The sequence below is a fragment of the Apus apus genome, chromosome 16, assembly GCF_020740795.1.
Source record: "Apus apus isolate bApuApu2 chromosome 16, bApuApu2.pri.cur, whole genome shotgun sequence".
Taxonomy (NCBI): Eukaryota; Metazoa; Chordata; class Aves; order Apodiformes; family Apodidae; genus Apus; species Apus apus.
In genome coordinates this window covers 12489616-12733408 of record NC_067297.1, presented here as the reverse complement: position 1 = coordinate 12733408, position 243793 = coordinate 12489616, and the positions used below count along the sequence as shown (strand labels likewise).

Below are 243793 nucleotides of genomic sequence, written 5' to 3'. Positions count from 1 at the left end.
AGGGCACTGGCTGTTAGGATCCAGCCCTGCCCAGTGCCAGCACCCAGCCAGGGAGCCTGCAGGGATGCATCCATCACGGGTCAAGCCCAGTTGCAGAGCTGACACCTCCAAGGTGAGCTGGGGCTGGCAGGACAAACCCGACTGACAGCATATCTGGCTTAAATCCCTGCCTGCAGGCAGAGCCAAGAAGCCACGTTAAGGAATATGTGCTGCAGTGGGCAGGCTGGCTCACCCCCCAGCTCTGCAGCCCCCCAGCTCCCCTGGTGCCACCAGGCTGCTGCTGCTGGGGCCCAGGAGCAGACAAACAGACGGACAGACAGCCCTGCTGTGCTCCTCTCCAGGCCAGGACAACGGGGCTGCTCCCTCTCCTCTTTTGGCTGAGCTGAGCAGTCACATGAGTGGCCTTAAATCCTGCCCTGTGCCTTTTCCAACACATTATGTCTGCAATTGCATCTGCAGACTGGAGCTCCCTGGAAGTTTCACCACAAGCTGGAGCGCCTGGTGCCAGGGAGCAGCCAGAGCTCATCCCACTGCTCACTGCCCTCTCCCTCCAAAAGCTGAGCACCTAGCTCCAGCATTATTGTTACATTCAGCACCTGCAACAAACGACAGAAAGGACTTGGCACATGACTCAGAGAGGGATGAGGAAATGATCAGAAACTTCAAATCCTGAAAACACTGTTTTACTAAATATACATGTCCAGCCTGTTTCAGTGCGTGAGATTGTCTGTGCGCTGGGAGGTGAGTTTCAGTCACATCACTGAGTACCATCATCAAGCAAGTGGAACAGAAGAGCATTAATTAATCAAGCAGTTGATGGCACAGCATCTAAAGGCTGGGAGGAGTGAGAGGAGGATTTCAAGCATCACTTTGTGCTGCCACTGCGAGCCAGGGGAGCTGGGGACAACCCGCAGCCCAAAAGGCATTTCCAGAGCAGAACCAGTAAAACCACAGGGATGTGTGGTCACCCAGCAGGGGCATGTAGGACAATTTCCACACTGATCACAGCACAAGAAAAAAACACCACACAGAAACAAGCTCATTGTCATGGGGACCCAGTGTGTTCTCCTCACCTCTGCCACTTGCACCCTTGGGATTTCCAATCCCTCCTTGCACCCCTGTTTTAAGCCCCAGGAAATTCAGCAGGGAGCCACAGTTTCACCAAGTGACTCACACCTCTTTGTACTTTTATTTCCTCATGGTTCCCCAGTTTCTCATGCAAATGTTATGCTGGGCTGAGGTGCTGAGGCTCCCAGGAGTGTTTCTGGCATCACCTGCTGCTGCTCCTGCTGGAAGGAGTGAGGCTGGATGAGACCTGGCAGGTCACCTCACTTGCTGGGGCTGGGAAGAGACTGCAACATGTACCCTTCACAATAAGTAAATGCATTGTATAAACAAGTGCAATCGATAAAAACCAATTCAATAAATTAATTAAAATGTGGCTGAGGTCAAGCAGTGTGACACAGCAGCAACGAGCTGCTGGCTTATACCATCTCCTCTCAGGCAGCAGCAGGGACTGAGGGGCTACGGTGCCGGGGACACCCACGAGGCAGTGTGGTTGACAAGGGAGGGGGACACCCGGGGCTTCTGCCCATGCTCACACTGTTGTTAAAATAGAGAGAGAACTGGTGTCAGCTGGAGTAGGAAGAGCAGGGAAGACAAAGCAAAAGCTGGGAGAAGAAGCATGTCCTCCAGTGTGACCATCCCCATGGGTCCCCTCCGGAGGCCTCAGCTGGGACATGTGCACAGCTCACAGGTCTCACAGCTGTGAGAGGGAGAAAAGTTCAGCTGAAAACTACAGCTCACCTTTTTATAGGAGAATATGGGATCTGTTACATTCCAGCTGAAACCCTTCCAAAAAGCCAGGTGGGACATTTTCTATTTATATCTAAATAAAATCATTTATTATATATATATATATAAAGGGTTCTGGCAACTATCCCATGCTGAGAAAGACATTTAATTGAAGCCCCACAAAAGGCAGCTGGTCACACCAGCACCTGCACTTCTACTGCTTCCAGAAAGCTTGACAAACAGATGCAAAATCCAGGATGAATGTCAGCTGCCAGGTCCCTAAGGCTCTCCAGTGACCTACATGCTACTGAGAAAAAAGAATACCCAACACTTGTTGGAGGTTGCACTGGGAGAAGCGGGAAGGGTGGGATGGCTCAGCAGAGGGGAGGTCACTGAGCCAGGAGCTGCGAAAAGCACCCCCATGCAGACACTGCCTGGAGCAAACCCTTTCTCCTGGAGCTTGTGGTGTCGGAGTTACCCAGGAGCAGCTCTTGGCTGGTCCCTTCCTCAGCCTGTGTTAGAAAAGTTAAGTTCACAGCAAGCTTAACACGGAGGGAACTCTGCACAGAAGTGAAGTGGTGCTGGAAAAGGAGAGAAGGTTCAGCTCAAGTAGGTCATTGAGGCTTTTGCCTTCAATGGAGGCTGCAGGGAAGCAGGCTGTGTAGGTGCATGGAGTTTCTCTGACCCCTGGCAGGATTTCTCCATCTCTGGAGATGTTCCTGGCCTGCTTTGACTCCGGATGCTTGTGTTTTAGGCAGAACTACCTGGGAAGAGCTGGTTGTGTTGGGAAGAGTGTCCCATGAGAGGGTGGAAAGGGGAAGCTGTGATGGTTCAAGTTATCATCACATAAACCTTTGGGTGTGCACAAACTTTCACCAACTGTTCTCCTTCAAAAGTACTGCCTCTTGGCCTCAAAATCAGATTTTCCCCCTCATGCACAACAGGAGGAGACGTGTCCCCACCGCAGGTTTGGGCAAGTTGCATGAGCTGAATCAATGAGAGCGCAGCAGGGCTGGAGACTTTGTCCTCCATGTTACACCTGGTCCTGAGGGATGTGGCATGGATGGACACCTTGTCCTCCACTTCACACTTGTTCTTTGGGGGTTTCAACAGCAGAGGATGCCCCAGGGCAGAGCAGCAGCTCACAACAGCCTGCCCGAGCTGTGCAGACAAACCAGAAAGTAATCCAGGGATCAAAGGTGACTCCAGCCAGGGATTCCTCCAAATTTTGGTGCAACATTATGTAAGAGCAGCCCAGCTCCTGAAAACCTGCCAGGCTCACGAGCAGCAAGGAGGAGGTGGGAAGAAAAACAAATAAATAAGCACACGTGGCAGCTCCCTCCACAGTGCCCACGTTCTCAAACACTGCACAGAAGCAGAAGCTCCAGGTGTCTGGGAGGCATCAGTGGGATTGGGCTGGATTTTCAGGAGTGCAAGGGAAAATAAAACCTGGACCAGCAAAGCCACTGCCCTCTGAACACCTGTAGCCTGTCCCAGACTGGGAAGGCTTTGGAAGACCAGCCTTCAGGAAGCCTGCAGGCACCTACAGGTGGGATTTCCCCCATATTTCATCTGCATTTCAAAATCCCAAGTGGAATCAGGGATCCCCAGAGTGCCTGGAAGTTCTCTTGGTGTTCTCCCACCAGAATCCCCAGAAGCACAGCAGCCATTTGACCAACTGCAAATCAACAGACCTTCATCTTATCATTTCCAGTTTCCCACCCTCCCGGCAGCCCTCCTGGGCCTCCTTTTTCTTTGGTTTCCATTAGAGAAGCAGCTCAGCCATGAAGCAGAGCTATGCTGGAGTAAAGTCAGAGAGAGCTAAGAAACCAGCCACGTCCCAGCCCAGCTACTTGCAGGTCCCAGGATGCTATTCATGCATGAGGAGCATCAACAAAGTGCTTCCTTCAAGCCTTGCGAAGCTGAAGCTACACAAAATGTCCTGCTTAACCTTTCTGAGAAGCAATTGCCTCTCCCCATCTTGCAAGGCCTTCACCACGCCCTGTGACAATATACATCCCTCTGCAACCACATCCAGGCAGGCTGAGGTGAGCACAGCAAAGAGAAAAGGCAGATAGTGCTTTGTCCCACCACAAATCCACTGAAAAAGGGCTGAAAAGGCCTTTGCTGGATGCACAGCACTGGCTGCCCCAGAGGTTTTTTGGTGAACAGTTCAGCTGAGCCCCATGAAGACCCACAAGAGCCTTCAGGCAGGTTATGAAACTAAGGCTTTGGCAAAGCATAGAGATTCCTGAACCAAGAGGGGAAGACAAGGGCTCCACTCCTTGCCAAAGCGGTGTCAAGTGACCTGCTGGGGCTGCTCTCCACTCAGAGTAGGACAAAGCCTCCTTCAGCCCCGTTCCTCCTCTTTCTCTAAGCAGTGGAGCAGATCCCCACCATGCTTGCCCAGGGATGCTCAGTGGGGACAGGACACATCAATCAACTTGTTCTCTTGTGCCTGGTCGAGCCTTAAAACTCAGATTCCTGTAAGAAACTCACTGAGAAGCTGGAATGTGCTGTGTGTTCTTAACCCAAAGAGATACAGCAGGAAAAATCCTATTGTGGTCACTACTCTGTTGGGGGAAAAAAAAGTGACTTAGGACATTTTAATAGGAGAGGAATTTTATTGGTAGCATTTTTGCCAGTTTGAATCTTCCAAAACTCACTGACAGAACATTTTTCCATCGAAAATACCTTTCATCAGAGACCTATGAAGTACATCAGCTTTTACAAGAAAAAAAAAAAGAAAATAAGTAGGAGGGGGAGGAATGGCAAATCACATTTCTCCCGTGTCAAAATAGCTTGTCTCAAGATTTTTCAAGCAGAATCAAAATGTGATTGTAACAAACTTGAGCTGGACTTGTCACCACTGTTGACAGCTTCCGTTGGTGGGAGATTTCCGAGGGAAACCAGCTGCTGAGGCTGAGAAACACTGGGCTCAGTGGGAATCAAGGCCTGGCTCTGGTGTGCAGGGTACTTCAGCGAGGAGAGAGAGGTCTCCAGCCATCATCCTGCTGCTGGGTGTCTGGGAATGGGGCTTCCAGAGGCTTCTGCACATGGTTGGAGTCCTTGGGGAGCCCCACGGCAAAGCCAGAGGCTCTGGAGCAGCAGCCAGCCCCGAGCTCCTCGCCAGGGCCCGCGTGGTGCAGCCCTGCAGTCTGCAAGGTTTTTTTTGCTGGAGGGAGATCACAGCACGGGATGTTTTGTAAATAAAAGATGACACTAAGAAAACACCTGCCTGTGCGTCACCAACTCCCTCCTGAACAGGACACAGATCCTGACATCTCCAGATCAGCCTCGTGGCGCGTTCCAGCTGCTCCTCTTCCATCTGACAAACTGGCACCGTCTGCCCCCCCAAAAAAACACCCCTACAGCAGAAGAAATCTGAGGGTCAGCAAAATATTCTAGACACCAGCAGCAAGAAGCAGGCGTAAAAGCTTTATCTTGATTGTAACACAAGGAAACCTGGATGCAAACAGTAGGAGCTGTGAAAACATTTCAATCCTGGCTGCCTTCCGTGATAGGAAAGGGAACGTTTGACCCACAAGTCACCCCCTCTTGTTTGTGCAGTGTTTGAACAGTCCCTGTAGGTCTTTGTTTGAAGTGTACACAAACACAGTGAGTTTCATGGACTTAGCAAATATGTAATCCAAGGCAACGGGATGTGTGGGTGCCTCAGGTTTCTTAGGATCCACCTGGATCCAGGGATAAATTAGGGAGGGTTTCATTATTATCTGCATTTATTCACATACATGTGTGTGTATACAGGGTATATACAGATTATACACTCAGTATCTGTATGTGCCTGCCTAAATTATGTATAGATATGTACAGAACAATAATGAAACACTCCTTGTTTTGCTCCTGTATTCACATATATATATAAAATATATATATACTATATATAATATATATATATATAATATATATACTATATATAATATATATTGATTCTCTTTTAAATAGTAAGATTATGAGCAACCATACGAGAAACAGAACTGACAAGTGCAGGAGAGAGCAAGGAGAAATCAGTAGGGAAAGATATTATACACAGAGGCTGCTGAATGTTACTGACAGTGATTTATTTGCTGAATTTCAGGGGGGTAGGAGGAAAAGCCACGATGGTCTCAGAGCTGCACATGAGGTAAAAGGTACATCAGGATGTATTTGGCAAACCAGAATACAAACTGTAGACAAACAGAAGGAGGGATATGTGAATCATGAGCTTCAAAATTAGGGAATGCTTCAAGTCTGTGTGCAGATTTTAAGGACAAAGGGATCCCCCTGATTGTTCCCTCTGAATATAAATCATTGTTGTGAGCAACACCGGAGACCAAAAATAGTTTCAGTGCATTTATAACCCCTTTACTGGGTCCCTTTTCTAATCAGAGAAGCTTGTGTGGGGCAAGGCTCGTGATTTCCAGGAGAGAAAGGTTAGCTTGTTAAAAGGAGAATTCTGCAGTGGCATTTTAATCTCTCTGGCTCATCACAGTTTACTGCTGCCAAGTGAGGGTCCTTATTTTCTCTCTAAATGCGAAAGACCCAGTGCAAGAAATGCAGCCCCCTCCAAACAGGACTCCAGGCACCGGTGGCTGCTGTGGAGAGCGGAGCTGTTGGGTATCAAGGCGATGATGGGGCCTCAACAGACTCCTCTTCATCTGCCACTTCTTTCCCTTCCCTCTGGCTACGCCTCTTTTAAGGAGAACTGATGGTGCTTTGGAGCTTGCCTGACGGGGTTCAAGTGAGAGACATTCTTTGCCCTGACCAGATCCCTCCTTCCAGGAGTGCGGTGTTCCCAGTGAATTCCCAAGTACATCTCCTGGGTTACATCCTGGAAGGTGCTGAGCTCTTCACCCTTCACCCCATTTCCCAGAGCATTAATAGGAGTGAAAGGGACTCAGCACCCACACCCAAGGTGCTCAGATCCTTGCAGGACTCATCCCTGGAGAGGGGGTAACAGCTGAGATAAGATAAAGAGATTTCCAGCAAGGAACACAAGGCCATGAAGGCTCCTCTGGAAACACAGGACCCATTTCCCTTTTTAACTAATTTAGCTAAATCCAAGAGAACTTGCCCCACAGTTTTAGAAAGGATTTGAAAGAGAAAGCAAGCATTTGGTGCCAAAGACCTGGGGGTCGTTCCCTGGGAAGGTGGTGCTCAAAAAGAGATGTAATACTGTAAAAGCTGTCACGTTGAAGTAAATCTGAAGTAACTCTATTGTCTTCAACAGGGTTACTTTGGGCTTACACCAGCGTGACTAAGATTAGCGTATCAGCTTGGGCGTGCTCAGCACGATAAGCACTGGCTGAGGGAAGTGGACTGTTGGAGCTGGGTTTTACAATGAGCAAGGACCTGCCTTTGGGGAAGAGTCTGTCTGCGTCCTCTTATCTCCTTCCTCCTGCCAGATCTCAGGTGTGCTGAGACCCCAAGTCCTTTTCTTTGCTGTCCTCCCCAGCTCTGCTCTGGCCCCACCACAGCAAGAAGCTGTCGTGAACATCGTGCTCCTGTGGCAGGAGGAATCCGGCACGCCTGGCGGGAGCAGTTCAGACGAAGAAGAGAGGGGTGGGGGAACGAGGTTGAGCAGCCATCCCTGCCAGCTAGAGTAGAACTAAATAAAGCAATTAAACAAAATTCAATCAGAAGTGCAAACTGAGCAGGGGGAAAGGCCCGCACAGCCCATCTCCCTTGAAAAGGCAATGGAGATCCTCATTCAATGCTTGCAGCCAAGCTGCAGCTGCATCAAGAGTAAAGTAAGAGCAGAAGCGTGAAACAAAATAGTGAGATGCCCTTGAACGAGTCGGCGGGTTTCTCCGTCCATAAGGATTTCAAAGCGCTGTACGTTTGTTACTGACAGTACTTGCAGGGGGACAGAAAGGTATCTGAAGTTCCTGGAGAGCTGCAGGGCTTGCTCAGGCCACGGGCAGTCCCGTGAGGGAGCGGAGACGGGAGCTCAGGGCCCAGCAGGCCCAGCTGCAGCCGGCGCTGGGCACCGAGCGGGGCACCCGGGGCTCCGGGACGGGCCCCCGCCGCCTTCCCCGCCTCCCTGTGCCCGCCGCACGGCCCCGCGCGCCCCACCGGCCTTCCCCCGCAGGCCGCAGCGGCCCGAGAGGGAGAAGGCAGCCGCAGGCGCCATTTCAGGGCTGTTCGCGCTGGCTCCGGCCGGGAGACGGGGAGGCGGCCATTACGCTGAGGGGGCAGTGCACCCTCATGCCTGTCACCTCCCACCCACCCCCGCCGCTGCCTCCCGCCATCAGCAGGCGCCAAACGCCCGGCTGGCCCAGACCACGGCCGGGCTTCCACGGACCCGGGTCGGGCGCCCTGCCAGCCCCGACACGCCGCACTATTTCCCCTCCCGTGAGCGGATGGATTCGGCGAACGGGACACGGCGGCGGCGCCCGCCCCGCGCTTCCCGCCTGGCCTATAAAAAGTTCCCGGTGAGGCGCCTCAGGCTCGTAGTATCACTGCGCCTGCCCGAGCGCGCTGAGGGGACGGCGGCCATTTTGTTTAGTGCTGGGTCTCTGCTGAGACCGGCGGCCGAGGGGGGGTGGGGGGGGAAGAGGGAGAGAGAGAGCGGGAAGGAGGAGAGGAGGAAGGGGAGCGAGAGCGGACGTGGAGAGCAGTCGGGCCGGGCAAGTAGCGAGCGGAGGGAGGGGAGCCGCGGGGAGCGGTCCGCCCGGCCGCTGAGAGGCGATGGCGGATATAGACAAGCTCAACATCGACAGCATCATCCAACGGCTGCTGGAGGGTGAGGGTCGGGGACGGCGCGGGGCGGGCGGCCGCGGGCTGGGTGGCGGCCTGGGGGGTGCCCGGCACCGCGCCCGTGCGGCGCCGCCGCGGGCTCTGCGCGGTGGGTCGGGGGGACCGAAACGGAGGGGCGCTGGGGCGCTTTGTCATCCCGGGGCTCGCTCGCCCCCGCCGCCCCGGGCGCCTCTGCTCTGCAGCCCCAGCTGTGCCCCCAGCCCTTGTGTTTCTGAGCTGCTCCTGCCCTCTCGTCCCCTCCGCGCTCCCGCTGCGGTGTTGGGACCGGCCGGCCGCCCCCTTTCTCCTCCCTGGCAGCTCTGAGGAGATGCTTCATTTAGCCTTATTTTCGTATGAAAGTGTTTTTTAAAAACCTGGGGTTTTTTCTCTCGCCTTTCACACACGCACGCGAGGTCTGTTCTTGGCTGTATAGTCGGGGGGCTCTAGAAATAAGACTTGGTGCATTTAAAGAGTCCGTTGAGGCAGCTTTTCAGAAAACCAGCAAGAGACCAGCTTGGGTTTCAGGTTATGGTGGTTTTAGCTTTGATGAACTGCTTGCATTAATGTTCCCACTGGACTTTGACTCTTAATTCGTAACATATGGTGGCTTTTTTAGGTGTGAATAGAGGGTTGGTTTTCGGTGTTTCAGGCAGTCTGTGGAGGGCCTTATTGTCTTGCCATGTTAGTGCTTTGGGTTGAAAAGAGTTTCATGGGAGTTTCTAAATCAAAGGAAAACCTAGAAGTTGCAGGGGGTATCTTCAGCATCATCGGTTGCAGGGGTCAGCACCAGGCTAGAATTGTCGACTGATCTTCCCTGGGGCAATAGGCTGAGAAGCAGCCAGTCGCAAATTTTCTTCCAGTCGTCAAGGAAGTTCATAATTATTCAGAGAAAGAAGCTGGCCTGATCAGTCTCATTTTCAGGGCAAACATCTCGTCTGGACTTAAGCTTGAAGAGCTTGGTCAGGCATTTAACTTTTTTCCATTTGGCACAAAGTCATCTGAGGTGTTGCCGAGACAAATGGTGAAGAAATGTTTCAGCTTTATTACGCTCTTTACCCCTTAGAAGATTTTTCTTGTGTAGGGGTTGGATAGCAAAAGGTCAGGCAGAGGAACAATAGTGCTACTCTAGACATTATCTGGAGTTAAAAATGCTGTGTGTTATGGGATGACTAAACTGGAATAAGTAAAAGTAAATAGGGCTTCTCATGTGATGTGGTTTGAGTTTTGCCTGTTACCAGTTTAAACTGCCCTGGTTGAAATTAAAGGCTTCCCTTGGTAAATTTAGACCAGGATTTTCCTCTAACTTCAGTAGTAGGATTTGTAGATGTCAGGTCCTGTACGTTGTGTGTTCGGTGACATATTAAAACATGCCCAGTTTCACTGCAGGTATTAGTTACAATTCTGACTTCATTTCCCGTAATGTGACTAGTGTAATTTTCTCAAAGTGTGTGTTCTTAATATTGAAAAGGTGGAATAAGATAATCCTAGAAAGACATCATAATGGTTTGGAGTTACTTGCCTTGTTTGATGTTTCAAAAAGTAGTAAATCCTACATGAATGTGACATTCCTACCTAGACTGTACCAGTCTTAGACGTTTGGAGGTGAGAGATTGTAAAGCAGGCTTCGGAAGGATTGCTGACAAGATTTTTTTAAGAGATGGTTCATGCAGCTAAAGATGTTACCTGAGGTTGCGTCAGCTGTCAGAAGTGAAATGATTTTTTTTTCCCTTACTGACACTTAATCTGGAATTTTGGATTCCCTGAGGCAATGATTGTCTTTCAATATTTAAAACAATTACCAGCCTTAGTAGCCTGTGCTCGTGCTTCTTTTTGTTGCTTATTAAATGCCTATTAGAAAGATCTTTTCCAGACAGAGCAGTGCTTGACCCTTGTGGCTGCCTGTCACTTTTATACTTTGTTTCCTGAAAGGGCAAAATTATACTGCATTTTAGCAAACGCTGCATTTTTGGGAATGCTAAATGGTGTGAATCACTGGGCAAACACTGTTGTCTTTGGTTGTTTAAAATGTTCTTGACTCATCCTTTCCCTGAAATTGTTAAAGTCCAGCTAGGTAGGTGACAGGGCTGAACTTGTAAAGTGGAGATCTACATGGCATTAAATTGGAGGGGGAAAAAATATCTCAGGTGTGTGTGAGGATTCTACTTCTATTTAGATTTGGAGCAAAGAACAAATTCTTGTCCAGTGCGATGCTGGTAGAACAACTGCCTGATGTTGGTTCTACCTCGTCTGGGGTGCCTTGACCAGGAGTCCATTCCCAGGTGATAACCTTTTCAGCAGAGGTTGTGCAGAGATTAAAATCATGCTCTAGGATGAAAACACTGCAAAATCTGTTTGAATAATCAGCTTACTCACAAGCTGAGTTGCCTAAATCTTTTTGCAAGTTTTTTAGAGAAGTTTGGCGTTTCATTGCAGTTGTCTTTAAGCTGTTCACTGACATGTTTTTATAGCAGTTAAGTTCAGGTGATTTTGCTGGTGAAACACACAGGCTGTGATCACAGGGCATTATCCCTCCCTTTTTAAAGGCAACAAACCCAAGGATTAAGGAGATACTCGACAAAATCTTTCAAAGCAGGGAGAAAAATACAGTTAAAGACGTATTTCTGTTTTATAAAATGCCTTAGCAATTCACTTTTGGAAAAGACACAGAGAGCTATGCCAGTAGTGAATCTAGGCTGATGCTTGAGATAAAGTGGTTAAAGGGTGGAAAAATAAATAATTTTTGCTTTTGTTCTTAATACAAGGTATTGATAATGTGTTGGTGAGGGGGGTTTACTTGCTCTGATTAAATGACATGATTCTTCCTTTCTCCCCAAATAGTTGATATTCTCCTTCCCACAGGCTAAGCTGAAATTACTATTTGTTCCTTAAAAGGCCTGGAAGTATATATTTAGCTTTCTCATTCTGAGGTAAATATTTGAAGTGTCTTTCTTGCTCCAGATACTTACGGTAGAGCCATTATCTTCTTTACTAGTGAGGGCTGTGTTGTGCTAGGAACAATTTCAGGAGTACAGGTTGTCTCATTTTTGTCACTATGCTAACACAAATTTTCGTAAGAATAAGGCTTCTGAAGTGTGGTAAATTACAGAATCCATCACTGAATATTGAAATGTTTCCTAAGTGTCCTTAATAGTGGATAAAGGTGCAAATACTTACAAAGCTAACTCACTTTACTGAGGAATAAATAGGGACAAACAGGAGAGGAAATTATTCTCTTTCCATGAGGTGTAGGAAGCTCCCAGGAAGCTGAAAAATGAGTGGCATCTGGAAGGGGTTGCAGGAAATGAGAGAATTCCTGCTGAGCTCCAAGCAAAGAATGAGTGACAAATCCCAATATTTCCCTGAGCATGAGCATGGTTTCCTTTCCCTGTCATGTCAGATGGTATTTCGCCTTGAGGCCCTTATCAGTTGCCTTCATCTAGTGTGTTGGCAGCTCTTCACAGATAAGCAGGGTCAGGTTTGAAAATGGAGCTTATCATAACATACCTAGGAAACAAGACTGAAAATGTACTGGTCTTGGCAACCAAAAATTCACAGGGTAAATAACACAGCTTCAGCCTACATAAGTGGACAACAGCCCAAGCTGAAATATGTTACTGAAAATCTTTCCTACGTTGCAGCCTCCGCAAAGGTTCTTAAGGCACAAGTAAGTAGTGAGTGAAGGCTACTCTGGACAGCACCATGTGAGGCTAGGATGGAGGTAGCTGTTCTGAAAGCTGAAATCCTGGTTGGCACACTGAAAGCAGCAAAAAGACTAAATCCTCAAACTTTCCTATTTAGGCACCCACAGATTTCTATTCCCAGTAAAGCCTGTTGTATAGCTGTCAAATAGATATTCTCTCTCATTTGCTTTAAATGGAGAAAGAGGATCATCCAGCTATTAAAAACAGTTGAGCCAAAGAGTATGGATAAACTTGCGCTGACAACAGAGAGGACTGTGCCTGACAAATGCAGTTCTCTGATTTTTCCTTTTTTCTTCTAAATACAACTTTGATGGGGTCTGAGGGTAGCTTGCTTTTGGCCTCATACAGTGAGCAGAGTGTCTGATTCTCACAGATGTTAATCTGAAGTGTGGTCAGATTTCACTTCTGGTTGAGTTGGGATTCTGTGATAAGGTTTCTGATAGACAAGAACACTTGTTAACCTCAAACCATATAATTTCCCATAGTTTGTGTAGCATTAGCTTAATGCTGGTTGTTTCCTGCTGTGTTGCAGCAGTTTCAAATACTGGGCAATAGAAGCTCTGCATTTGGAAGAGGAGGGTTAGATTCCTGTCCCTGCTGTGGACTCAAGTCAGTTAAATTCTCTGTGTGTTGCCCAGTCAGTGAAGTGGAGGAATTTCTTACCTGAGTATTTGTGATCAGTGTTAGTACCTGTTGCTTGGAAGCTCTCTCCAGTGTGGAAGTGTGTTAAAAAATAAAAAGTAGCCTAGCATGGGCACTTAGTAGTTTCTTTTCAATTCTGAGTTTGAAAGTGATGTGATCAAGAGTTGGTAAGTGCCTGCAGTGAAGTAGAATTTTTTTTTACATCAGCCACTTTCAGGTTATTTATTCTCTTTATGTCTGTGGTGCAAAACTGGATGTGAACCTGTCATCAGGAACTGCTAAATCGAGATTAAAAACAACCTGCAGTATTTTTGGAAGTGTCTCTAAGATTGCAGAGATCTTAATGTAAAATGTGGTAAAACTGAGAGACTTACTTAAAAAGCCAAAAAGTGAGCTGACCTGCTGATAGACTGTTTTCTTGGAAACATCTTATGCATAAGCACTTGAATCTCTAGCAGTTCAGTTGACAGTGATTCAACTGCTTTGCTTAATGTAATACCGAAGGAAAAGGAGATGTTTGGATCACTGAAATTTCTGAGGTTTTTAATATTCTCCTATTTTTTAATACTTTCCCAAGTATCCATCCATTTCATATTGACCTAGAATAAGGTAATATCGCTCAGTTGTATAACAGCATTTGCCTTTGCTAAAGGATTGTGTGGCACCAAACTGGTTGGGAAAAGATAGTGAAGGGATGTTGTGTAGCAGGCTGCTGCACTCGACCTGCTTCTGGTCGTCTGACTGTTGTATGAGATCCCGCAGTTCCGGAGCCGTTTGTCCTTCACCAAGAAAGGTGTGGAAGTGACCCTGGAAGCCAAGGGGTGTTTTCACTCTTGCCAGCTGCAGCTGTGCTTAGTACTGTCTCGTTCTGCTTGCATCGAAATGACAGGGGTGCCGTTAAGTTCTTGCTCCCTTTTGCCGCCTTTCCCCCTCTGCTGGGTGGCTGTCGCACTGCACGCACCCCTGCTTACCGTGCGCCTTCATTTTAGAGTTGGTGTCTGCTGGTGCTTCCCAGCAGTTTGCCTTCTTGTCTGGAAAGCAACGTTAATTATAATAGTTGGACCCTCTGTCTGTATCTCTGCAGACATCATCCAGGCTCCAGGGAGGCATCTTTTCCATCGTCTTTTGCATCTGGTGGGGAGCTTTTTTTTCCAGAACTTCTCATACTTGTACAGTGGAGAAAATTGTACTTATTAGAAGAATGAACATTGACATTCAAGATAATGAAAAATTATTCTTAAGAACAGGAGCATCTCAGCCAAAAAAAATGGGTGGGAATACATGATTCTGACAGTGGTGCAGCACTATGTTGAGACAAGATGTAAATAAAATATTATTTTAAATGCACTTACTTTTTCCTTAACCAATTAATCTTTGGCTTGTTCTGCTGTCAGTTTCAGGCTGTCATTCCTGAGAGGTTGTCTCATGCATCCAAAGAACAAACGTGCATGCACTGTACTATCGAGCTGCTCTTTTGACTTATGACCAAGCTGCCAATTAGCATCATACTGTTTTATCTCCACAAGCTGCTTCATTTTGGTCCACAGCAGAGAAAAGAAGCTGTAAACACAGCACGCTTTTCATAGTATATTATTTTTTGCATTTCTTACTGGGACTAAGAAGCTTGAAGACTCAATTAGAAACCTTTTAAGAAGTCATTCAGACTGAACATCCTTTGTTCCCTTGCCGGCTCTTTCATTGTGGATGAGAAAATCCTTGCACTAAAAATACGGGTTTCTCAAACCAACATGCCCTTCTGCATATTTGATTCTTTTAAAGCAAAAAAATACTTTTCCCAGCTTTTCAGGATGCATAGGTCAATGACAGAAGAAATTGAACACACTTGTTTTTCCTATGCTGATTCCATGTTGGATGAAAGTGGTCAAAATGTCACCATCAGGCAGCGTGCATAGGAACTGAAGCAAACTGCCCTGTTCTTTTGTCCTTCTGGGGTCTGTGCAAGTGAGTTTGTGAACTGCAACAAAGCATCGTTTTGTCAAGGTTTTCTACAAGCAGATGTCTAAAACTTCATTAAGATTGTGCTGGTTCAATGAAAATGTCTTGGAGAAATGTAGAAAGCTTGTCTCTGAAACAGTTTTCAGATTTTCTTTTAACCTTCAGCAAAAACAAATGCATATGCTTTATTCATGAGCTGTAGTGACTCAATGGATTGCACACTGTATAATATTTTATAGTTTTTAATTTATGGATGTGGGGTACAGGGTTTGGTTTTAGCAATTTATAACAAGACCAAATCATGGAAAGTTAGATTTTTTTGGCTTCTCTGAAAACTAAATACAAGTAAAGTAAATTTAAGAGTAAATGTAAAATTTAAGAGTAGGAAAAATTGGAACATAAATAGTTCAGCCAGCTGATTATTCTGCAAGTTTCTGTTTGTTATTGCTCCTGGATATTTGGCATTTTGAATAATTTGTTCATGGATCAGGAGGGTTTGAAAAATTACTGCACGGACGAAAAAATTAATGTGGATGGAAAACCTCGTGTGATAAACTGCTGTGACAAAGATTTAACTTTAATTTATATGCTTCATTACTTCAGATATGTTAATGGCAGACAAGAAGTGTAGTGGTAATTCTAGTGTTGCCATGTAATGTCAGTGTTGAGTGATAATACACAGGCAGTGAATAATGCAGGAGCATGTATTGCTTGAAAGAGAACATTATCAAAGCCATGACTTTTAACCCACAATTAACTTAATGTCACTGCCCGTATATGCTGTAATTTGAACTAAAGTTTCCTTTTGAAGCTTGAGGAAATGTTCTGTGTTTCAGGGTATTGTCAGTGATTCTGTCGGGCAGCCTGTGCCACCATGACCAAGGTCTGTGGGAGTCAGTGTGGAGGTTAGAATTAGTTTGGCAGTAACACTGTAAGTGCTGGTAGAGATTGTGTCCCGTGACACTCAATTTTATGGATGGATATTATACAAACATTGTTTTATATGTGGTGTAGATAAGATGCACACTGACTGAACAATGTTTTCTATTCTTGATTAGTGGCTCACACAAAAGTAGGAAGCTTCTGTGCTAATCAGGAATTGCAGTCCCTTTAGAATACAACTTGTTTTGTTCTGAGTCTTTCCTAAAACATGTCCCCTGCCCCCCACCTTTCCTGCTGCAGTTCTTACTTGATTTCATGTAGTGCAAGGCCCACAGTAACAGTACAGAGATTTGGGTCAACTGTGGCTTCCAGATTTCTCACGCTGAGGTTAAGCAGTGTCAAGGGAGTTAGGCTGAAATCGTATCTAAAAGGTTATATAGGAATTCAGGAAGATAATATTGCACAGGTTCTTGTATTTGGAAGTATTTGGGGCTTGTTGCTTGCTTTTGTTGCAATTAAAGACCAAGCCTTTTTGGATGAGAACACAGATCCTTCAGTGTCAGTGCCTTAGGAGCTGTAGGCAGAAAGTCACCTGACAAGCCTACAGTGTTGGTGATTAAATGAAGACTTCCTTTTCTGCAGTTCAGAGAGCTTTCCAGAGAAAAGTGTAGAACTGCTTCACTTAAAAAAAAAAAAAAAAAAAAAAAAAAAAAATTGTATATATAGTCACATTGTCTAAGATGGGTTTTGTAACTAAATAGAACTGAACTGATGCTATTTAAAATGTGACATTTAACGGGGGAAGTGTTGAGCCATGAGTTCTGTTAAATGAAGGCAAGGTACAGCTGAAACAGAACACACTATCCTTCTTCTGGTAGCACACAGTGCACTTTCGCCTCAGCAGACTGAGATTACCCTGTTACCTTCTCATTCTGTATTACAGTGACATTTAGTCAGGCTCTTAAAATACCACTAGGGATATTATTGATTTGATAACTGACTTCTGACTCCTTCCTACAGTGCGAGGATCAAAACCAGGCAAAAATGTCCAACTTCAAGAGAATGAAATTAGAGGACTGTGCTTGAAATCCAGAGAAATCTTTCTGAGTCAGCCTATTCTACTAGAACTTGAAGCTCCACTGAAAATCTGTGGTGAGTGCTTTGATTTTAATGCTTGGAGAGTGGAGTGTCAGGTAAATGCAGACCTTAAGCAGAGAACAGATGCCAGATGCTGCTTTCACTTGTTAGCAGTGGAGCTGGTCACTGATGGTAGCAAAAGGAAAAATAAAGCCTTGCTGAGTGCTTAGGGCAGAGGAGTGGGGAGGAGGTAACAAGCATGGGAATTGGAGTGGGGACCCAAACAATCCAAACCCAAGAAGTAACTGGTCCAGTTACACCGGAAGGAATTCACTAAGTTTTGGAAAGGAGTTTTTGTATTGGTGAAACAGCGTTTGGCCCAGTCATGCCTTAACAAGGGGAAAAAAAGGAGAATTACAGTAGTTTATTGTAGCTGCTGTTCAGAGTTGAACAGTGGCTCTGCAAGGTTTCAAAGTCCTGCTGGAAACTTACTAAATTTCTGTATTGATTCTTGGAATTACTTCCTAGTTTGGTTTCACTATTCTTGCACACAGCTGTGTTCATCTTGCACACGTGTACATGTCTATTTATGCTGAAAGAATGAAGAATGTCCAAATAAAGGCCTCAAGAAATGCACTTTAAAAAGCTTCCAGCAAACAGAATTTTATCCTACTCTAACACAGAGGATTTACTTGAAGTAGCTTGTTCAATATTTATAACGTTGATAGTCTAAAACCATCATTTAGTGTTCTGCTTGTCAGAAGCAAAGCCATGGTTTAAAACCAAAGGCAGAAATACCAATTTCATTTTCAATACAACTTCACTGCTAGAATTCAAATTAGCATTTCAAGAGAATACCAGAGATGGTACAGAGGAAAACAAATTCCCCAACTGGTCAGTTTTCCATCAATGTTGCTATTGCTCTGTGGAAGTACCAAGAATGAGGTAAAGGTTCCTGATGTCACAGCCACTAGTCAAGTAGAGGAATTAGCTGGAGGTCATGTTTTCATCTGGACATATGCTTGGTGTCTGGAAATCTTGATTTTGTTTTGTATGTGTATGAACATTTTAAATGGTGCAGTTACACATTGCATGACATACATGTCTAACTGCAGAATGTGGTAATTCAGTATCTCAAGACAAACTGTATTTTTTAAAGTATGTTGGAGGCAGTATGCAACTGCAAGCTTTTTTCTTGTACGAAGCATCATTCATTTGATCTTTCCCACTTGTGTGTAATTTCTGAATCCTCCTTACAGGTGACATCCATGGACAGTACTATGACTTGCTTCGACTCTTTGAATATGGAGGTTTTCCCCCAGAAAGCAACTACCTGTTCCTTGGTGATTATGTTGACAGAGGAAAACAATCTTTAGAAACAATTTGTCTTCTGTTGGCCTACAAAATTAAATACCCAGAGAATTTTTTCCTCCTCAGAGGGAACCATGAATGTGCCAGCATCAACAGAATTTATGGCTTTTATGATGAATGTAAGTAATGCAGATGTGTGTGGCTTGGCTTGGCTTGGCAGAGCAGGGCAGCTGGTGCTGCAGTGTTAGAGGATTTTTTGCACACTTCAGGGAGGGGGGGCTTGGCTTATTTTAGGAAGGGAAATGTGTCCTGGTGCTCACAGTACAAAAGCAGGATGCAAGGGGGTAATTTTATTTATTGGCTGCTGTGTTAACTAACAGCTCTCACTGCTGCATGTTGCTGAAGTTCTTCAGATCATCTGATGAGAGATGAGAGTATTTTGCTTGATGTGCTTTCCCAAAGTTCATGTCAGTTTCTTTCATCTGAGGGAGGATCATGATGATGTATACTTGTGTTATAACTTCAGTTGAAAAATGGGCTGCTTTTCACTGTGGCTATGTTACAGTGCTTACAATCTACTTCATATTAAGACTTAGAACTTTGGAATGATTAAAAACAAGACAGACTTTGCCCTCCTCTGCATGCAGTCCTGCTGTTGCTTGGGCCAAACCCAGTGTTTAAAGCTTGTGTGAAGCTTTCAGTGTGACGTGTGCTTGGATTGAGCACCAGATAGTAGCTCTTTAGTAGGTGGCGTTAGCTGCAGAAGCTGTTACTTTGAACCAGTGCATCAGCCTTTCAATGAAGAAGTGTGCTGGTGTTTACTGGGCATCATAAGTGCTCCTTCTTACCAAACAGTGTTGCTGTGCAGTGAGTGACCAGCTCTGTCACTGCTGAGTGCCCTAAGGGCTGTTTTGACAGAGGTACACTTAGACCTTACCCTGACATAACAAGTCATTTGGCTGTGAGATAGAGGGGTATGTTCATGTTTCAAAGGATGCAACAATAAATCCAGATAATGGAGAAGAGGTAAAACTGGGAATTAAACTGTGCACTGAAGCATCCTCACGATTTCTGTTGTGGGACATGTTTGGCTTGTAACTCACAAGATGTACTCTCCACATTTTGTCCTCCTTCAGTGAGGAAGCAAAGATGTGTGGTATTCCAGAGCTGATTCTTCAAAGATTGTTCACAGGCTTAGTCATATATCAAATGTTCAGGGTTCACTGTGGCCCTTTCACCTTTGGAGGAAATTCTACACCATGAGGGTGGTGAGACACTGGCCCAGGTTGCCCAGGGCAGTTGTGAAAGCCCCATCCTTGGAAGTGTTCAAGAGCAGGTTGGATGGGGCCCTTAGCAACCTGTTCTAGTGAGAGGTGTTCCTTCCTGTGTAAGGGGGTTGGAACTAGATGCTCTTTAAGATCCCTTCCAACCCAAACCATTCTGTGATTCATATCTGCTGGGAGAGTCCCTTTGAAAGTAAAACTGCAGCAGTTTCATTTTTCAGTCTAGTTTCTTTACCAGAGAGACTTTATGTGGTAAAGCAGAGGTGTAAAGAGGTTTAAAGAAAATCTGCTCTCCAAGAATTGCTGTCTTCCTCTGAAGAAAGCAGCAAATGGCAAGATTTTCTGAAATGGATCAAATGCTTCAAGGGATGATTTTCCAGAGCAAAGTTTGGGCTGGTGAGTCTGACTGCCAACAGTGGGATGTTGTTCTGTTGAACAGACTTGTGCTGTCCTCAGAGCACTCTGCCAGGGTGAGAGAGACCCTTGTGCTTTCTCTAAAGCAACAAAGCCTTAGTAAGCTTAAGGCAGCCATGTTAGGTTGGTTGTAGATGTGTTAGAAAAGCATATTGACTGTTTTGTTCTTTTTCTCCAAAATGTCTTCTAGGTAAGAGAAGATACAATATTAAGCTGTGGAAAACCTTCACAGACTGTTTTAACTGTTTACCAATTGCAGCTATTGTGGATGAGAAAATATTCTGCTGTCATGGTGGTAAGTAATATTTCCTTAGCTGATATTTGGGAAACTGGAATCCTCTAGGATCAGACATGGCAATTCCATGTTTATGTTGCTGAAGCTTCAAAACGGTAGAGACTTTTCCCTGCCTTGGTTCCTGTGTGAGGTAGATTTGAGCTTGAATAGTGTAATTTTTGTGAATAATTGAGCTGGTAGTTTTGAAAGCTTTTCCTTTTATACCAGAAGGCACATTTAATAGCCTCTCCTTTTGAGTAAAGAATCCTTGGAGGTTTTTTTTAGACTTGCATGACTAGGAGTTGTATGTACATTCTGACAATATACATGTTTCATGGAATCAGAATGGTTTGGGTTGGAAGGTTCCTTTAGAGATGGTTTGGTGGAATCCCCCCTGTCAGGGACAGGGACATCTTTCCCTAGATCAGGCTGGTCACAGCCCCGACCAGTGTGACAGGTTTAGAGTTTTCTAGAAGTGGGTTCTGTTATTATGTGTGTTACCTTCTTCATGCAGCTTCTCAAAGTAATTACATATTGCACCTTAAATATTTTAGCACTTGCAAGTAATTACAGTCCCCAGGGAGACATATCAGTGGAAAATGGTATCAGGTCTGTTTGATGCTGTATTCAATTTTATTTAGTGGGACTCATTGTTAAAATAAACATAGCTTGTGATTTGTAGCATTAATGTCTCTCTTACTTAACAGCTCTTCTAACAGACACTTGCAAATATTACAGTGAGATCACTATAATCCTGTAAAATGTGCAAATGGTTTTGCTTATCTTGCCTCCAGTAAATCTTTGAGAAGGTGACTTGTCCTCTGTTACAAAAGCTTTAAAACAAGCGCTCAATTTTAAATAAGGTCAGTTAATATTGTCATTGAACTACATACAATTGCAGTGGTGAATCAGTATGAATACAAGTTACTTTTGTCTTTAATTAATACCTCAGTCTTGCCAAGTTGGACTAAAGTGGGAACTGCCTGTGTCTTAACTTTGAACAGGTTTGTCACCAGACCTTCAGTCCATGGAACAGATCAGACGAATTATGCGCCCCACTGATGTACCAGATCAAGGTTTGCTCTGTGATCTCCTCTGGTCTGACCCTGACAAGGACGTCCTAGGGTGGGGTGAAAACGACAGAGGAGTGTCCTTCACATTTGGTGCTGAAGTGGTTGCTAAGTTTCTCCATAAGCATGATTTGGATCTCATATGTAGAGCTCATCAGGTATTGTAATTTTGTTCATTAAATGATGGAATAATTGAAGTTCAAAGGGACCTGAAATGGTCATCTAGACCCACCCTACACACACAAAGTTGACACAGGAGTTGCTGAGGACCTTGTCCAGCTGAGTTATAAATACCTGCAAGGATCAAGGTTCCACTATCTGTGAACAATTTGTCCCAATGTTTAACATTTATTAACATGAACATTTTTTTCTTAATACATATAAACTGTGACTCTGATTTCTGAGCAGGTTTGTCTTGAACCTACACAGTCCTGGTTTTCTCACTGCTAATGTGTCTGTTACTGAACTGTATCCTGCAGTGTTCTTCCTGTTTGAGCGTCAAAGTTTGGAACTTGTGCTCCTTAGATGTAGCCAGTTTTTCAGCTCCTGGCTCTGTTCAAGCTGCTTTGCACCTTGGCAGGAAGAAGTTGTCCAGTCTAATATTTCTGCTTTTCTTTCTGAAGGTTGTTGAAGATGGATATGAGTTTTTTGCAAAAAGGCAATTGGTGACTCTCTTTTCTGCCCCAAATTACTGTGGAGAATTTGATAATGCAGGTGCCATGATGAGTGTGGATGAAACTCTAATGTGCTCTTTTCAGGTATGGTACCAGAATAATTCACCTCCTGGTTACTGCAGTCACACTTTACATTTGTTCTGTTTTGAATTGCTGCTTTGCAGTTGCAAGCCATAACGCTTGTTTCAGATAGATCTTTTAAGAGATACCACGTGTAGACAAGGATGTGCTTGCCCTCATGTCTTCAAAAATGTGCTAAGTGCTTGCCAGTATGAGTGGATGAACTGTTTTACCCTGGAATTAAATGATCCAAGCAAAACTATCATCTCTGAACCTGCTTCCATTGCCCTGGGCTCTGGGATCAGCTGCTCTGAGCCCTCTCATACCTGAGTGGGAAACACAATTTGTGGCAGATTTGACTGGACCAGATGGTCTCTGTAACGCCCTTACTAGTGAATGAATTGTTAGTTGTAAGGAAGCTAAAACGTTTTGCTAAATAACTGAACTATCGTTTCAGATTTTGAAACCTGCAGAGAAAAAGAAGCCAAATTCCAGCAGACCCGTAACGCCTCCCAGGGGTATGATCACAAAACAAGCAAAGAAATAGTCACTTTGGCACTGCCTTGTTGGGACTTGTATCATAGTATATAACCTCCATTTTTAAAACTGTCATGTGTACTGTTCAGCTTGCTCAAAATAGGTAATGTGTTTGTGGTTTTCCTTTTTAATTTGATGAATGGCATTTGCTGGTTGTAACAGCAAATTAAAGACTTTTCTCCCTCCCAGGAAAAGAGTTTTAAACTTCCCTTCCATTGGTGTTACGCTGTACACTCCACAGCATCTTCTCCTATCATCATGGGTAGTTCTACAACTGACTTCCTGAACCTGTAAATGCTTGTTTTTTTCCTTTAGGATCTAAAGAGGGCACTAGTGTGCTGTGAGAGTAGAGATTTGTTACTGTCAGAAATTACATGCTGTTTATACAAACCACTGTGAACTTTTTTATGTTAAAATTTGTTTTAAAGGGATTGCTTTTAATGTCTTGTCATGTACACATTAGTTTTATTGCTGTCAACATTAGAAGTAACCTTCAACCTTGCCAGTGTCACTGGTATGATGTATATTTAATTCAGACACACATCCCCTCTCCGTATATTTCAAATGACAATTAAAGCCATTATTTTAAGTGTTTGTGTCTCTTTCCTGAAGCCAAAGTTTGCTTAGAAAACTGTTTGTACATGACCCACCACCCTGAGCTGGCAGGGCTCTCTGTTCTCGCCTTCCTCCCAGAGATAAAGGAAGTCCTGACATGAAATAGCAGGTAGAAATGCTGTGCTGTTTATTCTGTTCCTGGTAAAAGTAAACACTTTTTTTGTACAGTTTCAGTAAGTTCCACCAAGTGGACTGATTTCCTGTGGCAGCCAGTGTCAGAAAGCTGGAAGTTCCGGAAGTGGATCTAGATCTGCCTGAATGGTTTTGTGCATTTTAGCCTAAAGAATTTGTTCTACAAAGAGGCCTAGAAATAGCTCCATAAGCCAACCAGAGGCACTGATCTTGATCACCGGTTTATATAAATCTCACAGAACTTTGTTTTTTAAAAACTTGATCTTTTTTGAACAGATACCAGTGTACAATACCATGTAGTGAAAATCACTTATTAAATGAAGAAATTGTTAAATTTTCTCAGTGTCAGTTTGTCACAGCCTATACACATTCCTGCTGTCAGAGGACCTGACTTAGATAAATAAATTGTTCTGGCAACCCACAGAATCTTGGTTTGGATTTGTCTAAGGCACAAGGTAGTTGGATTCAGATCTGGCTCTGGAACTTGAATGCACAAACTCCCCTTAAGTACCAGTCCCCTGCTTCCAGAGGGGTGGGCTCAGGCCTAGAGCTCCTGGGGTGCCTGGTGAGTGGCTGTGGCTCAGCAGAGCTGCTGCAGGCTGGGCACATCACCTCGGGTTGGGAACTGAAGACACAGGTGTCTCACCTGTTTTTTTCACATCCCCATGGCCAGGTTTGCTGTGGCCTGAGGCCTCCCAGGCTCCTCAGCAGCAGCAGGTCCAGGGCTACACATGTGAGAGGACTTGCTTGTCTCACCTGCTTACTGTTCTGTTCTGAGTGGGGTTTGTCTTGAACATATGTTGCTTTGTTGGGACTGTAGGTTTAGGATCATTGCTGAGGACAAGACACATTTCCTCTAGTTCTTAGAGCTGTAAATTGTTGAAGAGGGAAGAGTCAGCAAACTTCACACTGCTCTCTGTCCCATCAGATGAGGTGGCATGTTCAGTCTAGTCTAAAACTGCTCCAGTGATGGACTTCCTCTGCTTGGAGAAGTCTGGTTATGAAGAAGAAGTTTGTCTCTGAAATGCCCAGTACAGACAAACCACCAGCTCTGCTCTGGGACCTGCTTAGCAGATGAGCTTCCCTTCACAGATGGAGTGAGCTGAGTTTTTGACAAGAACGTGTCTTCTGGGCAGTCCCCAGCAATTGATTTTGGTTTATTGTGTATTGCTCTGCCAAATCAAAGAGCCTTTTTTCTACTCTGAAGGCTTTTTTTTCCCCCTCCCTCTAAAGCTAATTAATCAAACCACCTCTTGAGCTCATTAGATTAGGTGTCAGAGGTTGCCAGTTAAAGGCTTTCTCACAAACTTCCTTTCACCCTTTAAATCACAGTTGTGGTTTTCTTAATAGCACTATAATTTTTCTACCTCCTTGTAAAACAGTCACCTACATGTTTTACTGATCTCATCAATACTAGAGCACACACGGAACCAGTTTTTATTTGACTTGTAGCTGCAGGAATGCATTAACCCCCCTCTGCAGCCCTGAGCTCCCCAACCGCTCTGTGTATCACTGTCTCAACTTTTTCCTCTGTGACTTGTTTTTTTTCCTCAAGTGCACTTTTAGTGACACATGACTCCTATTCTGGGCTGTGTTCTGCCTGGCTGCATTCCCCTGGGGTGCTTCATCTACCTCAGGCTGCTCAGGTGGAGGAAGTCCTGCTGTGGTGGAGGTGGAAGGGTTCCTCCTCCACCACAGGCAGGAAGGAAAGAAGAGCTGCTGATCTTGCCAGGGGTTGTGGTCATAAGTTCAGGGGCACATTTCATGCCCATTTGCTGGTGGGTTTTTTGATCAGCAGAGGGAGAAAAGGAGCAGCAGCTGCCAATTATCTGTTGCTTTTCCATAATGATACTTGTGTGAGCATCTAGTTCATGCACACAATGGGCAGAACAGCCTGTAAACCTCCTGAGGCCCTTCCTGCCTCCCCACCACCCTTCCTGAAGCTCTGTAGAAGTTGGGCAGATTGGAGCTGTGGGGGCTGCCAGGCCTTGTTGAACGCCTCCACAAGAGGTAGCAGGAAAGTTATCATAAACCTGAGTTCTCATCAGTCTTAAGACTCTGGTTCCCCACAATCTACTGTAAATGCTTTACTTGGTGGCAACATCTGAGGCACCATCTATCAATGTGGAGTTACTCCAGGTAGTGGTGTGTTTCTCCTCAGTTTATCTGACAAAGAAGGAGTCCTCTTTGCCATCTAGCTGTCTAAGGGCTCTGCCGGCACAAGTCAGCTTCGATTGGTCCTGGGTTGCCTTAGGATGTGTCAGCACTGTTGCGGCTTTCAGCCCTGGGTGAAGCTGCAATGCTTGAAACCAGTAAGACATGAATGTTGGTGGCAGGGTCAGACCTGCTTTGGGGAATCTGTGGGCTTCAACCTTCACAGCTCAGGAACATGGTCCTGACCCCTGTCATTGCAGGGCAGAGAGCTCAGACTGCAATTAATAGCTGAGGCTTGTGATGCTGCTTGCTGTAAAAATAAGTGTAAAACTGGGAGTTTGACCTGCCAGCAGGTTGGGAGCAGGACTAAGGTGAGACCCTGGGGCAAGACAGCTGAGCTTCCCCTGCTCCAGTCCTGCAACTCTGGTTTCACAATTAAATTGCAACCTGGGCCTCACCAAGAGGTCTCATCTCATGGAGGAGCAGAACCTGCCTGCTTTGTCCTTAAAACCTGCACTCCTCACAAAAAGGGGCCCAGGTCTGCAGAGCACTCAGATGTGCCATCTCAGATCTGAGCAGGTGCCTTCAGCCACCAGCTGATGGTGTTTAGTGGTGTCAGCTGAGACCAAAATCCCTACATTAGCTGGAACCTCCCACAGTGAAACCTCTCCCTGGTGCTGTTCCAGGGTCATGCCTTTGCTGTCCCACCCCTGGGTGCCCATCTCTGCAGGTAGGTGCTTTGGGGTGGTGGTCAAGGGTATTGGTGCTCTAGGAGGGTGTTGCTGGTTCCCTGCTCTGGGATGAGGCACTAGAAAATTTTCCTGTTCTGGGAGGAGTTCTAGGCACTCTCCAGGAGGCAACCTTTTCCAAGAAACAAATTATTTGGGGTTTTAAAAGTGCAAAAATGGAGGGATATTTCTTCATTGAGGGAGAAGTAGAAACATTTCAGGTTTGTCCCAGCAGAGGTGGGACCCTGATCCTTTTTGCAGCTGACTTTGCTCAGGGCACTTCCAAAACCAGCTTGTGCATGTGTGAAAAACAGAAGGGAACCCCAGATCAGAGGAGGCTTTTAGATGAAACACCAGCCTGTAAATGGAGGCAGCTGAATTCAGGCCTGGTTTCTAGCTCCTATACTTCTGTAAACCTCCTGATCCCTGGACCTCCACCTACTTGTTAGGACTAATCTGTGTCCCCACTCAGCAGCCAAGCTCTGAGCTCAGCAGGGGCTCAGGATTTGATTCCACGGCTCTCCTGCAGGGCCGCTTAAAATAAGTTTAAAAACAACCAAGGTAAAAAAACAAGAAAGTTGAAACTCCACCCGCCGTGTCCTGTTCCGGCAGCTCCTGCTCAGGGACGAACTGCGGGGAGGGTGGAAAGCTGCGAAAACGGAGAATGTCGGAGCGGGGATCCCGGGAATAGGGATGGGGACCCCGGCTCGGGGGCTCTGGGAGCCGCTCGGAGCCTTTCTGGGCGCGGTGGGGCTGGGGAGCCGGGGCCGAGCCGCGGCAGCGGGGCCGCCCCCGGGCGGGGAGGCGGGGCCGGGCCGGGGGACCCCGCAGCGCCGGGGGAGGCTGCGGGCGGCGGGAGCAGCCGGGACCGGCACGGGGACGGTACAGGGGCCCGGGGGGAGCGGGGCTGGGGGCGGTGGGGCTCGGCCTGGGACGGGGGGTTCGCAGCGGGACCCGTCCCGTCCCGGGGCTGCCACGTCCTTCCTCTCGGGGGTCCCGCCCGGGGCGGGGGCTCCGTCCGGCTCTGGGAGCGGGGAGCCCTTATGGTGGCTCCGGGCCGGCGGTGCGGACACGGGGGGTTTGGGGACCTCCCGCTACAGCCCCGACCCTGGTCGCTCCCTCCGCCGGCTGCAGCCCCCGCGGCCCGAGCGAGCCCAGAGCCCAGGCTGCAAGGGCCGGGGCTCCATGGCCGGGGCATCTCTCCGGGGGGCACCAGCGGCTGGGAACGGAGCTGCCGCCACTGTGATAGCAGCGTGAGGCCACCTCCATCCCCTCCAGCGGGTGACGAGGTGGTCCGGAGCCCGTGTGCCCGCAAAGCAATGAGCAGACCCCGCCGCTGCCCCCGGAGACCTCCGGGTGCCGGGATGGAGGGAGAGCAGCCCCCGCGGGCCTGGGCTTTGGCCAAGGAGGGATGGAGCGGGAGCCCCGCCGGGCTGGGGGGGTGGTTGCCTGCTGGGAGGCAGCGGGAGCGGCTTCGGAGCGCTCTGTGGGCCGGGCAGTCGGGCCAGGTTGTCCGAAGAGGTACCCACAGGACAGGCTGAAGCTGGGGTGCCCCAGGGTGAGGTCGAATCTGGGGAGCAGGGGAGGGCGGGATTGCCCGCTAGCCTGGCTGAACTGCAGGGATCACCTGCTTATTTTGTCTGTAGAGGCTGAAATAAGGGGGGGCCCTGATGTTGAGGAAGGAAAATTATGGCTGTTCTTCAGCTTGGTGGTGTGGCCGGAGGGTGAGGAGGCTGCAGCCACAGCCACCCAAAGGGATGAAGACAGCTCTGGGAGCACAGCAGAGGCTTTGTCTCAGACCTAACACAGCAGCCTGGGAGAGCACATGGAGGAGTTGAAATCACCTGCTTCCAGCTTCTAACCGGCAACCTCCATCCCTCGGTGTCTAACAGAAACACAGTGGCTCTTTCCAACAGGGTATCAGCAGCTGCCTCCTCTGGCATCACGAGATGCAAGATAAGGGCTGGCGGGTTTTTTTTTCTCCTGTAATCGATGCTTTATCTTGAAATGTTTGGAAATACCTCACAAGGAAGTTTCTCGTTGTAGAGCAGCACCACGGGGTGCAAACAGCACCAGGGAGGGAGGCGGGGGCTCTGCAGCACGCGTGGGAGGTGATGCAAAACAAGCAGCAGCACCGTGAAGCAATTTCCCGTCAGCGGATCCGGTCCACGCCACCCGTGTCTGAACCAAGTGTCATGCTCTTGTCATGTTTGTTGGGGTGAAACGAGGGGGATTTGGCATCCTTGGTCAGCCCTGAGCGGGGAGGTGACACTCTGCTCTTGTCCCTCAGACGTTGGCAGGGTGATGCTGGCTTGATCCAGAGCCATGTCCAGGTACCTGAAGCACTTCACCGTGGTGGGTGACGACCCTGTGCAGTGGAGCAACAACTATCAGAAATGGGAAGAGGAGGAGGATGCTGGGGAGAATGGAGAGAAGCAGCCAGATTCAGAGATCAAGCTGGAGCCCACCAGGAGCCGTGTCTCCTTCCAGGACATGATGAAAAAGCTCTTCAGCTCCCACAGGTTTCAGGTGAACAAACCCAGGCCAAAGGGAGAAGAGGGTGAGATTTGGCCAAAAGCACCTGTGACAGCAGAGCTCACAGGGGGGGCTGGGAGCTGCACTGAGCTGATGGACACTTGTGCTGCTGCCTCCGAGCTGGGCTGCCCTGTCCTGTGGGAAACGGGGTGGTGAGCGCAGATGTTTCCTGAGCGGTGACAAGCGTCGCTGCGCGCCCAGAGGCACGTGCCCTCCCCTGCCTTCAGCTCCCCAAGAGCCCCTTGCATCAAGCAGTGGGAAGTGGCTGGGTTTGGTGGGGAGCCAAAGGTTTTTTTACCAGTGAGACTTTGCAGAAATAACCCAGCAAGCAGGGGCTGTGGGAGTGCTGGGTGGGGGCAACAGAGAGCTTGGGTTAGGGTTAGAGAGCTTGGTGCAACCTGAGCAGCTGAGTGGGGCCGTTGGGGCATGTCCAGCTGAAGGCTGTGTCTGCTCCTCTTGCTGATCTGTCTGTGCTGGACAGGGTTCACGTTGGTTCTTCCTCTCCAACAGATCCTGATTGTCTGCTTGGTCATCCTGGATGCCTTGTTGGTCCTTGGGGAATTGCTTATGGACTTGAAAATCATCCTCCCAGACAAATATAATATAACCCCAAAGGTAAACTGCAAAGAAATGTCAGTGTGAGCCATGATTTCTCTCTCATTGGTGCTCAAAGCCCACTAGATAGGATGACTGGGCAGGCAGGATCTGTACCTTCAGCCTTGCAGAGTCAGCAGTTGCAGGCACAAGGATGAAGGTCTCACAGAGCTGAATTACTCTTGCTACTCTTCTCCTGGTTGTCTTCATCTGGTCTGGCTTGCCCAAAGCCACTGACTGCCCAGCTGTGCTTGCTCTGGTTGTCCCTTAGGGCAGAAGAAACGTCCCCAGCCCTTCTTGTAAAGCCAAACCAGATGTGCCCTCAAGCAGTGGAGGTTTTCCAGCCTGTCTCACTCCCATACCCACAGGAGGGTTTCCTGGCCCTAAACTTGCACTGTCTTTTTCCCCAGGTTTTCCACTACCTCTCCCTTTCCATTTTAACCATCTTCCTGGTTGAGGTGGGGTTTAAAATCTTCGTCTACCGCTGGGAGTTCTTCCACCACAAGTTTGAAGTGCTGGATGGGATCGTTGTCATCGTGTCCTTCATCCTTGATATCATCCTTATCTTCCGAGAGCACGAGTTTGAAGCTATTGGGCTCCTGATCCTGCTGCGGCTGTGGCGGGTGGCCAGGATCATCAATGGTAGGTGATCCAGGAATCCAGGATGCAGGAATCCAGCCCTGGTACGTGGTCTGGATTTGTCCACCTTACCTGAGTTATCTGGGCTCGTATCCTTGTTTCCATCTCCAAGCCACCAGTGAGATCCCTTGGTCTTGCTCTCCCAGCAAACCCACATTTTGCCCACATGGTTTTCACTGCTGGAGTGTGGCCTTAATTAGGCTGTAATTTCTTTGGAGCAGCAATAATCTGTGACCCCTTGGTGATGGGGGCCCAGCTCTAGCACAGCAACAATGGCATGTTCCCCTGAAAACAACCCATAATCTATTCTTGCATCCCTTTCTCCTGGAGGGGGTGGCTCATGGCTTCAGTTTGCCCCCCATGATCCTTCTGGCCACACTCTGACAGGGGGTCAGGATAAATCCCAGCCTTCCTGAATCTGCTTCTATAGCAGGGGAGGTTTTACTGCTCTGATGTTCTGCTGTGACTTCATCAACCCCTCCAGGGTTGCTGCAGGTAACATCCTGATCTCACTCTGGATCTTTCTCGCTTGGGTTCAAGGGGTTTACCATCAAATGAGGAACATAAGATGTCCCCAGATTAGACTTTGCTGACTCTGCTGTTGTAATTGTAAATTGCTGCAACTAGATGTAAATTCAGACACTTCCGAAACAACTGCAGCTGGAAACATTTTTATTCCTTCTCTGGGAAAAGGTTTTGGGATTCAAGACGTGCAGCAATGAGATGATCCCCAATTCCTGCATGAGACCTCAGCCCCAGTGCTGTGCCCACAGGTGCAGTTGGGTGGGTGCCCCGGGCAGCTGCCAGGATCCTTAGGGAGGGATGGCTGGGGCTGAGCCCATCACCTGCAGCCCCCCCCACTGCCCTTTGGATGGGGAGAATGTGCCTGATCCCAGCTGGGAAGAGGGAGGATGTGAAAGTAGCTCACAGCTCTTTTGTTTTGGAGTGAAAGTCAGAGAAACCAGCTCGGCGTGGGACTGCGTGAGCCACGGGGACCTCAGTGTCTCTTAGCACACCATTTTACAGCAGAAAAACTGTTTTACAAGTACATCTTCCCCTTGGCTGCTCCTGGTTTTCCCCTTGCTCCTTGCCATGCCAGCCTGCTTGGAGCAAGAGAGGGGACAAAGCAAACCTGCCCCCGGAAGGCTCTGGGTGTTGTGTGTGTTGAGGCGGAGGCGCCGGGCTCGGTGCCCCGCTCGCTGTACCTGGATAGGGACCCGCTCCCAGGCAGGTGGGGCTGCTTGGTGACCTCCATGCCAACAGGCAGCATTGCTGCTTAGTCTGCAGAGCAAGGAAGCCCAGACCTGCTGCCTGGGGTGCTACCAGGATGGCCCACCTCGCTGCCTGCCTTGGGCACGCTGGTCTGCCAGCAGCTGGGGGAGAGCTCTGCTGGGTGGGAAGAACATGATGTTCTTGATGCTCTTAATGAGCTTTTTCTTTTCTCCCCTTCTTGGAAAAGGGTGGGAAGAAAATGTCTTTACTGCGGGGGCTGAGTTCACATGGAATAACGTAACAGTTTTTCAGTAGAGAAGTGACACCTCTGCTGTCATGAGAAACTGTGTGTCCTCCCTGCAGCCAGGCAAGGAGAAGCCAAAGCCTTGAGGCCCCAGTGATGTGTCATGTCCCCTTCTACTGGCCAGAGCCATCTGCCCCAGGGCAGGGGACACGGGATGTGAGCCTTGTGCCCAGGCTGTGCTGTGCACTGCTGTTAGAGCAAGGCTCTCCAGGCATGAAACCAGGTAAAACTGCAGCCCCTCAGGACCACAAAGCTGCCAGTTGCCCCCCTGCTCCCTCCCCGCCCCCCCCCCGTCTCTGCTGAGGGAGGAAATTCAAATTCAGGATTTGAGTGACATTCTGAGTGATTAATCCAGCTCCAAGGCCAGACTGCCTCTTCCTAGCAGAGCACTGGTATCTGAATCCCTGGGGTGGATCATTTAGAACCCTCCTTGTTAAGAAAAGCACTTGAGAAGGGTGGTTTGAAGACAAGAGAAGTGGAGCTGGAGAGGAACATGTTCAACTCCTTGAGTACAGACCCTGTGTACTGTGTTAACTTCCTGCTTGTGGCTGGTTTACACTGCACAACAAATCCACTGTGGATTGTTTCTCAGGAATCATTTTATCAGTGAAGACCCGCTCTGAACAACAAGTGTCCAAGCTGAAGCAAGCAAACCTGCAGCTGGCAACAAAGGTTGAACAACTGCAACACAGCTGTGTAGAGAAGGTAAGAAAACACTTTTCACTGAAACAAGGTTTACCTACTGGACAAGCTGGCCTGGGATCCATTTTGCAAGGTTGTTGTCAGCTTGGTTTCCTCACCAGAAAGCTGTGGGGTCAGCTGGGCTGAAGAACCACAGCCCTGCCTGCCCTGCCCGTGCTTCCCTTAGCTGCCTGCTGCCCAGGCATGACTGCCCCTGTCCTACTTACTGGAGCCAGCTTGTCCTGCTTTACTGCAGCATGAGACAGATTTCAGCAGCTGGGAAGATCTGTGGGAACCTGGGAAACTGTTTTAAGGTAAGAGCTGTATTCATGATTAGACTTTTGTCTTCAACAGGAGCAAGAAATTGAGAGGCTTAACAAGATACTAAAGCAGCACGGACTCGTCAGCGAGCAAAAATAGGAGGCCAGTTTTCTGAAGTGGGGGAGTCTGCCCAGGAGAGTGCAGTGTTGAAACCTACCAGCTTGACCTGAAAGGTTTTCCTGTCTCTCTGCTTTCTCTTGTATAGTGTTGTCTATAAACATTTTCTATTTGGCCACTCTTTGATTAGATCTTGGGATTGCAAACAGTTTCACTGGGGAGTGAATCACAGGTGCTCCCTGTAAGCAGTGATTTCATAAGACCTCCTTGTACAGTTGAAACTGCAAAGTAATTTAATAAAGACACATCTTTACATGCTACACAGCCACAAATGTACCATTTATTTTAAGTAACTGAGGTTTCCTGTGATCATGTTCTTTTGTTTGCAGCATCTTGTAGAAACTTGCAGTGCAAATGATAAGAATCCAGGGAATTTTCTTTTCCTAGGAGCCAACTCTTCATGCCTAGTCCATCTCTTCTTTGCCAACCATTCTTTTCCCATTGTTGGTAGTTTCCTCATTTCTGTTGCCCCTCGGGCCACTTTGTTATTTATATAACATTAGTTTCAAAAATACCAACACACCACTCCTTTAGTTGACAATCAAATCAGCACCAACGTGGAGGGAGACACGTGCCATCTGACATCAGGTGAGGCCTTTGTTCTCAACAGCAGGTCTGAGCTCTGACTCTGCCTTCTCTCTTCTTCCATTTTATGGGTTTTTTCTCAGCTCACTGGGCTCAAAAATCACCACATTAAAAGAATCAGAATATGTAAGAACAAGATGTAGGTGAGTGGACTGTTTGGAACAGTCAGACTCCAAAAGAGCCATTAGAAAGCACATTTAAAAGGACCAAGCTGGTGTTTGAACACAATGTGAACTTCTTCAGGTACTAGAAGGTCCCTGTGGTGAGACTGGTTTATAGTTGAAGAGTTAAGATTCAGTGAGTGGCAATTCTGAAAGGTGTTGGCTGTAGCTGGTGTCTCCAACTGCTTTGAGCCAGAGTCAGCTGGAAGGGTCATTGAGCTGCTCTGAAATCATAACTTCACTGCTTGGATTTTAAAAGCAAGGTAATTAATTAGTGGTCTGGGAAAAATAGAAACATGTGGCTTATTCATCTATGAAAATAGAGAAAGCAGAGGCCTTATCTAATAGCACATGGTTACTTGAATTAACAATTTGGCTTCCCACTTCATGTGGGGCTTTTTCAGCTCTAAAGCTTCTGAGAACCCTCCCAAGGGCTCCCACCCTCCCTCTTGGCTAATTTTAACCCAGTGTCTAAGACTGAGAAGAAACTGGGCCCATCCCAGTGACAGCCTGGACCCTGCTTCTTTAGGAAACAGACTAAAAATCAGAAATATGGTCTTTTTTTTTTTATGCATACTTACCTTAGACAAAAGGAAAGAAAAAATCAAAGGGTAACTTGACATTAAATGTGGGCCAGGCTTTGTAGCCTGGCTCTGCAGGTAAGGAAATATCAGTGAAAACAACAGAACTTGTTACAGGGATAATCCTCTCTCTTCCTGAGGGAAGCTGCAATGAAATGAAATGGTCATTAGCTTCAGTCTTTGTACAACTGCTTTGTTTGGACTGGGTTAGATTTGTAGCTGTTATTTGTTGTTTGGTTGGGTTTTTTTTTCATATAGAGTCCCACATTTCTGTTCATGAAAGCTGTGTAGGTTTTTATTGCAGCGTGTTTTGGCAAGCAGCCTGCAGTTGTGTTTGAGTTGGAGCAGAAGCTGTTGGGTGCAATACACTCTAGTATGAAGTGCTACCCTTAGATAAAGAGATTAACTGGGTCACTTGCACAGCTGATACCTAAGCAAAACAAGTAATTCCTTTCACCTTAAACCCTGTAATTTAATTACATACCTGCTTCAATGGGGTGGTAGTGATTGTTGCTGTAACGTTCACTATCCTGGCTTGGGGATTGACCAGGGATCCATATTTAGTCCACTTCACTTCTATTTCAAGGGATACTGGTATTTGGCATGAGCTCTGAAAAGTGTTACAAACTCCCTCAATGTCTGACTGGTACAGAAGCAAACACATTAATTATTCATCTGATTATCCTGGCAGAGTGTCCCCAGGAAGCTCATTGCAGGGGGTTTCCAGAGCAACTCTGCCCTGTCTGTGCAGGCACCTGCAGCCCTGGCACAGCACTGTCCCTGCAGTGTCTCTAGAGGTGACAAACCAGCTCTGTCACCACTGCAGGCAGGACTGTCCTAACTGAGCAGGGCAGGACTTGGACTCTTTGTGATAGTGCTGAGCTGGCTCTTTTTAGCAGGACAACTGATTTCAGCTGGGATTGTAGGAAATCCTTCAGTTTGCCAGGGCAGAATTTTGAATTAACCATCTTAAATGTTTGTAGGCCTTCCTTCTTGAACTGTCAGGTTTCTGTTTGCAGAAATAATTCACTGTTTGGTTGCAAAAGCATGAGAAGCTGTCACGGGGGGTTGGTGTAATTTGGCACGTGCCAAAGCCACCAAGAGCAGGGGTTGTGCTGCCTCATGAGGAAAAGGGCTAGAACAGAAGATATTAAGAATAAATTTACTTTATGGGTCACTGAAGTCACTGTTTCTGTGCTTTAGAGGATCCTTGCTATCTAGCCTGGCCTAAGAGCCCCAAGGAGAAACACTGATTCTGCTGCTTCAGCCTTTTAACCTGACCTCTTGTGCTTCATCCCATCTGAAGAGCAAGACTCCCAGCTGTGGCTACAGCTCATTCTGTGCCTCACACCTTGTCCTGATCCAGAACTGAGGTGCCTGGATATCAGCTTGATTAAAAGTAAACCCTGTCCTCTACAGCAAGAGTGTGAAACTCAGCATTTGTGAATGTTCCAGCAGGATTTTCCCTCAGCTTGTTTTTGCCTTTTTTTTTTTTTCCCCTCCCCCCCACAGGTCTGAGAAACCTAAGCTGCTTCTGCAGCACAGGTGCAGATCAGGACAGAGGACAGTCAGAGTGAAGGGAGTGGTAGCAGTGGTGTAACTTTCACCTGTTCTGAAGTGAAGAGGTGAGTTATTGGCACCCAGTCCAGCACATCCTGGGCTTGAGAATTTCCAAACGAGGCCACATATTCAGGAAAGCTTTGCCCCTTCAGTACATCCAGGAGGGTCTGAGTCAAGGGCTGGCATTTCATAGCTGCAGTAATTCTTCCAGAAAAAAGAGAAAAGAAAAAAGATAAAGCAAAACCCCTTGGTTTGGCACAGGAATAATTTCTTGCCCTCGTGCACCGTTCAAGCCTTCTGGCTACAACTGCTCATGTACACAATCTCTTAAAGAGAAAGACCATTCTTAATTAAATGTTTTTTAATATTTAAATACTCCATTCCCAATACTCCTTCAGCTGTATAAATATGCTGGGACCTGATAAGATTCTAATGGAAAGGGATTTCAGAGGGTTAAGAGCACTAAATTAAACACCTCCCGCCCCCATGTCCTCTTACCGTAACTTGCAGCCTGATATCATGTTATAACCAAATAATATTGGGGTTCTGGCCCCCTGTGCTGCCAGACAGTCCTGGTTGGATGTACTCTGCAGAATGGTGAGTTGATTGTATTTGTTGGTGTTCTGAATGATGCCAGATGTAAGACACAGTTAAAGGGAAATTCAGTACTTGGTGTGTATCATGAAGAAAAAGAATCCTTAATCGTATCCTTGAAATGTATCTGAAAATGCTCTAATAGCTCAAGATTCCTCTGACCCTGTGAAGCAGCAGTGGAGCAAACAGAGGAGGTCTAAATCTACCTCACTGAGGAGTCCCAGGAGATGGCAGTCAGGACTGAGTCATTTGCTCCTTTTTAAACAGCCCAAAAAGCAGTTTTGCTTTTGTTAAAGGATAGATACATTTTGTAGGTGTCCATCCTAGAAAGTGTTTGTGAAGATGGAGCAGAACAAGTGCTGCAAACAACATTTCACCAGGGAAAGGATATCCTTGGGGCCTGAAGCCTGCTCTTATGGGCAGTCCAACAACATAGCCAGGATTACCACTGAGAGGGACTGGTGTTGTATCCACCTGCAATGCAGACATACGGTATCAGTTCTTACCCTGTACTGGAATGGCTGGAAAACAAATATTTCACTTATTTTAGGATGATGATGATTATTAGGATTATTTAGGAACAGTGGTAGCAGGAAGGCTGCTCTGTAAAATTACAATAGTAATCTAACCCTGGGGCAGGCTTTCCTTTCACTGGAGGCAGTTCTACATGACATGACTCTTCTAAATGTGAAAAAAGCAGACTCTGGAGACCTTCATTGCCCAGTTCTGAAATGTTGCCTCATTTGTCTAGCCAGGGCAAGTTACACTTTACCTTGCTTCCCAACAACTGTTCTGATTCAAGTTTAATAAGTTTTGTAATTAAATGTCTTTCAACAAGTCATCCATAACATCTCCAGCAGTCACCTGGGTAAAGCTGATCTCAAAGCTCTGCTGGATTGAAAGTGCTTCTTTGTTAATTGCTCCCAAGACAAAAGCAGCAGCTGCTTCTATTATTTCTCCAGTGTCTGTGTATGTAATGTGATAACTCACCTGGAAATGAAACATTTTAGATATTAAGTACAAATACATAAGAGTACCAAACTAGAAAAAAAGGAATTTAAAACTAGGTAAGTACTGGTTTCTTGCTTCCTGGCTTGGGAAACACAACCACATGTATCTACCAAATCCTCAGCTGAGATAAGAGCCCAGAAAGTAAGAGGAACTGAAATAGGTGGCTGGGCATTCTACAATGTCTGGGCATTAAAAAGACAAAGACCTGCCTTGATATCTGAGGTAGGAGAGGCTTCTACAAGCCCTGGTACTTGGGACTGACCAGACACTGTCCCTTCTGATCTAAATTCTCCTACAAATTAAGACACATGGGTTGGAAATACTGCCTATTTGTTCTAGTTTGTCACTCATTTCCTGGCTGCAGAGGGAGAGAGTTTCAAGAAGAGGAAAAAAAAAAAAAAAGCTGTGGTCTGATCTGACAGACAAAAAGGTGACACCAAGTAGCCACATCAGCAGATTTACATATGAAGGATGTTACCAAACCAAGCCACCAATTAGCAGTGGTCAGAAACGGATCTAGGGTTAGAGCCTCTTAAAAACCAACTCCTTGATAAACCTCCTGTGAGCAGAAGCCCAATGTTCATCCATTTCAGATGAAAAGATGAGCTGAGCTGCACTGTGCTTTCCTGTACCTGAAGTCACCTCCTTCCAACCATAGTGTAGATTCTAAACTCAGTAACAATAGAAAAGGATTTCATCCTGTCTCCATGTTATGCTGCATATAATTATTATTTTGTTGCAAAACACTCTCTCTCATCCCAAAGCCAGTGTTCCTCCTGACATGTCTGCTCTGGAGATGGCACCTTGCAAGGCCTTTCTCACATCTTTGTAACTGGTGAACCAGAAATTATTTGATGCACACGTGGTTTCCAGCTAGTGTGAGGAGGAAAAGAACTGTTGTACTTACCCTAAAAACTACATTTATGCACAGTTCATCCAAAATCCTAGGGAGCCTGAGGACATCACTCCCATTAAGTAAAGTCTGTGTTCCATTCAGGGACTGGACAATCACAGACTGGACAGTAACATTCACCTGAAAAACAAATTCTTGTCATTTCTGAATCTTGGGTATCATTATTATTTTTTTTTTTCTGTATTATCATATTTGTGACCCTCCTGGGTTATTTTCTACAGAGACAGGAGTCAATAATCCCCTGAGCATCTGCTATGTCAGATGGATTGCTGAAGTTCAACCAAAGGTTCCAATTTTTTAAGTAACTAGAGAGAATTACTCAAAAAGAGAGAATTTTAGATGAGGGCAATGCATCCAGCTGAAATGTTTTCAGATAGTATTTTATCTTGGAGTTGCTAAATATCATTACTGATAGCCAATTAGAATATTTTAAAATGTATAGGTATCTGATTAAGTCAGTAAGAAACTCTCACTGACTGTAACCAATAATTTTGCCCCCAGCTGTTCCAACTAAGTTAGAAGGATACTCACCATCTGACTTGATTTGGGCACCTAGAGGGGAATAAAAGAACAAATTCAAATCATAGCAAAGGTGTGACCCATTACAAGTAGCAGTTAAGCAATTAAGGCTTAATGGCTTTGCCTATTTAACTCATTATCTTTACATTAACTTTTACGTGGTGGAAGTCATTGGATGGGCACTGCAGTTCCCACTGTGAAAGTAACTGGTGTTTGTGGCTGGGGGGCAAAATCTCCCACTCCAAGCCTCTTCTTCGCCTGCCAGTAACTGGAAAATCTCTTGGTGACTTCCATCAGTTTTCCATCAGGCTTTTCCCGGTAACTATCCAGGGTGTTCAGCAAGGAGCAGGTGACTCGTGTTTCCCCTGCACACCCTGTTTGCAACCACTGACAAGTTGACTTGGAGCAGGAGGGCAGCTCAGCTTGGTGGGGCTGTTACTGTGCATCGTTTGACCTATTGAGGGCGTCTGAGAACATTGTTGGTGCCGCAGAGCTGGGCAAAACCTCTTGTCACCACTGGCAGCTGAGGGAGGCTTAATACAACTGCCAGGCTGCTCCCACCAGAAGAACCGAAGAGGTTTTGTTGTCCCACTCCGAGGGTGATGGGTCCATAGTTTCAAAGTCTCTAAACAGAAGCAGTTACACAGCAAGTGGATGTGCACAACTGCCCCACTAGAACATCTCCACCAACTTTTCATGGCAAGGCAGAAATGTCAGCCTGGGGCCACCAGTCAGGCCTGCAACATATTCACAGAGAGCTCCATTTTGTCAAAAGATTTATTTTTGTGACTTCCCAACGAGTGTTCGATTCATATCTTTGGGAAGGGACAAAAACTTGGGCTCTGACCGTGAAACAAGTTCTGCAGAATGATGTCAGGATCCAGAGAGCAGTCTGCTCATCTAACCTCACAGCAGAGGCCACCTCCCTATGAGCTGGAGACCTGAAGGTGGTGCAGGTAAAGTCACATATTTGTATCAACACCTGAGGCACAGCTCAGCCATCAGAACCAGCTGTGTGAACAAAAGTGCTTGTGAAGCTTCAGTTCACCCTTCAGGGAAGGCTGATTTTTCTAACTGGGGCAGGGGAATGATCACAGCTCCTCAGATTCTGTTTGTGACCACGGTGTGAAGCATTGCAGATGTAGAGTACCCTGGCAGGGGGTGCCAGGCACCCCCAGTGCCCCAGGCTGGAGAGCAGAGATGAACTGCACCGATTCCCAAGACTTTCACAGCACTCAAGCTGGACTCACCATGATGGGTTTTCCTGCCGGACCTGCTGTCCCAGTTTGCTCCCAGCAAGCCTTCCTGATGTGTTCTGTCATTTCTTCTGCCGGCAGCTCCACCTGCTGGCACTGGAAGGGCTCCCTCCTCTGCCCTGTCCTCACCCTGTCCCCAGTACCAAGCCACTTTTCTCTTGTCACATCCCATCTTCAACTCCCTTCAGGAAGGAGAGCTTCCCACAGACCCTCCCTAGCACCTGCTCCACCTTCTCCAGATCTTGCCTCGGATCCTGCCTGAACGTCCAATGTACTTTGGACAGAAATCTGACCTCTCCCCAGCTGAGGAATCTGCAAGCAGCAGGTGGGTGACACGTTCCTTGCCGCTCTGGTGGGGAAGGGAATTAATCTTTTCATCCAGAAACATCCAGCTGCTTGAGCCTGTCCTGAGGTGTGCTTTCTCTTTCTGGTTTTGCCGCCACCAGGAGTTCCAGGTTTGGGTGCACATGAGAACACTCAAAGCCCTCCATGGTAGAGTTTTCTTCACCTCTTCCACAGGAGGATGTTCCAGAGGTGACACCTGTGAGCAACCCTTTGCTGATTTCAATTAGGTCCTCAGCCATCAGGAGAATGGTCCCAGCTGGGAGAATGTTACCTATTTAGTGGGCTTTTCTTTCCTGCTGATAGCTTTGGGCTCTGTGAGGAGACTGGAAAGGGTCTTTAAGCAGTGACTCACCATGGAGTACTAATTAAATTAATTTAAATAATCACATAAATTAAAAACTTGTTGATGGTGGAGAGGATGCTGTTTCTTGGTGGCCTTCAGCTTCTGGCAGGAGCTCTCAGGGTAAGACATGATGCATTTCAGTTTCAATTTTAAATGTATGGGTTTTTTTGTCTTCTATCTGTTTGGGGTGTTTATTCACACAATAGAGATCATTCTCCAGTTCAAAAAAGGAATGAAAAAGTAAGCTTAGCTTTGCAAACTAACGCCAGAGAGGATTTGGTAGTAGAGTGGTTACAAACCAACCCACTCTCAGTGGGGTAAAAGGTCATGTTCTTTGAGGTGTGTGCAATACCTCACTGTTGAAAACTGAGGCTTGTAAGAAGGTGTCTGTGCAGAGGATTCCACCTTACAGGTTCTTTTTTAAAGTACAAAGGTTTGCCAGCTCTTTAAAGCTCAGATTTCTTAGAATTGTGCACTCTGGGAACAGACTTTTGGAAAAGCTTGAACGTGCACAAAAGCAGGAACTGCTGCCCCTGCAGGAAGCACTAGCTCAGGGCCACAAGCTGCTGTCTTCGAGACTGTTATTTTGTTGGCTAAGCAGAGAACAGTCAGTGCTGCTGTGACCAAAGACTGAAACAAAAACGCTTCCAGAGGCTTTCTGTACAAAAGCCTGTTGCATGGGGAGTTGTTTTTTTCCCCCCCTCCCAACTCTCAATTTAAAAAATCCAAATCAAACACTGTACCCTTTAGTCAATAGAAGCGACTTAATTCTGGAGATGCAAAAAGATCAGTAATAGATAATATGCTACATGTTTCAAATCATACTTACTGCTAAAATGCTGGAGTTGATGTAGAAGCCCATACTCACTGCTTGGATGCTGCCACACGTCTCCACACTTACTGACCTTGTGCATTTTGTAGCCTGGTTTACTAAAAATGCTGGAAAAGAGTCACAAAGCACTGCTGAAGGAAATTAAAAGGGTAATTATGAAAAGCACAAACACAAAACAATGCAAGAACCTCAAGCAAAAGTGAAGGGTAACATCATTCCCATTGCAGAGCAGGTTTGATGTGAGATATAAAGAATGAGCTTCCTCAGATCCTCCAAAGATGCCAGCAGACAAAATATTGCTTCTTAACAAGAGAGGCTCAATAAAAACCAGACGATTTATTACTTCATCTTTTGAGATCTCTTAAGATTATGTTTTTTTTCTTTCCCAAGAGACATTTTGCTGTGGTTATTACCATGATTGTTATGATAACATAGTAACAACAGTGGGTCTGGAAAATGCTGGGTTTTGGTTGTGGCTGTGGCTTTAGTTGGGCTTTTTTTTCCCCTCCCCCTCTGCAGATTTTCAGGAAACTGTGCGAAAGGTTAAAATGTAGAGCTCAAGCCTGACTTGCGTTGCATCCAGGCTGTGAAAAGAAGCTCTTTGTACCAAAGGAACATCTCACAGAGGTTGCCCAGTTACGTCTTGCTCTGTGTAATACCCTCTTCCCTCATGGTGTCACCCTTGTGCTATTTTATTAAATCAATTATGCCAAATAGGATATTTTATTGTTGGATAAATGACTCATTAACAAGACTCTCAAATGTTTACATATCTAACTTTTACTATAGATGCAACACAACTTCCAATCTATGTCTAAAAAAAAAACCCAGAGAAACAGAAGCTGTTAGAAAAATACTTGTTCTGCATCTTTATCTGAATTTACATTCAAGTCTGTGCCAATTTATTGATTGACTAAGCTCAGGACAGGCAAAACACTCTAAAGCAAATAAACTGGAATTCAAATGCAATTTCCAACCTGCAGGATTCACATCTGAGCACCAAGAGGTGACAACAGGACTGGGCAGTCTTAGAAATGCATCCACTGTCTGCACAGGAACACCAAACTGCCAAAGAAAACAAGACTATTCAAGCACACAGGTGTGTTTCAGTCCATGGAAAGTTTTGGAGCATTTTTAGTAACAATAAACCTGAAGAAAAGTAGTACTTGATTTCCACTACATACTCAGTGTATGCTACTTTGTGCAGCAGTTCTTATTTTTTGAAAGATCTTTAAAAATCCAGTTCACTTTTTAAGTAAGCTAACACAAACCACGTCTCATTTTTACATTTCTGTATGTAAAGACCAAATTCAAGTTTGCCTTTTCCACAAGAACTGCACTTTTTTTTTTTAATTTGAAAAGCAGCTGCAAACAATGCTCCCTTCTTTTATGAAATAATCTAATACCAATTGCATCAGATAATGATTTACCTCATATCTGTAAGTTTCATTTGCATCAGCAGGATGTTGAGCATCTGGGTCCATGTTCCAGGTGTCGGGCTCAGCACTGAAAGCAGCACTTCCAAACTGCTCAAGCAACTGATCAAAATTTTCAGCAGTAGGCATTTCAGGGGAACTGAAGGAGAGTGCTTGGTCATCTGTCCAAACATTTTAAGAACAACACAACTTTTAGGAGAATAGAGAGAGTATTTAGTAACAATTTTTCCTCCTGGAGTTGTTAAAAACTCGGTGAGAGAAAAATACCAACACAGCTTTTCTTTAAGAAAAGCTTTTCTTGTTTTTTTTCCTAAGAGAAAACCTGGGCAGTGCTTTAATTGGTCATTTCACCCAGATCCATGAAAGCCCAAACTTAAAATTTCAGAGGTAAACCCCTTGCTTTCAAAATCATGGTTCTAACACATGTTCCAAAACAAAGACAGAGCATGGAAACTCTAGACACTAATTGACAAGTACTGAGATGACTATTGCACAGTCAGAATTAAACTGAGAACACAACATTGATCATTTCCTACTTCACTACAAGTCACTTCAAAGCTGGACATAAAGTTATTAAAAAAAAAAAGGCAATAAACAGGATTTTTTTCCACACAGAAGACTAAGAGTTAGAGATGTTTTAATTCCAGAGTTTCACAAGTGAGAGGATTGCAGCATCAGGACTGAGAACACAGAACAATCAGTTTTCTGACAGGTTTAGTTTCTTTTAATTTTTGTTTTTGGTACCTAAAGAGTTTATTAAAAAAAAAACCTAAAATTGGTAAAAACCCTCCTTACAGTTTGTAGCATGAATGCAGAAAATACTGGGATTGACTTGGTCAGTTAGTTCAAATATCCTCTCTGGTGGATTTGCTTCAACATCAAGTGAATATACAGCAGCTTTCTGACTACACAGGTGGCTGTCACCCCTGCAAACAAAAATAATAAACTCAGTGATCCACTATAAGTCAGTACTGACCACATTTTCAAGTTCTTTTCATGTACTGAGACAGCATTGAAAAAGAATGAAAGAGGTTACTCTTTTTAGCACAGTTTGTACAGCAATTGTGCCTCCTTGGGAAGCCTGTGTTGTTTTATACTGGGTGCTTAGTAATTAATAATAGAGAATTCTCCAATGTATTTTTATCTAGCAGAGGAAGCAGTGTGAGCAGCAAGATGAAGAAAGCTAAGAGACAGATGAGGGGGAAGGGAAGAGCCTGACTAATAATGTTAGAGCTAAAATAAGAAGTTGGATGGGATCCAGGTGGTGTGAGACACCAGAAACAGGGTGCACCACAGGCCAGGTGCAGCTCAGGAGCACTTGTATTTACACAGCACAAGTGGGAAGAGTGACCTTCATGGTAGCTGATGGCATGTGGGCCAGAAAAGAGCTCAGATTCCTGAATATTGGGGTAATATTCACTTTGGGGGGGGGGTACCACGAAAAAAATCCTGATTGAGATGCACTTCAAAGAAATGTCAGAGGGAGAAATAGGGAGGTGGAATAACCCCTCGGGGGTTGACATCATTAAATCACTCTTTTTCTGCTCTGTCAGAGACTACACAGCCTCTTCCTTGGGATCAGCCTTTCAGTAACTAACACAATTATGCAAATAATTATGTAAATAATGATATTCATACTAATTGCAGCCATTGGAAATCCCATGGATTTTCATGCAAAATGAATGTTTTGCACAAGAATTTGGAGAAAGAAACACAACTTCATTTTATGCATTTCTAGTTGACAAAGAATAATGACCTGAGACAATTAAGCTGTGACTCAGGAAGGCTGATTAGACCTTTCTGATGTATGTAAGTAGGGTGTAAGTGGGTAGCAGTAGTCATTGTGTGCAAGAACAGTAAGAAACCACAGTCTGGGATGATTGCTAATTCCATTTTCAAAGCACCAAGAATAAAGCCCACTGTTCAGATTGGCACAATTTCTACAGAAGGTGGGTTGAGGAGCTGTACATAGTGTTCTGAGAAGTCACACAGAGATGATTTATTTTTTTTTACATGACAATTTTGAAGTGAGCTTTCTTAATTCCTTAGTGGGAAGGTGAAATGGGGTGAAGGTGTTTTCTGATAAACTGTAAATAGTAAAGGAACAGCTACTGGCACGACTCTGTTGATATAAGGTTACAAGTTGCTGTTTGTAAAGGGACAGCCTGGCAGGGAGGCAGCAGGTTGGGACACTGACTTGTAGAAGTGGGGCCAGAATGATGCTAAAGCTACTTCATTAAGGCCTGAATTGATCAAGTTTCTAGCTGATATAAACCCCAATGAATGAGGTTACTGATAAATTGCTTATGACCTAAGGAGGTGCCAGGTGGTCCCATGGTATCAGCTTGCTTAACTCCCAGACAATGCATCACACTGATGCAAGGCTAAAAATGCAAGGGCAGGTTGGATGGGGCTCTCAGCAACCTGATTAGTGGTTCCTGTCACTGCAGGGGGCTGGATCTGGATGATGTCTGAAGTCCCTTCCAACCCAAACTATGATTTCCCCAACAGAAGTCATCACCACCTAAGCACCCAAAGACAGTAGCACAAGGAAAGAGGAGAAAAACAAGGAGTGTGAGTTTTAAAAAAGGGGAATAAGAGAATGGGAACTTTGCTGTTCTAGCTGGTTGGGATCAAAAGTTTACAGGCCTAGTGCAGGAAGGGCTGGTGAAATGGCAGGGAGGAGCTGGGATGGTGGGGGGAGATGGGTTAGGAATTGGTAAGGAGAGGACACAGGCAGCAAATAAAGCAGGATTTTCTCTGTCATGCAGCTCTGGATCCACTTACGTGACAACAGGGACTGAACATGTAGTGAAGAGGCTGAACTCGGCTGTGCTGCAGTCGGGGTCACAGCAGCAGTTCACATCACACTGTGCCACCAACAGGTCACACACACACAGCTTGGCCACTGCAGGAGAGAGGTACATTAGAATGACAATCAGAACTTCCCACACTGCAGCATGTTCCCTGACACTCTCATTTTTCACCCTGTCTTATTTCTGACAATGGTCAAAAGTCTGTACCCAAATTCACATGCTCTTTTTTTTTTCCCTGTTTAAAGCCCTTTTAAAAACCCATCTTTTCTGCTACTTAGCAAATCTATTGGGAACACAATAACAAAACCAAGGGCATAAAATCTGATGGTGTGTTCCCTGTGAAATAAAAAATACACTTGAGTTCAGAGGAGTTTTGAAGGTACAAAAATACACTCAGCCTACTGGGGGGGAGGGGGGGGAAAGAGAAAAAAGAGATACAAAGGTGTGCTTGTCTGCTTGTTTCAGCTTATTGGGGGAGAAAAACCCAACCCAAAACATTGATAGAGCAGTGAGATGTTTACAAGTATTGAACGTGTCCCAACTCCCAGTAATATATTTTCCTGATGTGGCAACGTAACCATAGTTGACTCCTTTGAAACTCTTTTTTCTGTCTTGGGATCCTGTGAGAAATATTGGAATAGTACAGGAAGGAATTGCCAGCAACACTGCAAACTGTCTCCTTAACCTTTATTTGGTAACTTCTGAAAACATTCTTAGGTTTTCAAGTTTATAAGTACAAAGAGCAGGTGTTACTGCACTGAACTGTTCAGGAGAGTTGCTGTTCTGGAATAAATCTAAGCTTAAGAAGAGCAGAGAATGCAGAAAGTTAAGACCAGCACTCTGTAGGGAGGACATTCTGAGAATGACTGTTCATTTAACTGGTGTTTCTCTTATTTCAACTTGACTGTTGCCCATTTCTCCACAGCTTCCTGGGTGCTCTCTGACCATCTGAACAGTATCCAGGTATTTCCTGGAATCTGTGAAGTTCTGACTGTTCTGCTGGCTGCGTTTAGCACTGGAATCCTTGGCTCACCTCGTAAACCAGGGCAGTCCAAACACGGGTGGTTAGATTGCAAGGTTGTGTCTCTGAGCTCTGGGGTTTAATTCTGTTTTCCCTGGGGAGTTAAGCTGCGGGACGTGTTTTATTTGGCAAGTACTTTAGGGAAGCTGGAGGAACGGCGACAACGCTGGGAAATGAAAAGCATCCCTGCCAACCAGCGGGCGGCGGGAAACACCTCCCGATCCCGCAGCGAGAGAGGTGTGCCCCGTGTTGGCAGAGCCCGGCGGTGTGTCCGTGCCCCGGGGGACGAGCTGGGAGCCGCCCCGGGGCGGGCGGGACCCCCGGGGCGGGCGGGAGCGCGCGGGGCTCCCCGTGCCCGGCTCCACGTGCGGGGCTCCCCGTGCCCGGCGCCCGAGCGCTCCCGGGGCCCGCCCGGTGAATCCCCCGGGCGAGGCCGGTCCCAGCGCCGGGCGGCTGCCCCGCGAGACGGAACCGGGCTGTGAGGGCGCCGCGATCGCGGGAGACCCGGAAGAAAAGATGCCGTGAGCGGAGCTTCCCTCAGCCCGGCACCCGCCGTCCTGCCCCGCACGCCCCGCCGCACCGGGCACCCACCGTCCGTGAGCGGGGCCGGCCCGCGGCGGGGCCGCGCAGCGCGGGGGTCCGGGGGGGCCGCGGGTCCCGCAGCGCTGTCCGCGGGCTCCGCGTTCGGCCCCGCTGCCCAGAGCGGCGGCGGCAGCAGCAGGAAGAGCAGGGCCCCGAGCGCCGGCGGCCCCGCCATGGCGGCCGCTGCCGGGCCCCGCAACGGCGCGTTCCGGGGCGGGGCGGGACGGGGCGGGCAGCAGGGGAAGGGGCGGGCAGCAGGGGAAGGGGCGGGCGGGTCGCGGGGCCCGCAGCCCCAGGGCCGAGCAGCAGCGGTGCGTGAGGCTGCCAAGGAGGGAACCGTCCCGCTGGAAGGGGCCTTGCAGTCCAGCCGTAACCTAAATCCACCTGCCATAAGCTCATCTGCCTGTTCAGCGCTGAAGTCACGGTGCTGAGCGCGGTATTTCTTTTAAACACTTCAGGGATGTGACTGCTCCACCTCCCTGGGCAGCCTGTTCCAGCGTCCAGCCTGTTTGTCGGTAAATAAATCCTTCCTAATATCTAGTCTAAACCTCCCCTTCAGCTTCAGGCCGTTTCCTCTCATCCTGCCGTTACTCTCTGGAGAGAAGAGGCCTGTTCCAGCTTAGGCTGAGAAGTGAAATAATTCCCAAGTGTGCACACCAGCCTGGCTGCTTCTTGGCACTCACCTGTTGCACAAGAGCCAGTTATTGACGAAGGTGGTGATGAGTTGTGCAAGGCAGCCCCCGGGCTGCCTCACGCCGTGGAAGGCTACCAAGGTCCTTTGATGGTACCAAAGGGCTGGTAACTCAGGATGGGTTTGAAATAGCTCTGTGTTGTGTGGCAAAATCCTGGAGCCATCCTCCCCTTGGAAAGACCACATTCTTCTACAGACACGGTGACGTGAAGGTGAGAATCCAGTGTGCTGCGTGGTGCCTCAGACCTCGTGTGTCTCAGACAGAGTAGTCTGGCCTGGGTCTCCCTTCTGCATTCCTTCTGTTAAAACCACTATAGCATACAAGTTCTGTATTTGCCTCCTTCCTTAGAGAAGAAGAACTGTTCAGTCTCTTTGTTTCTTTGATGTTTCTGAGATTAGTTTGATACAGCTGGGAACACTGCTGCATTTCCTTTCAATAACGTCTTCTAAATGATGATAAAATGTGTTGGGGGTTTTCTTCAGGCTTGAAGAACAACAGTAACCTCAACAACGCTGCCATTTTGAAAAGTGGCTGTAAAATTGGGATCACACGACCCCTCCTTTTTGCTTCTCACTAAGGCTGTGCCAGGTCTGGCTGCAGCCATACAGGAGAATATGTGCCTGAGTAGGTTCAGGACAAGTGTTGGTGCCCTAGTCTGAAAACTCCAGTGTCTGTGGCCCTGCAGGTAGGCACAGGGTGCAGTAATCACCCCAGGACTTGTTGGCAGCCACTGGAGCTGGAAGTCCTGCAGCTTCAGGGAGGAGGCCTCAGGCAAGGAGCAGTCCTCTAAGTAGAGGAGACTTGTTTTCCTACCTGACAGTTAATAAGGATGAAGATGTTTCTCCTACCTGAAAGTCCTGCAGACTTGGAATTTGTGGGCTTGGATGGAGAGTGGTGCTGTTGATTGTTTATAATCGGTTGTATTCTGTATCCCTTGTTCAACTGCAGTGTCATCAGATGAGATAATTAATATTGAACACCCCTACTCGTTAACTTACACATTTCCGATGCATTTAAAATCAGTAAAAAGGGCTGTTGACAATGCTCAAGGGAAGATATAATTTAATACATTCTTTTTGCATCCAGGATTACTTTGCAAAGCTGATGGTGCACAGGGGACCAGACTCCTAGATGGAAACCAAGCCTTGCTGAAATCTGTTGTGAGCTGTTTCCAAGCACAGATTGCACCCTGAATGCATGTGGGCAGGAGCTGGATGAATAAGGAGGTATTATTTCTTCCTGCATCTACAATTGAAATAGAACAGAACTGTGCAGCTGTTCAGTAGCAAAATATTAATGTAATTAATCTGTTTTTCTCGTGACCTTTTCTTTCTTTTCAGAAGTAAGTTAGGCTTTGCTCAGACCAACATTTTACCTCACCTCTTCCCCAATACTTGCTATAAAAGAATAGAACAAATGTAGATGTTCTGTCACTTCAGTTTCTTCTTTATTAATGTTTAAATTGCTAACTTGGAATTTCTTAACCGTAGGATGTGATAGTTCAGTAAAGTCATGAAGCCTCTCCAGAAATATGCACACACAGACAGGCTGCAGAAAGTAAAGTTCCTGCAGAAAGAAACGTAAAGAAAATTGGGAAAAAAAGCCCAACCTTTGTCATCTGGAGAGGAGAAAAGCCAAGTATAAGAAAAAACACCGGAAAAATCCCACCATCAGAAAACACACCTGTATTAGGCTTCTGAAACAGGTTCCAAAGAACAAACTCCACAGTGTGTAGGACAAGATCAGGACATTAATAAATAATGCATGTTCTCCATCACAGAGTTTTTAATTTATCCTTCCAACATGAGTTGATTAATAATTAAAAAGGGTGCAGTGAGCCTCATGTGGGAAGTCCAATAAAATTAAAATTCAAGCAGTTTAAGAGGCAGTAGGTTGCTCCCTATTAAAAAACATGTTTAGGGATTGACTATATTGCTGTTTTAATAATATTTTAAGCAGCAAGATTTTGATTTTCATTTAGGCTTTATAGTGTGGCATTTGCAATCCAGCATTGCAGGATTAACTTCCCTCAAGAACAGTAACACCAGGGGAAGTGACTGATTACAAACACAAATAAAATTAATACATATGTCTTAATGAAATGTCAAGACTAAGCAAAAAGCACTCACTTATATTTCAGTTTCTCTCATCCAGCCTTACTATGTAACTTTTACCTTTTAAAAATTACTTTAGATTTAAATAATTTAATTAGTTTCACACATCTGAAATTATTGCTGCTCCTCAAAACAAAAGACACCAGGGTTTTCAGAACAGTGCTCCAATTTCTGTCCTAAACTTAGCTACAAAGGTGCAATTCTAAGTGAGTAACTGGTAAAGTCAACATCCTGCTCTGCAGCAAGACAAGAACAGAAATACTGCACACAGGCACATATAATTTTGATTAAACAGTTTAATTCTATTTTGGACATTTAAACTAACTCTGAGTAGAATAAGTGTAATAACCACAGTCTTCTAAATGATGGTGGATGAGGTGTTAAAGCTGCTTCTTGGCTGAAGAGGTGATGTTCTTTCTGAACACACCATATCCAAGGCTTTGAACTGACTCAGGTTTTGATGCTAAGAAGTTTTTCGTAACAAAAAAATGGTCAAAAGAACTACTCCAGTCAGCTAGCTTCTCTAGGAGGTGGTATAATTCCTGTTACTGTAAACTTTTAAAATTAGGAGAAGATCCTAAAGGGAAAGAGGTTTGGATGTGTGTTGCTTGATCTAAATATATGTTTTCAGCTTGATGCCACTCCAGTTGTACCGTTGACCAAACATCACAGCCCCTGTTAAACTACAACAGTTTGTATTTTATGGAGAAGCTGATACACAAATCAGGTCTCCAGGATTTCACAGACCAAAGGGGTTTGGGAGGTCCTGGCCCCCCATTCTGAGATGTTGATCCTCTGACTCTTCTCTTGACTATTTCATGTGGAGCAGTCTGCTGTCATTGTCCTTCTCCCATTAGTTTTCTCTTTGATTCTAACTGTGCTGCCTGAGCTTCTTGGTCTTTTCAAGGCAAACACTGGGTTTACTCTATGACAGATGACTTTAAAAATCCAAGTGGACAGGCATTTTTAATTAGAGTCAAAACAAAGTCAAATAAACTGCATTCTGGTCTCGCACAACATTAGCCCTTAAATAAATAGTGAGAGGCCTGGGCTGCCTCTGTACAGCAGATGGCATTACAGGTGATATCTATCATGCTCCAATCCCAAGGCCAAGATAGTTGGGAGGGAGGACTGACGTCAGCTACAAGTGAATCAGTCTTAGCACAAGCTGAAAATCTGCTGGTGCCTTCGAGAGTTGATCCCGTTGTGCAGCACTTCTGCGTAGCGCTCCCTGTTGCATCTGTTAGGCTGCCTGAGCAAGCCTAGCAAGAAGGGTTCATTTTGTTTTGCAGCTTAAATGAGCTGATGTAAACGGATCGTGGACTTTGAGGTGGGAAGATTCCACCCAGCTGCAGTAACCAGGGGGATGCCCTTTGCCCCAGTTTTTGTGCCAAATTTGCGCATTCGAGAATTTTAAACAAGTGTTGCTTGGCAGGATATCGACCCTCAGGGTACAAAAGTAATAGTGAGTGAGACAGCAGGGCATGTACTGGGAGGGGTCTACAGGGAGATCTATCAGGACGGACACTGAGCAGTGGGGAAAGCCAATTCTGTCTGATTTCATTTAAAATGGTCGTTCTTTCTCTCACAGAAGCTGAGGGATCCTCTGAATGAAAAGCTGTAGCAATTTTTCATCTGCGTCATCGTGCAGGAGTGGAGGATTCCAGCAAAGGTTACTAGTTATGTAAATTATGTTGTTTTCCTTGGCTGTCAGGACAAACCTGGATGGGTGACCAGGAATGGAGGGAGTGTGAACTGCTCATGGCTTGGGACCCCTTATCAAAGTACATCAGGCTCTGCCAAGTGTTTGACAGACTTGTGCTCACAGAGAGTTTCTCAATCTGCGAGCCATGGCTGATTGGCAAAGCTCTATGGAGCAGCATCCCATCTAGCTCTGGGAAACACGCTGTGATGAGGCCTGGAGAACTCAGGTCCAGTGGGAAGCGTGAGGGGGGATCCCAGGTTGAGAAGCACTGCACACACAGTCGGCACAGGACAGAACACCTGCCTGAGCAGAGCTGCCTCAGGGCTCCCTGGCACCACAGACAGTATTGAAAACTCCTGTGTTGAAGAAGAAGGTGTTAGGCCAGGCTGGACTTAACCTAGAAGGGACCTGGACAAGAAGGAGGAAGAATGAGAGTGAGGGGAGGGAAAAAATGCCTCAGGCAGGGGGGGGTTACTCTGGAAATATTTGCTTCCCTTTCGTGCTAGAGGGATGGGACAGGGTGAGGCAGCAGCATTTGGTTTGCTGCTCTGGAAAGCCATCCTGCAAGTGCTGTTTGTCATCTCACACACCCTGACAGGCCTTGGCAGCAGCACACCCTTATCTCCTGCATGCTGGTGAATTTGGCTGTGTGGCAGTTTCCCAATTCACCAGGGCTGGGCCTGGGCTGCTCTCTGTGTTCCCTGCAGCCTCCTTCTCTGCATTCCAAAGGGCAAAATAATTTTTAATGTTTTTTTTTAATAACTTTGGATATAATTCCAGCTTTAGGCAGAAAATTTTCATCCATTGCTTAAGCCTTTGGCAGTTTGAAGGGGAGGAATATTGTCCCTGTGAAGATACCCAGCAGGTGAAATGCCTGCCACCTCTTCACGCAATTACAATGACGTGCCTCAGTGATGTTCCCCATGGGCTGGGTTGGTGGAGGATGCCACACAGCTTTTCCTTTCCCTGCACTCAGCTTGGGGTTCAGGCTTCACACCTGCCCCTGCATTACTTACACCCATCTATTGTTTTGTTATTTACATATCTCAGGTTCTGTAACTCAGCAGCAGCCTCCTTACGTGCACGTTATGCGGAGGCATTACATGAATTTGTGCAGGTTGTGCAGAGCTACCTGCTGGGAGCTTCCAAAGGGATGAGCCATTTTACACACCCACGGGTGGAACAGATGAGGAAGCTGCAAAAGATAAGTTTTTTTGCTCTTGTTTTTTTTTAATGGTGGGTCTTTATTTTCAAGCGTTGATGCCTTGAAGTTGTTGATGTGTTTGAAGTTGTCCAGGGACACACACACCTGCAAGCTGGCTTGTTTGCATCTAGTGCTCCCCTGGAATTGGTTTTAGTGGGTGTTGTGTGGTGATTGCATCGTGTGGCCTTCTCGGGAGGGTTTTGTTTAGCATCCCAGTGTCCCTCACCCAAAATGGATCAACGCTCCAGACCTTGATGGGTTTCCACAGAAACCAAACATCACTGGCTGCAGCGAGCTGGCTCTGTCCCGACCTGCACCCGCTGGGGAAAACAGGAGGAGCTGGCCTTTAAAAATAAATTTTTGTCCGGTGTGACTCAGATAACCGTCCTTAATAGCCAGAAAGTACAAACGGCCGCCGAGTCCCTTCAAGTTATGCGGAGCACGCCAGACATGCGGGATAGGGGCGTGGAGGGCAAGTATCTGGGTTAGGCGCAGCGCCGGTGTTGAAAACCTAATGGGAATAATTACAGGTAAAAGGGGAGCGAGCCGGGGAACCCTGTCCGTGTCCGTGTCCGTGTCCCTGCCCCTGTCCCTGTCCCTGTCCCTGTCCCTGTCCCTGTCCCTGTCCCTGTCCGTGTCCCGGCCCCGCGGGGTCCGGCCCCGCTGGCGGGAGCGGCGGGGGAGGCCGCGCCGGCCGCGCCGCGGGGGCTGCCGGGAGCCGCCGGCTGTTATTGTCCCGCAACATGCAAATGAGGCGCGGCGGGCAGCCAATGGGGGCGGCCGCCGGCTGTTGCGCCTGCGCGCTGCGGGAGGGGCGGGGCCGACCCCGCCGCCCGCCCGCTGGCTCGCGGAGGGCCGGGGCCTCGGCACGCGCGGGGAAGATGGCGGCCGGCGGGGCGCGGGGGCGGCGCGGCGGGCAGCGCCGGCTCTGAGCGGGGACACCCCGCGGGAGGCGGCCCGCAGGCTTTGGAGAGCAGCGCCCGCCGGTCGGGGAGAAGGCAGAACCCCCCTTTGGGGGGGGGGGGTGTGGAACGGGGCGGGGAAAGAGTTGGCGGCGCGGAAGGTGGAGGCGCTGCCGGCAGCCCGGCCGTGAGGGGCCGGAGCGCGAGGGCGGGAGCCGGCCCGGAGGGGTGAGGCGGCCCGCGGGGCGAGGGGCCAGGCCGAAGAGGGGCAGCGGCGCGGGCTGAGGCAGGCCGGCCGGCGGAGGAGGGAAGGCTGGCTCCCTGCGGCGGGCGCTCGCAGGTCAGGAGGCGGCTGCGCCGGTGGCTGCCCGCGTTCCTGGCTCTCGGCTGCTGGGCGCCCCACGCCATGTTCTCGGTGCTCTCCTATGGCAGGCTGGTGGCCCGGGCAGTCCTGGGCGGCCTCTCGCAGACGGACTCCCGTGACTACAGCTTGGTGACAGCCAGCTGTGGCTTTGGCAAAGATTTCCGCAAGGGCATCCTCAAGAAAGGCATGTGCTACGGGGACGACGCCTGCTTCGTGGCCCGGCACCGGACGGCAGACGTGCTGGGTGAGTGTCGGCGGGGCCCGCCTGGGCTGCCGAGGGGGCTCCGGTGGGTGTCCCGACCTCCCCCTCCCTCAGGCGCACATGGCGAAGCGGCTCAGTCCTCGGCTGCTGCAGACAAAGGAGCCGGTTACGCCTGTAAATGTCTGGCTGAGTTCTCTTTATGTAGTTTCGAAAGGAAGCCCTCGTGCTCTTCGCTGCAGCTCCGTACCCTCCTGGCTCAGCCTGGCGTCGGGATGGGGTGTTGTGGGTGGCGGGGCCCGGACCTGGCGGTTCACCTGTAAGGCCTAGTGGCTCCAAAATCCAGAGAAACGTCTTGGGGTGCTTTTCACTTTAGCAACCTAGGCAAGCCCCATGTGTATGTATTGCATTTCTGCATACGGGGTCACTGGAACGGACACTTCCTGATTTTAGTGCCTGCTGTGTCCTTGTCAAGTGAAAGGCAAAGTGACATTGAGACTGGTTTCAAATGTCAAACTTCAGTATTTGCTCTGTCCCGATTAGACTCGCAGGTTTGGATTCGTGTGCAGAATGAAGCTAAAGGGTTCAAATTTTAGAAGTAGTGAATAATTGTATATAATCAATAGAATCTGCAGTTTATGAGCAGCATTGCTTTGACAGTGCTTGACCTTTCTCCTGTGTAGTCAAGGTTGAGTTTGCCTAAATGACACTCTGCAGAGGTTAGTTTCTGAGCAACTAACAGAAGTACATTACATACACTGATTTTTTTATTATTATTTTATTTTTTTAAAAAGAAAAAAGCTTCCTCCCTTTGCCCACTTTTTTTCTCAAATTTGAAACTGGTGGGATTGCTCTGCACTGTCTCATGGCGTGAGGGTGCTTGGTGATAATTCACAATTTGGGGCTGTCATTGTAACTTGATTGCCATTTAATATAGCTGAGACATTTTTTCAGGAAGCTCTGAGTTGGTGCTAGGTAACAGCAGTTCTGATTATTCTCAAGGGAGCTGCTGCTGTAAGGGTGATGCTGCAGCTTTTGGGAGATGTAGAAAACCAGTCAGTGCATTTTAGATACCCTGCATCTTCCTTGTTGTTTCTGTTCCAGATAAACTTTTTTGTGTTAGAATCATCTGCTGGACAACCTTACTTTAGCATGTGACTGAGGTTGGCTGCCTTTAAAGTTCATCCTAGGCCAGCACTGATAAATAACTGAGCAATTGGTCTTTGCCTGTAGGAGGAATGCAGAATCTGCTTTACTCAGGTGGTCTCTTTGGATGGGGAAGCAGGTGGATTTAAACCTATTTGATGATGATCAGGGTTTTTTGGCCATATTTGGTAGTTACCAGATGGGGACCAGCAGCTTGTCTCGTCTTCCTGCTGGAATCAACAGAGAAATGCATTTCTGAGTTGGTCTTTGCATTAATTTTCATGGCAACTTGAAAACAAACAGAATTGTAACTTCAAATGGCAAAGAAGGCTTCAGACCAGGTTGTCTTAAGTACCAAGAAGAAAATAATTTAGATAGAAAAGCTGTTTGGTTTTTTTTTTCCCTTGTAAAGCTATTTTCATGTTAGTTCTTCAGAGCTTTTCTAATACATGTACCAAACAGCCAAGATCACTATACATTCTGCAAACAGTAATGCTCAGGAGTAGTTTTGATTCAATCTAATGTGATTTTTTTTTTCTTAATCTGTAGTTCTTTAGTTTACAGACGTAGTAGTTTGCTCCTTGTTTCTGCTACGACAGCCATCTCTTTGCTCTCCCTTGCTCCACCAGCTCTTCTACACTGCTGCAGAGTTTCAGCACCAGTGTTTTCTGCCCTCAACTCCTCTTGCTGTCATCACAAATCTGAGGTTCCGTGCCTGTTTTTTAAAGACTCAAATAAGTTTTTTTCTAACTCTATGCCTGCCTAACTCTGCATCTCAATAAAACTGGCTGAGCTGAACTGTTGCTTTTCCAGCTTTTTTCATCAGTATTAGTTTACTGAAGAGGTCCTGTGGTTTTAGCCAAAGTGAACAGTAGACACAGTAAGAGTGCTTTTAGAGAGCAGTAAATCTCAAGTGTATCACTTAAAGAGTTACTCTGCCCTAGTAGTCATCAGTGACAAAGCCATGCCAGATGATTAATTTTAAATGCTTCTGTGCCAGTCTTTTCTAGAAGCAATCTATGGGAAGCATGTGGGATGGAGATGGGTGTGGTGGAGTAGTGAAAGAGCTACTCTCAGCCATTTGGCATCAGTGCTTGGGGATCCATTTTTTTAGGTCAAACAAAAGTTGACTAGGAGGTGTGTTAGAAAAATGCTAAACACTTCTTTTGTTATATGTATATATACCCTGCATAGCCTCAAGGCTGAAAATACAAGTGTCTTCTGTTCCGGGCTTTATCCTTTCATAGTAATATCAACAGGAAGCTTATAAAATTCACAGAATCTTAGGGGTTGGAAGGGACCTCAAAGGATCATCTAGTCCAACCCCCCTGCTAGAGCAGGATCACCCAGAGCACATCACACAGGAATGTGTCCAGGTGGGTTTTGAATGTCTCCAGTGAGGAGACTCCACAACCTCTCTGGGCAGCCTGTCCCAGGGCTCTGTCACTCTCACAGGAAAGAAGTTTTTTTCTGATGTTTACGTGGAACCTCCTGTGCTCCAGTTTGCACCCATTGCCCCTTGTCCTATCACTGGACATCACTGAACAAAGCCTGGCTCCATCCTCCTGACACTCCCCCTTAACATATTTGTAAACTCTGATGAGGTCACCCCACAGTCTCCTCCAAGCTAAAGAGACCCAGCTCCCTCAGCCTTTCCTCATCAGGGAGATGTTCCACTCCCTCTGTGCTGGACTCTTTCAAGCAGTTCCCTGTCCTTGAGGGGCCCAGAACTGTCAATTCCTGTTATTTCCAACCGTCCTGTAGTTGTTAAAGGCTTGGTGGGCCCTGTTACTGGCACAGCTGAATGCTTGGGGTTTTTATCACTTCTTTTTGCTTCTGTCTGGGATGTACCTGTTAAGTTTTCATTTTTTCTTCTCATCCTGAGCCCAGGGAGAAGTGTTTCAAAACCAGTGTTTCCTTTGGGATCACTCTGAGAAAAGAAAATTGCTTTACTACTAATAGTGATCTCTAGAGCTTTATCATTCAGGCCTGTGTTTCCTTGTTGCTGCTGCTTGTGCCATATTGTACCTTTCTGTATGCTCACCACTGTTAGTGTCTTGGGTGTCCAGATCCTCAGAATATTCAAGTATGTTCTTGAGACTTGGTAGACTTTTTGTGCTACTTCACATCTGAAGGCATGCCTTTCTGACTTATGAGGACAGAAATACTGCTTTTCAAAGCTGAAAAACAAAACTCTTCAGAAATTGACACCTCTGTTTTTTCTTAGTGCATAGCCAGCAGACCACCGCTTTTAAAACTGAACTTCAACACTTATATAAACACTTATTTAACAAAACTAACCATTGAAGCTTCCTTATAACTTTTGAGATGTCTCATGTTTGTGGTCGTTTTTTCTATAGTTGTGTTCTGCTTTTTTGTTGCTTATTCCTGCCTTACGAGACTCCTGGTGTCTTTGCTAGTTTTTTATGGATTTTCCAAGCTGTTGTGTGACTCATTATTGAAACACTGCAGCAAGCAGTGTGCATCCCGTGACAGCATCACTGATACACTGCCCATGCGGGGTACAAGTTTGGGTGTAACCAGGGTCACTTGACTAGTTTTCCAAACTGCTTCTGTCCTCCAGCAGTTGTAGGAAAAAACTGTCTAGCAGCAGGGTGCTGTTTCTCTACTGCGAAGTTAAAATCTGGCAATTGTTTTATCTGCTGCAAATACTGATTATTTTTTTTAAGATTTTAATTTTTGGGGGGTGTTGTAGGGCAGCTACTTTAAACTGAAAGGAATTGCACTTTATTTGAAAATGATATTTGTCAACAGCCTGCATGACAAGTATGCCAAGCTCTAGAGTGGTGACGCCCCTGGAGTGTTGTTAGTCTCACTGTCATCAGGAAAACTACAAAATGGATTTGTAGATGAAATGTCAAGGTTGTTCTGGCAGCTATTGAGGAGGATGGGATTCTTTGATGCTTGAAGGTTGTATAAGACTATCTTAAGTGATTTATTTGTGTCATCCCTATTAAAGAGGTTGCTGCCTCATCCCAAGTTACCACACTAAAGGGGGCAAGTTGCCTCCTTGCCTTTCACCCACTCTCTTGGGAGAACTTGGGACATCTTAGAGGGAGTAATCAGTGATTTTAAAAAAAAAAATATGTACGTGTCTTAGTTTGTACTAGACCAAACTCAAATTTCCTTTTAGCTTGGGAGCATAAGTACTGTCATTTGTGGAGAAACTGCAGATCATTGAGAAACTTTCCCATTAACAATCATATTCACTGGCCTTCTTGTCAATACAGTTAACCCAAACATCAGCAGAGCTGTTCCGTTGAATATAAGCTCTTAGAAATGTGGTAGCTCTTCTGAGAAGGAAACTAAAATCTCTGTCACAGTTTCTGGAAGGGCATTGTGCACAAGGTACTCTGATCAGAATTTGCAATTGAACATGAACACTTGGATTAATTGAGTGGGCAGTTTCCCATTGATATGCAGATCTGAGCTCCAATAAAAGGCAGGTTCTGTCAGAAGTCACAGAAGGACACAAGCAAAGCTGAACAGGGTGCAGTAGGTGAGGTGTTAATCATACCTGTGTTGCAGGAAATGTTGCAAAAGTCTCCTGCTGCTTCCTTTGGCTCCTCTGCACAGTTAATATTGTGAGCCTGAGGTAGCCCAGGCTAGAGGTAATCTCAGTACAGCTTGGCTGATGTCTGCCTGCAGCACCTCTCCCTTTTCAGCAGTTAAGTGCCAACCACCAACAGTTCAGCCACAAAAATAAGCTCTAGGGTTGCTCAACACCCTGACAGATTAAGTAGTTAAAGCTACATAGGGAAGTTTTTACAGATCTTTCAGAAATGAATGATAGTTCAGTGTTCTCCTGTAGCTCCCAAACCCCACTGGCTTAAATAAAATTGGTAAAAGATCTACCTGGTAAAAACCTGTTTCGGGAGCAATAGTGTATTGTAGTAGGGGAAAAGAGAGAAGGAACTGCTGCTTTTTCCTGGAAGTAGATTCACAATTTAATGTTTTCAGTTCCTTGTTTCTCCTTCAGTTTGCTCTTCAACATAATCTTTCACTTTGCCTCTTGCTTCTTGTTCCTCATTATCATTTAGCCAGTTATTCTTCCAGTACTTTTCTATTTCATGCAAGGGTAGTTTAAGGTCTGCTGTAACTTTTAAAATGCACAGCATGAATAAGCAACCTTTCTTTTTATAACTAATTATCAGTCATACACAATCTGCCTTTAGGGATTTGTATTTAACAAGGTTATTTCTTTGTCAAAACCTGGTGGGGGAAGTGGACACCATTGTGATCCCATACATGCTGCTAGGAGAGTTCTGGCTGGCTTTGAGAATGCATCTTGCTTTGGATGAAGAACCTATCTAGGTGTGTGATGTACCTCATTGCTGATAAAACAAGAAATGTTATCAGTTTATCTCAGTTTTGATATGTTGACAGATATTGGGTGCTGTACTTCAAACATCTGTAGTGTGTCAGATTGCCCTTTGTTGCCATTTCAGCCTTTCTTCCACATTTGAGGCAAAATAAATTCAGTCACAAATATATCCCTTTGTTCTTTTATCAGAGATTCATTGCTGACTCAGGTCAGGATCTTGAGAAATGTAAAGCTCAGTAGGATGCCTGGAGTGTCTTGCAGAGTTAATTGTGGTTGCATGCAGAAGCAGTGTCCATCTTCCAAGAGATTTTTGGGACAGAATGGTACATTTGAACACTGGGCACAGGCAAGTTAGTTTGCCAGCTCACCAGAACTTCCACTCATAATGCTGTGTATATTAAGCAGGGTTTGATTAGTATCATGGTCTTGTTCTGAACTTGTTCAAACCTGTTTCATTTGTATTTGCTCTGAACTAGACATCTGGACCTGACTTACTAACGTGTGTGGTGAAGGAGTCTCAGCACCAACTGTTCCCTGGGCTTCTGCACTTAACCTTCTGTGTTGGCAGTCAAAACAACTCCACTTTTGCATTTCAACTGCTTTTAGTGTATTGGAATAAACTTTAACAAGTTTCAGTGCCAGTATCTTCACTTGCTCAGTTTCAGTGCTGCAGTCTCAGTCTTGAAACTTCAATACAACTGTCTCTCTCTTGGAGAGATCTTGATACACTGAGTCTTTATGAAATTAGAGCCAGTTTTTGGACTGACACATGCAGCGAGTGTTTAATCTGGCAGTAGTATTTGTGTATTTTCCAGCAGAAGGCAATGTAGTGGAGTGTTAACTCTCAACAAATCTGAAGAGTCTCCATAATATAGTTACATACTTGAGAAGTATTTATTATTTTGAAGTAATTTATTGTGAAATTTTCAGCTGCTTTATTTACAGTGATTGTTCATCTGGCCACAGGCATTTCACTGTGTCACATGGGCATTTGTGTAATTCCTGAATAGACTTGAACAGGAAACATCCAAAGAAATACTCTTTCTCTAACATTTTCTAATTTACTGAATAGCTTAGAAAAAGTCAAGGATTGTGGACAGTTCAACAATTCAGTACAAGTTCAAGTAAAAAAATACAATACAAATTCAGCAAGTCTTCTCAGCAGTTTGTCTTAAATGTGCTGTAAGTAAGGTGGTTATTTTCAGTTAAATGCTAGATACTGGAAGACAATATTCAATGTTTTATGGTGAAATGTAAGAAAATTAAAACCTGAGTAACCTTTTCACTTGTGAAAACAATAGTGATTTTGAATATTTACAGGGTTGGGTTTTTTTTGTCTGAAATGAAAACAAAGATAATATAAATGAACAGAGCTTGGCATTGCTCCTTGCGGTGATGCTGCCAGTAGCAACACCTTTGAATTTTCCTCTGGTGTCAGAGGGGAAAACATGCTCTTATATGGAAATGAGCCCATTTTTACGAGTTAAGTTTTTAGGTCTTGCTACTTCTGGAGCTTGAGATGTCTCACAAACAGTTTTGCTCCTTGTTTTGCTCTATGTCTAATATCACAAGGTTTTATTGAACTTTAGTCTCATTTACATTTCACCTATTTCAGTAGCAGCTTCCTCAGTCTGGTTTCAACCCACATACTCCTTCCCCATAAAGCTGTTGAGTTTATGTTGAGAATATAGAACGTAAAGGTACTGGGTTTATTTTAAAAACCATGCTGTGAAGGTAGGACAGGATGGCTAAAGATCTTCAGGAAGGTGAAAACCTTCTGAGAAGGTTTCTGGCAAAGTCAGGCTGGGAGGCGCTGTGTGGTGTCAGGTTTCTGTGCCTGTGCTCTGCCATTGATCGCGGTGGCAGGGGTGGAGGACTCCTGGCTCTGTGCCGGGGCAGGAGGAAGCATTTGACTGCTCTGGTAGCGCTCATGGGTTGTGCTTTCATTGCCAACAAGGTCATTTAGCTTAATTTAAATAAATTGACCTATCGTCTTCTAGAGATACAGTCCTAAAAAAAAAAAAAAAAAAAGAGGGGGGGAAAAAACCACAAACCTTTGCAAAAAAACCCCGGACAACCTGTGTTGTCCATTTTGGCCAAGGACAAGAAGTAGGTGCTGGTTGGGGGTACATGAGTAGCGAGTTGGTGAGGTGTCCTGGAGTGTTACAGTGGAAGTGTGGTCGTGGATCTGCTCATGGGTGGTGAGAGGGTCCTGTCAGCTTCTGTGCCAGCGATGGAGGAGCAAGCACAACTGTCCTGTTGATCTCCTAAGTGTGGTACAAAGTCAGAGGACCTACTTGTGGGGCTGTGTAGAGGATGATTGTTCTGAAAGGCACTGTCAGAATGTACTTAAAGCTGTTCATAGCTTGCAAAAAGCAGACAGGAAGGGAGACGGACAAAGGCATTTCATGGCTGAAGATAGAGGGTGAAGGGTGATGCCATGATTACAAATTCAAATTTCCAGCTTGGAGTAAGAAGTGAGCAAAGAAAATCAGGTGGCATACTCCTATTTTTTGTTTTAAAAACCAAAACAGGTTTTGATAATGAACCTTACCAGCTGCTTGCTGTGATGGTGTTCCTGTGCTCTGTGCTAATGCTGTGCTGCTTCTCTTTAAATGTTTCCCAAGAACACTAGTGCAGAAATGGTTACTGATTGCTTGAGGGAACTCAGTAACTTCTGATGAGCTTGTTTTGTAACCACCGGGGGAGGCTAAAGCTTTGGGCAGTCCTTGTCAAATATCACCTTTTTATTGCATTGGCCCTGTTGGTGCAGCAGGACTGCGTTCAGCTGGCAGAAGTACATCTGGGTTGTGTTCATCTTAAAGGGTAAAAAGCTGCTCCTTTGGTAACTTCATCTGAAGCAAATATCATCTGAAACAAAGCTTGGTTTCTATTTCAAGTTGTAGATCTAGCACTTTTTCTTAATTTTCTCATTCTAGACTTGACTGCATGGCAATAGAAAGCAAAGAGTTAATCCAGTGTTAACCTGAAGCTGTGGGACCTGTGAGGAGAGGATTAGTTTGTTCTTGGGAAAACCAGAAAAGGCATTTCCGAGAACGCCAGGGTTGCTGTTGCGTGAGCTGCTTCCCAGGGGCTGGGCCGAAGAGGTGAACACAGGCATCTGCCTTCCTATAGCATTCTTCTAAGACAGCAAACGGACAAAGCAGGTGTCTGAAAGGTTGTGCACTATTTTTGGGAGAAATCTGATTAATGTTGATAGGCTGTTCAGAATCTGGCTATAACCTCCTGTCAGATTATAGTTTGTGCCAAGGTCGGCTCTAAACCTCCCGTCTCGGTTTCAGATGGTGTCTGATGTGAAGGGCATTTGCAGATGAGGCAACTTAGTTTTACCTTCTCTGTCACATTTTCATGCATTTGCTAATAGTGGCCTTTTTTTTTTTTTTTTTTTTTTTTTAAGGATACTATTGTTCAGCAGCATAATCTGAGCTCTGAAATGCACTCTTGGTGCTTTTGTCATGAAGATTATTTTAGCTTTGTTGTGTTATAGAAACCTGTGCTAGAAATGGTTAGTCTCTTACATGCTGAGGATCAAAAAGATCTTTGATAAAACTTCCAGGTAGAAATATTTTTCTCTCTTAAGTAATACATTCAGACAGCATCTTATTTTTATTGTTAAAGCCAGTTGAGGAAGTTAAAAATAATCTGCTCCTTTTCCCCCCTATTTTCTGTGTGCATCTTTGCTGTTCACCTCTTTGGTTGCTTGGAAGCTTCCCAGGCTTTGGCAGAATAGGTCTAATTTTCTGATTCTGTTTGTCTTGAATAACTGATGTGAATTAACTGGATCATAGTCAGTTTTTACGCTCTTGCTTGGATGAAGCTGTAAGTGACCGAACTACCCTGGCAGGGGTAGGTTCCAGCATTGTGTTGATTACAGGGTTTTTTGAACACAGTTTAAAATGGAACTTTAGTTTCTACAGAAATTGGTGTTGCCAGATAGAAAGCATTATCCTTCCAGTAACTTTGGGCCACTGAGTAGTGAGGAAGAGTTTCTTTACAATTTCTATCCTATTAAAGACCTTACCAACCTCCACATTTAAAACTAATATAAACTCTTCTATTTGAATGGGCTGATAAAAGGTTAATGTGATTGAATCCCCGTGCTTCCCCTCAGATTCCCCATTAGTTGCTCTTTATTGAGGTCACCTTTCTCACAGGGCTCTTAGTGTTGGACTTTTGCCTTCTCTTCAGCAATTCAGATAATATTTAGATATTTGTTTAGGAGCTGGTGTCAGAAGTTATCTTAAAAATGCTCAGAAATTTTTTTCTTCATAAAAAATGTTTTTCAAGCAGGTGCTGTGTCCTACTTTTTAGTTACTGAACATTGTAAGTGATGTCAAAATGACAAACTTTGTTTTGGAAACAGTTTGTGTTGTTGTAACTCTTGTTTTCTGTTTTCTTCCAGGGGTAGCAGATGGTGTAGGTGGCTGGAGAGACTATGGGGTTGATCCTTCTCAGTTCTCAGGGACTCTCATGCGAACGTGTGAACGTTTAGTGAAAGAAGGACGGTTTGTTCCAAGTAACCCTGTTGGGATTCTCACCGCAGGTTATTGTGAGCTGCTGCAGAACAAAGTACCTTTGCTTGGTAAGAGAGCAAAAATGTATAAATGGGCTCTGAGTTGTGTGTTATCTTGACATATACTTGGTCAAGGTTGCTTAAATGTGTCATCAGCTGCTACAACAAATTTGCATCTTCTTTTCATTAACAAAAATACATAGAAATGTGTTGGTAGCATCCTGGTTTTCTGTTGTGTGTTTAAAAACTCTCTTGATTCATTCAGCAGTGCAGGGAGTGTGTGTGTGTATATTACAAATAAAAGGCAAACTTGCCTTGTATGTGGAGAGTGGAGTTATTCAGCAGTGCTTGCAGAGAGTTTGCAAAATGAATTCAGCAGTAGAACATGCCTTGGCTTGTGCACTCGTTCTTTCTGTTACACATGTATAAATAACTGTGCTCTGTTGAGGACTCTTAATGGTTGGTTGTGGCTTTTTGCTTAAGCTATGCAAGTAAAAATATTTTCTGACGATAACTGGATTCAGTTCTGCTCAGTCCTTGCCTTACTGCTCCTGTGGCCTTTTATGTCCAATGAACTCTAAACCCCATTGGCTGACTCAAGTAGTTTATATCATGCAGTCACTGGTACCATGCATTATCATTCTTTGGGATGCAACCATTACAGATTTTTTTGAACACAAACTAAAGTAGATGCTTAGCATATTCTGTGTCAAACTTGATTTGAGACAGAGCATCGAGCTGCCTTGGGATTGGTGAGCAGATAGGCAACATTTGGCCTCAGCTGAGGACCTTGAAAACAGAATACTTTTCTAAAGGGCATGTGACCTTTTTTGCACCAAGAAAGTGTTACCCTGCATGATCTGCATGCTTCTCACCTGACCTTAAGCTTCTATGCCAGGAGAGCACTGTGTAGGCTATATTTAACTTGCCTGCTGAGCTTTGGAACAGATGTTCTGGCATTATATGCCTAAAGAATAGGTTCAAACCTCAGAAGTGACCTTAAGTATCACTAAAATAGCAGTGGCCGGTAATTACATTAGGATTTGGGGAGTTTAATGGTGCTTATTTGTGCAAAGCAGATGTAGTTGTTAGTGATCTGCAGAGGGGGCTGCTGGGGAGAGCCCAGCAGGGCTGAGCTGAGGGAGGCAGCCCTGCTTGGCTTGACCTTTCCAGCTCTGAAAAGCAGCATATGCTGAGTCACAAGATCTGCATTCCACACATGGCCTCCTAGTTACACTCTGCTAATAGGGTTAGAATTTGAAACTAATGATCCTTAGTGTTTCTCCTTTAACTGAGAACTGTATTTTTAGAAGTAGAAATAAAACCCTGCACTTGTCACAGCAATGAGCATTTAGAGTTTATTTCAAATGAAGTGAAGGGAAAGGACTCCGTTAAGGAGTCCTTTAGTCCATTAGGCAATAACTTTTCCCTGCTTTTGTGCTTTAAGTCATGATACTTGGTTCATCAGAATTGAATCTAGCAGAACTTTAAAACTAAAATGGGAGGAAACTGTGCCATTTATTTAAATACTACTCTTGTATTGCAGAAAAATCTTGGATGCTGTCACATATATACAATCTGAATTTTTCCTAAGATAATGTTTTGACTTACGATCCAATAAGAGTGGACAAGTTCCTGTATATTCACTAGTGGACAAGTTAAGTGCAAGTGTATTGCAGGGAACTCCTTGTCTTAGGAAGAAAAACATCTGGAATAGGTGATGCCCGGAGCCAGCTGGACTTGTGCACTAGCAAGCCTGATTGTGCACTTAGCTCACTGTAAACTTGTCTGTCCAACTTGTAATTGTGCTTGGAAGTTAGAAGATGAAGGCTGTTCACCAGCTGGTGGTAAAGGGACTTATAGGTTAGAGACCAAATCATGAAGTGCTTTAGCTGCACTTCACCCTCTTCAGGAATGAAGGTTCTCTTAGTGGATGTGCTATCCTGTTTGTAGAAATGAAGTGACTGCTATGAAGGACTTAGTCTGTGGAGGGGCATCTTTGCAATACAGTTATTTTTGTGGCTTGCAACCAAGCACAGTGGGTGGTTACTTCCCAGTGAATGAATCAAGAATTCCTCAGTGCCCTCAGGCATGGTTGGGATAGTTCTGAGCACGGCTGACAAGTTGATATGCTTCCCTTCCATCTGTCCTGAATCTGGAAGAGTATTTGTCTCTGATACATATTTTCTTTAAAATTGTGGAGTTTGTATCCTGAAGTCATGACAGGATTATTATGTTTTTAAACATGGAGATAGCTCCGCAGAGCCATGCTAGGAAGAAAAGCATTTTAATGTTCTGACAGGAGCAGTGGACCAATACCAAAGAACTGCTTGCAATTTAAGTATTTGCTTGGCATGGTTTGTTTATAGCTGAGTGAAGCTGTGTGGGGAGCACCTGGCATTGTGTGGATGCTGCTGGAATTCTGTTAGCTCGGTGATTTCGGAATTTCAGTATTTTATGTAAGTTCTGTAAATCCAGTCCTATAGCAGAATGTGCTGACATATGTTGGGATGGAAAACTGTAAATAAAGTGGAACAAAACAGCTATGTGTCAGCATAATGTGTTTACCAAAAATCAAAGCAGGAAAAGTAAGTTCTGTACAAAAAGAATTTGTGTTGTTAAGATTCCTAGAGTTTTGCTATTTTTAGTGTATATTAATTTTGGTATTACTGAGTGTTGCTGTTTTTCCTGATTTGTAAGCTTTGCTAAATATGTGAATAATTGGACTGTGGATGAAATCAGCCTAAGAATAAGCCATTTCTGTAAGGCTAACTCCAGTTACCATGTTGTGTTTGCTCCCAGGAAGCAGTACAGCTTGTATCGTAGTTCTGGACAGAACGAGTCATCGTTTACATACAGCCAACTTGGGAGATTCTGGATTTTTGGTAGTCAGAGGAGGAGAAGTAGTCCATCGATCTGATGAGCAGCAGCATTACTTCAACACTCCCTTCCAACTGTCGATAGCTCCACCAGAAGCAGAAGGAGTTGTCTTAAGTGACAGGTAAGATGGGAGAGCATCTTAAATTTTTAATCCATGCATGTTTGAAACTCTCCAGAGTTGGCATCTGTGCTGCTCCAGTGCTGTTTGTATAGTGCAGAGCAAGGTGGGAGATTAAAGTATAGATCCAACCAAAGGTTCTTACCAGTGGTGTTCATTCCCAGTCCCTGTCTGGACTCCCCTGGGACTGGTTTGGAGCACTCTAATTTAGATATCTTGGCAGTGAGGAAGCAAGTACTTGAAGAATAGAGAAGAGGGACATGTGACTGTAACTTGTGTTTCCAAATAGCTGTGTGTCCCACAGCATTTTGTATTTGATCAAAACGAGCAAAAAAAAAACCAACCTGTTTGGCAGAACACCAAGCTGGGAAATGAGAGTATTAGGAAAGGACAATCTGTTCACAGAAAGGAGTAATTTCAAAGGCACACTTGTACTTGCGTGTTCCCCTAAGAACCTTGGGCTGATCCATCCTCTGACTTTGTGAAATCTTGCCAGCAAAATTAAAAATTGAAAAGTTTAGAAGTCAGTTTTCCAAGATGTGTTGAAATACAGCTCTGAAATAAATGGTTATGCACTCACTGAAGTGAGAACCCTCTTCTGAATACATGACGATGGTAAAGGGGTCTTCAAAGAGTGATAATAGTACCCAGGGGAATGCAATATGCACCTTAAGGTTTAAATATCAAAGCTGATACAGTAAGAGTTACAACTTGTCATGCCAAAATAGCTCATTTTGAAAATGTTGGATAAGTTGTTGAAACTCTTGGCCATTCTTGCATGTGGTTTTATTACTTCATCATAAGACTGCAGAGAGGTAGAACCCTGAAATCAGAACCTCAAATAATCTAACCTCTTAATTAGACTAAAATTAAATGATTGTTTCCAATTCCAGAACTCTAAAAACCTTTATTTTTCTGAGCTTCTGTGTCATCCAAGGGAAGAACAAAAAAATAAATAGCAGAAGGATAATTGATAATGTCCAGGGGAAGTCAGGAAAGCAGTCATCTGAGTCATCATGTAATAAGGAAAGCACAAGATAAATAAGCTCCCACACTGCAGTTCTGAATCATGATTATAGCTTTCTGGGTAGTTTCTGCCCTGTTCCTGACGTTAATTAGTACTCATGCATGTTGTCTAAGTGCTTCTCCAGTGTCTCTCTTTTTATATTTGTAGTCCCAGTGAAATGTTAAGTTTGGCTACATATGGGAACAGGCAGGCAATCTAAACTCCATTGACCTTCCTGAAGGTACAAATCAAAGCAGCTCTTCTGCTTTTCAGCACAGCCACATGGCATGGGTTGCAGTTTCTCCCTTTTAAAGCCCCCTGAAGATTCTCTACAGCTGAAGGGTTTGCCATTATGCTGCTTCTGAGAATCAGATTTTGCAGCAAGAGTCATGACCAAACCAGCTATTTTCTCCTCCTGATATTCTGTAATACATTATAGACATAAGTAGAACAACTGGCTCTGGTCTCCTGGTACCAATTTCCAGACATGTTTTGTATTCCATGGCATTAGAAAGTGGTTCAGAATCCTGAAGTGTTTTGGTCATTCCTGTTTTGAATTGTCCTGTCAAGTACAGCCCTCGTGCATATTTATGATGAGTGAGAGGGAAGCCCTGAGCTGCCTCTGCTTAATGGTTTCCATGGAGATACACTTGTGAGGCAGATTAGCTTGCAGGATTGTGCATCTGGGAATGTTAAATGCAAATCCTTTGTGGAAGAGCTGGACCGTTACCTGTTTGCAGTCCCAGTTCTGTTGGAGCTTTCATGACAAGCAATCCTGGTGCAGAAGCTCCATGTTTAAGTGGTTATTTCTTCCTTTTGCAGCAAAGCTTGCGAGTTACAAAAGCTGATGATGTCTAGTTTGACATTGCTTGGTGCCTTAGTGGAAGCTGGAGTCCTTTTCTTTTAACATTCCTGTCATCTTCACAGCCCTGATGCTGCTGATAGCACTTCTTTTGATGTCCAACTTGGAGACATTATTTTGACTGCAACAGATGGACTGTTTGACAACATGCCTGACTACATGATCCTGCAGGAGCTAAAAAAGCTGAAGGTAAGGCTGTGCATTCTGAACCTTTCACAGCTTCTGCACCCATGAGCCCTCACAGTTATTACTTTACTTTTGATGCACCTAACTTCTGTATTTCATACAAAACACCCCCACAACGTGCTGTGGTTTAGAGACTTCTCAGTCAATACCGTGTGTGAACAGCAGACATTGACCCCAAAGCCTTGTTTCTGGAAGCTGCAGCCAGAAGCAGCAGCTTAGGCATAAATTTCCTGAGGAGCAGCTGGTACCGTGTCACCAAGTAGTGATGGGAGGGAGGGGAGGTGTTCAGCAGCAGGCACTGCCCTTGGCCAGCTGCTCACACGTTGTATTTTGTCTGTACTTACAGGTTGTAGATTATAGACATGAAAATAGAGCATTCTCTTTTGGGTTGAGCTGTGTACTTCAAAAATAATCTGAAGCTTTTCTGAAGGCTTATAAAACAGTAATTGGAAAGCAGCATGGGTTGTCTGAATTATGGGTTGTAGGTGCTTAAAAATCGTTAAGGTTCTGTAAAAAAAATTTCCTGGGCAGCTTTTCCAGGTTAGTGACCACAAATGTTCTAAATAATAAAAAATGTATTAAAATATTTTAATTGGATGAGAACATGTAGCCTAAGGCTGTTTGCTTACAGAAAGGGAAGTATACTTAGGAGATATCAATATGTATAACCTCCCTGAGGAAACTGTTTTGACGTTATGAAATGCAAATAAGGTTAACATGTAGCATTATAGTGTGGTTCAAAAACAATTTTGCCTACTCTTACCCTGCAGCTATGGAGCTGAGGTGGTGTCAGACAGAGAAAGGGGCTTTAAAAGACAAACGTCTGAGAGGCCTCTGCCTGCACACCAGGCAGCCTCGTGTTTCCCCTCCCTCCAGTCCCCACTGTCACTCTCCTCGGTGCAATATTTGTGTCTGGAATTGAGAAGCGTGTGGCTGTGCTGGGCAATGGAGAGTGTCCCACTAGTGCAGCATGAGGTGTCTCAGAGGCTTTAGTCTGGTTGGTGAAGGTGATGGCAGCACCGAAGGTGTGTCAGTGGGCGGGTCGCTTACCTGTGTGGTGGTTACTTAAGCTACAGGAGCTCTACCTCTCTCTGCTCTACTCCCTCATTCCTTTCACTGTACTGTCATGGGCCTGGGTGGACACTGGGGAGGGAATTCCCTTGTGGAAGAAAGCTGAGCTCCACCTTTTGGCCTGTTTGGGAAAGGCACCGACAATTTCCTGGGAGGCTGAGCCAAGAGTTAATCGTGGAACTTGCCTGCTAATTCCCCAAACCGCGGGGGAGACTCTTGACAAGGCATTTTACAATAGTTGCAGAGCATGGTGGTTGTCGTGTCATGTTGGCCTGAGTAAGAAAAGTCCTAGAGTGAAGCAGCAGAGTTAGTTACTGGAACAGAAGAACAAGGCACTTACCATGCAGTCTGTAGAAAGCTTGTGTGCTCAGTAGGTTTTTTTCTCATCTAACCTGTGAATTTCCCCCTCTCCCCAGTGGTGCTCTTGTCAGTTTGTGTAAGAGGGCCAGAGGAGCAAGACTTCCCACTCAGGGCAAAGCGTAATGACCTCAGCAGAGCCCACCTTGTGAGGGCAGGATGGTTCTTTCTGTGGGAACACTGGTACAGCGGTACTGTACAGCTGTAATACCCTGTTTCCCTCAGGTGGGACTGTTTACCCCATTTTGGGTGCTAGTCTTCTGAGCTTCTAAATTCTGTAAATCCTCCAAAACCACATCTTGCAGCTGCTGGTAGGGAGTAGAGCTCTGGACTTCAGCTGGGAAGCTTTGCATCTCTAACCCAAATTTATAGAGCCTGAAGGATGGTGAGGGCTCCGTTTGGAAGAGAAGGTGAGAACTAGTGCCCTGTGAGAGAGAGGTCTGGCAGGCAGGGATCCAGAAAACCGACACACACCAACAAAACAACTCCCAGGAGGCTTCCTTGTGAGAATCAACTTTTTTCCTCCTCAATGTAGAACTCCAACTACGAGAGCATACAGCAGACTGCACGAAGCATTGCTGAGCAAGCTCATGAGCTGGCATATGATCCCACTTACATGTCGCCGTTTGCACAGTTTGCATGTGACAATGGATTGAATGTGAGAGGTAAGATGTGTTTTTTTTTTTCCTCCTACTCCTGCTATCTTTGAGAAACTGAAGTTCTGTTGTTCCAAAATCTGATGGGAAAACAGAGCACTCAGAAATGTAGCTGGCTGGTTTGGCAGGGACCCCAGCTCCTGAGGCAGGTCATCCGGGGCCCTGGCTGACCAGCAGCCTCCTGTGGGGAAGCAGCTGGAATGCAGGGAACTCAGAGCACTGATTTTATTTTCTTTTAATTTTTTTTCTTAACCTACTGTGTACACTCCTGCCCCAGGAATCCTGGCTGACGCAAGTTCTCCAGGATCTTAGGGAAACTGTACTTGACTTGTTCCTTGGAGTTGAGTGTGTGGATGATAAGAGTGTGTGTGTGTGTTGTTTTTTTGGGTTTTTGTTTTGGTTTGTATGGTTTTTCTTAAGGTTTTCTGTTATTGCTGCTTTTTAGTTGGGGTTCAGCCCACCCTTTGGTGGTGGGTGTGGGTTTTCTGGTTCAAATTTCTGACTCTTGTACCATGAGCACCTCCCTGCCCTGATCTCTCTTGGTTCTATTTCCTTCACTCCAAAAAGGTACTGACACCTGGTGGAGTTCAGAGTCCTAGCAAACACCTTTTTCTCTGTTAAATAAATCAATTCCCCATGATCTCTGTATCAGGAGGGTGGGATTTCTTACACGACTCTTTAAGTGTCTTTCCTAAGGCTGGAGACAATAGTTGTTCAGTTTGGGCTCCGTGTTGCTACAAGCTCCATCACTCAGTGGTGGAACTGCAGGTCTGGCTTCCCGAGTCAAAAAATGCCTCTTCCCTGAGCTGTTTTTCTAGGATTGGGTTGTATTGCTCTTGGTGTTGAGGTTTGGGAAGTGACTACTAAAAATATTAAGTAGCTTTTGGAAGGATAGACAGTAATGCAGTGCTGGAGAGGATGCTGGGGAGGTGTTTGATGGACAGCAGAAATTCCTGTGAAGATCCCAGTGGTTTTATTGCAGCTCGCTTGTAACAAAGCAGTGTCAGGCTTTTTGTACTTGTATTAAATAGTGTGCAAGAAACCAGGCTTTCTGCTCAGCTGGCTGACAAGTTCTGCCCTCCTCGTGGTGATCTCTCTGTAGCTGAGGAGGAGAGTGCTTTTTTGCTTTGTTAAATGTCTGTTGATCTCAGCCGCGTTTGGACAGGAGGCAAGGGAAGCAGAATTCCTGCACCTGCACACAAACCAGTTTTTGAATATTTATTTTTTTAGAGCTTCCCATGGGGGAATGTCAGGGATTGTAAGATGACCCATTGTGGTTTATTAAATAGTTTTATTTTCTGGTGTGACAGGGGGAAAACCAGACGACATCACCGTCCTTCTGTCCATCGTAGCCGAGTACACAGACTGATGTGCCCCCGTGTCGGCTCCTGACGTTTCTGTTCGCCCTGAGCTCCCAGCGTCACCCAGACGGTTTCCTGCTGGCAGGATTGCTTCCTTCCTTCCCAGCTGATCCCAGTGGCTCTCGAGCTCGTTGCCAGTCTTCAGACACAACCGGGGTCCTTGCTAAGAACCACTCTCCTCATACACTGGTCTTTGTCTGCCAGCAAGAAATAGAGAAGCTCAAGGCTTGAAGCATGTCTTTCAGAGCTTGCTCGTTGTCTTTTAAAGGGGGAGGATCAATCCTGCGTCGTTGCTGCATTGAGATGTGACTTTCAAAGGAGTAGAATTGGTTTCTCACCTTTCAAACTAGATCCAATAGCTAGAACCTCTGCTTGAGGCCATGTTACTCTATTTGCTAGGAGCGTTCACTGTTCATTAAAGGGTGTGTTACCGAACAGCGTTTCATGAGCATAGTCTTGTTCCAGTGGTAGCTGAGGTTTTGTGTTTCCAAGCTCCAGTTTTCAGGAGGTTTATAACTGCTGTAAACATTCTGCTCTTGCCATACCTGGTGTCAGCCTAGGAGCCTTTTCTAGTATGAAACTTCAAAAAAACCCATACTTAGTTCAAGTTAATATGGATGCAGATGTGTTTTGTGATTTCAGGTGCTTAACTGTGATCTTAAAAAGTTCCGCAGATCATTCGTCCATAACGGGCCTGGTATCTGGAGGTTTGGGCTGTGGATAACTACTTTTTTTTTTTCCTTTTTTTTTTTTTCCTTTTTTTTTTTTTTTTTTTTTGTAAAAACAAATTTTAACTCAGCCTCAAAAACCCAAGCTGGCCAAAGCTGAGGTCCTGTCAGCATTTTAACCCATCCTGCCAGCGTGGGGTGATGTGGCACAAATGTTGCAGGGGGAGGTTGCACAAAGAACAGACCAACCTCCACTCTGAGAGTCTTCACCTCGGTAGATGCTCCTGCTGTGAACACCACCCAGTTTGTGTTACTACTTGCCGTGCTTGTGTAGAACAGAATATGCTGCACCAGTATTAGTCCAGTTGATCCTTATCTTTCTGACTCTCCAACAAGCACCTCTTTACTTATGCTGTGGCAGCAGCACTAAGTACCTAAACAAACTATTAATGAATAATCAGCAACACTTTACATTTCAGTAACTAAAGTTTAGGGTTTTTGGAATGAACCTTAATGATGTTTACAGTTATCTAACAGCCACTTTGCAATATTACATTTCCTTTTGAATTACAGTAGCTCACATTTGTTTCCCCCTCTTCTAGCAAGCTTTCCTTTTTCTTTCCTGAGGTTCATAGAAAAAGCTGATAGTGTAAAGATATATATATTTTTGGTCAGTTTTTCATTAACTTTTTTGCTGGTAGAAAAGTATGTAGAAATAAATTAAAGCCATGTTTTTATATATATATATATACATATATATGTGTGTATATATATGTGTGTATATATATATATATGTATAAAAAAAGTCGGGTAATGTTGTTGTTTAGGTGAGTGCAGTTAAACTTGGTCAGTAAGTAATCTTACCTGCTCTCAAAAGGAGATTTTTACTACCTGGTTTATTGTATTAAAACTGTTTAAGTTTGAGGTTACCTCAACTTGTTTAAAGAATTTCTGTGGACTTGTACTGTATATTTGCGTAACTATGTCAAGCTTTTATTTAAGATCATTTAACATGTACCATGTACATGTCATTTTACTATATTTCAATGCATCATGCTTGTAACAGGCATTTCATTTATAATAAGTGATTAATTTGGAAGCTCTTCGGTAATTTATCTGCTATTCCTGAATTGGCATCATGTTAGCTCTTTTAAATCACCTTGTAATTACTTGTCAAAATGCCTTAACTACCCTAACTTGACCAAAATACTATTTTGGTGAGGGTACGGGGAGGATTATGTGAATGAAGACAAATTAATGAGTTTTGCCATCCACGGAGCAGTGAGTGGTGGAGAACTTTGCACAAAGTGTCGGTCCGTGTTGTTTTTTCCGATGGAACAAGCGGTGTCACCTCGCTGCCTGGGTGGAAGGAATGTATTCCCGCTGCAGCACAGGGCTTTTGTGTCTCGCATTCGGGAGGCGTTTCCCTCTCACATCGGGGGGGTCTTTTTACCTGCTTTCCAGTATTTCCTCGCGCGCTTCTTGATTAGAGCAGATTTGATCAATTCTTCTTCCCCTTGAGCTTTTCCTCACACTTACGGCGCTGCCCCTGCCGGCTCTCCCCCTCGGCTCTCAGCTCGCTCCTCCCCACCCCTCATTATTCCCGACCCGTTGGTGCCGGGGGCGGTTCGGGAAGAGGCGGAGCCGCTTTCCCAGCCTGCTCCGGAGCATCACACCGTGATTCTTTTATTTTCTCTTTTTAACAAAGAACAAATTGGGATTTATTATTTTTAGTATTTTTTTTGTTTGTTTCATTTGCAAATCATGAGTTTAATCCCTCGCCGGACACACCAAAGACCAGTAAAGCTTATTTAGCTTTTCCATCTGTTGATAAAGCAATACTGTATGATAAAAAATTGATATTTTTATCACATGCTTGATTGTTTTGGGGTTTGTTTGTTTGTTGTGTTGTTTTTTTTTTTTAAGATGTGCACTCTATAAACATATCAAACCTGATTTCTTCCTATGAACTTAAGCTGTCTGCGCACAACAGATTTTTTTGGGAAAGGAAATGACAGGGCCCATCCAATCCAAATAATGTTAAACGATGCATGAAGCAGTAACACTTCCTAGGAATTAGATTATTGTGACTGTTCACGAGAGGAAGGTCCAAGAAAGGTGTTCTGTGAAATGGAAGAATGGGTGAGCTGCCCCTGGGTGTTCCCAGGAGCAGCAGTGGGAAGGAAGTTTTCCAAACCAGTAACCCCAGGAGGTGACAGGGCTGGCAGGAGCTGGGGTTTCTGTTCCAGTGTTCCAGGGCTAAGAGGTGGTGAAGTGGAAAAACTGTGGTTCCTTGCTACTTTTATGGCTATCTTTGGGAGACCTGCAACATACAGTTTCCCTCTAAATCTATTTTCTTCATTTTGATGAAGAAGGTGTGGCTGAAAACAAAACAAAAATAACAGATTTTGGGACCAGGCAGTTAATGATTGAGTAAAGGAGAAGGGAAAGGCAAAGGGCTGGCAAGGATGTGAGGATCTTGTGGTGGAATCTCCATCTCTTGGTAACAGGCATCCTTTCTCCAGGGAAAAACAGATGATGTGTGTAGAAATGGACTGTATGAAGTAGCTTCTTACAAAGATAGCTGAAATAATGAAGCAAATCTTGAGTCTGTATCTAATGAGGATGCTTTTTTGTTGTTGTTAAAATGAGACTATCATCTATGCTTACCTAAGAGGCAATTATGTGCATTTCATGTCTGAGGTATAACTTATGCAGGAATAGTTCTGTAAATACATTTAAATGAATTGTAAAGATATTTAATAAATATAGTATTTATACTAAAATGTGTTTTTTAAAGTAAAGTTGACTGCAGCAGCTCTGTTTGTTAAGGCAGTGATGTCCCTGGTGGCACAGGGAGGTGCAGCCACCAGGGCTGGGGGTGCTGGGTTCCCCCTTGGACCTTGGGCAGGGTTCTCAAACCATCTGTGAGCCAAGAGGGGAGGGGAGAGCAGAACACAAGTCTGACACAGACACTGCTGGAACTCATCACTTTTATTTTTTTAAATGCATTTCTCTTCCAACTCTGGCTGTTCAGTGAAAGGCCAGCTCTGTACCAGCTCCTCTCCAGCTCCCACATGTGGCTGTGCCAGAGGGGATGGTTTCTTTTTCCAGCACTTGTAACTGTACAACAGGAGTTTAATTTGCCTGAAGGGGTGACACAGTTTGAGTGAGAAGGTGCTGGGGAGCTCAACACCCACAGCAGTGGGCAAGGCACAAATTCAGCCTAGTCAATAAATTTGTCTTGTGTCACAACAGTAGCCAATGGTTGTGGAATGACCCTTGCTGGGGTGAACAGGAACAGCAAATCAACACTTAACCTGTGCTGGCAGAGCAGGACCCGACACAGCACTTGGTGCTGAGTTGAGTTCTGCCCTTTTCTTACATATCTTGCAAGAAAAGGGCACCATTTGGGTGGGATTCCTGCTTCCCAGGCATTAGTGAAGTGCAGGTCACCACACAAGCTCAGGACACAGAGTCTCCATTGAGTTCTGACTTCAAGAACTGCAATTAAATCTTCTAAAACCAGAAACAGCTCAGCCATTGCCACTCCAGCCAGAGATTTCAAGGCAATTTTACTTGGATTCAAACGCTTCATGTCACTAGAAAACCTGAGAGCTCTGCAAGTTGCCAAAATCCTCCTCAGTGTCACTAGCTGTTGCTAAACTATGGAAGGTGTGACTCATGGCATCCTTCTCCTCACAAGAAACTGCTCCAAAAAATAAGGAATGAAACTGGAAAAGGCAACAGTTACAGAAGTAAGAAACTGCAATGTAGAGTTGTGGGCTTCATTCTTTCTGAAGCTTTTGCCACTTTAAAACCCTTACCAGCCTGCAGTGTGCCCTGCTGGAGCTCACCTGCCACCCCTGAGGTTCCCAGCCCCACAGCTGAAGGTGGCTGTGGTGGTTTGTCAGCTGTGCTGCTGTGGAAGCTGCTGCCATTGAAATTCCACATGCAACCCCCAGGCTAGAGGGAGCCTTGGGCTCTGCACCAGCAGAGGGATTCCACTGGAAGTACAACCAGGAGCCTCCTTACCTTCTGATAGTGAGATGGTTCCTCTCCATCCAGCAGGACATGGTCTTCAGCCATGGCTGTTCCTTCCATGCCTGTCACATCTCTCTTTGTATCTCTGGGAATGTTTTTAATCTCTTGTTTTACCAAAGAACTTGCAGGTTTCACTGACCCTGTGTCTGAGGCATTTCTGTTCCACTGGGGCTTTTTGGAAGCAACTGCTGCTGTGCTGCTGTCTCTGTTCATGGAGGTTGTTTCAGATTTACCCGTATGTGCCTTGAAGCTGGATGGAGAGAGCAGGTCAGGTCAGCAAGTGACTTTATGTGGTGTTCTTAGAATGTCTTTCTTTTCTGCTGATGACAAGCACTATGGCTTTAGATTCTCAACAAGGACCTTCCCTCCCTTCCTACTGCAACAGAACCCTGTGGAGATACAGGGCAGCAGAAGCCAGTAGGGAATGCTCCCTGCTGCACCAGGTTTATTGCTGTGGATGCTCCAGAACCTGCCTAGTTCATAGTTTCCTATGAACAAAGACTCCAGGATCCACACAAAGCTTTACCAACACCCTGCAGCAACAAGCAGGTCACTCCCTTTCCATCTTAAATCTGACTTGGCTGGAAAATGTTAAGCTTCCATCTTTTTTATCCTTTTAGAGCAGCCTGCCTCCCTCCCCCTTGAAGCCCAGTGTTACCTTTCCTGTGGCTGGGAGAAGCTGGGAGGCTGCTGGGAAACTGTGGCCTTTTCAACCTCAGACAAGGTAGCCAGGATAAAGCTGGCTTCCAGCACCATGTCCTCCACGCTGAAGGCGACAGGTCTGAACACAAACATTCAGAGACCAAACCAGAGTGCAGGGTCACACACATTGTAGGAGGAAACACCTCATGCAGTTCTACAGACACATTACAAAATGCCTCTGATAACCTGAAACTCTGTGGGCTGCTGAGGAACAGGAGATGGCTTCACGTTACAGATTTAAATCCACCAAGGAACAAATGCTACACAATATTATATTAGTAAAATCATAGTTTTAAATAGGTAACTTAAAATTTAATCAGAACTTGTATTGTTTCTTCAGGCTACTAAATCAAATCATTGTGTGCATTAGACTGAGAGCCTGAAGTGTCCAGGTGGCCTGTAGGTGCTCATCAGTCAGCAGGGCTGGCTCAGGAATGCTGGTGCCTATTTAGATGCTTTATGTGGAACTACTTAACCCTATCCTGCAGCTCAGAAATACAGCTTTTGGGATGGAGTGAACATCTGTTTTACTGTCTCAGTTAAATGTCCATTGAGTAACCTGCAGCCAAACCAGCTGTAGATTTGTAGCTGCAGTAGTTCCAGTCACGCATGTTCCAAAACGTACCTTCCAGACACATCAAAATGGATTGAGACAGGAAGACTGGTAACTTCTGAAAATGCCAGCAGTCCCTGAAGATAAGAGGTGGGTGATTAGTCACTGTTTAAAAACCAGAAGATTAACATTAGAACGTAAGCTTCTCCCAGCTGTTGTTTCCTAGCAAAAGGAGGGTACCAGTCTCCTGCTTCTAGAATGCATTTCTTGCCCTCCCTGCCTGGAGCTTTGCCAGAAAAGCTTCTGCACGTGGCACTTCTGTGGCCACCAAGCTTTTTCCTGTGCAGTTAGTGTGTTTACCCAGCACTGAAACTGTGTTTGTGTTGTTCTCAAAATGTTTCACTTGTCTTTCAAGTGTGTGGCCTGTGCAGTGTCCTGAAGATCCTGCTTTTTAAAGCTAATCCCTAATCAGCTGGTGAAATAACTGCTGCCAGTCAGGAGGCCTGGTGGAACATGTCCCAGGGCCACCCTCTGTTGTCCCGGTCAAGTCAGGCAAAATAACAGGAAATGTTTTATTTTACTTTACCCTCAATTCTTTAAGGCAAAATGTCACTTCAGAATCTACTCCAACTTGAAAGTAGTCAAATTCATCTGGGTTTAATTGTATTTCAGTAAGCATTGTCTTTGAAAAATCTGCAATAACAAGAAAGGGACTCAAAGGAGAGAAGTTGAACTTCACAAAACAATGGCTGTAACCATGAGGTTTTTATATCAGCATTATTTCAACAAATAATTCTATTTTATAGTGACCCACACTAACATGTTTATCTACACCTACTTCATAATTAAGTAAAATCCTCAATTTATAGTATATTATGTAGAATTAACTGGCTTTTAACAGAACCTATTTTATGTTTCCCTCTGATCTACCCTGATACCTGCTGCTGTTCTTGCAAACCTGCTTTGTCAACAGGGATCCCTCACAAACAGCATTACCAGCTGCTTGGTGCTGCACAGACGGGAAGACCAAAATGCCTCGTGGCTTCCACAGATTAATCATCCCTGCTGACAATCACCAGGGGACAATGAAGGTGGGCTCAGGCTCTTTGTTTTAAATTATAATCTTTTCCTGATACGCAAGTGGCAAGAGGAAAAAGGCTCTTCAGTTTCAGGTATTCAATTGTTCCTTGTTCCCATTAATCAGTCCGTAGTTGTTGGGAGGTGTGTGACAAGAAAGCAAGAGGGAATTTCCAGGATGTGTTACATACTCTGAGGCACTCACAGAAATGAAGCAGTACACACCTATCCAGCTCTCTTCCAGCACCAGGCTGCTACAAAAGCATTACAGACTGTTCCCAGTCTTCTGTTGCTCTGCTCAAAAGGGCTGGTTTGTTTTTTTTTTCCCCTAAAACTGTAGAAACAGACACTCTGGCAGAGCCCGCTGCAAGGCAGGGCCTACCATGTGCAAATGAAAACAGGTCGAGGCAGAAGGTGCAGCTTCTTGCTTGGAAAATGGAACCTGAGTGTGGAAGAAGCCAAGCCCACCAGCAGCTGCTCTGCTGTGCAAAGGCCAGGCTGTGTGCCAGTGCCCACAGAACACTGGCTGCAGGCTCTGTGTGGCATCACGTGCTACACAATAAGAACAGTGCTCATCATTCCTACTGTTTTCCTAGACTGTTTCTTTTTTTGGTACCTCATTACAGTTTTATCCACTCTTTTCTGACAATAACCTGTGTATGTTTCTAAACCAGCAAAATGTGTCACTCAAAATGTACTCGTCTTTTTCTTTTCAGCAATTTCTTCTCTGTTTCTTTCCAGTTTCCACCACTTGATCCTTCCCCCCTCTCCACTGCTTAAGCCTCTTCTCAGCACAACCCCCACCCTTTGCCCCAGGCAGTCATCTTCTTCTGCCTCATTATCCTCAGCTTTGGCCAAAACCATGTATGAAAACATCCCTTTATTCTGTGATAGACAAGAACCTACACTTCAAAACCACATTTAAATCGGCAACATTTGCTGGAGTCACACCCCAAGAATCGAGATTGTTCTCCACCCCAGATGCAGGTCAGGCAATGGCAGCACAGCAGCAGTAGCCCACTGAGCACACTGCATTGCCCTTACACTGGAATACAGTTCATAATGCTATCAATTCCATAATGATGGTATTCAGATTTAAACAGTTCTTTTTCAAACATAAAATGATCCCCTTTTTCCTGCCTGTTGCCTTTTTTCTGCAGCACAGTCACTACCTCTGTTCAAGCCTAGAGCAAGTGGCACAGTCTGTTTCAATTGGCTGCTCAGTCTCATACCTGCCACTGATACCAGAGAAATGTTATTAAAAACATACTTCCTTAAAATGTATTAAATCCAGAGGGTGGCAGTATGACTTCAAATCTCTCTGTAGATGTTCCCTCTTATAAAAATCTCACCCAGCCATAAAATGTATTCTCTGTTTGTTGCAACAGTTATTATTCCTGCAGTTCACTTGTTTTAAAGTCCCAGTATTGTTTCACGTCTGCAATTTCCTTACCAGTGTCTTCCTCGATGTAACTCTTGAAACAAACTTTCATTGGAGTAACTGACAAAGTTATTTCTTCTTGACTGGTGGGGAAGTGAACCATGATGTCAGCCAGCAGCCTGCAAGATTTCATTCACCATTACAAGAGCTCCTGCACACAAGGAACATATCTAGTAGCAATGCTGGCAGGGAAAGCAGGGTCTAGCTGCCCTCTGCCTCTGCTGGCAGGACAAGCCCAGCCTTGGATTCTTCCAGGGGTTCCATCCAAAGCAGATCTTGGCCTTACTGCATTCAAAAAAACATGTACTATTACCACTGGATTAATTGCCTATAAAATTATAGCACTGCTTTATTTGTCACAGGTGAATGTTGCTGAAAGGTGTGAGTTTGAATCAGACATGACACACTTCTCAGGGCTGGACTGGGCAGGGTTAGTGGGAGCGAGACAAGTTTCTGAAGTAGTAATGTGAGAAACCAAGCACTAGGAAACAGGATTTAGGAATTCAACATTTTGGACTGTGCCCTGATCTGATCTTTATTATGTTAATGACTATGACAGCAGTACTGCCTCCTGTGTTTTGGTCGGAGCTTTTCTGGTTGCTGTTTTTGGGCGTTTTGTTTTGTGGTGTGTTTCCCCCTCCAACCCCCCCTTCAGAAAAACCTTTTGTATTCATTACCTGGAGTGGACTTTAAGGATGTTTGGACACATGTGCTTTGCAAAAACAGCCTGCAAGGGGTCACACTCCTGAAAGGTCAGATTATATGTTTTTACAACACCTAAGGATAAAAGAAATGAACAAAAATCAATGCTGGTTTGTGGTTGTCAATGATTTTTTTTCAGTATTGTTTGTTCTTTTAGGAAATCTCACCAGAGAAAGGAACCAAGTGACTCCCTCTACCTACATGCAATTAACTCACCCACAACTAGTAAACTGGATTAACACACCAGTGCAGGATTCCTTCATCCTATCAGTCACACCCTCCAGCTTCCGGGTTTTGAAGAATCCACAAGAAATAAAGCTGACAACATTTAGCACGTGTAACTACTGAAGGGAAGAACATTTGTCTGATAAAGGCTGTTACAGCTCCAATTTAACCAGGTGATGTAGGTGATAATTCCAAATCATCATGTGAAAAGGCTGAAAGTGTTTGGCATCATGTTCCATCAATAATATTCAGTTAGTAACTGTACTAAACATTATATTGCCCTGCTGTTTTTAACCTGCTTCTTTGTGTGTGTAACCTACCATGTCTGCAGAGGAGCTGAAAAGTTACGTGATGATCATTAATATTGGTATAAATGCTGCATTTCTCTACGTTCCTTTCCAGCACATTTGCACATCTGAACACAGGAAGAACTGACTGTAAAACAAAAGAAGTGCAGAGGTTACTCACCAAGCAACTCTGCAATGTTCTTTCCCAAGTTTTGCACAGGTTGTCTCAAGCTCCTGCTTTGATGGCTTCCCCAACAGCTCTGTAAGCAGACACTGAGGCAGCAGACATGAATCCTCACCCAAGAGGCCAACAGCTCTGACTGCAAAACATCTGGTCAAAGCTCTCCTGCCTCATGCTGGTTTTGAAGGCTCCAGGAGGAGCACTCCCAAGGCTCCATGGGGCTTTCCTTCAGGCCAAGATCCAGCTGGTTCAGGCTTTGGGAACTGCAGGGCACAGCTCACCATGAAATACCAACACCCTCTTGTGCAGAACTCCTCAGAAGCACTTTGGTTTAGAACCATCTACGTGCCTCTGTGAGCCTCCCCCTGTAATTCCATTTGGAAACTGGGCTAATTGGCTGCTTACAAAGCCGTGCATAATAATCCACTAAAATATACCTTAATTATCAATTTACATGGGAGGGATAACTGTTTTTCCTTCTGACATGGCTGAGAGACAGCTGTCCAGCAGTAGTGTTGGAAAAACATAGATGAGAAGAAGATACATGCATATGCTGACCTTGAAGAATTCACTGATCTTAAGGCAAGCTGAAAATACAAGCAAAATAATTTATCAACTCAAAACTGTTTCATATCAAACCTGTAACCATTCCTAAGCCATGCATCCTTTGCATGGCTGCATCTCAAAATAAAGACAGGTGCATCATGCATTTAGTCTTGGTTAAACTTTTCACCTTCATTGTCACTGGTCAGAAGCCACTGATACAGGCACAGGAATCAAATTTAGGGACATTTAAGTGGCCCTGAAGTGAGAGTTACCTCAACACTTAAAGCTCAGCTTGTGTTTCAGGCATTTGAAGGACTGGAGTTTATCCTAAACCAAACTTTTTGTACACCCATCCACAGGATATGTACAAATGAGCAAAGGCATTCCCAGCACCTCAGAAATTCTTCAGGCTTAAGAAGAAATTATCTCCATTTCTGATTTTCCAGCCTCTCAGTAAATTAAGGTGAGTTGATCACTTTTAACTAAGCAACCTCTAGGGAAAACCCTAATTCTGCTGGAAATGGTGTTTGATTAACAGGAGGCATGTTAGTGGATGCTTTCTTCCTGTTGAGTCACACCAGTACAAAAACACCCTCTCTAGAGGCAGCTTCTGCTGGGGTACAAAACATAAGCCTTTTGACCCATGACAACAGAAATAAACCCCCTGATATTAATCCAGATGTCCTGGACAAACTTCAGCTTGGGTAACAGAAAACAGAAGAACACGAGGGGCATGAATTTTGTAATTACAATTAGAGAAAATATGGCATCTGTCCCTCCTGGAAGTGGAGGAAGCTGAGAGAAAACCTATCTCAGACTGAGGGTACCTGTGGAAAACAACACAATATTCAACACTGTAAATATGAGGCTTCCAGTAAAGATTTAAAAATGACAGTAAATCAAATTCACTTACACCTTTTTCTACGGGGTCAAACCAAAACTCATCACTAATCCGTGCTAGGGCATGTATTGCTCTTCCAAACACTGGCAGGAAAAGAAAACAGTGCAATATGCATTTTGAGTTAAACAACAAGTTATACTACATTTTCTCCAGAACAATTTAAGAGGAAAAATAGCAAATTTCCTCCACGTTTCAAAGGAAACTGAGGCCATGGTGGAAAACATTACTCTCCTTTCTGGCAGCACAAGCCCTGATGTTTTCAGAAGCTGCCTCCAATGAGACACACCTCAGATGTCACCTGTCCCTTTGCAGCAGTTGGTATGACCTGATCTCACCACAGATTGAATCGAATTGGACAAAACACCTCTGAAGTCAGAAATTAGCTTTCATAGATGGCAACAAGTTTGAGCCAGCAGTAAGCAGCTGGGCATCTGTAAAGACAGAGCCCTAAGAAACACAGAAGCAAGCAGTGGGATTCAAAATGAGCCTCTGCCCACCCTGGCACTGGCAGAGCAGCATTTTGCTGATTTATTTGGGCCTCTGGAAGGAGGACAGCATGCCCAGGGGGGCACCGCGGTGGCTCCTGCACTTGGAAGTACCACACACACATCCAGCCCTCTGCCCTCTGATCCGGGCCACATTCAGGGGCTTCACGTCGCCCCACAAAACTGCCTTTGTTCTTCTAGGGACGAGGAAGAGGCAGCTCCTCAGCTGTGCTGCGACAGCGGCAGGCCCGGCCGCAGCCCCCCGTGCTGCACCCCCCGAAAGCCCCGGGGAAGGGCAGGGCCGGGGACCCCGCTCACGCATCCCCGCGGCTGCCGGGCCCGTGCGGAGCTCTCCCGGTTATCTCCCGGCTCGCAGCCCGGCGCGGGGCCGGCACGGCTACCTCTGAGGTGAGCCCCCCCCAGGACGCCCTTCATGGCGGCCCCGCTCCCTCACGGCGCGGCGGGAAACGCCCCCCCCGGGACCCGGATGGAGCCGCCGCGCGGGGCTGCGCAGGAACGCGTGCCGGGGTGTTTTGGCCTCCGGGGGGCGCCGTAGCGGGCGGGCGGCGCCGGCCTGGCTTCCGGGAGGAGCCGCAGCGGGGCAGCGGGACGGCGGCGCCGAGCAGGATGGTGAGCGGCGGGGGGACCGGGCCCGCCCGGCCCCGGGGCCTCGCCCCGCCTCGCCCCGCCGCGCTGGGGGAGCCCGGGCTGGCTCCTTGCGGCCCGGGCCAGCGGAGCGGCGGGCGCGGGGCCCGGCGGTGCGGCGAGGAGCGGGCCCCGCGCCGGGCGCTCCGGGGAGGTTTTCTGTCCTGCCCGCCAGAAACGCGCCTGACGCCGAGCTGAGGTAGAGGGAGGGGCGGGAGGGCAGCGCCGAGAGGAGCTGCAGCCCCCGGAGGGCCCGCCGGGCGGTGAGGAGGCCGCGGGAGGGGCGGGCAGCGGGGGCTGCCCTGGGAGCCGGGGTTTGGTTTGGTTTGGTTTGGTTTGTTGTTAACGCTTCCCCCATAACATCAACAATTCATTAATTATGATTTGCCTTATTCATTTGGCTATATTTTCTTTTCTGTTGCTTTCTTTTGTTTAACATTGATCATGTTTCGCCCTGTTTTTCATCCCCCCCCCCTGTCTGCAATCAACTTCTTCATTCCAATAAGGCTGGGCACAGAGTAAGTTTACTCCTCTTGGCTGTTGCTAACACCGGTGGTAAGGGCTTGGTCACGTCACTAGACGATTTTAATGTCAAATGGCACCTATGAATTAGGGGCTGCTGTTCAAACCACCAATTTCCTAGTAATTGCACCTAATTCCCAGTAAACGCCAGATGTAACATTCTTTGCCACTATTTGATATTGCACATCCCCGTGATGCTTTTAATTTAATTAGTGTTATTGTAGCTTGCTGAGCTTTTCTTTAATGGATGGGGGCTCACATGTGGTTTGGGGGAAGATGCAGGGTCTGCCAGTTGGTCAGCAGAGGGAACTGGTGGGTGTTGAACGTGCACTCTGCTGACCGGGGGGTTGTGTGTGTCAGGAGGCAGTTTGACTGTATCCCACACGAAGTGTGTAACTGGTGCTGCATCTCTAAGTCTCTTCAGAGTCAGTAAGAGAATCTGCCTTGAAAAAGCAAAATCAGTTGTTACCCATTTTTAAGTGCATTGAAGTTTATCATCTATTAAAGGTTGGACCAGAAGCTCCTGGAGGTCCCTTCCAACCTGGCATTCTGTGATCATCTGACTGATGCTCATGAGAGCATTTTTCACTGGGAACTCTTGAAAGACCATCCAAAATGTGTCTTTTTTTGGTGTTGTTTTTCTCCCCCCCCCCCCCCCCTCCAGAGTTAGTTTTAATTTGGCAGCTCATTGATTGAAAAGCTCTTGTGTTGCTTTACCAGTGCTCCCACCACCTGCACCCCAGAGATCCCTGCCTTTGGTGGGGGCACTGGGAGCTTCCAAGTCAAAAAACCCAAATCAACCCAAAACCCAAACAGAAAAGTTCCCTCTGCCTTTTCTGGTAGCTGCATGGCCTAAAAATTTTAAAAGCAAATATTAAAAGAAGGTAATTTTTTAGCATAATTACAGCTGCTCTTACAGATCTCTGAGCTGTGTCTTTTCCAAACACCTCAGATGTTTGTCACGTCAGGAACTGTCTGACTAACAAAGCATTATGGCTGGAAGATAATGCTTCTCTCTTCACATGGAGCAGTTTGTCAGGCTCCAGAGCCACTGTTCCTGCACTGCAGTGGCCTAACACCCCATGCTTTATAGAGCTTTTCATCTCCTTGTTGCATAATTAATAACTTAATAAGCAATTAAATGCTTTGCTGGCATTATTTCTCTATTTGCAGATTGAAAGCCAGGGATATTAAACTATGGTCTTAATTAATCTGAAGCCTTGATTTTGAAGCCCCCATTGAATTAGGATTCTCCTTGCATCCAGTGTTCTGAAATTAAAGATAAAGCAGCCCCTGGGAGCTGCAGTCTGGGTCAGCATCTCTGCAGTGCCCTGGGGTGGGGTTTTGTTTTGGTTTTAAACTGTTGGTCCTTTCAGTGGTTCCTGCAGTGCAGACTCTGTTCAGCTCTGAACATGTGTTGCAAACTTGCTGCTTTTTTATTTTTGATAAGGAAGAAAACAGAAGTTAATTAAAGCAGAAAGAAACTTGGATGTAGAGTTTTAAAGGGAAGTGGCCACTATTTAGCCAGGTCTGGGCTTGAGAGCATGTGTTGGAGGTGTCTTATTTAGTATTTTTTGGATGTTTAAGGAGAAAAAAAAAAGATGGGATAGTTCCCAAATCTGTGTGAAATACATCAGGCAGCACCATGTTTCTTTTGTTGTACCTTGCAATAACTTTCAGCAAAAAATAAGGCAATAAAGTCTGTAGAATGTTGTGGTTTAAGCCCCCCCCTCTTGTTCTGTGTTAGGAAGGGCTCTTGTTTTCCCTCAGTAGAGCAAAATTCCATGACCATTTCATTCATATTTTAGTAGCTTTTCTATCAGAATGCAAAGTGGTGAAGCTGAGGAAAACATTGCAGTGCTGTTTCCTAATGGTTCTTGTCTCCACAAGTCTCTGTAACAATCTTTCTTTCCTGCCCTGGCACCTGGAAGTTGGTGTTAGTGTTGGGTGATCTTCACATTCCACATCGATGCAACAGCCTCCCAGCCAAGTTCAAAAAACTGCTGGTTCCTGGAAAGATCCAACACATCCTCTGCACGGGAAACCTCTGCACCAAGGACACCTATGACTACCTCAAGACTCTGGCTGGGGATGTTCATGTTGTCAGAGGGGACTTTGATGAGGTAGTGACCTCTCTTGGGAGTGTCCTTCTGTGTGCAGCGTTTGGGGGATTGGTGATGCAGGTGGACCTGGGCAGATGGGGGCACCTGGAAAGCAAACTGGGCAGAAGGGCTGTGGTTAGAGGCAGTAACTCTGCCCTTGTAAGACCACATCTGGAGTGTTGTGTCCATGCTGGGCTCCCCAGTTCCAGAGAGACAGGGAGATGCTGGAAAGAGTCCAACAGAGGCTACAGGGATGATGAAGGGACTGGAACATCAGTCATATGAGGAAAGGCTGAGAGACCTGGGGCTGTTTAGTCTTGAGAAGACTGAGAGGGAACCTTATTCATGTCTATAAATACCTGCACGGTGAGTGTCAAGAATGGGCCAGTCTCTGTTCCTGTGACAGGATGAGGGGAAACGGCACCAAGTGACAACACAGGAAGTTCCACCTCAACATGAGGAGAAACTTCTTCACTGTGAGGGACAGGCTGCCCAGAGAGGTTGTGGAGTCTCCTCTGGAGACTTTCAAGAACCATCTGGACACATTCCTGTGTGATCTGCCCTGGGTGTTCTTTTTGCAGCAGGGGGGTTGGACTTAATGACCTTCAGAGGTCCCTTCCAACCCCTATGGTTCTATGATTCTAATGTGAATGCACAGGGAGTTCTTAGCAGTATTTTGCATACTTGGCTGTGTCTGGGAGCCCAGCAAGGGACCTGCTGCTGGCAGAGCTCTGCAGTTCCTTGCATCACTCCAGTGTTCATAAAGCAGCTTTGTAGCTCTCCTTTTGGAGGAGCAGGGCTTCTTACACTGAGTATTATTTCCATAAGCTTCCCCCCTCTCTCTTTGGTGTTGCATGGAGTTGTTTTTAAAGATGAAGCTGCACATCTAATCTGTTTGTTTGTTTTTTAATTTTTAGAACCTGAATTACCCTGAACAGAAAGTTGTTACTGTTGGACAGTTCAAAATTGGGCTGATTCATGGGCACCAGGTTATTCCCTGGGGTGATATGGCCAGCCTGGCACTGCTACAGAGGCAATTTGATGTGGACATCCTAATTTCAGGACATACACACAAATTTGAGGCATTTGAACATGAAAACAAGTTCTATATCAATCCAGGATCAGCTACAGGAGCCTATCATGCCTTAGAGAAGTATGTGAAGTGTGGGAAATACCTGGGGGGTGGGGTGTTTCTTTGTGATAACACAGCTGAACCCAGACCTTGTGAAGGTTAATGGCTACATTTTAACTGAGAGGAAGGCTTGACAGTACCTGCTACATCTCCTTGACTGAAACAGTTGAGAGTGAAATACTTCAAGCTTCAGATCTGATGTGCTGTGCTTACAAAATTCATTATCAGTTTTTCATAGTGGTTTCTGTGAAGCAGTGCTGAAACACTGCTAAAACAGTTCCCCTGCAATTAATATGAATGTCTTTCCCTCTCTTTCCAGCAACATCATTCCTTCATTTGTGCTGATGGACATCCAGGCTTCCACAGTAGTGACATATGTCTATCAACTCATTGGAGATGATGTGAAAGTAGAAAGAATTGAGTACAAAAAATCTTAAATATGTCTTTGCTTGTCTGGTACTTTTACCATCTCATCCTGAACTGCAAGTTACCACAAGACTTGATTGCTAGTTTACAGCCCTCCACTTACTGCTAACAGCTTAACAATGTAGCTTCTCCACAATGAGTTTAAAACAACATTGTGTTTGCTTTTCTCTGTATGAATTGATTTGTAAAATATTCCATTAAAATAACTGTTTAAGTACTGTTCCTTAATGCTGTAATAAACTCCACTTGGTAGAAAACCTAAGGTTTATGAACTGTTGGTGGGAAAAATGCAACAGTTATAGTTGATTTTAAAATGCCTGATGCTCTGGTTTGGTGACTTTTACCTAAAGGAAAGGGCCTGAGCAGAAAGATTGAGGCTCTGGGGCAATGTTTGCTTCAGAATCCACTTGATATTTAATGTTGTCAATTAACATTCCCAATTACATTAAAAGAATGGATTGATAGATTCTGAAAACATTACAATTAACTTGTAATTTACAGTAGTAATTTCACTGTAGAAAATGTCACTTTAGTCTTTTTCTAATGAAGGCAGTTTCAATTACCACCATGCTTTAATGAATGAAGGTCTCATGAAATCTATAAAGAGGGAAGAGAGGCTTTTCTTCATGGATGGCTTATCTCTGCCAGCCCATGTGTGTGCCCTGGGCTCCACGTACAGAGCTTTAACCACTGTAATTCCATGTGGAACTTGTGCTGCTGGAGACCAAGAACACTGGCTGTTCAAGAAGGCTGGAGCTTTTGCCTCCTCATGAGGGAGGAGAGGGAACAAGGCAGGGAACAATGTATTTGAACAGCTCCCATTTCTCCTGGCTGTGAACTTCCCAGTAAAAAGTAAGTTTTGTCTCCTTCAGAACAGTTAGAGTGGTGACCTGTTTCCTCTGCAGATGTTGGCCTGTGTGTTAGAGCTTTTTTACAGTGCAGGATCTGTGCAAAAAGCTGGAGTGGTTGCCATGAAGGTTTAAGTTAAACTAAGGATTTCCCATAGACCTTGGAGGAACTTACTTCTGTGTCATAAGCTAAATAACTTATTTCTATTCCAAATCAACCTGCTTTACCTTAGGAAAAGCCCAAGCCTTTCAGCCTGGTGTCTCAGGAACCTCTAGGTTACTGCTTTTTCATGCAGTGAAACACAAGCCTGCTGCTTTCTCCTGCTGCAGCCACACAGAAAGGAACAAGGTTGAAAAGAAAACCTTGGGAAACATCATTCAAGGCAGGTCAGTGACTTGAGTGGAACATCCATTTGCTGGCAGCTTTATCATTCAAAGAAGGTTGATAGAATGCTCTAAGGCCAAAATGGATACCTAAGTCTTTTTATTTCTGCTCACTGTAAAAATTACAATTTGTCTACAAAATGTATTTTACATGAAGTACACCACTTACAGCTTTAAAAAAAAAGGCTTGTCACAATTCTGCAAGGTTGTGTTTATCTGATTTAAATCTTGAAGTGATCCTGACAGCAGCCATCAACATGGAGAAATACAAAAGGATGGAGAAGAAATAGCCTAGAACAGTTAAATCAGATGTGGAAAGCTCAGAGCAGCTTTTGGTAAAAAACAATTAAATTGTTTTGAGGTTTTAGTTTAATGTTCACCTGACCAGAATGAGCCTTCTTAATGCATCGTCTTCATCTTGCCAGTAGAGGGAGAAACAAGGGCAAATCAAGACCTCACCCATGACAGTTCTGTCCACAGGTCTCTTCTGGTCCATTTAGACACATCTGGAAGGCAGGAGAAGAACATTAACAGGGTTTAGGAAAAGACCTGTGAAAGTACTTGAAAGCATATGGCCTAGCATATTCAGGTCAAGTAAAATTAATTATTTGAATTAATAAAAGGACACTTTATTATAGACAATATATTTTACTAAAATAAGCCAGCTAACAAGTATTTTTGCTAAAAGTTGAGTGAAAAAGTCTTAGTTTAGAAGAAAAAGGAGAGAGTACTGCATGAGGTACAGAAATGGTTTGTTTTACCTTCAGAAGATCAGCTGATGAGACATCAACCAGAACAGGATTTCCATACTTCTCTTGATATTCCTGAATTAGGGCTGTTGCATCCTCAATGCTGGAAGAGGCAAAAGTTGATCAGTTAGTTCTCTAAAAAGCCAAGTATTTAAACTATATACACTGAAATGTGAAAATAAGGTATGACCTCCCATTTTTGAAGTCAGGTCCCATCATTTCTCAGTAGAAGCAAGCAAGCCATGACAAGCCTAGCATTTAACCTCTGGCTGTTAATGAACCACCTATATACTAGAATTTAAATGGTTAATTATTGGTTCCTGTCCCGTGTTGTCTGCAGGGTAACAGGTAACAAAGTGACTGGTAGTCCTGAGTATCTGGGGCCTGAAATGAGTTTGCAGCTGAGCACAATGAGCCCAGCTGCAGCCACTGATGATCCCTGATTAGAACCTGCCCTGCTCAGTGCCAAGAGCCTTTGTTTTATTTAAGTGGAACACGAGGTGTTTCTGCCTCCTGAAAAACTCAGCAGCCGAATCCTTTGAGATTCCTAAATTCTTGAGTACAGGCAGTTTGTTTATTTTTTCAGTGTTCTGACTGCTGAAGCTGTGACTCCAGGATGCCACCTAGCTGCGTTCATCTGCAGGTAAGGTGAAACGATTCAAAGCACAAGGGTTTGCTCTTTCACTGGGGTTATTTCTATTTTCACTGCATTTGATCTGCTTGCCAGCCCAGGCTCAATAATCTCTTTCTTTGGCCTGAATCACCCTGTAGAGCTCTTTCCTAAGTGTGCAAAGTAGTGAATGAGATTTTATTTCTTCCTTTAACTTAGCAATGCTTTAAAAAGTCTTGGAGACTAAGTGCTAGACAAGACTTCAAAGAAATGAAAGTAAAATGAGTGATTCAATTTTTGTAATTGCTCTCAAGTCATTCATCATCTGTCTTAATAACTTACCAGTTCTTCTTGACAAAGTAATCCACCAGTTCTTTGATTCTGTGAGTGTTCATCAGTTGTTGCTTCAACAGGGGAAAATACTTAGTTTTCAAGAATTTTTCATATAGCTTCTCATTTATTATACTGTCCAAAACCAAAGATCTGATCTGTAGATTGAAGTTAACATGTATTTAGAAAAGTAAAGTAGTGCTGCTGGAAACAAAGCTGTCCTACAAACAGGGGCAGCCCATAACCCACCACTGTGGGTACATGCAGGAAGATTTTCAGTTGCACGTGAATCAAAAGACAAAAATCCCTGCAAATGTTTCTGTATTTTAGAAGTGGCCATTATGTCAACTCATGCTTAGCAAGATGAGGAGAAAGAGGGGGGAAGAAAAGGTTCTGTGTCCACTTATCTATCAAAAAAGCCTCTAAGTTAAAGGCAAGTGAAGTAAATTTTGCTTACTTACCTGAGAAGCAAATGCCACAACTTCTCCAGTGTTCATGTGTTCATCTATTTGCTGCAGCACAGTTTCTGGGTTACACGTTGATAAGAAACCCTGGCAGAAAGAAGTTACAGTCATGAATAAGCTGAGAATGTTTAAAGCAGAAACTCTCCTTTCAGAGCAAGTATTTGATTTACTCAGGAACAATCAGTCTTTTGAAATTCTAGGTGCAAACATGAAAATTATCAAACCCGGATCTGTGCAGTGTGACCGAAAGAGTAGAACTCGTTGCTTACTCTCAAAGGCTCTTTTGCTGGGACTTCTGCAGAGTTTTCTGACTCATTGCCAGCAGACTCAAGTGTCTTACATTGATACTGTAATTTGGGAAAGTCTTTCTGAGATAACTTTAATGACTGGAAGCCTAAGAGTTTAAGATGCCTTTATACTAGTGCCTCTTTGCTTATGGGAACAGCTCATAATGCTTCACGTGGGAGGACAATGCAGAGCAGAAATAAAGGGGAAAAGAGACTGTCAAGATCCATGAAGAGGATATGGCTTTAAGGTTTACATTAGAACCTGTGAGGCATATAAAAAATATCTTTCCTAGCAGTTAGGAGCCTTCACTCACCACTTTCCTGAAGTAGGATTCAGTACTTTTCTTACAATCTGCTGTGAAACCAGCCCTCTGGTAGCTCCTTAGCAATGATCTGTGTTACCATCAACTTCACACTGCCCTGGCAGGAATATACCCATGGCTTGGGGTGGTGGGGGGAGTTTCTTCACTGGTTTTATGGGTGGGATCCCATATAATATCCTCAAAAGGCAAAGTCATATGACAAAGCTGCTGAGGGTGACTTGAAGCTGGCTGGTTTTGCTTAAAATGAGAAAGAGGAAGAGTTCACATGATCCCTTTCAGAGGAACAAATTTAGAACAATAGCCTTTGTGGTGGGAAATGCCAAGCAGCTGTAACCAGTGAGAGTGAAATAAACTGGATTTGTAAGTTACCTCCTTACAGTTTCTGATGAACATAACCTGCTTAAAGACATTTCCCTTGCACAGACAGAACACAAAAGTTATTGTTTACCTGAATTTGCTGCTCTCGTTTCTCAGCCTGAGGAATCAGCAGCAGGCACCCCAGGGCAAAGGCTGCAAGGTCCAGCTGTGCATATTGTTTAGCTATTCCAATGACATCCAAGTCAGCCAGAACAGGGCACCTTCAGAAGACCAGGAGGGAAGTTCTCAGCTATGATATGTATAACTGGATGGATTTAGTACTGTCAGTAAAACTGCTTTTTAAGCCAGACAGAAGAATTTTACCTCATCTTATTTTCAGAAACAGCCAAGCCATGTGAGTTGAAGTTTCACAGAATACAAAAGCATGACCATTTTCTAGCTTGAAAAAAAAAAAACCAACACAACCCAACTCCCAAACACTCAAGGCCCTATTTTGAGGGAAGTGTTGGCCAACTGCCCAGTGATGCCTTGGTACATGTGTATGACACAGCAGTGTAGGCATGTTCTTCAGCTGGGTCCTTTCCAGTATTTCCTAACTAACTTCTGGTTTCAGTCTGGCTCTCTGAGCTCTGGTTCTTCTCTGTCAGAGAAGAGCCTGTGGTGAGTATGGTAATGATTTATTGTGCTCTTTTACACTGTAAAGGCAATGCACAACTGGTTTATGTGCAGAATGTTCTGCAACACTAATACCACATGTTAACCACATTTATAGATGTGCAGCTGTAAGATTTTTGTCATGTCAGATTAATTCTTTGTAGGAAAATTAATTCTTTCTCTCTTATACTCTGTTTATGTTTTGGGAAATGTGCTGTATTTTGGGCTAAGATATTAACTGGATTTTTAGGGTTGACCCCGAGTCCTTTCAAAAAACATCAGGACAGGAAGAGATGTCCCTTATGGGGGCAGTGACTGGGCAGATCAATTGGTTTTCAGCAGTTTGTGGTGTTAAGTCCCCACTCAGAGAGCAGCTCCCAGTACAGCTCAAACAGCCAAGGCCCTGAGTTACAGCAAATTGTCAGCAGCCTCAGGGCAAGCAAGGAATTTGGGTTGTTGGATGAGAAATTACAAACAGCCATTCCCACTCAAACCAGTACAAATGTGGGATGTGGCATCTACTTACTTGAGCAGAATCACAAAACACTCACAACATTCTTCTAACTGCTTAGGACTCGGTGGACATGAAGCTAGGAAATAGAGAAAACATGATGGAATAAATATATAACCAAGTTACTGCACGAGCCTGATGGCAAATACCAACCCTACCTGTGAGAAATGGTGACAGGACTGCACTTCTCCAGGCTCGACTGAAGATGGGAATCTGTTGACAACAAGGTTTTAAAGTTGTTACTAGGTGTATGTGTAGACACAGACATCCTGACCCACTGCAGGTGCAAGAAGCCTGCCAGTGTTTTTTTTAATCCTAGATGAATTATCCCCTAACATTGCATTCCTCCTATCGTAGTCTAAGATTTAGCCATATTTTGACTGATGACAAAATTATTCTGACTTCAAAAGCCTCTCCAACTAAGTGTTTACTGAAGGAACCACAAGTGCAAAAGATGCTATTCCAGTAATTAATAATGAGACTCATCTGCATATTGCATTGAAAAATCATCAAAGAGTATTTTCCTGTGTAATACTCCCTGACATTTGGCTGCCATTCCCATACACACACAAATAGGATGCTGAACTCCTGGGGGTCACAGAGTATTTGCTTACCTCCCATAATGAATGAATCCCAGTAATTGCTATCAAAACTCTTCTTAGGTATTGTTTCTGAAAACAAAATTCAATATAAATCAGTGTTTGTGAAGATTTTGTGACAATCTACAGAACTGCATTATGCTTGTTGTCTCATCTGCAGTCCCTCAAGGTACCTGTGTTCCTCTGTGAGGAGAAACTGATGCTCATGATTTATAGTTTAGTACATTAAAATTACCACAAGAGGTAACAGTATATGTTGCCTCAGTAAATACATAACATTTCCAGTAGTCTTAATACAACCAGTGCTGAAAATTTGTTGATCCTGCCTTCTTTGCTATTAGTATCTACATCTCATGAGATGAAAACTGGCTTCAGTCCCTGCTCCTCATACAACCACATGGCCAGGTACATCGGTTACCTCCTTAGGCTGTAGCAAGATTACATAAAGTCTGACAATCAGAGGTAATTAAGATTCTGAATGACAAAAATCAGGATTACTATCAGAATGCACACATTTTAGGGGTAATATATTTCTTATGTGTATATGCATACTCATATATGCACAGTTGTGCCTGTGTGTGTATATATTTGCAGGCAAAACTATGCCTATTATGTTGTAAAATTATAATCCTATGAAGAAATTTTCACTTTATTTTCACAGGATTTAATCTTGCCATCTGAAGGGCTTTTAAAAAAAATCCTAGAGCAATTAAAGATCAAAATTCCCCAGCAGTGCTGCCAAAACACAGATTCCTCAAAGCTTTATCAGTTCATCCAAAAGCCTGAAGTAACCATGTAAATTATTAACAATTGTTCACAGTAAGTTTATAGTTTATGCATCTGTCACACTCTTTAGAAATCAGTAAATAAAAAAAAAGCCTTTTTCTCACCTCACTGCAGAGCTTTAAGCTTAAAAATTCCTTACCATATTGAAGCCAAGGAGTTTCTGCAGGAGGGCATTCCACAGTTGTGCATCATACACTTTGTATTCCAGACTGAGTTCTGTCACCAGCCTAACAGCCTAGAGGACAGCAGGGACATGCTTTATTTTAATAAATGTTCATGATTTTCAAAACTTCACTGCTTGCCAGAATAACTGCAGATTTTTACAGCATTACTGGGACCTTTAACTCCTGGCAGGCCCCAGCCAAGCCACTTTCAAAATTATTTTACACCTGTGAGGAAAATGAGAAGAAAACCAAACCCCCCATCTAAAGTGAGATAATTGATCTTCTGGTTGTAGGAAAGCTAAAGTTTATTTTTGATCTATCACTTTTAAATATTAGACTAGCATGTGTACATTTCAGCTCCTGATCACTTCCATTTTATGGCTATAAACCAGAAGTGTTACTGTTGAAGCCTTAGCAGACTAGGATACTTTTTTGTCATACACTGTTGTCTACTTGGTAATCACATTTACCTGTCTCAGTCTTCAGTGTAAGTTAGCTGTTTGGAAAACATATCTGGTAACACAAAGTAATTGTCAAAGTCAAATTCCTAAGCAGAGTATAACTTAAAAACATTAAAGTATGAGGTATGAGTACACTAAGATGAGCAAGTACTAGGGAATGATTTTGTGATGGGCAGTAATCAGCACATCAACGGGGTTGGGGTTTTTTGTTCACTCTGGAGAGGAGAGTCTTTAGGGTAACTGCATATTCATTGGTGTTTTAAAATGTAATTATGAGTAGCACATCAGGAATAGGACAGAGCAACATCTGTTTAGAAATGCATGTGCTGTGTAGAAAGGTGTAGGTTTCACACAAGGTGTAACAAACAAACAATTACGAAGGATTTAAAAATCAAACCGTGGGTTCGTGGCTGTGATTCTTCCATAGCCCTTTAATCATCCCTTCCTTGGGGCTCTTATGAAATGATTCATAAGTATATGGAATATTCAAGATTTCAAACTCTGCCAGATAGATGCAGCATTTTAGAAAATACCTGTAAAAAAAAAAAAAAGTCCCCCCCCAAATCAGAAGTTAATGATACACACAGTGATTATTATATTATAATTCACATAATCAAGCTCAGGATAATATTGGAAAATTGTTCTTCTGTTGCCTTTTGTAAAAAAAAAAAAAAAAAGACTGTATTTGTACTTAATTGTAAAAAAACTTTCTGGAAATTGCTTAGGGAAACATTGACCTGCACAGTTGTGCTTGGATCATCTCTAAAGATAAACCACTTACTATAACTCTTAAGATTTAATTCATGCCCAGAGATATTGCATATGTACAGAAACCCACATGTAGCTGTATGGTATGTTGTGGTCTAAAAGCACCATTTTCCATTAAAAAGCATCATTTTCCCTTAATTCCAGATTACCAGCATAGAAACTCTATTCTAGATATTTTCTAAGTTAGTTCTACAGATGTTTTCAGAGAAACAACATTATTCTGCTGGGGTTTTGGCTCCTTATTTTTGCAGAGGACTGTCTTTGCAAAATGACCAGTTCTGAGCTCTGATGAGCAGAATTCTGTACATATGGGTAGGAGAAAATGTCCTGGGTACTAGAGAAGCAACTGCAATCCATGCCAAATGGAACAAAATATTTCCCATGTAATGTCATATTATTTCCAGGTTTACAAATGAGGACTCTGATGTACTGGACTGCATGACAGGGAAGCTAAAAGATCTAATCATGCTCTTCAGAAATAGATTTTAAAACCTAAAAAAAACCAAATCAGCAAAAAATACTTATCCAAATATCATATTTCTTTCCAATGGCTGTTAATGACCAACAAAATGTTAGTATAAGGAACACCTGAAGAAGAAATTCATCTTACTTGACATTCTCAATGGTTTTCTTGAAGAGTGACTCCACAGTGTTGGTGTCTGCCAAGTAGAGCAGACACTTCAGGGCTCTGCTCCTGTGAGCAAATGTCAACTGAGTAGCACCAATTGGCTGAGAGGAGGGAAAAAAGACAGAGTCAGAAGTCACAACTGGCCACACTTCTAGGAGGACGCCTGTATAGCTAGTGTAATATTTTCTAACACTTTTTGATTAATTTAGTGGGAATATATATGCTAAGTAACAGCCTGGTTCACATCCAACTTTTATACTAACCAGTTGTGTCAATATTTGTCAACTTCAAAGAACACTGTAAAACCAGGTGACTTTGTAGATTTAAGACTATTCATGCAGGCAAGAAAAATATCACAAAATATATTTGCTAATTGTGAAAGACTGAGGGTTGAAGTTCTGCTAATGTTACCACTCCTCTTTAATTCCACCCAAAGTGAGCCGATTTGTTACACCAGCTTAAAGCATGTTCTAGAAAACATTTAATGAAGTTAGTTTTAGATAATATGGATGGTAAATTTAGAAAACCTGGAGTTCCAGGGCTGCTCTTGACAGTCAATAGCAAAATGCCATTAACACCACAGTTTTACTCCAAAGGGGAGGGAGAAACATAGAGCTCATACAAATACATGAACTGCCCAAAAGACAGATACAAAAGCCTCAGGTTGAAACCCATACAGTTAAGCAGACAACATTTGATTTCAATAGGAGGGAAACATTTCAGAAGGAACAAACTGAAACAAGAACTTAGAAACTTACAGATGTGGTAGATGTTGTAATTGCAAAAAGCATCCTTGAACTGTAGTCCATTGGTCGTGACTGAAGCAGATACACAACTCTGCAAAAATACATATTTTTTTTTTTAATACCAGGACAGCACAGCTACTGGAATACAAGGCATCAGTATTCATTGAAATAGAAATAGATTTCGCTGTCAAAAAGAAATTAAGGATAAGAGACACCAAGGATATAGAAAACAAGGAGAAAATGTCCAAATAGCTACTCTTAAGCACAGACTTCCATCTGGAAGTTATTGCATGTGGTGTTTCATTGTGTAAGTACTTGATGATTCAAAATTAATGTCACCAGAGAGTAAAAGTAAGAGCACAGCAGTGAGTTCTGAATCACACACATTGTTTGCTTTCTTGAAAAAGCCACATATAGTTAAACTTGCAAATTAACAATAATGGGCCATATTATTTGTAAGACAACACACGTACCTTCGGAGCTCTTCATCCTCCTGTACCTCTCCAAAGATTTCTTGAGTTTTCTTTAAAAAGACATGAAAACCTAGTTGTGAGAGTTCTCTAAACTGTTTAGATAAAAAGCTGGGTCATATCATTGCTTAAACCTGCTCTTAAAAGCTGGGCACCCCTCCTAATGCAGCCAAGAAAAGGGATTCTGGTTTTCAGTCCCTCCTTTATTTAACTGTGCTTGGCAGGCAGCACCACCCCTCAGCCCTCTGGCTGCTGTTCTGAAGCAGAGGCAAAACCTTCTTCTGCCCTTCCTCACCTACCCTCTCTCTTAGCTTAGTTGCAACAGAAGATTCATTTCCTTTTTGATCCTAGGCAGTGTGTGATGAAGCTGATAAATTTACAGCTCCTTTTATGCTGGCTACACAACCCTGCTGCAGCACCAAATAAAACATGTTAACCTCTACACAGAGAGAAGGAAAAGCATTTCAAGACAGTGACATATTAGAAATAATAGTAGAAAGGCACTGAAATTGTCTAATAATCTGAATTGAGATGGATCTTAAAAAGATTGCACTACAGGCTAAATAACCTTAGTCTGTTGAACAACTATGTATATTTCATGTAATTGGCCATTTTTCTCCAAAACCAGACTTACTTCTGAGGGCAGAACACTCGGACACAGCCATTTTTCCAGCAGCTTATCCCAAATTTTGTTCATATCCAAGTTGTTAATTTCAGCTATTTCCTTAGCTGCCATATGGATGTCTACACAAACAGGCAGAGACATGTATTTACAAGCCAGTACTATCTTGTTTAGCATTTTTTAAAGAGCTTTTTTCATGCTCTTTTTGAAACCAGATTATGGATACTCACCTGGATAATCTCTGCCAGCTGGATTTTGGATTCTTTGGTCTATACTGTGGTGTTCATATAGTAAAATGATGAGATTTGCTGGCTTCCCAATATACTTTAAATGCTCTCGAGTGTTCAGGTTATGTGTTATTAGGACATTTTCTGTTGCTGATCGTTTGTACTGCAGTTGTAATTTCTTCTGTAGGACTTCTGCTTTTTCATGTGCATCATCCTTTAGCAAAACACCACAGTTTTATACAAAACAGCCTCCTTTTACTCAAAAGCACTAGGAAAATAATTTTAACTTTATAGTCTAAACCAGTGAGCTGGGTAGCAAGATCTGTTCTTCAGATGTGTCACTAGAGCTGTATTTTTTCTGTACACAGGTGGTATTAACCATGCTGCTCTAGCAGGAAAGAACTGTAAACAAAGCTGTGTTGTGAAAAAGCCAATTAAAATATACACCACATCACCAGTATGTAAAATTAAGACGTTCTGAAGTAACATGGAGAAGAAAAAAGATTCAACTCCAAGATGTGACTAAGTATCAGAGAACTACTTAGAGTTCCTTGTGCCTCAACTCCAGACCAAGTTTGGGATTTATAAGCAAGGATGAGACTCTTATCCACCTTTCCCTACCAACCATTTAACAATGAGCCTGATAATTAAGTCAGAGCAGACTTTATTTATGTATACTAATGCAAATAGCTAAAGATCTAGGAACTCAAAGCAAAAGTTAGTAATGATACTGATCTGACAGCTGGAAGAGACTCTAACTCCTTCTCCTGCAGCAAGAAAAATGCACACAACAGGGGAGAGAACAAATTATTCTTTCTTAAAATTGCATGTTTGTTGTCCAGTCTCCAAGAACTGTGAGCCTAATTTTTGCTAGGTTGGGAACAGAAAAATGTTACTAGACAGAGATGGTTCTTCTGGGGGGTCACTTACAGTCACTTCCCCAAAAGAAAGTGCTCCCTGTGTCAGGATTGGTTAAGGTACAACTTACACACCAAATCCCAAACACAAAACACTAACATAAGTTCCTGACTGCACAAGAACAGTTTTGCAAGCAGTTTACCATTACCTTAGGTGTAGTTTTCTTTAGCCATTTATCCGCTAGATAGAGACAGAATTTCAATGCCTGAATCTGGTCAGGGCCTTTTTTAAAAAAGAAAAACAAAAGGGAGAGGAAGTAAGTAAATAAATCTTTCATTAATCCTTTGTACAGTATACAGAATGTCCATTTTATTTCAAAGAATTAAAAAGAAATTAGAAGCTATTTAAAATACTAGGAAAGCTCTAGTGCCTAGAGAGCAAAAAATGTTATCTCTTTGCATTCAGATAATAGACTAGCTTGAATTTGGCTGAAATGATTTGCTTTTGCTGAAAAACTTGTCTGAAGATGGTATGAACATGCAAACTTCAAGGCAATGTGGCTTAAAAAGAGAGAAAAGAGATTGAATAGTGATGCTGGGGTATAACATGGCTGCTGTTCTAGGTCAAAATCGGTTGTAGGAGACAAATGCATTTTTATTCTCAAACCTCCCCAACTTTTATCTGAAAAAACTGAACAAATGTTTGGCTACAGGTCAGCTTTTCAGTTCCCAGACCTATTCTTCTCCTCCCACTGCTTCACCCTCAGGACATCACACCTGCACCTTACCTGTTGGGAATTCTTGTGCAATCTTGTGAGCAATAGCTACAGCCCACTCTGGATTGACTATAGAGAGCAGATAGGACTGAATTGTCTGCACGGTTTGACTTGTTTCCTTGTTCACAACTGAAGTGTATCCAGAGTTTCTCATTTCATATATTTTTGGTTTCAGTTTTTTTTCAAAGACATGTCGAGCTGTAGACATATGTAAGGTGTCCAGTGAAACCTGGGAAACATCACAGCAGATGGTGAGTTGTCAGAAGTTCTACAGTGAGGCCAAAATAATGCATAAGGCACAAGCTCTTTTGAGTGTGTGTAAGAAGAATTTTGAAATAAATCCTTCAAGATGCTACTGTACCTTCATTAGCTTGGAAATCAACAGAAGTGTGGGGAAGGACTCCTCACTGAGCTCTGTAGCTGAAAGGAAAAGGACAGCTTTCCATGATAGTGTCACAGGCCACATGAAGCTTTCCCTATAAAATCAAGCACTTCCAGTTTATTGTTAGACACAGACCTCAATGGGGAGAGAAAATTTATAATCTGAAGTATCCACACTGGCCTGGGAAGTGGGATACACAGATTACTTTGTCTTTGAGAGGTCTTAAGAACATAATGAGGACAAAATTCTGCACTGCATTTATCATCTTAGCTCCACTGACAGCCAGACACCTCCCCAGCAGCAGTTTGGGAGCACAAGGGCTTTCAGAAGGATTTGGGATGAAAACTGCATTAATAAAGAAATATAATGAATATAAAACACATTGCAGAACTTCACAGTTCACAGATAGCAGAGAAAAGGGAATCAAACATATATCCAGCCACAAAAAATACTGAACCTACATATAATGCTCCAGAAACACTGTCCAGTTCTAAAGAATATCAGATGAAAGGGCAGTCTGGTTTGAGCAGCTGGAGATAAAGGAATCATGTGCTCTAAAACATATTGGTGCTCTATGTCCACAGGGGGAGAAATCCTTTTGTAAGATTCCAGATGCTTGAGGAGGCTCAAAGCCTGGGGAGGGGGAAAACAGAAAAATAAGAAAATTTTTTTAAAAGGCAAGAAAAAAGCAAAATAGCCACGAGCCTCTTTATATTTCTCCCTGTATGTTTTTTTGGCAGAGTAGGTACATATCTGTATTTTTTCTCCCTTCTATGAGCCATGGCTGAGAAACAGCTAGAGCACTGTTTCTTAAATGCTATTTTCTGAATAAGGCCTGTGTAGATTGTTCAAGTTAATTGAATTAGTCTGACTCCTTAATAACTCCACTAATAAACAGCACAGAATACAGATGTTATTAGCAAGGTAGCAGCACCATGACTGCACATACCTGACTCAGCTGGATGCTGGTGTTCTTTTCATCAGCATTTTGGATCACTTTCAGGACAATTTCAACAGTTTCATAGTCATAAGGATCAAGCTGTTCAAAAGAATGATCTGTTTTGTAAGATCTGTGATTTGTCTCACAAAACCATACAACATAGTTAACTTTTTCCATTTTAATGCCAACTGTATTGACATAACAGTGAAGAAACAGTATAAGCCTGATGACACACTTCTCTAAAACTAAATGCTTCCACTTCAAAGTCCTAAATCCTAAAAAAGTTGTCAGGATATTGCAGAAAGACCAAACATGAAGTGATGAAAAGAAAGAAAAAACAAACAAAAAACCCAACAAAAAGAGCCCCCAAAAAACCCAAACCAACAAAAAAAAAACACCCTGAAAATAGTGCTTTTTTTACCCCTATTCTTAATGTAGCACTTTGAAATATTTCCAGTGTGCTATGATTTTTAGAAGTGACTTTGATTATTTCCTGGTTGTTTTTTAAGGGAAGTTGGGAAGAAAGACTACATGTCTTTAAAGAAAATAAGAAATGTGGTTCTTTTTTTTTTTTTCCTAGAGAAGTAGAAAACTGAAACTTCTATGTTCTTTGGCAAAATTGGAAAAAAAAGCCTTTTCAAATTTCTGTGGAATTATTAATCTGTCATTCAAGTGACATTTGGGATGAGGTGCATACTCAGGGCTTCTCTGGCTTGTTTTGAGGTTTGTTTTGGTCTTTTTGTTTATTTTTTACCTTGTACAAGATTCCACTGAGGCTGGTGACCAGGTCTTTTGTGCTTTTCAGGAGAGGAATTATTTCTAGTGCTCTAGCCAGCAATGTGGAATGAGGTTGTTTCTCACTGTATTCTGCAGAGTCACCTTCAACATGATTTGTATTAGCATTCTGGAGAAGAAGTGTTTCAATGCACAGCTGCAGTGCAGCATCACTGTCCAGCATGAAGGTACTAGAAGATAACAGAATATTATTTTCTCTGTGACCTTTGGTCCTTATCTCCTTATGAATAAATTCATAGAATGATAGAATGGTGAAGGTTGGAAGGGACCTTAGAGGTCACCAAGTACTAACCTCCCTGCTACGAGCAGGGACACCTCCCACCAGATCAGGCTGCACAAGCCTCATCCAACCTGGCCTTGAACACCCCCAAGGATGGGGCTTCCACAATCTCCCTGGGCAACCTGTTCACCTAACTGCCCTAACAGTGAATAATTTCTTCCTGAAGTCTAACCTAAATCTCCCCTATTTCAGTTTAAAACTATTACCCCCTGTCCACCACTCCAGGGGGGGTCTCACCAGAGCAGAGGGGCAGAATCCCCCCCTGGCCCTGCTGGCCACTCTTTTGCTGCAGCCCAGGACAAAACTGCCCCTCTGGGCTCCAGCGCTCACTGGGGACTCATGTCCAGCTTCTCATCTCCTCTCACCCCAAGTCCTTTTCCTCAGGACTGCTCTCCAGCCATTCTCCCCACAGCCTGGATTTGTGCCTGGGGTTGTGCTGACCCAGGTGCAGGACCTTGCACTTGGCCTTGTTGAACTTCATGAGGTTGGCACTGGCCCACCTCTCCAGCCTGTCAAGCTCCCTCTGGATGGCCTCCCTTCCCCCTAGGGTGTCAACCCCACCAGATAGCTTGGTATGGTCAGTAAACCTGCTGAGGATTCACTCAGTCCCACTGTCCATGTCTCCAACAAAGATGTTTAACAGCACTAGTCCCAATACTGACCCCTGAGGAACACCACTCATCACTTGCCTCCACTGGGACACTGAACCACTGACCAATTCAGCAGAGTCTAGTACATGTTCTGATTGACACTTGTTTTTTTTTAAATGAACAATTGGCATATTACATTAATTAAGATCTATTTCATTTAAAATAGATTTCAGTAGGCATGGTTATTACTACAGCAACCATTAGACACAACTGATTTGCTTCAATTATTACCTGCAGTAATTCAATATGAGATCTGTGTCTACTTCTGGATTTTGTACCAGTGTTCTTATGAGCTCCTTCTTCCTGATTGATGGTTGTCTAAATACAGTCTCAAAAGAAATCTGCAGAGAAATAAACATTTTAACTTATTTCCAAATAAACATTTTAGACAATATCAAAACTAATTGCTAGTTAACTTTTTAAGTTTTCTTCAGTTTCAATCCAGAGATGTTTAGAGCAGGAAAGAGCAGTGCATTTGCTGACTGTGCCATGTGCCAAATAACACTTAAGCACTTAGTTATTTTCTAGCACCCTCAATAACTGTATTTCTCAATTGCTGAGGTTTATTCAAGCAGACAAGCAGAATGAAAAATTAAAGCAACCCCCCAACTTTCCTACATGTGAACGGAAAATTCGTCTAAAAATTACATTATACTGACATTTAATCAGTTAATAAAACCTTAAAATAAGTAAGTACATAAATAAAACTTACACCAAATTTACCAAGTTGGATGCCCCATTCTGCATCAGTAACCAATTCTTGGAATTTCTTCTTTTCTTCTTCTTCACCATACTGGTTAGCAAGCTGTGCTCCAATCAGAGCTACTGCCTAAAAGGAGTGAGAAGGGAAGTGAATAAAAGTATAATAAATACTCTGAAAATTAGGAATCCTCAGGTCTAAATCCTTAGAGAAACTCAAAACAATTCCTAGATGATCACACCCCTATGTCAAATGAAACCAAACCTGTCAGAAGGTGGTATCAGGGTTACTCTTCCCTTGAGCTGGCAGTTCAAGGCTACTTGAAATTTGATCTTTCTTTACAATGTTTTGCTAGTATTGTAGTAGTGAAACTAATACAAAAGGTTATTTTTTAGACACCAACTTTTTTCCAAATTCATATCACTCCACCTCCCTACTTCATTGCTATGCTTTACTTCCCATCCCTGGAGGTTTTTAAGGCCAGGTTGGATGAGGTTTTGTGCAACCTGGTCTAGTGGTGGGGTTCCCTGCTCGTGGCAGGGAGGTTGGAACTTGATGATCTTTAAAGTCCCTTCCAACCTTAATGATTCTATGATCTTCCTTTATGTTTTAATAGATGTATTCATTTATTCTTTCCATTGTTGGCAGCTGCTGTCAGAGAACAAGTTTTCCAAAATCTAATGTAGGCATAAATTATGGTGGGTTCTGAAATAAACAATTTCAAGCTTTTGAAGAAGTCAGGATGAAGTAACTTAATGCCTGGACTTAGAACATGTTTACTATTCACAGCAACTCCCTGTGCACAGTGTGACTCTGTGGCTTCTGTCTCAGTGACATCCTAAATGAGGAACTTTTTCCAACAGCTGTACCCTTAATAATGGCAAACTATTGCACTTCCATATGATATTGCCAAAGTATTTTTTTTTTTAAAGAAACTCTTTAACATTCTCTACTTGCTGAAGAAAGGCATTGCTTTTTGAATTTACCAAAACTTTTCTGTAATTTTGCCATGTATTGTTTATGACATCCCACAGCTTATTGAACATATCTTCCTTGGGCAAAACTGTGCAATATCCCAGTGCCAGGTTCTGATCTATGAGACGACAGTTGAACACCTGTGGGTTAGAGGGAGGGGAAAAAAAGTGTTGAACTTGAGGAATTTACTTTATTTAGTGTCTTTGTATAAAGAATAAAAAGTACTCTGTAATTTAAGGTGTATTGGGCCTTTAAGTTAGAGGGGAGAAAAAAAGGAATAAAAATGTATTTCAGGTTTTAGAACTTAAAATCTAAATATATTGAAGCCAGTCTTAACTTCCCTCAGTCTAAACTGCTTTAGAAGATGGTGTATTGCAAGTTTGGCAGAGAGCTTTCTTTAAAACTCCCCTTAACTAGGAGAAACCTACGAATCTAAAATGAAACCAGGATGGCAAATGAGAGAGAATGCCTGCAGATCATAGAGGCCATTATTATAAATTAGGAGTCCTTAAAGGATCCCACAAAGATGTAGCTCCCACTGTACACAAACTTCCAGGCAAAAACATGCCTGAGATGTGGTAGGAAGCTGTGAAGCAGCTGGGAATGCAGGGGACAGTGTTGTCAGGCCATCTAGCCCACCCTTTCCCCATTCTAGGATGGAGACCCCAGGCTGTGGAACCCAACCCCTTCCCACCACTGCAATTTTGTCACTAATTCCCTTCATCTTCTCTAGGCTTTTCCAAGGTGTGTGGTTTTTCTAGAATGTCTGAGTTTCGTGGTGTTTGACCACAGGACAATTTCAGAATGGGCTTTCTGCAACAGGAAATGTAACCCCTTTTTGATAGAGCAGAACACAGGGGTTCACTCTTCCCTTTTCAGAGCATTCTTACCTTGTGTAGTAAGGTAAGGACAGTGGTCATAATTAATGAAGTACCCTTCTGTTTCAAAGCAAGGAGAAAGTTTTTGGTTTCAGCTAGCATATTGCCATCATGTAGCTAGTATTAAAAAAAACACAAACAGGCAGCACAGTTAAAAACAAATTCTAAGGATTCAACTGCTCTTGTCTTTTATAGCATAATAGGAGGTACTATAATAATTGTATTTTTAATTTAATTAAGGTCTTATAAATGTCTCTTCTAGCTAGAAAAAGGATTTCTGTTTCCCAGTGCTTTTGAACAGACGAGTGTTTCTTGAATATTCTACTTGAAATTTCCCCCTACTAACCAATGATAAAACATTATAAATAATTCTTCACATTCATTTTATTCCTGGCCTCCCTGCAGAGACCAGAAGTTTCATTCTGAACATACTTGGCAAAGGGAAACAGAGAACCATGAAAAATAGAGAAGAAACTACCCCTGCTCCCTTCACAAAACAACTCGACATCTGATCAAGTGGTAGTAATTTTTAAAAGGTCGTGGCCACAGCCATTCTTATATAACCAGTCTAAACTTGTTAAGAGTTGGCATACTTCTAGGAGGTACTCTCAGCAAAATTCAGCATCATTCTTGCCATACCTTTTCACTGAGGGACAAATCCATGTTGTTGGCTATCCCGTGCTGCAGGCAGGATCCAAAGGAGCAGATGATCAGCCTCAGGGTTAACTCACACTGACTGCACTCCAGGAGGCTCTGCAGCACTGCTGAGATGGGAGTTTTGGCTGGCAGCAGAAGGTTCTGTCCTGTCATTGATTTCAAAAACAAGCCCAGAAAACAATTAGTCTATTGATATTAAAAGTAGTCTTCTTGGAATTAATATCAGAGCAGTTTTTCTTCATTAACTTGATGACAGAAGATCAGCTTTAGCTACCGCTGAACTCGTAAATTTTCAGGGCTTTTAATTTAATGCAGACTCTCATTTTAGTTCAAAAACCAGAAGCTGGTCATCTTGGAAAGGTTCTAATAGATCCTAGCTCATAGTGGCAGAATTTCAGGCTTTGACAGTATGCCCCAAATCACATGGCAGAATGGTATAAATTACCATCCAAACTGGTGTCTCCTCTGCTGAACCAAACTAACCCCCTAGTTTATGGTCTTAAGTGGAACATCCAGGCACCTCTTTAAAAAAAGCAACTATGAGCTAGTCAGACTTCTGTAGGTTTAACTTAAACCTTGTGTTTTCTAGTGGTCTGGTTTATACTTCCAGCATGGTGAATCTGCCTTCATGTTACCTTTGATAAAAGCACAGTTTGCCAGGCTTGTAGAGTCCAAAGGATACAGCTTGTTCTCTGAAAGACAGACAAACACCCATTGGCAGAGTGCCAACATCTCAGATACACCATGAAGACTAAAAGTACCTTAAAAAGGCTGTGCTGCAGGGATAGTACAGAAAATAAAGACATGTGACCTCCAAGAGCCAGCACTGCTATTTTTAACTCTAAGCAGAAGTTATTTTATAGCAAGGGAATATCTTTTCCAACTCGCAAAGGAACACAAGCCAAGGGGTTTTGGTAACTTAACTACTGTGTGTAAATCCCTCTGTCTTGATCAAACAGTCAACACAAGCACTTCATCTGTGAAAATAATAAATCTATTCCAATCAATCAAATAAGAAAATCCTTTGTGGGGAGATTTAGCACTCTGCAACAATATTTGCCATTATTATGCTTTTTAATACACCAGTGACACAATAGAAATTCAAGAATTTACATCAAGAAGTATTAGAAATACATAATTTTAAAATATTCAGTGCTTCTTTTAGAGAGCTGCGAGTGCCTTTTTTTCTGCATCTACAATGAGGAGAGTCCTGTTTATAATACTTGAAATCTTCAAAAAGTTCTGTGTATCTACAATGCTACAGAATACAAGGAAAATAATTTTAGAATAAGCTGAAATTGATCTTGATAAATCCTGTTTCCATTAGTGGCTACCAGGAGTTGTCTAGAGAAGATCATAAGAACAGGGCAAGTTTACAGTAATACTTCTCCAGAGCATTCTCCATGTCTTCAGGTATTTGTCCTTCAGATTCTTCCTGAACAAAAACCAAAGTAATCTTTACATTCTATACCCTCCCAATTTTTATTCTTCCAGGAGTTGGTCTAATTCATGTTTCTGAAATGGTAATTTCCACACTTGTGCTGAATTATGTATATTCCTCAGACAAAAATCAGTATGAAATAGAGATTTTAGCTTGACTGAATGTTCAGGAAAGTTGAGTTTACCGAAAACAGGCAGAAGAGAAGAAATAGTTTCATATGCAACTGGAAGAGCAATCTGTGGATCAAGAACTATCCCATCTTCATTAAAGAAGTCATCATAAGTCCACTCTTCATAAGGATCTTTATCTCCTCCAAAAGATGTTGTCTAAATAAGAACATTGTCAAAAGTACAGGCAATAAAAAGAACAGCTAGTCAGTCTAGCTGAGTCTTGCAAGAGATTCCAGTTTTCAAACAGAGAAATAGAACATGATCTTCTTTTTGAAAATGGACTCTACTCTGCTGATTTTTGTTCTATGGCCTGTAGCATTACTTTTCCTACTTAGAGTGGCCACATTTCTCTTTACTGTTGCATTTCTTTAGTTGTACAGCCAAAATACATTCTTAATTGATTTAATGGAGGCTTTCATAAACATCTTGGCCAAATATTACAAGCAAACATTTTTCAAGTGAATAATTTTTTTTTAGAAAATAACATTCAGTGCATCAACAGCTTGCCCAGCCACTTGGGTGTGTTCCATTCCAGCTGGAACAGCCCATTCATTTCAAGTAGCCTAAAGCATTGCTTGATACAAAAAAAAAAAAAAAAGCTATTCAAGAACTTGATCCATCTTCAAAAGTTTTACAAAACAGTTGTATTATGTGAAGGCATTCCCATGACTTTAAAAATCAAACACTCCCTGCCATATTTTAGTTATTTTAAATTTTTTAATATTTTTTAAAGTCAGCTCTCTGCACTCTCTAGCAAGTCCTGGCAGCAGCTACCCAATATTCACTCCCATTAGAGGGATTTATTCCTCTGAAATATAAGTGGACTGTGCTGCTTGTGCCATAGCTACACTGCTTTTAGTACTCCACTCATTACTCTTTAGGCTGGAGTACACACACATATTTAGGGAAATTTTTATTTGTTGAGTTGTGTGGAGTTCTCAGTTGTTTGCTTTTTAAACAAGCTGATGAAATATCACTGGAGAAATGGGGGAAAATGTATGTACAGTGAACACTATTCTATCAATCAAGACATTCTGCATATTAAAAAATATCTATTTAAGTTAGCAGATAGTACCTTTGCTGCAAATCCATAGTTTTCTATTTGGCACTGTCTGTACATTTCCTTGGCAACTGAAGTATATTTACATAGTTCCAGAGAATCTAACAGCAAATCTGCAAAAATATTAAAATCATTAGCATACTATGAGTAGAAGGTTCATGTCCTATGAAAAGGAAACATTTTTTGCAGCACCTATTTTTACAAAAAAAAAAAATAAAAATTCACTGTGTTTTCTTGTTTATGATATAGTTTGGAGAGCTGGATTCCCAACATGAACACAAATAAAAGAGAATAGCAATTACCTGGACTACAGACTGTAGCTGCTTGGCAAGCCATTTCATAGATCACTGCTGGAAGGTTCATATCTTTAGGAATGATCATTGGAGCATCAGCTCCCAACATATGACAAAGCCTTTGACATGCTGAAAACAGCAGCTTGCCTGTCTCTTCATTGCAGTGATTTTCATAGAGCTCCCTATTTAAAAAAAAAAATAATTAAAAATAAAACCCAAAAATCAGTCCTTAGGGCTTTTATTTAAGGCAAATTTCTGTTCTAATCATAATTCTTTTTTACTTATTTCACATGTATGACTCACTGCAACTAAAACTTCCATGACTGAAGTGAAAAAACGGAGCCTAGCTTAGAGATAGATACTGAGGCACATAGAACATGCTAATATTAAGAAATATATTTAACATTTTCTTTCTCATCTCATATTGCTTGAACACTCATTTTTGAACCCTTTCCTTTGCTCTCTATCTACCTACTTTGGCAAAGTATCAGAAATAGTCCAGAGAAGCCCATTAAAAGTTCTAATCTTGAAAACCTCTGCAGTTTTACCTGCATAGTTTGACAGCATCTTCCACTTTCCCAGCTTCTAGTGCTCTCAAGGCCAGTTTTTCTCCCAGTTCTTGCTCTGATATTTGCAGGAGCAAACCCAGTCTGTACAGCATTGATTCAGTGGAACGATTCTTGGCTGTACCTTCTGAATTACAATTCATTGCTTGGACTTTTTTGGACTTTGGCAGAGATCTGACAGTTTCATAAGCTTTTATGTGCTTCTCAAGAAGCATGGACATCAGTGAAGGATTCCTAAATTCTTCAACTGAAAGAAAGATATCAAAATCTTCCTGCAACAAAAAAAGAAATTGATGTATTTGTATTCATGTAACTTCCTTGAAAAGTGTTTTGGTTTTTAATCCTTTTATTTCTTGTTTCATTCTGAGAGTATGAAGTTGACTTTCCTTGTTTCTACCAATTACTGATTTATGAAACAGATTTTTGCAAAATAACAAAACTTGAAGGATACTACATGTTCAAATGCTCTATGAAATAATCAGGTTTGCAAACCATAATAAGACCTTGATAAAATATTACAGTATTCTGATTATAAAAAAATCTTTGAAGTGTTACTATTTAAGACTTCTGGGACAGTATCTAATTTTTTGGTTTAAAGGGACAACTAAATTCTAGTAAACTCGACCTTTCCCAGGCAGTATTTAAATTACTATTATTAGCCTTAGAATGTTCTCAAAGTCAATAATAAAAACAAACTTTGCACCTAAGTTGTAAATACAATTAATATTTAGTATCATCCATGTAATAAGAACAGTAAATGAAAAGCAGCTTAAAATTCTAAAGATACCTGCCTGCAGGGTAGCAAGTGTTTTAAACATTTTTAGGTTTGCTTCACATTCATCTTTCTTCAGAGGATTGTCTGTTGGAGGAGAAAAACAATTACTTTTTGACTCCATCTACAAACAAAATGTAGGTTTTTTTAAGTTCTAGGTTACCTTTTTGAATGCTGAACAGGAATTTAAGGATTTCCACGAGTGTCTTAGTCATAAACATTTGTGGTTTTTGCTGCAGAAAAGGAAGAGGTTCATGATTGATTTGGTTCAAGTGTTGCCAGTAACGAGTGATCCTCAGGCTTCTACTCTACAGTGTTTTAATAAACACTGTGCAACACTCTATACAGATCTCAAACAGTTCTCAAGGCTAAGATACAACCAGTTGAAAAGTAAGAGAACAGAAAATTCTTGTTAATATGCATTCTTTATAGACAAAGCAAATATTTTATAGCTGCAGGATGTATGTACTCCACACAGCCTGGTAGCTCTCACAGGACTTTTGAAGGTACCCACCCTTCTCCCTTTGTTCTGCCTTCCCTTACCCAAAATACCACCCTAGAAGAATCATTAACAACAGTTCTCTCCTGTGGTTGCAAGACAGTTTCAGTGCTGTCAAATGTGAAGCTTCACCCCACTTTAGTGCATTGCAAAGCTACACCTACAGCTTTTAAATAAACATTTTCCAAGCAACTAAAGAAAGAACTGGAAAATATGTAGGACTAGAGGTATGATAATGCAGCAGGATTTATAAATTATTAATCAAATACAGATAGTCAAGCCACTGTGTGGAGATAAAATAACACAAAATAATTTATATGATACACATAAATCAGAATAAACTCAAGTGGGAAGAGGCTTCAAGAGGTTACCTAGTCCAACCTCCTGCTCAAAGCAGGACCAGCCATCCCTTTTTGCTGAAAGACACAGGTTTTACATTTATAACCCCGACCTTTTTTTAAGCATCTGAGTAAGAACAGTATTTAGAATGACTTGTGCACACAGTTTACAATGTGAAATTCCTTGGTACCTCTTCAGAATTATCTGCTTTATTCTGTAATACCAGTGTTCCCCATACAGTCAGTCTCTCTGCAACTTTCTCAGCTTCAGCAAGAGTCAGAGATTTTAATAAAGTCAGAGATTCCTCTCCCTGAAAGGGGGGGAAAAAAAAAAAGTAAACCAGAAATAATCAAAAGAAAAGGGCATTTTCTGTTAGAAAAGCTAAGTTATGTGTAATCCCTTGCTTTGCTGCAATGGTTGCATGATGGGTAAGTTGGGTGAGCTGGGTAAGATTAATCTTCTGCTGATTAACTGTAAACCTCTTCAGAAAATACATTTACTGTGACATGACTTTGTTATATTCTCTGAACACTTTTTACTAAATCTGTGAGGCTTTCAGTAAAATCCATGTGCTTGCTTATTAAGGGTTATAACAGGCAAATTAAAATGCAGCTTTATTCATTGGCAATTATGCAATGCATTAAAACTGGTATGATTATCAAGAATACTGTGTGCTAATGAGGCAGAACAAATGTCAACATGAGAAACACTACTTTGCAGGGGAATCAGTTTGATTCCTTTAATCAAAAAGCCTCATTTCTTCAGGTCAAAGAGGTCCCAGTAACATAAACAAGGACAACCACAGGGTATAAAGGTAATCACACCTGCTATAATGTAGCAAGCAAAGTGGAATGTTTCTAGCTATGATATCAATCTGATTTAAAAATAGGTTCAGGTTTTTTAGCTCAAGCTGATCTAGTGGGAGGTGTCCTTGCCCATGCAGGGGGTTTGGAACTAGATCTTTAAGGTCCCTTCCAACTCAAACCATTTTATAGTTCTATGACTTCAAATTAACTTGGAAGAAAACTAGTAGATAAACTTCCAGCACCCTGTATCACAAGAGAAACATTCAGGTGCTCTCAATACTAAAGGGGCAGCTCTGTCCTCACATGGGCTATCATTGCATTAGAAGAAAGCTCTCCTGAGAAGACATCTTTTGTTGTTGTTGGCAAGAAAGCATCTTGTCCCAAAACAACTCTAGCAAAAACAGCATGTGAAAATACTTAGAGGCTTCAATCCCAAATTTGGTTTGTATATTGTAGGTCAGAATTTCCATCCTTTTTTCCCACAAGTGAAGGATGGCTCATGATGTTTAAAACTGACAAAGGTCTCATTTCCAGTGTTAAGTACAGGTAACTATGTGTTCAATTAATACCACCATCATAAAAAAAAGTTACACGTAAACCATGTATAAGGTTTCAGCAAGTAGCACAACTTGCCCCTGTTCAGGAAATAAGGCTCAGTGTCTTTAAATTCTGAAATCAACTGATATGAAGTACTTCAGTACCTTTTCTTTGTCAATCAGGTCTATCATCCTCAGAATGTAGACTTCCACAGTGGGCAACATATAAGCTGCTACAATTTTCAAAGCATCCTCCAAAGATGTTGGGGTATCTTGTTTGAGAATGTATTTCACAAGCCTCTGTAAGAAGAAAACAGGTATGGACTTTAGTTTGCTGATGTATAGGATAACTAATGAAGTAATTTATCCACACTACTTCTGCACTGTAATTGTACATCTCATGCTTGGCAAGTTACCTAGAAGTTTAAAATTTCTGTCTAGGGAAAAGTTGATGAAAACATAACTGGGAGAAAATGGGGCTTGGGGAAGAGAATTATCCTGGGGACTCTCAAAATTCAGGGAGCTCATCTGGCTTCACAGGACAGGAAGAAACTTTTCCAGAAATCCCTATGCTTTCTCTCTAAGAAAGGGGAGATGTTAAATTAAGGTTGGGCTAAACTAATCTAGTAATTCTTAAAAACAAGAGTTGGATTTCAAGTAAAAAATATGTCCCAACAGGACAAGAAAAACAGATATTAAGTAGGAGCTACCAGTTTCTAAGAGTTTTTGAAAAGTCTGGCTTCTAATACCCCATGAAAATGCATGCAGGTAAGCGTAGGGGTTTTTGTTGAACAGAAATAAGAGTAATGCTGATGATCACTTACCATTATCATCTGATTGTCCTTTACAAGATTAGTTTCCCTTATCCCATAGGCTCGTAAAAGCTTCTTGATCTCCATCAGTCGGTAACTTTCCTGTAGTAACTTTACTCTGTGGGCAAATTAGATCATTACTCATTTACTTCCTACCTATAACTATGCAATTTAATAATCATACTACATCAAATACACAGTATTCTGCCCTCCCAAAGCAGAGCTCTAATTGAAAGCACACAAAACTGAGGTGCAGACTGTGGATGGTGCCTTACTTGTCATGCTTCATTTCCAAATGCTGTTTTACCAGCTGCTCCACTGCTGCACTCCATGGTACCACAGCACCATGCATTATCTGCAGAACTGCATCAAATTTCAGCTATAAAAGAAACATAAAGTTTTCTCTTCAAAATAAGTTACAAGGTAACCATTGTTCACAAATGACTAATTGATTTAGGCAAGCATTTTATTTCTTGGCCCAATCTCCACTAGTGTACGGGCATTCATTAGTGTAATATAATGTGTCGGGTGAGCAAATGCTTCTAGTAATTTACAACACTGTAGAGCTTGAGCTTAATTCATAATAAAGTTGGTGACTCTTCCATGTGATGATATCAAAACTACAATTAAACTCTCAAGCAAAGAACATCACATGGGAGATTTCTGAGATAGCATGAGAAGGCAGCACACGATTTGTTCCTCCTCACACCACTCTTGTAAAAATGTACTCATATGCTTATGTCAAACTGTGTGTGTCATCCTGCACTGATGTGTTAGAGCCACTTGATGCCTGTTTTGTAAAATATACTTACATCTGTATCAGAGATGCAGCCAATGACAGCTATTGCCTTTGCCTCCCATGCAGTTTCAAACACTGAAGCAGACCGTGTTCGACAACGTTCTAGCAAATCCTGGATATTTTGATAAAGATTAAGATATTTGAATTCAGAAAGGATAGGAATGTCTTATAAACAAAAATCAAGCTTTCTGGACATGAAGGGACAGATTTGGCTGTTTCCCTTCTATCTGTTAATGCCTTATGATTGAAATAGTAACTATCAATAAGTTAATTGACAGAAGAAAGCTCATCTGAAAGCTGATCCTAAAATTCAAGTAAAAATAGCCATCAGATTTGTTTTCTGCTTACTCGTGTTTAAAAAGCTTTCTTCAAAAGGCAGAGAATAGAGATACCTTTATGTACTGCAGAAGAATTTCATCCTTTTGTAGATTATGCTCACAGAGGTAGGGTTTTATAAACCTCTCCAAAATGGATGGGACAAGCTCTGGTGCCAAAATCTTATCAAACATGCGAAACACGATAGTAGTTGCGTTTTCCTGGGCAGCAAATAGAACATGTGAGAACATCACACGTGTCAGTACATGATCCTCTACATCTCTCATAAGTAGTTCAACAACCAGTCTCCACTGAAATCAAAGGAATGCCATAAAGTCCTAGCATCCTCCTTTAGCTCAAATAAAAGCTCTCCTTCACCAAGCCCCTTATTGTTCAGTTGTACTCCTAATTTATCTGTTGCTAATGATTGCTCCACAATATATGACCTGTCACAAACTGCAGATCATGGGGTTTAAGCCATGCCTGCTCACATTATATATTTATATCCATGGTTGAAACAAGATTCATATCAAACACAACATATCAAATAGTCTTAGCAGCTTATGAACACAGGTTTAATCAACCAATCCATCAGGATTACCCTTTTGTCTGACTTCAAATAGCTTGCTGCAAGATTTTTTTCCTTCTCAAAACAATCCACCACTCGAAAGATCTTCTTGAATTACCTTTTCAAAATCACAGAGTGCCAGCCTGCAGTTGTATTTTCTGTACAGGTTTATCAGTTCTTGTAAGTCATTGACCAGCTTCTTTAACCTGTGTACCTCCTCACAGTCACCACATCTCTGAAACAGTGTTTAGAAGTGAAATGTTAGGAGACTTGCTGCAATCTTCAAGACCATTCAGTGCTGCCATAAACAGGGAGAAAATAAATTATTCTCCACATCTCTGCTATGAGACAGGGGTAGCTGCCTTCCAATGCAGCAAGGAAGATTCTGGTAAGATACTAGGAAAGATTTTTTTTCTAAATATAAAACCAGTGATGCTCTAGTAGACCCTGCAAGGGAAGAGGGGTGGGCATTTCATTGACTGAAAGTCTAAAGGACAAGAAAGACACAGCCAGGAACCATGTCACCACACCTGACATTTTCTTTGGAGTCAGAACCCTATTTTTAATGTGATTTTCCAAGAAAATGCACCATTTTTGATGCCTTGCAATGAACTGTCACCTCTCTGTGGGATACAGCAAAGAAAATCAAATATATTTTGGAAGTGGGACTTGGAGTAAATTTCTTTCCATTATGCACTTACAACATAGGATTTGGAAGTTCAAGACAGCAAATCTAACTATCAGAATGTGAGTGTTTCCAGTTTTCACAATGCACAGCTTTAAGCTTTATTCCTCCACTTTCATACTACCACTTCCATAGATGTTAGTACACCTAGAATGTGTAACATGCATTACCTAGTTGTGTTTGCACAAATCCAGTCTTCATAACCTTAAACAGCTGATTTTAATACCTGCTTTGCCAGGCCATAGCACATGCTTCATTGCAATTCATTTCAAAGAATGCTGATATTTCTTACCAAAGGAGCCCAATGGCCAAAAGTTGTCAGTCCCATTTCACCTTGATTTTTACTTGTAAAAAAAACCTCTGCCATTTGGAGTCCATTTTCTGGCCAGTTTGCCTGTCCAAAACAATTGATATTAGCAAACTATATCATACATCTAGAAATACCAGACATGCAAAGTTTCTGCCCTATAACTTACCTTATCAGTTAATTCAAGATTTCGAGCACCTTGTTCCAGCCATTTTGCTAATATTTTCTGAAAAAATACAATTACAAGTAGTTATGCTTTCTATTTAAGCATAATTTTCCATTTGATTTTTTTTTAAGATTCTTTTCAAAGAAATAATTTAAAATAGAAACTGTAGGGAAAATAATTTCTTGAAAAGACAGAGGCACAAAGTTCTGATGTTCAAAAAGAAAAGCCTGTAGGGCTGACTAGAAAATTATTTAGACTGATAAAATCACATTTTGCACTTACTAAGTCAGTCTTACCTGCCCCTTTGGCACAACTCTTCTTAAGAACGGGATTACAACATTTTTTAGCCACAAACATAGTTCTTTCAAAGGAACAGTAAAATGGATGGCATTAAGCAAGTTCTCCAGCATTTTTTCATCAAAGCTGCTTTCAAAATCTGCCTGAAATATTTAAACAGAACAATTACAAATATATGGAGTATGTGTTTATCTGATACTTTGTAAAGGTGTATCACTAGCAGAAAGAAGCAGTAGATTTCACAAATACATAGAGAAAATCTCAGTAATCATAGGAGCTTCTAAAAGATACAGCCCTGTTCAGAAGAAGTAAGAGCTTGGTGTTCTTAAACAAGACCTAATTGAAGCAATTTATTTGTAAATTTTGATAGTAGGATCATGTCCTATTACTTAAGAAAACAACAGACAGAGTCCTGGAAGTCCTGCACTAAAGAATGTAATACCCCATAGCCACTCTTATGAATGTGTCATTCAGAGTAAAGAATCCATGTGATTGTTTTCTAAGGAGTCTGTGATTATTTTCAAAGGATGTTAAGGCAGCCAGCAAATGTCCACTTAAAAACTCTGAAAGCTGTGCTTGCAAGGAAGTGAATGGAAAGTTATAACCACCACAGAATAAATAAAAGAATTGTCATCCTTTAGACCTAGAAATATGTGTTCTGACATCAGGAATACCAATTTATTCTTAAATCAGTAGGAAGTTCAGCCTTCTAAGGAGCTAGGTGAACAGGTAATCATTGTGCTAACAGATGAGACTCTGCCATAGACCTTTGCTTCTTTGAGAAGCTGTTTTGTAACCACACTGGTCTAATTCTGTTAAATAAGGCAGCAAAAATTAAGTCTTAACATCCTCTATAAATACCAAAATATGTCTGTGCCATCTCACCTGGTGCCTAAGCCAGAGGTACTGTGCACAAGGTAAATTTCCTTCTTCTAGCTGAAAAAGAATATTCTTGAAAACATCTTCATTGTTCAAGAATTCTGTCCAAGCAATACCACTGGAAGAGAGAGAAGGGAAAGAAACTATTATTGATGCATGTCAACTTTGAAGTAGTTTGGGTGAGGGAGAACCTCAGAAACAAACCTGAACTTATCTAGGCCAAAAGCTCCATAGAAAGTTGTGAGCCTTGCCTGAGCTCTCAATACCTGGATGGAGATGAGATTTAAAGTTAATATCTGGGTCATCAAATAGTGACATGACATGGATAGAATAAGAGGAAGAATGGAGGAAAATAAAGACTGTTTGAGAATTATAGTTAATTAAACAGGTACATTTGCTTAATGAAGCATTAATCCAGAATTTCAGGTGTGTGAACATGTTACACTGAGTCTCCTTGAAGGTGGATGAGGCCTCTCCAGTGTGGATAGGACTAAATAACAACACTAAGTGCCTAAAAGCACTTTAGAAAGCTTCTTCCTTCAATTTCTGGAGCATCTGAGTCTGAATCCTTCTTTGACTGAAGGAATCACTTATTTCTGAAACTTGTCATTACTGTGGTTCTCTTTCATACTATAAAATATATTCTTGTTTAGACTTTTGAAAAGTTCAGCAGTGATACAGTTCTGAGAACTCTACCATATACTTGTTTATCATAACAAGTTGCAGGACCAAGAAGTTTGTGCTCACCTCAGTCATGGATACCAGAGCCCCATCAGATGATGGAGCAATAGTTCTATCCTCTTTCTTCAGGATCTGAAACAAATACATGAAATGGTTTGGCTTTTAGTAAAGATAGGAGCAAAAACTTAGTACTTCTGTAAACTGCAGCCTTTATTTTAGTGTTGGACTCTGGTTGGATTTCTACCTGCATTCAGGATCAGGTGGATAATTTGTATCTCTGATTCTGCTTGATAAAGCAGGAAAGACTAAAATAACAAAAACAAAAATATGACATTTTGAGTTTTCAGTCTTGAAATTAATATTTTAAAGGTACTTAAAAGGACTGTTACTCAAAACTAAAACCTGCTTTCTGATGTGAAAACAGAACTGTAAGCTCTTTTTGGACCCTAAGCAATAGCAAGAACAAGGCTGGAACAAGCCTTGCTTTCTCTTTCATGTTTGGTAACATAAAATTTATAAAGAATTTACTTGTTGAATGATGGTAACTGAAGATCTCCACCCTGCTCAAGTTGTACAGAAGCATGAAATAAGAATGGATTAGTACAGGCAATTTAAACAAATGAAACCCCTTACTCTGACTTTAGCATAGTTCAGCATTTCTTGAGTGGTTTCATACAGTGGCCATGGAGCATTGATGCAGTAATCCACAACAAACTGGCTATCCTGTTTGTAGAAGGAAAAAAAATTAATTCCAAGCTCCTTTGTAATTTCAATTACTTTACTAGAGAAAGGGGGTAGAAATAAATACATACCTGAATTTTTTGCAAATTTTCTTTGGCTTCATTCACAAGGTCCAGCCAGGCTTTATGGCCATAACTCCCAACAGAAGCTGAAGCCAGTTTCTCTAAAATAGTGTTTGCTTTCACTTTGTGTACAAGCTGTTTAAAAAAAAACAAAAAACCAAACCCCACAGTTTTCATTTAGATGCACTAAAGTTTGAAGCAGGCAGCCTGCTTCAAGAAAAAAAGCAGAGGGAACATTCAAATTGCATTATTTGAATAAATCAGTTAATGAAGCCATGTGTTAAAAAATGCATGTGAAAATTATTTTTTTTTAGCAACACTGTTTCCTGCTACTTTAAGGGACAAATGTGCTTTCTTCTGATCCAGCAGAGCTTATTTCAATCAAAAGATGTACATCTGCACCACCTCTCACTGCAAGGTTTGTTAGTCATTGCAAATATAGTTCACCAGGGAGGTGTCTAACTTTGAATCAGCTTTCAAGAACAGCAAGTTCCTTTGTAAGGACACATCCCTTAAAATATTTCTAATATTTTTAATGCTTTGTTTGACTATAGGGTAAGCTTTTTAATAGTAAGTTCAGTTATACTAATTAATCTCCAGCTTTATTTATCAAGAACAGACAACTTACCTCAACATCCAGCCCAAACTGAATAGCAAAATTCTCTGCCTCAGTGAATTTGTGTTTGTGGAGTAAGCGACTCAGTCTAGGGGTGAAATAAAGTGCCAGTGTAAGTGCCAAAGCAGAGATGAAAGAAATAATAATAATAAAAGAGTGTTTCATGGAAACTAGTACCTATTTTCTGGCAAGGCTTCAGTTAAACTTCTCATTACAACAATAGAAACTGGGCCTTCAGAGGGTCTGAGGATGAGAGAGAACTATGTGAGTTTATCAACTGTGAAACTGTTATTTTTATCTAATAAAGATCTAGTAAGAAACAAAACATTATCTTACGTCTGATGTTTTCCATGAATTCCCTCCAAGAAGTATATTGTATCCTGTAGCAACAACAGAAATCATGAGGTGGTAGGGGAAATCAGTCATAAAGCACAACTGTAATGCTTGAAGTGCTTCTTACTCTATAAACAAACTCCTGCTTTATTCTCTGCTAAGTTTGCAGGGTTTTTTAAATACTTTTTCATTTTCACAATTCCAGTTAAGAGTCACTGCTTAGACTTCTGGCTTGGTATCCTCTTAGATATCCAACTCCACCAATCTTTGTAACATTCCTAATTCATAAAGTTCTCATCATCTTTTCTTAAAGTCTTTATAGGGAAGCAGTTTAAACAGTAAAAGAAGTAGTTCCCTCATCTCAATTTAAATAAATCCCAAATAAACCCAGAGCATTTTTCTATGCCAAAAGAACTTAAAGCTTCATACAGCATTTGGCTGTAATAGCAGCAAGAACAACTGGCAGGAATATTAAACATTGCATAGACCTGGGCCTAGAATGACACTGTTCAGTTTGCCATATATTGTATCTTTTTCTCCACCCTTTGGGGACACCATTTAATCTTTATTTGTATAGTTCCTGCACAGTATCTAGCACAATTTTGTTCTAATCTAACAAGAATAATGTAATATAATCTAAGAAGAATAACACACTACTCTCTTAAATAATTATACTTATTAAGATATCTATATTTATTCAAAGAACAACAAAAATCTAAACATACTGTGCTAATCCCACTTTGAACAAGTGAAGAAACAAGAGATATTTCCAATGAATAGAGCAGTTGCATAGTGGGCAAGGCAAAAACCATTAGATTTCTCATCTATAAGAAAAAAAAAAGGAGGGAGGTGAAACAAACAAGTTAGTATTTTTTTTTCCCCTCAAACCCTGGTGACAGAGTAATGTTTGCAGAATCATTTCTGGTTTATTATGGAGTTAGATGGAAGGACACTATTTTTCTAAGTTTTTATTAAAAAGCAGATCTCTATAATTTAATGAAGGTGAATGAATTTTAGATGTTGCCTCTTCATGAATTTTAGATGCTGCCTCATATTATATGTAATTAGATAAGTCACATTTAAAAAATTGTGTGATGTTCATCCTGCCATTCCATTTCAGTTAACTGCACTGACTGTACATGGAGACAGATGCTGAATAAGGCAGATACTGCTCTAAAGAAGTCTGTGCAGGTATGTAAGACAACACTAAATTTTGCTTCCCTATCTGTCTACCATCATAAAAAGCAAACCAACCAACCAACCTGTGGGAAACTGTTCTTTTCTTCCCCACATAAGTCTAAATAATAACCCCATATAATACATCCCATACCCAAAAAGCAGGGCAGCTCACCCTGGTCTCCACAGTAAGACATTGCAATGGTTCCTTACTCCCTAGATCCTAATACATAGATGGTCACATTTCAGTTGTGACTTTGAGCTCCTCAGAATTTTGTCTGCTCCAAATATATAGCAATCTTTTTTTTTTTAATTCCCCCACCCCTTTTTTCTGAGAGTGACTGCATAACAGCTGAGGAACAGAACACAGATAAAGAAATTCTACCTGTTTGTTATCTGGTATTGTCATGACTATCAGTTTAACATTGGCAAGCCCCTGCCTACAGAACAAGAGAAAAAAGAAAGCAACATATACTTTTTAAATATATAAAATTAAAAAAATGTACACAAAACATACAAAATATGTTTAAAGTGTGAAATATTCTGCCTTCTGAGTTTCAGACAGTTTAGCTTTCCATGAAACTGCTACATTAAAAAACCCTATAGTGCACCCAAAATTAACTGGTTTAGCATGTAGAGGACATACATTTAACTTCTGACATTTTTAAGCATTCCAAATGGATCTGATTCTTAGTTTTTTACACTGGCATAGGGTAATGGGAAGAGCCAAGAGTCCTGTCTTCTAATCTTAATCACCATAAATTTCTTTTGCATTTTACCAAATACGCAGATCTCCACATTTTGATTTCTCCATCTGCAGAATGAAGACCTTACTACTTTATCTACCCAAAAGACAGACTAGCTTTTTTATAACATCAGACTTGTCAGCTGTGTTATACACCTTATTTTAGACAAGCATTTCCTAAATGCTACAGGTTACATGCAAGATTCCTTAGCAGAAACAACAGATAAAGCACGAAAAAGCAGAAAGCACCAGGGTTTTCTTTTCTACTCCACAGAGCTAAGGATCCTTACAGACTAATTACTTTGTCCCACTGACTAGAAAGATTTCAACAAAGATGTCTAAGAATTCACTGCCACAGCAAATGAAGTGTTTGAGGCACATTTCCTGTAGGGACTGACAACTTTTCACTTTCCAGAACTAGTGCTGTTAACATTTTACTTACCATATGACTGGAGAAGAATCTGACTCTGTACTTAGAAGAAATTCTTCAATATGTATTAAAGGCCAATCCCAAATTAGAGTAAGAGAATGAACATCCCACATGCTTAAGATATTCTAGAAAAAAGAAATATTAAAAGAATTGGATATGGATTTCCTATTTTCTTTATAGAAGACTTCTTGAGTCTTTTTTAGCAGAATGTTAACACATTCCATAACTTCAATAATGACTAGGAGTGGAATTAAAAAAAATATAATAACATCAAGATCTGTGAATATAAGCAACTTTATTTTATAGACTAAATAAAGCTGGTTCAAGAACATTGTAAGACTAAACCAAATGATTACACATACCTCTGTATCTAAAACAAACAGCAGATTGTCAAGAACTTGAAGTTTTGCTGCATCTAAAAAATACCCAGTCACAGAAAAGTATTATTTTTCTTGAAAAATATATTGGAAGCAAAAATGCATTAAAATGTAGAACCAAGGACTGGAAAACTACAGATGTTTAACCTCATGTAACTTGCTAGGTCTGTAACAGTTAGCTTAACCAGAATTGGGAGGTACATATCTAAATTAAACTGAACAGTTTTGAAGCACATATTTTGGCTGCACAAGAAGTGTTCCATTTGGTATGTGTGTATTTACTAAGAACAATGAGAGACCTGAAAATGCCTCAGTATTTTCTGCCATGAAATAGGACTTCCACACTTGTCTGTAAAAAGAAGAAAAATTCTCTTTACCTCTGATCAGACTGGAATCAGCAAAACTTCTAACAGACACCAGGTGGTTGGTAGTGTCTACCTCCCATTTGGAGAGCACATAGTCCCCTTTACCCTGTCAGTAAAGGTAAAGAAAAATGGGGTTGGACATTAGAAATTTGGCCATGGACAGGTGTACTTGTTCAGCTGATCTGTAACTTAAAAACACTTGGAAAACTGCAAAACTGACTTGAACTTTATTCCCAGTGAATGTTGAGGTTCAGAAAAATACACTTATTTTTAATTTATCCTTTCAAGACTGGCCTTTACTACAGTAATTGTTACAGTCAGCATCCCTAAACATTTTTTGGCTGTTCTAAAAACAAGCCCATTTCAAAACATCCAGTTTCCATCCTCATAGAACATGAAACCTGAACCAAACATGCACTGAACTCGCCAAGAAACTGCATTGAACTCAACAAGTTTCTGTCAATCAACTCAGAAAACTTGTTTCTAGTCCAAAATAACATTTCAAAATATGTCTGTTTTTATTTCTTATTAGTTCTGGCACTTAATTCACGCTTAAGGGCTTGTTCAGTTGGGATCTTAATTGTTGCTTTGGGAAGCCTTCGTTGATTGTGGACCTGATTGGAAGACTTCCCAATTTTTGCTTTGTCTCTGAGCTCAAGGACAAGACTATATATAAACAGACCCACTAGGAACCACAGTGATTTACTAAGGTCAGGCAACCAGGGTGAAAATATTTTTCCCCCAATCATTATAACAGAGCAAGTTCTGAAATGACAACAGATATTTCCCTATGAGAAAAACTACAGCCAAACTACACTACTGTTCACCTTGAAATTCACAGTGAAGAAAATAGACAAAAAGTCTTAGTGCAGAAAGTTTCTTATCTTATTTTTCAACCAGCTAGAGAAACATTCAGTTGCAGTTAAAAAAAACACCATAAGTGATCACATAACAATTGTTACAAACACGTTCTTAGTACTTACCCCAATGAGCAAATGGATTTTGTTCACTGAGTTACTTATCACAAAATTCTGACAGCCAAGGCTGTGATACTCTTCTGTGGAAATGAAAGCTGTCTTGATCTGTCCTTGTAACTTGTGGGGTGGGGATGAAAGGAAAGCAAACCAAAGGGGAAGAAAAAGAAATTGTTTATACAATCAGTGGATAAAACCTTGACCTGCCCATTTCTCTATATACAGGAAAAGTAATAATCAAATGTACAGAACAAAGCTTTGTTCCAAACTTTGAATTAAAGGATGTCACAAATGAGCAGGTATTTCTTACTTTCTTTGCTGTAATCGTGTCCATCTTGTCAAGTGCTACAACAACAACAAAAAAAATCAGTGTTAATTGAACATTTCAACATTGAAAAAAACCCCACTAAACATCACACAGGACAGTTTAAACTTAACCTGACTTCTGAAAAACCTTAGGCAGGATTTTTGACAGGGAATATTTATCTTGATCACACTACTGAGTCATAGAAAATTAACTAATAACTGTACTTATACAGCATGAAAAATGTAAATTATTCCAAAAGCTCTTCAGAGCCATGAAGACTGATTATGGCTTAAAATCCTGTTTCCACAGTATTGAGTACTCTCTCTAAAGCAGTGATTTGGAGAAACATAAGTTAAAGGAATTACTGGAAGAAGACAAAAATAATTTTATTACAGAGCTAGTTGAACATCTGTTTTCCTTTTTTAAAAAATGCATTGAAAATCCCAACTTATTCCTATTAGAAAGATACATGGAAAAGCTTTCTTAATAAAGCTCTTCCTGTTCAAATGGAAATCCCAAATGGTTTGTAGATCATCCTACCTTCCTGAATTTTAGCAAGGGGTAGACACATAATGCAGAAGAATCCATTGTTTGTGAGAATGAACATATGATAAACACCTAAAAATAAATAAATCCCATAGAAATATTTCAAACTCAAGGAATCAAGTAAAGACACGACTCATTTAGAAATAGGACAGTGAAATAATGAAAAAAATATGACCAATAGATCTGGCTATATTGACACAAAAAAATTATCACCTTCAACAAGGAGTAGAATAAGTTTTTACATCTTAGTTTTGTTTGAAATTATGATTTTTGTATGCAACCATCAGACTGCAAATTCTGTTTTCATGACAAAACTACATTTAAGTGGAGAACTGAAGACTCTGGGGAGACCTTAGAGCACCTTCCAGTGCCTGAAGGGGCTCCAGGAAAGCTGGGGAGGGACTTTTGACAAGGACTTGTAGTGAGAGGACAAGAGTGATGGATTAAAACTGGAAGAGGGAAGATTTAGGTGAGACATTAGGAGAAAATTCCTTAGTGTGAGGGTGGTGAGACCCTGGCCCAGGCTGCCCAGGGAAGCTGTGGCTCCCCCATCCCTGGCAGTGTTGAAGGGCAGGTTGGATGGGGCTTGGAGCAGCCTGGGCTGGTGGGAGGTGTCCCTGCCCATGCAGGGGGGTGGGACTGGATGATCTTTTAAGTCCCTTCCAACCCAAAAGAGTCTGTGATTCTATGATTAAATACATTATATTATGACAGAACAAGACCAGGATCTATAGAACAGGAACTATTCACATCTGAGTTCTGATAGAAGGTGGAGACAGAAGGAATCCTTCCTTTTGGAGCATTTTTATGTGTTTACCACAGTCCTAAAAAGAAGAAGCATTGACTTCTGAATGTTTGTTGTTTTCTATGGCATTCATAAAATAATAAGAGCTAATTATCTTTAACAAAGAGCATTAAGAGAAGTGCATTTAAAGTGTATAATGCAAAGTGAAGCTGTATCTGATGAATTATTGTGTAGTCTCTTTCCTTGAAAGACATTAAAGGAGAAAAAAATCACAAAAATTGAGACAAGGGGGAGGGAAATAATCAAATTCTTACCTGCATCTGCATGATCTTTTTCAATAAAGAGACTTAAGTAAGTCTTTTCATTTGAAGATTTTTCAACCAAAATCTGAAAGGGGATTAATATAAAGACTATTATTCTGTGTTTTATATTAAAAAATGACAGGAAATACTCATCAGCAGCTCATACTTTAAAGATTTTTCTTTCATGAAGAACTGGTTCTTCCTATACATGCCACTTCTACATGTAATTGTTTCTTCATTACTTATGGGAATAAAAGTGTCACTTTAATCTGTTTATTCAAACTAGGTGATGTGTTCAAAACACAAGAATGATTACACTTGATATCTGGAGAAAAGGGAAAAAAACAACTCAAATTCTCAAAACAAAATGTTTTCAACAAAATTAAAATGGAAACTTTACTGTACCTTGGTTAGCAAGGTTTGTTTTGATGGTATGTGAATAAGATGGAAATTGCCATTTTTCTCACCGACCACAAGAAACTGTTTTTCTTGACACATACCAACTACATCCACGTTAGTATCTGAAAAGGTCCATGGCAAAATGACAAATATTAAGATTTATTTTTTAATAATAAACATTCATATTTGAAACAAGAATTGGACAATATAGTGTCCCAGATTTCTTCAAAATAGTTTATTTTGATTAAATAAAGTACAGAAAAGGTCATGCAGGGAGTGGTTTTGGTATCCATTATTCCCATTCCAATGAAAAGTTAGCAAGAATTCTAATCACATTCTATATAAATACTTAATGACATACAGAATCAGCAATCACTTTTTATTACTTAGGTGTTTAACTCCTTTTACAGGTTAGTTAGATATGCAAAATACTGTATTTTCATATAAAAACTTAGCATGTATTTTAAAAGTGAGTTTTAACTTCCAGTGGAATTCCAAAGGAATGAACTCACCAAACTGAACGTGCATCTGAAGGGACTGCCCAGTACTGTCAAGAAGTGCCACTGATCTGTCAACAACAATAATGCTGCCATCCCTGGAGCTGCATGCATACAGCTGTGGATTAACTGAGACCTAAGAAGAAAAAGGCTTTTTTAGAAAACTTAAACATTTAAAGTATGACAAAGAAGCTCTGGTGATTATCAAGAAAAACACAGCTTTGATGAATTCTACCTTTTCTGAAGATGTGATTTGAAGGAGCGTATCCACTTGGTACAATGCATTTCCACATTCGTGTCCTAAACCTACAGGGAGCTGCTCGTTCCCTGTGTCATCGTTTGTTAGAAGTTCGATGTCATTCCACATGTTTACCTACGATAAACGTTGAAGGAACACGCTGTAACGCAGAGAGCTTTAAAAAAAAAGGTAGATGAACACACACCGATTCCTGATCTTATTGTTGCACCGTGATTCTGTGTCTAGGAGGAAGGGCAGTACAACAAGCCTCCTAAACGGCGCGTTTAGCGAAGACAAAGCGAAGCTGCGAGGGCGACGCGGCCCCAGGGAACGTCCCCAGAGGGCCCGACTGGGCGCAGCTCGGCAAGGAAAGGTTTCGCGCCTGAGGCTGAAAGAAATTCAGTACCAGAGCGGCTTCCCCGCCTCGCCAGGCAGCGGACACCCTGCTCGCCGGGATCAGGACGGCGGCCCGCGCCGCTGTCCCCTCAGCGCGGTGACAGGTCCCGCCGCGCCGCCTCCGCCTTTCGAATTGGCGGGAGCCGCCGCCAGCGCTACGGGTCGGAGCCCGGCTCAAACCTCCTCCGAACGCGGACGGCACCAGTTGCTAAGACACCGCCTCATCCTTCTCCGTTCCCAGAGCGCCCCGCGGCTCCTGCTTCTCCCCCCCCCCCCTCCCCGCCCCGCGGTAACATCCGGGTGCCTGCAGGGAGAGGGAGGGCGGGGCGCGTCGCCTCGGTTGGGGAGAGCAACGGCCGCGGCTGCGGGAGGCTGAGCCGCTCCTGAGGCGTTCTTGAGGGGGAGCGGCGTCCCGGGCGCTCGGTCATGGCGGTGAGTGTTGTTGGCTCGGCCGGGTTTGCTGGACGAGGGGCTGCCGCGGGGCGGGAGGGAAGAGCGTGCGAGGCGGGGAGGGCTGGGTCGGGAAGCCGTGTGCGCGGAGAGACAAAATGGCGCCCGCCGCTCCTTCGCTTGCCGGCGCCATGATGGGCCTCGGGGAGGGGGTGGCCGCTTTTCACCCCCTGCCGCGCTCTCCGTTTCCAGAAGTTTCTGATTCATTTCTGTGGCCCTGGGGAGAAGCGGAGATGCCTTGTGACCGAGGGTCTTTATTTTCCTGGCCGGGGAGAGATGTGTTGTGGCCATACGAGCAGGCGTTAGAGGGACTGGGGCGCAGGTTCCATGGGAGGGGAGGGAGAGCGGATAGATGGGGCCATACTCAAGTTTTCGTTTGTGTAGCTTTCCCTGCCCTGTTACTTTTCTTCGCGTTTTGTCACAGGCCTGCCATTTTTAGCCTCTTTTTCTTGATTCATCCTTTGCCTCCATTCTTCTGTTTTTCTTGGTTAATACCGATAGGAAACGCCCCTGCTGTAGTGCTTCCTATCCTTTATAAAAGTGTGGCTATATTCTCTTAAAACCTGTGTGGCCTGATAACATATGAAGGTGTCTGTCCCGTAATTGAGTTAAAGAACCAATAAGAGTAGTTACCAAACTCGATATGATTAATTTTTTTCAAAAGTTATTAAATAGTCTGGAATGAAAAACAAAAACAAACAAATGAGAGTCTAAAGAGATAAAAACTTTTCAACATTTACTTTAAGAACTTTTCGGTGTTTAATCTGGTATTTTAAGTTCCTGTCTTGAAAGTCTGACCAGTGGTGAAACAGAACAAGAGGACCATAAACTTCTGGAGAAGATTACTCTTGTTTTTTAAGTGCCTTTTTGGTCTATACAACTTATTCTGTTAAGAATAAGATAAGTTTTTATGTAAAAGGACTTGAAGAATTATGGACTTTTAGTTTTGCACCTAGATTATAGGCATTATCTTTGAGGTTCCTGTGAAGTGTAGCAGGTGAGGGGCTTGTTCAGTGAGACTGAGAGTCTGTTGCCAATCCAGGTGGACTTGTAAGAACTGAGAATAGTCTCACTGAACTCTGTCAGCCTTTATTTCTGTGTTTTTGGAGAGCCAAGACATTTCTTTGAGGTGCAGTGCACAAGGGCATTAATGAGCAGCAGTGTGTATAAATCATGAGACTGGAAGCCTTGGACCGGTGGCAGAGGGCTCAGTTTCAGTTGGGTACTGTGTTTAAAAAGCCAGTGAAAATAGGCTGTTAGTGTTTTCCTTGTCTTCCTTAAGTGACTTTGAAATGTAAATTTGTAGAAATCTCAAAATTCCTTAATTTATTCTAGCTGGGTCTTTTGGAAACCTTAGATGAAGAAGGAAGAAGTGGAAGAAAGGGAAGTGTAGATAAGCAGATGATAAATAGATGTGGAATGCCAGCAATCATGAATGATAATATCACAAAGAGGGGAGTCACTTCCTACTCTTCAATTTCCTAAAGTTTTCAGGATGGTGGGTGGTCTCCATAGTATTCAGAACTGTCACTGAGACTGTTGAAGCTCTGCTGCAGATGCAATCTTAAGGAATAGGGGCTTTTGACCATATTTTAACTGGGTATTGGTGTACCGTGTGACTGGAGAAGAGCAGCTGCTTGATTTCTCTGAGGAAAGATTTTTACTCTAGATGTATCTTTGTACATATACAAATTAATGAAGAATTGGGCAGACTAAACAGCAACAGCCGAAATACAAATCCAGATACTTCCCTGTAGCATGTTAGGAAGAATGTCTGCCATTAATACACAATGCATTAATTACAATCTGTAATATCTGTTATAGTTTAAAATAACCTAGCTGCTTCATTTACAAAGTAATGTATTTAAATCGGCATATGAGGGGTTTCCACATGTCTTGTTCAGTTTGCAAATAAAGCTGCAGCTGGTAGAAAACCGTGCAAGTTCAAGACCTCTGCTACACTATATTATCTTAATGAATAGCATTTCTGAGCCAAATTATGTCCTTAGTGAAGTCTTCTGCAGCCACACAATGTTCATTCAGAAGGTTTGATATTAACTACCATTTACATGATCACCACAAGAGAGACCAGTGAATCTGTAAAGGCATTAGTGAAAGCACGTTCACCTTTTCAGTGTGCAGGTTTTCCTTATTGTTCCTTTCATTGCATTGCACTGGTTGGACATAATTACTTCTCTCAGCATTGAATCACAAAAACTGTCTTGACTGCTCTGCACAAGATAAGTTTCTGGGTTTAGTACTAGTTCATGGTTTAGAAGGGATGGAGGGAACATCTTGGGTTCAGTCACCTGACAAAAATGTGATACAGAAATTGTTTGGACAGGTGGATGTGACCTAAATGTACTCTTGTATCTCTACGCAAAACTTACTCCTTCTTCAAAAGTTTGCTGTCCAACACTAATTCAATACATCTAATTTAATTTATCCTCAAAGTTCACACTGTCCTTCAAAACATTGTGGGGATTTTGTGCTATGCCTCAGTAATGCCCCAACTTGTGAGGTGACTTAGATCTCTTGGGACAATACTGATCTTAAGTAATCTCAGTTCTCTATTTAAGTGTTGAAATACCAGTGTGTATGCAGCTACATCGTTTACTGCAAGTATATAAAGCTGTTGCCTACTAATAGTGAGATGGCAATGTATGACATTGTCTTCACAGAAAATAATTGTAAATGTGTGCTCAGAGGAAGTACTAAGTAAACAGGTTGGCTTTTGTTCTAAGTTTCTGGATTTTAAATATTCTGTCTTCATGCGCAGGGTAGCGATACAGAACGAGATGGAGTAGCCCCAGAAAAGTCCTCTCCAGAAAGAGAGAAGAAGAAGGAGCAGTCAGATGCCTCTAGTTCTCCCAGAACATCAAAGCATCATTACTCAAGATCACGCTCACGGTCAAGGGAAAGACGACGTAAGTCAGGTATGGTCTTTGTGTAAGGAAAGTTGCTTAGTGATGTTCTGGTGTGTGCTTGTAGAATTAAACTCTCTTTAAAGCTTTTTTGGAAAAAATAGTCTTAGCTCTAGTAACATGTTAGAATTGGGGGGGGGAGGAAAAGGAATCTACTCTTAAGTTTTGGGGTTTTATCTTCAATGTGTTCTGTTGAAGCTTTTCAGTTTTAATGATTGGAGTGCTAAGCCAGTGTTCAGGGGATGTGGGGTGGAGGGGGATGACAACTCAAACCAGAAAACCATACTACTTTGTCTTAATTTTCATTAGAGATGCTTAGACAGGGATCCTTTTGCATGGTAATAACAAATAGAATGTTACCTGGCTGAGGAATGGGACTGGAGTTTGACATGAGCTAGTTTTTCACTGTCATAGCTTAAGTAAATGCAAACAAAGAACTGGAAATAACAGCTGGATTTTGCTTTCTGCAGTAGATATGAAATAGTGCTGTTGGTTGTCTAAATCTCTATTCTATTTATGGGGTGGGCTTACTGAAAGGAGCTAGAAATATTATAGCCAGCTGATCTCTTCTTTAACTTGGTAAATAACAAGGAATTTTTTTCTTCTCCAGATGCTGAAGGAAGAAAACACAGAAGCCGGAGCAGAAGCAAAGAGGTAATTAACACTTTGTAGCGTTTAGGTAATTGTACAATACGTCTTAAAAAGCATCTTGTAGTAATGCACAAATGTGTTAACCTATATAAATGACTTTATGGTAAGTACAAGAAATTGGAAACTTTAAGCTTAATAATGGATATGGAGATCGTTTCATAGTGAAGCATGATTGCAGCCATCATGTTGACAAGGTAATAGTTTTATATAAAAATGCTTTCAAAAACTAGTAACTTAAATTACTTTCTTTTTTGTGGAAACAGCCAAAAGAAAGAATTCATGTGAAGAAGTAGAATGGTGTTCTTGATGACTTTCACAGAGCTTCCATTAAGCAAAAGCCTTGGGTGGCTTTATTCCTGGCCAATGTTCAGGACTTTCAGTTATACATACCCATCTACTTAAGTATATTAAAAGGAATTCCCCACCTGACTGAGCTCTGTTTATTGCAGCCTTTAATTGTAAAGACTGTCATAGTTTGACAAACAAGCTGAATCAGCTGAAAACATGACAGTAGAGCAAACATCTCAGAGGGCTGTCTCTTTTTTAAGATAAATGTGTGTGAATACAGAGGCGTGAGAAGAGATGGCATCAATTATACCTAGAAAATAACTGGCTTACACACCAGAGAAGAGGTGAAATGAGCAAACCAGGAGCATCAAAAGAGTCACAAAGAAGCTCAAGACGTGTGGGGCAATAACAGGCTGGGTCAGAAGAGGGAAACTTGACTTTTCTCTTGGGTCAGGAACTTCTCCTTCCCCTATTCCAATGGAAGCTCTGTTTAAAAAAGGAGAGGAAAAAAAAAAAGGAAAAATAATCTAGGAGAGTTTTTGTGAAATTGAATATATTGTTTAGCTCACATGATAACATTTCTATAATAAATCATACTCAGCGTGCTAATGCGCGAAGAGACTGAACTGAAGACGCTGCAGACTCAGATAGCAAAATTATAAGCCTACTTCATGATAAGGTAACTATTAGTCATTCAAACTCATATTTCCCTTAAAATATCTTGACTCCGTTATGGGATATAATGGTTTATTACTACGTGTGTGCCTGGAAGATGTGATTTTAAAAATAAAAATATCTTTTTAATGTTTAAAAAAAAAGACCTTGCTTAATGTTTTGACAAGTGTTTTGCTATGCTCTAGGATCTAATCTTACATCATTTATTTAGCAGTTTTAAGTTTCACAGAATGAACAGATGAGGAATAATGTCCTATGGTAGATGTACTGTTTTCATCCATTTGCAAGATTAAGCTCTTAGTCTGTAAACAGAATACTGAATATCAGTAATTCTTTCTAATACGTGTATCAGCACAACTGCTTATGTAAATACCTATGTAGAGTTAACATATAGGTAACATCTCAAGCTTCAGATGTGTTTTTATTTAAAGACTGATTATTCAAGGACTTAAGAGTAAAATACTGTAAAAGCAGGAAAAAATCTTAATGTTACTGTATACTTGAAGAATTATAATAAAATATTTATAAATATATATTAATAAGGAGTTAGAAAGGCTTGGATAAGTGGTTATAAACTAATTATAGCATCTTCTCCAAACTTGTTTCTTTCTGGAGAGAGTTAGAATTATAGGAAAGGTTTTATGAGTATTTAACAGATTTAGATATGCAAAAAAAAATCCAAAAAACCAAACCTCCCAGGAATTGAATTTTAGTCTAAAATGAATGTATCATGCTTACATTGTGGATTGAAACAAAACATTTAAACATAAGACTTAAGCGGGATATGGTTTTGTGCTAGAAAGCTTTCAGTATAAACTGGATATATTAGGAAAGGTGTTGATGTCATGACTTGATCTCTAAGGAAAACACTGGCAAAAATCAGGCCTGACCTTGCTAAGTATTTTTGGCATTGTGACTATAAAAAGGAATCTTTTTTTTAAGAAGCACTGCAGGAAGAAATTGCAGTATAGTGGAGCAGCATATCTTTAATTTAAAGCTACTGTGGAAGGTCTCAAAGTAATGCATATTAGTTTTAAACATTAAAAAAAACATGTAACTTAATACTTTGCTTTTTTAAAATGTTGGAAGTTAGTGAGTGAAGAGTAAACTTAACGATGGTTAGGAAGTTGTTTTGGTTCTAGAAGTAAAATAGTGTATGTCTGCAACTATGTATGGATTTTGGTAACTTTGGACATAGTAGGCTTAGGCAAATATTAAATACTCACTACAAATGTGTGTGTATATATGAGTATTCATAAATTGCCAGGAGCTTAAGGGTAGTTACTTATGTGTTTGGAATGGAGGCAGTAACTGAGAATTACAGTTTTGTTACAATGCTGTGAACTTTTATATGGAAACGCTGTTTTAGACAGTGGGGAGGAGGGGAAAAAATCTAGTGTATGTTTGCAACTTTGGGTAGTTGGTGGCATTAGGTAAAATAGCCATCACTCATGATTGAGTCACACTCCTAAGGTTACTAATGTTGCATCACAACTTATCATTTTTTATTTTCTGATACCCATACTAACTCTCTTTGTTGCACTATTTTCCTGAAAGAACCAACTTCTTCTTAAAACAGGCAAGAAGACATGAATCCAAAGAGAAGTCCTCCAAGAAGCACAAATCTGAAGACCACAATGACAAAGAACATTCTTCCGACAAGGGAAGAGATAGCCTAAATTCATCTGAAAATGGTGAGGATAGACACAAACGCAAAGAGAGAAAGTCATCAAGAGGGAGGAGTCATTCAAGATCCAGGTCTCGTGAAAGGTAAGTTGTTTCACATTATTCTTTTTTTAAGTGCATGTACTAAAGCAGCCTGTGGAATTTGTGTAGGCTTCTGAAGTACAATTGAATTATATTACCTGATTTAACAAAAGTGTCAATTTATACTGCATGCCTTGGTTTCCGTTGGGTAGTGCCTTTGCTCCTACTCGGTTGGATTTTTTTCAGATTGGTTCTGAAAAAAGTACAAAATATCTCCAAGGCTTTATATAGGTGATCAGTGTCATGTTTATAATCAGTATACCAAGTACAGAACATTTCTAAACTGTGTGTATTAAATGTGCTCTATTCAGTGACAGGAAAGAAAATATACTCTAGCAAACTCATGTCTTTTTACCCCTAAATCAAGACATTACTCAGAGATGATGCTGTCTAAGCCACCTTGCATGGTAGGCCACCTAGCACACTGATGGTAGGAGAACTGCTGGGACAGACAGGTTGCTGCCAGCAGAATTTTTCAGCCAGATCTGTGCATAGCTGAGGGGTTTGTAGCAAACATGGCAGCAGGGAACAAGCTTCAGGTAATGGTAGGCTGAGGGACTGGAAACTTGGGCATCTCTTCCCAGTGGTAGTGGAATACCATGCGGAGGAGAGTTTGTTGCCTTGAATTTAAGACTCCTCCATCAAATTAATTGGGCCTTGTATTTGTTTTTGTGATGTTCTCTTTAATGAACAACTAAAAATAACTATTGATGTGTATGATTGTGTACACAAACCCTGCTAAACTCCTCTTTTGTGGCTGGTGGTTGGTTTTGGTTCCACTCCCATTTTATTTCCTAGTCTTATAACTTAAACTGTTCCAGGCATCAACTTCTCTGTGTGTAGTTTGCAGTCTGATAGATTTTGCCCTGTGGTGACAAACCTGTATGTAAGTCTGTGAGTAGAAGCTGAATTGAAACATGAGAATATATGTAAGAATGTGGGACGTGTGTTTCAGACGTCATCGTAGTAGAAGTCGTGATAGGAAAAAGTCCCGATCTCGCAGCAGAGAGAGAAAACGACGTGTAAGATCTCGTTCTAGATCAAGATCGAGACACAGACATAGAAGTAGAAGTAAAAGCAGAACTAGGAGTAGAAGCAGGTAAGTGTTAACTTTCATATGCACTTGATGGTAGTGTTTTGGCTGAACTTTGTGATGGGCTGGTGTATATGAGGATGATGGATTTGCCAGTTAGTGTATATTTAGTGTAACTGTGTTTGGCTTTTCTCAGCTGTATTGATACAATGGGTTAAGGGCTGGGTAGTTTGCATATACTTACAGAAACATCTGTCCTTGACAGCTTAAGTGTCTCAGATTATCAGCTTCTCACAGCATGTTTTCATGTTAGCAATTAGAAATACTTAACCAAATATTCTGTGGGTATCTTAAAAAAACACTGTTTTAGAACTTGTGACTGAGAAAGTAGAAGGAAGGTAACTTAATATTTTGAGTAGTAATGGTTACCACAGTTCAAGCTCTTGTTTTCTTATGCCACAACTGAGAAAAGGATATTTAAATGATATTTAAGTGGGAAAGACTGAAGAATAAGATCCAGCTAACCTTTCCATGTGTTTGATGCAAGAGTAGTGTGGTTGACAATGCTCTTCTTAGTTCCCAGTGTCAGAATGAGGGGCAACAGGTACAAGTTGAAACATAGGAAGTTCCATTTAAATATAAGGAAAAACTTTACAGTGAGGGTGACAGAGCACTGGAACAGGCTGCCCAGGGAGATTGTGGAGTCTCCATGTCTGGAGTTACTCAAAACCTGCCTGGATACAGTCCTGTGTAAAGTGCCTTAAGTTATTCTACTTCAGTGGGTGAGTTGGACTAGATGATCTCTAGGGGTCCCTTCTGACTCCCATCAGTTCTGTGATTCTTAAAAATACTGTTGTGATTGTCTCTGTGCATGTGTATCATAAAAGGGAAGTTTTAACTGGGAATCACTGGCAGTCAGAGCAGATAAACTGCTCAGAAGCTAATCTTAATCAGCTCCACAAAGTTAATCTAAAAAGTGGCTGTGAACTATCATAGTGTAGTGTTAAGGTGAATTTAGAATTCAGATGGACTGTTTGTGATCTGAATGGACTATTCTGTGTTACTGGTTACCAGCTCCTTTTTGTCAAGTGTAACATGAGAGTATTTTTCATATTATTTTTTTTCTCCCTGTCTTGGGTGTTTCCATTTCTTCCTTAAACTTAAATTCTAGGTGCACAGATTTAAGCGCTCTAGCTAGGCACTTATTCTGGGTCTTTTGACAGGTTCATGCCTCATCTGGAATGTGCTAGAGTTGAGGTTTTGTTCGCTTTATAGTAGAAGTTTGTTTTCTGATACTGATTAATTGCTCAGTATTTTGGTGTGGAGTTCTCAGTCTCTTTGTGTGTCACCTTTGCATTCTTAATGTCCTGTAGGATTTTCTGAATGAGTAAGTTGAAATTTGACAATGACCACTACGGTTGAATTTTTTCACCTACTACTTGTTTAAAGTAAAACAAGTAGTTTGAATGTCAATTGGTTTTCCTTCAGAGCTCCTGAGAAAGTGTTGCCGGTGTTCCCAGTTCATTTAGTAGTATTTTCACTAGAGTATTTTAAATTGCATATTTAAAGGGTATAGAAGTTGGTTATGACTACTCATCGTTACGGTGGATCACTGGAGACTTAAGAATCTAGCACACTCATGTAATGCTCATCATCACTTGTGAAACTCTTAAGAAGACTTATCTTTCTGAAGAACTAGTTGAAGTACGTGGTTTGTGTCAGATTTTATTTTGGCATACACTTTCTACCAAACTTTCAACTGGGGTGAGTAGAGCTGGTGGGTCTTCAATTGGTACAATTGTGTTACTTGCATTTAATGGTGTTTAAATCACCTTTGGAATGATGTGTAAGGCTTCAGTTCCCCATTATTTCCAGTTATTATAGATTATATGCAGTTTCTGTTTTTAAAAGTCACTGTGAACATTTTGTGTTTAATAATTCTGTGAAAACTTCACATCCTGGGATAGTTTTTTTGCTTCTGCAGTGGAATTCCAATTACCTGAACAGCACATGTGGGAAGAAAAAATAAAAAAATAGTCATACCTTAGGAATTTCTTCAATTGGAAACATGCCTTGTTGAATAGTGATGGACATACTGCAAGAATTCATTTATTTTAAGTACTGGTTTTGTCTTGCAAGTCCTAGAGAAGAAAGATAAGTGGAATGTGTTTGGTTTTTTTTAACAGTAGCTAGAACACTTCATCAGGTTCTGGGCTTAGGTGAAACCTTTGAAAAGACTTATGGGACAAGCCTCAAGGGAAATTCTCCTCAAGCCACATAAACATGATGTGGAAACCTGCCCTGTTAAAACTCAATTGTGAAATGAATTCCCTCATTCATGAAAAGCAGTATTTGTTACAGTGAAAGGCTATGACAGAAGCATTTGTTAATTGTGGAGCTTAACCATCCCTTGATGGTTCTTTGCAGTCTCAAGCTCACATTTTCAAGTGATCTGTCCTCACTAGTGTTTAAACTAATCTTTCTGTTCTGTGAGGGTATAGACCCTCCTGGCAGTTCTTTTGTGGCATTTCTCTGATTAAATGCTAGGTGGAAAACATTACACGATCTTCTTGTTTCAAATGGAAATACTTAAATACAAAAGCTCAAATATTTATTTCCTTGATGTTTACCAGTGCAATAAAGCATCAGACCAAAGTCAAGACCAAACTACAGTAGTCAGCATGGGAAAAATGAAGGTATCTTTGAAACATGCATTACGTCTTATCTCAGGAATGCAGATCTGTCACTTCCTAGTGCCTGAATCTGCCTCTTGTCATCTTCTATGAAAAGATAAGTCTCACCTCTTTTGTATTCTACCAGATTTGTCATGTAAATAAGCATCTTATTATAACTTCAGTCTACATTTCGTGATTGTAGATGCTGCCCAAGTTGCAAATGGAAGAAACAGATTATCTGAATGCCTTTTAAAGTGGCTGTTGTTAGTTATTATCTTCAATGGTTAGTAATAAGATTTTAAGTGCAAAATTGTAGACACATCTTTGTGCATCTCTACTTGCTGTTTATGGCAAATCTGGGGAAGATGTGTGATAACTGCTGTAAATTTTGTTGGATGCTGCCAGTATCTGTGACTTCTTTGTTAAAAACATCAGTGTCAGAGGCTTAAACGGGGATAAACCTTTATCTCCTGTGCTGTAGATATTGGTGATCATGGCAAGGAGAAATATTCCTGATAGTTCCTTAGGTTTGTATTTTGGGTGGCTGTTGCTTAGATGTGACTAAATGTGTATGTTGTAGGAACAACTTGGGAGGAGGTGGGGAGCAGGTTACTAAAGGAGAATTGAGATGAAAATTTTGGTATTTTGCTTAAAAATGTCTTTGATACGGGTTCTTCTCAGATTGTCAGGCGCCAGTTGTCCAAAGCACATCTAGTGAAGGGTATACACAGGGGAGAGAAGTAGTAATTTTCCTGAGTACTATTCCAGTTTTTCAATCGGGCTTCTTCAAAATGCTCACTTTTAACACTGAGTGCTGTTAGGTCTTTTGTGGTTTTAAAACATTATTGTAACTCGGCCCATTTTACTGTTTTCTTGCAATTCAATTTATCAAGGCTTACATGGTATTTTTTCTTGTCAGGTTGTAGAATTAATCTCTAGAGTAGATCTGTTTGTTCTAAACACTATGTATAAGAGGGTAAAGAAATACCAGGAATTACTCATTGTTACCACTTGCAGTTGGAAATCTTCAGTTTTAGCTTTGTCTTGTTACAAAGCAGATGTGACTTACATTGTTCTAGAGTAATCTCTGAAAGCTGTTCTGGAGAGCTCTGCAAATTAAGCATGAAGTCATTTTTCAGAGTTGTAAACACTTGATGAAATGTTAAGGTATATATGTAGCTTCATTGTTTTAGCAACTCGTGTTGAATTTGGTTACAGGGAGAGAAAGAAAAGAATTGAAAAGCCCCGAAGGTTCAGCAGGAGTCACAGCCGGAGTCCGAGTCCACCACCTTTCCGGGGAAGAAACACAGCTATGGATGCACAGGAAGCATTAGCCAGAAGGTCAGAAGTTGTTAAGATTTTAATGATATGTCGTGTAAATAAGCTGCTTTTGGTTTCACATGTCTGAATATTTTTATTCTTGTGCACGTCTAGACTGGAAAGAGCAAAGAAACTACAAGAACAGAGAGAGAAAGAAATGGTTGAAAAACAGAAGCAACAGGAAATGGCTGCAGGTAGTCCATGTATAGTATGTTAATTCCTAAACAATAGGGGAAGTGGGAAATAGTGTAAACTTATGTGCTGGGTGTTACAGTACTGTCCAACAGATCTGCATGATGTCTTTCTTAAATTGTTAACTTGGTCCTTTTATAAACCACATCTAGAACTAGGAAATGTTTCCAAAACCAAAAAACCCCATAACAAACGTAAAACCCCAACAGAAAAGATCAGGATTTCTTACTGGTTACTGAGTATTGATGAACTGGCAACAAAAATGTGTGCTATGCTGGTAAATGATTTTGTGGTCTTCATTGGACCTTTCCTGGATGGATTATTAAGGAAGATTTTGAAAACTGTTACCAGCTTAGGTGTATTTAGAAGCATGAGATACAAATAACATGTATTTTATCATGCGTTTGTTATTGGGACATTTTTAACTTCTGGTGAAGGGTGATGTTTGGGGATTGTTTTGTTTGTTCAAGGAGGTTTTTCTGGGGTTGTCTGAACTTTTTTGTGATAGCAAATTACCTTTCTTCTGCAGCAGCTGCAGCCTCTGGAGGTTCTGTTATTAATGTTGCTGCTCTTCTGGCATCGGGGACACAAGTGACTCCTCAGATAGCAATGGCAGCTCAAATGGCAGCATTACAAGCAAAAGCACTAGCAGAGACTGGAATAGCTGTACCAAGCTATTATAACCCAGCAGCAGTGAATCCAATGAAATTTGCTGAGCAGGAGAAAAAGCGGAAGATGCTTTGGCAAGGCAAAAAGGAAGGGGTAACGTTGTTCTTTTTTACTTCCATAGAACTACTTTGGAAACAAATTGCACTCAGGCAGTTCAAGAATGCTTACTAACATTATTTCCACTGAAATTACTTTCATACATGTTAGGAAGCTTCCCTATTAACAGCAGCCCAAAGTAAAACTTCAGGAGTGAAAGGACTAAGATAAGTAGACCTTCAATGACAAAGGATTGTGGCACAAACCTCAGGAAAACCTCTAATGTCATAAAACTTAAGGAGGTATAATCTTAATGTTACTTTTGTCAATTTGTCTACACCTTGCAACTAAACATCAAATACAGATGGTCTCTTTTTGCTGAAAAGCAGAATGACTAAGCTATAGAAACTATAATTGACCACTCCTTTCTGTGACTGGAGAGATTTGGATTTGATGTATCTTGCCCAGTCCCAGACTTGAAAAACAAGCCTGCAAACCTTGCTAGTAATCTTTCAGGAGTAATGAATTACTAACAGTGGCAAAATCTAGAAAGAAGCCTTCCGATTTCTATTATTTATCAAATAAACGGTCTTGAAATTAGCAAATTCTAGACTGCCAAATAAAAAAGTTTCCTATGGCAGTTGCTTTTTCAGGAAGTTGCTGGATTCGAGTACAGGTTTTGCTTGCTGATACAATGAAAAAATTGGCACTTGAATATTTTTGTCTTTTGACACTAAGCTAGTGTGTTTGTTCCATTAGGTTGATGATTGTTGTGGTCTGTTAGGCAACCAGCTCACTTAGCTTTTCACAGACTTTCAGAAGATGCAAAAAACTGAAACTGGCTCACATGGCATTGATGGGAGGCAAAAGGGAGGAAAGAAGAAACCTCAATGCTTTCTTAAGCAGTTGTTGAATTGTGCTGTGTATTGCTTAAATATAGTGAGCCAAATACATTTTTCCATGATTAATTATAAGCCTGCATTCTGACGATGTTTCCAAAATTTGTGGAATACAGTACAATCTACTCAAGGAAAGAATATACCTGCATCTTGAAACCTCTGGTTAAGTAGACTTTCCTCATAGAGCTTCTGTGAGGATGCAGCAGAAGTGTCAGATGTCACTTGGAAACCTTTTACTTCCACCTGTGCTAGTGCTACACAGTTGGCTCATTTTTAATACAATTTTTTTGTTTGCTGCTGTATTGTGATATTAGAGAAAATAGAAAGTTGATACATCTCTTTTTTTTTAACCTGTACAGGATAAATCACAGTCTGCAGAAATATGGGAAAAATTAAATTTTGGAAACAAGGACCAAAATGTCAAGTTCAGAAAACTGATGGGCATTAAGGTAAGGAGTTCTGCATGTGCAATTAAGTTTAAAAAATTAAGGATAGTGGGTTTGGTTTTTATTTTAAAGTGTATCTTAACCAATAAAGATGTTAACCCGATACTACCGGATATAGTTAAGAACTTTAAGTAATTTTCGTTAAAGTTCACAAGTAGAGTCTAAATCCAAATTCAGTTCACGTTCTAGAATTCCATTGTTTCTGGCTGACAAGACAACTGTTGTGATCTGTAATATCAGTAGTAACTGTAGCAAGTATTCATAGTGTGATAAATCCTGTCATTCTGTATAGATGAGTTTATTGGAGACATTTAATGAGTTGGAAAAAGGACTTGGATAGAAAAGGCCTCAACCTGTTTCTTGACAGTAAGGGGGAAGCTACCCTGGAAAGTTCCAGCAGTAAAATCAAATGCTTGAATTCTAACTAGCTTTGGGAAAGAACAAAGAAAAATTGTTACCTTTAAGACACCTTGGTGTATGAAAACACCACTGAAGTTTTTCTTCTGTCTGCTTTCTAGAGCGAGGATGAAGCTGGCTGCAGCTCGGTGGATGAAGAGAGTTACAAAACGCTGAAGCAACAGGAAGAGGTTTTCAGAAATCTAGATGCACAGTATGAAATGGCAAGATCACAGACTCATACACAAAGAGGAATGGGGTTGGGTTTTACATCTTCAATGCGAGGAATGGATGCAGTTTGAAAAGGAAAAAAAAATGGCGGTTTTAAAGTTTGGGACTATGAAAGGTTCTTGTTCAAATGTTGGGTCCTTGTTCACCAAAAAGCTAGCATTCTAGCTTGCATGGGTGTTGCATTGACTTTAATTTATTGAAAAATACAATTTTTTTTGTAAATATCAGATAAGTGATACTGGTGTTAGTGTTGTAATCAGGTTATACCCACTTCCATTAAACTTGACAGAGCTATAGAAGGACAGTATTTTTAGTTAAAGTTCTACTTTTCAAACCAAGCAGCAAATGGGAGAAGCTCATACATGGATATTTGGTGTCCACTGTCTTGTGTACTTTTGTACTTTAACCTTGTACAGTTATTTTCAATTCTTGAAACATGAAAGAAACATTGTGTAGATGTTATTTAGCGGACTGGGCCAATAGGCACATAATCCAGTGCAAAAAAACCTGGTTAATAATAAAGACATTTTTTCTCTAAGGTCTTTATGCTAATTAAGTTGTCTTTTGGGCCAAACTCTAGGGAAATGTAATCAAGAAATGTGAGGAGAACTTGAAGTCAGAAATAGTGTTTGCTTTTCTTATTTTGAGGTAGGATTTGCCTGTAAGGAGATGGACACTATGGAGCACAGCTCATGTGATAAATGCTGAACTTAAGTTCTTTATTTTTTGTCGATTTGATAGTCACAAATTTTAGTAGAGAGGGATAACCAAACCACTGGTGAGGAAGGTAGGGTGTTGGAGCTCCTTGCTAATACTTCAGTATTTGAAAGGACTGAAAAGTGTTAGCTTTTTGTAGTAGATTATGTGAGCATGTTAAATGCACAAGGAGTGGGATTCTTACTTGAAAATAGTTTTGTCCTACACGCTGCTGCCACCGCCCTGCTTTATTATAACTTTTTTTTTTTTTTCGTACACCCCCTTATGCCGAGGAAGGAAAACAAAAGAACCAATCGACAAGAAAAAAGGAGCAAGGCAGCAGCCGGCCTCCCATTTTGGGGACAGTCCTGCCGGGAACTGCAGCTCCCGGCGTGCCGCGCGCCCGCCCAGGCCCGACTACATCTCCCCGAGGGCGCAGCGGCCCGGCCCGGGCGCGGCCATGGCGGGCTGGTGCCGCGGCACGCTGGGAGCCGTGGTCCTCGGGCTCGGCGGCGGGGCCGGGCCCGCCCGGCGCTTCCCGCTGCCGGCGGCTCCTTCTGCCCTTTGCCCCCTCGGCGGTTCCCCCGCCCCGCGCCCCGCCCTTCCTGCTGCAGCTTAAGATGGCGGCCGAGGTGGATTTCGGGGACCGCCAGCTCTTCCAGCAGCTGGAAGAAGAGGAGGGCCCGCCGCCGCCGCCTCCCCGCGCCTTCGAGGAGGAGGAGGAGGGACCCGAGAAAGCCCTGGAGGAGCTCTACGAGCGGCTGCGGGACCGCGAGGAGACGGTGCGGCGGCTCCGGGCGGAGAATATCCTGAGTGGAGAGGCAAGGCCTGCTCCGGGGAGCGCGGGGCGGGGAAGGGGCCGCCGCTCCTGCCGCCGTTCCCTTCCGGGCCAGCCTGGGCTCCTGCCCTCCTGGGGCTGGCGGCCGCCTCCGGCTTTGAGGCGCTGCGGCTTTTCCCGCCTCCCGGGAATCAGGCCTGTGGCTGTGCGGGGTGAGGCCCTGCCGGTGTCTGCCTGGGCCGGGCCCTGGCGCGTCCTGAAGGGCGATGAGAGCTGAGCCTGCTGGGGAGGGGGCGGCCTCCCCCCGCCGCTCCCCGCCTTGGCCGCTGCCACCCGCCTCGGTGCGGGGGCCGTTTTTCACTGGCTTCTGCTTCCATCGCTTAAGAGGAAGTTTTCACTGAAAACTTGTATCCTCAGAATGTCCAGCACCCCTGCCAGCTTCGCTTCAGTTGGCCGAGGAGGCAGTTGAGAACTTGAGTCCTGGGGTGACCGTTAAAACGCTTGACACTGAACTCCTGCTGTCTAGGGAAAAGAAAAATCTGTACCTGCACTTTGAAAATACGTTTTCAGCATAGCTAGAAATAATTTCAAACTTAAATTGTAACTCGTTCCTTAAAGTGCTTTTGGGTTACATTCCGTAGCAGAGTGGAATCTGAAATGTTTTTTATAGCTTATTTTATATTTACAAGTACGTGTGTCTTGCTGTTGACTTTTTTGTGGTGATTGTAGGTATTTTGAAAATAAAAGACTGTACATCTGACAATTCACCCATGTGCATGTAATGAATTACACTGTTTGGATTGTCACAGCTTTTATCTGGTTGGTTTGGGTTTGGTTTTTTTTGTTTCATTGTGTTTCTTCAGCAACACGTGGATTTGTAAATAGTCCTCTGAGCAGTGAAAAGGAAGGTGTTGAAGCCCCATTCCCTATTCTGTTGAATTCTTTTTGGGTGTTATCTTGTTTGTTTTGATCCTTTAATTAAGGTGTGTGTTTGTGTCTTCTGAAAAAAGTCATGTTCCTTAACAGTAAATTAACATCAAGAACTTAAAAGGAAGCTGAATATTCTGACTCGACCTAGGTATGTTAACGCTGACTTAAAACTCTTTGTTTGACTTGTGTACGTTTGAAATAGTTTGTCAGAGATAATAGCTGCCTGAGTTAGTAAGGTCTCCCATATTTTAGAAAGCTTGTTCTTTTGTCCCCATATCTGCTCAGACATTTGGCTTCTAAAATGCACTTATTTCTCAAAAGTCTTTTAGACTTGAGTATCAATGACTTAGTTTGTATTGCTGTAACTTTGTCTGTATCTCCCTGTTTATGAGACTTACATGGCCTTTAGGGAAAGTTTTCTGTAACGTTCATCAGTAGGTACAACAAGAATATTTAAATGGTTGAATAAATAAGAGATCTTATTTATAAAATTTTATCACACTTTACTGCAGTTAGGAGAAAATTTCTCTAGTGTGGTGGTGTTTTGTTTTCTTTCCACCTCACACCCGGCAAGCTGCTTTACTTAAAAGAGGACAGTTTATGTTGAAGTGGATATGAACTTCAGATGAACTTGTTAAAAGGACAGAACTTGTATTGTCCAAACATTCTTCTCTTCATAGACTACAGGCTCTTTGCTGTGACAAAACAGTATTTGCAATAACCACTGTCTGTGTGTCTGTTCTGTGCTTCTAGTGGGATTTCAGTGGAGAACTCCAAATGTGATGGACCTTTGTTACAGATTTTATTTATGAACAATGTCATTTCTAAGTAAGTACTTTCCAAGAAAAAGCAATCCTGATAGGAAATGGGACTTTTTTTTTGTTTATTTGAATATGTTAGTGTTTGTCCAAATGCTGGATACATGTTTTTTTCAGTAACATAAACTTGAGTGCGAGAAAGGATAATGAGCAATATGACAGATCTGCTGCTTTCATAAGCAGTATTAGTTATTATCATTAAATGAAATGAGACTTCAGGAACTTGGAGTGAGCCAAAACAGCAGTTTGAGTTTCATGAACCTTGTGGGTAAATACAGTAAATTAAACTTTCCTTTCCTCTGAGTTGATTTTGTAGTAAATGGTAAATGCTTAAAAGAAAAAAAAGACATCTAGCAAATATTTCAATATTGCTCATGTCTTTGTATACTTCACTTCTTTGCAGGCAATATCACCAAGAAATTGAAGATTTTGTTTTTAATTTAGTTCAGAAATATGAAGAGCAGAAGAGAAGTGAACAAGAAAAAACACACTTCAATATTAAGCCACAGGTACTTTAAAATTCAAATTGTTATGAGTGGGCTCCTTCTCTTCCATGTTTATGGTGGGAATATTAAAAAACTACACTATGAAATAGCTGAATTGTAGATGTTTTTTCCTGTTTAATTGCAAATCAAGTAACTATCAAACAAATGTTCTGTAACTCTGTTCCAAAAATAGGGCAAAGAATCAAGAAAGGACATAAGGTATAAACTTAACATACTAATTGAATGGGGATTGGCCTAACTTTGAGTATATACAAGAGCGCAGATGAACAACAGAATCTGGAAATTCCCACTTTTTTCTCCTATTTCAGAATGTTGAGTTTTCCTTAACATTGACTCTTGAACTTTGAATAAAAGGGTGAAATGGCACATTTCTCTCCACCTTTCTTGTAGCTTTTGAGAAGAATAAAGATGTTCTTATGCAGCATATTTTTCATCGGAGGAAACGGTATCATACTTTGGGCTGTAGAAGAAGCTTTTGGAAAGCATTGACTGATGTAGATGTCTCCATCCTACTAACTAATATTTCATGAAAGAGTGGAAGCTGTATTCAATGTTCTCTGCCTTTTGCATTAGTTATTTAGGAGCTCTTCCTTTTACTGATGTTTTAAATTAATTATTTGCATTTTTATCTTTCATGTCAGCCCTCCAGTGTTCTTTTAGAAGAGGACTGTAAAACAGCAAGCTCAAATTCTGTCAAAAAAATAAAAGAAGCTTTTAGTGTAAGTTTTTGACTATGTACTCTTCAATGGTAGGTCTGCTTCTTCATTCTGCATATTCCATATACACTGCCATTAAAATAAGTTGTTTAATTTAATTGATCAGTGTAATAGCAGTTAAGTTCAGCATGTTTTCACTACATTAGTGGAAAAAATGTACTGATTTGTATAGGTGTGGGTGTGTATTTTTTGTAAATTCCTACAGAGTGGGGGAAAAAAAAAACAAGCCTGCAAGTATTTCAAGCAGTGTAAAGTTATAGAAATGCTACCAACCTGACCTAAGTACTGACACATTTCTGACAATTCTCTGACTTTTTTTCTACAGGTTGTAGGAAGTGTTCTGTATTTTACCAATTTTTGTCTTGATAAACTGGGACAGCCTTTATTAAATGAGAATCCACAGCTGACAGAAGGATGGGAAATACCTAAGTATCCTGTTTACTAAAACAAGGGTGTTTTTTTTCTGTCGGTCACATCCAAAGAACTCTAGTTGGTAAATTGAGCTCAAATTTTGTTCAGTAGATTGTGCATTTCTGTCAAAACCGTATCAGTTGTTACAGATGAAAAGTTTCCATGAGTTAGTGCCTTTTTTTCAAGACATACAAATATTTTTATATGATTGGCTCCCTGGTTTTTAGAAGGCTTATGCTTGGGAAGGGTGAAGCCATATCCCCATAAATACATCTTGGGACTGTAGAAACTTCCTGGCCTAGTCTGTAATCAGGTTTGGAATGACAGCTCATTCCAGATATTAAGTGTTTCCCTCTATAAAATATACAGTTTAGGGGAAGAAAAGGGCTTGGCTAACTAAAAAATGCTCTAAGGTTTTTTTATTTCCCATATGTGGGAGCCAGTGGGAAAGTCTTAATGAAATTTAGGTATGGAATGCTCTTAACTTGCATCTATTTTAAATTTGGTTCTTTGCTGTTTATAAGAGGCAGAGTTTGAAAGGTGGAATTGAGGGAAATGTTGGAAAAAGTGCTTTTAATAATTATTTAATATTTTTAATATTGTAGTCCTATTTGAGAAAAACAAACGGGACAAGAAATTTCTCCATTTTTCTCAAGTAATCTCCCTTCCATCATTCCCCAGAATTACTTCTGCCCGAGGGAGTCAGTGCAAGAACCAGTTTCACAATTAATTTCTGCAATTTCTGTTTACCAAGCTTGTAATAAACATAATTTCCTAGTGTTAAAAAAATTACATGTATCTAAACAAAAATTGCAAATTGATAAGGTGGCTAAGCTGGGTTTTCCTGTGCCTGCTTTTGCCTGTGTTTAATGTCACCATTGGAAAGCTGCCTCTGTTACAGTGCTTTGAAACACTCTGGTTCTCCAAATGATACCTGGACTGTCTCCCAACCTCCAGATGCAGGAACTAGATTCCTAACATTAATTATCCTAAAATACAAAGTTAAGTGTGGCTAAATTTTCATGTCTGCCAGCTTAACTTTGCTATTGCACTTTAAATATATTTGCTGCATCTTTCTTAGAGCTCCCACAGGTGACATAAGCCTAAAATAGCATTTGCTGCTGAGTGAGGTGGTGTGTTAGGTACTGTGCTTCTAAATCACACAAGTACTTCACTCAATTAACACATCAGTCTGACTAGCATCTGGCGTCTGCTTTTCTTTTTAAAAGCAACTCTTAGATTCTGGAAGCTTCTGAACTCTGCTGAACCTCTTAGTCTTTGCTGTGTTGGTTCACTTGCAGCCCTTTTGTCTTTTTGTATGTTTTTAGACAAATGGGCTGAGCAGCTGGCACACTGCAGTCCAAAACCAAACACAAGTAGTATGGTAGGACCTGTCTCCACATGCTTGAGAAGTGAGTTATATTTTTGAAACTATCAAAATGTTATTCATAAGATTGCTGCAGAGCATATCAGAATTATCAGCTTAAAACTTCTGCCTATAAACCAGAGGACTGTGGTTTTAGCACGTGCTGATCAATGACAAAATTGGTTATTAGATGGAAATTGGGTAGGAGGAAACACCATAAACCCCTCTTAGCAAATAGTTTATATAGTTTTATAGCTTATACTATGGACTTCATACCAAAGACTCATCTGTAACAATCCAAAAAAGAGTCAGTGTTCCACTCAAAGCAGTATTAGGTTTTCACTGATATTTTAAACAAGATTGAAATTTTGCTTCATCCAGTAGCAGTTCCTTATTGAAATCTAAAGATATCAGCAAGTTTTCAGCCAGATTCTCTCCCTAGATGGACAAGAAATACAAGTAAAACCAAAAAGGTTTGTATTATTCTTAAATATAAAGTTTTGAGCTGAAAAGTTCAGATGTACACTCTAATTATTCCCCACTGTATGAAACACTTGAACATATTTTAAGTAAACCAGTGCTGAGCTTTGCAGTCAGCGAATTTCTCTTGTTTATTAACTTTATTTAGGAAGGGCCTAAAATCAATGTGTAAAAACTCTTTGAAGTTTATGCTTAGTTACTCTGTTGCTTGCCTTATAGTGATTTGTTTTATTAACCTTGCACTGGTGTACTATCATTCTTACTGTTTTGTGGAGCAACTCTCTGGCTTAGTTTTTCTTAAAAGCCTAAAAAAATATCTCAAGAATGGATTATATAGCTTTTATGGTAAAGTAAAGCAAACTGAGTTTCCACCTGACAGGTTGTGTAGTCTTCTTAGCATCTAAAGTCTCTGATTCCAGATGCAGTGAAGACTGGGCAAGCTTTTTTGTGGGAATTTCAAAGATAAAGGTGCAAATTCTGGTTTGATTAGAGCTGCTGTGGGAAGCAGGTTGAAGGATTGTCCTCATATATGGGATGGTGATAAAATACTGGGATCACTGCAGAGGGTTTCTGTTGGAATACTGTGTAAAGATGGAGCAGAAAACACACTTCACTTCACCTCATTAGAGGCTTCAAGAGGTTTGAGGGTGTGCCTGAGGGGGGTACCCTGAACATTTATCCCTGTGTCACCCTTTTGTGTCCACTTCTAATTCCTATCCTAATGTTCAGAAAAGAAATCTTTCTCTAAAATCTTGTAAGAGGTTGGGATTTCCCCCTCTATAATGGCATGGATTTACAAGGACAATTCAAGTTAAAGCCAGCTGCACTTCCAGTCCAGGTTTTCAGAGCAATTTCACAATATCCATAACATTCAAATTGTGGGCCAAGATTTCCCAAAGAACTAGTCAAGCTCTCCTGCTTGTTTCTACTGGTAACTGATTCTCAGTGTAAAAAGGATCAGACCTCTGATGATACAAGCAGAAAAAAAGCCATAGAGGTGTTCATGTTCTACAGGTATATTAAATAGACTGGTGCCCTATCTGTATTATTAAAATAATTAAGTGCATTTGACATTGCAGAATTATTTTTCAGGCTTAATTTCTTGTGCATTTTTTAAGCAGGCCAAAACCGCATTGTTTCAATTGTGGTTCTGAAGACCATCAAATGAAAGACTGTCCAAAGGTAAAGTCTGCATCAGTGTTCCCAAGACTGCTGCTCTTCCAGAAATATTTCAGTGTAACTGCACCATTTAAAAAAAAAAAATAATTGGGTGCATTGGGATCAGGATGTACAAATTATTCATCTCTGTGGATTATCGTATGCTGTTCATCCTTGCAAATTTTAGCACACTAAATCAGAATGTAAATTAATTTGTTAGCATAATGGTTTGAATCTCTCTAATTTATGGAGGGACATTTTTCAGTTTGAACAGTCTCCTGTTTTAGAGCTCCACTAGATTGAATGCTGCTGATTTTTTGTTATATAGTTCTCATGATTACTGCAGTTCCATCACATGGCCTGTGTGATGAAGGATTAAGCATGCTAAGAACGAGGAGTGCTAGTTTTATGTTGGGTGAAGGAGTGCATCTATTGTAAATTGTCCACATCTGAACTTCCCAATTGTATTATCTTTAAGCCACGAAATGCAGCTCGCATAAGTGAGAAGAGAAAGGAGTTTTTGGAAGCTTGTGGGGAAACGAGCAATCAGAATTTTCAGCAGCGTTATCATGCGGAAGAAGTAGAAGAGAGGTTTGGAAAATTTAAACCAGGAGTAATTAGGTACCACTTTTCCTTCCATTAGCTGTTGCACTGCTTTTCTGGAATACCTTTTCTACCTTTGGAGTGCCAGATGTTACTTTCTGGAGTTCTCTAACTCCATCTGCTACTCTTAACTATAGATGTGTTATGCTCAGATTTGTTTGATACATAAAATTTTGTTTAATGAATTTCACATATATTTTTCAGATGAAAACTCATTGCTAGCTAAGTAGTCCTGTCCTTTCCCATGGCACTTTCCCTAATACAGGGAAATACAAATTTTACTCTTTGTCCACTCAAACTGCAGATATATTATATTCCTAATAAACTAAAAATGCATGCAAGATTCTGAAAATGTTGAGCTTTGAGTGTCCCTTCCCCTCTTCTTTCTATTCAAAATGTTTTAAAAAATCATAATATGACTGTAGCAATCTCCAAAGAAATTACCAGTAAATTCAGTGTTGCGTTAAGCTGCACCATTCCTGTTGCCATAGCTACAGTTAAGGCCAGTAACAAGTCTCGTAAGTTGTTCTCATTGTAGAGTTAATTCTCATCAAATGTTTAAGCATATATATGCTTGTATGGAGAAACAAAAGTGTTAAAAATTATCTTTAACATCAGAGCTGTTTTTTTACCTAAAATTGTTATATCTGGTATTGACAGGCAACATAATTTGAGCTGAAACTAAGTTATTTTAACTTGATTAAAATTCAACAAAATGTTCATAATTTCCTTTTGTCAAAACTCAGTCATGGATTTTACTGGAGGACTTTTTGTGTTCTGTCTTCTTCACTTAGTGGGGAACTTCAAGATGCACTTGGTGTCACTGACAAGAGTCTTCCTCCATTTATCTATCGCATGCGTCAGCTGGGTTATCCCCCAGGCTGGCTCAAGGAGGCTGAAATGGAGCACTCAGGACTTGCCCTTTATGATGGAAAAGGTGGGAATGTGCTGCAGGAATGCAGTTTTCGGTCTTCAGACTATTTACTGCCTGCACCCTATTCAGGAGACAAAGTGCCTAGTTTGGAAACCTTCATCTTCCTCATGGAAGTGGGGAATCAAGTTTTCTTAAGTAGTGTAAAAATCCTCCCCTCTCATCTAGCTTTTCTGTGACAATGAACCAACTCGTGTAATTATTTGATTGCATAGATTAACATTCTGCCAGTGTGATTTAACTTGAATCAACCCTTGCAAATAGCCTGTTGTCAGATTTCCTATTTTTAATAAGCTTCTCTTTATGGTACTTTTCTAAAGTTTAATAACTTACATAAGAGTAAGAAGACCACCAGCAAGCAAATAATAAATTTCTTGAACCTCAGATTATCAAATAATTCCATCAGCTTTTTACTAATGACCAACATTTATGCTGCATTTCAGAGAACAATTCTGATGCTAAATTCTGAGGCTAGTTATGGTACATAAAGAGAAATATAACTATGAGTACCCTGTTAGGTTTCTGGGGCAGCTTCATATGCGTATCTGATAGATCTAGTCACTGTAACTGCTTTTGTGGATTACAAAACCTCTATTCACCCTCACATATCAAAATAGTTCTTAAATCCTGTGGTTTTTTTTCAGTAAGGTTCTTAATTAGCCTCAATAATAATATTTCATTGTAGATGATGGTGGAACGGATGATGAAGGATCTCGTCAACCAAAACGCATCACTTACGACGTCTCTAAGCTGATAAACTATCCAGGCTTTAATATATCCACTCCAAGTGGGATCCCAGATGTAAGTGGCTGTCCTCTGCCTTCTGAACCATGTCCTGAGTAACATTAATTGCTTTTAGCCATTTTGTATAACATTTTGTATTTTCCATCTGACAGTTACTGTGGGTGTTACCAGAAATATAATTTCAACTATAGAAAACTACATCAGACCAGTGCACAGTCTCTGGGAAGGTTTGTAACAGCTCATCAAGATGAGTCATAGCCAAAGACCCACCTATTACATAGAGCACATGAGGAAGCTCCTGTGGTTGCTGCTGCTGCACTTTTATTTTCAAAAGCATTTTAACCTGTTCTTAGTAGTGAACTTAATCACTGATATTAATGCCTGTGCCTTAAGAAGTACATTTTCTTTGGCAGCTTTACATTTGTCCATTTAGCAGCCTCCAAATATGTTTTCATTCAGTATTAGCCCAAGTTCTTTTGTCAGTTTTTTTTCAGTTTTCACTAAAAAAGTAACAGTTTGAATTCCAAGGTAAGCCTTTTTCACCTGAAGACTTATTCCAAGGGAAAGTTTGTAGGTTTGTTACAGATGTTGAAAGTAGTTGCTATGAAATACTTAAAGTTGTGTAAAGAGGATTCAAAGAAAATTATTCTTACTACCCAGTCACAGTGCATAGCATCATTGTTTATGTTCACAGCTGAGAGAACTTAGGTTTGTCAGAAGTTCCTACTTAAGATCTGTTTACTCTGATAAATAAGGTTTTTGATGAGAACTTGAATTCACCTTGGCTTGTTAATCTCAGTGTTTTTCTGTCCTACTGCCATGTTAGCCAACCATATGCAATTTCTCTCCTTTTCTGTAGGAGTGGCAGATGTTTGGTTCCATCCCCATGCAGCCATCTCAGCAGAAGGATGTTTTTGCTCACTACCTTTCTAATTTTCATGCGGTGAATACATCTCGTTGTTACTTGGGGAAAAAAAAAAGTTGTCATGTACTTAGTGTAGCTAATTATGATCTCTTGTTTCTCTTTTTCACAAGGGTATAGACTTCCTTATTAACACTGCTGGGTGTGAAATGCTGATGTTTGGCTTATCTGTTCTAGGAGCTTCATGTTTAGAACAAATTGCAGTGTTTTGGTTAATACAGGCAGATCCCAACTGTCCAGTATTTTATAGAAGGTTGTGGAAAAGGTGACTATAAACTTTTCCAGCCTAAAAACACTCTAAAGTTCCAGACTTCCCAAATAAGTGAAAAGCTTACTTGTCATGATTTACAGTAATCTTGTCATAGTGACTTGAGAAAACGCCTGGTAGTCCTGTCCTGTATCACACTCAGGTCTTTAATGTGCCTCTTACCTGGTGTTGTCTCCTACAGGATACTTCCTCTGCTCTGAGTCCCAGAGTGTAATTCTGTATGGAACTAATTGGTAAATTCTAAGCCTGCCGGGAAGGGACATGGCAGTATTTGTGCTGTGCTGGTTTCCTAAGACCTAAGTGTCCAGGTGGAAACTTGGTTGCAATCCTGTGTTAGGAATGCAGACAGTCTTTTGCCATTTGAACAAGACTCCAGTTCTGTTCAGTTGGCACTGAGTCTCACAAACTTCAATGTCTAGGTTACACACTGGGTCACCAAATGGTTGTATAGTTATGAAATTGCTTTAAGTATGTTCTTAAGGCTGCAAATGTTACATCGTGCAATTTAACACTAATTGCTTCTGTTTTCCTGGGTAATTTCTCTTCAGCCAAGTCCAAAAGCTAGCAATAAAAGGGCTGCCTCTCAGTCCAGCTCTCATCATTCAAAGCGACCAAAAGAAGACAATTTGGAGGTACCAGCAGCCGACATGGACCTGGATTCTGGTACAGTTACTCTCACTTTTTTTTGCTGATTTTGGTTTTAATTTTCAAAATAACTTGCTGTGAATTGAAATGTCAGGGTTCATGAAGAGAACCCAATGTGTTAGTAGTCAGTATGGTGGTAATTAATGCAACTGGTAACATACACCAGCTGTGTCCCACTGTAGTGGCATTTAGGCCTCTCTACAGTAAGTACTCACTGTTCTGTGATTGTTGTATCTTCCAATACCAAGTAGGGAGTTTAAAGTGTGTTCAGAGCAGCTGGAATGTTAAGTTACAAATTCTGATCTCTTAAGGTGTGTCCTAAAGAAGCTTCTGTTACCAGAACCTCCACATCTTTAAATATTTGGATGAAATAATGCAGAAAGCTACAAGCTCACAGCTTCTTAAAAATGAGTCAGACTCACAGGAGGACTTCAAAGTGTTACTTAAATGTTAGATTATCAGAGAAACTCCTGGCTTTCCTTTTGGATTTCCTATGAGGAAATCCTTCAGTCTGGCTCTGTGGAATAGGCTTGTTAATACATTCAATAATGTTATATCTTTTTTTTCCCCTTGCATGGCTAGCAGAGTTAAGGTTCCCCAAAACACAAGTTCAGTGGATCTTAAAACCTTCCAAAAGTTGTTTTCCTGTCTCAGTTGAAAACCAAGGATGAGAAGATACAGAACAGCTAGTTAATCAAGTGTCTCGTCCTAGTCGGATTTCAGATTTTAATTCATGTTTTTTGATCTGCTTTTAGATCTGGAAGTGTCACAAAGACCTCAAACTCAGAACAGTTTTGAGTTCCAACCTCCACTGCCACCTGGGAGTCCATCAATATCAACTCCTCCTCCTTTACCACAAGGAACACCCCCAACTCAACCTTCAACACCCACCCACACTCCTCTTCCCAGGACTACTCCACTGTCAAATCCTGATAATCCTGAGCCAAAAATAGTGGACTCAGTTATGGATGAGGATACTCTGACCTTGGAAGAGCTGGAGGAACAGCAGCGATTAATCTGGGCAGCACTAGAGCAGGCAGAAAGCACGAACAGTGACTCTGACATTCCTGTTGATACACCTTTAACTGGGAATTCTGTTACCTCATCACCCTCCAGGAACGAAGTGGATCTTGTTGCAGAAGTAAGATCATCTGACAAGGTGATTACAGTGGAAACGAAGTTTTCTGACATCAGTGAACAGACAGCAGGAAAGGAACATTCTATAACTAGTCCTAATCCAGAAGATAGTTTACTTAACTTAAAGGAAAATCCAGATAACACTGATTCTGAGGGCTTGCTGGATAACACCATGCCTGCTCCCAACAGTGACATTAACAATGGAGAAAATATGGGTGGTGATCAAATGCTCACAAGCATTAAGTCATCTGCAAAGAACTCCAGTCTTGTTCCTGACATGAGCAAGTTTGCTGAAGGGATAACACCATTTGAATTTGAAAATATGGCAGAATCAACAGGTGTCTATCTGCGAATAAGAAGCGTGTTAAAAAATTCCCCAAGAAACCAGCAAAAGAAAAAGACTTCATCTTAACTGCTCTTCCTTTGTTTCGTTATGTCCAAATCTCTGCTTCCTTCTGTCCCCTCCTCCAGTTTTACAAACTCGGATAACCTTCCTCATCCTTTTGTGGGAAGGAGAACATCTTGACAAATACAGCTCTGCCCCGTTCTTCCTTGGAACTGAAGTTAGTGCAGGGCCTCTGTACTGACCAGGACCACCAATGTGCACAGGAAATACAGAAGAATTTTCCCAAATTATATTCTTCCACTAAGGAGTAACAGGACTGTTGATTTGTTAAGAACGAGTTACTTGCCAATACATGAAACTCTGAAGAGTTTGTGGTTTGCTGTTCTTTACTTTGGCTAAGATTTTTATTGTCCTTAAGTTCCAGGTGGATTGGTGATGTTTTTTTAATATCTGTCCTTTGTACAATAATCTGTACTTTATACATTTTGCTAATTATCCTGTAGATAAGTTTAATATATTCATAATGTTTTTAAACACGTCTTAACATTAAGATTTCCCACATCAAAATCCTGGCAATTGGATGAAAATAATCAGGGATTACCACCATTATTGTCACCATTTCAAATATTTTTATAAACTATTTATGTGGGTCAGTTTTAATTACCACTGTATCTTTTGTAACATCATCCTTCATGTAAACTTGCTGTACATACATGTTGATTGTTGTGTACAGAGGTTTAATAAATGAGCTTTTATAGAAATATTTTTTAATGGGAGTCCTAAACCATCAAACTGCTGTTTTTTGAAAATCAGCTGCTGAAGATAAATATAAAAACAAGCTGATTAAAATGAGGTTGAAAAAAGTTAACTATTTTAGGAAGGGTCACAACTATTCAATTCAGGTTTTCATAATCAAGCAGCTGTGAAAATTATTTCAGCTACTTAAATAGAACCTTGCCATTCCATTCAGCTTTCATAATCTGAAGAATTGCCCACTTGCCAAAGATTAACATCGTAATAATTCTGCTGATTAATTGTTCTAACACTTTTTTTCCCTTCTCCTAATTGTCTTCAGAGGGACCTGTAGGTGACATGCCTGAACACTTTTGGCATTGCCAACAGAGGGAGTACTAGACTGACTTACCAGTCTGCTTTGGAGCTGGGAAAGCATTCGTCCTTGTATAAATGCAGAAAAGAAGTCTTCCTACCCAAGTGAGATACACAGTAAAATAGAATTTTCAAGTATCTAAGGAAAGATTTGTGAAGGGGGGGATGTTCAAAGGTGTTTTTGATAATATAACTTCAGAGACTGAATTTATCTTTTAAAATTTTTAGCTTGGCAGATAGTCCGTATTTCCCAAAGATCCTTATATGATAGTACACTGCATTTGGATGCTTAAAAGAACCCCAGGCTTTTTTTAAGTTAAAGCTTTTATATTTATTTCCTTCTTTTTCTTTAAACTTTACAGGAAGGGAAAACCAAAGTGTCTTTATATGTGAACTCTTTGTCTTCCAAGAGGCTGAAAAAGCTTTTTGCAGCATAAACCAGTTCAGTTTATCTGGTTGCATTTGGAAAGCAATGGTCAAGGTAAAAGTTCATTGTATATGCTAAAATGAAAAGGTTTTTTTAATTTTAATCTCCTTTAGGAGAAGCAGTGTTACTTTCTGTAACAGGAATGGGTGACAAAATAATATGTTGCTTCCAGCTTCTCTATGCACTTCAGGAAGTAAAAGTCTGTTGGGAAGCATCTGAGGATGTTGTGCTTTCTCCATGTTTCCTCTTCCCATGGAGTTAAAAGGGAGTAATGACAATTTACACAAGCCATTATGTGCTGTGTGCTGCATCATTCACAGGTGGATGATACTGTGGTGCGGGGCATGAGGTAATGATTTCAAGTGTACACACCTTTTGGGTGTGTTGAGGTGCTCATACTTTAAACATGCAGTTCTCTCTCCACACCTCAGATGATCTTTTTTTAATAGCTCTTATGAAATGTTGCTGCTTTAGCAGGACATGCAGCCCAAACTTTACAGGAGTACTTGTGTGCTTACAGATGCCACAAGATGAAAATCTTCTTTATATGTTTAGTACTCATTAGTGCTCTGTATGTTCACAACAAATTAATAATAATTCACCCTTCCACCTACTTGCTCAGAATAGATGAGTCTTCAATGTTTGTACAAATTCTCAGACTTAGCATTAAGGTAGCTGTTAACTTTATTGCTTCCAAGATTGATGCTGAAGGTATTCGAGTATGGATAAATCCTAGTTTGAATATGTTAAATCCTTAATTTTATAAGGCTTTGAATTTTGAACTGTTCAGTATTTTTTTATCACTTTGGCCACTCTGGTATTTGCTGCACACAAACTACTTGGAGATAGGGATTTTTTCCTTTTGGGAAGATGTCTTCTGCTGTCTAAAGCAGATATTATCTGGGGCAGCTTAGGGCAGGAATGGACTGTGTTTAGGTCTGCATTTTGTATCCAGTGGATTTTTTGTCCAAAGTGACTGGACTATTTGTTAAAGTCAGCAAATGTCCTTGACCCAATGCTCTGCTGCAACTGGAAGCATGTTGCAGACTGTCACCCTTGCAGACATAGTTCAGTTAAAATTCCCACGACTGGGATTGTTCCTGTTTAACAAATACAGTTTTAACATAACAAAAGGTGCTAAGCTTTTGTAAATACAAGTTGTCTGTGTGCTCAGAATTATTTTTATATTGCTTTTGTCCTTCTTTTGCAAAATTGTTAGCAGGTGTTTAGACTTACCCTGTTTTAGTCTTTGTATTATCCCTGTCTGGAATGTTTTGGGGGGTAAATCAAGTATCATTTGATATGTGATCATTCTTTTCTAATTACATCACTAGAATTAATAAACAGGTAGTATGACTGTTTTCCTGTATAACCAAAATCTGTATGACAAGTTGGTTATTGGCAGGCAGAATAAGCACTGGAGTAGACTGTTAGCAGGGGCCTGAGGAAGTGCTGAGCCAGGAGCTGCCTGGGGCTTGTTCAGTGGAAAACATTTGACATAGACACCTATACCATATATTGAGAACTCTTTTTTTTTTTTTCTTAATCTACTCATCTTGAACATCTTTAGTTTCAAGTCTGAGGCTGCTAAAATCCAAACCCATTTTCACTAATGATCTGTATAATCCATATATAAAAACAAAAAAACCAAACATATCCCCTCTTAGCCTGAACATTTCTTGGCTTATGTGGTAAAGTAGAACACAGCTGAGAATAGAATGCTTTCATTTGTTACTATTTTGCCTTTCAAGAAAACTTACAAAAGCTCTTGTAATACTTTTTTTTTTTTTCTTAAAATAAATTTTTTGTGATGTGTATGTTTTGATCTCAGAAAAGCAGACAGCCTGTGGCAGGAACTGTGCAATTTTTTTGTTTAATTTTTAGTGATTAATTTGAAATAAGGCTAATGGTACAAAATACTGGGTACTAAGTATCTTTTAAATTGTTCTTTTAAATCTTACTTTTCGAAGTGTCCTTTCTGTGGAAGTGGGGATCAATATGAGTAATGCTCTGAGAAGACCAAGCAGAACCATTAAGTAAAACTCCTACTGTATTTAGCTCTGCTGTAAGACATACAGTTAATTAGGGATGGGGAGTTATCCCTGCTGTTTCTTTTATGGTTAGGAATGAATTAATTTTGATATTTTAGCTACTTATCTATACATCACTGTTCCTATCTAGTGTTCCATATTGTTGCTGCATTGAAGATCCTTGTAATTACTGTTTTTAATCCGTCAGGGGTAACTACTCTAATGGTTTTTATATATTGAGACTGCAATCAGATCACACAACTGAGAAAAAGTTGAATAGCAAAGTATTTCTTGGTACTTTTAAGTCACATTCCCATGGTGATGGGTGTGGCATAACCTGGATTAGAGTTTACTAAAATGAATGAGTAATAAAATTGGTAATGAGGTGGGGATAGTGTGAGCGGGCGTATTTTCCCACAGATTCCTGTTGGCATAGTACTGATGTTTGTTTACTGCACTGGGAACAAAAAAAGTACTTTAAATGCTTCTACACATCTGAAAACAACCTGATCTGTGCAAAATATTCAGGGTATCAGGTGGTTAGTTGTCTCTTAAAAAGATTTGAATTTCTAACTTGCATTTTTATAACCTCATTCACAGTTCTTAAAATGTCATGCAAAGAGAATTAACAGATTCTACAAGATCCCTGAAAGATGTGTTAGCTGCTGAGAAGAATTTATTTTTACTGCAGACTTTGTGAGGCAGGATAGCTGAGGGAAAAGAAAGAAAACCAAAGAGGAGGAAGAAGCTCCAATATAATTAAAGTCTTTCAAACACATTGATAGTTGCCATGGAATTCGGTACTACCTTCATTTTGTGACACGGCTGAGGTGCTTCTGGTAAGTAAATGCCATTGAAGATTGATGCTGTTCCTAAGAATATGTTGTGGAGTCAGATTTTGGGGGGAAGGAGGGGATGAGTCAGAGGTGGGAATTGGTCTCTGTCCTTGGAGAAGCTGAAAACAGGATGGATTTAATAACATGGTAATTCGTGTGTGACAATTGGACACTTCCTAAATTTTAGTTAACTACAAGCAACAAAGATTTGACATAGGAGTTTTTGCAACGCATATTTAGCTGTCAACCAATGACTGAATAAAAATGTCTTTACCCTTTCTTTAGAAATGTCTATATATGTTGACCAATCTGATCATGCAGTTCAGAAAAGAGAGCCACTAGGACTGGAATCAAAGATATTCTGGCTCTAAATCATATTTAGTCCTTTAGAGTACCTTTATAGGAGTTGTGATTCTGGTCACTAGGAAATGACATGAAAAATCAATGGCACATGCACCACTTCATATGTAGAAGGTTTTTTAATCTGTGCAACATCATTCTCAAACCAGGACACCTTTACCATAGCCTTGCAAGGGAGTGTAGAAAGCAACTTGCACATTTGAAGTGTATTTTGTCTATTATTTCACCACTGTTATTTACTGCTTGCACTTTATTACAAGTTCTACAAGAACAGCCCAAGGCTGGAACTCTTTGTTTCTTCTAGAGTAAGCGTGCCTCTAGTTGCTCTGCTCTCTACTAGATACGAGTCTAATGTTGCTTACAAAGACACCTCATGTTCGTGGAACTGCACACTGGTGAAATCTACCTACATGGTAAAAAATTGCCTGTGAGACAAAAAAAATCAAATTGGTGAAAAAGAATTACACCCTCAGAGTAAAACACATTCCATATTGCCATCAGACCAATAGAGAGAGCTCAAATCCATGATACCAGAAACAAGCACAAAGATTCATAACTGCCACTCTCAAGCCAACAGATATTTGGGCGAATGTTCTGTGAAGTTTGTCTGACTAGTTTTTACCCTAATTGGAATTTGTGTTAAGGATTATGTCCATAGCCAGGAGCTGCAGGGTCAGTTTTTTGTTTTAAGCAATCATTTGCTAGCTTTGCACTTCTAAACACAATCTAACTTAAATCCTGAAGTCCTTATTCAGCTGAACTTTTATCACATTTTGCAGGGAGAAAGAAGGGTGGCTGTACATGGATTGGAGTATCTGTTTCGACATCTAATGGCCACGGTAAGAGATTCTATTTAACATTTAGGAAGTGAAATTCTAACAAACGTTGCTAAATGCTGATCTAGTTGAAACCCATTATCTGAGGGACTGCGTCACTCCGTTTTGTGCTTTACCATGCTGGGTGAATGCCAAAGAATGAAGCCAAAATGAAACACAAATTGCAATCAGACTCCAGCAATGGAACTGCTTTCTCATCACCCTTTTGTTCCAATGGCATCATGCAGAAACTAAATGATCTGTGAGACTGCAGGCTGATGTTTGCTTTGTGATTAATTCAGCAGTTATGGGCCAGCTCTGCTGCCTGTTTGTGAGAGGTAAAGAAGTGAAGCAGAGCTGTGTGATTCAGCCTTGGAAATTGGTATTAAATGGTTGGCGTTGGTGTTGGAGCTACTGCTACAAGCTGTTTAAACTTCAGCAGTGTTATAATGCCAGGTTCCAATGTGTTGCTTCACAAGCACAATTCGGTACTTTAGATAAAGAGAAGGAATGATAAATTTCCGGGCATCAGGACAAAAGGAAAATGGAGAAAAGACAGTAAAGTTATGTATCCCCTAAGAGCGATGTGCTTCCCTTCCCCTCTCCCCTTCGCGCCTGCCCGCTGCCGCAGCGCCCTCCCGGCGGGGTCAGCGCTACCGGTGCTCGGGCCCTTCCCCGCCGCGGGGCCGGGGACCCGCCGAGCCCAGGCCGCTCTCCACCGGCTCCCCGCAGGCAGCCGGGGCTGGCGGCTCCCCCGGGGGCAGCCCTCCCCGCAGCACCGGGGACGGATGAGAGCTGCTCCTTCCCCCTCAGCCCAGCAGGCCCGCGGGCTGCCTCGGGGCGAACAAAGCCGGGAGAGACAAAGGGAAAAAGCGAGCAGGGGGCGAAGAGAGACCGCGGGCGCGCGGAAGGGGCGCGGAGGGAGGCGCGGTTCCCGCTGCTGCAGTCTCCGCCTCGCGGGGCCGCGGACCGGCCGGGCGCAGACGTTGTCCGCCCGCTCCGCCCCCTGCCAGCCGGGGAGGCGCCGCTGCAGAGGGGGAGGCGGCGGCGGCGGGAGCTGCGCCCGGCGGCCGGGGTGAGGCGGCGGCGGGGAGCGAGAGCGGCAGCGGGAAGGAAGGGCCCCGCCGGGGCTCGGGCGGGGAGGGCGGCGGCGCTGCCGGGCTTGCGAACGGCGCCGTCTGAGGGCTGGGGGAGCCGCCGTTCGCCTCCCGCCTCGGGGCCTCCGCTTCCCGTCCGGACGCCTCGGCGGGCGCTGCGCTCGGCCCCGCGCCGGTGAGGAAGCGGGGGCGGCGCGGTGAGGCGCTGGGAGGGGCCGGGGGGCGGCCGCGGGGCGCGGGAGGACCTCGCGCTGAGGGGCCCTGAGGGGCGATGCTGGGCTGGGTGGGGCGAGGCCCCGGGAGCCGCGCCGGGCGGCCGCCCCCCCGGGGAGCGGTTGGCCTCCGCCACACGTGTCTGTCGTTCCCGCCGGCCTGCCGGCGCCGCCGTGTCAGCAGCCGGTTCGGCCGGTTCCCGAGCCGTGTGCTCGGGCTTGCCGGGCTCATTCCGCTCTTGTAGCCCAGGTGCGCCGGGGGCCTCCCGCGTCTCGTCTCTCGCTGCGCAGAGCGCGGTTCGTGAGGAGCAGGTAGGGACGGGGGGGCTTGAATGACTTTGCTCCAGTCCTACCCCTAAAGATGCAGCGCTGTGCCGAGATGTTGGTGGCTTGAGGGGACGATTCTGAGGGAAAGGGATCTGAATATTTCAGAACCTGCAGTTCTCAGCATCCCACATTTATATGCTGTTGTTCTACCTATTAATGATTTGGTTTATAATTTACCTAGGCGTTTTGGTTTTTTTAAGTCTGCTCCCTATGCCTGTCTTGTTTACAAAGCTGCTGATTTGCAGGTGAGCTGCTCTTGTGTCGTCCCACGGTTCCTGGTGGTTCAGCCAGGAGTTTACTGCCATGTTTATAGCCAAGGTTAGACCTGTGGGATCCCCAGGAACAGGCCCTGCTCTAGGCTCCTTTGCTCCCCGCTATAGCACTAGTGCTGCTACCTAAGGCTATTCAGTGTTCTCTGTGCTCAGCTGTCATGGGGCACAAGGTGATTGTTGCAGTTACTCAGGTGTTAGTGTAGCTTCTGCTGCATTAAAATCAGGTGTTTGTTTCTCCTTTCATTATAACATCTCTCTGTTTGAAAAGTTTAAAGGAGAAAAAAAAAAAGCAAACACCACCAAAAAAAATCTCTTCCAAAACATGGCATGGGGAAGAAAACTTAAGTCTGTGACTGTATATGTTGGTGATTAAAAATATGATTGTGAAATGCAGACTCTTTCCTCCACACCCCTTCACTTACCTAGTGTGCTGAATGGGCAGGGTTTTATGGAAGTCCACAGGTTGCTTTGAGATCCTTGAGCAGAAAAAATTTAAAACATATGATATCTGTATTAATGTGTAGGAAAAAGAAAGAAAAGAGGTACAAAAGAGGAAATACCTTTATGCCTGTTGCTTTGTGAAGAGTTTTTATTTAATGAACAGAAATATGCATGTAATCCTGAAACTAGCTATGTCAGAGAGTGTTTTTTCTTAAGTGTGTGCATCTGCTACAACATGTAACAAGATAGCAAATGAGATACTGTGCAGGAAAAGCAGATAACTTCCCTCCCCCTTAACAGTAGCACATCGTAGTCTAACTGACTTGTAGCTGTTCATGCTCTGACAGAACTTCTTAATTTACATACTGAATGTAGAATGACTCAAAAAGTTTCAGGGTTCTCTTCCTGAACAGTTCTTACAGGTGCTAGGTTTTCTGTCTGTGTTAAAGTGCGTTATTGAAGGGAGAGGGATGTGTTGGGTGAAGCAGAAAAGCTTGGAAATGTGACCTCAAATGTCTGTACCTTTAGCTATCAAAAGGGAGATTTTCTGTGGCAAAAAAAAACGTACTTTGTATGGTTTCTTTTCAAGAGAAGACTTCAACTTTCTAGGGAGGGGCAGAAGAGCAGCTGCTTGTATCCACATTGTGGAGGTGTAATATAGAAAATAAACAACTTTTTTCCTCATAATTTTACTGTAATAAGGAACAGTGCTTGTGTATGCTGATGGCTGTGACTTTCTACAGCTCTAGACAGTCTATGGACTGTGTCTGTTTGTCGTCATCTGAATGTGAATATCCAGGACAGCCTTTATTTGCTTAGCTTGGTCAGATTGGATAATTCCTTTAGAGTTCTTCCCTTTATCCTTTTAGTCCTGTTAAAGTGTTATTTTGGGGAGTAACTGAGAATATTTCAAAAGAAATTGAGTGGGCTGTCTTGCCAGTATGATTTTTCAAAACTGCTTTTCTTTCTCTCTCTAAAACATTCGGGTCAAATGTTAACTCCGTATGTTGAATTCAAGTTTTCTGATGTTTGAACATGATGACTGTGAATGAATGCAGCTCTTGTTTAATCTTTTGGCATTCCTTAGGGACTACTGGCTCTGCTGGCATGTAGAAAAAGTAATGCACTGGAATCCTTATTGGACTGGCATGTTTAGAAATGTCTCAAATGGATGGTGTTTTGTTATTTAATGAAAGGCAATTATATACTGCATTAGCTGTAATCTCAGCTGCCTTTAGCTCGATGCCAAGTTCTGCTGGAGCAACCATTTCATTCTTCTTGACCAGCAGAATTGAAGCCAGCTCTGTCAGCAGCATGGTCCCTGGTGATTTCAGACATCTACTAGTGTATGTCTGTGCTTGTCCAGGTGTCTGTCCTTTACATGTATTTCTTTTTTGCACAGTGGTGTTGGACTTGCATGACTTGCAGTGATACAGCTGGCCCCTAGAAATACCCACTAATCTGGGATCTAACTCCTGGCCTCCAAAAGGCTGGGAAGAATTCAGAAGATATCTCTAAGAACAGACTGTACAAGTTTCTACCTTAGCACCTGCCTAATTGTTTCCCATCTGGAATGTCTCATCAGTTGTTTGTACAAATGCAGAAGACTCCTGGATGAACAGTACCATACATTCTTTTAATTTATAAGCCATGCCTTCATTTTACTATTTCAAGGAGAAACATCATTAAAAGCTGCTCGTTTTTTCTGATCTTTATAATTTACTGTCTGTATTTTTAGCTTGTTTTGAGGGGAAATTGCAAGGCAAAGAAAGAAACTCTGTATTTGATAGAGTTAGTTCATCTGACACTCTCATTCTGCTTGTCTGCTGGGCAGTGCATCCATTCAATCACAGAAATATTTATTCAAGTTCTATATGTGTACTTCTACTTTTTTATATGCCAGCTGTATAGCAGTCGTGGTGCTAATTTAAAAGGCCAAGAACACAGAGAGGGGATACTGACTTGATGTTTTCAGGGTCTGAAACAATTTCACCCAAGTCTCTCAAAGTTTAATTTTTACTATAAAAAGCAGGATCTTTGTTTCAGCTACTTCAGTTGTAACTGTGTTAAGGAGAAGCCCTGTGTATTTGTTTATATGCATTTGATTTTGAGGCTGACTGGACATGATATTTTCCTTCTCAACATTTCATTTACACTTTAGATCCCAAATAACTCGATACTCTTCTATTCCAAAATCGTAGTTGTTATTGAGGACTGAATGCACTTACTGAGATGGCTGCAGTGCAGTATCCTCACAAGTCAGTGCAGAGAATCAAACCAATTACTCTGTTATCAGAATTCTTTTAGGAAAGGCAAGAATTTCCTTGGAAAAATGTAGGAAAATAATAAATATTGATAGTAGACTTGACAGAAGAGGTGGTAATTATTTACTTTCTCAGGTGAAAACTTTCTCTGCTTCTCAATCCTTGACTCATTCTGTGGAGAATGATGTGTGCTTAGGAGGATCATGTGCTTTCTGATCTTTTAATAGACTATAGCAGTGACACTTTTATGCATGTGTAGAGTGGCAACTTGAAGTGTTGGAGTTTGCATCATATTTTCTGTGGGGTTTTTTGAAGCCTTTTAACAGTTATCAGCTCTTCCTTATTAATTAAAGGTGGAGATCTTTAAAAAAATCAAACAGACTGTGTTTAGAAATAGCAACATAGATTGAGAAAGAAATACTTACAATGTTGCTAGCCTGAAATATTTTACTGTTACAGACAATCCTCTCTTATTTGTGCTTCATGTTCAGTAGTCTAATGCTTTATGTTTCAATGGTGATTTTTTTTTTTTTTTTTTTGGAGAATCTCAAGGCAGAGCAAATTATAGACTGGTAAAATGAGGTGACTTAAAATGTCCTTGATGCAGAATTAAAATCCATAAGCAGAGCAGAAGCTTTAATGAATTGTCTTTCTCTTGGCATTGCTCTAATATCTGACTGATGGTTTGAGGGTCCTAAGCCTCTTACTGTCTTTGATCTGATACATAATTTCTTTTTACAGTTTCTTAGTTATAGGAATCTACTCTGCCTTTTCTCCCTCCCAAGCATATGCAGAGAGAATTCTGCTTATTCAGTTTGCAGTGAATATCCTGCACTTTCCAAGGTAGAAAAATAGTAATTTTTCATATTTACCAACTTACCAGTGTTACTAAAACCCTCTTAAGTTTCAGTGAATTTGCATCTCATAATGGTTGCCTTTCTAACTATATTATATTCAAATTTTCTATTATCTCAACTCATCCTGATAACCTGCTGCTACCAGGTGTATTGATGGCAATAGTTTGGTTTTTCCATTTTGCTTCAGAAATTGGTTGATCTGATCATCACTGGGAGAAACTCAAGTGTGTGTGAACACAAGCCTCCTTCCTACTGGTTGGCCTGCTTCTGTGAAACTTGTGAGAATATAATATTAATTTATTTTTAGAAATCTCATGCCTTTTATTTTATTGAGTTGAAGTTATCCAGCAACAGAGATTTGTATGCAGGTCTGGCTGCCATAAAAGCCCTGATGTTGAAAGATAATCTAAGAGCCTTTGCTCCTGAATATGCTACAGGTCTGTAAACTTACACAGAAGACAGTTCAAGTCATCTCCATGATACAGAGACACAGCATCCACTGCCTGTCTCAGTTAAGAAACAACTCTGAAGTTGCTGGTTGAGCTCTAGATTAGCCATCTCCTTAATGAGGAACAGCATTGTGAGGCATTTGGATTGATTCCTAGACAATAAATTTTGTTCTTCCCCAATTTTTCTAAGTGTGCAAGAAAGCAGGAATGTCTTTTGAGTTCTTAAGGAAAGAGAGATTCACCCTTTGAAGTTACAGAAGATGAGTAGCTATTTATGGGGTTGCCCTTACACCATGGTGTGATGGTGCTTGATAGTGGGTTGAGTGTTGACAGAGCAGAGTGTTTGCATTACAGTGTTGGGACTGTTTTGGGTATCCCCGGGGTGTCTTTGTTTCACTGAGCATACCAGTTGCTTCAGATTAAGCAATGTTGATCTAAACAAATGCCGTTTGAACTGGAATTGAAAGATTTTTCAGGATCTCTGCTAGGGATCATATAGATATGAAGCAGTTTGGGTATGTTGTGAGCCACTTTTCAAGTTCTGTTCATCAGTTCAGTGACACTGTCAAAAGAGCTGTGTCATACCAGTGGGCACACTTCCCAAATTATTACAAGCTTTTGGTTTTGTATTTCTGTAATAGCAACAGTAAAGTGGATTTTGACTTAGACTAAAGATGTAGTGACACTTGGCATGCAACAGTAATTTGCTGGAGTCATCCCAGTAGCTTTGAAGGCACTTCAGAAGAGCAAAGGGTTGCTTTCATTCCATGAGTTTAATAGTTATGCCTAGTTAAAATAAACAGAGGTGCACTTCTTCCAAAATATGTTATTTATAAAATTCATATTTATATTGAGAGCACAATATGAGAAACTGAGGCCTTGTGCTTCCAATAGGATGAGTGTTTGCCTCTGTGAGGGTGTATCCCTCCAGGATTCACATGATGTTCATTGATTGGGCTGGAATGAGCTTCAGTAAAATGTCATACCAAGAATGGTCCTGGATAGTCTAGAGGACATTTTTTCTTATTTGCTTACTAAATTTTTATTTCCTCTGCCAGTATCTGCAAACAACAGACATGAGAGGGAAGTCTGGATTCCTTTTATTTTTTTTTCCCACCTGATCAGATGAGTTTTAAATACAGAATTTTTTCTGCCTTTAAAAGCAATGTACCAAACACTGGTTTGATAGGCACGTACCAGTCCAAACATTTTGATGCTGGCAGTGAGCAGAGCATCTAGTAAGCCAAATAAATGTGATCTGATGGCACTTAATGTGATAAACACTAAATTAAATGATACATATTATTTTGGTGTCACGTCTCACTGTAGTGATGCACCTGAATATATTCAGATCATCATATTACTTGATTAATTAACATTAAAATCCATGGTTTTGGAGAGACAAAATAAAACTGAAGTCATGTTTTTAAATGCTCCTTTTCTTCTCATTGCTATGTGTTGAATGAGTAATCAAAAGTAGACTCCAAAATGCCAGCCCTTATGTTGTTGAAACCTTAAAGTCTCAATTCTGTTTATTTTCTGATTTATATAAAAATTCTTTGTTAAATTGTGTTAACTTCTACTTAACACCTGAGGATGCCTCTGTAATCCCACAGTCTCTAATCACTCTTAAATTCTTGAGCAACATTCAGATAATGTTTGGTTTGACAGTGACTGCTTCTGAGCTGTTGCATCAGTACCACAATAATTTGCTGTTTGTGACTGACTTTGTTATCAGATGCCTTCAGTGCTTTCTGGCTTATTTCATTCTGAACTTGCGACTCATTCAGTAAATGCTTTGGAGCTGATAAAATGTGCTGAATTTGCATCAAGTCAAGCATGAGGTTCAGGGAGAAGTTCACTTGCCATTCCAGTAACTGCCTTCAGTGACTAAATGCAAAGAGACCTTGGTGTGAATTCATAGCTTAAAATGGTTGTTTTAGTAGTAAATGGCTAAGAATATGAAATGTGCTGCATCATTGCAAGAGAAGGGCTAAGGAGAGGAAAGGCTGAGAAGCCTGGGGCTGTTTAGTCTTGAGAAGAGAAGACTAAGAGGGGACCTTATTGATGTCTATAAATATCTGCAGGGTGGGTGTCAAGAATGGGCCAGTCTCTTTTCAGCGGTACCTATGGTAGGACGAGGGGAAATGGCACCAAGTGACAACACAGGAAGTTCCACCTCAACATGTGGAGAAACTTCTTTACGGTGAGGGTGACAGAGCCCTGGGACAGGCTGCCCAGAGAGGTTGTGCAGTCTCCTTCTCTGGAGACTTTCAAGACACATCTGAACATGTTCCTGTGTCACCTGCCCTGGGTGTTCCTGCTGTAGCAGGGGGGTTGGACTTGATCTTCAGAGGTCCCTTCCAACCCCTATGGTTCTATGATTCTAAGAAGTTGGGAAAAGTTAATGTATGAAGGCTTCCAAATCTATCTTTTTGGTTTAACCACTTTATAACTGTTACAGAGCTGACTTGAAATCTTCATGTGACATTCTCATTGGATATTGTGTACTGTGGAAATAATCGAAAAGATAATCCCAACGCTTGCAAAGTGGTGATTCAGTCTTTCTAATTGCCCAGTATGAACTATCTGCAGTAGACCCAGAGTGTGGCAGAGGAGGCATCATGTTCAGGAATACTTGTGCCAGGTTGCAGCTCCTCTCCCACACTCTGGGTGGGCTGATTTTGCCGTTTTCCAAAACATGAGCAACCTGGCTGTATAAGTTGAGGTAGTGGAGGCCTGAGCACACTTGTATTCCTCCTTGGAAACACAAGAAGATAGTGATAATAGGAAATGCTACTCAGGGAGAATGTGTGAGGCTATTTGCTTTCTGCTCTGTCCACCTCATCCACGGTTATTTCAGTAAGGATGTTGGTGGGTATGTCCTGGTCTGGTCAGCTGTGGACAAATTAATCTCATTCCTATCTGAACCTTCCAGAAGTTAATGTCTGTGATCTGGCACAATTTTGCACAGAGACAAACATTCTTAAAGAGGTAACAGCAGGAAGCAAATCGCAGTGCAATGTGAAGGCATTTGTTTTGTTCAAAGTAAAAATGTAGTTGTATTTTTAAATTGCGTATGAAGTAAAAAAACCCTCTAAATTTGACTAACAGCATTCTTTTAAGTGCTTTTGGAAGTATATATACTTGCTTTTTACAGAATTGTAATACCAGCCCAGGAGACCACAAACACAACTTCTTGATCTGCAATAAGGATTAGATCTGATACACTTTAAAGTGTTAACTTTGCAATGATTTTAGGAATTATGAAGTGTACATAAAGTTTGATTTGTAACTGTGAAGTGTCTGAACTCAGAGTAACTCATTGACCAGAAGACAAAAATTTCCAAGTTCAAAATTCCAAGTTATTTTCTCTAAACCATTGTCAGGATATTTAAGGAATGATTCACAAGCTTCTGAAAGCTTGGCAATAGTGGCAGGAAGACCAGGAGTATGAAATAGAAATTCAACAAATGCAGTTCAGGCTGCTATTTCAAATGTAGTGCTTCATGTGGAGAGTTTATTTTTCGCTCAGTAAAGTGAAGTTACTGGATTGTGCTGATCATTTAAATGTATTTTCCATATCACTTTTCTACAGAAGGGATTTTCTGATTTATTTTGTACATATGATGTTTTCTTCATGGTATGGTCAGAATTTGTTTTCTAGATACCTGCTAGTTGACTGCGACAGGGATTCATCTCATCTTCTGTGGTGACAGATCCCTGGGAGGTTTTCAGCAGTTATTTATTCTGTATGACCCTTTTAGTATATTTACTCTGAATCTGTTAGTCTTAATGTTTATATGTATTTTGCAAATCACTGCTCTGCTATTAAGTGGTCTCCTTTTTGAGCTTAGAGATGTGTTGGCATTGAAAGGCATTTTCAAACAGTCTTTAGTCTCTTAATGGTGTTAGCTATATTTAATATTAATCTTTTTATTTGAAATATTTTTAAGAACTTGTGCATGACTGATAGCAGATCATCATCAATTAAAATAATTGTTTCACTTTATTATACAAATAAACCATGAGAGTAGTGTTCCAGCCTCAAAGTACACTGCACAAGTCATTCTGCCTGTGTCTGTGTGCAGAAGACAGAGATGATGCAGTCTGTTTTGAGTCAATTCAAACATTATGTTGCTCAATTCTAGAATGTCCTCTTTGTTTCCCTACCAAATGGACAGACAACTTGCTCTTCTCCATGGAAACACTGCATCTCTTTCATGGTAGTTGCAAGTAGTGATGTTAACACATGTTCCTTCCTTCAGTTGTCAAGTAATGATCTTGAGTGTTTTATCAGACAAAACATTTTACTTTTACTGATGGCACTACCTGTCCTGGGGGAGGAGAGTATGAAGGTGGCAGCACCTTTATCTGATGTCAACTAAGCTTAAAGAACTATTGATGCTGTTACACTCTTGTCATGACTGTAGGGAGTGAGAGTGGAGCGAGCTGAGGCTTTTACCTTTTTCCCTGATTTCTTATTTAATTGTGGTTTAGTTATTTTTTGCAGTATTAGTTGCTGAAAATAAAAGTCTTGAAAGAAACAATGATGGACAGCTGTTTTCTTTTTATTGTAGGAACTGAGACAAGTAGCTAGCTGCTATTTCTTATGAGGACTAAAATGACGTCTGGAGTCTGTTAGGAGATGCTGGAGTGCATGGTCCTTAACATCACTTGATGCAGATGCATGTTCTTTCAGTGTTTTATGAACTCTCTTAATAAATGCTGCTCTGAAGGTTCTGTCTCTTTCTAAGACCAAAAGCCGCATTTTTCCTATTGTAGTAAGACAGTAATTTACCAAAATGTGTTGCCTATATTTTAGCAGGTTTTTGAATTAAGCTATGATTTCAGTAACTCTGAAACCAGGACACACGGGATTGTGTTACTTCTGGCCTAGTTGAAGGCCTGTATGTTGAGAAAAGCAAATGACACAGCAAATATATAACCCATGACTGTCGAGAGCAAGATTAAAATATGAATGAGTACCCAGAGCCAAGAAATGCAGAATTAGAACCTTCTAACTTGCTGCTAAGCAGAGGTTTGCTGAACATCTATGAATAAAAAAAATACATGAATCTGGCAAAATGTAATTTTGGGGGGTAATTTAGTGCTTGTTTTCTTTTAATATACGTATCCTTGCACAGTATGGATGGTTACTGCCTGGGTGGTACTTGGAATGCTCTTTGGGGGCAAGAAGAGAGGTAGTATATGGAAAAGAATGGTGGAATTCTGTAGGACAGCTTCCAGCTTCAGGGTTTTAGGAGGCAGCCTTAAGGGGGACTAGATGTGGCCCAAATGAAGTTGTTGAATTTCCATTTATCTGGCATTTGGCACTGAAAGAGAAGACTGTGAACTAAAAAGAACTGACCTGGATACTTCTTGCGTTTCTGTATTTGTACAAAATACTTTGTTATCATGTACAGTTTTTCCATTCCATGGATTTTAATGGGTTGAGGAAAGTAATGGAGGCATCATGGAGATCGAGGCATTGGAGGGGGGGAGGGAATAGGGCCTGCAGCCTGAGGAAGAACAGGTAGGGAGCGTGTCTGTAGAGAGAACAGGAAGGCTTTTCAGGTCCTTCACATGGAGTGAAGTGGTTTTGGAAGATCCTTAAAATGAAATATGAGGAAATCTGATGCATTCAGCTTTAGCAGGGAGGGCAGGTATGCAGTAGGAGGGGGGAAAAAACCCTCAGTGTTCCTGTTGTGTCCAGAGTGACATTTTAGGTGATTCTCCAGTTGTTGTCGTATTTCATGCTTACCCTTCTGCTTTGATTTTAGAGAGCTATCTCTCCTTTCATGTTCATCAGCATGAAAGGTCCCACTTAAAAATTAACAGTGAACTGGCATATGTCTTGCAAAAACAAGGGAGGGATTTTTCTCTTCAGTACCCAGCTCTGCAGTTGGGTGGGTGACACACTTCTGGCAATGCTAGAATGCTCAGAAATCTTCACAGTGCTGCTTTGGAGTTTTCATGGAGCGTAACTTAAGTAGTAGACAAGCACCATGCAGCCAAGGTGGTAATGAATGCTTTTAGAAGTATAATATAATTGCAGACAACTCAGAAAATGGCTTGAATTTGGTATGGCTGATCCTGAAATAGCAGAATAACTGTTTCCCTTTGTTATTCAGGTTCACAAAGCAGTGTGCCTAATACCCTTTTTGTTTTCCACAGAGAATTGATTTTTAGGAACACTAATGTGCTGGCTATTAATAATACACAAGGGGTAGCATTTCTGCTGCTAGGTAAAAGCACGGCTGGCTTGTCTCTTTAGTCTTCCTTCCTGAAGCATGGCAACCTCCTTCTCTAGTGTTTTGTTTTAAAACATACTGTGCACCCAGCCTGCAGCCCTGGGCACTGCTCAGGGTGGTTTTGGGAAGCCTGCAGCCAGCTCTGCCCGTGCACTGAGCAGTGCCAAAACGCTGAGTAAAGGGCAGGACTGAGACCTGCTCTGCAGTTCTTGTTTGTCATGTTCTGAGCAAACAGTTGAGCAAACAGTCTATTGCTGCATGCCTGCATTTCCTTCTGGTTTTTAAAGGTGTTTGTTTAGATGCGTGCTGGTTTTTTTGTTCGTGAGCACAGCTGTTCTGTTAGTGCCTTACAGATACAGCTCAGCAAACAGCCAAGCTGCGTTCATGCAGAGCAGTTCACGTTTTTGAAGCCTGGGGGTAGACCAGTCAGCTTACGGTTTGGAATTCATGGTTGAGAAAAAAAAGAAAAATACAGGTTTTTCACTGTAGATGAAAAAGCTTTTCTAAAGCTTTTGTAATCAGAAGGAAGATGCCTTCTGTGGCAGAACCCTCATGACATAGTTCCCTGAAAAGCTTGTAGCTGCCTTCCAAGTAAGAGCAGCTCTATCCTAGCAACTGAAGAGTCCCTCCTCCTCTTCCCAGAGGAGCCGAGCTGGGGCACTGCGCTGGGGACTGCGAGCCAGCGTGTCTTGTGATCCAAAAAATCACGTACTGCTGAGGTGGATGTTTACTTTTTAGTTGTCATCATCTAATTCTGTCAACGAATCTTAATTTTTCATTTCCAGTCTCTCTTTAAAACTTGATTGCTTTTATCCTGAAATCCCTGGTATTTTTTATTTCTCTTGCCATTAGTTTTCCAGTCTCAAGTTGTTTTTGCTGGGATATTGCAACACTTGAAAAATGGGACTGAAAACAGTAGAGTGTGCGGAGTGGTTCTATCTATGTGTAATGTTAGTAATGCTGTTAAGGGCTTTGTTTTTCTGTCTCAAAATAGCTTTTTATTTTAAAGCTCAAGATGAATACAGCAGCATTCAGTGAAGTGAGTTACTTCGATGTTTTAAGTTTAGGCTTGGTGTTTTATAATAGGGAATAGCCTTCAGAGGATGAGGAGTTGGAAATGCTGTCCTAGGAGATGCTTCTGGTTCTTATTGTAAAGCATCCTTTATTGTGCATTTCATGCACAGACTATTTCTATATATAGAAATTTGTTCTGCAGGAGTGAAAATCCTGATTTTTGTTTTGTGTCTTAATATTTTTATATACAGGTTTATTCCAGAGTTGGAAAAAACTCAAATAATATATTGTATCCATGTTTGGAAAAAGATAGTTGCTACAGACGAAGAGGTTAACACTGGTATAAAAGATGAGTATGTTAAAACCAAGTGGACTTAAGGCTCCTTCAAAGACCATCAAGCATGGGGGCACACTGCTGAAGACACCTGCATCTGTTGCAGCTGGTAAGGAGTATTTAAATATCTTAAGTTTACCTTCTCACAAAAAGCACCTTGAAAGCTAGGAGTGTACAATGTTGTTACTATTTCCATCAAGGAATTTTTGCTTGTATTTCTGATCTAACAAAAACGATGTGTACAACTTGCAAAAAATCTGAAGTTACTAATTGGATGTGATCAAGCAGTTCTCCTTGAGGAAACCTTGTCATGATAAAAATCATTGGAGCAGTTTTTGAGGTAAAACGTGTCAACTTTACAAGGTTTTTTTACCAAAACCTACATGAAATGCATTTAGTGTCTCTAGTCTTAGATTTTGAATTACTGTAATCCAGAGACTAGTGTTTTCATAGGTAAGAAAATTTGGAATTGTGCTGTTCCTTTTAGAAGTCATGCTTTTCCCTGCTTTTCTAACTAAGTAATGGTGCTCTCTGGAATATTAGTGTACTTGATTCTTGTTGGTTTCTCTTTGTGCTTGATGCCAGCTCCAGCAGAAAAAGCAGCTTCCAGTGAAAAGGCCTCCAGCACAACCACTGCAGATGCACATGAAGAGTTTGTGGATGATTTCAGAGTTGGTGAGCGTGTTTGGGTCAATGGAAATAAACCTGGCTTTATTCAGTTCCTTGGTGAAACACAGTTTGCTCCAGGACAGTGGGCAGGGATTGTTCTAGATGAACCAATTGGTAAGAATGATGGCTCCGTGGCTGGAGTTCGATATTTCCAGTGTGAACCCTTGAGGGGAATATTTACAAGACCATCAAAGTTGACAAGAAAAGTGCTGACAGAAGATGAAGCCAATGGTACACAGACAGCTCATGCTTCTAGAGCTACATCCCCAACCTCCACATCAGCTGCTAGTATGGTGTCTTCATCTGCTGCTGCACTTCCTCCTTCAGGAATTCCTCAAAAAACTTCACTTGCTGCTAAGGAACATTCAACTCCTCAGATTAGCAATCTTTCTAAAACTGCAAGTGAATCTATATCAAATCTCTCTGAAGCTGGATCACTCAAGAAGGGAGAAAGGGAGCTCAAGATTGGAGATCGAGTTCTGGTAAGATTGCCCTGCTTTTTGGTTGATGAATTGTAACTTCTAGGAAAATTCAAACCTTTTCTACTATTCCCTTGGTCAAAGTAATGTAAATTCATGCTCTAGCTTTCTTGTAATTGTCTTCTGTAGTCAAGCTTTTAGTGGACAGTTGTGCTTACTGTAGGAAGATCTTTGCAATACCAAGATAAAATGGCTAATTTGGCAGTACTTAATCTAGTCTGTTTTGCCAGTCTTTAAGAAAAACATTTGCTCTTTAACAACAGATTAGTTTAGCTTTCCAGAACTTCAAGAACTGCAGTCATACTAAATAAAAACTCAGCCCGTGACATTTCCGCGCAGCTTTTTTGCTGTTTTCGGGGTTGTGTAGAAAACCAACAGTTCAGTAATTAATTGTTCCCCTGAGTAGTGACAGGCAGCAACAGAAGTAGTCACATAATCCCACTGATCACCCAGGAATTACGTGTTAGGCTGGTGATGTGCCATGTTACTTGGCTGCCCTTCCTAAATTCAGAACCATAAATGCTTCTGCTGATGTATCATTCCGCTCTTTTTAAAAGGGAATTAAGTTTTGTAATTTAAAACAGTTTTATAAAAATAATTATGTTGTATACCTCTTATATTTGGATCAATGCAATGAGTAATTTTTGACAACTGAACTGACAAACACCTACTAAGAAAAGTGGGAAACTTTGCCTTGAAACACCAGACTGCTTGAAAAGGCAGCAGAAACCTGGTGATAGATTGTTCATGGTGTGTTCTTTTATTTAAAGGATCTGTATGTAGCCATCAGATAGAGCCAGGGTGATATTTGTATGTCCCACCAGATCTGCAGTCTTTCTAACAGATCTGATTTTAGGTTTGAAGTACTTGGGTGTGCCATGAAGCTGAAGAATTTTGATGCTATCTCTATTTTGTTATGATGCAATTTAAAATATTTCTATTAGGTAAAAATAAGGACAGGAGTAAATGCCCTGGGTTTACTGTAAGAACCCTGCGTAGAGAAAGTCTCATGGATTTTATTGTTTGTGCTGCACTGCCCAGTGAGATGAGGATTTTGCAGTGAAGGTGGATTTGGTATTTGAATTTTAATTTTATTTTTTAAAGGAAGAATTTTACTTCTCTTTCTGTGTAAACAGAGCTTAAATCATAGGGCCAAGCTGAAGAGGGTGTGAAGGAGACTGAGGTGAAGTGAGGGCAGGGTTTAGCTGGCAGCCAGAGATGGGCTGAGGGGTGTTTTCTTGGAGTGGCAGTGGGAACATAGATTTACCCATAATCCCCAGCTATTTCTGTCAGAGAGCAGAGCCTTGCTGCCTTCCACTCAGCATTGGTCTTTTAACTACTTGTTTGCCTTTTTCTCAAGGATCTGTGTGAGATCTTTAGGGATGTATGTCCTCTTTGGGTGGGAAAATGCTCTGATGCCTATGAAGACTTCACTCTAACTTTCCTGCATCTTGTTAGTGCAAATTACAGGAGCAGCATATCCTGAGTGCCATGGGTTGGTGGTAATGAGGGCCCAAATTCTGTTTGCTAAGTAGAACAGATTAAATGTAATATTTTGTCCTTCCTACTTCCTCTGTTTGCCTTAAGTCTTCCCGTTGAATCATCAAATTGTAATTTGAGGTTTTGGGGCAATTCCTGGCACAGCAGGTCAGTGATGCATGTCTGTAATTTATATGCCAGTGTAAGACTGTGTGCACAGGAATGTGAATGTTAAATGCACAGGATTCCTGTCTGCTGGTTTTTAACCCTTTTAGGTCCCATGCTCATTTTTTGTAGTAGATCCCAGACTCTGCTGATGTCACGTCTAATAATAATTCAGATGTAAGTATCTTAAATTGCCAGGGTTAGTACAAATAATAGTAAGCTTAGCTGAATAATCCATTTATCTGTAAATAATTTTTTTTTTCCCTCCCACTGAGCTCATGTCCAGCACTATGGACTGTAGAATTGAGCCATAACTGAGTAATTTTTGAAAACTGTCACCAGAGCCTGCAGGTAGCTCTGGTGGTTGGAAAAGACCTGCCTGTCACTGTAGCTTCCTTAGCCATTTCATCTCCATCCAACATACAAATGCACTCGGACAGCTCCATGTCACTTGTGTTTTATTTATACTGACAGCATAACTTTTCACTAATATGTTATACAAGGGATGAGGGGCTTGGTGGAATTGTAAGGCCCTCCTCAGCACAGAATGTCCTCTCTAAGTGACAGTGTAGGTGTCAAGGGCCTGAAGCACACTCCAGTCTGCCTGTGCCATTGCAGAACTCCAGTGACTGAATGCCCCCCCAGTCATCAGTTCTTGCCATTTGGACTGACTGCTGTGGAATATTTGGTGAAGGTTCTTAGAAATAGCAGTGCTGGGTGACTGTGGATATATGGGGAAAACAACTGCTGAGAATTGTGTCTGGAAAACAGTGAGCCTGCAGCAGTGAGAACTGCAGCAGTGAGAACTGCAGTTCAGCAGAACAATTAATTCAGGACACAAAAAAGCTCATTTGGGAGCCTTATTAAAATACTTAGCTGGAAAAGTATGTCCTTAAGGGCAAATTCTTAGATGGGTAAGACACAGCTCATCAGCTAAGATTACATACTAGAATGGACTCAGATGTGGCTCTTTGTTGATGTCTGTCTGTGATTTTTGGGTATGGAGTGTTACACTGGAGTACTTCAATCTGCTATCTTTTTCCTCTAACTTTGATTTTAAAATGTACTTAATGGGAGTTACCTTGAATTTATCTGTTCTTTTTTGTTGTTCATTTTATTTTTGTTGGCAACTGTTTTTGGATGATACCTTCAACAATAAAAAAGGCAAAATCATAACCTAGATCAGGAAGAAAAAAGCTCTATCAAGAAACTAGAGGCCATTCTGACAAATATTGAAATGCCAGAAAAATGCATTTACCAATTCACATCTCACCTCCTTGTCTTTCCTGCTTTACACTAATGTAAATGTGACAGAAGTTTGTTGAACCTGAAACATGGGGTTCAAAGCATTTCAGGCTTGACAAACTGATGTTTCCCAACAGCTAAGCTTTAGTGGAACATTTTTTTAATTCCTAGTGAGGTATTTGTGCTGTTCCTTTACATGAAAAGAAGCTGTAAACTCTCCACAATTGCTTCTGTGCTCCATCACAGCAAACTGCTGTATCAGATGTTCACAATGGTGTTAGGCTAAGGTAGCTTGATTAGAGGCTGTGTGGGCAAAAAATAATGAAGATACTATTAAAGCTGCAGTCTATGGTCTGTATTTTGTGTGGATAGAAGATGCCTTAAGCTTATTTTCTTACTCCTTAGTACAGATAACATTAGGCAGAATAGTGGTTCCATATAAACATTCTCAAATGCAGATTTGCTCACAGTAACTCAGGCTGGGCTGTGCTGAGCAATGCAATAGGTCTGGGGATGAAAAGATGCAAAAGGGAGCAGGCTTCACTTTTTCAGGGGGCAGAAAATGTCTTTTTCCAAAAGACCTTGTAAAAAAAAAAAGTTTCATTAACATAAAAATACAGACAGTTCTTCAAGGTGAGTGATGCATCTGCTGAGATGTGTTCCTCTGGGTGCCTGGAGAAAAAAACAGCTTGTAGTTGACTGTTGCAGCAGCTCTGCTGCAACTGCTTCCTTTTTTTCTCCTCTCAGTTTGAAGAAGACATGCTCTACACCATTAAACTGAGATGTAAACATCAGAAAAAATAGCTTGTGATAGTCACCAATATCCATAAGGAAAATAAGATAATCATGGATAAATTCAGAATGTCCTGTTTTCTTAGAAGTTCTCTTCCTTGGCACTCAGAGGAGTCAAAACAAATCAAAAGCAAATCAAACTCATGGAAGCAAATACCCAAGCTGAAGTATTAAATCCTAAAATGGATGTTCCAAAAGGAGAGGTACTTTAGGTTTCTGTAGTTGACTCCTTCTCAAAGGCAATTAGGTTAAAACAGCACACAAGCCCTCTGCTCTCTTGGAAATCTCTGCTCAGTGTGTCCCTCAAATCCCAGTATGTCCCTCAAATCCCAGTGTATCTGAGCCATATTCAGCAAGCCTGTACTTAGTTGCTTAGTTGACTTGAAGCTGAGCAGTTATTTTCACAAATAAGGATTTCAAAATACTTTATGTTAATATGTATAAATGTTGAAAACATAGGGAGATAAAGTACATATTTTAAATAATTGTGGTTTCTGGTACGTAAATCATTGTTCAGCTTTTTATTTGTTGCATTGGGGGTATAACTTTTACTGGAAAAAATAATATATCTAAACCAAAGAAAGAGTTATTAAAGCAAAGAGTAATTCAAATAGCTCTGTATTAACCATAATTTCCATTCTTGACATGTGAAGTATGTTCTGGAATCTGGATATGATTCAGTTGTTAGAGAGACAACATGAACTCTGGGCAGCCTGATGTCATGCTTGGAGATTGCTGTAAAGTAGGGAGTTTTAATGGGGAAACTGCATTTCCTTCATTGCCCTCGTTCAGCCTTTACTGGGTTAATGACGGAGTGCAAGGTTTTCAGCACAACTGTAGTTTATTTATCTGCTGAAAATTAGGCTACAATTTCAGCATTTTGAACCTTGAGTGAATAAGAATGCCTCTTCTGCAGAAGTGCTAGTGGAAGTGTTAAAGCAGATGGGGAAAGAATAACTGAAAACTACTTCGTTACTTTCAGGCTAAGCCAGTTTCTGTTTCCCCTTGGAGTTGCAGCCAGAGAACCTGTTTGCCCTGGTATTACAAGCACTTAGGATTTCTTCAGAGCCTGATTCAAAGTTGATTTTAAAAACAAACAAACAACCCCCCCTGAAATAACCAACCAACCTCAACTTGTTGAAATAAAAGGCTGAAACCTGCTTTGTGTGACATTGGTGCACCTGCCAAAAGTTGAAGCTTTGAGAGTATTTTAGGCATTTTCCTGGAGAGACCAGATGCTGTATTTTAAATAAATAAATAAAATGAAATCTTATCAACTTAAGGGGCCTTAGTCTTCTCAAGGGATTAAAGTGCTTTCATTAATTTAACCAGTTTACAGCTTCATCCTATTCTGCCATATCTGATGCTTGGGCCTCTGCCCATATGTTCACAGACGGTTCCAAACGAGATTTACTGGCATGTGCTGATGTGCCCTTTTTGCAAAGTTATTTGCAAAGTGACATTAATTTCTTCTTTACTCTCTGCTTTGTACTGCTCACTGGGAGTTATTTCTTGCTTCATTCTTTCTTATGAAGTTCTGAAGTCCTCTAATAGGCATACTGATAGGAGATGATTGTGGGATTTGTCTGCACCCATCTAACCTATCTGCAAGTAAACATGACGTAAGTCTGTCAACTGATTAAATTCCAGGGCTCTTAAAAGCAGCAAAGGGGGGGGAAAACATGTAGAGAGAAGTTTCCCTCTTTAGAAATGATCCTGTGACATTTTAAGTTTTTCATTTTCAAGTTTCTGTAACATCCTGAATAGAAAACCCACTTCAGAGTTTTATTTTTAAAATCTATGACCAGTTTGTAATGGTTAGAAAGACAAAAATTCCTTGGCATTGTTGCAGTTAAAGCAATGCAAGAATACTTTGTCACACTGCCTGTGAGGACAGAAATGGGAGAAAAACTTGGAAGTTGAGAGTGCTCAGTTGTGTGCTCGACCAGGGCTTCTTCTCCTGAGCCGGCTCATTGTGGCTGCAAACGTACCACAATGTTGGCTGCTCAGTCCTGCTTTCACTTTTCCCTGAAGCTAAGTTGGCTGTAAGCTGTTTTGATGGCTTTGTCATGTTGAGTCAAGGATGAAAGTAATTCTTGTATTTATGTCTATTTAGACATCGTTTTTTAGATACTGTAAAGTGGAATGGAGATTAGCCTGCCAAGTGGCTCCAGCAGCATGAAATACGTGTGTGAGAATATAGCTGAAGGACAGAGGGTACCCAAATGCTTTGTAATTCATTACCTAGGTGATTTTCTGTCTACAAACTGTGGCTTTCTTCTGTTGTTATATTTAAGTATTTTTCAGGGCATATTGCTACTTACCTGCTCCCACAGAAAGAAGGTGTTAAATTTATCTTGTTGCAGCAAGTTGTGGGTTGTGTCTATGAGTCATTTTGTTTTGGCAGCTCCTTATTTAACTCTAAATTGCATGTTTGTTACTAGGATATAATAGCAGCAATAGGTCACTTCTCCACATGCTTTGTTAGTAGTTTGTTCATGCAAGAATGATGTTTTTTGGTTGTTTTGTTTTGTTTTTTTTTTTCCCTGTGTGTGGACTCTCTGTCTTACTTCCCTTCCCCCTGCCTTCCCAAGGGGCGTGATATCCAGGAACATGTTGTCCTTGCTCATTTAAACACAGGATGGCCAAAAGAACAGTTTATTTACTTACCTTTTTAGTCTTTGCCTTTGCTTTTTTTGAGGGGGCAAATTCACATGTGGCTTTTGTAGTATGGAGTTGCTGTTAGATTTTTGCCTTCCTGCCTTTGTGATTGAGTTGATTGAATGAACTGAACATCAATAGCAGATCATTTTTAATTATTAAGCTGTTTTCCTGTGGAAGTATTGTGTGACAGCACTGTGTCTGTCTGAGTGTCTGATTGCACATTAGTTCTCTTGCCTACTTGGCCTTACTTTTGAACTTGCTAGTCAATTGCAACCAAATTGGGTAGAAATGTAGAGGTTTCAGAGGTAAATTCTTACAAGTTTCCTGGAAACAGATGGCCAAAGAGAAGGTAGAGAATCTAACCACTGGTTTTGAAAAAGCTGCAATTTACCTCCATGGGTTTTTGCACATCAGAGAATCCACATTATTATGGTCTCATGTAAATACTGTTCCCATCAATAGAAACAGCTGTATAGTCACACACTCAACCGTGATATCCAGTGCCACAGGAAGACTCACAGTGTTAATTCTGCTGTTCACAGAATTGCTGGTTTGAAAAATCTGGATTAAGGAGGCTGGTTCAAAGTTTAGTAGATATTCTAGCACTCATTCAGTCATGCCTTGATCAAGTGTCAGATGTTACAAAGATAATTCTAAAGGAAGTAGGATCAACTGAAGCTAGACTGTCTTAATAGCAAGAAAAAAAGACAGGCAAAAAGTGACAGGATCCAGATGTTGACAAACTAAAACATGGCAGTCTTGTCAGACATGTTTTACTTTCTTCTTTGAAACTATAGATTGAATGAAGAAAATTCAAGGATACTTTGGTGAGAATTCAGAACAGAGCTACAAATTTAAGCAAGAGAAAGTATCTTGCAGGAAAATATTTTAATAACTCAATCTATTTAATTTATGAAGGGGAAATTGAGGTGTCTTGCTTGAAACTTCCCTGCATGGTGAATGCCAGTAGCTGGAGAGCTCTGTACTCTTCCCAATAAAAGCATAATGAGAGTCAGTGACTAGAAGCCACAGTCAAATCTGTTTTATTTCAAATTTAAATGTGTTTCTAACAAAGGAGTGATTAACTATGAAAATAGACTGTCGGTGGAAGCATGTTTTGTGATGGATATCAGCTCTAAAAACATCAACACATTCAGTTTAGCTCAGCCCAGTTACAGGGTTAATTACAGATGTAACTGGGTGAAATGTAAAGACCTGTTTGAGGAGAGCCAGAGGAGATAATCTCACGGTTCCTTCTGCCCTTGAGTGGGACAACAAATCAATTCAATATAGTTGTTTTTACTAGCTGGAAATGGTTCCTCTGAACAAGAGGAATATTCTGATGAGCAAATCCCAGGTTTTTCACAGGCAGTGTTTGTTAGCCTGAATGGTTTTTGCTTTTTCAAGTGGTGTGTGTTTTGCATCTGAAGATGCCTGGTCTCTGTGACAAGCACAGAAATATCCTAGTGATGCATTTCAAGAGTCATCAAATCAGTACTGAGGCAGAAGGGCAGACAGAGCAGTTGTAACTCACTTTTTGACTCCCCTCAGCTTGTCTGAGTAAGTGATACTGTTTTGCTGACAGTTTCAGACAGTGCTTTTTTCTGCTCTTTTCAGAGATCCGTAGCTTTCAATGAATACTGTTTAAATAAATCATCACCTCTTTTTTTCTCTCTTCCTGGATTACAGTGCTTTATTTGTTTCCTCCTTATCTTTGGAAACATGGCTCTGCAAAGGTTCTCACAAAGTGTGATGTGCTCATCCTGATGTCCTTTCATCAGGAAGTTTTTTAACTGCTTCACATTAACAGACTCAATGTAATTTTTTCACTTTACATTGCATCAAATTAATGTAAGCTTAGTAATAATTTGATAAATGGAATTTAGTCACTTTTCACACGTGTTTGACACAGCACTAGTGAATTCCAACCTAATTTCCTCACCCCACAGTGACCTGCAGCCTAACCTAGATTCTCTGGCACATTATTGCTTTCCATTTTACAGCTTGACTATATTGAGTGTGATAACTGTGTAAAAAAAGTCTGGCAGCTCTTTTCTCTGCTCTATTATTTAGTGACCTGCCTTAGCCTGAATGAAGGTCATGGAAAACTGTCTTCATGATAATGATGTCCCATTTTTCCATATAATTTTTAGAAATTCTTTAATTAACCTTTTTCCTGTTTCTTTGAGAAACTGGGCTTTTTTTCTAGTCCCTCATGCACCACTGGGAAGTAGATCCACTGGCAAATGCAACTAGTTTTTTGGGTTATTGGGTTTTTTTTACATTTTTGCTATAATTCTTATAATTTTTTCCATAATTTTTCTATAATTCCATAGTACATGCTATAATTTTGTGAGCACAATAATTTTTTTCATGTAGGTATACATAATTTAGTGTAATTGTGTCTTAATGTTTTTTTTTTTTCCCCCCATTTAGAGCTCTTAGTATAAGTCTATATGTACAGAATCACAGAATGGTTTGGGTTGGAAGGAGCCTGAAAGATCATCAGGTTCCAACCTTCCTGCCATGAGCAGGGACACCTGCAGGGCACCAAGGCCTCATCCAGCCTGGCCTTGAACACTTCCAGGGAGGGGCTTCCACAACCTCCCTGGGCAACCTGTTCCAGTTCTACAGCCTTGTGGTGTAGAAGGGTACACCACCCTTGTGGTGTAGAACTTCTTCCTGATGTCTAACCTGACAGCTCCTGGACCAGGAGCTTCAGAAAAGCCTTTAACATCCCATGTTGTATAGTAGCACCTCACATTGCACTGCCAAGGGAATAAGTGATTATTTTCTTAGATGCCTTCAAGGTACCTGTCTTGTCACACACAGAGTTATTCAATGCAGGCTTTAAAGTTGAAGATTTAAAAGGTTTTGGCTTACAACTGAGCAAAACTGCCCATACAGACCCCTGCTGATGCTCTGAGCACTTCAGTGCTCTGGTTCGTGCTGGTGCTACGGATGCAGCTTCAGTATTTGCAGAAGGCAGGAATGCAGTGGTTGGTTATTCCAAGAAGCTTGACTAGGTTTGGAAAAAGCAAAAATTCTTTGGCATTCTTCCTTGCATCTCGTTCTAAAATAACCCTGGTGCCATGGTGACAAGACTAGTCACATGGCTCCTTCTCCCAGGGATCTCATCTTGTGCAGCCCCATATGTTCTCGAGGTGTGGGTTCCTCCATGTGGTTGCTCCCACCAGGCCTTGGCCAGCAATCCCACCTCTTGCTGTGTCGCTGCTGCACCAGGTCCAACAGGCACAGGTCATTGCCAAAGCTGCTCTTGCAGGTTGTGTCTCCTGGCTTGTGGTTTGGATGCAATTTCTTCCCAAAAAATGCTTTACTTTTTTTTTTTTAACCTAAATATGGAAAATGGGCAGAGCCAAGGTATGAAAAATAAAGAGTGAATATTCTGCACCCAAGTATAATCTGTTTTGTCCTGGAGCTAGCTTTACTTATCTAGAGGTTTATTTAGTTTGAGTTGGAGGGAACAGACTGCAGCAGTTTCCACTCTGTGCTTCAGAGGGCTCTTCTCTTGCCTTACCCCGTTTACCTTCCTATGGAAAGGGTTTGTGTGTGTGCCTTGGCAATCAACTCATGTTGTTTATTAAAAAACAAAATAAAACCTCAGCCACTTGACACAACTGCAGTGAAATTTTCTTGGACTGTTATGTAAGAGGAGCTGAGGAATCCCCCTGTGCAACTGCGAACCTGATTTGTCTTTGAAGGGATGCTCCTTATCTAGGCTGTTGTTCCAGGAAAATTGCTTTAGTGGAGTTTTTACAGCCTCTTAAATGAACTCCTGGTTATTCAGAACAGCCAGCTGTACAAAATTGAATAGGGAAACAGCACACACAGAGCTAACAGCTCTTCACCTAAAGATGTCTTACAAATTTATCTTTAAAGGAAAAAAAAACAACAAAAGAAACCCCAAACTTGCTGGAAACTGAGCAAAGAGAAGGACAACTTAGAAGACCTGGTATGGACTGAAAGTGCAGATGAGTCCATGTTTTTCTCTCACACCACTTGATTAAATTTCATTTTGATGTTTGCATTTAAGTTCAGAAAAAATTACTCTAAAAAGTAGGTTTTATATGAAGGTGAATAATGGGACAGCTCAATGGATAGTTCTTCCCAGGACACACTTTACCAAGCCATGTTATGTATTCCCTCCTCACCACCAGCCTCACAGATGTGGATTCCAAGTGACTCTTTTGGTTGGTTATGATTGGTTTTTTTTTCTGAGCCAGGACTCGTGCTTGTTTTTCCGAAGGGGAAGTTTGTCTGTTCTGTGCCAAGAACACCAAATACCAAAGGTTCTACTAGTTACTGTATTAGGCTGTGTCATGACAACTGTAAACTTTGTGTATTTCTATTCCATGGGGAATAATAATTGATACAGCCACTTAAAGCAAGATGTGGAGGTAATTTGCAGAGTAAGTGTTTCAAGACTCTAATGAGGAGAAGGGATCTGCCACCTTAAATAAGAACAAAAGAGCTCTCTGTCAGCTTTTGCTTTTTAGTAATATCAAAAAGGATTAGTTATTCTTCCCTAGTTTTCCAGGGTTTGTGTGGGTTATGTTTGAATTTCATTTCTCCTCCACTGGAGCCAAGCGCTGCTGACGGAGCTGTCGGCTCTGGGAAGTGGATGAGGCGGAAGCTGGAGCACAGTGTGTGTGGCAGCTCCTGAGCACTGGGGGGACACTTAGTGCTTTCATGCAAGATAATGTCCCCCATTCCTCAATTCCTCACAGTTAACCTCTTGTGTGAGCACTTCCCAAATGTATTAATCATCAGCTGTATCTGATCATGCACCTGAATTTATGGCACAAGCAGCTGCCTGTTCTCTACTTACCCTGGGAAGTTTCCCCCAAGAAATAGGATGTCTAGTGTAAAAATGTATTAAATCCTCACGTACTTTTGAGTAGATGAAAGGGAAAATGACAGTGTTTTTGTTAGAAGGTGACAGACATCCAAGGCTACAAAATATTCCTCACTGTATGATGTGTAAGTGATGCAAGTGAAAAAAACAATGGTCCTGAAAATGTCTGTGTTGAATCCAGTGAACCTGTCGAAGAGGTTTTCGTTGCCGCTTGCTTGATTTCATAATGCTGGATGCAGGCTGGGCAGAGTTTCACACAAATAGGGCACAACATCTTGTCATTCTGACCTGCAGGAATCCTGCAGTCCTGGCTGGTGGCCCTTCCTTCTTGGCACGTGGCAGCCACACTGAACACCTTTTGCTTCTTCACTTAATTTAATTCTTCCATCCCCTGGGCATTATGAAAAGCTGGGTCTTGCAGACCTTGCAAGTAATTGGAATAACTGTAAATATTGATTATTTTAAGTTTGCAAACAAAGGATTTCTAGTCTTCCCTTTAGGACTCTCTGGGTTGTTTTGGTTTGGTTTGTTGTTTGTTGCTTTGGGGTTTTTTTGGTTTTTTTAAAGTGAAACAAAGGTAAATAAAATTATTCTGCCCTCCTCAAGAATTCAAATAACTGTTTGTATCTATAGTTTTGCAAAGTCCTGGGCATCATGCTTCATATCAGATCTCTTAAATGCAAGAGGGCTGTACTGTGTAGTTTACCTGAACTATTCCTTAGAGAAAAAAGGACTCCTTTTCTCATGTCCTTTATTTGACTTTTCCTAACAGAATTAGAATAGGAAATAATCGGTTCTTATAAATCATCGTTTGCTGATGGAATTTGCTGTGAAACTCCACTACAAATCTGTTGCATTCAGTGCACTGGTTGTGCTGTGTCTTATTCAGTGTATTTTTAATCTTAGAGCTGTATCAAGTCACTAATAGAATTGTGGCCTTCAGTCATGAAAAACCTCCTGAATACCAGACTGGATACAGTTAAATACTGGGGAAGGTTGTTGTTGTTTTTTTCTTTAATTCTCTTACAAGCAATGTGCTGTGTGAACATGATGATACTGAAAGCTTTTTGTCCTCTGATGTTCTGATTTGGAAGTGCAGTCAATGCAGTTGTGTTGTCTTTTTGCTTTAGGTTGGTGGAACCAAAGCTGGAGTTGTGCGTTTCTTGGGGGAGACTGACTTTGCTAAAGGGGAATGGTGTGGAGTAGAACTGGATGAACCTCTGGGGAAGAACGATGGAGCTGTTGCTGGAACCAGGTTAGTCTGTCATCAGGTAGCAGCCCCTTAAAGATTCTGCATCTCTGTATATTCAGTTTCAGTTTTTTAATATTTTACTTGAAGCTTCCTATCAGGAGAGGTAGTTAGGCTGTAAGTCTGACTGCCTGCTGATGGAGGGGGGAACATTAGACACTGATTTGAATTTTGTGACACCTACACATCTCTGAAAGTCTGCATCAACCCCACCTCCAGGGGATTAGTTGATCTCTCCTCCCATGTGAATTTTACTCATAGTCTGGTAATGGAAAACACTATTTCCTGCCTTTTCAACGTCTGCTTTGTTTCTCAGCTTGGGATGAATGCTCAATTAGGAGAGTATCTCTGGGTCTCTACTAGCTGGACTTAAGGGAAATTTTCCTGAAAGCTCCTCTACCAATAGTTGCCTCATAGGAAAGTCTGGGAACAGTATTAGCTGCTTCCTTCAGTAAGTCATGCTTAGAAAGCATTAATTCACACCACAATTGTAACATGTGAGGTATAAGGAACAGCCCTTTAACTCATTAAAAAGAGGTTTTACAAGGATTGTGCTGCCTTAACATAAGTGACCACAACTTAAAATTTTAAGTGGCTTTTGTTTATATTTAACCAAAGATAGTTTTGTATAATGAAATGTGCATACGTGTATAGGTATGTATGGAATAAAATATAAAAATACTTGATTTAATTAAAATCTGACTTGATTGTAACTTTCTGCTATCACATTTGTTGTTGGCACCTCAGAGGAGTATATCCAAGAGGAGAGCTGTGCATGTTAAACTTTGAGTGACATTTTTAGGAAAGAAAGAGCTCTAGCTCAAGACCTTTCTCAATTGGGTTTCTGCTGTAATAGTGATGTTCAGCCTCTCAAAGTCCCATTTCCAAATATAGTGTTAAAAAAATAAAATTGCAATCTAATATAGATGAGGTTGTCACCAGCTGTTAACCTTTTCTTGAAGATTTTAGACTGTTCTTCTAGAACTCTGGGTGAAGCCAGACCACGTATCTGAAAAGACAGAAGTCAGCGTCGTCCTCTCATCAACCTGCTTTGCTTTTTCAAAGGTATTTTCAGTGCCAGCCCAAATATGGTTTGTTTGCTCCAGTCCACAAAGTTACCAAGATTGGATTCCCATCGACCACACCAGCCAAAGCAAAGACAACAGTGAGGAAAGTGGTTGCAACTCCCACAGCCCTGAAACGCAGCCCGAGTGCATCTTCCCTGAGCTCCCTCAGTTCTGTGGCCTCTTCAGTAAGCAGCAAGCCCAGCCGTACAGGACTAGTAAGCTTCTTTTGCTACTGCATGCTTCACATTCCCCAGCAGGGATCCACCTGGCACTTGCCTCTGGTCTACTTGCCTAAATTGAGACTAGAACACATCTTGGGGAGGGCACAATAAATGGACATTTCATTGTGCTCAGTGTTTCATTCAAAGCATGCATGAAGGAAGGAAATCTTAGCTAGCCCTGAAGAGCAGCTGAGTGTTTGAATGTTGAAGCTTTTACCTGGTTAATTCAGGCTAACTGAGTGATTGCAAATAAGAAAGGGGCTTATGATGCCAACAAACTGAAAAGGCATCAGTGTTCTCTGACTGGAATTTCTATTTACTTGTTAATTTTCCCAGCACTACCTCTGTCATATGGGGTTTGTGTTTGAGGATCTGGTATGTACTAAAGCTTCCACAGATCAAGCTTTTTTTATTAAGCATGAAGCTTCAGAATGTCTAAAATGTAAAAGGTTTTCCTTTATTGTCCAAGAGATGAGTCAGCTGAGAAATGCAGAAGTACCAATTGTCAAGTCTTTGCTGACAAGAAGCCTCTTTCTTTTTTTTTAGATTTTATTTTAATCCTGTGAATTCTTAAAGGCTGACTGTTGCAAAGTGCAGTGGCTCAGGTGAATTCTAACACTACTAATTCCACTTAATACACTTCCTGTGGATTCTTCCAAAGTTACTCTGTTACATAAATGTCCTCATCTTGGGTTGCAGCAAAACAGAAAACTGGGAAAACTGAATTTTAAAAAGTCTCTCTTATGGCAATTAAAAGCATCAAAATAATTGTTGGGTTTTTTTCCAGTCACCCTAGATTTTTACCTTTTTTTAAACCAAAGTACATAAATACACCTAACTAGCAGGAGATTACTGTAACCCCACTGGTCCGGAATGGGTGGCTGGCACACTGTCCCACTGACCAGCAGGTGACTGCAGCCCTTCAGCACCAAAGCAGATTACAAATAAGCAGAGGTCAGCAGTTGGTCAGGGCAACAGGATTAATACCTCCTCACAAAAAGCATCAGGGATTCTTTTTATTTGGCACAAACAGTGGGATTTTTGCTTCTTCCCTTCAGGAAGGTGCACTTCTAGCTGCAGAGTGCCCTCTAGTTTGAAATGGCTGCAGGAACATGCAGTGCTGCCTCAGGTTCAGGGCAGGCTTCCTGAGCTGATGGTGGAGCATTAATATGGGCCTCCCAGTTTTATTCCATGTGCTGTGATACTTTAAGCAACAAGAGAGTACAGTTACACATTGTAAATGTCTACAGTATATTTGCTTTTTTTCCCCTCTGTGTTGTGCCTTGGGGTTCTGCATGTTTTGGGCCATCATATATAAAGCTTCTGTAATCCATTATTTCTGGAATTAAAAGTCCAGCTTTCTTCCAACTCTTTTTCTCAGGCAACACGAGCATTTGGTTACCATCCGAGTTAAAATGACTGTCAAAATAATTCTGACACTCCTTTAAAAGTTAAGCTGCTGAAGAAACAGGATTTCCTGAAATCCATTTTGACACAGCAGACTTTTCTTGCTCCAGTTCCTAGGAAAATTAGAGCTTATGTGGAAGTTGCTGGGGATCCCACGTGGTCTTCTCAGTTATCCAGGGCTGTTGGTGTGTTCTTTCTCTGTGAGAAAAGCAACTGTCAGAGGAGGTGATCTGATGGTTTAAGAGGGCTGTCTGCTGCAATTTGTATTTATTGCCAATTCTGCAGGATGTTTCTCTGAAATCTTTCAGAGTTCTTTTGGAGTCAGGAATTAAGTCAAGTTTGATTCAAAGAGCTGGGATTGTTAAAAAGTAATACCTTTTGGAATGAGATGGATTCCAGAAACTGAGAGGATCTGAGCATGAAAATGGAGGTTTTTCTATTCTATCTTGTACCTTTTGAGTCACTTGATCCACTATCTGCAGTGATGCCCCATCCCTGGAAGTGTGGAAGGGCAGGTGGGATGGTGCTCTAAGCCACCTGGTCTGGTGGGAGGTGTCCCTGCCCATGCAGGGGTTGAAACTAGATGATCTTCAAGGCCCCTTTCAACCCAAACCATTCTATGATTCTATCCTATGATGATTTGCAGATGTATCCTTCAAGGCTGTGAGCAGACAAGTTAGGGAGTCCTCGTAGCAGAGGGTCAGTGTTTTTGTGATGACAGGAGAATCTGTCCATGTTACTCACTCTGTTGGGTATGTTGTCCAGTGCCAACATTCCAGGCTGTGTATGGCAACTCTTCTTCAGCCTTTTGATCTCTGAAAGGATCATGGAAGAAACATGCCTCTATTTTTGGGCAATACTATTAGAGCTAAAGGTTAACATAACTGAAAAGCAAACCTTTGTTTATTGTATTGGTTTTTTAAATGAGGCTTTAACTCAGATGCAAGTAGTCTTTAAGTTTAATCTTTCATACTTTTTTCCAGAAGTAATTTAATTCCAAGTGACATAAACATATGTTTTAATCAGATACCCATTATTGTTCTTCACAAGATTTTAGCTGTAAAGCTGGCTTTGTAGGTCAAGGTAAATTGCTTTTCATCCTGGATGTGTTCTTGCCATAGCAGAGGTGCAAAATGCTAGTTAAGAGATCCAAAAGCTTTTGATAGAGCATTTGCAAATGTTACACTGGTGCTGGCGACCCGAGGTGATGACTTAGTAACTAGAAGCCCAGTGTTTTTAACTTGCTACCAAAAGGCTGCCTTTTTTTTTTTTTTAATGCAAAAAAATGCTTAGAACTGCTAGCCTAGATGGTGAACTGCCAGCCTTTGTGTGCTCACTAAGTACACCTTCCACTGAGCCTTTTGTGTTCCTTTCAGCCCTTCTGCCTCCTACACAGCAGCTGCTGATTGTTACCAATCAGACTTACTGCACCTGTGGGACCATTCTAGAAAATGAAGTCGTTTAAATGCAAAAGTAGAAGGTACAAAAGGTTACGGAAAGTATTTGCTTTTCTAACCCAATGTTTGTAGAGCCTGCAGGTATCCCTTGTTTTCCCTTGAAGCAGGATGATTTTTAACCTCTTTACTTTGTGAAGTTGACAGAAACATCCTCCCGGTATGCAAGAAAAATTTCTGGCACCACAGCCCTGCAGGAGGCACTGAAGGAGAAGCAGCAGCACATTGAGCAGCTCCTGGCAGAACGGGACCTGGAGAGGGCAGAAGTGGCCAAAGCCACCAGTCACGTAGGGGAGATAGAGCAGGAATTAGCGCTGGTTCGGGATGGACACGACCGGGTAAGAGGTGTTGCTGTTTGTAGAATAGGGGCTTTAAGACAATTGACTTAATTTCCTAACTTGTGTTTTCTTATTGAAAGGTCTAGGAGTAGGAGATGTTCTAAAACTAAATAGTCCACACCCACGAGATCTTCCTTGTGGGAGCTTTGGCTTGATGAGACAGCAGATCTGTTTTATTTACCTAATTTTGAACTTCTCTGCACACCTCAATAAGCAATGATTTTATTATGTGCATATTTGAGTATGACAACATTCCTCTGCCTTGGCCCATCACTAAACTATGATTACTGAGGTATAGACACGTAACTTGGAAAAAAATTCCAAGATTTTGTTCTTATTCTTCCTGCTAATTAGCATGTACTGGAGATGGAAGCAAAAATGGACCAGCTACGAGCCATGGTGGAAGCTGCTGATAGGGAGAAAGTGGAACTTCTCAATCAGCTAGAGGAAGAGAAAAGGTAATTGAAACTGTATTTATTAGTATAACTGTCTTACAAATAAACTTTGCATTAAAAGCAAAATGCTGTGGTGGCTTGGAAATATGAAACACATTTTGAGTAATGCAGATTTGGATAATTATTGTATAAAATGTTTATTAAAATTAGTAGTAAACTCTAAGGTTTGTGGAGGGAAAGCCAAAGAAACTGGATTTTTTTAGAAGCTGTAACTATTGTTTGTAGCTGTATTTCATGCATCTCATGCCTTTTGTTGTTGCTTTCTGTTATGAAGGATTTTATTCCTACTCATGAAATTAATGGATGGTGCCTGATCTTCTCAAAACATTCTTCTTCCACTTCAAAAGAAAATTGGTATAATCTCATTTCCTGACAGTTTTGGATTAAGAATTTACAGTTGCTTCTTTTGTGAATAATTTATTATACCAGTCATGTGCTTCTAGGTAGGGTCTGTCTCACAGGAAAATCAGCAATGCCGTTAATCTTAATGGCTTTTCTAATTGGTTTTTGTAACCACTTGAAGAAGGGAACTGAGATGACCAAACAGGTGAAGTGAGGTTAGGAAAGGAGATGATCTGATAAATTGTTGGGGCAAGGTTAGGAAACAATATGACAATGTTTTGGTGGATTTGGATGCTTTTGAAAGGCATTCCTGTTGTGAGTCTGTGCTGTAGATTGCATGTGCCCCTGAGCTCAGGTGTCAGTTTCTGATAAGCCTCCTTCAAACTAGGAGTCACAGAAAATGCAATGGTGAACCTGGGCAATTTCTTTACACATGCTGCCTTTTTATGGGAGCCACTCTCACTGAATTTGCAAGACAAGCAGTTAGCTCTGGAATTGTTTGTATGTTCTCTGCAAAATAATGCAGTGGGCTTTTAAATTTAAAATTTAAAATAAATAAGGCAGCTTTGCAGCAGCAGCTGCTGTGGCCTGGCTGTGGCTGCAGACCTGCTTGTGCTGAGTGCCAGGTTGGGGGGTGGGGGACCTGGGGAGAATGTTTCCCCGTGCCCTCGGGCTCCCCTTCAGCCCTTTGCCAGGCAGCACCTGCAGCTGGCCAAACATCCCGTGGCTTCACAGATGCTTCTCCTTCCTCCCAACCACTTCAGCCTTTATTACTTGGAAAGGTCTCTTTAATACATTTTTGACTCAGTCTCATCAGAGACTTGAAGTCAAATAATCTTTAATCCTCTGTTTCCCAAAGCACATTGGTGAGAAGCACTCCCAGTAATAAGTTCTTACTGTCCTTTTATTTCAGACATCCATCACCTGTAGCTCCCTTTGATGCCATCATTTCTGCACCTGCAGCCAGGCTGCAGGCACCAGAGAAAAGAAGACGTGCTTGTCTCTTCCTTTGCATCATTATTGTCAAAAGGGTCAAGGGCAAAAGGGGGAGATCTGGCCCCTTGTTCACTGGGATGTATCAGAGTCAGGGCAGGGAAGAAATAACTTCACAAATTTTCTTTTAAGCCATACTAGCTTCTCACTTCTGCCTTCCCATTCTGAGTCTCCTGTGTGTGCAAGGCAGAGTTCCTGCTCGTGCTCCCATTCTGCATCTTGCAGTTCATCTTGGGCTGTCAGTTGTGATGCACATTGGCCAATGCACTTCTGGAAGGCCCAGGGGTATCTGGGATGTGTCCTGATGTTCTGGTGGTTTCTCAGGTGAATGGTGGAATATCCAGAATGTGAGATCAAGTTGTTCATTTAGGTCACCTTGTTTGAGGATGTGCAGAAGGGTGAAAGAATGAATCAGTGATGATTTCCTTTTAACTGATAAGAAATTGCAAGAAAATACTATATAGAGCTGCAGGAAGTCTGATGCCTTACTTTGTCAGGGGTTGTGTTTTAAAGACAGCAGGTTTCATGCTCTCTGATGCTTCCTGTGAGGGATTTCTCCTTGACTTGTCTGGCATTGTGGGGTTACAATCAGAATGATTTCACTGCAGTTCTGATTTCCACTGAAAAGTGAGCTTGAAAGCCTTTTCTTTCAGCATTACCTGAGTTTTATTGAATTGTCCCCACAGGAAAGTTGAAGACCTTCAGTTCCGTGTGGAAGAAGAATCCATTACCAAAGGAGACTTGGAGGTAAAATATATCCAGCTTTGTAAACAGGACATATAGTAGGACACAGGAATGCAATCAGTTTGGATCAAGTGTGCTGTTCTCTAGAGGAGAAAGGCAGGAATGATTAATAGGCACAATTCTGGTCCAGGCATATGCAAAGCACATGGAGGTGATTCCCAATTCTGCAATCCCTGAGTGACTAACTGCCCCAGAAATACAAGATTGCACCCTTCCCTGGGGCACACACTTCAGCAAGGGTTGTGCTGTGAAACAGCTGTAGTTGTTCAGAGTAAGTCAATTAATTAATAGAAAACTCTATTTTTTTTAATTATTTATTTTCTATTTTATCTTACTTATGCTTCTGAAGTGGCTTAAAAGTAACCACCAACACAGAGTCATTTTGAAGTTATGAAATTGCAAGTTAGTGTTTATGCCTTTTGAAGACAAATATTGAAGACTAGTCCTGTTTGTCTTCAGTCAATTTTGTGAATACTCCCTGTGCTTTCCTTACAGAAGATTGATTAGCAAAGAATGTTTTGTCCTGAGGGTTATTGTACACAAAATCTAAACAGCAATTAATGTGTGCAATTTTTGTCTTTCTACTTTTTCTATAACTGTAACACTGGAGTAAACCTCAGTATGTTATTGCACAGTCAGAATAGGAAACATTTAATGAAGGATTGTTCTCAGAGATTTGAATCCTGCCAATTTTTATCCCAAATTTCAAATTCAAAAGCAAGATACTTTTTAGTTGTTCTACCCTGTAGTTGTCTAATCAGAACAATATTAGAACTTCTTGCACAGCACAAAGTACAAACTTAATTAACTGGTGTTCCTGTTAACCATTGATGATCAAAGTGCTAGCCTTATGAAAATTATTCATTTCATATAACATTTCTTTTATTTTAGTCTTCATTCATTTTAAGATACCTATCTAGACTCTTCACAGAAAGCTCCTTTTATTGTTTAGTCTATGGAAAATGTTAATTTTTATTTTCTGTTAAATCAGTCGAAAGTCATGGCAGACCATCCTAAAGACTCTGGTTTGTCAAGCTGCCTAATTTAAGAGTTTAAACTGAATTCAAGATGATGAAATGTATCCTGTTGTTTGTGTTGGAATGATAGTACTAAGTCTGCAGGTGAAATATTTTTGTTTGTTTGTTTTTTAATTTTACTGATAGCGAAAGAGGCAGATTTCGGAAGACCCAGAAAATGTAAGAGGGCACGTAAATGTGCAGAGACATCCCATGTTAACAGATTGTGTGCAGAAAATGCTTATACTGATTCACTAACTGCATAATCTGTTATTGAAACATTGACTCTAGTATCTGTGTGCATGTTGCTTTCAGAGCAATTACAACATTTAGCCGAAGAATGTGTGTAATGACTAAACGTTGTGATCCCCATTAACTGCAGAGAGGGCAAATGTGTCATTAGAATTCCCTGGGCTCAGACCCTGTGCAGCTAATGAAGAGTGTAGGAGCTTGTAGGAAGTGACTGCCCAGGATCCTGTAAATGTCTTTCATTTAAATGCAGGATTTGAGTCATTTGTTTCCCAAAATCCTGCATGCTTCCCTATGGGCTCCTACTGCTGTTCAATAGATGCAGTGTGTCATTAGCTGATGAATTTTTGAGGGGAAAAGATGGTTATATTCCCCACCTCCCCTTATGTGTTTCATCTTTGTGCTGTGAAATGCTAAGGGGAGAGGTGATTAAAAAAATCTGTGTGTAAAGCTCTCTGGTGTTACTGTATCTTCATGTAGCTTCTCTTAGAATTATGTAGGAAAAACATGCCACTGGATAACAGAAATTGCCTTATAAGATGTTTAAGCAGCCCTCTTGTTTCCCCAGCTCAGAATAGTGGCATTTAAAAGCCCTCTCTTTGATTGGAGTCAGGAAAATGTATCCCAGGCTGCCCCTCTGCTACATCCCCAGCCAAGCTGGGAAGTTCTCCAGACTGAAACTGGTTTCCTGCTGTGCATTCTTAGGTGTTCCTTTTGCGAAGCTACTTCAGCGAGCTGGGTCTCCTCTATTCTTCCAATCAGGCTCACGGTGTGTTAGAATTAAATCTGCATGTGCCCTTCCTTTCTCTTGTTGTGTGCACTCCTTGTTTAATCCTATCTTTACTCCTGATTTTCCCTATCCTGATTTTTCCATTAAAAATGGACATCTTCACTCTCTGAAGGAGAGAAGTGGGTGATCAGTTTGTGGGCTTCATAATCTCAGTCGTGTTCTGTGGTTGTTCCCCCAGCACGAAGGGACTGGAGGTCCTCTTGCCCCTTATCCTAGACTGGTTATCAGCATTTATGGCTGCAGCACAATTGCAGTTTCACCTGTAGATGGAGAAGGTAACAGGTTTGTTTTGAAGTGACAGAGCAGCTGGAATACAGGAATGCTGAAGGCAGCTGATGACTGGTCTCTGAAGGCTGTTTGAGAGGAATTCTTTAAGGGTCAAGGCAGAGTGAGGCTTGTCCCATTTCCCTGTCACTCTTCACCTAACAGTGAAACTCTGGAGAAGGTGAAGATGCTCCCTTTGTTGGTTGGTTTTTGTTTTTTTCTTTTTATTTTCCATTCAAGCTAATCAAGGTTTTACAATCAAATTTCTTTTCTTTTTGTAGTATTCTCCTCCATTTACTGTGCTCTGTTCTCAGAGAGAAACATAATCATTTGACATTTCTCTCTAGACGATCAGGAGAGAAATTTGAGTAATTCAAAATTTTGCAGTGATTTTTACCTCAGGGAAACTGGGGCTGTCCCTTGGAAATCAGACTTGTTAAAAGGATAATCCCTCATGCTCTAAGAGGGGAAAAGGGTGTCCAGCAGAGATCTCTGGAATATTTTTTGTTAATCTTTTACTTCCATTTTGGTAGGATTTGAACTTATTTCCCCCTGTGGTATAAGAGATGGGATTAAAGAAAGCTCAGTAATCAGTGATGACATATCTGACCTTGGGAGTAGTAAAGCAGTGGCTATAAAATTAATTATCAAAGTGGTTTGGGTTTTATGTAGCATAGACAAACTGAAGGTAGCATATTTTGCAAAGTCATGCAGGGAGAATTTTGCAGTATTTGGCGTTTCTTGGTTTTTAATACATCCCTTTGGTGAATCAGAACAAGGAAGGTATGAATGCTCAATTTTTAAAAGTAGATGACTTTTCAGACTTACAGTTTTGTTGTGGATACTATAGCCAATACTAACCTGTCTGAGAGAGGGAACTGATGATAGCCACTTACAAAATATTGTCATTTCCCTTAGAATACTTGGTTCCATTTTCAAAGGTTGTAGCAAGCAAAAATCATGATCCATGTTCTGGTGGGTCCCCCATATACCCTGAAGAACTTCCACTAATAGAGAACCAAACCTGCCACGGAATTTCAGAAACGACACCAACCTAAGAAGCAAATTTTAGCATTTGTGGATTTTAGTATTTTGGACCTCTTAACTACATAGTAGAACAGCCAGCTGTTTTCAGCTGGAAAAATGTTTAAAAAATGGAAGCTGCCAGATGTCTGCATGCTTTTGGGAAAGGAGAGAACTTGATGCTGCCGGAAGGAACACTGTGCTTGGAGGAGAGCAGGCCTGAAGCAAAACAAGAGGGTCATCCCCATCCCACTTGCTCTGCAGAGACTACATAAGATCTTTAGCTGCTGCAGCTGGTCTGGAGACAGTGCTAATCAGCTTGTCACTCTATAAATAACACAGTTCTGCAGAGATTTTAAAATATCTTCTTCCACAGAGGAGCAGCAGTGTCCTGCCAGCTGCGCGCGCCGCTGTGCCTTTGGCAGCCATGTGGAGTGACTCCCCCATCTCCCTGCCTTTTGGGAGCCTTTCGGTCTGGTGTTCAGTGGGTGGCTGCTCAGGTTCAGGACTCTCTTCTGTTAATTGTAGTTCTTGGGGCTTGGGGGTTCTGTGTTACTTAGTTCTGCAGTAAATTGGCTAGCAGGTAAGCTGTGTGGAGAGCGTTCATTGAGACTGATGGATGCACCTTCAGTTAATAAACACATCAGTTGGTCTTCTTCTGGACATCCACCTTACCCTCAATAGGGGCAAGCCCTGAGAAGCTGCTCTCTTTGGCAAAGACACTGTGAAGCAACTACAGACATTCATAATCCTTTTATTTTGGATTGTTCAGTAACTTTCAACTGACAGGGCTGTGTCAAGATTGACACGATGTTTGGTTCTCAGTACTTCAGGAATAAGCACCTGGTTCTCACCTCTTTATTTCTTTTTTCCTCCCTTTTCCCCACTTCAGAGGTGCAGATCAAGTTTGAAGGAGCTGCTGAGCTTCACTTGCATCTCTCAAACTTCAGGCTATCTTGTGGGCATCTGGGAGGGTATGAAGCCAAATACCCAATATTCTGTGTTCTTGTTAAAAATTCTACCTCTTTGTAAGCAAAAGGCAGGAGGTATCAGCTCAGTTTCATCTGCTTCCTGCTTCTCTTTAGGAACCTGCTTACAAAATCTTACTTTTTATTCTCCTTCCACACCTTTTTCAGTATATTTAGACTACAGCAACCCTAGAGCATCCAGACTGGTTTCCTTTTTTGCCTGGTTTTGGAGATTCTTGTTGCTTGCTTCCTTCCTGAAAGAGGAGGACAGGAAGAACCTAGGAGGGTTCTGCAGTTATAGACAACAATTCTCTTTCTGTTTCTATTCCAATAATTCATACGATAACGACAAATGAATCTTAATGTTTCCATTTCTTGGCCAAAAGGATTTTTATGGCTGAGCTTGCCCAGGGAAGTTATGGATGCCTCCTTCCTGGAAGTGTTCAAGGGCAGATTGGGTGGAGCTTTGAGCAACCTGGTCTAGTGGGAAGTGTCCCTGCTCATGTAGGGAGTTGGAACTAGATGATCTTTAAGGTCCCTTCCAACCCAAACCATTTCATGATTCTATGAGACTTGAGACACAGCTACTATTTGAAAAAGAACAGAAAAGTTAAAAAGTTGTGATTTGTCACATGAGCTTCAGTGGTGAGTTTTTGTCCCCTGGTTAATAATGAAATTATTTTAAAATAGCTTTTATTAAAGAATAAAGTTAGTGAGATGACAAGGAAGGAGACTCATCATCCTGTTAGAACAGGTACAGGTGTATATACACAGGTATTTTTTACATAACTATTCTAATTTGTGCTGAAAACTTCATGTACTGATAAATAACTTCTACTTGGCTGCATGAAACTTTTTTGTTCATGTTTCTTCGTTTGTGATTATTTTCTTTTTTTTACATTTTAAATTTTTTTTCCACGTCAGTCCATTTACACTTTCAGTCCATCCTTCTCATCCATAGCATTTCCCTGCTCATTTTATCCACTGCATCTTCTCTGCTCATCATTGGTAGAAGATTCTGGCAGCACGGCCTGCATGTGGCTCCCTCCTCTTGTGCTGGCATGTGATGGTGGCACCGTTGTGTTCTCTTCCTTTCCCTTTTTACTAACAGACGCAGACCAAACTGGAGCATGCCCGCATTAAGGAGCTTGAACAGAGCCTGCTCTTTGAAAAGACCAAAGCTGACAAACTCCAGAGGGAGTTAGAAGACACTAGGGTAATCGTTTTCACTATTTAAATAACAAGACTTGATTTGTGTTGTGGAAGATTTCTGATGACACAGTCTGTTGGGTGTAACATGTGCTGGAACAGGTCCTTGCTTCTGCCATGATCAGAACCTGCTGCAGATGTAGATGGAACACTGTAAAAATTAGCATTAATTCTGAGCTTCAGTGTGGGGTGTGTGTATGCCTGTGTGTGTATGCTCCTTTTCTCAGAAGAATTCAGGTAAGATGTCTTAAAACTGCAAAACGAATACTTGAATCCAAGTCAGAAGTGACACATTACACTGGGAATTGACATGAAGGAACGTTCAGTGGTTCCTTTTTAGAAGCAGCACAAATAAAAACAAAAGTAGAGATCAACTGTGCCAAAGGTTTTAACACAAACTTTGTCTTTGGAGCTTGGTTTCTGAGGTTTTAACTAGTTGTTGTACTACTTGCTTTGCTAAAGCGTGCTTGGCAGTGACATTTAGTCTGGTTTTTTTTCCACCTATGACACAATCTTTTCATGGATACCCCAGTAACATTAATAATACTGTTGCCTGTCACAGTATTACTGGACAGAGTTTGTCCCAGGTCAGGAGCTGAGCAGATGTCAGTTGTTAAGGATAGTGACATATTCATGCTCACACGTGTGGCTTTTCTTGAAGCTGAGGTAGGATGCACATTACAAACCCAGGAATGTTCTCTATAATAAAGTACTTTTGAAGAGCAATTGCAGGTAATATCTTTTGCATGATGATGGTCTGATAAGGAGGTTGAAACTGTAACTTCCTCATTAGAAATAATTGTGGAGGCTCTTCATGATTTTCCATACTGCAAACTGCTCCAACAGTGAAGAGCTCAGATAATGTGAGGTCACTTTTTCAGAGGAACAATGGAGTGGGTGTAGAAGGAGTTTAAAAGGATTTGGAGGATAAAAATGTATTTGTATTTTTCTGGCATGAGATTAATTTGGAAGCGATTCCTTGAACGAATAAAGACCTCAGGGTTCTCTGTTCTTTTCCCATCTGCTTTAAGATGCTTCTGAGAAACATTTTGTCAAACATCAATAAAATACATAAGCACAGTGTGTAAGTTGCTATTTCTAGATAACTTCAAAAAATGCATTTTACTAAATTCCACCTTTAGAGATGACATAATAGGCATGCAAGACAAAGATGGGGACTTCTACACTTATTTTTTAAGCAGTGATTTATACATAAATGAAACAACAGTTGACCTTGTTTCACAGCCTTCCATGAAAAGCTTTTGTAAGCTTTTGATTTACTGAAGTTTCTGTAGAATTTCCATAGAAATAGGAGTTGGCCAAGAAACTCAAAGGTGTTCTGATCCCAAACGCTGGTACGAACAGACTGATGGAGGTAGTCTGCAACACTTCTTGGTTTCTTTTCAGTGGGGCCTCAGTGTCTTTGCATGAAACAAACCTTTTCTAATTCCTTCTTTTTTTCTTGCAATGCTGGTGATCACAGGTGGCCACGGTGTCGGAGAAATCTCGTATCATGGAGCTAGAAAGGGACCTTGCACTGCGGGTGAAGGAGGTGGCTGAGCTGCGAGGGAGGCTGGAGTCCAGTAAACACACTGATGATGTGGACACTTCTCTGTCTTTGCTACAAGAAGTAAGTTCTCTGCAAGAAAAAATGGCAGCAGTTGGCAAGGAACATCAGAATGAGCTGAATTCACTGAAAGAGAAGTTTGGAAGTAGCGAAGAAGCACTGCAGAAAGAGATCAAATCACTTTCAGCTTCAAATGAGAGAATGGCAAAAGAAAATGAATCCTTGAAGACGAAGCTCGATCATGCCAACAAGGAGAATTCAGATGTGATAGAGCTCTGGAAATCCAAGCTGGAGTCTGCAATTGCCTCCCATCAACAAGCAATGGAAGAACTGAAAGTGTCTTTCAGCAAAGGTGTAGGGGCTCAGACAGCAGAATTTGCCGAGTTAAAGACTCAGATTGAGAAGATTAAATTAGACCATGAAAATGAAATCTCAAATTTAAAACTGAAGCAGGAAAATGAAAAAGCTCTGCATTTAAAAGAAATTGAATCACTGAAAGCAAAACTGTTGGCAGTCACAGAGGAGAAAGAGCAAAACCTGGAAAGCCTGAAGACCAAACTGGAAAGTGTGGAAGATCAGCATCTAGTAGAAATGGAAGACACTTTAAACAAATTACAGGAAGCTGAAATAAAGGTAAAGGAGCTAGAGGTACTGCAAGCCAAGTACAATGAACAAACCAAAGTTATTGATAGTCTTACACCACAGATCAAAGCTGCTGAAGAAAAGCTTTTGGACCTTGCTGCACTTCAGAAAGCCAATTCTGAAGGTAAATTGGAAATCCAGAAACTTAGCGAGCAGCTTGAGGCAGCTGAGAAACAAATTCAGAGTTTAGAGACTGAAAAGGTTGAAGGAAGTAGCAAGGTTTGTATCAACACCCATCCTTTTATTTTCACTTCGCTTTTCCTTTACATTTGTACTGTTCTAATCTGCTGTAGCAAATACATCACAGAAATAAAGGGTTTTATTGAATGTGTATCTTGGTACCATCCAAGGAGGTTTAGAGAAAGTATTAACTGGGTCCTGGGTCTCAACAGATTCCTAGTGCTTGGTCTGCACCACTAAGCAAAAGGAAGATTAAATTCTTCCTGCATTTCTTGCTGCAGGCCTCAGCATCTCTGCTGAGAGCTTCACACTGTGGAAATGTTAGTTTGTTAGCTTATTTTGGAGAAGAATCCACCCATCATTAGTATAAGTTTTTAACCTTTGATGGTAGAGCTATTCAGATAGAGTGAGATGGGGCTCAGTGGAGAAATATCTCCTCTCTACCTTCTTTACCTATGAGAGACTACCTGGTCTCTCATAAAACAAGATGATGGAGGAGGCTGTTTAAGACAATAGGAAGCAAAAAGGATCCTGGTGGAACTTTTCTTTAGGACAAGGGTGTGCAGTGATGTTCTTGGGCCCTGTTTCACAGCATTTTTGAAGCACAGACTGCAATGTGAGATTTTAGCAAGATTACTCCTAATTTTGGATGAAATGTCTCTTTAAAGTTTGATAGAATGGCATTCAGGACTTGGAAGTTGTTCTGCCACTGCAGCTAGGAATGGAAGTACTAAGATACCACCTCGCTGTAGGGGTTCCCCACATCCCCAGCCTGTGCATGACCTGACAAGCTAGAGCAGGAGTTGTAAGAACAGTGAGAAAGTCACTGGGAGTAGCTTTCCTAAACCCTTCACAGATGGTTCCAAGATACTGGATTTCTGTGGACCTTTGACTCTTGCTCTTGAGGTCACACTGAATTTCTGCCCCCCAGTGTGGTACAGAGCCTGCTGAAAAATGACACCCCTGGACAGGCCTGGATATCCAGCTGGAACATAAATGGTACATTTAGAAGTGAAAAAAGTCAAAACAATAAAGAACCAAAACTACTTACTCAACTGATGCTGTAACTTTGATTGGAAATTTTACACGGACTCAAAAATGTCTGCCATTAAAGAATGTTTTCACCATTAATTCCAAGAGAACTAAATTTTAATGATTTCAAATACATTCCAAGATGCAGTTAGCACTGTGATCATCAGTGGAAATCAGCTTCTCTCAGTTAACACAGCACTTTTTTTTCTTCAGTTTGTTTTGTCTTTTTTTTTAATTTTTCATCTTACAGTGAGTTTAAATGTATGGTTATTTCTTTCAGATTCCATGTTTGATTTTCCTCCTTTTTCATTCATGCTTGTAATTTTATTTTACTCCATTTCATCATGTTTGTTAGGCTAGTAATCTGGCCAAAGAACTGCAGGGCAAAGAGCAAAAGCTTCTTGACCTTGAGAAAAACTTGAGTGCAGTAAATCAAGTTAAAGATTCTTTGGAAAAGGAACTTCAAGTTTTGGTGAGTAATACCCAATAATTTTGACTTTATCCTTTGGATTTTGATTTTCATGGTGAGAGTGTCATTTAAATCTGTGGATCAGCTCTGAGCAAAGTCTTGGAAAAGGTGTTTTCCTCATGAAAAGAAGGCAGGGGGCTCATGACTAATTGGATCCATCTCAGAATGAAAAGAGCATTTCACCTGACTTCACTGTTACTGGATGGTTTGTCTCAATAGAACTCCTCAGGTTATGGATTTCAGATAAAATACTAAACCAAAGCCAAAGCAGCATGGAGTTTGGGTTCAGACTGCTCATTGGGGCCCTCTGTTATAACTGCTGTATGAACTGATGCTCACTGTGCACACGTATTGCAAATGGGCTTTGAGGGGCTGTTGCATCTGATTTCTCATTTTGCAAATTTAATTAAATTTGTAAGTATTCTGTAGCTGGGTGGGATTTTCCTGAGTCACTACACCAGGGTTTGTAACAAAGACACTGGTATGGGATTGAGCAGAGGGTGGCAGGTGTCCTGTGAGCAGCATGGGGAGCTGCTTGTGTTGAGCAGCCCAGAAATCCTGTCTCCTGCTCTGGGCTCAGGCTGCAGCTCCATTGCTGTGCTGGCTGGTGCAGAAGTTACTGTGAAAATGTAGGGACTTGGTTGCAACCAAGGCAAGGGAAACTCTTGCTTTATGTTGCTAAATATGCTAAACCATAATTCAAAACCTTCAGATCAGTTTGTGCTAGGAGTGGAGACTTTTCTATTTTGTCCTTTAAAAACACCTGATATAAATTCAGTGGTTGAACTACACTGCTGCTACCAACCTCACCAAAGGTTTTATCCATTTTTTCAGAAAGAAAAGTTTACTAGTGCAGCTGATGAAGCAGAAAACGTTCAACAAACTATGCAAGGTATGTCTTCTGCTGAGCTAAACAAAGCTGCAGAAAATAAGGGCTGCAGAATAAAAAGGTGTTTTCCATGTGCTTTCAAATTTACACCTGGCAGGGCAGCAGTTTCAGCAGCTATGGGAAGGACAGGATTACTTGCAGCCTCTCTCAAGAGTAATATTCTTACAAGTAGGTGAAATTATCTCCAAGTAGTGACTAACTTTGTTTTCAAAATTTTACTTGCATAGAAACAATAAAAAAACTAAACCAAAAAGAAGAGCAGTTTGCACTCATGTCTTCAGAACTGGAGCAGCTGAAGTCTAGCTTGACTGGTAAGGAAGTAATAAAATGGGAAGCTTTGATAAAATGCATCAGCTTTGTGCTTGGGTTTGCCTCCTGCTCAGCTCCCTGCAGTGCTGGCACAGATGCACCTGCCTTCAAGAGAAAGCCCCTTAGGCAGAAAATGGCTTTTGTGGCACCATGCATAGTAACCCAACAAGGTGACCATGATGTTAGGAAAACAGGGCAGCAAGGGGGAAGATTTCCTGGTTGAGTGGAGCCTCAAACCAATAGTTAAATTCTTGTCTGATGTTGCAACAGACTCTGCAGCTGTGGTGATGGGCAGTACCTGAGGAGGGCTGGGGGACCAGGCTGCAGCAGTGCAAGGGTAGGACAGTTACTTCCCAGCAGCCTTGTCAATGAACAGTGTTTTCTTTTTAAGGACATCAGAAAGCCTGTATGTCAGTCTGGCTGTCTACCCCTTCCTCTGTCTCTGAGGAGGGGGTCTTGCTGTATCTCTCTAGTTGCACCTCTCAATTGAAAACCAATGCAGAAAGAAATGCACAATTACAGCCCTGTAAGCCAGCCTCTCGAGGCATTGCTGGGGCTGTACAAGTCACCCCAAGGGCTGCTCCTGCCCTTGCTGGCAGCACCTGCCCTGGACTGAGGCATTTTTTCCCTGTAGCTTCATGTTGCTTGCACTGGTTGTCTTCTGCTGCTCTGCTCAAGAGCTGCTGATGGTCTCACCTCTAAGATGTGCTTTATTACCCTCTGATACCCTTCTTGTGTCAGCCTCTCATGGCCTGAAGTTAAATTAATCACTTCTGAAAGAAAGATTCCTTTACTAGTTGCTTTTTTTACTATTTCTGAAGAGTTCTGACCCTTCTGCTGCAGTTCAAAAGTCAAACAATTGTAATTTTTAATTTTGAAGGTGCAATTTGCAAGCTCTGCAGCATCACTGTTGCTCTGATTATAGTTCTTGGCTATCTTCTAGCTAGGCTGTGCATACCCTTGCTTTTACATCGACTAGACTGCTAACCTTTGTCTTGCTCAGAGATGGAGAGGAAACTGAAGGAGCGAGAAGAGAGGGAACAGCAACTGATGGAGGCTAAAGCCAAGCTGGAAAATGATATTGCAGAGATCATGAAGTCTTCAGGAGACAGCTCTGCCCAGCTGACAAAAATGAATGATGAGCTGCGGGCAAAAGAGAGGTATTCTCCACTGCCAAGGCATTGCCACCTTTGTTCTTTACTCCTGCCCTCCTAGCTTCTCCTTTTATCTTTTCATAAGGATCTGAACAAGATCCTCCTGAGTGTCACATTGATGTGACATGTGAACTTATTCTATCAAGTTAAATTAATCAGAACAGTCTCCTCAGAGTGATTTGAACAGCATCTGACATTTACAGTTCTAAAATTCTTGTGTCACTTGCTTGTCAGGAGTAATGAACATTTTAATAATCTAGACTGTTTTGTGATTCTGCTTCTTAGTTATTTGATTACCTGATGAGCTTGGTTTGTTTTGATATATGGAAGACTTGGGTCATATTTTTGACTAGCAAGAGAAGATGTGGTTTGTTTCAAATAAAAAGTGTATGTAAAATAGTTGTTGTTTACTTTTACAAAACCCCAGACTGGGAGCAAGGTAACTGGCAGCTCTGTTGATCTGCACAAGAGCAAGTGCTCAGTCTCATGTGTGTATATATAATTTAGCAGAATATTCTCTTTATGTTAAATAATTAAATCTCTTTCTAAATGCTTCGACAGAATATAGAACTTCAGCAGAACGTAGAGTCTTTCAGCTCTGTCCCTGTCATGCTGTCAGCAAAAAGTAATGTTCTTTTATTTGGTCTTCCTAGGCAGTTGGAGCAAATACAACTTGATCTTACAAAAGCAAATGAAAAGGCTGTTCAGCTTCAGAAAAGTGTGGAGCAGACAACACAGAAAGCTGAGCAGAGTCAGCAAGAAACTCTCAAGATCCATCAAGCAGAACTGAAAAATATGCAGGATCAACTAACAGACATGGTAAGAAGAACATTAAAAAGCACTAGCTAACCATTTGGAGAATATTGCACTGCTGCCTCTTTACCTGTGTTGTTTTTATCTTCTATCAGAAAAAGCAAATTGAGACCAGCCAGAACCAGTATAAGGACCTTCAGGCCAAGTATGAGAAAGAAACTTCGGACATGATCACTAAACACGATGCAGATATCAAAGGTTTTAAGCAGAACTTGCTGGATGCAGAAGAAGCACTGAAAATGGCACAAAAGAAGAATGATGAGTTAGAAACACAGGCTGAGGAGCTGAAGAAGCAAGCAGAGCAGGCCCAAGTACGTATACTTTATTATTCTGCAAGTAATTTAATCTTTCTGATTCAGTGAGTCACTGTTTTCTGCCTGGCTTCATCATTTCATAGGAGGATTTTTGCAGTTTCTTTTTTGAACTTTTCCAGGGTAGGTTAATATTGGTTAGGGAAGAGAAGCATTGACAACTAACTGGTTGGTCTTCTCTAGATTACACAAGAATCCATGAAATACGGTTCTTTGATGGTAACATTTTATGTTCATAGATACCTGGCTCAGCACAACTTGTTGCAGCCAAATGATGTTACCTAGTTTTTAAATGCATGACTTTTAAATAAAATATGTTTCTTTTAAAATGTTAGACACCTGAAATTTTGTTCTCTGGTATGATCCTGTAATATGTGCAGCTATTTAGGAAGTAGCTTGACTCCAGTAATTCTCACTTTCTTTCTCCAGTTTTTGAAGTGACATTGCTGCTTGCTTTCATCCCTCATTAGTTATTTGCTGTAATCTTTGATGCTTTAGCAAAATATTGAGTGTATAAACTGGCACACAAGTCAACTTGAAATACCCCACTGATGTGGTGTTTTGAACTAAACAGGTCATGGCCGTATGTTTGGGACAGAATTATGAGGAGAAATAGCTATAGAAGGTGAATCTGAGAATTGAAAGTCAGTACCTAATATAGCTCCCTGCATTTTAATTCACTTGGACTCTCATGAAATCATTCCCTGCCTCTTTTCTAAGTGATTGACATTCAGAAATTTGTTGAGAGTCATTTTAAAAACAAGATTAATTCTCGTGTAGAGGAACCTTCAAATCATTTGATTTTCTTTAACCACCAAAAAGTTTTCCTGCAGATGGTGGGTGTTTTGTAAGGAAGCCTCAGGGGTGGCTGTCAGCAGCTGGATGTGCACTGGGTCTGTGTGTCAGGGTATACACATTTTTAAAACTGAAATTACAATAGCTCTGGTTGGCCTTAAACCACATTTCTCATTTGTCTGCTTGATTTCATGTTTGTTTTCCCTTTTCCCTGACTTTATTTCTTTAGTCCTTAAGCTCTGTGTTAGCATCAGCCAGAACAGAGATTGAACTAATGTCAGACAAGATGAGGGGTTTGATATCAGAAAAAGAGACTCTGGCACAGGAGGGGAATACTTTAAAATTAGAGAGAGGTTCCTTGTTATCCAAACTTGTAGAACTGGAATCAAAGATTTCGTTAATGCAACGAGACCAAGAACAACTCTGGACAGTAAACGAAGAACTTAAATCAGAAAACAAAAGAATCCTAAAGCAGAAGGAAGAAGCTGAGACCAAAAGCCAGCAGGAAAGCAGAGAAAAGGTAGCACTGATTTCTGAGCAAAGCAAATTACTCTCTGAAATAGAGGCAGCTCAGGCAGACCTTCTGAGGGTGACTCAAGAAAATGATGCGCTCCGGTCTTCAGAGTCAACCTTGCTCCAACAGCTGAAAGAACTTCAGGCCAACACAGATGCCATGGATGTGGCATGTCAGAAACACATCAAGGAATGGGAAGAACTGGAGAATTATCAGAAGAAACTTCTGGAAGAGAAATGTGCAGTTGTTAAGAACAAAGATGATGTTATTCAGAAGCTGGAAAGTTCTTGTGAGGCCCTGGCCAGAGATCAAAGTGAGCTCCTGCAAAAAGTGTCAACTCTTACTGCAGAGAGAGATTCGGCCCTAGAAAAACACCTGTACCTTGAAAATGCACAGTTAGCCTTAAAAAATGAAATGGACAGTCTGCTGCAGACAAGACAAAGTCTGCAGGCTGAGAAGGAGATGCTCCTCAAAAGCATAGAAGAGCTGCGTGTGAGTTTGGACAACAGGGTTAGTGAAAACCGAGCACTGAAAGTAAGGATGGAAGAGATGGAATCAGACCTCGAGACCAAACAGAAGGGACTTAAAAAAGCCATGGAAGACAATGCAGAGCTGAAGGATTCCCTTGCTGCTCTCTCTCATCATCTTGAGGAAATGAAAGCCTCAAGAGTCAGATCCAATTCCGAGTGTGTGCAGTTACTTCAGGAGAAAGAGGCTCTTTCTTCATCAGAACGAAGGCTTCTGGCTGAAAGGGAGGAACTGCTGACTGAAAACAGGGCGGTTGCTGAAAGGCTTGCTCGTGCCACAGCAGATGCCACACTTGCTGAGAAAGCCTTTACTGAGAAAATAAATGAGCTGAGCTTAGAAAAGGAATCTGTTTTTCATAAGTTGTTGCAATTTGAAAAGCACAATGAAGCTCTTCTTCAAGAGAAGAGTGAATTGGAGAACAAATGCTCAGAGCTTCTTGATGAAAACAAGTCTTCTGCAAATGCAATTTCTGATATGAAGAGAGAACATGAGCTGGATGTCTCGGCCAAGAGAGCTCTGGCCCAAGAGAATACCATGCTCCAAGATACCATTGAAGCCCTCAAGGAAGAGCTAAGTAAGAAGACTCAAGAAAATCAAGAGCTAAGAGCCTGTAAATGTGACCTTTCAGACCTTTTGAAAGAGGCCCAGGATGCCAAAATAACACTAGAAGATGAACTGGCTGCTGTGTCACATGCCAACCAGGTCCTGTCATCTTCACTCGAGACCTGTTCCTCTGACAGGGAAACACTGACCAGAGAGAGGACTGAATTGCAAGATAAGTGTCAGAAACTAAATGGAGAGGTTGAGGTTATGAAAGAAAACCTAGCCAGAGAAAAGGAAGCTAGAAAACTGGACAAGGAATTGTTTTTGTTGGAACATACGGAACTTCAAAGCAACATCAGCTTCTTGGAGAAGGAGACAGAAGAGCTGAGAGAGAAAAAGAAAGAATTTCTGACTGAGAAAGAACTTTTAGTTCAGGAGAAAGAAAAATCTGAATCTAAACTGGTGGAAATCATTAAAGAAAAAGAAACCCTCTGTGCAGAGAAGGAGCAGCTTGCTTCCAGTATTGAACAACTGAAGAGTGACTTTGCTTCCTTGTCTACATCAAAAGCAGAGCTCCAGGACTTGCATAACTCTGTCTCCAAGAGACTGGATGATCTTCAGCACAGGTATGAGGTGACAGAGAAGGAGAGAATAAAGCTACTTCAGGAAAATGACAGCCTGCTTGCTGAGCAGAAGAGTCAGGTCATCATCAAGGAGGAAATACTGCAAGAGAAGGAGAAATTCTCCAAGGCTTATGATAAACTGACCGAGGAAGTAGCACTTTTAGAACAAACTAATAGTGATCTCTCAGGCAAACTGCTGGTGTCTCAGGGCAAAAATCAGATGCTGCAGGAGGAGATGAACAATCTGGCTTTGAAACTAAAAGAAATTGAGACTCTCCAGGCCCAAACAGTAGCCCAAAAAATTGAGGTATTGAAACACAGAGTTAAACAATCCAGTATTGTTGTACTAATACTGAGCACTAACCCAGGGGTGTCCTCTGCACTTCATTGCACAATATATTACTTTGGTTGTAACTGGGAGTCTGAAAGACACTTTAATTATTTAAAAAATATATATATTTCTAAATATAAAAGCTTACCCTGCTGATGAATGTTGCAAGAAAACAAAGTAAACTGTGAATAAAAGGAAGTTTTGTTTCCTGAATCTGGAAGTTGATTAGCTCCTTCTGTTGAAATTTTCTGCAGCTTGAAAGCCAGAGTAGTAATAGATATGGTTTCAGATTAGCTCTCTGTGCAATTTTGTGTTAAATTACAACTAACTACAAATTTGAGTTGCTCAAAACATAAAACAAGGTACTGCTCCTGTAAATGCAATTGAGTAACAAACAGTGCAAGTGAATCACTTAGATTTTCATTATAGAACTTCCAGTCTGTTAAACACTTTGGCATCTCTGGTGTTCTTTTTATTCACAGAATTGTTCTCTATTCACCACCAACAAATTCTGTAAAGTATTTTGAATTTCAGTTTGTGGGGCTTTAATCCCATAAAAACACTTTGAATGCAAATTGGAATTAAGGTATCCTATAGGAATGTATTATTCCTACTGAGGTGTTTTCATGTTCCTGTGAATTATTTCCCTTTCTGAGGGCATAATGGACAACGCTGAAATAATGCAATAATTGGCTTTATCTCCTATTTAATTTCCAATTATGTTTCAAATTTTCAGCAGTTTTTTGTAACCCCATTTTCTGAAAATAGAGGAGTCTGTTGGAAGTGAATATCTACTGAACTACTACTGTCTAGAGTGGCTAGAAGTCTAAGAGCAATCACAGTGGTGGTAACTGGGAATCCAGGAATTAAAAAAGAAGAAATGGGGCTTCCTCAGTGGCAACACAAGCATGGGGCTATGATCTATTTCTGCATGGAACTGAATCTTCCCATGTCCATTTATTTTGAGACTTTATGCAGCTTCCAAATGCAAATAAATTCCCAGCTGAAGTCCTTGTTTAATTGGAAAGCAGTTGGCAACCACTGGAACTGTGCATAAAGTGATGTTGTTAATCTTTTGCTTTCAGAGCTCTTTTTGGTAATACTTTTTCTTCCCCGATTCCCCTTTATATATAGGCTGCCAAAGTGGCAGAAGATGTTTTCCAGACTGTGGAGAAGGTGACCAAAGAGAAGGATGCCATTCACAAAGAAAAGATTGAAACTTTGGCCTCTTTGGAGAATTCTAGACAAACAAACGAGAAGCTACAGAATGAAGTAATCACATTTAAATGCTTTGACATGAAAAGCTGTGCCTAGTTTGTAAGGAACAACTGCTGAACTGTTGAATTACAGAGAATTAGCTGAGGCGAGAGGGGATTTTGACATTTTCTCACCACAATACTCAGTCTTGTGAAAACTTACTACATGAGTGCACACTGGCGGAAAATCTGGGTCCTTTACAAAGCCATATGAATTATGTTCTTTTGTACTTTGCATGTGGTTTCAAATACCTCTACAGCATATCAAGTTTTGTCCCTTGAGTCTTGGGGCAGCAACAAAAATAACTTCTGTAAAGGAGCTGTGGATGCTGCAGTCAGTAGCTTTTGCAGGTCCCAGAATCAAAGAGACATGGGTTTGACCTGAGGCTTTATCAGTCTGGCTGCATCAGTGGCTTAGATGTGATGCCTCTGTTCTCAGTCCCCTGGTGGTAACCATGGAGTAACAACTCCACACTGCAGAGCTCTGAGTAGCAGGACTCCTGACCCACCAGAGTGGTCACTCCAGTTCTTACCTGTGTGCTGCTTGCTCTGGACAGCCTCTGTGATCTTGACATGTGTAGCATTTCTTCTTTTTTCCACCTGTTAATCAGAATTGTGGTCTGACAAGGCATAAATTCTGCCAAGCTGGACACTTCACATAAATACATGAGCACAGCAGTCCCAAAGAGCTTCCCTGTCCCATACAGGCAGCAGATCCTCTAGGGACCTGTTCCTCAGTCTTTGCCTCCCCACCACTTTGTGATACTTCAGGGTATGAAGGAGAGAAAATGTCCTCACTGATCCTTCTCACTCTTCCACCCCAGAGTATCTAGTCTAACATCGAACTGGCAGCTTTTCTGCAGACCCTGAGCACCCTGTAGCTTCTCCTTGATGGCTCTTTCATCTCCTGCAGCTCCTTTAAGGGTAGGGACCAGCTGGGCTAACCTAACAGCCCCAGCTTGTGCTCAAGCAGTAATGATTTCCAACGAGATCTGATGGCTTGAGAATTAGAAGTGGTGACGTTCACAGTGGCAGGGGTTTCACTTTCTGGATTAAAAAAAAAAAATCCACAGAGTCCTGTAATGCCATGAGAATGGCTGAAGATTATCCCTTATGTAATGTCGTGTGCTGCTGAATGTGAACAAATAGGGCTCACGGGCTTGTGGTGTTTCTGTGGTAGATGCAGGCTCAGTAAGACAGACAACAATTTGTCCTGTGCTACAAGGTCTCTGAAAGGAATTACTTGCTTATGGGTGCAAGCACAACGTTCAGCCAGCTGCTGCTCAGAGTATAGGGTATGGTAGAGCAGAACTTCTTATCAGTTATCCTAGAGGAATTCAGCTGATTTTAGCAACAAGCACCAAATTTCTTACTTTTAAAAAGGTGCTTGGAGTTGCGTAGCATGTAGAATGGAGGAGCCTTGGAGCTTTGTGGTTTGCATCAGGGGAACTCCATCAGATTACTGAAAGCTGCTCCTCAATGGACTTTGGTTCTTTGTGCTGCTTGACTGGATTGCAGAAAGTTTCATAACATTTTTTGTTAGACAAATGCTTTTCAGTACAAAAAAACTAAATTAATTTAAGGGCTAGAGATGAGAAGGTGAAACAGCTCAGCTCAGGCCCCCATTTTGCTGAATGTATTTTCTGATGCTACACCTAAGAATTGTGTGGTTTCATGAGTGTAATGAGGTGTTTTCTCCCTCTTTAAGTTGGACATGCTTAAACAAAACAACCTGAAAAATGAAGAGGAACTTAATAAATCAAAAGAGCTTCTAAATCTGGAGAACAAGAAAGTGGAAGAACTTAAAAAAGAATTGTAAGTATTTCATAGTTAAATCTGTTAAACCATTCCTTTGTAGTTACATTTAGCATACTTTTTTTGAAATAATTGTCTTTCAGTATCTCTGCAATATCCTCACTTATGAAGCAGGTATTAGGTCAAAACTAACTATTAGTTTGACAGGCATAAAATGTGCAATCATGATGTTACTCCTGAGTTGCTGAAGGGTATTGAAGCAACTCCTTCACTCTAAGCGTTTTGAAATAATTTATTTGTTGGAGGAAGTGCAGAGTTCTGCCACCTGAGGGCACTAGGTTATTTTAAAAGCTTTATTACAAAGAAATTCTGTTTGGATTTAATGACAAGTACACTTGGAGTGTAAGTTTGCTGACAGAAAATCTGCTTCTGCTTTTATTTTTCATTGATGACTTCATCTGGCTTCTTGTTGCACTTAATATCTATCTGGTACAGTACAAAAGCCATGTCTAGTAAAACTAGAGTTAATTGCTTATTATTTGAAATACTTCATTTGAGAAACTACCTCTTATGTACTGCAAACTAATGATGTGTAACATTGTACCCAAGCAAATGAACTGCAAAGCATCTGATACAAAGTAATCTGCCCTGAGGAATCTCATTGTATCAAAGCTTTTTGTGTTTCACCATGAATAAATATCCTAGTTAATGCTCCCCGGCAGTAGCTGCATGTACCCCCAGCTGTCAGAGATACAGTGCAGTTCCCATCTCTGTTCCCATCTGCTCTCTGAGAAGAATTTCTTGACTCCTTAAGTGAGAGCTAAGGGCAGCTTTGACTAACTAGTGTTATTGTAGTTCCACGAGTCATTTTGTGACAGTTCTTCACCCTTGCTCTGAGGTGAAGTTGGGGCACACAGGAAATCAGCCAAAAGAATTAACACCCATCTTCTGTTTGTTTGACAGTTTTCACTGCTTGCTTTTGACACCTGCACACTTGCACAGAGAGCAGCCTCCTTTGAGAAATGCAGGATTTCATTCCATGAGCAGTTCTACCTGCCCCAGTGCTCGTGGGAAATGCCAGAGCAAAATAATTACTTCCAGACTAATTGTTCTACTGGTGGAGCAGCCAGGGCGAGCAGACTCTGGTGTTATGGAAAGACAAAGTGTATTAGACTGCAGTTTGTCAAGCAGAAGTTATTTACAGAAGATACTTCCTTGACAGTCTTCAGCACTGAAAGGTGTTCTCATGATCCTGATCACTCTGGGTGTTTTTAATTTTTTTTTTTCTCTTAAGGTTAATCTTAGTCACAGACTATTTCTGAATGTGACCTCTAATCATGAGTGGTGAGAGACATTGGGGATAAGTGGAAGATCGTCTGGTTATTCTTTAATTTGTGCTTGTTAGAATTGTTCTGTGCATTGCCTTGTTTTAATTAGAGTAAGGAATTAGCTTGATTATAGGCATTTCTTGATCAGCAGTAATGTGGGCAGAGAGAAGACCTTTGAGAGGGCAGTTAAAGGTGGTCCTTTGTGTTGTGAGGAGAGCAGAGGGGAAATGTTGCCCCCAGGAGCTGTGACTGTAGATGGGACCTGCTGCTGCCTCTCCAGCTGGGCCTTCAGAGGCCACCACTGTCCTTTGTGCAAGAGCCTTCTGTAAAGCCAGGAGGAAGGGAAGCAGAAATACTGGAAGTTGTGTGTTCACTTAGCACTGGACACTGGCAGCTTAAAGTTCCTTGGCACTCAGCACCAGGGAGCATTTCACCCCAGTATTTTGTGTGTCCAGACTGCTTTCATGAACAAGCAGAAAGAGGAGAACTGGTTGGTGCTGCAGTTCAGCAAACAGTCGTTAAAAATAGGGTTGTTCCTGCATCAGCAAGTAGATGGTACCAAGAGAATTTAAACAATGTTCAGGGATGGGATCCAGCCTGTTTAATCCAGTCTAGGTGGATCAGATTGGAAATCATTCCAGGTGAGACCAGATAGAAGAAAAGGCTGGAAAATCTTGGTCATATTACATGCTGAGCTCCAAGTAAATCAGACTTCCTTTTGTGCCTTAAATGTGCCCAATAATAGACCACAGAGTCCTTGTATTTTGAAGTGCTTGAATAAGTTTCTGACTTAGGTGTTCTTCTAGCTCCCACAGCCATAAAAGTATTTTTAATATTCCAGTCAGGCTTTAACTCTGGGTAATACTGGCACATAGGAGTACTGGGACTCCTTATGAGAACAAAATACAGTAATAAAAATTACTGCTTATTGAAATGAAGTGTACCTTTTTTATTTTTTGAAAGGTGCCAAATCTCATAAAAACTTCAATTAGTCACTTGTGTTACAGACAGACATGCAAAATAATTTCTAAAAAAATTTGTTGAAAATAAACTTACTTTAGGGAAGCCACACAGCTTAGCTGCAACACGGGCTGATGAAACCTGCAAATCCTTTTTTTTTCTTCATCTTTTGTTTTGTCTCATTTTCAGTTTTGTATCTGTTCAATAATGGAATAGATGAGACACTTCCCTGTTTTGCCTCCTGTGATCTTGCGCATTCTTACATGTTTGGATGTCAGACCTTGTGAGGGGTATTTAAACGAGTGCAACTGTAAAGTGTTTTTTTCTTTTGCCCTTTTTATTTTTTTTGTCGTTTTTTTGGTTGTTTTGGGTTTTTTTAATGCTCATGTTTTAACTCTGGCTACAAAGTTGACTTCTGAGAGGGTCTGTAAACCCCATCAACACTGGCATCAAGCCCTGCCCTATGTTCCTGCACCCAAGCGCCGGCAGTGCACGGACCTGCCCGGCTGAGCTCACCTTCCAGTTCTGGGAGGACCTGACACATTGAAAGGAAAAGGAGTTTTGTGCTGCTGCTGCTGCTCTTCAGGGTTAAAGCCACCCCTGAGGTATAGATGGTCACCTTTATTCTACACCCGACACGTGACCTAGATGTATTTTTCCAAGCTGTGAAGCCGAATCTCTCCCACAGCCTTTCCTTGCCTCTCTGGTTCCTATGGTAACGATGCTCTCTCTGTCCTCCCAGCGAAGCACTGAAGCTGGCAGCAGCTCACAAGTCCCAGCAGCTTGCAGCTCTGCAAGAGGAGAACCTGAAACTTGCCGAGGAGCTGGGCAGGAGCAGGGACGAAGTCACAAGTCATCAGAAGGTAGAGTGGCTGGAAGGTGCCCTCACCCGTCGGAGGTGGCAGGGCTGCGCCGTGCCTGGGTGACGTTGGGCTGCATGTTTGTGCTTGAAAGAGGAGCTGTGCTGAGAAGGTTTTGAAATAAATTTGGAAGCCACCTGCACTGGGAGGGCAGAACCACAGGCTAACAGGAGGTTACGTAACTTGTGAGGGATACTTGGGAGGTTTGGGAATAAGCAGAAATTAAAAATGCTTTAGCCAAGTGTATTAACAGACACTTGCTATTTCTGTCTGAGTAATTTTGTTATACAACTGTGGAAATCTCCATCTACCCTGTGCTAAGGAAATGTAGTTATTTAATTCTCCTTATTCCTGCTCCCCTTTCCCACTGAAAAGAAGAGTATTTAGGATGTTTTTCAGAATGCTCTTTAAAACTACTTGGTTGGACTCTGTCTCTGAAAAGCTCTGTGCACATGTCTGCTTGTTTAAACTTCATACTGTGCATGGACATGAGCTGTGTCTCAGCCAGGTGGTGGGTACTGCAGGACTAGAATCAGTGTGGAATGTTTTTCTGGTGGCAGTTTATAGGAGAAAAAAAGGCTCTCTTAATTTTGTATTTATTATTATTATGTTTCAGTATATTGGTGAAATCTTGAAGTACAGGCTTAGTTATACAGCTTATAACACTGGTACTTGCCAAAAGAGACATTAGATCTACAGCCATTAAACGTGGTGGGTTTATTCCTGGTGGAGCAGTTCTGGTGACAGCCACACTGTGAAAGCATCTTCAGAAGATCTAGTCCAAAAGCAAAAATGTAAAAGACATGGGTTTATATATTGCCCTCTGAGATGACCCTTGTGCAGAAGAGGGCTGTGCCTGTTCCAGTGGAACAGATCTCTTCCATCCTGGAAGAAAGCCTAGCATTTTAAAGCCAAGAGGCTGACTATTCTCTGAGAGTTCTGTTTGGAAATACTTAGGATGGGTGACAACAGATCTGGGCAGTTTCTAAGCCCTTTCAGCTGCTGACAGAAGTGATGCCCGAGCTGCTTCATCCCAAAGAGCCTTTGGAGATGATTAAGGAGCGTCCCAGACGTGTGGGCTCAACCACTGACTCATCCTGCATCTGAGTAGCAGAAAGAGAATGCTGTCATCCTGAGCAGCCAGTGGCAGCTCTGCTCCCCACACCCACAGGTTTGCTTAAATTATTTCAGAACCTTTGAGGCAACCTGTTATTTTCAGAAAGAGTTGTAACTTAAAGGTTTCAGCAACATTGGTCAGATCTTTCTGCCTGTGCTAGGCAGCCAGAGTTGATAAACAGAGAGTCCCTGAGGGAAGGGACCCTTCAACCTACATGGCTGGCAGTGGTTGCTGCAGTCTCAGGCTGTGGCCTCCGTAGTTTCCAGATGTCCTTGTGAAGGAGTCCTGCTGCCTGCATCCTGCCTGCTGTGGAGCTACCAGCAGGAATCCTGCTCTCACTGCCCAGATGGAGACCATAGTCTGTGAAACACAGGGATTAGTCAGTCATCTTGCAAACTTCTCAGTTCACTTGCATCGTGGCCTTTTCTGCCCATGAGTAGGTGGCTCCAAGACCAAAGATCTGGAGGATCCTCTAGAGCTTGGACAAACAGTCTGCTTGCCTTCTTCAGCCCTTTGTGTTGCATTGTGTCCTCTTCTGTGAGGAAGATGCAATCCCAACCGTGGAAACGTGTGAATGCCATCTGCTGCGGTTTCTAAACTTAGTATTTGGGCTATAGTGTCTTTAGGTCCAGGGAACTGCACAGCCTCCTGAAAGACTGGGAGAGGCATTTGGTATTCCAGGGAGCTCTGTTGTGGCAAAAGCAACAAAGGCAAAATGGTTTCATCTGAAATGCAGGTTTCCTGCTGTGTCACATAACTAATGAGTGCAGCTCCCCTCAGTTCAGTATGGTTCAGTTCTCTGTGAAATGTGTAGCCCACCTGCCCAGAACTGTTTTATTTCCTGGATGCTCCTAAAAAGCATTCCCTGCCTCATTTGGAGCCTGTGAAGTACTAACCATCCTTTTCAGGCTGAGACAAACCGGCTCTTACCCCAAGCAGTAGGACTTTTTGTAATATTCTCTTTAGATCTTACCCAGCCTAAACCTACAGTCCCCTTTGAGTCTGGGTTCTCTTACTGAAATGGGAAGAAAACAATCTGGCCTTGAGGACCCTGACCTGACCCATGTCTGGGGTGAGCACCACCTCAGGGACCCCCCCGCTGCTGCCTCGCTGGCTTCGGGCCTCCTTGCTTGTCTGGGGAGTGGAAAAAATGTTACTGTGAAGAAAGGCTCTGTTAGATTTTAGAGAACAAGAATCTGTGGTAGCAGTGGAGAGGTTCACCACAGAGCAGGACTTGGTGCTGTGGATACTGACAAACTGGAGAGTGGGGAGGAAAGCAGAGAAGGCAGCAGTGCTGCAGTCTGTGTGAGTCTGTGCATGTGCCTATAAAGCTGCAGGAAGAAAGGCAGCAAGTGTGTGTTTTTTGGATTTTGAGCAGTGTTTTTTGGATTTTGAGCAGTGTTTTCTGGATTTTGAGCAGTGTTTTCTGGAGTTTGAGCAGTCACTGTGGTAACTATATAAATTCTAGCAAGTGTGTCAGTCAACTGGGTTAGTGAATCTGTGGCTGCGCGTGACACACTTTGCAAAATTAATGAACATGCTTTCATGAATGATTTATCCTGACATCTAAAGGTTAAAGTGTCTTGTACTAAGGATGCTGAGGGGTGCTTTTGTATATTGATCCATAAATAATTAGCTGTTTGCAATTAGTTAAAGATTCCCTGTCAGATAGACACTGAGCTTGGGGAACTTCTCTAGCTTCACATTATTTGTTGTGGGATTTTGGTAGCCTCAGACCTGCCCAGACACTTTATCTTCACTGGGAAAAGGGTAGAAACATCTCCTAGCTCAGCTGGTCCATCTTTTATTAAAGGTATGTGAGAAGTCTTCTCTGAGGCCAATGAAAGAGTGAGCAGATTGCTGGAGAAGTGCAGATGAGAGAAGGGGTGTCCTTCCTCCCCTTCTGCTGCAAAGCTGCTCAAAGCTTGATCTGTGCCTCATGCAGCTGCAACAGGGGTTTAGAAGTTGCACAACTCCCCTAAAATCTCCTTCATTTTTCTCTCTTTTAAATCCCCTTCTGTCTTGGTCTGTACAAAAACCACTTGTCTCTCCACAGCCAACCAGGAAACTAAAAGGGAGGAGAGATGCAGGGTTTATACTCACAATCTTGGAGCATTCCACAAATTAAGGATTTTCTGAGTTAAACAGGCACCAGAACCTTTTCCTAAAAGAAACTGATGCAAAAGAAGAGTGTGTATGTTTGGGGGTGGGAGGGAAAAGAGCATCATGGAGCTCTGAGGTCGTGGCCTCTGGAGAGCAAAGGGTGACTAATGTCAGTATGAGGGTTTTCCAATTGCAAGGGGCAGTCAAGAGCATAAACAGCAGCAAGTGGAGCTAGCCTAGGGTGAAACAAAGCCATTTGTTTGTGGAACATGGCCAAGTTAATGCTGCACAGTGTGAGCACAGAGAAGTGCTAGTGCTGGTAGAGGGAAAGCAGTCCAGAAAACCAGCTGGAAGAGTGTGATGCACAAGAGATTGCAACGTGAGTCTGGGGGAGGAGAGGGGCTGGATAAAATACATGTCAGAGGGGGTTCTGGAGAGGAGGCTGAAGAGCATCTAGATCACTGGGAATTTACAAGTGAAACATTTCTCAGAATTTTCATATTCTGTTTTTCTTTTGTTGTTGTTGTTGTCATCAGTCTGTGCGGATGTAAGGAGTTCATACAGGCTGCCTCTGTGCAGGAAGCAGACCAAGATTCTCAGAAACAGAGGGTGTACTTGGTGCTGCTGGGGAAATTGTTAGGTTTGACTTGCTTGCAGGAAAAAACCTGGCCATATTCCATACTGCTATGGCTGCTCAGTCTCTCTGTGGTCAGTTTCCTTGAGAGAGACATTTTGATTTTCTTTAAAACTTAATATAAGCCTCTCTAGACCCTTCTAGTATCTATTTTTCATACTAATAAAATTGTCTGGTTAAGCCACAGCAAAATTATATCAATTAATCTAAAACTTGGAAGGCTTAACAGCATTGCAGTACATGAAAGGAGAAGGTAAAATATCAGAAAACATGGAGAAGACAACTCATCTAGGTGAGCTGCATTGAGCTGAGAACTGGAGGCTGGCAGACAACCTCCCTTGTCATTCCAGTTTGTTTCACACTTTCTGTGCCTGTCTGTGCCAAACCTGAGTGTCTGCAAAGTGCTGAAAGCATCTGGTGAGTCAGACACTATTTGCTGTTGTTCCCGGGGCTCCAGTATAAAAATGCCCCTCTTGGTAACCCTGTGGATGAACCCTGAAAGCTTTTGAAATCTGAACAGAGATTGTTTTCAAGTCAAGGCACAGGGAGTTGCTACCATAAGCAGTTCTACAAGGCAGTAATTGGCTAACTTTGGCCACTGAATGAGAAGAAAGGAGGAGATGGTGAAAAAGAATTAATTAGCCTGAGAAATAATTAATTTCTAACTTTCTCAGAAGTTGTTACCCCAGTGTATCTTCTGTGGTGGGGCTTTATAGTTTTGTTGTTGTAAAAATTATGGTTGGTGGCTTTGTTTTGCTTTTCCTGCTGTGCCTGGCAGTTTGGACCCCCAGAACCTGCAGCAACAATGTTTTCAGCTGAAGGCCTTACTCTTTGTAAGGGCTCGAGGTGGGAGCTACAGGCTCAGGATACAGTAACAGACACCAGACCAACCGCTTTAGTGATCAATAATTTATCTCTTAATAATGGTACAGTAACAAATACAGATCAGCAGTACAGTTATCCAGATCAGAACAACACTAAATCCAGGAATTCACCAACACTGGACTGAATTGAACAGCCAGGCACAGAAAGGCTTGTGGTTGCCTTGGGTGTGCAGGGGCCTGGGGATATTGTGTAAGAGAATTGGAGCCTCACACCTCTCCAGTGTGCACAGGGCATGAAAATACTGTATAATGCAGCAACAGCCCCTCACTGGATACTGTTCTTGGTCACTGAATAGTTTGTGCTTGTGTGTGTTTTCCATTACTTTGAGGATTTGTAGGCCCTGTAGCCTCTCACATGTTTGTTTTATGATGATAATGATGGTCTGATATATTGTACTAAGCAAAAAACTCTTAGCGTATTAACTGTAGTCTTTCTGTACTTGTGTTTTAGCTGGAAGAGGAGAGATCAGTACTCAATAACCAGTTATTAGAGATGAAAAAGAGGTAAGTTGTTTTTTCTGGTGGGTTTAACTGTGCAGTCCTACACAAAACTTCAGAAAACAATGCAGAAACAGTGCTACGAAAAAGCAATTATTTTCTATTGTATCATAGTTAAAAGTCCAGAAATGGTCACACAGATTGGCTTACAGATGGTATCTTCCCCATTTTCCTTATTAAAAGTGAGAAGGAAATGTAATTGTATTAACTGAAGAACATGTTAAGCAGTGGTATTTGCCCATCTCCTCTTTAGTTCTGCACCTCTTGTGTTGTAGTTCTCTTCATTTTCAGTAACCAGTTTAGTGTTTTGGTTTAGTCTGCCCTGGAATATACTGGGTTGTCCATCAGTTTGGTAAATGTGTGCATACAGATCTGACCCATCCAGTTTTCAAGGAATAATGGAAAAGTACAGTGATGCTAAGGATTGTTAGTGTGAATAAATAAATAAAAGCAGTTATTCAGCCTTGAAGGGATTGTTCTCCTAGTCTGAGGATATTGAGTTTATTGTGGCACTAGTTACTGCAGTTCATTCAGCACTGTTTTTAAATGCCAGGACATTTGTCCTGGGTGACTGGGGCACCCATTTCTAAACTGTGCTGTTCAGCAAATGGCCCAAGTTACAAAATTTCCTGTCTTTCTGCAATATATATGTGTGGAAAGCTAATGGGTTGAGTGCCACGGTGTCTTCAGGAAAATGTGGGCTTTTCAAAAGCAGTTATGTAAATGCTTAGAGAAAGATGCAGCTCTCCATGACACCAAGTGTGTTCCAGGAAAACCAAACAACCCCCTGTTAAATTTCCTGCATTAATAATGGTTGCTACAAAGAACAGTGAGTGGCACTTGGGTATTTGTGCACATCCTTGGCTACTCAGCATTAGACACTGATCCCTTTTTTATTCCCTAATAATCTGTTACTTGGGAGCTGGGTTCACATCAGGTCAAATCTCTAGGAGCCCTTTTCCTGCCTTCCTCCCACCCGCAGGGATACTCTTCCTCTATTTTAGCAATATTGCAGCTAGGAGTGACAGGAGTTGGCTGTTTGTGGGTCGAGGGGGGTTGTGTGTAGCTGCAGCTGGTGAGGCTCACCCTGGGTTGCTGACTTGTCTGACTGTCTTTGAGCTTGCGCTACTTATCGATACTCATTTCATTCCTCTCTCTTCCCTCTCCTGCCCTTGCCTCCCCTGCTATATCTGTGTGTCTTTCATGGTAAGACTCAAGAAAGTCTATCCACGTTACAATAAATAATTTTTTTTTTTTTTTAAGTAAAGTTGTTGTACATATTTTGGCTGCCTTTGTCCCTTGGTGTCTTGCTTTTGTTTTGTAAAATACTCAGCAAAATATCTATATATATATATATATATTTAAAAAACCCAAAAAGTTTATATTTTTTACCAAAACAAAAAAGCCCCTTGGTGAAAATTTAGTTCTTCCTTACAGTATTTTGCATTTCTACTCCATGTTTCTAACATGTGGTTCTTGTTATCTTGCATTTTTAAAGCTTGCCCAGTAACACTTTAAGGTATTTGCTTCATTCTTAGAATTTCTTATTTTTGTAGTAAGGGAAGAATCTGGGTGATATTTTTAATGTTAAAACCAACCAAAAACCTCTGTCTCCCATGACTACCACACACTGCTCAAAATATGGTTTAGCATTCTCAAGAAAGTGACATTTTAAAATGGCTTGTGAAATTACAGGCATTTTTATTGTTGTTTTTCTCTAGTCCCTGCTGGCAAGTAGGTTATTTCAGACTTGAATGGGCAAAGAAAAAGTTTAAGTTCACTGAATCAGTATACTTTTTTTTTCCCCCTGATAAAATAAATACTTTCTACAATATTTTTCCTGCAAGTTATCACTGTGTAGTTATTTCTCATTTGACATAAACTCCTTATGGTTACTCTCTCCTATCAAACATCCTACAAAGATGCTGCAGGTGAGAGCACCAGTGGGGCAGCCTCTCTGCTGATGCTGGAAGCAAACTGTGATCTACACTAAACATAAGTAAGTAGTAAAATACCTACTAGATTTGTAGGTCTTCCAGTCTCAGTGTTCCAGAGGGCCTCCCACTGGAGCTGTCAAGTGTGGTTCCTGAAGAGACTGCCCTGTAAAAGAAAAAAACAAAATAATGCTATAGTTCAGAAACCTTTTTTCCCCCTCCCCTCTTGTTTTCTCTCCTCTTTTTTCTTCTCTTGTTTCTCTCCCCTTGTATTACAGCATGCCAGACCCATATCTTGAATTTGCAAATATATATTTATATGCTCACAAACTTGCTTGCCTTTTTCAACCACCTAAAATGCTTGTGGTGGTTGAAACCAAGCCAAACAAATGGCGAATTTACCATATTTGCACCAAAAAAAGGCATTATGTTTGGTCTTCAGCTCCAAGATGAAGAGCTGACCAAAAAGTGGAAATATTGGCTAAATAAATAACAAGCTGCTGTAGATGAAGACTGCCAACAGAGCACAGCTCCCCTCCCAACACACTTTGTGGGCAGCTGTGCTCTGTTGGCAGTGTCCCCTGTGTTGGTGGCACATTTCTGTCCCACACCACCACCTTGCTCTTTGGATCCCCTTCAGCAAAGCATTGAAAAGCCTGGGTTAGGCTGGAGCCTGCCTGTAATCCTGCTGGAGAACACAGGGATTGCTGGCATGCTTGGAGGGCTTTGCTGGCTCAGGGCTGGTGAGATCTGTTCAGTGCTGTTGCCCTTTTTGGGTTTTGTTCACAAGAGTTTTAACATGTGTTTGAAGGCAAAGATGGCACAGGCTGCACCTTGTTGTGTTTCTGCTTATATTAATTTTCTCATTGTGAAAATACACCAAACACCAAATCAACCTTTTGGTACTTGTTTGGTAGCTGCATTGGTTTTTCTAAACCCCAGATTCTCCGCTTGCTGCTTCCATTCCCAAGTATAATCTTAACAATGAAAGAATTGGATTAATTGTGCTCTCATTGTTGAGTTTCCTATTTATCTGGAGTGGGTGAGATTTCTTGTATTTCATAGTCTGATTATCGTGGCTCTCACTAACTATAGATACTGTGGATATGAAAACTTTTCCCTTTGGCTTTAATAGGTGTCCCCTACCCACTGAACATTGTCACACAAAGATGTTTTCTGCTCTTGATCCTTGAGCAGTCCCAAGAGAGTGTAGTTTTGGTTAATAACTGAAATTGTTATCCCACACCTGAGATGCTTTAAGTATCAGCCACTTTGTGCTTTCTGCCCAGTTGGTCTTCAGCACTCCCAGCCAGGGAGGGGAACAGCAGTCACTGCTGTGGCAGTGACACTGATCCTCTAAACCCAGATGTGTGGAATCCCATAGGAAACTGGCTACACAGGCACAGAGCACTGACAGGTGGCTGTGGGCACAGCTCAGTGCTCTGCACAGCAAGTTTCTCTCCTAGATAAGTAAGCACAGATTTCAAAGTGATAAGAATTTGTATTATTATTCTTTATAAACTAAAACCTTTCAGCTTGTCAGGAACTTCTGTAGCAATAGTTCTCATACCAGAGGGCAGTGACTCATTTGGGTGTGCTGTGTGACCTAGCCAGAAGGCTTGTTAGCATCATTGTGAGGAGGTCCTGGCTATGATGCCTTAACACCCCTGTCAGGACAGGATCAACTCTTACAGCTTTTACAGGATCAACTGAAAAGGCTGGGAAAACTGGACATCCCTACACAGAGTGGGCTGTGCCTGCTCTGGAGGTTTTCTTTTAAACCCTTCTTCCATGAAGCAATACAAATCTGACGTGGTTTTGTGCTGAAACAATAGTTGTTGAAGGCCTAGAAACTCTCCAAGTACGTGTTTCAGGAAATAATGATGTCACTGAAATTAGTGAGGACCAGCTGATATTTCCAGCATCATCAATGCTTTGCATGACAACCTGTATAATGAGCTTTGCATGTGTGTTTTGTTGCTTGTTAATGATTTTAAAGAAGTAACAAAACTGAAGTTAGGTTTTGTGGAACATTGTGCAACGTGTTTGTTTATCCTGTATCTCCCCAGTCTATTAACTTGCTTCTTTAAATTGAAATGGCTGCGATGATAAGCAGATTCTGGCATGTACTACCTAGGTAAAGTTTTTGCTTTGTTTCCACAGTTTTAACATCTGAAATGTTTACACATATATAAAGTCTTAGTGAAGTACAGCACTGAAATTTGCTTTTTTAAGAACCACTTCTTAAAGTAGTCTAATACTTGAAATTAAACGAAACTTCTTTAGGTGGTTACAATTATCTATTCTTTAGATGACTTCTGGTTGTGTTTGGTTTTCTTTTAGAGAATCAACACTAAAGAAAGAAATTGATGAAGAGAGAGCATCTTTACAAAAATCCATCAATGTTACTAGTGCCTTGATCACAGAAAAAGATGAGGAACTGGAAAAACTCAGAAATGAGGTAAATGAGGAACAGTGGGGGTGCCTCTTAATTTCAGATTAATTTATGGCTAGGAGTACATGGTTTTGTGTGCCTGCTGCTGAAGAGCTGGCTTATTCTTTTTTGTTACTAATTTAGCTCGTTACACCTAAGAGTTAAATCTTTAGGTATCTGTGCCTACTTAGGTGACTTTTAATGTATATTTTTGGTGGCTCTTTAGTCTTTATTCCTAAGGATGTTGCTGTGGTGCTCTGACTTCATTCTGGAAGGCCTGAGCATTCGCAAACAAAATTCTTACAGATCACTCTGCTCCGTGGAGAAAACGCTTCTGCAAAAACGCTGCAGTCAGTGGTTAAGTCACTGGAGTCTGATAAACTGAAACTTGAGGAAAAGGTGAAGAACTTGGAGCAAAAACTCAAGGAAAACAACGAACAGCCTTTAACTGTAACTAGCTCCTCAGGTAAAGGAGAGAGCCTCTTCCACTGCCCCTGTGCCTTCAGCTTTACTCTGGTAGATTTTTGCAACTGAGACTAGAAACTGTCACATTGTTTCAGTCTCTAACTCATTGTTTCATAATTTAGATTACTTGATACTTACACTTTCTTTTGTGTTTGTGTTTTTTTCTTTAAAGGTGACACTGCTGCTATTCAAGATGAAATTGCAAAAGAGAAGCAGGTATTTGATCTGAAAGATCAGCATGCTAAAACAGCAGTGTGTCTATAGAGTGAAATATTCTTCCAAAGACAGTTTCTCATCAGATTCACCTTGTAACCTTCTGCTTCTGAAGGAACTACTAATGGCAGGAAATACTAGGAATCAAGGGATGAGTGATACTGGAGAAGTAGTTCAGGTTACTGGGACACAAGGAAGCAAGCAGGAAAACATGGGTGGCAAGTTTTGATCTTCAGCTTGTTGGTGAGGTACAGCCCAGGAGAGCACACTCAGAAATTGCTGTTCTTTCCAAAGATTTATTGGATGTGAACAACGAATAAGTTGAGGCCCACCTGTATCTGTGGTGCTTGCCACCTTGGAGAAACTGGGTACTTGAACTCAGGTGATACTTTGGAGCTTCTGCAGTTGAAAATGTTAATCTTTGCTTCTTAACTGCAAAACTTTCCTCAGAATCAGGGTTGGCAGCAGTGGGGTGAGGAAGTTGCTCAGTTTGCATGTGACAGGAAAAAGGGGCATCAGAGAGTGTGATAATTGGAAGGAACATGGGAAGTGATGCTGTGCCACAGGCAGCCAGTGACAGCAAATGCCCAGGAAACACGGGCAGAGCAGAATTGCCTTCTGCTTGTTCTAGAAGTCCTTGTTAGATCACTGATGTCAATCATAGTGATTAAAAAATGTCCTTCCTTGTCTGTTTGGAGACCAGAAGCAGTGCAATTACCACACACTAATCACCAATCTTTTTTTTTCTGCCTCCTTGAATTCACCTGCTGATGGCACCACTTCCTTCCAAGCAGCATGAGGTTTGTTGCACTTCTTGTCTTCCTTTATTTTACTTACTATGTCCATTTGCCAGGCATTCCTTGATCACACTCAGCAGAGCTGCTGCAGAGCTGGCCTGCTCCCCTCTGGGGCCACAACTGTCTCTAGGAGATGCTGTCCAGGTGTGCTGGGCTGTCCCTCTGCCACTTCCAGGACAGCTCTGAGAGTATCCACCAGAGCTGCAGGCTCACAGGGACAGAGATGCTGTTCTGATCAGAATTACACAACTGGATTTATGTTCAAAATGGAAGGTTAGAAAAAGAGTTCAATCTGGTGGGCTGAGACCCACCCATGTCTCAGAGGTGTTGGCTAGGCAGAACCGTTTGGCTCCCTCGACAGAAATCACACTGAGGGTCTTCAGGATCCCCTGGAATCTCATGGGTGCTCTCTGTAATACACAGGTCCAGTGGTGTAATTTTGAGTGTTGTTCCTTTGTTGCTCACAGTCCTCACCTGCTGACTGTCCTTGTTCTTGGCTACCATAGATCGACTTCCTGAACTCAGTGATAGTAGATCTGCAGAGGAGAAATGAAGAGCTGAACCTAAAAATACAAAGAATGTGTGAAGCAGCCCTCAACGGCAACGAGGAGGAGATAAATAACTATGACAGGTATAAATCCTAGAGGAAAAACTTGGCTTGTGTTTTGGGAGGTGCTGGTTCTGTCAGCTGCACCCTGCCTGATCTCAGCTGTCAGGAAGGACAAATGGAGCTTTCTCTTGAATTTAGGGTGAATTAATCCAGCTTTCTTTTTTAGATCTGTTACTGTGGTGTATCTGGTGGTGCAGAGTGATCCTCTGTAGTTTCCAACCACAAGCACTGATGTAACATTTGTTGTCAGTCTTGGTTGGGTCTGGCCCTTTCCAAATTAAGTAGAAGAGTCTTTGCTGTGGAGAGGTAACTGGAGGTGGGGAGATCAGCCCAGAGAAAGAGCTAAAACCTATTTGATATATTGTGGCTTCCTATCTCTTCTCTCAAGGGGAAAAATAGTTTACATGTGTTTCTTTTTAAAATAATGTCTGCATTTGTGCAAATATTTGCACAAATAGCAGTTTGATTAGTAGATACTATAGTACAAGGGATTATGGGTGTACTGGAAGGCAGGCAGGAGATCAGAAGGGAGTTTGTTATTCTCCTTGTTGACCGCTGTGGGGTTCCCTGTCTCAGTAATTCTGAGACACCGTGTCTGGAGGGGCGGGGCGGCTGGTCTTTCTCCTTCACGAGGGAGAAGTCCCCTGCTTGACTTGCGCTGGCGCTGCTCTTGCAGTGAGGAAGAAAGCTTGTCAAAGAAGAAGCCTCGTCTCTTCTGCGATATCTGCGGCTGCTTCGACCTCCACGACACTGAAGACTGCCCGACGCAGGCGCAGATGCTGGAGGAGCCGCCGCACTCGGCGCACCACGGCAGCAGGAGGGAGGAGCGTCCCTACTGTGACACCTGCGAGATGTTCGGGCACTGGACGGCAGATTGCAACGACGACGAGACCTTCTGATGCCACCAGCGGCCGGGAGGAGGGACTGTCTGTGCCCTGAGGGGACGATTTATACCACCAGCATTTTTGCGTGCTGAATGTCAGGAAAAGGGACAGCGTTTCTTGGCCCCCTCGCTCCCCTTCCCCTTGCCCATCCACTCCGGAGTCAGTACCTTGATAAGTATTTTGCTCCTCTGCTAATAAATGCCCCATCCCTTCCTAATAAACTTAAGTGAACTATAAACAAATGATTTAACAAATTACTTTATGCTGTTTCTTCCCAGGTTCTGGGTTTGTTCCCACTCTTAACAAGAAATGCCCCTGTGCTGTTGCATTTATTGATGGGAAAACTTGTATAGGAACGAAGCACTATAGTGATATTAAAGCTTATTTAAAGACCTTAAAATTATGCTGTTAATTTTCATATTTGCACTAAACCATTTTAAGGCTGAATTTGTAAATTTAGAATTTTTTTTAAGCTTTTTGGTTTGTTGTTTTGTTTTTTTTTGACACTGGACTGGGTTGAGAAATGTTTCATCTTTACCTTCATTGATTGTGATTTCCCGGGGCTGTGGTTTGACACAAAGAAGCAGGTAAGACCCATGAGCTGCTGGGGGGTTTATCAGGAACCCGTGCTGCTGCAGCCCTTTTTTTCCTTTTTCCTTTCAGCTTCTCCATAGTGTGTGTGTGTGTATATATGCATATATATATATTAAAGTTCTATTTTGGAAAAAAAAAACAGGTTTTCTCTTGGTGTGTCTCAGCTCTGTTCAGGGGACAGATGCTCCGGGTGGCTGCGCAGTAACTGAACAGACAGGCGTTCCCAGCTCCAGGGCTGCCGTTCCCAGCTCCAGGGCTGCCGTTCCCGGGCTCGGGTCGGTGTGCGGGGGGAGCGCGGGACCGGGGGCGGGGAGGGTCTCGCGCCCGCCAGGGGGCGCTGCTCCGCCGCGCGCGAGAAGGGGCTCCGCCCTGGCGATCACGTGGCGGGGCAGGTGACCGGCGGCGGTCACGTGAGGAGATCATGGCGGCGCATCTCAGCTCCGGGCGCGTCAACCTGACGGCGCTGCGGGAGGCCGGGCGGAGGGAGCTGCGCGAGTTCCTGGACAAGTGCGCGGGATCCAAGGTGAGGGGGCGGCGGGGAGGGACGGGACGGGGACACGGCACCGGCCCGGCCCGAGCATCATGACTCTCCCTTCCGCAGGCCATCGTGTGGGACGAGTACCTGACCGGGCCCTTCGGGCTCATCGCCCAGTACTCGCTGCTGAAGGTAAAGGCGGTGGCGGCCCCTCGGTGTCCCCTCGGCAGCCCCTTAGTGTTGCCTTGGGGTCTGGTCCCTCGGTGGTCCCTCAGCGGCCCTTCGGCTGCCGCCGGCGCTCCCCGCGGTCAGCTAACGAACGCCCTTCCTTTCGCGTAGGAGCATGAGGTGGAGAAGATGTTCACGCTGAAGCCGGGCCGCCTGCCGCCGGCAGATGTCAAGAACATCATCTTCTTCGTCAGGCCCAAGCTGGAGCTGATGGACATCATCACAGACAACGTGCTGAGGTACGGTGGGCGCTGGGAGGGGGAAGAGTGGTGGCTGCAAGGGTTGAATTGGGGCTCGTGGGAGCCAGCCGGGGGTCCCACCAGAGGAGGGGACAGGTTTAGCCTGACACTGTGGTTTGTCACATCTGGGCTCAAAATGGGGAACTGCAGCCACTCCTGGAGTGCAAGACATGCTAGAAAGGAGACGGGGGGTTCACTTTGGCTGGTGATGCAGAGGGTGCACTCCTTGATATGAGGAGATACATTCATCCTGATTAGCTGGAACGAGTCGTGCTCTGATTGACCTGTCTTTTGAAAACCAAGTCTCCGTCCCCTGGTCTCAGAGACTGTGCCTGGGTAAAAACAAAAATCCTCGGAACCACACAAGTTGGAATGGCAGTTGCCAATAATGACCAGCACAGCGTTCCTTTTCCCTGTGAATTCAGTGTCCGTGGGCTGTGCCATCACCTGTGCAGCTGAGTTACCCTTTGCTGTGCTCCTCCTGACTGTGACCCTTCCAGGGAAGACCGAGGCCGCTCCCCCCAGCGGGACTTCCACATCCTCTTTGTGCCGCGCCGCAGCCTGCTCTGTGAGCAGTGGCTGAAGGAGCAGGGTGTGCTGGGGTCCTTCATTCACCGTGAGCAGTACAGCCTGGATCTGATACCCTTTGATGGAGACCTGCTCTCCATGGAGTCCGAGAGTGCCTTCAAGGTAAGGGCCTCTCTGGTCTTTGAGGGCAAACGCTGTGTGTGTTGGCTGTTGGTGTTGGGTACAGAGGCTCTCAGAGGGTTTGGGAGTGACCTGCAGAGCAAACTTGGCTTGATCTGGAGTGCTGAGCTGAGCGTGCACTTAGTGTGTTTTCTGACTAAAGGCTGAAGGACCAATCACTGCATCAAGCTGCACCCTCTTTCCTCCAGATTTAACAGGTAGTGTTACTTTTGCAAGATGAGTGCTCATGGGGCTTAAAATACTGAGTTTTTAATATATATATTAATATATATACTTAAAATACCGAGTTGCTGCCAAGAGCCAGCGTCAATATGGAGCTGAAGAACTGTGTACAGTGGTTAATACCATACACACTGTCACCTGCCAGCTGTGTGTCCTGTTTTCTCAGAATGCTGTGCCTGGGGACAGAAAGGTGTGAGACTTTCTTTGGCCATCTCTGCCTCATTAAGCATAGCCTAGTGGACATGTCAGGGCTTGCAATGTCTTGTCAGCAGCTCTGATGAGGTGCGTGCTCTGACTGGCCTAATTTGAGGGAGAGGATCTTTGCAGTCACTTTATGCCTCTCTTACTCTTCTCCATCAAACCTGAAGTAGTGTGGAGGGGTTCAGAAATAATACATTGTCTGGTGTGATAAAATGATTCAAGGCAGTAACAGCACAGGTAAGGTCTGTATTTGCCAACAGCCTCAGTTTTTTGGACCACATACTGCTGGGGGAGCAGCTGTGTTGGATCAACCCCTTCCATTGGGAATCCTTCTTGTTGTTTAGGAATGTTACCTGGAGAGTGACCAGACAACTCTGTACCATGCGGCAAAGGGGCTGATGACACTCCAGGCTCTCTATGGAACCATCCCACAGATTTTTGGGAAGGGCGAGTGTGCCCGGGTGAGACAAATGCTTCTGTTCTTTGGGACAATGCGTCTTGTTCTTTGGGACTGCCTTAAGGAGTGTTTGGTTAAATGCACCTGTGGGGTTTCTGAATCCAGCCACTGACTATGCTTGTCATATTGGAATTCTGGGATCAGGGCCACCAGGTCTTTGTCACCTCTGTCCAAAAGAACCATGTTTGTTGTTCCACAGGTCTTCCTGTCAGGAGGATTTATCTATTTCACATGCTTTCTGCTCATAGGTGCCCTTTCTTCATGTTTTCAGCAGTTCCTTCTGTGGAGTTTTAATACTTAGCTGCTCTGTTGGAATCAGAAGGGCTGAATGAAGTGAAGGGGGTGTAACCCACTGTTAGTGCCTTAGCTTTTTCATCTTTCCCTATAACTCACCCTTTTTTCCTCTCTCTGATCAACCTATGGTTTAAATCGGTACCTTTTGTGAGGGAGTGGCTTGAAGTCAAATCCATCTGTCATGACCTGCACCATAACTAGCCTGACGTTCTCTCTTTCCAGCACGTGGCTAACATGATGATCAGGATGAGGCGTGAGTTCCCCGGGAGCCAGAACTCCATCTTTCCTGTCTTTGACACTCTCTTGCTGCTGGACCGCAACGTGGACCTGCTGACGCCGCTGGCCACGCAGCTGACGTACGAAGGGCTGATTGATGAGATCTATGGGATCCAGAACAGTGAGTGCTGCTGGGCTGGGGGCGGGGGGGTTTGCTGTGTGCCGGGGGGGTTTCTGCTTCACTACATGATGATGACGGGGAAGAAGCTGACCTGAACTTAGTGCAAGGATGGGTCAGTCCCAAGGTCGAGCCCATCAAGATCAGCCCTGACTCTCTTTTTGCCTAGGAAGGGCAGTTGGGTACAGTGTGTGGATATTTTGGATGCTGGTGGATGAGTGTGTGCCACTCTGAGGGGAACACTTTGTGAGGCTATTCTGAGCACTCTCCTGCTCTGCAGGAGGTAGTCAGAAAAACTCCAGAGAGGCATTTATGGGTTTTAATCCCTCCTGCTGTACTGAAGACTGGCCAGAAGGCTGCCTCCAAAACTCTCTGTGAACAAGACAGCACTTAGGTGCTGATCACTTGTGTTTCTGTGTGGGTCCCTGGGTGAGCACAGGGAGACCCTTCTTATTTAACACATTTTCCCTAAGTCGTCTGCATGTTTACGTTAGCTTTGCTACTCAGAACTGTTTCCACAGCCTGCTTATCTTAACTTCTGATGGTGTAGTTCCAGTTTCCAGTCCTTATAGTTTTATTTTCTGCATTTGGCAGCTTATGTGAAACTGCCTCCTGAGAAGTTTGCCCCGAAGAAGCAGGGTGAGAGTGGGAAAGATCTGCCCACAGAACCCAAGAAGCTCCAGCTGAACTCTGCTGAAGAGCTGTATGCTGAAATCAGAGACAAGAACTTCAATGCTGTGGGATCAGTGCTGAGCAAGAAAGCCAAGATCATCTCAGCAGCCTTTGAGGTGAGACCTGTATCTGACCATGCATCCCTTGGGAATTCCTGTCATCAGAGAAGTCCTAGTCTGTGTTCAGCAGGGCTGTCACTGGCAGCTCAAGCTGTTGCCATGGAGTAATCCCCCTGCCAGGTAGTCTTCGGAAGCCCCTCCAGTCTGTGCCCCTGCCCTGGGATGAGATCAGCTCCACTTCAACTGTTCTGAGTAGGTGTTGGTTAAATCTCCTCATAAGAATCCTGTAGTACTGTAGATCCTCTCTTCTACCCACCCTTGTGTTCTGGGGCTTTTTCTATCCTCACTGTTAAAAGCTTGTCTTGGAGCTAGCCTCAATCACACTTCTGCTGTGTGAGCCTGTAGTTCCCATAACAGGAATTGTTGTCTTCAGCCTACAGAACAGTCAGGTGCTGTTTCCCTCCACAAGAGGCCAAAGGTTAATTTTAGCATAATGATCAATTCCACTTTGTTGCTGTTGTTGCCTGTTAGCTGAAAGGGCCTTTTCCCTTTGCACTGACTGAGCATGCAAAGAAAAGGCTTCAATAAATTTAACTCCAGAATGTACATTCATAGACTATTATGGCTGGCATAAAAAAAACAATAGGAATGTGAAAACGACAGTTGTCCTATAGGAGGTTTGACCTGTAAATTGGTGCTCTTGTCACAAAGCTGGAGAGTGCTGTAGGATGTGTTTGTGGTTTTGTTTGACAACATCCTGTTGATGATTCATGAAGAAACTGAGATCCCATATCTCTGCTTTCAGACTTCATGGTGATTCTCAAGACAACCTGTTACTCTTTGATTTTGTTTCCTTGTTTTTTTTTCTTTGCCTCTTCATTTCTGCCATGTTTAAGACTAGGCAGTGGTATGTTAACTGGAATACTGTGTGTTCAGCCTCATCTCCTAGTAAATGTCTATTACTGCAATATTAGCTAAAGATGCTAAAGGTGCTAAAGATGGATTGTTCATACTGGTTGCTAAGAAAAAAAAAAAAAGAAATTTAAGAAATTGTCAGAGATAATAGGTGATAATGAAACAGCAGCATATTGGCAGCAGAGGACTTCGTACATTGCAGGCTTCATCATTATCACTTTCTTGCCTGCACTTGCCCACTGAAATCCTTCACATGTGAGTCAAATTATTAATATTCTTATTCCAAGTTGCAGCAAGAGGCAAGTAGCCCAGATGACATACAGACCTCTGGACTGCTCTGAGAGCTGAAGTCTGTGTTTTGATTGATCCTTACTCAAAACCTGGGACACTGGTACAGCCAGGTACAGTTAATAGCAGGCCCTGCCAACCCAGTTCCTCAGCACCTTTCACTGCTGCCTTGAGGGATAATGTCCCCCAACCTCTGCTGCATTTGCCTAGAGCTCAGTGTTTACTGCAGCTAGCAAAGGAATTAATCCTTACATGACAAAGGTAGTTTTGCTGGTAGGGAACCCTAGGAACAGATAGTGATGGCTGAAGTCAGACAAAGGTTGAGAAAAGTGATTGGCGACACTGGTATAGTGGAAAAAAATCAACAGTCTGATGATTCTGTTATATTGTCCTGTCTCTTCTAATGATCCAAGTGATGTTACAAGTAATGCTGTGACTTTATTATAAGCATTTAAAGTCTTTTGTCTATAAGGCTGCGTATCTCTAGCAGTATCTGCTGTTGCAGTGGGTACAGTAAAAACTTATTAATGATAAAACACTCTAGTTGGTGTTATTAATCTGTACAAGACCTAACCCAAGTGATGGATTTCTTTAGGAAAGACACCACGCGAAAACCGTTGGAGAGATTAAGCAGTTTGTCTCACAGTTGCCTCACATGCAGGCAGCAAGAAGTTCTCTAGCAAACCACACCTCCATTGCAGAACTCATCAAAGACATCACCAGTGAGTATTTGTTCAGTAGTCTGACCCAATTTAAATACAGCAAGATGCAAAACAATTTGATGGACATCATTCAGCTTGGCAACAATTGGCTTTGCTCCATCCACTGCATCTCTGCTGAAATATTACATATAGAAAATAAGCTGTCAGTTGCTAATGTATTAATTTTAATTCTTTTCCCAAAGCATCTGAAGATTTCTTTGATAATTTAACAGTGGAACAAGAGTTCATGTCTGGAATAGACACAGACAAGGTAAGCAGATAATGGCATTTAGTGACTCTTGCATCTTAAAAAGAAAACAGCTTATTTCTTTGGGTTTTTTCCATAAGAGAGGAAACATCTGAGCTAGATGATGTCTGTCTCTTTCCAGTGTCAAGGTTGTTCAGCTCCCATGTGTCTCCTTGCACATTTGCAGTTTTTTTCCAAGTGACATGGATTGCTGAAGGTATTTGGAGATGGTGCTGTACCATGTGCTGTGTGTACTGCAGGTGTATACAGCTAGGCTGCTGTGACTTGTACAGGGATACCCTGTGCTGTGAGGGATCAGTGAAAGAGTCAAGACCATATATTTTTCAGTCAGGCATCAGTCAAAGTCTAGCTACTGACTGTGGCTTTAGAAGGAAGCTGGGTGCAACCAGTGCTGGATCACTGTTTTACAGTCTTGAGCTTCCTGGAGAGCAGCTGCATCCTCTTTTCTTGCTGTTGTGGAGATACTAGGCAAAACTAGATCTTTTTTCCCAGGTTCTTTAGGCATTTTTAACAAATCTTTAAATAACAGCTTTTTTTTTTTTTTAATAGGTTAACAATTATATTGAAGACTGCATAGCTCAAAAACATCCTTTAATCAAGATCTTGCGTCTCGTTTGCTTGCAATCTGTCTGCAATAGTGGACTGAAGCAGAAGGTTCTGGACCACTACAAGAGAGAGATTCTCCAGGTTGGGCTGTGACTTTTGTATTAATAAATTTCTGAGAAAATCCACACAGAATCCTCAGCTCTAGCTCTACACCACTTGCATTCTAGACAGAGGCATCTTATACAGGGTAGTGTTGACTTTCAATGTGTGCAGGTGGAGCCCTCAGGCTTCTGTCTGGGCTGACAGCAATAACACAGGAGGTGCTTGTGTGTGTTTTACAACATGGAGATACAGCGAGGTTTTGATCGTTGCACTTTTTTACTATTATGATGTAAATACTAAACAAAAAACCTTTTTTTAAACTAACATCTTTGCTGGTTGTCTTTTTTTTTTCAATCTGGTCCCGGATTATTGACATGGTATTAAAGGTGAATTCTTCATATTGCAGACTTACGGCTACGAACACATACTGACCTTAAACAACTTAGAAAAGGCTGGACTCCTGAAACCTCAGACAAGTGGTAGGAATAACTACCCAACAATCAGGAAAACCCTGCGCTTATGGATGGATGATGTCAATGAACAGGTGAACACCATATATCTAACAATACAGAATTTTGTGAGGAAGGGGAAACCCTTAATATTTTATTTCTTTATTTTTCAACTTTATTTCTGTGGTGCTGTTTTTCAGCATCAAGTAGCACCCACCTGCTGCTCACACTGTGCTCTTTCCTGCAGAACCCCAATGATATTTCCTACGTGTACAGTGGCTATGCTCCCCTGAGCGTGCGCCTGGCACAGCTGCTGGCTCGGCCAGGGTGGCGGAGCATAGAGGAGGTTTTAAAGATGCTGCCAGGTCCCCATTTTGAGGAGAGGCAGCAGTTACCTACTGGCCTTCAGAAAAAGCGTAAGTTTTGCTTTTGTTTTCCCATTTTTCAAAGAGAGAGGCATCTCTGTGAGGCTGGCATGAGGCAATTGGAAATCAGGGCTGGCAGAGACCAGGCATCTATCCCATCTCCCCCGCCCACTGCAGCACCAGACCTGCCCAGCCCATTTTTAACAGAGCTTTCTGGCCTCTCTAAAACTTGCAGTCATACACTCAGCCTGCTGTTAATGCACAGCACCACGTGCACTGAAAATACTAGAGACTTGTATTTTTGTTTACTTTGTCAATCAAGAGTACTAAAATAAACCCTAACCTTACACTGGGCTTTTAATAAGTAACATCACCCTGGTCAGCATCACTCTCCTAGTATTAAGCCTGAGCAGTTGGAAGCACATCCTGTAAAGAAACTCCAGAGCTTGGAGCAGAGTCTACGTTTCTAGGCCCCAGTCTGGTATTCCACCCAATAGGCTTTTCTAATTCAGCTGCTAGCTTTATTTCAGTTTTACATCACTGAGAGTTTGACCAACAGTTGAGGGGCAGGAGATGTAAAAAATGAAACTAAGACCACCTGTAAATTTCTCTGAAAACACAGGTCAACACGGCGAGAACCGGGTCACCCTGGTGTTCTTCCTGGGAGGTGTGACATACGCAGAAATAGCTGCACTGAGATTTCTGTCCCAGATGGAAGATGGAGGCACAGAGTATGTCATTGCCACTACAAAACTGATCAATGGAACAAGCTGGATCAAATCCTTGATGGAAAAACTGGAGCCTGTCCCTTTCTAGGGTCTGAGACACAGTAAAGGAGGGTCCCATTGCAACACAGGCTGGTCTTCTGGCATAGCTGCCTGAATGGCAGAGAAACACGGTAAGGGGAGAGGCTCTCCTGAGACTGGCTCTTGCTGCAGTTACCCTGATGCCACCCTGCACTTGTATTCCTACTGTTTGTGGAACTTCCTAGCAGACAAGACAGTGCTGAAAGGCACTAAGGATGAAATAAACAATGGGAGAAAGAGAGAGATCTCTGCTCATGATCTGCATTGGCAAACAAGCACTGGAGGAGCAGGGCTTTGCCCTGGTCCTATTTGGCAAGTTGCTGCTTTTTTTTTCTTTCAGTTTAATTTTAGTGGGAGGTGATTACTTCTTTTTACCCTCCTAATGTGCTGAGGAGGCAAGATGTTGTCTGATCCTGATTTCATACCAATATTCCCAGTCTTTCTCTCTCTGATGCCTGATACATTCCATCAGTGCACTGGATCTGTGGCTGTCAGAGATCTGTACTGGCTGCACCTCTGCTGTACCCAGGATTCAGTTTTCTGCCCATCTTTCTGATGAAAGCCTGCCCTGTACTGTAACAAGCTGTCTGCTATGTTAAATGGCCTGTAGGCCACATTCAAGTCCACTGCCCTGCTGGCTTTGACCAAGGCCTTCAATGGGTTTCCTGCAACAACAGTTAACTCCTTGAGCTATCCACATGCCTGTCAACAGTACCTGAACTCCCACCAAGGGAGGCTTGAGCCTTTTGCTGCACTTGCTCTCTAAAAGGATGGGTGAGATGGCTTGTTTGTCCTAGGTACACCCACCTGACTCTGAAAAGCTGCTCCAGAGTATGAATTACATCAGTGTGGCAAAACACACAAATACTCCCCACATGGGACTCAAAACCAAAAATAGCTACATCAGTGACCCAGTAAACAACAGCGGGTTTAAAACAGACACTTTTTTCACCCCTCCTCATTCAGTTTATAAATGTGGTACTTGCTGCCACAAGCTGTTGGAGAGCTCAAAATTATAAAATGGAATTTTCCATGGCATGATCTTGGTGGCTGGGCCCTTGTTGCTGCTGAGCCAATGTGTACAAGAGGCAGCTTCTGGCTCCGGAAGACTCAGCCTGGCTAATTGCTAGAGGCTTATTATGTCTGTGCAGCTGCCGGAGCCTGGGCTGCTTCAACAGCAACCACTGGGGGCTGGTTCACACTGCCCTTAGCTCTTAAATAGTTAAAACACCTACAAAAAAACCAACAACAAACAAACAAAACAAAACCACACCCCAAAACCCAAGGCACACCACCTCACACTGTAAATCACTCTCTTAACAAACATATCTGCTCTTGGTTACCCAGACTAATGTATACTACTTCCCCCTCAAAAAAACTTTCATTTTTCAAAGTTCTTACAGTTAGGACTGTGGGTTTCAGTCTGTTGTTTTGTAAGACTGAGTTCTGACAAATCAGCCCCTTCCCAGAGCCCCTGTCTGTTTAACCTCTAACTGGCTTATTAGAATAAAATGTAATTGATCTTTTTTTTTTTGAAAGTGTTTGCTCACTCTCTCTCTCTCTGGAATACAACAAATAAATAAAATAAAACCCTGCACTGTGGTAGCTGTTTCCTTCTCCCTCTGCCCCAGGATACCTAAATTACTGAAGGTGAAACTATTTTTCTAATATCTGGATGTTTTTTTCTTTAACCTTACACACTGATTACATGCTGTTCTGCCACTTAACATACTACATCAGAAATATTTATGAGACTTTTAAAGATAAATACATTTTTAATCCTCTGAGACTTCTTAAGGTGGGCAGGCAACTTGCAGACTTGTCTTAAAAAAACAAAGCATGCTGCAACTTTGCCAATAATGCAAGGAGCAACAGGGATTGCCTTGCTCTGCATTAATTCTGCAGTTGTACTGTCAAGCAGGTAATTTCACAGTATTTAAAACTGAAGTAGCTTTGGAGCAAAAATTAGATAATACTGTGAAGAAAAACATGAAATAGTGCAGTCCTTACGGAGTGTCCTTGGCTTGGCCTTGAAGATCTTTGTACTATCAGAACTTTTAGATTTTCTTTTTTTTCTAATCTTAAAAATTGAACTAATTGCAAGGAAATTAATAGCACTGATCAGGCTAGATTGTGAACTAAGGTCAGGACGTGAAAAAGCTGTACCAGGAGTGTAAAGGAAACCACCCAAAGCACCAGCTCAGTAGCTTACTTACCCTTTCACTCAGACCACCAAATGTGTATGTAACACAAAGTAAAACTTACTTCGTAAATAGTTGATGCTGGACACTTGGTAAACTCTGATTTATCACCACCACTGCTGCATATTTTTTGGCAGACCGTGCCCTGCACCACCACCAAGCAAGTCATGTGGATGCTCAAACTAGACAAAGTCTCTTCCTGGAACTATTCAACAACAACAACAACAAATAAAAGCCATCTTGATCAATTCTCTGGAGGACCAATTACTACTTAACAGGCTTCCTGAGCAGCTTGATTATGTTCTGCTTCTGTCTAAGGCCTTGCTGACCATGCGGGTAATAATTCGATAACAAGAGAGCCTAATTAAATTAAGGGGCCATTTTCTACATCATAAT

General features: G+C 42.1%; 11 protein-coding genes and 1 long non-coding RNA gene across 36 annotated transcripts; 9 read left to right on the top strand and 3 right to left on the bottom strand.

Annotated features, from left to right (window-relative positions):
- Window positions 1-8246: 8246 nt before the first annotated feature.
- On the top strand, window positions 8247-23586 carry PPP1CC (protein phosphatase 1 catalytic subunit gamma). Its single transcript, XM_051634039.1, has 7 exons — window positions 8247-8539; window positions 16734-16865; window positions 18050-18280; window positions 19989-20093; window positions 21077-21300; window positions 21766-21900; window positions 22334-23586. The coding sequence occupies exons 1-7, from the start codon at window positions 8485-8487 to the stop codon at window positions 22421-22423; spliced, it is 972 nt and encodes a 323-aa protein (XP_051489999.1). The 5' UTR covers window positions 8247-8484; the 3' UTR covers window positions 22424-23586.
- A 3272-nt stretch (window positions 23587-26858) lies between these two features.
- HVCN1 (hydrogen voltage gated channel 1) lies at window positions 26859-32705 on the top strand. 2 transcript variants are annotated; one of them, XM_051633939.1, is made up of 6 exons: window positions 26859-26924; window positions 28333-28571; window positions 29088-29192; window positions 29582-29813; window positions 31919-32031; window positions 32362-32705. In XM_051633939.1, exons 2-6 carry the CDS (start codon window positions 28368-28370, stop codon window positions 32425-32427), a joined length of 720 nt encoding a protein of 239 aa, XP_051489899.1. In that variant the 5' UTR covers window positions 26859-26924; window positions 28333-28367; the 3' UTR covers window positions 32428-32705. The 2 variants fall into 2 exon arrangements, with proteins under 2 accessions (XP_051489899.1, XP_051489898.1); XM_051633938.1 differs by lacking the exon at window positions 26859-26924 and having other exon boundaries at window positions 27457-28571.
- On the bottom strand, window positions 32704-47236 carry TCTN1 (tectonic family member 1). 4 transcript variants are annotated; one of them, XM_051633934.1, is made up of 15 exons: window positions 47010-47236; window positions 45369-45489; window positions 43377-43507; window positions 42576-42742; window positions 42123-42210; window positions 41143-41252; window positions 38382-38402; window positions 37845-37970; window positions 36791-36916; window positions 36318-36400; window positions 35831-35971; window positions 35380-35536; window positions 34257-34382; window positions 33773-33917; window positions 32704-33435 (listed from the first exon to the last, which is right to left on the bottom strand). In XM_051633934.1, the coding sequence occupies exons 1-14, from the start codon at window positions 47173-47175 to the stop codon at window positions 33774-33776; spliced, it is 1707 nt and encodes a 568-aa protein (XP_051489894.1). In that variant the 5' UTR covers window positions 47176-47236; the 3' UTR covers window positions 32704-33435; window position 33773. The 4 variants fall into 4 exon arrangements, with proteins under 4 accessions (XP_051489894.1, XP_051489895.1, XP_051489897.1 ...); XM_051633935.1 differs by having other exon boundaries at window positions 32704-33432; XM_051633937.1 differs by having other exon boundaries at window positions 32704-33122.
- Window positions 47237-47272: 36 nt separating this feature from the next.
- Window positions 47273-53280, top strand: LOC127391321 (uncharacterized). Of its 2 annotated transcripts, XR_007891029.1 has the most exons (4): window positions 47273-47903; window positions 48779-48918; window positions 51398-51478; window positions 52562-53280. It is a non-coding gene; the product is annotated as an uncharacterized LOC127391321 (long non-coding RNA). The 2 variants fall into 2 exon arrangements; XR_007891028.1 differs by having other exon boundaries at window positions 51398-53280.
- Window positions 53281-53593: 313 nt separating this feature from the next.
- On the top strand, window positions 53594-76174 carry PPTC7 (protein phosphatase targeting COQ7). Its single transcript, XM_051634061.1, has 6 exons — window positions 53594-54225; window positions 64095-64274; window positions 67008-67206; window positions 69137-69260; window positions 71221-71350; window positions 72652-76174. The coding sequence occupies exons 1-6, from the start codon at window positions 54024-54026 to the stop codon at window positions 72708-72710; spliced, it is 894 nt and encodes a 297-aa protein (XP_051490021.1). The 5' UTR covers window positions 53594-54023; the 3' UTR covers window positions 72711-76174.
- A 175-nt stretch (window positions 76175-76349) lies between these two features.
- RAD9B (RAD9 checkpoint clamp component B) lies at window positions 76350-84971 on the bottom strand. Of its 3 annotated transcripts, XM_051634253.1 has the most exons (11): window positions 84916-84971; window positions 84042-84112; window positions 83020-83169; window positions 82435-82549; window positions 81865-81964; window positions 81200-81306; window positions 79256-79362; window positions 78742-78806; window positions 78073-78195; window positions 77406-77664; window positions 76350-77104 (listed from the first exon to the last, which is right to left on the bottom strand). In XM_051634253.1, exons 1-11 carry the CDS (start codon window positions 84947-84949, stop codon window positions 76973-76975), a joined length of 1263 nt encoding a protein of 420 aa, XP_051490213.1. In that variant the 5' UTR covers window positions 84950-84971; the 3' UTR covers window positions 76350-76972. The 3 variants fall into 3 exon arrangements, with proteins under 3 accessions (XP_051490213.1, XP_051490214.1, XP_051490215.1); XM_051634254.1 differs by lacking the exon at window positions 83020-83169; XM_051634255.1 differs by lacking the exon at window positions 84916-84971 and having other exon boundaries at window positions 83879-84796.
- A 105-nt stretch (window positions 84972-85076) lies between these two features.
- VPS29 (VPS29 retromer complex component) lies at window positions 85077-89598 on the top strand. The gene is made up of 4 exons (XM_051633895.1): window positions 85077-85144; window positions 87613-87804; window positions 88701-88936; window positions 89235-89598. The coding sequence occupies exons 1-4, from the start codon at window positions 85142-85144 to the stop codon at window positions 89350-89352; spliced, it is 549 nt and encodes a 182-aa protein (XP_051489855.1). The 5' UTR covers window positions 85077-85141; the 3' UTR covers window positions 89353-89598.
- A 1058-nt stretch (window positions 89599-90656) lies between these two features.
- On the bottom strand, window positions 90657-129153 carry KNTC1 (kinetochore associated 1). The gene is made up of 63 exons (XM_051633896.1): window positions 129022-129153; window positions 128802-128922; window positions 128296-128411; window positions 127903-127975; window positions 126838-126915; window positions 126301-126335; window positions 126000-126110; window positions 125029-125122; window positions 124637-124689; window positions 124287-124399; window positions 123485-123539; window positions 122649-122747; window positions 121927-121970; window positions 121768-121833; window positions 121603-121678; window positions 120984-121109; window positions 120805-120894; window positions 120238-120303; window positions 119695-119756; window positions 119497-119608; window positions 118611-118754; window positions 118318-118374; window positions 118134-118235; window positions 117275-117391; window positions 116666-116809; window positions 116287-116385; window positions 115750-115853; window positions 115487-115592; window positions 114828-114962; window positions 113511-113630; window positions 112646-112715; window positions 112498-112569; window positions 111693-111978; window positions 111154-111326; window positions 110867-110964; window positions 109806-109947; window positions 108816-108872; window positions 108163-108326; window positions 107536-107640; window positions 106657-106785; window positions 105683-105799; window positions 105202-105311; window positions 104000-104210; window positions 103255-103344; window positions 102767-102938; window positions 102285-102343; window positions 101936-102152; window positions 101357-101430; window positions 100294-100504; window positions 100076-100185; window positions 99445-99494; window positions 98984-99062; window positions 98208-98326; window positions 97227-97362; window positions 96344-96439; window positions 95434-95490; window positions 94978-95032; window positions 94835-94898; window positions 93785-93914; window positions 92724-92813; window positions 92275-92420; window positions 91335-91425; window positions 90657-91079 (listed from the first exon to the last, which is right to left on the bottom strand). Exons 1-63 carry the CDS (start codon window positions 129151-129153, stop codon window positions 91029-91031), a joined length of 6681 nt encoding a protein of 2226 aa, XP_051489856.1. The 3' UTR covers window positions 90657-91028.
- A 589-nt stretch (window positions 129154-129742) lies between these two features.
- RSRC2 (arginine and serine rich coiled-coil 2) lies at window positions 129743-144610 on the top strand. 4 transcript variants are annotated; one of them, XM_051634493.1, is made up of 10 exons: window positions 129743-129852; window positions 132650-132806; window positions 133405-133448; window positions 135988-136178; window positions 137131-137274; window positions 141102-141224; window positions 141318-141397; window positions 141928-142157; window positions 143359-143448; window positions 143964-144610. In XM_051634493.1, exons 1-10 carry the CDS (start codon window positions 129847-129849, stop codon window positions 144141-144143), a joined length of 1245 nt encoding a protein of 414 aa, XP_051490453.1. In that variant the 5' UTR covers window positions 129743-129846; the 3' UTR covers window positions 144144-144610. The 4 variants fall into 4 exon arrangements, with proteins under 4 accessions (XP_051490453.1, XP_051490452.1, XP_051490454.1 ...); XM_051634492.1 differs by having other exon boundaries at window positions 141925-142157; XM_051634494.1 differs by having other exon boundaries at window positions 135966-136178; window positions 141925-142157.
- Window positions 144611-145057: 447 nt separating this feature from the next.
- Window positions 145058-158288, top strand: ZCCHC8 (zinc finger CCHC-type containing 8). 3 transcript variants are annotated; one of them, XM_051634490.1, is made up of 14 exons: window positions 145058-145574; window positions 146584-146624; window positions 147230-147304; window positions 147698-147803; window positions 148442-148519; window positions 148842-148945; window positions 150701-150766; window positions 151895-151955; window positions 152410-152552; window positions 153329-153471; window positions 154151-154266; window positions 155069-155152; window positions 155948-156062; window positions 156800-158288. In XM_051634490.1, the coding sequence occupies exons 1-14, from the start codon at window positions 145389-145391 to the stop codon at window positions 157591-157593; spliced, it is 2112 nt and encodes a 703-aa protein (XP_051490450.1). In that variant the 5' UTR covers window positions 145058-145388; the 3' UTR covers window positions 157594-158288. The 3 variants fall into 3 exon arrangements, with proteins under 3 accessions (XP_051490450.1, XP_051490449.1, XP_051490451.1); XM_051634489.1 differs by having other exon boundaries at window positions 151892-151955; XM_051634491.1 differs by lacking the exons at window positions 145058-145574; window positions 146584-146624; window positions 147230-147304; ... (2 more) ...; window positions 148842-148945; window positions 150701-150766 and adding an exon at window positions 148970-150339.
- A 4819-nt stretch (window positions 158289-163107) lies between these two features.
- CLIP1 (CAP-Gly domain containing linker protein 1) lies at window positions 163108-232946 on the top strand. Of its 13 annotated transcripts, none has more exons than XR_007891060.1 (28): window positions 163108-163126; window positions 176541-176732; window positions 177209-177774; window positions 190123-190247; window positions 191307-191523; window positions 194531-194728; window positions 195083-195186; window positions 197205-197265; window positions 198426-198458; window positions 202684-202788; window positions 204265-205209; window positions 206558-206674; window positions 207506-207563; window positions 207788-207871; window positions 208873-209029; window positions 209677-209842; window positions 209932-210147; window positions 211172-213457; window positions 214616-214753; window positions 216446-216552; window positions 219523-219643; window positions 224830-224882; window positions 226375-226395; window positions 229154-229271; window positions 229551-229710; window positions 229882-230722; window positions 231226-231350; window positions 232006-232946. XR_007891060.1 is itself a non-coding variant. In XM_051634416.1 (25 exons), exons 2-25 carry the CDS (start codon window positions 176639-176641, stop codon window positions 232226-232228), a joined length of 6483 nt encoding a protein of 2160 aa, XP_051490376.1. In that variant the 5' UTR covers window positions 176122-176314; window positions 176541-176638; the 3' UTR covers window positions 232229-232946. The 13 variants fall into 13 exon arrangements, 1 of the variants encoding a protein (XP_051490376.1); XR_007891058.1 differs by lacking the exon at window positions 163108-163126 and adding an exon at window positions 164118-164177; XR_007891057.1 differs by lacking the exon at window positions 163108-163126 and adding an exon at window positions 164236-164374.
- Window positions 232947-233216: 270 nt separating this feature from the next.
- On the top strand, window positions 233217-242791 carry VPS33A (VPS33A core subunit of CORVET and HOPS complexes). The gene is made up of 13 exons (XM_051634425.1): window positions 233217-233330; window positions 233409-233474; window positions 233622-233749; window positions 234250-234439; window positions 235225-235341; window positions 235854-236028; window positions 236620-236813; window positions 238555-238681; window positions 238864-238931; window positions 239478-239615; window positions 239983-240120; window positions 240273-240441; window positions 241013-242791. The coding sequence occupies exons 1-13, from the start codon at window positions 233229-233231 to the stop codon at window positions 241204-241206; spliced, it is 1806 nt and encodes a 601-aa protein (XP_051490385.1). The 5' UTR covers window positions 233217-233228; the 3' UTR covers window positions 241207-242791.
- Window positions 242792-243793: the final 1002 nt, after the last annotated feature.

What these genes read in the sequence shown, in the direction of transcription:
- HVCN1 (XM_051633939.1), top strand. Translation starts at nt 28,368, where the DNA reads ATGTCCAGGTACCTGAAGCACTTCACCGTGGTGGGTGACGACCCTGTG. An exon ending in TCAGCTCCCACAGGTTTCAG is followed by an intron (nt 28,572 to 29,087) that starts GTGAACAAACCC and finishes CCTCTCCAACAG; the next exon opens with ATCCTGATTGTCTGCTTGGT. An exon ending in AATATAATATAACCCCAAAG is followed by an intron (nt 29,193 to 29,581) that starts GTAAACTGCAAA and finishes CTTTTTCCCCAG; the next exon opens with GTTTTCCACTACCTCTCCCT.
- RAD9B (XM_051634253.1), bottom strand. Translation starts at nt 84,949, where the DNA reads ATGAAGGGCGTCCTGGGGGGGGCTCACCTCAGAG. An exon ending in TCAGCTCCTCTGCAGACATG is followed by an intron (nt 81,965 to 82,434) that starts GTAGGTTACACA and finishes TTTTATCCTTAG; the next exon opens with GTGTTGTAAAAACATATAAT. An exon ending in TTACATCGAGGAAGACACTG is followed by an intron (nt 79,363 to 81,199) that starts GTAAGGAAATTG and finishes TTGTTATTGCAG; the next exon opens with ATTTTTCAAAGACAATGCTT.
- TCTN1 (XM_051633934.1), bottom strand. Translation starts at nt 47,175, where the DNA reads ATGGCGGGGCCGCCGGCGCTCGGGGCCCTGCTCTTCCTGCTGCTGCCG. An exon ending in TGCCCAAATCAAGTCAGATG is followed by an intron (nt 37,971 to 38,381) that starts GTGAGTATCCTT and finishes TTTGTTTTTCAG; the next exon opens with GTGAATGTTACTGTCCAGTC. An exon ending in ACCTCTTCACTTCAGAACAG is followed by an intron (nt 34,383 to 35,379) that starts GTGAAAGTTACA and finishes AACACTTTTCAG; the next exon opens with AGCTCATGCCAAATACCAGT.
- PPP1CC (XM_051634039.1), top strand. Translation starts at nt 8,485, where the DNA reads ATGGCGGATATAGACAAGCTCAACATCGACAGCATCATCCAACGGCTG. An exon ending in TCATATGTAGAGCTCATCAG is followed by an intron (nt 21,301 to 21,765) that starts GTATTGTAATTT and finishes TTCTTTCTGAAG; the next exon opens with GTTGTTGAAGATGGATATGA. An exon ending in CTCTAATGTGCTCTTTTCAG is followed by an intron (nt 21,901 to 22,333) that starts GTATGGTACCAG and finishes CTATCGTTTCAG; the next exon opens with ATTTTGAAACCTGCAGAGAA.
- ZCCHC8 (XM_051634489.1), top strand. Translation starts at nt 145,389, where the DNA reads ATGGCGGCCGAGGTGGATTTCGGGGACCGCCAGCTCTTCCAGCAGCTG. An exon ending in GAAGGATGGGAAATACCTAA is followed by an intron (nt 148,946 to 150,700) that starts GTATCCTGTTTA and finishes TGAAATCTAAAG; the next exon opens with ATATCAGCAAGTTTTCAGCC. An exon ending in CGACATGGACCTGGATTCTG is followed by an intron (nt 156,063 to 156,799) that starts GTACAGTTACTC and finishes ATCTGCTTTTAG; the next exon opens with ATCTGGAAGTGTCACAAAGA.
- KNTC1 (XM_051633896.1), bottom strand. Translation starts at nt 129,153, where the DNA reads ATGTGGAATGACATCGAACTTCTAACAAACGATGACACAGGGAACGAG. An exon ending in CTCATATTGAATTACTGCAG is followed by an intron (nt 104,211 to 105,201) that starts GTAATAATTGAA and finishes GTTATCTTCTAG; the next exon opens with TACCTTCATGCTGGACAGTG. An exon ending in AACTCCTTGGCTTCAATATG is followed by an intron (nt 95,491 to 96,343) that starts GTAAGGAATTTT and finishes TTTTGTTTTCAG; the next exon opens with AAACAATACCTAAGAAGAGT.
- VPS33A (XM_051634425.1), top strand. Translation starts at nt 233,229, where the DNA reads ATGGCGGCGCATCTCAGCTCCGGGCGCGTCAACCTGACGGCGCTGCGG. An exon ending in ATCACAGACAACGTGCTGAG is followed by an intron (nt 233,750 to 234,249) that starts GTACGGTGGGCG and finishes TGACCCTTCCAG; the next exon opens with GGAAGACCGAGGCCGCTCCC. An exon ending in TACTGGCCTTCAGAAAAAGC is followed by an intron (nt 240,442 to 241,012) that starts GTAAGTTTTGCT and finishes CTGAAAACACAG; the next exon opens with GTCAACACGGCGAGAACCGG.
- VPS29 (XM_051633895.1), top strand. An exon ending in TCAGAGGGGACTTTGATGAG is followed by an intron (nt 87,805 to 88,700) that starts GTAGTGACCTCT and finishes TTTAATTTTTAG; the next exon opens with AACCTGAATTACCCTGAACA. An exon ending in GCCTATCATGCCTTAGAGAA is followed by an intron (nt 88,937 to 89,234) that starts GTATGTGAAGTG and finishes CTCTCTTTCCAG; the next exon opens with CAACATCATTCCTTCATTTG.
- PPTC7 (XM_051634061.1), top strand. Translation starts at nt 54,024, where the DNA reads ATGTTCTCGGTGCTCTCCTATGGCAGGCTGGTGGCCCGGGCAGTCCTG. An exon ending in GGAGTTGTCTTAAGTGACAG is followed by an intron (nt 67,207 to 69,136) that starts GTAAGATGGGAG and finishes TCATCTTCACAG; the next exon opens with CCCTGATGCTGCTGATAGCA. An exon ending in AGGAGCTAAAAAAGCTGAAG is followed by an intron (nt 69,261 to 71,220) that starts GTAAGGCTGTGC and finishes TCCTCAATGTAG; the next exon opens with AACTCCAACTACGAGAGCAT.
- RSRC2 (XM_051634492.1), top strand. An exon ending in GCAACAGGAAATGGCTGCAG is followed by an intron (nt 141,398 to 141,924) that starts GTAGTCCATGTA and finishes TTTCTTCTGCAG; the next exon opens with CAGCTGCAGCCTCTGGAGGT. An exon ending in GAAAACTGATGGGCATTAAG is followed by an intron (nt 143,449 to 143,963) that starts GTAAGGAGTTCT and finishes TCTGCTTTCTAG; the next exon opens with AGCGAGGATGAAGCTGGCTG.
- CLIP1 (XM_051634416.1), top strand. Translation starts at nt 176,639, where the DNA reads ATGAGTATGTTAAAACCAAGTGGACTTAAGGCTCCTTCAAAGACCATC. An exon ending in GGAGCTGTTGCTGGAACCAG is followed by an intron (nt 190,248 to 191,306) that starts GTTAGTCTGTCA and finishes GCTTTTTCAAAG; the next exon opens with GTATTTTCAGTGCCAGCCCA. An exon ending in TTCGGGATGGACACGACCGG is followed by an intron (nt 194,729 to 195,082) that starts GTAAGAGGTGTT and finishes CCTGCTAATTAG; the next exon opens with CATGTACTGGAGATGGAAGC.